This window comes from Salmo salar, chromosome ssa22, assembly GCF_905237065.1.
Source record: "Salmo salar chromosome ssa22, Ssal_v3.1, whole genome shotgun sequence".
Classification (NCBI taxonomy): domain Eukaryota; kingdom Metazoa; phylum Chordata; class Actinopteri; order Salmoniformes; family Salmonidae; genus Salmo; species Salmo salar.
In genome coordinates this window covers 20,238,076-20,526,433 of record NC_059463.1, presented here as the reverse complement: position 1 = coordinate 20,526,433, position 288,358 = coordinate 20,238,076, and the positions used below count along the sequence as shown (strand labels likewise).

The following is a 288,358-nucleotide window of genomic DNA, read 5'->3' as shown; positions in this document are numbered from 1 at the left end:
TTTGGAAGGAAATGGGCGGTTTTGTCCTCAGTGGGATTGATCAGCTATAAGAGGGGTATTTGTGTCAAGCTTGAGTTGTCCATTGGGTTCTGATATAGCCTTGGACACTGGGGCCAGATCCAGTGGTTACACACAGCAGCTCTGACTCAGGCCTGGTTGAATAATCCTTATGGCAGCCAAACTAGGCGACTTACATCAGTACTAGAGGGTTATACCTAAATCCCCATGACCCTGTCTATTCCAATCAAAAATGATATTTTCTCATTCCCAAGCATCGTAGTATAGAGATATACTACATGTTTATAGTGGCTGTATGTGATGTGACTGAATGGTCAATACTGATTCCTTGTGTCACTGTGCTTGTTCTCCCCCAGAGAAAGAAACCTTCCTGGAGCCCTTTGTTCTGAGGGATCTGTTGCCGTCATCGTTGGGGAGTTACTATCGCTACACAGGCTCTCTCACCACCCCACCCTGCAGCAAGGTGGTAGAGTGGATCGTCTTCAATAGACCTGTGTTCCTCTCCTACAAACAGGTGAGTCACTTTATCTCTCTCTCTCTCACTCACTCACTCACTCACTCACTCACTCACTCACTCACTCACTCACTCACTCACTCACTCACTCACTCACTCACTCACTCACTCACTCACTCACACTCACACACACACTCACACTCACACACACACACTGACTTCTTTCCTTTGACTAATGGCCTCCTTCTTCCAGGAGCTGTATTTTCCTCACATACCTAATGTGTGATGTTTGTATCTGGGACTGGGTTGAGACAAACATGGCTAGTAATGTGAGGGTGCAGTTTCTGGCCTCGCTGGGTCCTTCTCTCCTCCCCAACAGTCCAGGGAACATTTGTCAAACTTACATTCTAATGAGGCTAAATGAGTTTACTTAAGAGTGCGGCTGGAAGAAGCCAAATGTGGAACAAGTATTGGCTTTATCTAAGGGGACACAGCAGGAGAGGAAGAGAGAAAGAGAGAGAAATAGAGATTGGGAGAAAGAAGAGAGGAGAGAAAAAGGGCGAGAGATGGAGAGGTAAAGAGAGAAAGAAGGAGAGGAAGAGGAGGAAAAGGACTGTGAGAGAGGGAATGTGTGGGCTGTGGTGTTGAGGGGTGGTCGAGCGTTGCCCCCTGTGAGCGTGCTCGGTGGCAGACCGTGTTTATCTGCCAAAGCTTAGTCAAGGACCAGACAGCTCAAAAGCTGTGGAGGAGAGGCGCTGGCTCTGGGCCCACACAGAGATAGGTCACTCATACATAAAGCTTTATACCACTTGAATACCACTAGCTCACCGCTAGTCAGCTTCATATTCCCCTTACATACTGTCTGGCTAAATCACATTCTGGCTGCTACATAGAGCTTACCCTACTGCTGAATGCAAAATGGCACACTGGTACATAGGTCTATGCACCCTTAATAGCTAGCAGAAAGGTGTGTGGTCACAGCAGCTGCATGCACAGTACGGCTAGCAATAAGACTATCACATACACTTAAAACCTGTATAAAACCAGCATTACATTCACTGTCTGCATACAGCTCGAAAAAACTGTTCTTCACACACACAGCCAGAAGAAGATAGGCATACCTTCGCTATTATAACCTACTGTAAAATGAACAAAGTTTCTAATGGGGTACATTACCATATTCTGTAGTAGGATCATTTAAAGATGTTATTTTACTCTTGAATACAATGATAAATGGCAGACAAGTTTTACAATAGCGTGTTTATGGGAGCTCAAGGTGAATGGTGCTTCTTCACCAGAAGACAGCAGGTGTCTCATAGCAGAGTAGAGGGGATTTGTCTGTTGTCATCCTCTGAATTAGAAGAGAGCAGAGAGGCAGAGTAGAGAAGATGAAAAGCAGCATGGAGGAACTCTGAGCCTGACCTTTCGGATTATTTGATTTTGCCTGAGATCCAGTCAACAATGAATAATGTTCTGGGATATATATGGAATATACAATGGGGGTTTTCACAGCACCTCTACAGAGCTTCCTGGTATAAGAAGTATTTTTGTAGACTCTCCTGAGAGGCGGAGACCTAGCTAGCTACCCTGATCGACACATGAGAGGTGATGGAAAATCAGGGAGATGTTTGAGTCGTGTTGATGAACAGGACAGGGACTTACAGGGGCTCTATCCATCCAGGCAGCATGTCCTTCCTTCCTGTCACTTTGATCCTTTATCATTACCGTTCCTATCCTTTATCCTCCGGATGTTTACCCCTGACCATTAGTCAATCTTTTTTATTTGATTTAACTCGACTTTGAAGTCTATTGTTACCACCTTCCCTGTCCTGAGGTTTGAAGAAAACATCATTGGCCAAGATGAAAGAACATGGAAAGAAGACACAGTGCACTCCCTCTCCCCTGTCTGTCTATGTCTTCATCTCTCTCCCTCCCTCTCTCTCTCACCCTTCCTCTCTCTCTCCCTCCATCTCAGTCTTTTGTTCTTGATCAGTGGTGGAAGTAGGTCATTGGGAGTGACAGATGTAGCTTAAGGGTGGCTTTTAAAGCAGATCGATGCTCAGCTATTCCATAGCGACAGCTCCGCCTAAAATGCTTCCACTTGTAACATCTGGACTGTGTGAGTGTGTGCCACGCCAGGCCACTTAACCCTCTGCTCTCCCCATCACAGATGCCTTCCTCACTAGTCACAGAAGTGTGTGTGTGTTTGCGTGAGTGTGTGCGGCGTCACTCCTGGAAGGATTAGTCTCCAATCGCACTGTGATTTCCACACAAAGACAGAAATCCTCTGGCAGGCCTGGAAGAGATTTCAACCCGAATAAGCTGCTTTTTCAGGAGGGTGTTGCCATATTAGGGATTAGCAGATTCTAGTCTGATTAAGAGATTTGGTGGAGAGCAGCGTATTGCTTCGACACGGCCTGGCTTGAGCCTGTGCTGTCTGTGCCAGGGCTGGAGGCTACTGATGTTTAGCAGATCAGCCATGATGGCCAATGCAGCCTATAGAAGGGCTCAGCCTAAGGGACATCACATGTGGCCTGTTAAAGAATGGAAGATACGTTACTATTCTGCTGGAATACATCTTCCCTACAGTGTCAGATGAGAGAAATCTGTGGTGCACACACACACACACCCACACACACCCTCCACAGCCACTGTAGGGGGTAGTCATTGAGCTGAGTATTCCCCAGGTCTCCAGTCTCAGTCTGCTTAGTAAACACACACAGAGCCGAGCAGACAGGGAAGTGTTCCAACCCTCTCTCTGTAACCATACCGACTGCTTGTTTATCCCACAACCTCACTCCCACTCCCTGACCAAATCACACACTGAGGAAATGAGACCTTCCCTCCCTACATCTCTCTTTCTCTATCCGCTTTTTTTCCGCTCTAAATCGACTGTGTGTTTTTCACATGATCAGTCTCAGCTCATGTTGTTTCTGTAGCCGTTAGCGTGTCATCATGATGTTGACGGACAGACTTTGCGCTCATCATCTTAAGCAGCTCTGAAACCGCTCGGCAGATTATTCAGATTATTTCCTGGGTCCCTGCTCCTGGTCAGATAGTGGTTCTTCTGTGGTGGTGGTGGTTCTTCTCTGGGCTGTGGAGAGGAGAGGAGGGGGACAGCTGTTCATGTTTTTCTGTTTGCTTCATGAACGCTATTCCCCTGATTAGGCTGGGCTAGCTTGGCCCTTCACGCCTCTTAGACTCTCAGCTAGGAACAAGATTACAGCATTACACATGTATGGGCAAAGGAAAATAGGATCTCACTGGGCATTGGCTGCTTGAAAGATGCCATGAACAAAACAAATCAGCTCATGAATCCAATTTTCCACCTCACATGATGTCAGAGGTTTCAATATCCTCAACATGTATTATGGTCATTTCTCTCCTCCTTAATAAGGTGTGTGTTTTTCTGTCTTCATCTCTCTATCTCTATCTCTCTCTTTCTCTACCTCTCTCTTTCTATATCTCTTTTAGCTGGAGGCGTTCTACTCCATCTTCACCACAGAGCAGCAGGACCATGTGAAGTCTGTGGAATACCTGAGGAGCAACTTCCGGCCAATCCAGAGTCTTGACAACCGTGACGTCTTCAAGTCCGCAGTCAGAGATGCCTGGCTACCTGACCTGACGGACAGCCTGGGCAACCCGTACGGAACAGAGGCATCCAAAGGTAAGGCAAGACCACACACATGATTTGATACTGCGCATCCTGGTTACAGTCCAATCCACATGCTTCTTATTCAAAGTAACACCAAGGTGAATAGCATAAAAGTGTTTATTTTTAGACATTTAAGGAGCCTTTTGAGTAAAATTGTATTCAAAGATTGGAGCACATTGTTGCTTTCCAATGAATGCTTGGTCATACCAAAATGTCAATGCCTCAGAATCCCTGAGGTACAATCCAACATATCCTGACTCTGCCATTCTGGAATTTTCTCTGTTGGTTTGGGACAAACGAGGAGTGTTTCTCCCCTACCATACGGTACTGGGAGGCCCACGAGTGGCCAGTCTTTTACTGGCTCATTACTGGTTCCAGTACAACATGTCTCCCTACACAGCACGGAGTGTGGTTACACACTTTCACGTCTCCTGCGACCCTCTCACACAGTCAGCTAGCATCTGTCCGAACTGCATGACCACACCATTCTGGCTGCTTGCCGTCCCCATCGTTTAGTTTTAATGTCAATATAGAAAATGAAGACACACACATACATTCCCCCAACACACACACAAACACTGTACATGCACCTACACACATTACTGTAATGTACACAGGCAATAAGAAGTGTGTCCTTGAAAGCTGCTGTTGTGCACATTTTCTGGGGGCGCATCCGTCAGGCTGAGGGGAGAAATGAACAGAACAGGAGAGGAGAAGAGAGGAGGGGAGCAGAGTGAAGACAGGCAGAATAACGGTGGGCCTGTAGAGGGACCTGCCATATGCCACCTATTCACTCTACTCCTCTGCCCCTGCTGCATTACACACAATGTGTGTGTGTGTGTGTGTGTGTGTGTGTGTGTGTGTGTGTGTGTGTGTGTGTGTGTGTGTGTGTGTGTGTGTGTGTGTGTGTGTGTGTGTGTGTGTGTGTGTGCGTGCATGCGTGTGTGCATGCATGCGTGCGTGCGTGCATATATGCGTGTACTTCAGTGCTTCCAAAACTGTACGACACAAGGAAAGCACAATCACAATGTGCTAGCATCATGTTTCCTCAAGGAGCCCAATAGAAAGGGAACGTTCCAATCCAGCACTCTTCCTCATAGCTCATTGTGTGTCACAACTGACAAATGACACAATTCCATCAAATCAAGACTGCAGACTTTCTCTACCTCCAGCTCAATGTGTTGCCAGACCCGTGTGCCTCTCACCTCTGTGAAAGCGATCAGCCTGAAAATGAATTGTGCTGTATGTTTTTAAGTGCAGTTGTGTGTGTGTGTGTGTGTGTGTGTGTGTGTGTGTGTGTGTGTGTGTGTGTGTGTGTGTGTGTGTGTGTGTGTGTGTGTGTGTGTGTGTGTGTGTGTGTGTGTGTGTGTGTGTGTGTGTGTGTGTGTGTGTGTGTGCGTGTGTGTGTACATGTGTGTGTGTGTGTGCGTCCTTTGCTCCATCCCCTCTGCCCTTGAAGCACAAAGGGGAATGGTATGAAACAGTGCCTTGCAAATCAAATCAAATGTATTTATAAAGCCCTTCTTACATCAGCTGATATCTCAAAGTGCTGTACAGGAACCCAGCCTAAAACCCCAAACAGCAAGCAATGCAGGTGTAGAAGCACGGTGGCTAGGAAAAACTCCCTAGAAAGGCCAGAACCTAGGAAGAAACCTAGAGAGGAACCAGGCTATGAGGGGTGGCCAGTCCTCTTCTGGCTGTGCCGGGTGGAGATTATAACAGAACATGGCCTAGATGTTCAAATGTTCATAGATGACCAGCAGGGTCAAATAATAATAATCACAGTGGTTGTAGAGGGTGCAACAGGTCAGCACCTCAGGAGTAAATGTCAGTTGGCTTTTCAAAACTATTCCTTGCAAAAGTATTCATCCCCCTTGGCGTTTTCGTATTTTGTTGTATTACAACCTGTAATTGAAATTGATTTTTATTTGGATTTTATGTAATGGACATACACCAAATAGTCCAAATTGGTGAAGTGAAATGAAAAAAATTACTTGTTTCAAATAAAAAATTAATTTAAAAAAATGGAAAAGTGGTGAGTGCATATGTATTCACCCTCTTTGCTATGAAGCCCCTAAATAAGATCTGGTGCAACCAATTACCTTCAGAAGTCACATAATTAGTTAAATAAAGTCCACCTGTGTGCAATCTAAGTGTCACATGATCTGTCACATGATCTCATTATATATACACTTGAAGTCGGAAGTTTACATACACCTTAGCCAAATACATTTAAAGTCAGTTTTTTACAATTCCTGACATTTAAGTAAAAATTCCCTGTCTTAGGTCAGTTAGGATCACCACTTTATTTCAAGAATGTGAAATGTCAGAATAATAGTAGAGAGAATGATTTAATTAAGCTTTTATTTCTTTCATCACATTCCCAGTAGGTCAGAAGTTTACATACACTCAATTAGTATTTGGTAGCATTGCTTTCAAATTGTTTTGACTTGGGTCAAACATTTTGGGTAGCCTTCCACAAGCTTCCCACAATAACTTGGGTGAATTTTGGCCCATTCCTCCTGACAGAGCTGGTGTAACTGAATCAGGTTTGTAGGCCTCCTTGCTCGCACACCCCTTTTCAGTTCTGCCCACAAATTTTCTATAGGATTGAGGTCAGGGCTTTGTGATGGCCACTCTAATACCTTGACCTTGTTGTCCTTAAGCCATTTTGCCTCAACTTCGGAAGTATGCTTGAGGTCATTGTCCATTTGGAAGACCCATTTGCGACCAAGCTTTAACTTCCTGACTGATGTCTTGAGATGTTGCTTCAATATACCCACATAATTGTACTTCCTCATCATGCCATCTATTTTGTGAAGTGCACCAGTCCCTCCTGCAGCAAAGCACCCCCACACCATGATGCTGCCACCCCCGTGCTTCACGGTTGGGATGGTGTTCTTCGGCTTGCAAGCCTCCCCCTTTTTCCTCCAAACATAACAATGGTCATTATGGCCAAACAGTTCTATTTTTGTTTCATCAGACCAGAGGACATTTCTCCAAAAAGTACGGTCTTTGTCCCATGTGCAGTTGCAAACCGTAGTCTGGCTTTTTTATGGCAGTTGTGTAGCAGTGGCTTCTTCCTTGCTGAGCGGCCTTTCAGGTTATGTCGATATAGGACTCCTTTTACTGTGGATATAGATACTTTTGTACCTGTTTCCGCCAGCATTTTCACAAGGTCCTTTGCTGTTGTTCTGTGATTGATTTGCACTTTTCAAGCGTCTCCTTCCTGAGCGGTATGACAGCTGCGCGGTCCCATGGTGTTTGTACTTGCGTACTATTGTTTGTACAGATGAACGTGGTACCTTCAGGCATTTGGAAATTGCTCCCAAGGATGAACCAGACTTGTGGAGCTCTACAATTTTTTTTCTTAGGTCTTGGCTGATTTATTTTGATATTCCTATGATGTCGAGCAAAGACGCACTGAGTTTGAAGGTAGGCATTGAAATACATCCACAGGTACACCTCCAATTGACTCAAATGATGTCAATTAGCCTATCAGAAGCTTCTAAAGCCATGACATTTTCTGGAATTTTCCAAGCTGTTTAAAGGCACAGTCAACTTTTTGTATGTAAACTTCTGACCCACAGGAATTGTGTTACAGTGAATTACAAGTGAAATAATCTGTCTGTTAACAATTGTTTGAAAAATTACTTGTGTCATGCACAAAGTAGATGTCCTAACCTGACTTGCCAAAACTATAGTTTGTAAACAAGACATTTGTGGAGTGGTTGAAAAAACAGTTTTAATGACTCCAACCTAAGTGTTTGTAAACTTCAACTTCGACTGTACACCTGTTCTGAAAGGCCCCAGAGTCTGCAACAGAGTCTGCAACCACCAAGCAAGCGGCACCATGAAGAGCAAGGAGCTCTCCAAACAGGTCAGGGACAAAGTTGTGGAAAAGTACAGATCAGGGTTGGATTATAAAAAAATGGCAGAAACTTTGAACATCCAACGGAGCACCATTAAATCCATTATTGAAAAATTGAAAGAATATGGCAGCACAACAAACCTGCCAAGAGAGGGCCACCCACCAAAATTCACGGACCAGGCAATGAGGGCATTAATCAGAGAGGCAACGAAGACACCAAAGATAACCATCAAGGAAATGCAAAGCTTCACAGCGGAGATTGGAGTATCTGTCCATAGGACCACTTTAAGCTGTACATTCCACAGAGCTGGGCTTTATGGAAGAGTGGACAGAAAAAACCCATTGCTTAAAGAAAAAAAAATTGCAAACACATTTGGTGTTTGCCAAAAGTCATGTGGGAGACTCCCCAAACATATGGAAGAAGGTACTCCGGTCAGATGAGACTACAATAAAGCTTTTTGGCCATCCAGGAAAACGCTATGTCTGGCAAAAACCCAACACCTCTCATCACCCCGAGAACAGCATTCCCACAGTGAAGCACGGTGGTGGCAGCATTATGCTGTGGGGATGTCATTCATCTGCAGGGACTGGGAAACTGATCAGAATTGAAGGAATGATGGATGGCGCTAAATACAGGGAAATTCTTGAGGGAAACCGGTTTCAGTCTTCCAGAGATTTGAGACTGGGACGGAGGTTCACCTTCCAGCAGGACAATGACCCTAAGCATATTGCTAAAGTAACACTTGAGTGGTTTAAGGGGAACCATTTAAATATCTTGGAATGGCCTAGTCAAAGCCCAGACCTCAATCCAATTGAGAATCTGTGGTATGACTTAAAGACTGCTGTACACCAGCGGAACCCATCCAACTTGAAGGAGCTGGAGCAGTTTTGCCGTGAAGAATGGGCTAGTTGTGCCAAGCTTATAGAGACACACCCCAAGAGACTTGCAGCTGCAATTGCTCCAAAAGGTGGCTCTATAAAGTATTGACTTTGGGTGGGTGAATAGTTATGCACGCTCAAGTTTTCAGTTTTTTTTGTCTTATTTCTTGTTTGTTTCACAATAAAACATATTTTGCATCTTCAAAGTGGTAGGCATGTTGTGTAAATCAAATGATACAACCCCCCAAAAAAATCAATTTTAATTCCAGGTTGTAAGGCAACAAAATAGGAAAAATGCCAAGGGGTGTGAATACTTTCGCAAGCCTCTGTGTGAACTGCTCCAGTGAAGAACTGAGTGACTACTTAGAAGTCTCTGGTCAAGGAGCTATTCTATTCTCTCACCTGGATCCAGCCTGCTGGCCTGTAGAATGGCTGCTAATGAAAAAGGGAAATCAGGAAACAGTACCAGGTCCTGGAGAGCCCAATATTGCAGTAATTATCACAATTAGAATTCATTTAGAATTAATTGATGTGCTCTTCAATAACTCACTAATCCACAGAAAAAAAGCTTAGAAGATTTTCTTTATCATCCATCAAACAATTATTTTTTCCATTTATGGGCGTGGGAAATTGATTGGCGGCACAGCGAGCTGTGACCCGGAGATTGATGGGATGGAGGGATGGAGGGATGGAGGGGTAGATGATAATTGGGATGGAGAGTGTGTGATGGCTGTCGTTCCTTCCAAGAATAGAGGCATGGAATTGAAGCCTAAGGGGTGAAATGAGCTCCAGTGGCTTTAGCCGGGGTGAATTAACCCAGAACTGATCTGTTCCACAAACATAAGGGTTTGGAGTGGGCTTAGAAGGGGATGGAGGGTCTGGTGTTGGATCTATTCCCAACCCCCCTACAGTAGTTAGGATTTTAAGAGACAACAAGCAAAGGGATGGCAAGCCATGATTTAACGCAGGTCAGCTGACATAACACACTGAGTTAGTTTTTGAACAGCTTCAATGTGCCTTGGCATAGATTCTACAAGTGTCTGGAGGGATGAGACACCATTCTTTCACGAGAAATTCCATCATTTGGTGTTTGTTGATGTTGGTGGAAAACACTGTCTCAGGCGCCGCTCCAGAATCTCCCATAAGTGTTCAATTTTGTTGAGATCTGGTGACTGAGACACACACACACACACACACACACACACACACACACACACACACACACACACACACATTAAAACCCCTATGCTCATTTTAGACCCCTCTTTCAAAGTCACTGAGATCTCTTCTTCTAGCCATGGTAGCTCATATAATGGGCAACTGGGCATTTTTGTACATGATGAGATGTTAATTGCTTAATAAACTCAGGAACCACACCTGTGTGGAAGTGTCTGCTTTCAGTACACTTTGTATCCCTCATTTACTGACGTGTTTCCTTTATTTTTGCAGTTACATGTAGCTATTACACAGTTCTGACCCCTCAGGAATGTTCTAATTATTTAGTTGTGTGATATACATCTTGAAGTAAGCTCTTTGAAGTTCCAGTAAAGTAGCTGGCTCTCTCACTGTCCTCTTACTCCTTCATATTAGCCATTCATCTACCAGCATGGTCAGGTAAACGCAGGGCCACAGATCACCTTCCGCCTTTAAACTGCCTCTCACATCTCTTAAGAGACCTCCTCTCCTCTTTGGTAGCCAGTATGAAAGAATGATGTCCCCTTTGCTATCACTACCTTTCCCCTGTGTGTGTGTGTGTGTGTGTGTGTGTGTGTGTGTGTGTGTGTGTGTGTGTGTGTGTGTGTGTGTGTGTGTGTGTGTGTGTGTGTGTGTGTGTGTGTGTGTGTGTGTGTCGGAAGTCCTTTACTCTTTACTCTGCCCTTGAAACTCAAAGGGGAATGGTATGCTATGAACTGCTCCAGTGAAGAACTGAGTGACTACTTAGAAGTCTCTGGTCAAGGAGCTATTCTATTCTCTCACCTGGATCCAGCCTGCTGGCCTGTAGAATGGCTGCTAATGAAAAAGGGAAATCAGGAAACAGTACCAGGTCCTGGAGAGCCCAATATCTCAGTAATGGTCACAATTAGAATTAATTTAGGTGCTCTGAAATAACTTCATGTGCACTCTGCTGTACTATTGCTGCCATCTCCCATATATCAGCAGCCAGGTCACACCAGACCACAGCATTATTATACGTTTGTCCAGGTCCCCAGGACGTCAAGAGATGCCTTCAATACCATCCACCTAGTAGGCTTGCGGCTTGCTAGGGTGTTGAGGATGGGGATAGAGAAAGTGCTTGAACTGTGAGCTACAGCTCTGAGGATCGCGGGTTCAATCCCAGTGCTAGGTAATCATAAGAAAATATTCAGTACTGTGCAAAAGTTTTAGGCAGGTGTAAAAAAATGCTGTAAAGTAAGAATGCTTTCAAAAATACATGCTAATAGATTATATTTATCAATGTACTAAATGCAAAGTGGGTGAACAGAAGAAAAATCAAATTCAAATCCATATATGGTGTGACCACCCTTTGCCTTCAAAACAGCATCAATTCTTGTAGGTACACTTGCACAAAGTCAGGGATTTTGTAGGCATATAGTCAGGTGTATGATTAAACAATTATACCAGACAGGTGCTAATGATCATCAATTCACTATGTAGGTTGAAACACAATCATTAACTGAAACAGAAACAGCTGTGTAGGAGGAATAAACTGGGTGAGGAACAGCCAAACTCAGCTAACAAGGTGAGGTTGCTGAAGACAGTTTACTATCAAACGTCATACACCATGGCAAGACTGAGCACAGCAACAAGACACAAGGTAGTTATAATGCATCAGCAAGGTCTCTCCCAGGCAGAAATTACAAGGCAGACAGGGGTTTCCAGATGTGCTGTCCAAGCTCTTTTGAAGAAGCACAAAGAAATGGGCAACGTTGAGGACCGTAGACACAGTGGTCGGCCAAGGAAACTTACTGCAGCAGATGAAAGACACATCATGCTTACTTCCCTTCACAATCGGAAGATGTACAGCAGTGCCATCAGCTCAGAACTGTCAGAAAACAGTGGGACCCTGGTACACCCATCTACTGTTTGGAGAAGTCTGGTCAGAAGTGGCCTTCATGGGACCCTGGTACACCCATCTACTGTCTGGAGAAGTCTGGTCAGAAGTGGCCTTCATGGAAGACTTGCGGCCAGAAATCCATACCTCCGACGTGGAAACGAGGCCAAGCGACTCAACTATGCACGAAAACACAGGAACTGGGGTGCAGAAAAATGGCAGCAGGTGCTCTGGACTGATGAGTCAAAAGTTGAAATATTTGGCTGTAGAAGAAGGCAGTTTGTTCTCTGAAGGGCTGGAGAGCGGTACGCAAATTAGGGTCTGCAGGCAACAGTGAAGCATGGTGGAGGTTTCTTGCAAGTTTGGGGCTGCATTTCTGCAAATGGAGTTGGGGATTTGTTCAGAATTAATGGTCTCCTCAATGCTGAGAAGTACAAGTAGAAACTTATCCATCATGCAATACCATCAGGGAGGCCTCTGATTGGCCCAAATTTATTCTGCAGCATGACAACGACCCCAAACATACAGCGAAAGTCATTAAGAACTATCTTCAGCGTAAAGAAGGACAAGGAGTCCTGGAAGTGATGGTATGGCCCCCACAGATCACTGATCTCAACATCATCGAGTCTGTCTGGGATTACATGAAGAGAGAGAAGAAACTGAGGCTGCCTAAATCCACAGAAGAACTGTGGTTAGTTCTCCAAGATGTTTGGGCCAACCTACCTGCCGAGTTCCTTCAAAAACTGTGTGCAAGTGTACCTCGAAGAATTGATGCTGTTTTAAAGGCAAAGGGTGGTCACGACAAATATTGATTTGATGTAGATTTTTCTTCTGTTCCCTCACTTTGCATTTTGTTAATTGATAAATATAATCTATTAAAATGTCTATTTTTGAAAGCATTCTTACTTTACAGCATTTTTTCACACCTGCTTAAAACCTTTGCACAGTACTGTATATATTTTAATCCTATCCAAAACCTTAACCCTTACGTTAACCAGTCGGAATGAATCGCTAAATTTAATCGTCGAGTTTTGACATTTATCCCCCCCTCTGGACAAACGTTGAATACTGAAGTGAGACCGTGAGATCTTGTTGCTATCAGAGTGGAGTCATGAGGGGCTATGGGGCCTGGGAGGGATGAAGGAGAGATCCTCTTATGCCATTCATCACAGCGATGCCCCCTTACCTACTGTCCCATATTCTCCTTTCTCTCTTGTCTTTCTATTTCTCTCTCTCTCTCTCTCTCTCTCTCTCTCTCTCTCTCTCTCACGTGCTGAGTGACAGTGCAGGCTGACCCACCACAGCTGGATGTTATCTAGAGGACACCGTGTGTGTGGAGGTCAAACAGGTTCCATTGGCTCAGCCAGCCAGGCGACAGTACAGGGGGAGAGACTAATCACTTTAATAATGCCAAACCACAGCCGCTATTCATCAGGATATTATTGGATGACCGCATTGCTGCTATTTATGACTAATGAATTTAGTCACACACAACTCATAATAGGCTATTCTTATGAGCCTGCTTTATCATTCCACAATAACAGTGAATGTACTCATACATATCAAGGCTGTTTGTTTAGACAGTGTGTTGAATTCATCCTCGGACTATTATTAATAATAAAGTTGATGATAGAAATGTACGCAGCATTTGGTTCTTTTGTCTAGTCTGTCTGTCTTCAATGGGTGGAATGACGTCTGTTCAGGTCAGGGAGTTCTGGGACAAATAAAGCAGATCTCCGGTAGATTTCCCTGTGAATAAAACAGGGTTTGATTATTGAAGTGATGTTTTCAGCTTTCTGGCATGACCAGTAATGAACCCCTCTGTTGTGGAGACTGCAGAGCCATGGAGCTGCCTTTGACGCGTGCAACACCTTGCAGAGCTGAGGACTCGGCACTCTGTTTACTGATCAAACAGAGACATCTAGTGGCCACATGAGGGAACAACACTGCTTATGAACTATGTGATTTATGGAGGCATACATATATATATAGGGAATAGGGAGATATAAAACCTAGATGGAAGGCCTGGAGGCACGTATATATGAGCCTGTATTGTTTTAGCCCTAAGACGGATGCTGCTGTCTGGTGGAACAGCTCCATAAGTCACAGAGCTACCTCAAACACCCCACTCTCACTCTCCTCAGTATCTCTCTCGCTCTCTGTTCATTGCATCTCTCGCTCTTTCATCGATCTCAAGTGCCTACACGTACTGTATGTGTGTGTGAGGGGCAAATATGCATACATCTGTGTGTCCATGCGTGTGTGGTGGGTTCTCCTGTCCTCCGGCAGTCCTTTGTCTGACATTCCAGATCGTTGTGGGACCACAGTGTAAGAACCTCTTTCTTTTTCCCTTCTCTTTTGTCTCCCACATCCCCCCTACTCCCTCCCTGTACCTGTCTTTCTCCCCTCTCTCTCTCTCAGTGTGCAGCAGTGCTCCCATCAACATGAAGGTGCAGCATCTGAATCGCACGGCCCTGGTGGTGCGATGGACCCGGCCAGAGTTCACCTACCACCCGCCAATCATCTCCTTCCTCATCTCCTACAGCTGGACCAAACACGATGAGTCCTATGAGGAGACACACGTCACCGACAGCCAAAACAAACTGGTCCGTTTTTATCACACTCACGCGCGCACACATGCACACGCACACAAATGTTACTGACCGTTAACACAAACTGGTCAGTTACTCTATAACAGACACACACACTTTCAAGACAGTTAGTGAATGAGTGAGACTACATTAACACAACCCAATTACTCTACCACACACAGTAATGCAGAAACTGGTGAGGTAGACTGAAAAATGATGATAAATTGGCTGCAAGTTAGACTGCGTGTGGAGACCTACTGTAGTGACACTGTTGGTAGCTTGACCTTGGAACTTGCATTATGAAACACCAATGTAAGGATCAGAGCCGTCCCCAGCCATTTAACAGCAGCAGCACTGGCATTTTAAACACCCACAGCAATTTTTTCTATCCTGCCATTGTGTTCCGATTGGGGGCTGGGATTTAATGAGGAGGGATTCCTGCCTGCTGATAGAGGGAGGGAGAACAAGGGACAGTGGAGGAGAGAACAGAGGAGAGACGTGGTGGTTCTTTCATCATTAACAGAATCTAATCTCCCCATGTACCGCAGCCTCTCTTGTCTCAGCCATTCTTCCTCCTCTCGCCACTTCTTCCTGTTCTCTCACTCTTTTTTATTATTTCTCTCAATCTCCATCTATTTCCCTTTTCTCTCTCTCTCTCTTTCGTTCTCTATCTCTCTCCAGCCCTTACCTCCCACTCAATCTCTCTCTCTTTCTCCCTCCATCTCTCCTCCTTTTCTTTTCAGATAGTCATTTCCATTTGTATTCTCTGTCTGTTCCCTGGCCACCACCATTAGGGGGCTCACGGTACAGCCAGGCTTTATGAAACCTGTCGCTAGAATCCATGGAGAAGCCTACTAAACCACTCCAACCCTGCTCCAGCCCCGCCTTCCTGCCTGCTGCCTGCCGTCGGTCTTTACAGCCCTCTCCACTTGTAATAACCGCCTGGGAACAGGGCAGACACATCCTTAACTGAATTAAACTGTGCGGAACATGCATAAATCAGGGAGGAGGTGGTGGTAGTGAGGGGAGAACAAACGCCATTACTTAATGTAAGATTTAGTTGTGCGGCGAGCCCTCCCTGGCGATCGGACACAAGAGAATGTGAGTTATGATAATAGCCATTCCTCATGCATTTAGCGGTGGATTGGACCTCCATCTCCCCGCCATGGGGATAGTTCAGGCGTGTGATTTGGAACGCGTACACCATAAAGAGGAAATAGGAAGGGATACATTACGATTTGACGTGTAATTCAGCCCTGTCTCTACCGCCCATATTCAGCCAGGGTGATTTACATTGTATCCTAATTAGAAATGGTTTCAGTTGTTTTATATATTTTTGCTAGTGTTGCCACAATCTTACCACTCAATACTCTGTGGTAAATCCAGTGTTTGTTGTCTACCGAAAGAAGGAAAGGAGAGAGAGAGAGCGTGAGAGAGAAAGAGAGAGAGAGAGAGAGAGAGAGAGAGTATATATTTTCCCACCACGCTCTAACCTTCATTTTGTGACCTCTGCCTTCTGTGCTGTGTTGGGGTCATGGGGGCAGGCTGTGTTATGTCATCCTTTTAGCCACGACAGAATTCTAGGCTAAGCTGTGTGACCTCTCCAGGAAGGTAGCCAGAACTCATCAAAGTGTGTGTGTGTGTGTGTGTGTGTGTGTGTGTGTGTGTGTATGTGTATGTGTATGTGTGTGTGTGTGTGTGTGTGTGTGTGTGTGTGTGTGTGTGTGTGTGTGTGTGTGTGTGTGTGTGTGTGTGTGTGTGTGTGTGTGTACACAGTTTACTATACTTGTGAGTACCAGAAGTCCACACAAGAATAATAAACCAACTAAAATTCAGAGAAGTGAGGATATTTTGCCAGTCCTCACTTGTAAAAAGGCTATTAGGGTTAGAATTAGGGTTAAGGTTACAGGTTAGTGGTTAGGTTTAGGGTTAGGTTTAGGGTAAGGGTAAGGGAAAATAGGATTTTGAATGAGAATCAATTGTTTGTCCCCAAAAAGTCCTCACAAGTATAGTAAGACATAGCTGTGTGTGTGTGTGTGTGTGTGTGTGTGTGTGTGTGTGTGTGTGTGTGTGTGTGTGTGTGTGTGTGTGTGTGTGTGTGTGTGTGTGTGTGCGCGCGGGTGTGCCTTACTATGTGCTCTTGCCACCCTCCCTAAGTGTAGGAGTCCACACCATAGGAGTGTAGGAGTCCACATCAAATTTCTATGGTTCATACACTCCTCCAGTATAGCAGACAGCCTACTAGCTACATGGGTTTAGGGGAAGTGTTCTGCATATGATTCCACCTCCTGTGTGTGTGAGCACAGATGATTACTATGTGTGTGTGAGCATGGACGCTCGCTGTGTCAACCACATCCTCCTTTTGTTTCGCCCGACAAAAACACAGGGACACAGTTGATCTTTTAATGCGCGTGTGCCAGTGTGCACGTCTAGATGTGTGTGGTGCTCCTGTGTATTGCTGACAGTCCCCTGGTTGTGTGTTACAGGAAGCTGTCATCACTCCGGTGTCTCCTGACGTGCTGTACCTGTTCCGGGTGCAGGCTGTGTGTATGAACGACATGCGCAGTGACTTCAGCCAGAGCATGCTCTTCAGAGGTGATTCTTCCTCATCTTCCTCATTGTCATCATCCTCCTCATCACCCTCTTTCCTTCATTCTTTCTTTTCACTTTTGTAAAAACAATCTGTAAGTATTTCCGTCACATCGCATCGCTCAGTTTCTATTGATCTCACATCTCTTGGTCTCTTGTTTTGTTCCTTTGTTGTCTTGTTTGGTGATCCAGAGTTGTTTCTGCTCTTCCCCCTCCTCATCACACATCTCTTGTCTGTCTAAATGCCTATGTTGATTTGTTGCACAGCTAGAATCAATGCAGTTTTACTCTGTCTATACAGTAGAATATATGTTGTTTTATCATCGGTTAACACGTTTTAATGTTATGGTCTCCTTTCAGCTAACACCACCAGGATATTTGAAGGAACAAGGATAGTGAAAACAGGGATGGTGAGTGTTGAGTGAACACTCTGTAGTACTCCCTCTCTCCAGCAGGGAGCAGCACTGTCTCATTATCAAACCTCTGTGCTGGAGAGCATGCATCCACTGTAACTCAGATACTCATAATTAGCCTACTTTTCAGTCCACAAATGTCAATGAAATCTTAATATTGAGCATAAGATAGCTTATAATGTACTTGGCTTATTTCTCCTTTCAAATTATGAAACAGTTCTACATTTACATGATTACTGATGGATTAATAAGGCATGTAAATATTCTTCCACCATGGTTCCCCTGCCTGCCTGGTGTGTGGGGATGGTGGGGAGAGAGAGAGAGGCTGTGGTAGCAGCTGGCTGTGCTGCAGTGCAGGGGGCTGTTGTCTCTGCTTCCCAGGGCTACCTCATTTGTGCCACTACCACTCCTGCCCGGGCTCCCGCTACAGAGTGAAGCCATGGGGGCTGGGAAGAGTAAATAGGAAGGGATACATTATGATGTGAGGTGTTGTGTAACTCAGCCATGTCTCTCTCTCTTTTCCCTCCTTCTCTTACCCTCTCACCCCTTTTCGCCTATTATTTCTTTCTCAAGCCCACCGTCTCTCCGGCCTCTTCAGCTGACATGGCTCCCATCAGCTCCGGCTCCTCCACCTGGACCTCCTCCGGCCTCCCTTTCTCCTTCGTCTCCATGGCGACGGGCATCGGCCCGTCCTCCAGTGGTAGCCAGGCTACGGTGGCGTCCGTGGTGACCAGTACCCTCCTGGCTGGGCTGGGGTTCAGTGGTGGGGTCATCTCCTCCTTCCCTAGCTCTGTGTGGCCGACCAAAGCCCCCGCCTCCAGACAGAATCCCACCACTGCCCCCCCTCGTCAGCCCACCACCGAACCTGCAGCCGGCCAGAGTGCTGACGCAGCCAAAGACAACGGAGAGGGAGCTGAGGACAGGGACAAAGGTGCAAAAAGTGAGGGAGAGGAGGGAGAGAAGGAAGGAGAGGAGGATAAGGCGGAAGATGAGGAGGAGAAAGAGAAGGAGACGAAAGAGAAGAAAGTGACAGTGGCGGACAAGGTAGAGAAGCAGACGAACCGCACGGTGGTGAAGGAGCCGCCCACGGCCGCCCCAGCCTCGACTGCCAAAGAGAAAGGAAGAGAAGAAGGGGAGACTAACAACAGCAGCACTACGCCCTCTAGTGCTGTGGAGGACCAGTTGGTGACACACACACAGAGCACGGTGGAGGCAGACACAGTGGTGCCCCCTATCATGGAGCCAGGGAATGACCCGGCAGAGTTCCCAGCCCCAGACAGCCCCTCCCCAACCCTCAGACCCAGCACAGGAGGGAACAAGAGCCACTGGCCTTTCTCCATACACACAGGTGAGAACACTCATTGTAGTAGGTACTTTTCAATCAATCTTGAATCTGAGTAAAAGAATGAAAGTGCATCAGGGTTGGATTCTAGACCAAATTGTACTCCCTGTCTCCACTTGGTATTGTTCCTTTCATCATTATGTGATTCTTAATAATATGACTATAAAGGGGAAATTAATATGACAGCCTTGTATTAGACACACCATGCTTCAGTTTGGAGGCTTTTTCATACCCACACATACCCATTTACACCCACATCAACACCTACACACATAGGTTATACTGAATGACATACAGTAGGTGTTGAGTTCAGTAAAGTGACCTATCTGCCCAGGAGAGCTCTCTACGTGCTGAGAGACTGTTGGAGGTACAGTTAAAGCATTTAAACTGCCACTGCAGTTTAAAGATGTGTGTTTGATACATGTTTCTATAGGATAGGACTCTCTCTCCTTCCTTCTTTACCACTCCCTTTAATTCCTCATCTCTCCCACTCCCACTCCCTCTACATCCTCATCTCTCCCACTCCCACTCCCTCTACATCCTCATCTATCCCACTCCCAGCTTTCCCACTCCTCGTCTTTACCACTCCCTCTCTTTCTCTCCTTCCTTGTATTTCCCTCTGTACCTCTGTTTCTCTCTCTTTCGTTGTCTTTCTCACTCTCCCTCTCTCCATCCTTGTTGTTTCCCATTCCTCCTCTCTCTCCTTCCTCTTTTCTCTCCCTCCTCTGTGTTCTCTTTAGGCTGAGTGCTGGCCTACTTTCAGAGCCAGTGACATGAGCTCAGAGCAGAGTCGCAGCTGCAGGGGAAAAAACCCTGTGCTCCATTAACAGCTCCCTGCCAGGCACTAGAGACATGTAGACCATTGGTGTGTGTGTGTGTGCGTGTGTGTGTGTGTGTGTGTGTGTGTGTGTGTGTGTGTGTGTGTGTGTGTGTGTGTGTGTGTGTGTGTGTGTGTGTGTGTGTGTGTGTGTGTGTGTGTGTGTGTGTGTGGCATCACTATGCATGTGTGTGCGTGAGCGTCTGTAGTGTGTGTGAGCGTTGGAGTGTCAGTGTTGTATGTGTGAGTGTGTGGGTAGAGTCACTAGAGTCATGTAGACCATTGGTGTGTGTGCGTGTGTGTATCCTTCAGTGCATGTTTGTGACTGGCTGTGTGCGTCCATGTGCACTTCCGCTGGCGTTGTTTTTTCCGGACGACTCGTGTTAGCGTGAGCGTCAGACAGGAGAGAGCAGAGCAGAGAAGAGCACAGCAGCACACCATGGTTCCCCTGCCTGCCTGGTGTGTGTGGATGGCGGGGAGAGAGAGAGAGGCTGTGGTAGCGGCTGGCTGTGCTGCAGTGCAGGGGGCTGTTGTCTCTGCTTCCCAGGGCTACACCCACTGTGCCACTACCGCTACCGCCCGGGCTCCCGCTGCGGAGTGAAGCCATGGGGGCCGGGAACAGCACCGCAGGAGAACTAGCCCTGGGTAGGTAGGGTAGCAGAGTAGCGGGGAGGGGGGCGTGCTCAGTGGCTTTAGAGCCTCAGGATTGATGGGATATGGTGGAGCATCTGTGTAGTAAGACAGACTGGCTATGTAGCACCAGGCTTGTCTTCATAAAAAGATGGTGTTTTGATTGTTGATGTTCTAAACGTATCCAATATCAATTCATCTTTGTTGTTTTTTGTTGTTGTTAAAAAAAAATATATCCTGTGTGTGCCTATTGGATGTGATCCAGGGTTGTTGCTGTCTGTGTAAAGCTCCAGTCTAGATACAGTAGGTTGAGGGGCTGATGGTGTTGATAGATTTTGTCAGGTAATGTGGCTAACTTTAGAATACCTGTCTTTGAAAGGACAGGAATATATCGTCACTGGTAGCATTTGGTATGAAGAGAGGCTACTGTTTATTTGGTAGGCACGGCTCAAGGTTCACAGCACAAGCTTTTTTGGGTATTATGGAATAGTACCACACCAGTCTACATAGAGAGGCGGTTTCTGGGAAAACGTTCTGTCTGATCATGTTGTCAGCACTTTACCAAGGTAAATCGGCCAGTAACATGAGTCTTTGGTTGATAAGATGGCAAGCTAATTTTAAGACATCAATGTTTGTGGCTTGTTTGTACCTTTGTGAAGCTGAGTTAACTCTGGCTAAATGTGTCTTTGACCTCATGCCTTACCTCTCCACTACTGGATCAGTATTCCCATATTGTCCAGTAAATGTTGCTGTTATTCTGACTGATTGTGTCTCCTCTCCCCCTCCTTCAGAGAGAACAAGCGTATCCAACCTGACCCGGCAGGGTGCCCCCGGGGTAGGCAGGATGGAGTGGATCATCCCCCTGATGGTGGTCTCTGCCCTCACATTCGTCTGCCTCAGCCTGCTGCTGGCCGTGCTCGTCTACTGGAGGTGGGTACCATAACAAACACTGACACATCACACTCACATAGCTGAATAAAACCTGTCAGGAAGAATGTTTCCCCAGATCGTGTTGATATAGTTTGAAGGAGGGTGAAATGCTACAGACAGCGCTGGTCAACAGACATTGTGAGATTTGTACACTCCAGTGCTAATTCAAACAGCCCCCAGAGCATTGTCTATGGTCTCTCTCCATCTATCAGTGTGTGAGCTGGCTATGGTCCCTGCTCTCCCCTGCTCTCCCCAGAAGCACCAGTGCCCTATAGTAGACCCCTGCTGCCCCCTTCATGGGTTAAGGCCCAGGGGTATTACCGGCCATCTGCTCCCCTTCACAGCTCCACTCTGGAGCAGAGCAGCCTCAGCCATGGGGGGGTCAGGGGTGAGAATACACACACCAAGCAGCCACTAGGAGAAACTGACACAGAGATCTCCCGGTGGGTTTTGCATCTGCCATCATAGTGGAGGGCATGTACATTTGAATTTATTTAACAGCAAGCTTGTTTACGTACATACACACTCACCCATCTGCAAATACTGTCACACAAAAAGCATAATCTAGATAGCATTGAGGTTATGAGCACTAGTTTTCAGCCAATATCTCTTACTGTAAGATTGATATGATTCCTATGATGCTGAATAGAGCAATGTCTGTCCTCAGGCCTTTATCATCAAAGCTCATTCATCATAGCACTTGAAATGGGTGTTTAATGCCAGCCTGCCAGCCTGGGTTCAAAGACCCAAAGACCCACGGCCCTCACTCTCCTCTGAGTGAGGGCCGTGACCTTTCTGGTTCTCACCACCCTCAGCTCCATTAAAGGTCCGCAGTCATGGCCAAATGATTAGCCCCTCGTTGAGACCCAGCAGAGCAGGAGGAAGCTGCCCCTAGGCACTGATCTCAGGTCAGTTTTATGCTTCCACCCTAATGGTTAAGGTTGTAGGATTTCAGAAGGGTAAGCTCATCCTTGATCTGTGGCTGGAGGGCAACCTTTACCCGTGGTATTCATAGGGCTCTGGCCTGTAGGGGGCCTCTGAGGAGAACATATGGCAAAGCTCATGGCTGCAGCAGCAAGCTAAGGAAGATGAGGCTGGCTGTTTGGGTTAACCTAGCATTTAGACTCAGCTTAGCCTGCCTTGCCTGGGTGAACTGAGCACAGAGTGGGCGCTGAGCCTACCTTTGTGTGTCCTGCAGATCAGATGTGTGTGTGTGTGTGTGTGTGTGTGTGTGTGTGTGTGTGTGTGTGTGTGTGTGTGTGTGTGTGTGTGTGTGTGTGTGCGTGCGTGCGTGCGTGCGTGCGTGCGTGCGTGTCAGGGATAAAGTGCCTGGTGTTACAGAGATGTCGTCTGGATGGTGACATCCCCCCAGACGCTGGAGGCCCAGGGGATCTGAGACAATAGAATATCGATTCATATACACACACACTCACCCATATACACAGATGAACGGTTGCGGCTTGAGCTCATGGTCTCCTGGGCAGTAGCAGGTGTCTGAGGCGTGAGGTGAGAGGGGAGTGTTGGGCAATTCTAATCCTATTGTGGAGCGGAGCTCATGGCTCAACCCCCATGTTGCCATGTAACCCCTCCCCCACCGGGACCACATTGGCTGCCCGTGGACAGTAAGCCCGCCACTGAGTAATAACCTGGTAATGACTGGTCTGAGATTAGGTCAACCAACCCTGAGCCTGACTATAAACACACAAGAGAATTACTGGGGAAGGATCCAGGAACTCTTACTAGACAGAGAGAAAGAGAGGCTGCTGCTCTTCCGGCTTGTTTGTGGTCCTGTGTGGATCAGTTGGTAGAGCATGGTGCTTGCAACGCCAGGGTTGTGGGTTCCATTCCTACGGGGGACCAGTATGAAAATGTATGCACTTACCTAGTTGCTCTAGATAAGAGCGTCTGCTAAATGACTCAAATATAAATGTTAGAGCAGAGGGGACAGGGAAGCCCTCCCCTTCTCTCCTCCCTTTACTCCTCCTCTCTTCTCCTTCGTCCGCTGGCAAAGGCTGTTCTGTCTCTCCTCTTCTTCACTCTCTAGGATGACCAGTTTCTGCAATCTACTCTGCATAAAATACAGGTAGGAATAGGACCATAGACACACACGGACAGTGACTTTACGCTGTATTTGGTATATAGCCTCTGGTTCAAGCTCAGACCTATGCTCCTCTCTCCTACGAAGATTATTTCTCACCTATATCCTCTTTTTAAGTGGTGAGGTTCTCGCTGTCATTGAGGAAGAAATAAGTAAGCTAGTTTTTCTTTCACTTTGGAGATTTTAAAGAGAGGAACAGTTTATTTTTTTACTGTTTCCATTGTTTCCATATTGTAGCTGTTATCTCTGTTAGAGGAGAGCTCTTTGCTGAAGCGTACAGTGCAATATGTTTATGTACAGTTCACTTCCGTGAAGTCGGTACTTAGTCTAGAGCTAGATGTCTTTCCAGACACACCTCCATAAATCATGTTTCTATGTGTACTTTGCCCTCTTGATCATCGTTTGACGTCAGACATACACTGTACAGTATGCTTAAACTGAAAACAAATGGATTCTCATAGTGTTTTTACGAGTCTTCACTCTGACTGTGTGTGAGGAAAGGGAAAGGGAAAGGGAAAGGGGGATACCTAGTCAGTTGTACAACTGAATGCCTTCAACTGAAATGTGTCTTCCGCATTTAACCCAACCTCTCTGAGAGGTGCGGGAGCTGTGAGAGTGTGTGTGTGACTGTGTGTTTACGCTAATGTTCGCCTGCTCTGCAGGAGTTCAAAGTACACCTTGATCCTGTTCCGCGTTTCCTTCGCCGTCTGTGTTTACTTTGGGGGGATTGTCATTGTTGATACACTATTCACAGGTCTAACGTGTCACTGACGGTGTGCGTTTTTCTCTCTCTTTCTCTCTCTCTCTCAGGAGGTGTTTCCAGACAGCTCATTTCTACGTGGAAGACAGTAGCTCTCCTAGAGTAGTGCCCAATGAGAGCATCCCTGTCATTCCAATCCCAGGTAAGCACCAATCAGAGCATTCCTTTTATCCCCATAGTACTCCAGGAATCATGAATGGATGAATGGAATGCTTACCGGCAACAACATGGCGCCCAGCACTGAAGATGACCAAACTTTTACTTTCTGACTGTGCTCAGTGTAATAGACACTCAGGGTAAAGGGGGAGTAGCCTAGTCCCACATAGTTCTGCTCCTCTCGAGTTTCACTGGAATACTATAGGCACAAATCATGTACAACCTGCACAGACACCACTCACATACAGTAGAGACACCATATGAGACTGCATATGACCCATCTCCTCACATGAGACCACTATTTCAACATCCAGCCACCTCTATGGGCTCTGTTGAAGAGTAAATGAATAGTTCTTATGGTGTTGTTCTTCCAAAGGATCAGTTAGTGATGCATAGTGTGTGATCAGTACTGGACAGACTATTCCCTCATAATGATGTGATGAGTGTGTACAGGTGTTTGTGTGCACTCACTCGTCTTAGCGTTTAAACCGATTGATGAGAGTTCCCTGTCGTCATTGGTTTAGCCCAAATGCACCAAAGGAGGGTGGAAGGGGAGGAGGGTAGAGGAGTGCTGGATCTCTCTCTCTCTCACTCTGTCCAGCCAGTGGATCAAACTTAAGAGGCATGGAGATTGACCCTCATAGACCCCCTCTTCCATATCTAACATCTCCTCTTATATCCAAGATTTTCCCCCAGCGGCCAAATCCATTTGGACTGACTGACTGCCCTTCACAATGGGCGTTGGCACAGAGAGCTGTGTCCAATGTGCCTATTTAAGCCAATGGCAAAGCACTTCCCAGAACATGGACAGGGCAGGCTTATAAAGTAGGCACCAGAAGAGCACTCTCCTCCTCCTTAAAAGGGTCTTAACTTTGAGAACCTACTTCAGTACTCTACATTCTCCCCAGCAGATTGTAACTCCTAAAGAGGTATCAACAGGTATGTGGCTTTATTAGACTGTAAGACAGTGTTTCTAGAATAGCCTAATGTTGATTAGAGGGTTGTTTGTGGGTTGTTTGTATCTTGATCATGGGTTTGGAGGACTGAAATAGGCATACTTTTTCTTTAAATTGATTTGTGCAGAAATGAAGCTAAAGATTACTGGTTAATTCTCTCAGATAAAGCTGTAAATACAGTAGACTGAATCATATTGTGTTTGCCATGACTCAGTGTGTATGGGGCTTCAACAACCCCAGTGGGTCTGCAGAGACCTATGGGAGAACGAGCAGCAGTGAGGGGATGGCCATATATGACCATAATGGTTAACCTGCTTCTCATGGCACTAATTGTCTCAACTGAAACCCCCCACCACCCCCACCACCTCTCTAATCCTCCCTGACATCTCTCTCTCTCTGGGGATTTCAACCTCATGATAAAACGAGTAGCAGAGAAACACACCACATACCTAACTACCAGAGACATACCACACACCACGGTATTTTACTCCATTGTATTTCCAACTATTATTTTTCAAAGCCACCGTTTTTTTAGTCAATTTTGCTTAATACATTGTTTCAGGAAGCTGTTTGACATCTTGAACCTCCTTTTATTTCCATATGTTGTGTCTACTGTAAGGATATGATTAGCGGCATTTGCATACTTAAATATTCCTCTCTGGCGTGTATGTCAATATTAAATGAGCAGGACACAGAGGGGGGTACAGCATGTCCTATGAAGTACCGTTATCATTTAGACTAAGATCTAAAAGTATAGACTGCCATTTCCCTTAAGTTGGCTGTATGAAACATTCGCTCTGTGTGTGTGTGCGCACGTGCCCGCGCATGTGCACGTACTTGTGTTTGTGTGCGTGCGTGTAAGTAAGTGTGTGCGTTCATACAGTAGGTGTGTGTGTGTTCATACACATGTTTGAGTGTGTGATTTCCCATTTGGTGCCTGTGGATGAAACATTCGTTCAGCCCAGCTCGCCGTATGTCTCACTAAACAAGCGTTTAGAGGGGTTCCCACAGGCACAGTTAGGACAGAACATTCACTAAGATGAGCTCCGTCTCCCTGATTACTCTCCACCATCACACTCCCTGGGAAATCTCCCTTTCGCTATTTTTACCCCGTTTTGTGAAGAAGTGGATAAAACAAGGACCAGATTGAGACTGTGAATCATTAATGACTCTGCTTGAGATGAAAGCTGTGAACTTAGTTCACCTATACGAAACATAAGCTGAGGGACATTAATAACCCATTCTTTCATTTGTCTTGGTGAAATATTGGTGAAATATTTAACATAGCATAGTGAATGGAAGAGTAGACGGCGCTGCAATCACTCTCACCTCTCCTTTGTTCGTTTTGATGTAGCTTCCTGCTGCTTTCCTGCATGTGTTGCATCACTCTGTCTTTTAAGTTCTAGATACAGTTGAAGTCGAAGTTGAAGTTGAAGTCCGAAGTTTACACTTATGTTTAAGTTATTAAAACTCGTTTTTCAACCACTCCACAAATTTCTTGTTAACAAACTATAGTTTTGGCACGTCGGTTAGGACATCTACTTTGTGCATGACACAAGTAATTTTTCCAACAATTGTTTACAGACAGATTATTTCATGTATAATTCACTGTATCACAATTCCAGTGGGTCAGAAGTTTACAAACACTAAGCTGACTGTGCCTTTAAACAGCTTGGAAAATTCCAGAAAATGATGTCATGGCTTTAGAAGCTTCTGATAGGCTAATTGACATAATTTGAGTAAATTGGAGGTGTACCTGTGGATGTATTTCAAGGCCTACCTTCAAACTCAGTGCCTCTTTGCTTGACATCATGGAAAATCAAAATAAATCAGCCAAGACCTCAGCAAAAAAAAATTGTAGACCTCCACAAGTCTGGTTCATCCGTCGGAGCAATTTCCAAACACCTGAAGGTACTCAAGTATAAACACCATGGGACCACGCAGCTGCCATACCGCCCAGGAAGGAGACACGTTCTGTCTCCTAGAGATGAACGTACTTTGGTGCGAAAAGTGCAAATCAATCCCAGAAAAACAGCAAAGGACCTTGTGAAAATGCTGGAGGAAACAGGTACAAAAGTATCTATATCCACAGTAAAATGAGTCCTATATCGACATAACTTGAAAGGCCGCTCAGCAAGGAAGAAGCCATTGCGCCAAAACCACCATAAAAAAGCCAGACTACGGTTTGCAACTGCACATGGGGACAAAGATCATACTTTTTGGAGAAATGTCCTCTGGTCTGATGAAACAAAAATAGAACTGTTTGGCCATAATGACCATCGTTATGTTTGGAGGAAAAAGGGGGAGGCTTGCAAACCGAAGAACACCATCCCAACAGTGAAGCATGGGGGTGGCAGCATCATGTTGTGGGGGTGCTTTGCTGCAGGAGGGACTGGTGCACTTCACAAAATAGATGGCATGATGAGAGAGGGAAATTATGTGGATATATTGAAGCAACATCTCAAGACATGAATCAGGAAGTTGAAGCTTGGTTGCAAATGGGTCTTCCAAATAGACAATGACCCCAAGCATACTTCCAAAGTTGTGGCAAAATGGCTTAAGGACAACGAAGTCAAGGTACTGGAGTGGGCATCACAAATCCCTGACCTCAATCCTCTCAAACATTTGTGGGCAGAACTGAAAAAGTGTGAGCAAGCAAGGAGGCCTACAAACCTGACTCAGTTACACCAGCTCTGTCAGGAGGAATGGGCCGAAATTCACCCAACTTATTGTGGGAAGCTTGTGGAAGGCTACCTGAATCGTTTGACCCAAGTTAAATAATTTAAAGGCAATGCTACCAAATACTAATTGAGTGTATGTAAACTTCTGACCCACTGGGAATGTGATGAAAGAAATAAAAGCTGAAATAAATCATTCTCTCTACTATTATTTGGACATTTCACATTCTTCAAATAAAGTGGTGATCCTAACTGACCTATGACAGGGATTTTTTACTAGGATTAAATGTCAGAAATTGTGAAAAACTGAGTTTAAATGTATTTGGCTAAGGTGTATGTAAACTTCTGACTTTAACTGTAGATATTCAATACAGATATTCAACAGGTATTACAGGTAACAGAGATTCTAGAGATAGTGTAGAGAGTTTTGGTATAAACATTGTTGTGTACATTAAACCTGTTGATATCTTGAGGATGTACCGCAGTTCCTCTGCTAAACTTTCCCATGTATTCCCCAGACACAAGTGTGTGCTGAACTCGAACTGTGTGTGTATGACTGTGTGTTTCTGACTAAGTGTCTAATTGTGTCTTATTGTCTCCCTTTCAGATGACATGGAGGCCATCCCTGTCAAGCTGTTCATCAAACATATCTCAGAGCTCTACTCCAACAACCAGCATGGCTTCTCAGAGGACTTTGAGGTAAATAAATGCTCTCTGTTGTTTTATAAGATCTCTTAACCCCACAATAGACTGGCTGGAGTTGGACTAGCATAGCATCTCAGCCAGGTGGGTTAGAGTTAGAGTTATCCAGGTGGGTTAGAGTTATCCAGGTGGGTTAGAGTTAGTTAGCCAGGTGGGTTAGAGTTCGTTAGCCAGGTGGGTTAGAGTTCATTAGCCAGGTGGGTTAGAGTTAGTTAGCCAGGTGGGTTAGAGTTAGTTATCCAGGTGGGTTAGAGTTAGTTATCCAGGTGGGTTATAGTTAGTTATCCAGGTGGGTTATAGTTAGTTATCCAGGTGGGTTAGAGTTAGTTAGCCAGGTGGGTTAGAGTTAGTTAGCCAGGTGGGTTAGAGTTAGTTAGCCAGGTGGGTTAGAGTTAGTTAGCCAGGTGGGTTAGAGTTAGAGTTAGCCAGGTGGGTTAGAGTTAGACAGGTGGGTTAGAGTTAGTTAGCCAGGTGGGTTAGAGGTAGTTAGCCAGGTGGGTTAGAGGTAGTTAGCCAGGTGGGTTAGAGTTAGTTAGCCAGGTGGGTTAGAGTTAGTTAGCCAGCTGGGTTAGAGTTAGTTAGCCAGGTGGGTTAGAGTTAGTTAGCCAGGTGGGTTAGAGTTCGAGTTATCCATGTGGGTTAGAGTTAGTAAGCCAGGTGGGTTAGAGTTAGTTAGCCAGGTGGGTTAGAGTTAGTTTGCCAGGTGGGTTAAAGGTAGTTTGCCAGGTATGTTAGAGGTAGTTAGCCATGTGGGTTAGAGGTAGTTAGCCATGTGGGTTAGAGGTAGTTTGCCAGGTGGGTTAGAGTTAGTTAGCCAGGTGGGTTAGAGGTAGTTAGCCAGGGGGGTTAGAGTTTGAGTTATCCATGTGGGTTAGAGTTAGTAAGCCAGGTGGGTTAGAGTTAGTAAGCCAGGTGGGTTAGAGTTAGTTAGGCAGCTGGGTTAGAGTTAATTAGCCAGGTGGGTTAGAGTTAATTAGCCAGGTGGGTTAGAGTTCGAGTTATCCATGTTGGTTAGAGTTAGTTAGCTAGATGGGTTAGAGTTACTTAGCCAGGTGGGTTAGAGTTATCCATGTGGGTTAGAGTTCGAGTTATCCATGTTGGTTAGAGTTAGTTAGCTAGATGGGTTAGAGTTACTTAGCCAGGTGGGTTAGAGTTAGCCAGGTGGGTTAGAGTTATCCATGTGGGTTAAAGTTAGTTAGCCAGGTGGGTTAGAGTTAGTTAGCCAGGTGGGTTAGAGTTAGTTTGCCAGGTGGGTTAGAGGTAGTTTGCCAGGTATGTTAGAGGTAGTTAGCCAGGTATGTTAGAGGTAGTTAGCCAGCTGGGTTAGAGGTAGTTAGCCATGTGGGTTAGAGTTAGTTAGCCATGTGGGTTAGAGTTAGTTAGCCATGTGGGTTAGAGGTAGTTTGCCAGGTGGGTTAGAGGTAGTTTGCCAGGTGGGTTAGAGGTAGTTAGCCAGGTGGGTTAGAGTTTGAGTTATCCATGTTGGTTAGAGTTAGTTAGCTAGGTGGGTTAGAGCTACTTAGCCAGGTGGGTTAGAGTTAGTTAGCCATGTGGGTTAGAGTTAGTTTGCCAGGTGGGTTAGAGGTAGTTAGCCAGGTGGGTTAGAGGTAGTTAGCCAGGTGGGTTAGAGATTGTTAGCCAGGTGGGTTAGAGATTGTTAGCCAGGTGGGTTAGAGTTAGTTAGCCAGGTGGGTTAGAGTTAGTTAGCCAGGTGGGTTAGAGGTAGTTAGCCAGGTGCGTAAGAGATTGTTAGCCAGGTGGGTTAGAGTTAGCCAGGTGACCTGTGCTCTAGCTCTAACCACTCATTGACTTGCTATGTTAATGTGATGTGTTTGGTTTGCCGTGTGAGTGAAGGCAGAATGTGTGTCCATGTGTTTGTGCGTGCGTGTGGACCGTTTAAGGTTTCCATAGTGCTGCTAATGGTCATGGAGCAGATGATTTGGGAGAGGCCTTTTAGCTCATTTATACTTGTGTCTCCGGCTGAGTGGTGAGTGAGTGAGTGGTGAGTGAGTGAGTGAGTGAGTGAGTGAGTGAGTGAGTGATCAGGCTGGAAACCTCTGTCTGTCACATTACTCACTAAACCAATAATTACCTTGTGTTATGTGTGGATCAGAGTCAGAAAGCTGAATGGAGGATCAATAATGCTCTGTGCCTGGGTTTAGGACAGACACTGCCTTTAGGACAGACAGTCATGTTTCATTCAGAGCACTATAGCCTCCCTCTAAAGTCTGAGTCAATGGTCCTACAACTTGATTATTTTGAGGGAGATTTTGATCACATGCTAGCAGCTATTTGTGCTTTTAATCATCTACCTCTCCTAGTTCTATCACTGTGGTTTTAGAAACCATTTCTGCTGCCCTCTTTCTCCCTTCTTCTCCTTCTTCTTCTCCTTCTTCTTCTTCTCCTTCTTCTTCTCCTTCTTCTTCTTCTCCCACCCTTACTTTCTCAGCCCTTAGCAAACCACTCAGAATTCCTTAGTGGCCCCCTCCCCAGAAGAAGGAGGTGTGTCTGTTCTGCACTACACTGAGTTTTCTCATGGGGCTAGCAAAACCTCCTCCCCCCACTCCCACCACCATCCCCTTGTTGTCCAGGCCAGTGTGATGGACACTTGGAAGTGCTTTAAGGTTTAAGGGGGGCCCCTCTCCTGGGTGAATGGAGTGCTCCGTGCGCTCCACGGCTCTTTATTTGTCCCCAGGAAGGAGGCAGGAGAAAGGGGGAAGGCAGCGGAGCGAAACCCCTTTGGCTGGAGGGTCTTAGGGCCCTGACAAGTGGCTTTGTCCAGCCGGGCCCCAGGGAGACGTGGGTAGGATGAGTAAAGACAGGGGGAGAGACTGGGGAATGGGTTTGGCTGGGCTTGGATAGCTGGGGGGGGTGGGGTGGCTGAAATGCACACTGCATACCGATAGAGGTACAGGGAGAGTATAGTAAAACAAATTCAGAAGACATATCAGCATGTTGGTTACCTGACATGACTTAGGACTTTGGTGAATATAAATGTGTCCATTTGCGCCATGTCTCATAGGACATGAAAATAACTCTTTGTACCCTTATGCCTTTCACATCATATTGACAGACAGGGTTCTTGGGTTATCTATAACCTTCTTGTCATTATAATGTCTACATATGTCCAGTGTGGTTGAATTATCCCTGATGTTGGCTAGAGATCTTCTACTTTGTAGTATCTCATTCTGTAATGCCACCACCCCCATTGGCTTACACACTGTAATTGGACCAGTAGGCAGCTATTTCCGTGTTCCGTGTGTGTACTTGTGTATATGCATGTGCGTGTGTGTGTGTGTGTGTGTGTGTGTGTGTGTGTGTGTGTGTGTGTGTGTGTGTGTGTGTGTGTGTGTGTGTGTGTGTGTGTGTGTGTGTGTGTGTGTGTGTGTGACTGCTTGTGTGCACGCCTGTGTGTAATGTACTGTATGTATACATGTCATCTGGTGGTCACATCAACCAGTGGCTTTCCAATCAGTATGTACCCCGTCTCACAGTCCTCATTATATATATATTTATCTGCCTTTATGAGGGGTCTGAATTCTTCCGCTGTGCCCAGAATAAATGAGTATTCCTCTTTGTACCATGCAGAGAGAGATATCTATAAAGCTAAAACAAGGTTGTTGATCTGTAAATAACTGAGGGGCTAAAGCCAAACTGAGGGCTTTGGTCGACCATAACGTTACCTATTACTGCCAGAAGGCCAGACGACTGTTGTTGGTTTGTCATAAAACATTTCCATGTACTGGTTGCTATGATACTGATGGAGCATAATGCTAATGCATTCTCTGGTTTTCTGATGGGATAGAGACAGATAACATGAGCATCTTTGGCATGTTTTCTGCCGTGAGTTTAAAGGACGGTTGATAAATTTGCTACATGAAGCGTCTCAGTCGGTGGCATGCTTTATGGTTTTACTGGAACTGGGAGCAGCTGAGGTTTGGGAAGATTGCGTGATGGTTAGCTGAGTGTGTGACACCACTAAAGGGCACAGAACATGTCAACTTCTGCTTAAGGGAGAGAGAGAGAGAGAGAGAGAGACATCTGCCCTGTGTCTGTCACTGTGTCGACCACATTCTGACAGCGTAAAATTCTGTAGACGTCCCCAGAAATGCCTGCATAACTCAGCGCCGGCATTTATGTCAAAACCTCTCTTTTCACCACGTTCCAAAATGTCACCCTTGGTGTGTGTCTCTCTTGCTACCACAGGAGGTGCAGCGATGCACGGTGGACATGAAGATCACGTCGGAGCACTCCAACCATCCAGACAACAAGCACAAGAACAGATACATCAACATCGTGGCCTGTGAGTAGTGCACGCCACACACCACAATACAGGACCGTGACAGCCTGTCACACCACTGCACTGATGCTTTATGTCACACAGTTACTGCTTGTCAGAGTACAGCTGTCATCGTCTAGACTACTGGTGTCTTCAGAACTGTCAGAATATGTAGTGCTAGGAATGTGACACACACACACACACACACACACACTTCTAACTGTCCCTGTCTCTCTCCTCCAGACGACCACAGTCGGGTGAAGCTACGGCCTTTAGCTGGGAAGGACTCCAAACACAGCGACTACATCAATGCCAATTATGTTGATGTGAGTGTGTATCTCTTATGGGCCATCTGGTTTGGTCGTGTAAGCGTGTATTTGTGTGAGAGTTAGTTTGTGCACTACGTATTGCATGCATGTGTGTACAGTATGTGTAATCGATTGAAGTTCAAAGCAAGGCAGTATCTTTGAATAGTGTTTGTGTTCTGAATGGCCTCGCACCATGTTTCCCTCTGTATGGTAGGGCTATAACAAGCCCAAGGCCTACATCGCGGCCCAGGGCCCTCTCAAGTCCACCTTCGAGGACTTCTGGAGGATGGTGTGGGAACAGAACACTGGTATCATCGTCATGATCACCAACCTGGTGGAGAAAGGAAGGGTATGTACACTACGATTCAATAGATCTCTTTCCTCTCAGTACTGAAATAGTAATGACTTTTTAGTAACCATGTAATAACATTTTGGTTTCTTTGTGATTCATTGAAATGAGTGGTCCTAACCCTGTGTGTTGTGTCCCTGCAGAGAAAATGTGACCAGTACTGGCCCACAGAGAACAGCGAGGAGTATGGAAACATTGTGGTCACACTAAAGAGCACCAAAGTGCACGCTTGCTACACGCTACGACGCTTCACTGTGCGCAACGCGAAAGTAAAAAAGGTCAGCGACTGTAGTACATTCTGTTCTACTAGTCTCAGTGTTCTTGAAAAGTGACTAACGTGATATCTACTTCTCATCATGTGGAAGATACTAATCAATGTGAATTCTCTCTATTGCCCTCCTCCCTCTTCCTCCCTCCCTCTCGCTCAGGGTCAGAAGGGGAATCCTAAGGGGCGTCAGAGTGAGAGGACAGTGGTTCAGTACCACTACACCCAGTGGCCTGACATGGGTGTCCCTGAGTACACGCTGCCCGTGCTCACGTTTGTCAGGAGGTCCTCTGCCTCCCAAGCCCCAGAGATGGGCCCTATGCTGGTCCACTGCAGGTACTGTGCGGGTCAGGGATTCTTATAGGAAAACATTTTTTAAGGGGGAGAAGACTTAATAAGTGTTAGTGAGCAAAATACAATTTTTTTAAACTGCTGTCTAAAATATTAATCAAGCATAAGAGAGAGAGGAAGAACAAAAAAAGGAAAATAAAGGTTATGAGAAATAATGAGCCCAAAAAACATAAGTGTCAATATAAGACAGCTGAATGATTTACTCGAGTTTAGTTTATTTCTTTTCACCTCTGAAAACATCTGTTGTTGTGCTAAAGCTCGGTACATAAGTGTTTCAGCCAATAAATCAGTATGATTTGGCACGGCTGAGATTAAAAAGCCCTTCGCGTGCAGTTATGTGACGTAGCATAGGGCCATGCTATAATATGTACTGCAGTCTGAAATATACACTATCATTTCCACTTCAGCTCCTCTGCACTTCCTTTGTTACCTGAGAGCCAGGGATCCCATCCGTGGTTATCTAAGTCTGTGTTTAAGGCAGTAATGCGGTGTGCAGGCAGGGAAATGGACTGTAATTGTCCAGTGAAAGTTCCCTCCTCTGTAATGAGAGTAATGGTCTCTAACGTCATACTGTCCTGCGCTGTTAGATAATGGCCCTTCACAGGCAGAGCCCGCTGTGTCTACACACTCAACTATACAGCTCTGCCAGGCACACACACACACACACACACACACACACACACACACACACACACACACACACACACACACACACACACACACACACACACACACACACACACACACACACACACACACACACACACACACACACACACACACACACACACACATAAAGGTCCTCATTACTGTGCCTGTGACCTGGGTGGACCCTGTGTCTCACTGTCAGTGCTGGCGACTGGCTTCTCTCCTGCTGAACATGGACTCTATTTATGATTAAAGCCGTCTGCTTCCTCTCCTCTCATTAACTCACACTATACTGTATGCACAGGACCCTGACATGAGGAAAGGGAAGTCAACCTAGGAGGTAGAGATAGGCCTGTTAGGGGTCAGACTGTTCAGGCCTGTCTTATAGGAGTTTGTACTGTATGACATCTCCAAGAGTTTTTTTTATTTATTAAAAAAATGAAAAAATTATTTAACAAGTCAGTTCTTATTTACAATGATTGCCTACTCCGGCCAAACCTGGACGATGCTGGGCCAATTGTGCGCCGCCTTATGGGACTTCCAATCACGGCCGGATGTGATACAGCCTGAATTTGAACCAGGGACCGTAGTGACGCCTCTTGCACTGAGATGCAGTGCCTTAGACCGCTGCGCCACTCGGGAGCAGCTCTACCCAGCTCCAAACCTTGCTTGTCACTGTGTCTGCTGGTTTATAACCATGAACCTCATTCATCAGCAACTGGTTTAGATCTGGAGAACCAGGTGACTAGACACTGGCCAGCCAATGACATGATGCGATCAATTAAGAACCAGCTAGAAGAGAACATTGCTGTAGTAGACATGGACTGGTATTGAAGACAGCTGAGTTATTAATTGGTCTGCTGCTGTCATTGACATTTTTGTCCATGTTCCTGAAGGGCTTTGTTCCAATGTGTGTGTTCCTGTGTGTGTGCAGTGCGGGTGTGGGCCGGACAGGGACCTACATCGTCATAGACAGCATGCTGCAGCAGATCAAGGACAAAAGCACAGTCAACGTCCTGGGCTTCCTCAAACACATCCGGACCCAGCGCAACTACCTGGTACAAACAGAGGTGGGTGTGGTTGTGTGGTTGTGTGTGCGTGTGTGTGTGTGTGTGTGTGTGTGTGTGTGTGTGTGTGTGTGTGTGTGTGTGTGTGTGTGTGTGTGTGTGTGTGTGTGTGTGTGTGTGTGTGTGTGTGTGTGAACACCCTTCTATACTCACTATGTGACATTCTGTTCACTTGAGCATCTGTGTGAAAGCAAATGATGTCTTTCTTATGTCTTATGCAGCTGTGTTTTAATCTGTCCATATCCCTCTTTGTAATTACAGGACAGGCATGCATCACATAGCCACTGTTGTCCAGGACCAAAGGACCATAGCCATTGTCATCATTTCTTTACAAAGAGCTGTACTGCCACTGTCTGCTTGTCTGACTTGGTGTTGCTTCTCTCTGTCTTGCTTGGCCTATAGGAGCAGTATATCTTCATTCATGATGTGTTGATTGAGGCCATCATGGGGAAGGAGACAGAGGTGTTCTCCAGCCAGCTGCACAGCTATGTCAACAGTATCCTTACACCTGGGGTGGGCGGCAAGACTCGGCTGGAGAAACAGTTTAAGGTCTGAGCAGCTCCTTCTCAGTCTTACTGAACCCTTTCTCGCTTTCTCTATCTGCCTATCATGCTCCTTCTCTCTCAAACAGATTTTCTCTGAATCTATCTTTTTCTGCCTGCATATATCTCTCTCTCTCTGTCTCTCTCTCTCCATACCTCTCTCTCTCTTCGCACTCTCTCTGTACCCCTCTATTCTCTCACTTCCCTCAGCTCTCCATCGTTCCCATGTTTTCCCAGCGCAGGGATCTCAGGGTCATGTCTGTCTCCTTAAAGATGTCTCTCAGCGTCACAAAGTCTTGATTGATCTCTGTCTGGGCCCATTACTGGAGACGTAAATGTAATTAGAATGGAAATACATTTAGAGGAAGAGTACTTCTCTTCCCCGGGTGCCCCCTTTGACTAACGCTACTCACTGCACTTGTTTCCAGGGCAATGTGAACCCTCTTATCACAGTCGGGGGGTCTAGGTTGTCGCCTGGTTTGATGACAGGCTCAGATCGTAATTGGCTTTCCTTATTCTCCTCCATGGTGTGATTTGATTCGGCCCAGGGTCGGGCGAGATTGTTTTGCAAGAGCACGCTCAATGGTAGCCATTGTGATTTCAATGCAATTAGCCTCAAGGCTGGATTTGAAGTTAATCATTTTTTGGAGAAAATATTTATTTGTTTTTTCGATCCCAAAAATGTCCAAAGGCCTATGTTAATTTCTGCTCTCCGAAGAATTAGCAGTGTTGTAATTGTGTCATTTGGCAGGAGTGTTAAGATGAAAACACATTTTTTTCCTTCAGCTGAATTTGATCTGAGTAAGAATTTACTAGAATGTTTAGCATTGAAGAAAATTGGAATTGGAATGTCAGTGTACTTACATTGACTGGAATTGACCCCAACCCTGACTGTATCCTCTCTCTCTTTCTTCCTCCCCCTTTTCATCAATCTCTCTGTCCCTCTTTCTTGCCCTCTCACCTCCTCTCTTGTTTGCAGTTGGTGACTCAGTGTAACGCCAGGTTTGTGGAGTGCTTCAGTGCTCAGAAGGAGTGCAACAAAGAGAAGAACCGCAACTCCTCGGTGGTACCCTGTAAGTCAAATACTCAACTTGTATGACTATATTATCCATGCACCACCTGACGGCCATATTCACCTATTGCACTGGCTCCAGGCTAGACTGCTGCGTTCCAGTGTTCTGTTTCTGATGAACCTAGTCTCTATTCATGGTCAGGAAGTCATTCATCTACAGTAATTAGTCACATAACTGGTTGTGTATGGTCCATGCTCGTACTATAGTTATTTTAAGTGGGTATGCTGTGGCTGCTTTTCATAGAAATCACTCACTCGCTTTGTAAACCAATAAGAACATGTTTGCTGCATAGCTCTATGATCACTGTGCCCTGATTGGTTCTCTCTGTGTCTCTATGGCAGCGGAGCGAGCGAGGGTGGGGTTGGCACCTTTGCCCGGTATGAAAGGCACAGATTACATTAACGCATCTTACATAATGGTAAGTACCACCTCCTGTTCCTCCCCTGTCAATCATTCACTGTCCCTCAGGCACACACTGGCGGGACCAACTGAACAAGAAATGTAAATATTATGATGTAAGATCCATTTGTCTCATAGACATTGATTGCTGTCAACTGAGAGGAATGGACTTGGAGTTGTTGACTTTTGTGAATTCTAAAGGTAGACTACTAGCTGTAAGGTGTTTTAAGCAGTGGTAGGCTGCTGCTGTGGCAGGTTTCGCCTGAGGCACACTGGCTTGTTTTCCTCTTAACCACAACACAACCCTTGCTTGAACCCTTGACCTCTGTTGTGACACCACAGGGCTACTACAGGAGCAATGAGTTCATCATTACCCAGCATCCTCTGCCCCACACCACTAAAGACTTCTGGAGGATGATCTGGGACCACAACGCACAGATCATTGTCATGCTGCCGGACAACCAGGGGCTGGTGGGTCTCACACACACGTACGCACACACACTCACACACACACACAAACACACGCACACAGACTAAAGGTAAAACAGTTCAGATATCAGCCTAATCTTTGGTCTATTAAAAGGCTGCCTTAGCACCCTAAGCATTGTCTTTTCCAGCCTTGGCCCAGTGTTCACACAGGAAGTCACTCATTTTGGGGTGAGAAGCATTGAGATGAGGACTGGAAGTGACAGCAGCTGTATCAGTCGCTCCAGTCAGCCATATGTCTCTCTAACTAACTCTCTGTGATTTCACACACTGATTGGGGGCACCTCTGCACTCACATTCCCGTCCCTTTAACAGTTTGTTTCGTTTTGGACCTACTGCTTTTCTCAGAATAAACTGTCAGTGATTCTACTAAACTGAAATGTCTCACTCAACCCATCCTTGTTTTTCAATTTCTTTCTCACCCCCACTCTCCCTCTCCTCCCTTTTCCATTTCATACTAATCCCCCCTTTTGATTTGGCTGTGGGTCTTTAGGCGGAGGATGAGTTTGTGTACTGGCCGAGTCGAGAGGAGGCCATGAACTGTGAAGCCTTCACTGTCACACTTATCAGCAAAGACAGACTATGCCTTTCAAACGAGGAGCAGATCATCATCCACGACTTCATCCTGGAGGCCACACAGGTACGCTGTGGTGTGTGGGTGCTTATGGACCTACCTCTGTGTGTATGAGTCAGTCCGTGTGTGTGGGTGCTTATGGACCTACCTCTGTGTGTATGAGTCAGTCCGTGTGTGTGGGTGCTTATGGAACTACCTCTGTGTGTGTGAGTCAGTCTGTGTGTGTGGGTGCTTATGAACCTACCTTTGTGTGTATGAGTCAGTCCGTGTGTGTGAGTGGGGGCGTCTTTGTATGTACACCTACATACACTAACATACACTAACCTATCCCTTTCTCTCTTTCTGTTCCTCCCCAGGATGACTATGTGTTGGAGGTGCGTCACTTCCAGTGCCCTAAATGGCCCAACCCTGACGCTCCCATCAGCAGCACCTTTGAGCTCATCAATGTCATCAAGGAGGAGGCTATGACCAGAGACGGACCCACCATAGTACACGACGAGTGAGTGTGTCACGTCCTGTTCCTAATGACAGACTGAATACTGTATACTGTAAACTGTATACTGTTTCAACAGAACATTTTGTTATTCACACACACACCCACCCACATTTTCACATCTACAGCATACCTGTTAAGCATAGCCATTGAATGACTTCTAATGAGTCCCACCCCCAGGTACACTGATACGCCATCCAATTAGAAATAATGAACGACGCTTAATATTGACAGACATGAGCGGCGACGAACAACACTCCCAACGACGAGACATGCAGCTTTAGTCATGTTTATTCATTAGGATAATGAAGATTGCTTGTCTCATCCCAGAGAAAAAAGGGACTAATTGAGCATTTCAGTTCTGTAACGTTACTATGGTATCCCCCCCTAAGAGGTTTTGGATAGACGGCTGTAGTAATTATCTGCATATTCATTAGCTGGTTAGACATGGTTGTTAGGCTGTGTATCTCCAGTGCACTTGACAAAGCTGTTAATAAAAGCAGCAACCTTTTCATTGTGAACGTCCCTCTTTCTCTAAGGGGCTGAACTCCTCTTGCCGTCTCACATGGAATTAATTTGCTGCAGTGTACCTTAAGTCTTCAGTCTGACGTTCAGTTCCTCTCTGGGCTCTATGCTTCTCTGTGAACGTGTGTCTATGTCCTGTTTAAAGGCTTATGAAGTAACCCTGTGTGTTCCTCTCCTGTCCCCCAGGTTCGGGGCAGTGTCAGCGGGCATGCTGTGTGCCCTCACCACCCTGTCCCAGCAGCTGGAGAGTGAGAGTGCCGTGGGCGTCTATCAGGTGGCCAAAATGATCAACCTCATGAGGCCTGGAGTATTCACAGATATAGTAAGTAGACTAGTAGCATGGTAATAAAATGGAAGAGATTAAATGCACTACATGACCAAAAGTATGTGGACACCTGCTCGTCAAACATCGCATTCCAAAATCAATGGCATTAATATGGAGTTGGTCTCCCCCTTTGCTGCTATAACAGCCTCCACTCTTCTGGGAAGGCTTTCCACTAGATGTTGGACAATTGCTTCGGGGACTTGCTTCCATTCAGCCACAAGAGCATTAGTGATGTTGGCCACTGATGTTGGGCTGATTAGGCCTGGCTCACAGTTGGCGTTCCAATTCATCCCAAAGGTATTCGATGGGGTTGAGGTCCTGACAATCTATTTCTGTATGGACCTTGCTTTGTGCACGGGGCATTGTCATGCTGAAACAGGAAAGGGTCTTCCCCAAACTGTTACCACAAAGTTGGAAGCACAGAATTGTCTAGAATGTCATTGTATGCTGTAGCGTTAAAATTTCCCTTCACTGGAACTAAGGGACCTAGCCCGAATCATGAAAAACAGCCCCCCATTATTCCTCCTCCACCAAACCTTTTTATTTAACCAGGCAAGTCAGTTGAGAACAAATTCTTATTTACAGTAACGGCCTACCCCAGCCAAACCCTCCCCTAACCCGGAGGACGCTGGTCCAATTGTGCACTGCCCTATGGGACTCCCGATCATGGCCAGTTGTGATACAGCCCGGGATCGAACCAGGGTCTGTAGTGATGCCTCTAGCACTGAGATGCAGTGCCTTAAACCACTGCGCCACTCAGGAGCCCTACACTATTGGCACTATGCATTCGGGCAGTTAGCATCCGCCAAACCCAGATTCGTCCTTCGCACTGCCAGATGGTAAAGCGTGATTCATCACTCCAGAGAACGTGTTTCCACTGCTCCAGAGTCCAATGGTGGCAAGCTTTACACCACTCCAGCCGACGCTTGGCATTGCGCATGGTGATCTTAGGCTTGTGTGTGGCTGCTCAGCCAAAGAAACCCATTTCATTAAGCTCCTGATGAACAGTTCTTGTGCTGACATCCACATACTTTTGTATATATAGTGTAGATGCAAATTGGCTACATGATTGCATTTTTGGAGTTTGCACCCTTCCTTACAGCATTTCCCTCTCCCTCCACAGGATCAGTACCAGTACCTTTATAAAGCTATGCTCAGTCTGATCAGCACCAAGGAGAATGGCTCTGGCTTATGGTCGCTGGACAGAAACAGTACCATGGCCATGTCGGATGAGTCAGACCAGGCAGAGAGCATGGAGTCCCTCGTCTGAAGGACCCTACCCACCAGGCCTGAGGGTCCCCAGGCCCTCGCAGAGAGAGAGGCACTTACTTTGTAAAACGGACTATAAGACAATACTTTGAGGCCTTTTTTGCCAGACTCTTGGTTAAATGAATAACCTGATTACTTTTTTACACTGATAAAAAGTTTTTGATATTTATTTTTTGCCATTTTACGTCTTAATGTTATCCTACTGAACGTTTGCAGCTGCATTTTTGAGTTCACAACAACGAAACACACTTCTGTCTTTCTTGTTTGCACTATAATGTCAGTGTTACTGCCTATACTAAGCTGATCGACTCTGTTCTACTACACTTAAGCTCTTATTTCAATATCCCATGGCAAAACCCTCATTCAACTTCTTTAGAGAAGTAAGAAAGAAAAGAAAAACATTGCTCCGTTTGCTCCCTACTGGCTCAGAGGAGCGAGAGTGACATAACTTCCTGTTCATATCAATAACCCTTTCAACCTGGTTTCACTACAGTAGACCTCTTCTCCTCTCCCCTCTCCTCTTCTCTCCTCTGCTCACCCATATGGCTCATATATCACTCATTTGCTGCAAGACTCAACAGTCTGGTTTCAATCACACCTACAGCCAATAGGGTCATTGGTTCTGTTTGTTGTTTGTTCTTCTTTTGTTTGTATCACCTTATCTTCATTATGCATCTTATTAGCAATTCAAACCCATATTTGAATATTGAAGGTGGTATTATAACAGCTACTGTGAACTTGTATTGTTTTTTGTATGATTCATATTATGCTTTTGAATATATATATATAGATATATGTACACATATATGAATATCCTTATCATTATAACTTGTGATTTTGTAGATGTCCGATGTCATGACCTGCCTCTGAGTCCCACTTGATCCAACAGTTTACCACTCTTATTCAATGCCAGTGTTGATTTTCTGCAAACTTACACCCCCTTCTGGCTCAGTTGTTTTTTGCTTCATGCTGCTAATAGTCAACGCAGAGTCATAGAAGTTCGTTAAATTAAGAAATGATAATGCCCTTGTGTGAGTGGAAACTTCTTTGAGAAAATGGATACTCGTGATACAGCCAATTGCCATTTTCTGTGTCCTGCCTGTTGAATTGATTATTTGGGTGAAGGTATTTTTATAATCCCCTTGTTCATCCTGAAGCAGGTATGCTCCCACATCACACGGCCTTGTGTACATAGTTTCTAATCCTCACTGTTGCTTGACTCTGCTTGTGTGTGCTATGATTGTATGCTATGACTGTCGTATGGTTTTGCTCCAGATTCAGTCAGGTGGGAACTTAGTGGCCTAAGCAAGGACAGTTTTACTGTAGTTCAAGGACAGTTTTACTGGAGTCCTAGAGTGATTCACATTAACTCATTGACCCTATTTTAGTTGTTGTACTCCCACCACCACCCCTTCATTTCCTGACAGAATCACTTTTAAAAAAAATACCTCCCTTATTTATCTGAAGGAAAGAGAGACCACCTGTGATTTGCATTTGAAAGAAAATGTGAATTAATTCAACAGCACAATGACCATGCTATTAGAATATTTTGTGTTTGATTATCACAACAAAACATAGATGATACCTATGATTTGTAACTTTTACCAAAGACTTATACTAATTTCCGTCAAGAGAAATAATAGAGAGAGAGAGAGCTTATTTCATTTGTGTCTGATGTACTTTCAGTAATGTGTAGGCTGTTGACTGAGTGAGTGATGATGATCCTGTGTACGTTTTCTTCTGCTTCATTTGGCATCTTTTAGTTTACATGCTGGACTTTCTGCATAAACCCGTCATAACTTGTATTTGTTTAGAAATTCCCTTTGCTACAGGAGGAGCTGATTGCAATTTTATTATATCTAATTTCTCACTCAATTATTGGAATAATAATAAAGTAGAGAGATGCATTAATTCCTTCTTTTTTTTACCTGTCATCTTTCATCTCCTTCCAAGGAGGGCTATTGAATTAAGTCATAACTCCAACATTTGGGGTAAACAGCTGACTTTTGTCCCTTTGTCACTGAAGGCATTTTGCATTGTTAAGCACTAGCTTTTTTCATTTTTTCAGTTTCGCTTGTTCCATCACTGAGCTTAGTGTCCACTGTCAGGTGTGTTAATGTGTTGCAAAACACAAACACTAGTGGATCATGAAAACAATGTACATATTTTGTTGCTTCTATAACCAACCATTTTCTGGAAACTTTGTATCTATGGTATATAATCATAGAATTTTATATTTTCATATAAAGCTATTTTTCTTTCTCTCAGTTCAACTCCTTCATTGCATTGCTTTTGTGGTGAAACGTGGAAACCAAGTCTTCGTGCATTGTTAGTGGTCGTCATCACATTCCAATACAATTCCACGCCTCCCATTAACTTTTAAGGCAGTGATTGTGTTATTATTATTGTTATTACTTTGTTTTGTTTTCATGTTCATATTTCTGTTGTCAGAGTGTGCAATAGAATAGATCTAGTAAGTCACTGAATAATTTCCTCCCATTGACCATTTTGAAGGGGGGGGGAGGGGAGGGGGGGGGTTGCTTCCTCTTTTGTAACCTGAAATAAGAAAAAAAAAGAAGGAAAAAAAACGTTTTTGTTGAAAGCTATTACAAAGCATTCTATTATAGTGTTATTTAATATGTACATTGTATTGCTATACTTAAAATAAAATATGGGTTTTGATGTACTTTGTTGAAATCCTTGTGTGGTCCATGTTTGCCTTTGTGTACTGGATTTAGCCATTTGTATCATATTGGGAATCAAGCATTATCATTCCACTATCCTTGTATCACATAATTGGATACAAGGTTTCCATCTAGTGGTAAAGTAGTGAAGACCTTTCCCAGAACAGCCAAGTAGTTTTCGATAGGCCTACACATCCTGATCTCAAGAGCTTACATTCTGTTCACAAGGCCTGGCTAAACAGTGAGAGTATGCGTTAGTACTGTAATTATGAAAGCATAAATTATTGTAAAGCACAGTAATTATGATGATTTTTGATTAGCCTTAAATTACACAATAGAAAGTGTAATGGTCATCAAAGCAATAATTACAGGGGTAGGGAGGTAACTGAAAATTGCATGATTGGATTGCTGTCAGATTTACAAAGCAGACAAACAACACTGTTAAAGATTGTTTGGATTTTGTGGTTCATGCTCCCGCTATGATTATTTTAATGAGGTTATGCCACATTTATTTTAAATGTCATAAACAACTTTTACTAGCTAAATATCCACAACAAAATATAGCTAGCTCTGAATTAGCTCTACGTGAATGACTAGAGAATGTTGCATTTTCACATTGGAAGCATCGCTAGCTAGCTATAACCAAAAGAAGTCATCCATGCCATCTGTGTCAGTCTAGGGAAAAGAGCTGTGCTGCTTCAGCAGATTGAGAGTCGATATGAGCAACAGAAGAGTATGAGGAGGCAGCAGGTGAAGCTGCACATGAGAGAAATGCCCAACCCCTCCAGGTATGGAACAGGTTAATCTACCAGATGCCTCTCAGAAATGTCGCTGGTTGTCTCCACTTGAATACACGCTTTCAGTGCATTAATTTTATTGTGCATGTTGATAACGCTGGTATAGGCTTCTAAGGCTATGTAAAAGGAATTTGTGAAAGGCATACTCCTATCTCCTACGACAGGACTTGCAGAAAATGGAGAATTGTCTCAGAACAAGACAACTCTCATACCAGGACATCCTCACTTTGGAGGTAAGGGATCTCTAATAAATAACAACCAATTAACAATACATTCTCTCTCTGCAGACTCCACTGCCCTCCCTGATTGTCAATGGGAGCCAGTAGTGGTGTGTGGGTAAAATCACTGGGGAAGCCAAGCCAGGATAAAAAGCCATATTGTGATAATTGCTTTGTTTGCTCTATAACCTGTTAGTTCATATGCCTTGCAACCGTGATATATAGGCAGAAGGCCGAGACAGTAAGAAGACACAGCGGCAGAATAAATTCAACCACACCCATGTTTCATCACAAAACCGGAGAGCAACCTCTGTCCGGTGAAGTCCACAAAGCATTTTGCATGTAACAAACAGTTACATGACCTACAGCATGGTCAAGCGCGACGTATGTTTGCTGTTGTTGAACTCTGTCGAACAACGAAACCTGAACTAAAGACCTAATTTTAAAAGCTAACAGTGTTTTTATATACTTTTATTTTTTGTTTTGAATCCTGTGGTTCTGTTGGGCTAAATTGCTGTGAGCGCTGCTATCTGTCCCGGAATCCTGCCAGATTCTGTATAGGGGGAGAGACGCGAAAGCTCAGCTAGCCTAGCTGTCTCGGCGGTCTCAAATGGAGGCCGCTATTGAACGTTTTCAGTGTTGCCAGAGCTGTGTTTACTTTGCTTTGTTCCGGGACAATGTGGACCGTGCTACCCAGGAGCACGAGTACAGGACATAACAAGGCTGCTTCCGACTGTTCTACCACAGATGTCGGGAGCTGACACTGTCGTAGTCCATGTGGGGTCAAACAACATCAGGAGGGCTAGCTCGGAACATTTATAAAATGGATTTTAAAGAGCTGATTTTAGCATTAAAAGACTTCAAAAAACTGCCAATAATTTCAGGTCCAGTACCATCGTTGGGCCGCGAGTGTGAAAGATTCAGCAGACATTACAGATCTGGCTAAAAGACTACTGTAGCTCTGCTGGAGTCACTTTTATTGATAACTTTGACACATTTTGGAAACAGAAGTTGCTCTACAGGAATGACGGTGTCCATCCAAACATCTTGGCTCCTGGACTCTGTCCACACATTTCAAGGCTGCGTTGATTCCTACCATTGTGACAATGAGTCGTCATAATGCTGCATCAAATGTACATTATCCTAGGGGCATTGGCAAACACAATGGAAGTAATTTAATGTATGTACCCCTAATTGCACCGAATACATTTGTTTATCCTATTGCTTTTGTAAGCAGTAATCATGAGCCTATAAACCAGAGTTACACTGTTAGCACTGAGGCGGTGTGCAATAGTAGGAAGGCCACTTTATGCAGCTCACCCTGCACTATCAGCTCCAATGTAAATAACATGAGTAAGTCTACCTCTGATAAGCTTCCCAATAAAGCATTAAAAACAATCAAGCAACTAAGAAAAGTGCTAAAAATAGCCCATATTAACATATGTACCCTAAGAAACAAGGTCCATGAAGTCAATAACTTGCTTGTAACAGATGACATTCATATTCTGGCTATCTCTGAAACTCACTTCGATAATACCTTTGAGGATACAGTGGTAGCAATACATGGTTATAACATCTACCGAAAAGACAGAAATACCAACGGAGGCGGTTTTGTGGTCTATATTCAGAACCACATTCCTGTAAAACTTAGAGATGATCTAATGTTAAGTACTGTTGAAGTAATATGGCTACAGGTTCATCTGTCTCACCTAAAGCCCATTCTTGTGGGAAGCTGCTATAGACCACCAAATGCTAACAGTCAGTATCTGGATAATATGTGTGAAATGCTTGATAATGTATGTGATATCAACAGAGAAGTATATTTTCTGGGTGATTTAAATATTGACTGGTTATCATCAAGCTGCCCACTCAGGAAAAAACTTCAAACTGTAACCAGTGCCTGCAACCTACATCAGGTTGTCAGTCAACCTACCATGGTAGTTACAAACAGCACAGGAATAAAATCATCAACATGTATTGATCTTTACTAATGCTGCACATATTTGCTTTAAAGCAGTATTCAAATCCATAGGATGTAGTGATCACAATATAATAGCCATATCTAGGAAGACCAAAGTTCCAAAGGCTGGGCCTAATGTAGTGTATAAGAGGTCATACAATACGTTTTGTAGTGATTCATATGTTGATGATGTAAAGAATATTTGCTGGTCTGTGGTGTGTAATGAGGAGCAACCAGGCGCTGCACTTGATGCATTTATGAAACTACTTATTCCAGTTATTAATAAGCACGCACCCATTAAGAAAATGACTGTAAAAACTGTTAAATCCCCTTGGATTGATGAGGAATTGAAAAAGTGTATGGTTGAGAGGGATGAGGCAAAAGGTATGGCAATTAAGTCTGGCAGCCCAACTGATTGGCAAATGTACTGCAAATTAAGAAATCATGTGACTAAACTAAATAAAAATAAACTACACTATGAAACAAAGATAAATTATATAAAGAATGATAGTAAAAAGCTTTGGGGCAGCTTAAATGACATTTTTGGGAAAAAAGACAACTCGACTCCTTCATTCATTGAATCAGATGGCTCATTCATCACAAAGCCCACTGATATTGCAAACTACTTTAATGACTTTTTCATTAGCAAGATAAGAAAACTTTGGGATGACATGCCAGCAATAAACGTTGACACTGCACTTCTAAGTATATCGGACCATATTATGAAAGACAACTATTGTACTTTTGAATTCTGTAAAGTCAGTGTGGAAGAGGTGATTTTTTGTTGTTGTCTATCAACAATGACAACTATCTGGATGGAAAATGACTGAGGATAATAGCAGATGATATTGCCACATCTTCAATTTAAGCCTACTAGAGAGCGTGTGCCCTCAGGCCTGGAGGGAAGCTAAAGTCATTCCGCTACCCAAGAATAGTAAAGCCCCCTTAACTTGCTCAAATAGCCGACCAATCAGCCTGTTACCAACCCTTAGTAAACTTCTGGAAAGAAATTGTGTTTGACCAGATACAATGCTATTTCACAGTAAACAAATTGACAGCAGAATTTCAGCATGCTTATAGGGAAGGACACTCAACAAGCACAGCACTTACACAAATGACTGATGATTGGCTGAGAGAAATTGATGATAAAATGATTGTGGGGGTTGTCTCGTTAGACTTCAGTGCAGCTTTTGACATTATCGATCATAGTCTGCTGCTGGAAAAATGTATGTGCTATGGTTTACTGTAACAGAGCCTCTCGATGGAGGGGGGTGTGTGGAATCAGGAGCAGGAGAGCAGAAGGGTTCCAGGAAAATCCACCGTTTATTTTGGCAGATCCGAAAAACACAACGACACATACAGGGGAGAAACCTCAACTCCGTTATGCCACAAGCAAAATGTCCACGGTAAACATGTACCGTACAAACAACAAACAACGCCCGTGGTGCAGGCACACACCCCTTACATGTTGCCTACAGGAAAATTATCCCGCACACAGCCTAACCTGCTGCGGGGAAATATAAACCGAAATCAAAAAAACAAGACACAGGTGTGTAAAACCAGACAGAACTAAATGAAAAGGAAAATGGAATCGGTGGCAGCTAATAGGCCGGCGATGACGACCGCCAAGCACCGCCCGAACAGGGAGAGGAGCCACCTTCGGTGGAAATCGTGACATTTACACCCCCTGCTTTAATATGGATAAAGAGTTACTTGTCTAACAGAACACAGAGGGTGTTCTTTAATGGAAGCCTCTCAAATATAATCCAGTTAGAATTAGGAATTCCCCAAGATAGCTGTTTAGGCCCCTTGCTTTTTTCAATTTTTACTAACGACATGCATTGTATTTGGAACAAAACACTCACTAAACCCTAAACATCAACTAATTATTGTAATAAATAATGTGGAAATTGAGCAAGTTGAGATGACTAAATTGCTTGGAGTAACCCTAGATTGGAAACTGTCATGGTCAAAACATATTGATGCAGTAGTAGCTAAGATGCAGAGAAGTCTGTCTATAATAAATTGATGCTTTGCCTTCATAACAACCCTATCAACAAGGCAGGTCCTACGGCCCTAGTTTTGTCACACCTTGACTATGGTTCAGTCGTGTGGTCAGGTGCCACAAAAAAGGACTTAGGAAAAATTGCAATTGGCTCAGAACAGGGCAGCACAGCTAGCCCTTGGATGTACACAGAGAGCTAATATTAATAATATGCATGTCAATCTCTCCTGGCTGAAAGTGGAGGAGAGATTGACTTCATCACTACTTTTATTTATGAGAGGTATTGACATGTTGAATGCACCGAGCTGTCTGTCTAAACTACTGGCACACAGCTCGGACACCCATGCATACCCCACAAGATATGCCACAAGAGGTCTCTTCACAGTCCACAAATCCAGAACAGACTATGGGAGGCACACAGTACTACATAGAGCCATGACTACATGGCAGTAAAATTAGATTTAAAAAACAGATTAAAAAAACCTTATGGAACAGCGGGGACTGTGAAGCAACACAAACATTGGCACAGACACATGCATAGACACACACACACACACACGATAACATTTGCACTATACATACACATGGATTTAGTACTGTAGATATGTGGTAGTGGTAGAGTAGGGGCCTGAGGGCACAAAGTGTGTTGTGAAATCTGTGAATGTATGTAATGTTTTTAAAATTGTATAAACTGCCTTAATTTTGCTTTGGCAGCAGTTAATGGGGATCCATAATAAATACAAATACAAATGTTTCGGACTACCAAATAGTCACATGAGTTGACGCTGGCGAGGCGAAGCAGGTACGGGGAGTCAAACATTTAATATAGAACGGATATGGAACGAGACAGGAACAGCGTCAGCAAACAAGAAAACAAAGACAAAAAACAATCAATGCAGCAGCGGGGAACAGAGCAAGGTAACTGACAAAATATATAGGGAGGAAATAGACAGATGATGAGTGAGTCCAGGTGAGACCAATATCGCTGACACGCGTGACGAGGGAAGGCAGGTGTGCGTAATGGATGGAAGGAGTGCATGATGCAGGACAGCCCGGGGGGAGAGAAGACATGACACTAAACAACCATTGATTTAGAACCACGGAGAGTTACCGCAAGTCAAACAGAAAACAGGAGCTGCCTCCACTATTCCAGCACCATTTCAACTTCAACATTTCAACATTATCAAAGCACCTATGCTTAGTTAAGTACTATGACAACTAAAAGATACCAAATACAATTTAGTCCAATCAACATCAGCTAAATATGATTTGGCTGTCCATGGTACGGATAGTGTGTGTGTGTGTGTGTGTGTGTGTGTGTGTGTGTGTGTGTGTGTGTGTGTGTGTGTGTGTGTGTGTGTGTGTGTGTGTGTGTGTGTGTGTGTGTGTGTGTGTGTGTGTGTGTGCGAGCGTGTGCATGCAAAAATAAAAAAATAGTTGACTCACCCTACTTGTTGCCGAAACGGTCTATGACTCTATGATACAGTAAACACATTTAGTTTTTGTTGTTCTAGGCTACCTAGCTAAAATGCTTGCCAGCCTAACTTCCTTTTATTGGAAACATTGAGCCAGCTAGTTAACATTAGCCTTCTACATCTAGCTACATATTGAACTTCCATCCTCTCAGGCCAAGGGCACAACGTATTAATTTATGCATGGATCAGAATCGCTGTTATAATCATTGGCCAGTATTGAGAATGAATTAAAACCACAAGTCCAAATCCCTATCTCCACCCATGGCTAACTTAGGAAAGGGTCGATTTTACCTAGCTAGCTAGCCACCAGAGTTCAACAACACAACAAGATGCAACAATTACATTTTTTTCTGTCAACGACGTTATGTTTTTGATGTGAAGTGATTGGTGTGAAACCAAATCCAAACTGGCTTCCCTTGACACTTTCTTTTGGTGCGCAAGGACCATTCACGGTTGAGCTTACTCAGTTTAGTTCAACGCTGATTGGCTATTATTTTATATATTGTTTTATCAAGGGAGGCCAAATGCTTGCTGGCTTCCCTTGCCTTCAATGCTAAGGGCAGAAACAATGTCATACTCTTTGGGACAAGACAGCATCAGATAGATGGGCTACACATACAGAGACAGAGGGGCGCTGTTTCGCTCACTCGGATGCTTTCTCCGGTGCGATTTCTGCCTCTTGCAAATTGAAGGAAAATTATGACTTACATAGAGACGAAAGATACATTATTTTTTATTTTTTTATTGGTACATTTTTTGGTGAAGCCTGGCTTCCTTTGGGATCCATGAGTACGCTCCACTGATGGGAGCTATTTTGAGTTGAGTTGTGTTGCATCCTGACCCTACTGTACCCTGATAATCAAGTACAGTCAGGTGGTCACAGATTGTTGGTGACCCAGGCCGCTGTACTGTTGTCTTGTTCCAGACTCGTTACTAGGCGTCAGTTGATGAGAAGATTCCAGAATGGGTAAAGGCCTACATCCTAGCAGTGACCCTAGCCGAACACCTAAACAACGGAAACAGAAAACCACACCCAGAGACCATTCCTCCACACAAGATAGGGCTCTGCCTACACGTCCTCTACGGAAACATGTCAAATGACCCGAAGTGGATCATGTAGAACATTGCTTTGGCTTTTGTCTTCATCTTATGTGATCAACAAGGAGCAAAGGAGAAACTAAAATAATTTGACAGTGACACTAGATTATAAGGTTATTGTGAGTGCCTGAGGTAAATGTTCTTTCAAAAAAAAACGACATTTGGCCATGTAGTGTCATATGGGATGTTTTCCTATGAGAATAACCGTATTCTTAGCATTGACAGTGTTGAGTAGGCATCATGTTGTTTTCCATATGTTTACACTACGGCAACTTTTTATGCACAGCCATTTTTACGGCTCAGGGTGAAGCTCAGATTTTGGACAACATCCAGGAGTTTTATTCTTTCCTATTACCTCTGTCTACATAATTACTGCTCTATATTGCAATGTTTACAAGTAACGCTCGCACGTTTAGTGTGATGATATTGTATGTAGCACTTTTAATCTCATTTCATCAGTATTTTATCTGAAACAAAGAATGTGGTGTTTTTAATTCATGGCTCATATCTGTCCACTAGGGGGAGGTAGAATCATAGATTTGGATAACAAAGACAAACTCTCCTTCAGTTAACCTCGGGTCATTCATCATCAGTCACAAAATAACTCAAATGTATTTGCATGTATTACCCATGTTATTTTCTAATGTATACAGTAAAGCACAATTAAAAATAAAATGAAAAATGATTTATTATTACAATCAATACTAATATGAATATTATTATTATTTTTGTTACCCCTTTTTTCTCACCAATTTCGTGGTATCCAATTGGTAGTAGTTACAGTCTTGTCTCATCGCTGCAACTCCCGTACAACTCGGGAGAGGCGACGGTCTCGAGCCATGCGTCCTCCGAAACACAACCCAACCAAGCCGCACTGCTTCTTGACACAACGCACATCCAACCCGGAAGCCAGCCGCACCAATGTGTCGGAGGAAACACCGGTCACCTAGCAACCTGGTCAGCGTGCACTGCGCCCGGCCTGCCACAGGAGTCGCTATTGCGCGATGAGACAAGGATATCCCTGCCGGCCAAACCCTCCCGAGCCCGGACGACGCTGGGCCAATTGTGCGTCGCCCCATGAGCCTCCCGGTCGCGGCCGGCTGTGGCAGAGCCTGAGCTCGAACCCAGAATCTCTGGTGGCACAGCTAGCACTGCGATGCAGTGACTAATATGAATATTATGATAAACCCCAAATCATTCATACTTTAATTACTGTTCCCCTTCTTGTTAAAGTTCAAGCAATGTACATATATGTACCCAAAAAACAGTTTTTATTATTCACCTGATTCTTCATCTATGTATGCCATTCACTGCAAAGTAAAAAAAAAAATGTACTAAGAAATCATTATTTCATTTTACTCATTTTAGTTTAGTTTATTAGTCCAGTAAAAATCAGTAGCTGACGCACACCCCAAAATGTTTGTAGAGGTGCTGACTAAGAATCAACTGTACAAAAGCAAAAAAGAAAGTTGCATAATATGCTCCCTGTGATGTAATATGTTTATCCATTAAATTGTTGGGAGCTTATCGAGTTTAGCTTATTAGCTCCTAATCATTATTTTTAGCACTTCATCACACAGTATATGCTGTGTATTAGGGGTTAAATATATTAGCCTGAGCCATTGAGCTAGGTTCTCTGGAATGTCTAAATCATTATATAGTAATTGAAGAGTCCTCTTTACATCTGAGCTACAATGTGATTGTGCCGTCTTTATTACACAAAGCCTCCAGAAGTACGTTCTGTGTCTGCAATAATTGCTTTTTTATTGTCCCTTTATTCAAGGCTAGTCTGAGGTCAGCCAGTTACCATATGTTCATAATACTCCATAGAAATGTATGTAAAATGACCCTTTCATTTCTGCAGAGCCATTAGGCTTGCGTAAACGCTGATGTGTGTGTGTGTGTGTGTGTGGGGGGGGGGTATAGTAGCCCATACTCAGTGTGACAAATGGTCCCATTTTTGGGGTTACAAATTGGTCATAACATGTTTCAGATTTTTTTCTCCCACCAACATAATTGAGGCTTCTGTTGAGATATTTGCAGCTAAGACACGGGCCGAGGTGACAGTGCTAAAGAGCTGCCGTGTGGATAATGAGAAGGTAAAGGGGACATAATGTGAGCTCTGATGAAGGCTGAAGTCTCACGGTTAAACGGGATGCAAAGACGCAGTGAGCCCTTCCACCTGCTTTCTGACTTTCAAAGCAGCACACACCACCCCTATGCCCACCCTCCTCCATCTCCCTCCATTCGGCTTTCTCTCCCTCTTCCCCTTTCTGTGGCAGAGATGGCATCCCTGATCCAGCCTAATTGCGATGATCAAACCTACGCTCCGTTGACACAGAGTGGCGGCTTGACAAACGTAATCATCCGGGTGGCCAGGGTTGGCAGCTGCCCTGCCGCCTCAGCTGGGACCTGCTCCTGCCCCCGAGGTCAGGCAGGCAGCAGTCGCCATGGACGGGGGCTGATGGGGGGGTGGTGGTGGTGATAGTGTTCGTTGGAGGGGTGGGTGTGGGTGAAGGTTTGGGGGGGCAGTGAGAGTGGGGGAGGGGGGAACAGGCAGAGAATTATCTAAAAGTGTTTTGAAGAGCACGATCTGGAGCCCTTCCAATTGACTAGCTTTGCATTATGTATTCTAATGGTTAAGGCCCTGAGGTGGATTAGCTACGGACACCAAAATCCTGTCACGCCCCCGGCTGGGGGACCAAGCCTCTGTTGCCAGGCCCTGCCAACCTCAGTCCTGACAACCCTCCCTGGGTCCCCTGACCCCTATTACCCCACAGACACCTGGGTTAAAGCCAGCCTCTCCTCTCAAGTTCAGCAGCAGGATTAGCAGCTGACAGAGGAGGTGGTGACCCCCTCCATCTCTTAGCATATGCATTTGAAACCGTATGATTACATGATTTGGGGCGTCTATTGAGGGCATGCTGAGAGGCTCCTGAGTAAATTAAAAGCAGAAAAGCACAATAACTGGGTAGCTGTCGACTTCAATTGATTGGATAATGGATAATTGTATGTTGTATTTTATTGAATAATGTGCTGCAAGTATAGTGAGTGCTGCACAAAAAAACAAAGATTTTGGCATCGTTTTGTTTTTCAATTGTTGTTTTTCTATCATTTTAGAACAGTTCATTCTAATGTGATTAATGTGACTATTACACTTAGTTTTTGGGACAGTTTTTGAAAACAACCCAATGTTAAAATGCTGTTTCTTGACATAACAGGGGGCTCCATACTGTACAATGTACTCCAATATTATTCCTTATCACTCCTTTGATCATGTCATGTCAACTCTGGTTAAGTGCATGCCCTGCCAGGCCTGTGCCTACTGTATCGGCTAAGAGAGGCGTTGACTGTGTTGTTCATGTTGTGGTGGATTAAAGACAAGTCTACATGTGGCCCACTAAAAGGAAGTAACACTGGCCTTAAGGGAGCCCCACAGTGTTCAGTATTGACTGGCGAAGCGTAAGTATAGTGTTTCCTCCTAAATGGACCTGAGTTATTTTTTTGTGCCAACATAATCATATACCTCCCTGTACTTCATTGGCTCTCTGTACTCCTTACAAATAAAGCTTTTGACACATACTTTTGCAGTTGTAGAGCACTTAAACACAATTAGCTTTCGTTTACGGGAGCTTGCCTGGAAATGTTTTCCAAGCTTGACGCTATTATTCTGAGACACTCCTGCAGTGTTTTTGTCCTTTTCAAAGTATACTTAATTTAGTAAAATATTGATTGTGCTTCATTTGTTTCCATCTCTTTTTCCACAAGCCTACAGATGTGGTAAGTGAAGTTATAACATATAGTTTTATTTGAGTGTGTACGACTGCAAGGATATGTTTATGTTAGTGTGTGAGAGTGAATTTTGTTGCCATGTTGTTTTTGCCTTTTCAACATTGATACTACAGAGGAAAGAAGGCATTCAATGTAAGTCCTGAACTACAGATTACTGTATATTAGACATAAAGGATTTTTTAAATGTTTTATCACATATGTATTTTTAACGGTTCTACCTATGAAAAAATGTGTGGAAGTCACAAAAGAAAGTTAATTTGTTTATCGGTGTTCAGTCCTTCCATCCTACCAACTGGTGAGAATGCTCATCTTAATGTGACACAACTTGTAGCATCTCATTATAAGGGGCCTTATTTGTGGGAACGGCTGCTGTGCATGGCTCTGGAGAAGTACATCATTAGCACTCGTGGGTAAGCACAGCAGTAGTGGACATTTCCCAGCAAGGCCAACCCAGGTCAAAGAGATTAGCACCGGACATCCCAGAATTAGTGATCCTAACCAACAATGAGAGCTCCTGATTTAATTCCACAAGAATAGAGCTCAGTCTCAGCAGGGTGCGATGGAAAACACTACTCATTTATTATTCATATATTTATGTATTTATAGCAATGTGTTAATATTCAATTGTATGTTTGCCTATTAATTTGGTATTGTTTATCTATTTAAATGTTTTTGACAGTGACCAAAATTAGTATTCACTCATGACTCCTCATGGAAACTAATCTCATTGCTGTCAGTGCATGTCAGAGTGGTGAGAGGCTGAGGCTGGAAATGTGGAGCGGATTGTTTGGGGGTCAGGGTTCTCTCCTTTTCCTCCCAGAGATGGAGGTGAAGGGAGTGGGCAAGGGGAGGGTCCCCTTCAGCTCCTTGGCCCTGGGCTCTGAGGGAGGGCGGGCGGGTGGACTGGTCCTGGGTGGAGGTCACTCTCTGGAGACTGACAGACAGTGATGTGATTCCAGCGGGGCAGAGCCCGCACTTGGCTCCCACAAGCCCAGCACCCACAGACCTTTAAGCTACAAAGCACCTTCTCCTACTCATGCCCTTGATGAGCCAAGATGTATCCAAGGAAGGGGTGTGTGTGTGTGTGTGTGTGTGTGTGTGTGTGTGTGTGTGTGTGTGTGTGTGTGTGTGTGTGTGTGTGTGTGTGTGTGTGTGTGTGTGTGTGTGTGTGTGTGTGTGTGTGTGTGTGTGCGCGCGCGTGTGCGTGTGTGCGTCGTGACCGTATTGATATCACATGATTGTGTAACGTGTATAGAAGGATTTTCATTAGATTTAGTGGGGAAAGTGCATGTTGACTAGTTTTGGTTTAGTTTTAATTAATGTATAACAAGATTGCAGTGTATGCATGTACACTCCAGTTTGCTGGTGTAATAGGCTAGGCTGCTGCACAAAAAATATAATTTTCCTTACAACTTTATTTATTTGTTTTTTACAATAACAATTCCTATAATATTGAATTACTTTCTTGGTGTCATATGTAAGCTTATGTTTCAATCCTATCATTTTCCAGTCGAGTAACGACTGCATATTTTGTGCAGCTAGAACAACATTATTGCTGACTGCCCTTTTGAACATTATTTAGAAGTGTCCAGAACATCATGTAGTTGGCTGGCTGAGTCCATCTTTCCAATACTATTCTCCAGGAATAGATCCAAGGACTTTGTCTGATGCTCATTAACTTCCCCCTTGGCATTTTAGAATGCGTCTTGTAAGCTCTTTGTGACAAGAGCCAATGCTTCTTATAACGAGGGGCGCAACCAGCGCGCACGCTCCTTTAGCAACGAAATAAATTGCTTTCCAAAATGATGGCGAGGGACGGTTTAATTAGAATTTCATTTGGGCTAAATGGGGGAAACTGGTGTAGTTAACATTTGGTGGACTTAATTGGTTCTTTTCTCTCCTCTTAGCCCTTAAAAAACGCTGCAGCTACTTCCGTTAATCTTCAATTTACAATCAATTGAATTGGCCGAACAAAAGTCTGGCTCTTCTTTTCTTCCTATCTCAGGCGAGCCTTTTGTGGCTTGTAAATGCCTCAATTTTGGGTGATCCTGGTCGTGTAGATGTACTCGATTGTTGACAGTTGATTAATGCGCTCTTGTGTCGGTAATCTCTCGTGCTGCGTTACATGTGCACACGGTAATGAGCTCCGTTGTCAATTAACATGTTTCTAGAACCCAAGCTGGTTGCTCAGATGTTTGAGAGGAAAGTGCAGAGAAAAGGACAACCCGGCTGCCTTTAGGTTGTTTACTCTCCAGCACTCTTTTCTCCGGCTTTGGACAAGACCGACACTCTTGCGCATAGCCCTGACGCTTTTCTCGACACAAACATTTCTTTTCAGAAACTCGCCCATGCATATTTTCCCAGCGATAGACTATTCCTAACAAAGATGAATGAATGAAGACTGAAATTCAATGTGGCTGAGTTGTAAAAGTATATATATAAAAAAAATGCCTACAAAACACAAATCACAGATGGTTTTCTCAGTGGCTTGTAAAAACAAGTTTAATTGGCAACACTTGACATACTGGGTTAACTGTTGATTATTCGGCCTGTCAAACTGAACCCAATAAGGTTGTAGGTGTGGAGTGTGTGGACATGTTCCAGAATGTCCGTGGAGGAGGGGGATGACAACTTGATAGCGTTTCCTAATTATTGTTTAATTGGGCATAACTGACCTCGTGATATCCTAGCTGGTACGTTTGTGTTGGAATTTGATTATGAACTTTTTCTGAAAAGGCCAACCACCTATCCGCAACTTATTGACTGTAGTCAAATAAAGTTTATTATTTGAGAGTGCTCTGGAATGTTTGTAGAAAAATGGCCTAGGCATACATACAAATACAAAAAGGAGGGAAAATAACAAAAGTTGTTAGGCCTATACATTTGAGAAAGTTGTTATTCTTTTCATAGCACAATTAAAGCCTTTTAAAAACATTTATGATGCAATATGAAGTGGCTTTCTTGAATTGACATTGAAAACTCCGTAGCCTAACCTGGAATTACCCACAATGTCTGGAAATTACGCAGGCGTGTTCAAATTATGATCAACGCCAACAAATAAGGGTGTGAAATATCAAACAGATATGCCAATCAATCAATTAAATGTATTAATAAAGATATTTTTACATCAGCAGATATCACAACGTGACTATACAGAAACCCAGCCTAAAACCCCAATGAGCAAGCAATGCAGATGTAGAAGCACGGTGGCTAGGGAAATCTCCCTGGAAAGGCAGGAATTTAGGAAGAAACCTATAGAGGAACCAGGCTCCGAGGGGTATCCAATCCTCTTCTGGCTGTGCTAGGTGGAGATTATAAGAGTGAGTACATGACCATTAAGGCCAGACCGTTATTCAAGATTTTCAAACGTTTGTAGATGACTAGCAGGGTCAAATAATAGTAGAGGTGGTTATAGAGGGTGCAACAGGTCAGCACCTCAGGAGTACAATGTCAGTTGGCTTTTCATAGCCGAGCATTCAGAGGTAGAGACAGTAGGAGGGGGGCTCGAAACAGCAGGTCCGGGACAATGTCAGGGTTCCATAGCCGCAGGCAGAACGTATTGAGCATACATATTGAACAAGAATGTGAACCTTTAGGCTATATAAATGTCTTGGTCGATGAGATGTGACAAAACATGTGCATTTGCAGTGCATTTAACTTAAAATATCGGGGTGGCAATATAAAAATAATGGTTTTGGAAAAAACACACTAGTTATTATATTCTGGTCTTTGGAGCAGCTTGCGTGTGAATTACCGGGAACAGAAGGGACCAGAGGTGAACAAGCCATTCAACTGGTAATATTAGCCTTCTAACCGGTCCCTGGGCATGGCGCGTAATTACTAAACGTTCTAATTGGGAGGCCGAGATTTGGGAGCACGCGCCCATCTCTCATCAGAATTTATGTTAGCGCGCAAGGGTAATATTGTTCCAGGAGCCGTGTGCAGAATAAGTAATCCTTTATTAATGTTGGGCAGATGAGGACAGGGGTGGGTGATGTGGCCAAGTGCTTCATTATTCATATTCTGATGAACACGTCTTGCTCCGAAGCCTCCCCTCGAGGGCGTTTAGATGATTAATGTAATTCGCTTTCAAGAGTCCATGTTATATCTAATAATTTGTGCCATTACACGGAAGTCAAGTGTAGCACCACTAGAGTCTTGCCTCTTGTCTGGCAAAAAAAATGTTTGCACTGAACTCATTCAAGTAACAGAATCAATGTATTCTTACCAGTTGGCTAAGACTAGTCTACTTAATGGGGCTAGTTAAACAGTTGCGTGCAAAGCTTTTCTGTGTAGAAAGCAAACATCTGGATATTTGATGAAATGGCCTATATCAGATGTATCACTGTGTTCACAATTTATTGGTTGGCAATGCAGCTTGATATGGAAGACGTCTGAAATGTTGGCCTATTGCAATTTAATAGGAGGCAAGGGTTATCAAATGTCAATACAATTCCGTTATCATATATGTTATAGCCCTTTTCAAATAATTGACTAGCCTAACTCATATATACATTTACAATATTTTTCCGCAAACGTTCTCCAAAACATTTGATTTCGGGATACAATTGTATTTCCTACTAATAAATGGCAACCGTTGAGATGGTTAAACATTCCATGTTACATTTACATTGCAATTTATAAAAATGCGCCCACGGTAAAACACTTTTAAATAATATTTTATTTTCCTTTTATTTACAATTCGATTTTCACACGTTATGCAATGGGGAAATAAAAACGATGTACTCCTGGGTTGAGCAAATAGTCATGATTTCAATCATAAATGTTTAGAACATTAATCCATTCAGGGTCAGATTTACTGCAGTGCAACAGTACAAAATCTACATCCTCATTATCATACTTTTTTAAATCGAATAATAAAAAACCTCAAACACACAATGGTCTTTAATCAGTCTATCAAGTGTCTCAATGTTTTTTATGCTTTATAGTTTTCCGTCTTTTCACAATTTTTGATAAATGAAAACTGGAGAGAGAAAAAATTATAGAAATGTGTACTGGTGCAGTCATAATAAACTGTCAATTTAAGTGTTGAAGGAGACTTTCCAAATCCAATGAAAAACTCAGCTTTCAGGTCCCCTGGAAGAATCGGTCGATGCAGATATAGGCCTACATGAATTATTGTCATGTAACTTCCGTATGTGTTTTTTCAGGTCAAAGTTTCTGCAGAAGCCTTTCCCGCAGGTCCCGCACGTGAAGGGCTTTTTGTCGTTGTGCGTGTGCATGTGGAAGGTTAGGTTGTAGACCTGATGGAAGGCCTTGTTACAGATGGAACACTTGTACTGTTTCTCTCCGCTGTGCGTCAGCTTGTGGTTCTTGTAATTTCCTGAAATTGAAAAATGTAATGACTAAAAATGAACATCGCGAATAAAATGAACAACATAGACGAAAGGGAACACATTGAGTTCCTTTTTTTCTCCTCCAGGTCAATAGTTCATCATTAAGTTATTCTCCACAAAGACGCTCCATTCTACAGCCTTCATTAATCAGCGCTTTGTAAGTCCAAGTCAAGAAGTTGTCAAACTTTGTCAAAATCAAACGCAACAACAACTGAAACCTGTCGGATTATAAACCTGGGAAAGGTCTGTCTCTTGACCCATGGCGAATGTAAGCGCATTGTAGGGAGAGTTAGTTAGTGTAAAGTGACATGTCCTATTTAGATTGATGCTTCAAGATCATCAGAGGGCTGCACTGGGAATCCATTTTTACAAATAGGCTTCTAAATAATAATTGTGTACCTTTGCTGTTACTTTTGGACCTAATCTTATATCATTGGGTTATAACTGCGATATAGAATCACAACCATCATCGCTATTGTCATACAATTACTTACTGTATGCTATTTAATGAATATGTGTCTGGGATATTAATTTCATTCATAATGCAGTCTGAAAATCATATGATCGGGAAAATGTTACTATGGTGTTCTGGTGTTATCTTAATCTCAAAACATAGCCATGTCACCCCCCCCCATTATGCATGTTTGTGTAAATATATGCGTACGAGGACATATGATTTATATTTTGAAAAGGGTTTTAATAGTGAATAATTACCTTTCTGATGAAATCCTTTCCCACAGAATTCGCAGACGAATGGTTTGTACCCGGCATGGATTCGTATGTGAGTGTTCAGCGTCGAACTCCTGTTGAACGCCTTCCCACACTGGCTGCATTTATGAGGCTTTTCCTGGAAAAGAATGAACAGAAATCCTTATTAGGCTACTTTTTGTCAGCAATCATGATGGAGTTTATAATACAGTCATATATAATTAATAGAGTTATAAACGAGTGAAATATGATATGTCTCACCTGCGTGTGGATGATTTTGTGTCTGCACAATGTACTGGCCTGACGGAATCCTTTCCCGCACACTTTACACACGAACGGCCTCGCGCCTGTGTGCACTGGCATGTGTCGTGTCAAATTATAATGAGCATTGAACACCTGCAGAAGAAAATAAACAATCTCGTTTTTACTTTTCTTGCTTTCATTTGTGAGGTGTTTTGATTATGTGAAATGAACAATTCAGCTTCAATTTAATGTCAAAATAAATAGGGAACGTCTATTCTTGCACACATCTAAAATAAGTTAAATAATGAGTAATTGTCTAGGCCTATATGTTTTTGTTTAGAGGAAATGTAAGTGATTTGCAAATCAAATAATAAACAAACTAAACGAAAAATAACAATTGCATCATTATTATTTTTTACCATTCGTTTTACTTAATGAAATAATTTACCTTTCCACACACTTCGCAGGTGAAGTTTTTGGGTTTTCCGTCCATGGAGCTGTTGTTGAGCTTGCTGTGCGCTTTCACTCCATTTTTCTCCGAGCTCTGGTTATGGTTCTCCTTCACTATCTGGTCGAGCTGACCAGGAAGATGCTCCTTGTGTGGGTACTGAGGTGTCGGAAACTTCTCGGCGGAAGCGCTGGCGAGTTTGGCGTTCTCCAGCAATAGCAGTTTCTGGTGCGCACTGCGAGAAGCCTGGGCTTGAGAGTTGGCCAGGGCGGAGGAAAACAAGTGTCCGGTTAGCAGCTCAGACTGGTGATAAGTAGAGTCCAGGTAGTTGAAATAGTAAAAAGAGCCGTTGGTGGGCATCGCCACCGCCTGATGGATGACCTGGGGTTTAATCACCCTGCTCCCCGGTAATATAGACTGCTTCAACCCCGAGTCCGTTTTGCAACACATCCCGCAGTTGGCTTTGCACATCGCCGCAGAAGTGCATAGTGTTCCTCTGAAATTAGCTTTCCAAAATTCGGAGTAGTTCATCAGAGCCTTGGCTTGTAAGTCATAGCTAAAAGGTTGCAGGGGGATCATGCACGGTATAGGTGAGCAGAGCCCGAGCATCTTCCTTCCCCCCGAAGACTCCACTCCTCGCCGCTGATCCAAATTGCCTTTCGGTTCCGAGGTCTTGGACATGATCCGGTCAATCGAGAAGGCCAGCGGCTTTGGGGCGGCAGACGCTCCATTTCTACCGCTGTCGTGTCGTGGGCAAGACATCACCGTTCCAAAGGGGAGAGAACTTGCCATGTTGTGTACCGAACTTGTTGTGAGGAGCAGCCGACCAGCCGCCCTGTCCTCGCCTCTTTAATTCCAGAAAAGACAGGACACACATCAGTTTAATAAGCACCTTGGTATTACAATGTCACTCATTTGCATTTAAATGGCCATCCCTGGAACAATAGCGTCCAGGGGTACCAGATTAATGCTCATTAACTAGTACACACAAAATTAACAGGACATTATAGAGCTCGTTAGGGAAAAGAAAAAGACAAAAAGCAGCGCGTTCATTCCTATTCAGCACCTCTGAGAATCTGATAGTCAATGTTGAAGTTTACCTTTTAGTAAAGCGACAGCAAATGTAGCCTATTCGGAGATAGCAGCGTGACTGCTCTGTCACATTTTGGAAGCGGGCTTCCTCATCAGCGCGAGATCACTGTCTTTTGCATTTAGTTGACGTCACATGAACTAGCTTGTATTAGCGTGACATGGAAACGCCATCACCAGGCCTGTCCCTTCTCCCGCGGCCCACTTATATACTGCCATGGGGTGGTATGCACGACAGTTATTACAGATGATTAATTACGTCTCCATCCTCAAATCCTCCACCTCTTACCACCAGCCATTCTCTAACCGAATAACTATGATGTATTTCTTTCTCGAAAATAAGAAAAAGATGAACTCCATTTGATAATAATAATTTTAGCAATGTGTTTGTTATTATTTGTTGGCTCCATATTATTATTATTATTATTGATGGTATTATTATTATTTGTTTGTAGTTCTTATTGTTGTTGTTATTGCGTAACTACACTCAATTAGGCCTACTGTTTTTAGGATAATAGGCTACTATTCTGATTTGATTCGATTTATTTCAGGCTACCATGTTTTAAATGGGAATATCTGCAACTATTAGGCTACCCAGTGAATTAGACAATGCAACTCATTTCCAGATGTTATGCTTCTGATTATGCTAACATTCACAATTTCAGAGGCCTATTATTCAGACTCAGAGGTTGTTTAACTTGATTAACAATTTGGGTCCTCCGGTTTGACCAGTCTCAATTTTCATTGCGAGTTGCTAATCCTTGGAGATGGAATAGCTTTTTCATGCTGGTTTATAGGCTACTTACTATTTGTATAATTGAGAAGGTCCAATTTTCACCTGTTTAAGGAGCAGATTGCAAGAGCAGAACCTCCCTCCGATCCTATTAAACGTTTTTCCTTCTTCACTTATTCAGAAGAACCAATTTTCCAGAGCGATTCAGAGCTCAGCTCCGAAAAAAAACATCTCTTTCACTTTTAGCTACTAAAGCACTGCGTGGAACCTGGTTTTGTGTTTTCTGAAATAAAGGGAAGGATTAAAGGGGGAAGAAAGGATTTAGCCTGGCCAGAGGTAGACAGAAAAATGAAAAGGGCTCTTTTTAAACCAGCACAAAAAGTTTGCTGGAATCCAGAGTTTTATGTGCTTGCTACAATGACCAGTCACCCCCGAGTCATTGTTCATAAGGACCAGCTTGAATTCATTTGTTTGCAGACGATTTCACCTGAGACTCACAACAAATTATTACAAAAAGAGATTCCAAAAGAACTTTGCAAGTTCACACACACAAGAACGGCGTTTCTTTATTATTGGTTTGTAAACGCTTTATTGATGTTGCTTATTCAACCATTTCGACCATGCCATTCTCAAGTTCTCTCTTACCCTTTGGAATGTAATAATTCGAGTGTGGATAAGTTAATGTGGATGTCCTTGAGATAATAATACTCAAGGAGATGTTAGTCTTTCTTGGGTGAATTAATGGGAAATGTGAACTGAGATCTACTGCTTTTGTGTCGACTTTATTTCACAGTTTAAATTGAGGGACAAAAACGTGTTTAAGTTAGGATACTGACCCGTTAATTTCTCTGCTCTTTTTGTTTGTGATTGTCATAACGCAAATTCACTAGACTAATAAGTGGGCCTGACATTACACATGTACAATATATCGACAAAATATACCATAGGCCTACATTTTCACAACAGTCTGTTTTTACTGAGGGGCAAAAAAGTGTGTAGGCCTGCGTAACCAAGACCTGAATATGTAGCCTAATTCCATTTTAAATTCAGTTACACACCTGCAACTTTAGCGCGGAAAGGTTTAAATGAGTGCAAGTAGGCCTAATTCCACTTATATGTAAATGGTGCAACTCTATTTTCAGTTTATTCAGGCACAATTACCGGCTCGTCCACACAATAAACATTGATCCTATTGCTGTAACCTTGGCCCACTATGTGGGATTAACACGTTCAGCAATTAGCTCAGGCATCGATTTAAAGTCAAATCTTGCCTGTTTTAATTCAATGTATGTAATGTATTTTTTATTCAATAACTGTGACGTTTATGAAGGATATTCTCATATTCAAAGTAGACAGACTATTAGTTCACAATTATAAGCATAATATTGAAAAGATAAGGTAGGCCCAATTATGAATATCTTTCAAACCTATTGGCTTCTTTTATAGTGTCTGCAATTTAAACACACACAGAACCTTACTGACATTCTCTCTTCTTGGTATTAGCTTCAGTGACAGACAGTGGAGGGAAAGAGATGAGAACACCTTGGTTCTGTTGACTCTGCAGGAAGAGAAGTTTCCGTGGTGACCTGTCACTGAGAGTTGGCCCTGATGCCACAAGTGTCCAGAGAGACCATGTCAGCATGGTTCAGTGTTGCCTCACAGAATGTATTATGTATGTTTGTGTGTGTGTGTGTGTGTGCGAGCATGTGTGTGCATGCTCATGTGTATGTTTGTGTGTGTGCATGTGTGTGCATGCGTGTGTGTGTGCAATGTATTACCAATTTAGGGTTAGGGTTGGGGTTGGATTGGTATTCCAATGTCCCTACAGCTGTAGTACTAACCGTATACTTAAAAATAACCCTAGCCATAACCCTAACCTTAACCCTAACCCTAACCCTAACCCTAACCCTAACCCTAACCGTAACCCTAGCCCTAACCCTAACCTTAACCCTAACCCTAACCTTAACCTTAACCCTAACCCTAACCTTAACCTTAACCCTAACCCTAACCCTAACCTTAACCCTAACCCTAATCTTATGGTGGACATCAGACATTATACAGACACCGACACCCACACGCGCCCACCCACCCATGCAGGGACACAATTTATCAAACACACCTTTCCCGAGCATTTACCTAACCCAACCCTAACCTGGACAATCAGATTTAGGAAGGTTTAAGAACTCAGACTGGTTTTAGCCAGCATCCTCGTACCATTAGGCCTATGCTAACCGATTTAGAAAAAAAATCATACAACTATAGGCAGTGTTAATGCAACACCACAACAAGTTGAGTCTGTCATTGGCTCAACGTTTTAAGTCTCCCGGTACCCACCTGCTGACCGGCAGTGGTGACCACACTCTCCATTATTGGTGACACAAAGGATGAAAACTTCCACCATGGTCTTAATGTAAGGAAATGGAACCACAGGGAAGCACCCATGAGCAGAACTTGTCAGTGAGCTCGTGCACCTTGCTTCATTAGGGCTATGTTTGCCGATGTGTTACATCAGAGAATCACATGACCAGCATGTCACCCAACAGCATGTACTGTGGTCACATGTGGTAATGACGTGTTTAATCTCAAAGGACTATTTATATTTTCAGAATGAGATAGGGCCACATCAAAGGGTCATAGACTGTGATGAGCCACACATTCTTTTGAACCACTGTCAAAGCTCATGCAAAGGAAATTGTAATCAGTATACCAGCCATCACTGTCTTGAGATGTCTTAGGTTAAGAAACATAGTTGAGACGTCTACAGACATTTTGAGACACAGAGACTTGTTGAAGACATCTTAAATCATTAGGAGATATGTTTTCCCAGACATGTCTCAAGATGTCTCAAGATATCTTCACAAATATGTGTTAAGAAGTGCCAAACCATGGTGATGGCATGGTTTATATCTGCTTTGTTCTTTTATATAAAATTGCTCAGAGGAAAACCAAGTGTCTTGGGAAAAGTTTGCAGAGGAAATGCCAACGAAGAGGAAAACATTGTCTGTCAAAGCGATGCAGCGTTCCTGTGCTGTGGACTGGCTTTTTTAATGTATTCCTGAGTGAGTCTTTTTGTCAGCCAGTGTTTGTGTCCTGAAGGCCTCCTGAGTTCCTCTAGCCTGTCAGACCTCCTGCCCCTCACCTGCTCCTCAACACGACCACCATGCGGCCTGTCTGTTTGCCTCTCTTCATCTACAGAACACTCCAACACGCACGCGCACGCACACACACATGCACACACATGCTCTATTTGTCACACACATTCAGCGTGCCCTATTCAAAATACGTAAGGCAGCCTTTTAGCCCACATTTCTCTCCACCCACCTTCGTTACTTCTTTTGTCACATTTGTCATTGGTGCCACTTTTACTCAGTGCCTTTTAAAGTCCCCCACCTCCCTCCCCCATCCTTCTATTTTTCTGACCCCTTATCCAAGTGCAGGAGGTTCTCCATACTGTTAGTTCTGAATAGCCCATAGCTTTTCAAAGCACGGGGCAGCCTTGCCTTTGATGCTTAGAGCAGGGGAGTGAATGGCAGAGCAGGACAATGGTGAGGAGGCCTGAGAGAACAGAGCATGTATGGCCACCTGAGAGGCCTTGGTTTGCCCTGCTGGCTGCCGCCCACTCTGCACAGACCCCATGTGTCTGCCAAAATGAAAGTGATCGACAGCAGGTTGAAGGGAGCGTCCCCTCCGGGCCAGCTCTGAGTCTATTAGAGCCATGCAAGGCCCAGGTCTACCCAAGCCTGACTCAGGCCAGCCAACGCCTACCCAGGCCCATCACCAGCACTGAAGAGGACATCAGAGCAGCTTTGCATGAGGGCTTATCTGCATTAGCATGTTTGACTGTAGGCTAGAGGACAGGTGCAATGGAACAGATTTTTTATTTTTTTATTTCAGCTTTATTTAACCAGGTAGGCTAGTTGAGAACAAGTTCTCATTTGCAACTGCGACCTGGCCAAGACAAAGCAAAGCAGTTCGACACATACAACAACACAGAGTTACACATGGAATAAACAAACATACAATCAATAATACAGCAGGAAAATCTATATACAGCATGTGCAAATGAGGTAGGATAAGAGAGGTAAGGCAATAAATAGGCCATGGTGGCAAAGTAATTACAATATAGCAATTTAAACACTGGAATGGTAGGATGTGCAGAGGATGAATGTGCAAGTTGAGATACTGGGGTGAAAAGGAGCAAGATAAATAAATAAATACAGTATGGGGATGAGGTAGATTGGATGGGCTATTTACAGATGAGCTATGTACAGGTGCAGTGATCTGTGAGCTGCTCTGACAGCTAGTGCTTAAAGCTAGTGAGGGAGGTAAGCGTCTCCAGCTTCAGAGATTTTTGCAGTTCGTTCCAGTCATTGGCAGCAGAGAACTGGAAGGAAAGGCGGCCAAAGGAAGAATTGGCTTTGGGGATGATCAGTGAGATATACCTGCTGGAGCACGTGCTACTGGTGGGTGTTGTTATGGTGACAAGTGAGCTGAGATAAGGCGGAGCTTTACCTAGCAAAGATTTATCGATGACCTGGAGCCAGTGGGTCTGGCGACGAATATGTAGCGAGGGCCAGCCGATGAGAGCATACAGGTCGCAGTGGTGGGTGGTATATGGAGCTTTGGTGACAAAATGAATGGCATTGTGATAGACTACATCCAGTTTGTTGAGTAGAGTGTTGGAGGCTATTTTGTAAATGACATCGCTGAAGTTGAGGATCGGTAGGATGGTCAGTTTTACGAGGGTATGTTTGGCAGCATGAGTGAAGGATGCTTTGTTGCGAAATAGGAAGCCGATTCTAGATTTAATTTTGGATTGGAGATGTTTAATGTGAGTCTGCAAGGAGAGTTTACAGTCTAACCAGACACCTAGATATTTGTAGTTGTCCACATATTCTAAGTCAGAACCGTCCAGAGTAGTGATGCTGGACGGGCAGGCAGGTGCAGGCAGCGATCGGTTGAAGAACATGCATTTAGTTTTACTTGCATTTAAGAGCAGTTGGAGGCCACGGAAGGAGAGTTGTATGGCATTTAAGTTTTCATTGTCATCATTAGCTGAGAAAAGACGTTTCGGGACTGGGGAGAAAATACTATAAAATAACACAAAAAAACAGGAAAGATTTTCGGTGCAAAATGTCCAAATTACATGAGTTTGACCGGTTGCAAGGAAAAAGAAAGCTGTGAAAGTGACCCAACATGTTTCTGATGAGATATCTGAAAGAAATGTTAATGCTGCATGAGTTCTTATTTAGGCAATGTGAGTTATAGACCTAGAGTCAGTTTCCAGATTTAAGTTTCTGTTTAACCCATCTAAACTACAGTTCCCTTGACATGCCATCGGCCTATTTGAAGTCCCATCTTGTGACTGTGGAATTTGTATAGCGCCTCACAATCATCACACATAACATAGCCGGCACTGCTCTCATCGTCTTATAGCATATTTTCCAAACATTGCTTTTCTTTCTCCATTCTCTTTATTTTCAACTCTCCTTTCGCAGCTTTTGTCTTACTGAATTGAACTTTGACAATGTCCTTTTTTCCTCTGTGGATTGATGTTAACTTTTTCTGCCCATTCCCAAAAGCATTATTTGACAATTGGCTGTGTAGTCTATTACATCAATACTAAGTTCCATAGGAATGCCCCAGGCCTGTGCTCATGGCTACTGAGGCTCAAACATGACTCAAACCATCACCAGGCCTCACATCTGAGCCACGAGCCAGGCTTAGACAGACACTCATCCCTAGATATACCAGGCGGTGTCAGAGGAAAGCCCTAAACATTTTCAAAGACTCCAGCCACCCAAGTCATAGACTGTTCTCTCTGCCACCGCACGGCAAGCAGTACCAATGCACCAAGTCTGGAAGCAAAAGGAGCCTGACCAGCTTCTACTGTACCCCCAAGCGATAAGACTGCTAAATAAGAAGTCCAGGTAGCTATTTGGTTAACTATTTAACTATACTGAACAAAAATATAAAACGCAACATGCAACAAAGTCAAAGATTTTACTTACTTACTTACTTTACTTTTTAGTGTATAAATAAATATTTGGTTCACTCTCAGGCTACAATGAAACAGCAATTACCACATTATACGTTTTGGCTTATATGCCTTCATCAGTGCTGTATAAATTAATTAGGACACAAGATGTTTTATTGTCACATACACGGGATAGGGGGCGGCATAGAGCAAGGCAGTTAACCCCCAACAACAACTGCTCCCCGGGGGCCGATGACGTCAATTAAGGCAGCCACCCGCACCTCTTGATTCAGAGGGGTTGGGGTAGAAGACACGTTTCGGTTGAACGCATTCAGTTGTGCAACTGACTAGTTATACCCTTTCCCTAGGTGCAGTGAAATGTGTTGTTTTACAGGGTTAGCCATGGTAATACAGTGCCCCTGGAGCAAATTAGGGTTAAGTGCCTTCCACAAGAGTACATCGACACCACTACGCCGCCTGCTAGGCTGCGACACACCTGGGATGTGTTCAGTTCGATTCAACGTTTGCTATGTTGCGTGGCGGTTGTACTGAATGACACGTTTCCCCAAACCGTTCTTGAAAGTTTGCTCCGTTTGGTGGGTGTGGCGAGGTCTGGCATGAAGCAATGAGTGATGTGAGTGACTGAATGCATAGATTCCGCATGTGTTTCTCTGCTTATTAATAAAAATGTGATTTCAGTCTTCATACTTGAATATTCCTTATACCCGTCATGAGGTTGCTACAACCTAGCCTATGAATGAAAGTTTCCAATGTAGATGCACACAGGTCGAGAGAAAGATATGAGGTGACAGACAGTGGCACATGGACAGACAGTGACACATTCAATACCTCCTTGCACAGTCTTGCCTGCATCTAGCTTATCTACGGAGTAATCATTAGTTCAACAGTTGCAAACAAGAGTTTCTATTAGACAAATTCAGGTATTTTTATCCTTGTTTCAGTTTCTTACGTTTAAACGCTTTTCAACAAAATCGGTGGAATGAATACACCCCTGATTACGCGTAAACACGGTTCACTTTCATAGCAACCACGTTGTATTCCTTCTCGCCTCTATGCAGTCTACTCCTCTCACCTTTTCCCTTCATTTGTGGGCTTCAATGCACAAGCTAAACCATGTCATAACCGATACACACAGACTACATCACTGTCCCCATATTAGCTAAAGTAACATCCTAGTCAACATAGCTAATAGAACTCATGCGTTAGTAAACCTGCTAAAATCATGCAGTAAAGTTAGTGTATAGTCAGTAAGCAGTTTAGCCTTGACTTGGATGAGTTCCAGTGTTGTATTGGATAGTCATTGCCAACTAGCTAACATAGCATCCCTCTGTTTGAGCCGGGTGTTTTAGTAGGCTAAACTAGCCAGCTGCATTTGCTAGCTAAGTAAGTGAAACTGAAATTGAAAAAATAAAACTCTGTCTCTTGCTTCTCCTTTATTTTTTAATAAATTAATTTGTTGAAAACTGTTGAACTATTGTCTTTCTCTTTCTTTGAGTCAACTACTCACCACATTGTATGATCAGCAGTGCAAGCTAGCTGTAGCTTATGTGTTCAGTACTAAATTAATTCTCTGATCCTTTGATTGGGTGGACAACATGTCAGTTCATGCTGCAAGAGCTCTGATAGGTTGAGGGTGTCCTCTGGAAGTTGTCATAATTACTGTGTAAGTCTATGGAAGGGGGTGAGAAACATGAGCCTCCTAGGTTTTGTATTGAAGTCAATGTATCAAGAGGAGGACTGAAGCTAGCTGTCCTCTGGCTACCCCATGTTGCTAACCTACAGAGTGCTGTTGAGGCTACTGTAGCTCTTCATTGCAAAACAGTGTATTTTAATTAATTATTTGGTGACGTATATTTTGTATAGTTTTATCTAAAAAGGATCACTTTTTAAAATGTTTTTCACAAATTTTATTTTTATGAAATTCACTGACGAGGATGGTTCTCCCCTTCCGCTTCCGAGGAGCCTCCACTGGTGTGGTTCGATGTGGCAGTTAGATGTTTGTCGCCCATGAGACACTATAGGAACAAAGCCAGTAATCACTTCTTCAAAATAGTCATCGGTTGAAGAGCATGCATTTAGTTTTACTTGCATTTAAGAGCAGTTGGAGGTCACAGAAGGAGAGTTGTATGGCATCGAAGCTCATCTGGAGGTTAGTTAACACAGTGTCCAACAAAGGGCCAGAGGTATACAGAATGGTGTCATCTGCGTAGAGGTGGATCAAAGAATCATCAGCAGCGAGAGCGACACCATTGATGTATACAGAGAAGAGAGTCAGCCTGAGAATTGAACCCTGTGGCACCCCCATAGAGACTGCCAGAGGTCCGGACAACAGGCCCTCCAATTTGACATACTGAACTATATCAGAGAAGTAGTTGGTGAACCAAGCGAGGCAATCATTTGAGAAACCAAGGCTGTCGTGTCTGCCAATAAGAATGTTGTGACTGAAAGTCGAAAGCCTTAGCCAGGTCGATGAATATGGCTGCACAGTAATGTCTCTTATCGATGGCAGTTATGATATCGTTTAGGACCTTGAGCGTGGCTGAGGTACACCCATGACCAGCTCTGAAACCAGATTGCATAGCGGAGAAGGTACGGTGAGATTCGGAATGTTCGGTAATCTGTTTGTTAACTTGGCTTTCAAAGACCTTAGAAAGGCAGGGTAGAATAGATATAGGTCTGTAGCAGTTTGGATCTAGAGTATCTCCCCCTTTGAAGAGGGGGATGACCGCGGCAGCTTTCCAATCTATGGCAATCTCAGACGATACGAAAGAGAGGTTGAACAGGCTAGCAATAGGGGTTGCAACAATTTCGGCAGATCATTTTAGAAAGAGAGGGTCCAGATTGTCTAGCCCGGCTGATTTGTAGGGGTCCAGATTTTGCAGCTCTTTCAGAACATCAGCTATCTGGATTTGGGTGAAGGAGTAGTGGGGGAGGTTTGGGTGAGTTTCTGTGGGGAGCGCAGGGCTGTTGACCGGGGTAGGGGTAGCCAGGTGGAAAGCATGGCCAGCCATAGAAAAATGCTTATTGAAATTCTCAATTATTGTGTATTTATCGGTAGTGATAGTGTTTCCTAGCCTCAGTGCAGTGAGCAGCTGGGAGGAGGTGCTCTTATTCTCCATAGACTTTACAGTGTCCCAGAACATTTTTGAGTTTGTACTACAGGATGAAAATTTCTGTTTGAAAAAGCTAGCCTTAGCTTTCCTAACTGCCTGTGTATATTGGTTCCTAACTTCCCTGAAAAGTTGCATATCACGGGGGCTATTCGATGCTAATGCAGAACGCCACAGGATGTTTTTGTGCTGGTCAAGGGCAGACAGGTCTGGAGTGAACCAAGGGCTATATCTATTCCTGGTTATAAATTTTTTGAATGGAGCATGCTTATTTAAGATGGTGAGGAAGGCACTTTTAAAGAATATCCAGGCATCCTCTACTGACGGGATAAGGTCAATGTCATTCCAGGATACCCCGGCTAGGTCGATTAGAAAGGCCTGTTCGCTGAAGTGTTTTAAGGAGCGTTTGACAGTGATGAGAGGTGGTCGTTTGACTGCAGACCCATTACGGATGCAGGCAATGAGGCAGTGATCGCTGAGATCTTGGTTGAAAACAGCAGAGGTGTATTTGGAGGGCGAGTTAGTTAGGATGATATCTATGAGGGTGCCCGTGTTTACGGATTTGGGGTTGTACCTGGTAGGTTCATTGATCATTTGTGTGAGATTGGGGGCATCAAGCTTAGATTGTAGGATGGCTGGGGTGTTAAGCATGTCCCAGTTTAGGTCACCTAGCAGCAAGAGCTCAGAAGATAGATGGGGGGAAATCAATTCACATATGGTGTCCAGGGCACAGCTGGGGGCAGAGGGTGGTCTATAGCAAGCGGCAACGGTGAGAGACTTGTTTCTGGAAAGGTGAATTTTTAGAACTAGAAGCTCGAATTGTTTTGGTACAGACCTGGATAGTAAGATAGAACTCTGCAGGCTATCTCTGCAGTAGATTGCAACACCGCCCCCTTTGGCAGATCTATCTTGGCGGAAAATTTTATAGTTAGGGATGGAGATTTCAGGGTTTTTGGTGGTTTTCCTAAGCCAGGATTCAGACACAGCTAAGACATCCAGGTTGGCAGAATGTGCTAAAGCAGTGAATAAAGCGAACTTAGGGAGTAGGCTTCTAATATTAACATGCACGAAACCAAGGCTTTTACTGTTACAGAAGTCAACAAATGAGAGCACCTGGGGAGTAGGAGTGGAGCTAGGCACTGCAGGTCCTGGATTAACCTCTACATCACCAGACGAACAGAGGAGAAGTAGGATAAGGGTACGGCTAAAGGCTATAAGAACTGGCCGTCTAGCACGTTCGGAACAGAGAATAAAGGGAGCAGGTTTCTGGGCACGAGAGCATAGATTCAAGGCATAATGTACAGACAAAGGTATGGTAGGAAGAGAGTATATTGGAGGTAAACCTAGGCATTGAGTAATGATGAGAGAGATAGTGTCTCTAGAGACGTTTAAACCAGGTGATGTCATCGCATATGTGTGAGGTGGAACAACATGGTTGGTTAAGGCATATTGAGCAGGGCTAGAGGCTCTACAGTGAAATAAGACAGTAATCACTAACCAGGACAGTAATGGACAAGGCATATCGATATTGGGGAGAGGCATGCATAGCCAAGTGATCGTAAGGGTCCAGTGAGTGGTTGGGCAGGCTGGGGACACGGCGATTCAGACAGTTAGCAGGCCGGGGCTAGCAAGCTAGCAGTTAGCAGGCCGGGGCTAGCAAGCTAGCATAAGGGCCTTAGAGAGACGTCACGATGGGGGAAAGTCTGTTTTTGCCTCGTCGTGCAGTGACGTCGATAGACCAGTCGTGGAAATAGTAGTGTTCCAAGTAACAGAGGGGTCCAAGTCCAATTGGCAAAATTCGTATAGTGGTCCACGAAACTGGCCGATGGATCAGCTAACAGTCCAATATGCTCTAGATAGCTAGCAGGCCACGGTTAGCAGAATGGGCCTTCAGGGGTCGTCGTGCGTGAGGGGCCTGTTGGGATCCTCAGGCAGATTATGTCGGTATTCCAGTCGTGAAGGATTGGCGGGGTTCCGTGCCCCGTACCGGCAGTAGAAGGGTTCCGGATATTGTAGCCGAGGAGTGGGCTTCAGGAGTAGTCCAGGAGCCCTAGCCGGGAGATGGGTCAAGCATGGGCTAGCTCCAGGCTAGTTGGTGCTTGCTCCGGGACGGAAACGTTAGCCAGGAGTAGTCAACTCGGGTTGCGGTTATCTAGGTTGAGGATTTAAATTTGATGCATTTGACTGAAGAGCAAGTAAGGTTGCCATAGATTCAGGGCATCATTGTGTACGTTAGACAGTAGACTATTTATTGTTATGTACTTTGTTTTCTTCAGTTTCTTCATCATCCCAATTCAATAGTTTTTCTAAACCATTTCTGACCATTGTAAGAACTTGTTGAAATACTATGATATGTACAACATATTTGCTAAAATGACCAATGGAGGGCATCCAGAGTGGCGCAGTGGTCTAAGGCACTGCATCGCAGTGCTATACTGTGCCACTAGAGATCCTGGTTTGAGTCCAGGCTCTGTCGGAGCCGGCCGCGACTGGGAGACCCATGGAGCGACGCACAACTGGCCCAGCGTCGTCTGGGTTAGGGGAGGGTTTGGCCGGCAGGGATGTTCTTGTCCACTAGCGACTCCTGTGGTGGGCCGGGCACACTGACACGGTTGCCAGGTGTACGGTTTTTCCTCTGACACATGGGTGCGGCTGGCTTCTGGGTTAAGTGGGCATTGTGTCAAGAAGCAGTGGGTTGTGTTTCGGAGGATGCACGGCTCTCGACCTTCGCCTCTCCCAAGTCCGAACGGGAGTTGCAGCGATGGGACAAGACTGTAACTACTAATTGGATACCACGAAATCGGGGAGAAAAATATATAAAAAATAAAATGAGCTATAAAATAAAAATCTGTCTATCAAGTGATTAAATTTTAATAACAGTGGGATTGGCAGCCCCAGTTCCTCACTGTGATCCTGTTGATCCCCATATGGGCTTACTGTATGATCAGACAGCAAGAACATCTCTCTGTAATACGCTGCGCTGATGTCTTGACTGAACATTGTGTGAGATTGCTTTAAACTGTAAGCTACTCTTTTCATGGAAAAAATATACAAAATTAATCAGTGGGGTTGTTTTTCCCTTCTTAAGGCTCAGATAAGAAGGTTATGGAGAGGTAGTAAAACATGTGGCTTTGCTACAGCCTTTATTAAATGGATATGACATCTACCTGCTCTGTTAAATAACAGGCAATTCCAACACTTCTGACACGCAAATTAACAAAAATACCTCCCCCAAAAAACAGAAGCTGTTCTGAACAAACGTTTGAATGCAGCAGCCCATTTTTTTGTGTGGGTATATATAACAAAATGCTTGCTTAAAATAAAGTGCGAAGATCAATGGATTTGGTAGCCCAATTGTTTATATTAAGGTCGTTAACTTTTTCCTCTTACAATGTTCTTGTTGTTGTTATTATCCTGTGATGTCATGTCTGAGGGAGCCTGCTTTGCCTGATATGGGGGCCTCAACTGTCAGGACACCCCACTGCTTGTGCTCCAACCTGGTCTCAGAGCATTTCATATTATTTTGAACGTAAATCTGAAACACTCCATTTAGTATGATATGTTACACTTCGTATGGTATGTATTAATTTGTCAATGTCCATCATCCATTTCGTATGATATGTTACTAATTGCAATTTGTACAATATGTTACGAATTGCAATTCGTACAATATGTTAAGAATTTGGAAAACATACAATATGTTACAAATTCAAATTTGTTATGGCTCACATTAGCTAGGTGGCTAATGTGAAAATTTAGCTAGCTGGCTAATGTTAGCTAGGCTAGGAGTTAGGGTTAGGGGATAGGGTTAAACTTAAGATTAGGAGTTAAGTTAAAGAGTTAAGGTTAGGGTTAGGGGAAGGTAGTAAGTAGTTGCAAAGTTGTTAATTAGCTCAAATGCTAAAGTTGTTTGTGATGAGATTCATTGTTTGGGCTAGGTCCCTTAGTTCAAGTGAAAGGAAATCTTAACGCTACAGCATACAATGACATTGTTCACAATTCCAACTTTGTGGCAACAGTGCTCTTGTGGCTGAATGGAAGCAAGTCCCCGCAGCAATGTTCCAACATCTAGTGGAAAGCCTTCCCAGAAGAGTGGAGGCTGTTATAGCAGCAAGGGGGAAACCAACTACATATTAATGCCCATGATTTTGAAATGAGATGTTCGATGAGCAGGTGTCCACATACTTTTGGTCATGTATTGTATTTAAACGCCGGCCCTTGTAACCCCTCATCTCCCCCTCCTCCTGTCACAGTGGTGTCCTAAGAAAAGAGTCTGAGATTAGTGTGTTGGATTAAAGCTTTACTCATCTTGAGAGTTTATAATACAGTCCAGAAGGAGATTGGAAGAATGGCCAAAGATGATATACACTTTGGCAGATCTCTTCCATCAGATTAAAAAAAAAGAAAAATCAGGGACAAGATGACAGATATCAGGGGGATTAAATATAATAGTCACGAATTAAAAGAAGACCGCATATTTTTAATTATGTCATAGAAGAAGGGCAAACAACAAATCCTTCTTAGAAGAATTGAGAAAAACAAGATTTATCCCCAGTATTGTGGGAATGGGGTGATCCAAAACAACAACAAAAAACAATCTTGTGTATCATTCGAGAACAAGGCTATGGTTTGGTTGAAGGGTGACAACATAGTTTGTCATTTTGGAGAACTGACAGTAGGAATTCATTGTACTGTACATTCAATATTTACATTATAACAAGTATGTATAGCTGCTATAGGTATCACCTTTTGCTAATCCTTATACTCTAATAGGCATCTGTAAGGTTTCAGTTCAGCCTTCCACATTCTAACATACACATTCTGAGATTCATCCAGAAGTGGATTAGAATTGATAAAGTCCTGGTGAATTAGGAATTTATGAGAAGCAGGGGTGTTTTATGGCATTTTGTATTCTCCTAGTGCAATGATTGTCATCTCTGATTCCTTTTCATATCAAGTGCTAGGGGGAAATTTGAGGAATGAAGAGCCGTGCCATTGAGCAAATGAGACTTCTCATCCCTGCAGACATTGTGGTTAAACTCAAGACACTATTTCACCAGATCATACTTGTGGGGGGGTGCGTAGGCACAGTCAGACAAACGAGAGAGGCTCTACGCGGTAATGTTCTCCCTGGGACTTGATTTCTGACCTAATTGTGGGAGCGTAGGCTACGTTTCTATGGACGCCCATCTCGTCTGTTACCTGATATAGGAATAATCGACAGCAAAGGCCAAAATGCTCTAGCTCAACATCCAATCTAGCATCTAGGGTCCTCCGGATATTATACATTTAATCAGCACATAAACCCAGCCGCGATGCAACAATTTTGTGAGGGAGAGGACAGCGAGATGGATTAATAGGCCTGGAGATTTACGCAGGCACGATCTGTGCTGCTTTGGTTTTTAAGCTTCAATCAGGTTTTAAAATGAGGATGATAATGGTATTCAAATAAAATATTCTCAATTGACCATCACAGCAAGAACTGGCCCAAGTCTCAACACTGGAGCACGCAGCCTGGTCTCATAGACTAAACGTAACATAGTATAGTACATTCGGGACACTCAAATCAGTATTATATTTTACGTTTGGTATGGTTACATAAGACAGAAGGTTATTTAAGGCAAAAACAAAAGTTGGGTGGTTGATGGGGGTGTGCGTATAATCCGAATGTTTAGTTTATTTATTAAATTCACTCCCTGTACTTGCTTCCCGTTTATTAGCGTATACTTTACAACTGCCAATGTTTGTCTATGGAGATTGCATTGCGGTGTGCTCAATTTATACACTTGTCAGCAACGAATGTGGCTGAAATAGACAAATCCACTAATTTGAAGGGGTGTCCACATACCTTTGTATATATAGTGTATGTATTGTGCATTCAGGTTCAATTTGAGTTTGTTTTTCTTAAAAATGTATTACAACATAACACTAACTCCTTACACTAATTTCTATGGGCAGATTACTTCTAGGAAATGAAACTAAAATTAATATGACTTCCAGGGGGGGTATACTACAAAGCAGGATCAAGGAGTTGGCTAACTAACTTTCCTAAATATTCAGAAATATTATTTTTTCTTCCCGAAAGCTTGAAATGGGCATTGTCTAAATGACTCCCCAACCAAAAACACATACTGTATCTATGTTTAGCTTTCTTAATTAAGCAACACATCTATAGTTATTTCTGGTTGTTAATCAGAGTTAGCTGGTTAATTAATTGATCCTACCTTCTAGTATACCCCTCAGGACTGTACAAGACAACAACAATAACAATTAAATGAATAAAAAAGCAGTATGTTTGTACAGATACTTTTATTTTCACTTTGTGGGCCCCAGTTCTATAGGCTCCCATAAGGCAGAAGCAAAATTACTCCACCAGTAACTTTACACTGAGAACAAACACACTTTTGGAGAGAAGAGGATACCTGGGACTTGCAGTAACTGCACACAGGGCAATGTACAGTATGTGTATATACAAAACAACATCAGCGGCAGAGAAAATACTGGCAGACACAATAAAGATATAAAAGTGTGTAAACACATAATCACCTGGAATGGCGGAAGTATAGGGGACACAGAAGAAAGTCTCTTTTCCCTTTGTGATTGAATATTTTTGTGCTAATTGCTATTATAACTAAAATATAACATATTTTTTAAAAAAATTATGTTTTAAAAAACATAAATTGTCAATAAATACATCAACAAGATATAACAATGAAACAATGAAAATATTGCATTTCTAAAACAACTCATCATTTCTAAAACAATGTGGCTAAATGTTTTGCCAGTGAGAGAAAATGTTGTAGTATTGAGTATTGAATTGAGTCAACAAAGTAAATTCGACATTGATGTTAAGAGAGGAGAGAGAATGGATAGCTACTTTTTTATAATGTATACAAACAGGTTGTCTGGCGGTCTGTAGTTTGGTTCCCTTTAGGCAGTAGACATACGCTCTGAGATGAATGAGAACAATAGGTGATCTTACTCTCCTCCTCACAATGATGTGCCATTACTGTTTTCACAGTACGTTAACAAAGCGCCTCAACAGGTTTGCATTCAACAGGTACACACCAAGCATTATCCCTAATCATGGTACTCAACATCGCATACACGGTTCTCCATATTACTTAGGAACATTCAAGAGTGAATGCTAGGCAAACGCTAACTTTTTTTGTAAAACACCTATACTTTTTAGTTCAACACATAAATATATATATTTTATAATTATAATGACTAATATATTATAATTTATGTATTCAGTTACTAATTTGTATTGTTGTTCCTTTGTGGGTATTTTTATCTATCTGATAGAGAGAAATAATAAACCTATACGATTGGTCCAGTGGTTAACAAAGTTGGTACATGCATTGATTCACAGGCTCCATCCGGTGATGTTGATCTAGTCATCATCGTCGTCTTCATCACTGTCCTTCATGGATATGCCCGACATCCCTCCTTCCCTCACCGACGCCGTGGCCTCCTCCAGGGTCAGCCTGTTCCGCACCGTGTCATACATCTTACTGTTCAGTGTGGAGTCCAGGACGCCCTGCAGCCGGAAGTCACGGTACTTTTTCTGGAACAAGAGAGTAGAGAGGGTCAGGGTTGGGACTAGCACACAGACAAAACATTCTCAGTCAGTTGCTAAGGCAAGAGAGGACATGAAGCCAGGAATGCGCTGCAATGTTTGGGTGAATCTCGACTGTTTAGAGTGGCCTCCTCTCCTTGCTTTCCTCTATCTTAATCATTAAAGAATTTAATTAGTGACAACAATTTCCCAGGCATCACAATGCTTTCACCTAGCATGTGTTTTTTAGATGAGGAAAAATGTAGGAGTGGACAAAAGGAGAAGAGGACACTTAATGGTTCACAATATTTGACACATTTAGCAAATTAGCCACGTGTAGCATTTTCCCCAAAGAGACATCCCCACCAACAGGGGTTATCCTAAGGACATTCAGCAACGTTCCCATTAGGTCCCTTAAAGGGGTTTTGGTGAGACGTTATCCACGAGACATTCAATGACGACAAGGAGACATTTCATGATGGCCTAGGGGAAGTCCCATGATGCTCCCAGGGGAACGTTCTCTGGGGGACCTTTGTGTAGTACCAAGTTCCCAGGACTTCACTGAGGACCATATCAGGACCTTTTTAGGCCATTCTCAGGACTTTCATTTGATGTAGATGGTCCAAAGGGAACGTTCTCTGAGGGACCTTTGTGTAGTTCCCTGTAAGTTCCTAGGATGTCACTGAGAACCATGTCACAACATTTTCAGGACAATCTCAGGACTTTAATTTTACTAGTCCTTAAGACGTCGCATGACGGTCCCAAGGAAACGTTCTCTGAGGTACCTTTGTCTAGTTCCCTGGATGTCACTGAGGACCATGTCAGGACCATGTTAGAACCTTTTTAGGACGTTCTTGGGACGTTGTGTTTTTTTGTCACATGATGGTCCCAGGTCTCCGAAACCATTATAAGTAAAGTAATTATGGTATGGGGGTTTTAAGGTAAGTGGTACGCTGTTCAGCTAAAATAGTGTAAAAATCTTTAATTAACAACAATATGATTATATTTGACATGATTACTTAGTCCTGACAAAATCACCCCACCTGGGATTTGAACTCAGAACCTCTGGATTTGGGGTACGCTGATAGTAACGTCAAATGAATATAATTATTAGATGTAACGACTGGGTCAAAACATGAGAAAATAACTAACGACCAGCCGCTTGGGTAGCAACTTCATAATGCAAAAACAAATTTACTTGTTTTTTGATTTTTTACATACCTTTAATTAATTAGGCAAGTCAGTTAAGATCAATTTCTTATTTACAATGGCGGCCTTCCCTGGCCAAACCCTAACCCAGACTTCCAATCACGGCCGGTTGTGATACAGCCTGGAATTGAACCAGGGTCAGTAGTGATGCCTCTAACACTGAGATGCAGTGCCTTAGACTGATGCGCCACTCAGGAGCCGCAGCAGACATGACTCATTAAAATAATATTTGTTATGCAGAAATGTCATTCATATTTTTATAAATATGTTGGAAACTGTTTTATTCACCTTGGGCCTCAGAACAGTCCTTGGAGGGAGATGTCACATGATAATTCCCGGGTTATCAGGCATTATTGCTTAAATAATGCACGCTCTAGAATGCCCTTCAAGCCAATCAGAAACGAGTATTCAACAATGCCATGGTATAATTACCTATAATATACAGTGGCAAGAAAAAGTATGTGAATCCTTTGGAATTACCTGGATTTCTGCATAAATTAGTCAAACAATTTGATCTGAACTTCATCTTAGTCACAACAGTAGACAAACACAGTGTACTTAAACTAATAACACACAAATTATTGTATTTTTCTTGTCTATATTGAATACATCATTTAAACATTCACAGTGTAGGTTGGAAAAAGTATGTGAACCGCTAGGCTAATGACCTCCAAAAGCTAATTGGACTCAGGAGTCAGATAACCTGGAGTCCCAATCAATGAGATGAGATTGGAGATGTTGGTTAAAGCTGCCCTGTCCTATAAAAAACACTCACAAAATGTACGTTTTTTTTTCACAAGAAGTATTGCCTGATGTGAACCATGCCTCGAACAAATGAGATCTCAGAAGACCTAAGATTAAGAATTGTTGACTTGCATAAAGCTGGAAAGGGTTACAAAAGTATATCTAAAAGCCGTGATGTTCATCAGTAAGACAAATTGTCTATAAATGAAGAAAGTTCAGCACTGTTGCTACTCTCCCTAGGAGTGGCCGTCCTGCAAAGATGACTGCAAGAGCACAGCGCAGAATGCTCAATTAGGTTAATTAAGAAGACTCCTAGAGTGTCAGCTAAAGACTTACAGAAATCTCTGGAACATGCTAACATCTCTGTCTATGACACTAAACAAAACAATAACTAAACAATAATGGTGTTCATGGGAGGACACCACAGAAGAAGCTACTGCAGTCCAGACAAAACAGACAAAAAGTAGAATACACAATGACGTTACTCAAATTGACTGGCCATCTCGGCAAAAAACATGATTTGACATTTGTTAGTTTAGATTTGTTTGTTTATTATTGCATATATTTATTTGTAAAAGTAATTAAAACACAACACATTTTATATGATCAGATATTTGTATTTTTAAACACAACACATTGAATTTTTGAACAATTACATATTATTGAACAATTATATTTTATTTATTTTATTTTTTACAAGTAAACCTACACATTATGAACAATTATAGTTTTAAGCAGTGTATTGGTAGTTAACATGCTACCTAACTGATCAACAATTATAGGTAAAAGCTAATAACAAGGTATACATTTGAAGTTGTAAGTTTACACACACTTAGGTTGGGGTCATTAAAACTCGTTTTTCAACCACTCCACAAATGTCTTGTTAACAGACTATAGTTTTAGCAAGTCGGTTAGGACATCTACTTTGTGCATGACACAAGTAATTTTTCCAACAATTGTTTACAGACAGATTATTTCACTTATAACTCACTGTATCACAATTCCAGTGGGTCAGAAGTTTACATACACTAAGTTGACTGTGCCTTTAAACAGCTTGGAAAAGTCCAGAAAATTATGTCATAGCTTTAGAAGCTTCTGAAAGGCTAATTGACATCATTTGAGTCAATTGGAGGTGTACCTGTGGATGTATTTCAAGGCCTACCTTCAAACTAAGTGCCTCTTTGCTTGACATCATGGGAAAATCAAAAGAAATCAGCCAAGACCTCAGAAGAAAATTGTTGACCGCCACAAGTCTGGTTCATCCTTGGGAGCAGTTTCCAAATGCCTGAAGGTACCACATTCATCTGTACAAACAATAGTATGCAAGTATAAACACCATGGGACCATGCAGCCGTCATACCGCTCAGGAAGGAGACGCGTTCTGTCTCCTAGAGATGAACGCACTTTGATGCGAAAAGTGCAAATCAATCCCAGAACAAGAGCAAAGGACCTTGTGAAGATGCTGGAGGAAACAGGTACAAAAGTATCTATATCCACAGTAAAACGAGTCCTATATCGACATAACCTGAAAGGCCGCTCAGCAAGGAAGAAGCCACTGCTCCAAAACCGCCATAAAAAAGCCAGACTACGGTTTGCAACTGCACATGGGGATAAAGATCATACTTTTTGGAGAAATGGCCTCTGGTCTGATGAAACAAAAATAGAACTGTTTGGCCATAATGACCGTCGTTATGTTTGAAGGAAAAAGGGGGACGCTTGCAAGCCGAAGAACACCATCCCAGCCGTGAAGCACGGGGGTGGTAGCATCATGTTGTGGGGGTGCTTTGCTGCAGGAGGGACTGGTGCACTTCACAAAATAGATGGCATCATGAGGAATTGAAAATTAGGTGGATATATTGAAGCAACATCTCAAGACATCAGTCAGGAAGTTAAATCTTGGTCACAAATGGGTCTTGCAAATGGACAATGGCCCCAAGCATACTTCCAAAGTTGTGGCAAAATGGCTTAATCAAAATTCACCCAACTTATTGTGGGAAGCTTGTGAAAGGCTACCCGAAACGTTTGACCCAAGTTAAACAATTTAAAAGCAATACTACCAAATACTAATTGAGTGTATGTAACTACACGGACTCTTCCGGGTCAAATCCATTTGAAGAACTGTGCAAAGATGCACTAGCTGCCCTCTCTTTGCCACACTCAAATACAGAGGTTGCAACAACAAAGTCAAGGTATTGGAGTGGCCATCACAAAGCCCTGACCTCAATCCCATAGAAAATTTGTGGGCAGAACTGAAAAAGTGTGTGCGAGCACAGAGGCATACAAACCTGACTCAGTTACACCAGCTCTGTCAGGAGGAATGGGCCAAAATTCACCCAACTTATTGTGGGAAGCTTGTGAAAGGCTACCCGAAACGTTTGACCCAAGTTAAACAATTTAAAAGCAATACTACCAAATACTAATTGAGTGTATGTAAACTTCTGACCCACTGGGAATGTGATGAAAGAAATAAAAGCTGAAATAAATCATTCTCTCTACTATTATACTGACATTTCACATTCTTCAAATAAAGTGGTGATCCTAACTGACCTAAGACAGGGAATTTGTACTAGGAATTGTGAAAAACTGAGTTTAAATGTATTTGGCTAAGGTGTATGTAAACTTCCGACTTCAACTGTATATGCTATCCTATTGAACAAGCAACTTAACTCAAATAATGATGTGTGCGCTATGCATCCAGCTCTCTCCAGGTTGTTGTGCTGCTTGGCTGGATAGCTGCTTACTGGTTTCCTCCAGATATTGCCACTGTTCTCGCTCACACTGCAGTGCACAATGCCACCATCAGCTGTGGGTCTCTGCCAGTTCCAGAAAGTCCACTCCTTGCATACGTAAAGCTGTATCCTGCTATGGTGCCAAACTGCTGCAGAACTTCACTTGGTAGTTTATGCTGGTAACAGGTATCACCAGCCAGCTTCAGTCTATACCGCACCAGGAGTATGGAGTTGAGAGTGTGCAGTGATATTATATTTTTTCACTTTGACTTGACCACACTCATTTGGCTAAATAGCCCGTTCAACCTCTGTATTTGAGTGTGGCAAAGAGAGGGCAGCTAGTGCATCTTTGCACAGTTCTTCAAATGGATTTGACCCGGAAGAGTCCGTGTAGTTATTCACTTCACTCCAAAATTCAAATGTATTTTCAGTTGAATCCCACCTAAACAGATGGATGTTTCTCCATTGGGAAACAATTTGATCAATTGGTACCCCAGTAGCTCAGCTCCTTTAATAATTTCAGTGGTGCCTTTATTGTGCTTTATCGTTTCCTTAACACTGAACAAGGCCATGTTTCGGACACCTTCTAGGTTGTCTGGGAGCCTTGCTTGCAGCTCCTTGCTTAAAGCAACAATATAGTTGATGCACCGTCTCCGAATTTCCTTTTTGTCCTCTGGCGCAAGACTGAGTTGGTACACCATGCTCTTGAAAAGGTACCCAAGGAATGGTGATGGACTGAGATGTCTATCAATGGCATCCTTCAGGACATACATTTTTGCCATAGGGTTGACTACTCTGCTGCAAATTGATGTTAAGAGGTGTACCAGATTGTCCAAAAGCTTGACAGGATCTATTTGCTCTCCCTCAAATGACTTCACTGCAACTTGTACGTCGGACATGATTAATTACAAGATTGTCAGGTAGACATAGTTGGTCTTGTCCATGTACATGGCGTGGAGGACATCCACCATGTAGCAATGCTCACTGGCCTTGGTCACCTCAAAGTGGAGTTTCAGTTCTTCCCGCTGGCTCAATATACGAGTTACCGCAGGCTCAATCAATAGCCAACGTGTGGCACACACTTTGGTGATCTGCAGGGGTTTCTGGCCACAATTAATGGTGGCATACACTGCTTTGTACGCCTCACACCGTTTTGGGGAAATCGAAAACCAGTTGTAGGTTTCCCTGATTAAGTACTCAACACTCCTAGGGATGGTTTCTTTGGATGCTGCACTGACAGCCAATTGTAAAGAATGGAACACACAGGGGATGAGTACCAAATTGGGCAATGCAGATTCTTCCTTTAAAAACTTGTGCACCCTGTTGTGCACCCCAGTCATCACGGACGCATTATCAGTGCCAATACCCTGAAGATTCTCTTTTTTAAAGTTATACTTCTCAAGAAACTCAACTACCGCCTTTGCTATTGATCTGGCATCGCCCCCCTCCAATTCAACCAGCCCGAGAAATGTGGACACAATGGTTCTTTTTTTAGCACTGAAATACCGAATCACCACACCCAGGTATTTCGAGACACTGACATCAGTGGACTCATCCAAAAGGAGACTGAACTTCTCATACCCCACATCTGATGTTACCCTTTTGAGAAAATAAGGAGCCAGTACTCCCCTAATAATTTCTGTGCACTTGGAAGTTTGTTGCTGCCACAGAATCTGAAAAGGCAGCTTTGCAAGCCATACCTAAATGGTCGCATGCTAGCAGCGAACAATGCACCGCAATGGCCATTGCCATAGTAGCTTCTGCGCTTTTGCAGTTATACACATTCTTAACCAACTGCGGTAATGTAGACTGCGTTGCGGGGTTGTACGGTTTTGATTTATTTATATGCTTTGCTGTAGCACAATGGTTTTTGATGTCATACATTTTTGCAAGCATATCTGATTTGCTGTATGTACTGTATGCCAGACAATCATCCCCAATTACTGGCTTCAGCCACCCTTTAAATTCAGGTACAGACACTCTTTTCTGTACTTCTGGCTGTACAATTTTGATTGAAACATGTTGATTGATGTTGTAAATTCTGTTCAAGATCAAACATTTGTGACCAACTATATTCATTGGGTTTGTCTCGTCGAACGCATACTACTGCTGCTGGAGTCAGCCAACAATGATTTGCAATTTGCTGAAATTGCTGCTGGCCTGCTGCTGCCTGTGCACGGGCTGAGCGCCGGCTGCTGATGTCACTCACAATGCACTTTTGCAGCCAGGCACGTGTGTTGTGACTGTGTGACAGAGAAAATCGTTTTGTGCCAGGGAAAATGCATTTTAGCGTTTGAGTCACTTTTCAAAAGTTGCTAAAAGTTCCAAATACATTTTTTAAAGTAGCTAAATTTGTTGCTAGGTGCTGTTTGAAAAAAAGTTGCCAGGGTCATCTGAAAAGTTTCTAAATCTAGCAACAAAATTGCTAAGTTGGCATCACTGGCCTCAGGGCCTGGACAGCTTGCTATCGTCGACGGAAAAATGTACTCCCAAGTTTATCAAGACATTTTGCAGGAGAATATAAAGCTATCTGTCCGCCAATTGAAGCTCAACACAAGTTGGTAGATGCAACAGGACAACGACCCAAAACACCAGAAGTAAATCAACAATAGAATGGCTTCAACAGAAGAAAATACGCCTTCTGGAGTGGCCCAGTCAGAGTCCTGACCTCAACCCGATTTAATGCTGTGGCATGACCTCAAGAGTGGTTCACACCAGACATTCTAAGAATATTGCTGAACTGAAACAGTTTTGTAAAGACGAACGGTCCAATATTGCTCCTGACCATTGTGCAGATCTGATCCGCAACTACAGAAAACGTTTGGCTGAGTTAATTGCTGCCAAAGGAGGGTCAACCAGTTATTAAATCCAAGGGTTCACATACCTTTCCCACCCACTACTGTGAATGTTTACACGGTGTGTTCAATACAGACATGAAAACGTATAATTGTTTGTGTGTTATTAGCTTAAGCAGACTGTGTTTGTCTATTGTTGTGACTTAGATGAAGATCAGATCAAATTTTATTACCAATTTATTCCGAAGGGTTCACATACTTTTTCTTGCCACTGTATATATATATATATATATATATTTGCCAGGTCGCAATTGTAAATGAGAACTTGTTCTCAACTTGCCAACCTGGTTAAATAAAGGTGAAATAAATAAAAAATAAAAAATAAAAAAAATATATACGGACTTAGAAAATGAGTGCCATCTGCACTGTTATTTTAGTTATCAGTTAATCTGACTATTCTCACATCATTGATTTAATTAACTTATTTTAGCTATTTGAGTTCGTTTTTTTTCCATATTGTTGTTTAATGTTGGTGGAGCATATTTTAATGTTACTCCGGAATCACTATAATAAATATAATAGTTTTTTGTGTGTATTTTTAACAGAGCTGAGATTTACTTTGAAGTGAAAAGTGTAGGAACTCAGTCATTGATATTAACTTGGTGTCGTAGCAGGAAGATCGGAATGCAATGTAATCATGTATGCCGAAGTGTATCCAATATGTACGTTGAAAACACTATGTTAAAAGCACTTTTTGTGTGGGTGCCCCTAACATTGCCAAAAGACAAAGAGCTGTGAATGGATAAGTGATTCACCAATCAGGGCCCTTGATGGGCTTTGCAACAGTAACAAGGAGTGAGGTGTAATGAAACTAGGGTCCGCGTGCCCTGGATAGAGAGTTACATTTTGTGTGGATGGGATGTTTCTTCACGCCCATCATGAACACGCCGTGTACTAGACAAAAACCTCATGGGGACCATTACACAACGTCCTGACGACTTTAGGCTACAATTTCCTGACGTTCCGGGGACATCCTATTGACCCATTTTTGTACTAAATCATCTGGCACTGAAACTATATGTCACATGTGAGGACAGATCCCATGCATATACGGCCCTCATCAGTCACTACTGCATGTATAGGGAGACTCTCTGAGAGAACAGAACTAAATGTGTGACATGACGTTATGCTGGTAAGACTTGTTACTGTTCACACTGCACCAACATCACGCTGAAATATTAACACAGGACAGAGAAACAATGCTTGTCAGTACTAGGCCTCCCATCAAGCCATGAGAAGGTACAGTAGGTCACAACTCATTCAATATGGGTCACAGATTAAGAGAATATAAACATTTTATTTTAAAAATTAAATTATGTAATTCTACACTATTTGATTGTGAACCTTGATATATTACTTTGAATGAATGACCAATTGGTTTGGGAGGCCCTGGAAGAGGCCTATTGGCTGAGCTTGACATACCTTGACTACTCTGATGAGGATCTTGAGTTGGTAGACATGGAGCTGTAGATCCATCCGGTCAGTCAGCCACATACCCAGGAGGTTCATGGTGCTGGTGTACCATTGCTGCAACAGACAAACACAACGGTCTCCAGCAAAACAGACACACAAACAAACACACACGTACACACACACACAGACAACCAGAATACAGAAAACACAGAGCAGAACCAGCATTTCATAGGAATTTACACTCTCACTCTTTATCACTCTCTTTCTCCTATGTCTTCATCCCCCTCTCATTCCATCTCTGTATCTCTCTCCATATCAACAACTCTCAGTCTCTTTCACTCACTCATTACCCTCTGACTAACTGACTCCCTCTTGCTGTCTCTCTCTCTCTCTCTCAGCTGAGGGGAGAGTGAACTGGAAGCACCTCTTCTATAACCGGAGTAGCTAGCTGAGAGACTCCAGATGTTTATCTGTGGGCTGAGTCCTGTTTGAAGTCTAATTGATTGGTAATGATCAGGGCAGGCTGATGCTAATCAGAGTGGACTAGCGCTCAACCGTCAGGCAGAGACAAGACAGGAGGGGAACATATCTGGGATGACTCTTGAGTTTGTGTTTCTGGAACTTTCACACTGTCAATGAGAGGCCTTCTGCTGTGTCCTTTTTTTACACTCATGTGCAAAAAGACTGTCATGAGATATGAGAACAATTTTTCAGGCCACAAGGCACCTTCTCTACCAGGGAGCTAGATAAAAAGTAGCTATCAGTATACAGTACTTCATGTTTCAAGTGAACATACCCCAGTAGTGACAACAGTACATACATCATCAGTTCCTTCTCTAGATGACAGTTTATGGCAGGGATCATCAACTAGATTCAGCTGCGGGTCAATTTATTCTTGAGTGGATGGTCAGGGAGCCGGAACATAATACAAATAGTTTGTAGACTACAAACATTTGACTAAAACATTAACATTTTAAACCTTGCTTACATTTGTATACGATCACATATCTTGCTATTATGTGTGGAAATAATTTGGTACAGATTTCCAAAATGAAAATCACTTGGAGCTGATTTCCTGACTTGGGGGGCCAAATACAATCCCCAGCGGGCCAAAGTTGGCCTGTAGGCCGCCAGGTGGGGAACCCTGGTGTATGGCTTCTCCCTGGAGTTGTGCTGGGGTAAGTAAGGGTACAACGTAAAGGCCTTCTCTGCGGGATGAATCACTGTGGGAACCTGCTGCATGTGTACCACTGTGGCAGCTTCCTCTCTGCTGCTCTGTGCCTGTGAAGGAATCGCCATGGCAGCAGGGCTGTGATCTCGCCCCTAGCACGACCCCACGCCGAGAGGCCAGGCCTGGTGTGACTGCTCTCGCTCTCCACTTTTCACTCTGTCCTCCTTCCATCTCTCCCTGTCAGCCTCTCTTTCTCTCACCTTCATAACCTCTAAATAGGATTATTGTTGATTATTTATTTATTTTACTTTCATTCAAGTAAATGGCAAAAAGCACAGGCATACCCCTTGTTAGTTTAAGATTTTAAAGAAAATAAAGCGGATCCGATCATATAAAGTGATCTATAACAGCACTTTGGTCCGCAATGCTTTATGCTAGAAACAAGCTGTAAAATATCTGGGAAGAAGTGACACTGATGCTTATGAGGATGTCATTGTTTAGTTTCTTTTACATTCAGAGGCTGAGCTACAACCTTCTATAGACAAGGAGACAAAAAATGCACTTTGCTTGGGAAGTAATCTAATTCTGTCACTATCAATTGATTAAACTATTCACTTTCTGTACAATAGAAGATGTTTAAACCCAGGCAGCTTTTAGGGAAACACTTGTTACCTACTCTTGTTAGGTTAAGCCACAGAAGAAGAGTAGTCAGCAGTTAAAGCTTACATGTTTCTGCGTCGGTAAGCCTACTCTGTCTGGGTTGGAAAGGTAGGCCTACTCTGTCTGGGGTGGAAAGGTTGGCCTACTCTGTCTGGGGTGGAAAGGTTGCCTACTCTGTCTGGGGTGGAAAGGTAGGCCTACTCTGTTTGGGGTGGAAAGGTAGGCCTACTCTGTCTGGGGGCAGAAAGGTAGACCTACTCTGTCTGGGGTGGAAAGGTAGACCTACTCTGTCTGGGGTGGAAAGGTAGGCCTACTCTGTCTGGGGTGGAAAGGTAGGTTTACTCTGTTTGGGGTGGAAAGGTAGGTTTACTCTGTCTGGGATGGAAAGGTAGGTTTACTCTGTCTGGGATGGAAAGGTAGGCCTACTCTGTCTGGGGTGGAAAGGTAGGTCTACTCTGTCTGGGGTGGAAAGGTTGGCCTACTCTGTCTGGGGTGGAAAGGTAGGCCTACTCTGTCTGGGGTGGAAAGGTTGGTCTACTCTGTCTGGGGTGGAAAGGTAGACCTACTCTGTCTGGGGTGGAAAGGTAGGTTTACTCTGTCTGGGGTGGAAAGGTAGGTTTACTCTGTCTGGGGTGGAAAGGTAGACCTACTCTGTCTGGGGTGGAAAGGTAGGTTTACTCTGTCTGGGGTGGAAAGGTAGACCTACTCTGTCTGGGGTGGAAAGGTTGGCCTACTCTGTCTGGGGTGGAAAGGTTGGCCTACTCTGTCTGGGGTGGAAAGGTAGGCCTACTCTGTCTGGGGTGGAAAGGTAGGTTTACTCTGTCTGGGGTGGAAAGGTAGACATACTCTGTCTGGGGTGGATAGGTAGGTTTACTCTGTCTGGGGTGGAAAGGTAGGTTTACTCTGTCTGGGGTGGAAAGGTAGGCCTACTCTGTCTGGGGTGGAAAGGTAGGCCTACTCTGTCTGGGGTAGAAAGGTTGGTCTACTCTGTTTGGGGTGGAAAGGTAGGCCTACTCTGTTTGGGGTGGAAAGGTAGACCTACTCTGTCTGGGGTGGAAAGGTAGACCTACTCTGTTTGGGGTGGAAAGGTAGACCTACTCTGTTTGGGGTGGAAAGGTTGGCCTACTCTGTCTGGGGTGGAAAGGTAGGTCTACTCTGTCTGGGGTGGAAAGGTTGGCCTACTCTGTCTGGGGTGGAAAGGTAGGCCTACTCTGTCTGGGGTGGAAAGGTAGGTTTACTCTGTCTGGGGTGGAAAGGTAGACATACTCTGTCTGGGGTGGATAGGTAGGTTTACTCTGTCTGGGGTGGAAAGGTAGGTTTACTCTGTCTGGGGTGGAAAGGTAGGCCTACTCTGTCTGGGGTGGAAAGGTAGGCCTACTCTGTCTGGGGTAGAAAGGTTGGTCTACTCTGTTTGGGGTGGAAAGGTAGGCCTACTCTGTTTGGGGTGGAAAGGTAGACCTACTCTGTCTGGGGTGGAAAGGTAGACCTACTCTGTTTGGGGTGGAAAGGTAGACCTACTCTGTTTGGGGTGGAAAGGTTGGCCTACTCTGTCTGGGGTGGAAAGGTAGGTCTACTCTGTCTGGGGTGGAAAGGTAGACCTACTCTGTCTGGGGTGGAAAGGTAGACCTACTCTGTCTGGGGTGGAAAGGTAGGTTTACTCTGTCTGGGGTGGAAAGGTAGACCTACTCTGTCTGGGGTGGAAAGGTAGACCTACTCTGTCTGGGGTGGAAAGGTTGGCCTACTCTGTCTGGGGTGGAAAGGTAGGCCTACTCTGTCTGGGGTGGAAAGGTAGGTTTACTCTGTCTGGGGTGGAAAGGTAGACATACTCTGTCTGGGGTGGATAGGTAGGTTTACTCTGTCTGGGGTGGAAAGGTAGGTTTACTCTGTCTGGGGTGGAAAGGTAGGCCTACTCTGTCTGGGGTGGAAAGGTAGGCCTACTCTGTCTGGGGTAGAAAGGTTGGTCTACTCTGTTTGGGGTGGAAAGGTAGGCCTACTCTGTTTGGGGTGGAAAGGTAGACCTACTCTGTCTGGGGTGGAAAGGTAGACCTACTCTGTTTGGGGTGGAAAGGTAGACCTACTCTGTTTGGGGTGGAAAGGTTGGCCTACTCTGTCTGGGGTGGAAAGGTAGGTCTACTCTGTCTGGGGTGGAAAGGTAGACCTACTCTGTCTGGGGTGGAAAGGTTGGTCTACTGTGTTTGGGGTGGAAAGGTATGCATAACTTTTGAAAGTAACCTATCATGCTAAGATTCCTAATGACGTCTCAGATTGTATTATTTGCAAACAGGGATAGTTTCGTTGCAAACAATCACTGATTTGGCATTGGAGAAATATGATAAGATGAACACATAGGCCTTTCTCTCAGTCCACTTTTAGCATGTCATTTCAGTAATTTGTGTGGTATTAAAAAAGATTTTGCTAATATGTAAAATAACGTAGAATTGCAAGACATTTTTATTAAATGCAATTTTTTTCTCGGACCTGCAAATATGATGATAGATTCATGCAATGCTTTTACTATGAAGGAGATCTTTCCACCCCTATTCTTGTCCACGGTGGTCTGCGAACCCACAACCTTTTGGCCTGCAGCCCTGTGCGCTATCAAAATTCCTGCGTTGCCATGTAATGCTTACAGGACAATGAACAGTTTCTAAAACTGCATATCTAAGGCTGTGGTCTGTCCAAGAAGTGAGGGTAAATGGTATCATGTTCCCTACTATCACCTTTATATTCTAATTATTATTTTGGGTATACGGGAGGGTCATTTGTTTTTTTTCAAATGTTCAGGGAGGGTTTAGGTAAAATATATTTACCTGAAGGGAGGGCCATCCATTTTTGATTTCAGGTCCAATTTTTCTTTTTTGTGTGTGTGTGTGAGGGGAGGGCGTGGTGCTCAAGGGAAACTCAGAGAGAGACAGACTCTGATGCCAGGCTTGTGAAATGAACAGTGATGGCACTCTTGCTTTGTTCCACTCTGAACAGACTAACAAACCCTAACAAATCTCTCAGAACAGATGAACACACCCAGGCTCTCACTCTTTTTAGGCTCGATTGGGATCAGCAGGAGGCTAGCAATAGCTGACAGCCAAAACACGTGTAATATGGCTCTGAATATATAATGTCATAACCCAACAGGGATCAAATCTGTGACACTGTGACATTCTATCAAGTTCCATCTGATATTAGGGATTGGATAATGAAGGTGGTTTTGGATGGTTGTGTGTCTTTGTGTGTGTGTGTGTGTGTGTGTGTGTGTGTGTGTGTGTGTGTGTGTGTGTGTGTGTGTGTGTGTGTGTGTGTGTGTGTGTGTGTGCGCCTACGGATAGGGGTTCCACTGCCTCATCACACACGTACAAACATCTGCAGGTCCCGAAGAGGGGTGAAGAGCTGGGGGGCAGAGCAACCTCCTGCCCCCTGCAACACCAACCCCCCCCCACGCCCCTCCACCACCACCAAACACCACCACACACAACACCCCGCCTTGAACCTGGTGTTCACACTCATATATGACATGTTACAGGAAGCCATAACGCCTGGCAGGGGGGCAACCAACAGAATTCAGTGCAAATCTGCATACCCCTCCCCTCGTTTCCCAATGCATACACACATAAACACATACACCAGTCCCACTACTCCTTTGCAAGACTAGGACAGAGGACTGGTAAGGGGTCGGCTTAGGCCTTTGTCCTGGATCCCCAAAAAAACACAAAAAGCAGGAATGCTGGAGCAGAGGCGGGGGCCCTTCCATGGGGGGTATAGGGGGATTACAAGCAACCTGTGACTCTGCCTCTTTCCGCCCTTGCTGGTGGTGATGTGTGTGTGTTCCTTTGTGTGCGAAGGTCTGTGTGTGTGCATGTGATTGTGTATGTGTCAGTGCTACAGACCAGATTGGATCTGGCCTGATTGAGCTTGGATCTTGTAGTAGGTGTGGTGTTTGTCTGTGTGTTAGTGCTCCACAGATTGGCCCTGGTTGGTGCAAGGCTGGGGTGTGTAGTAGGTGTCCTGCTGGGACCCAGCTGTGTCTGCAATTAGCGGGAGGCATGGAATGATGATTGTTGCCACGACGATGCTAATGCAAAGTGACAGGCTTACATTTAAAGGAGAGGGGAGGCCGCTGTGTATTACAGAGACATTACGCACCAATACTTTTCCTTTTTAACTCTCTCTCTCTCTCTCTCTCTCTCTCTCTCTCTCTCTCTCTACACACACACACACACACACACACACACACACACACACACACACACACACACACACACACACACACACACACACACACACACACACACACACACACACGCACGCACGCGTGTGCATTCACTCAAGAACACACACAGCCTCTGCTCTCCAAGCTCCTTAAAATAAAAACAAAACAATCCTCAAAAATCCATTAAAGAGTGGTAGGGCCGATCAAAGGCACAACCTTTCTCCAGCACTCCTGGCCAGAGTGTCTACAGGGCTTTGTTAGTGGTTAAAAAGAGCTGTCCACACTGGTCTCCTGGCCCAGAGAGAGCTGGCAGCCAGGGCAGCTAAATTAGGCCCCCCAGCGGGCGGCTGAGGGGAGGACCCGGGGGTTGAGAAGTCTTTAAATCTGACTACAAGACATTATGCACTTACGACAAAGGGGCAGAGTAATCCTACCTGCTTGCTTTTCAACGCTGCTGCTTGCCTGTTATTGTCTGCTTTATAGCTCCTGAGAGGAGGCCCATTGATGACGGAACTCAATTACCATAGTAACTCACACCGGTGACCCCCAGGTCTCCCCCACCCCCCAAAAGAGCTGATCCCATAGGTAGTCAGTCCTTTCACAGGAAGCTGACGGCCCTATACCGTGTCCCTCCACGCTGGCTGAGCACCACTGCTGCTGTGGCCCTCAGATCCTGCCAGCACCCTGCGCTCCGCTCACACCGCTCTCCTTTCTACTTCTCTAAACATAGGGGAGCGCAGCATTCTGAAAGGCAGAATTGAAATAAAGTTTCAGGCTCAGCAAGTTTATGGGCTTCAAACTGTTCTGATTGTGCCGCATCTACAAAGGAGAGGCCGGCCAACGATTCACACGCTTCAGCGCAACCTTAAGTGGAACAAAAATCCTCTGTGTGTGCCCAACCACTACTAAATCGCTAAGATAGTCAGCCTTTCCTTTTAAAGAAATGTGAAATAAGCAAGGCTAACAATAAATGTTCTGTGTATATGTAACACAAGACTGACATAAATGTTTCTATCAAAGGAAAGCAAGCGAGAACATTTTCCGTTGCAGTCCGAGTCTCTTACAAAAACGCCAGTCACATTAGACTAGTTAGTGTCAGTTGAACAGATTACAGTGTCAAAATAAGAGTACTTTACAAAAACATGGTTAAAAAAAGAGAGAAAGAGCATGTTCTGAGGAACTAAACGGTTGGAATTGTGGACTACACCGCGCCATTGAGTAAACACACAATAAAGGACAGAAAAGCTCAGTGAATAAAACCGAGCAAAGGCCTGAGCAAAGTGAGCCATACTCCTTTCAAAACGCTGCTTAGAGGTGGATTGAGGGGCTCAGAATGATGGGTAAAACACTTGTGGACTTCAGACTATAGGGGGAACGAAATGGAATAAGCCAGCAAGCACTTGAGGATCCCGCCGAGCACCTGAATGGGAAGGAGGGACGGGGGGAAGAGAGGGGGTGCAGAAGGTGAATGGCCTGCCTTTTGGGACCAATTTGTTTCTTTTCACCCTTTCCCCCTGCCTCTCCGCTGACAGATGTACAAAGAGGGCCCGCGCTGAGCCTCTCATCCACATGCACCGGCAAGCAGCTGTCACTTTTGTCAGACAAGTTAATCAAACAAATGCCACCATACCTCCCTTTCGATAGAGAGCGAGAGACAGAGGGAAACAGAGAAAGCGAGAGAGGGGAGAGAGAAACAGAGAAAGAGAGAGAGAGGAGAGAGAAACAGAGAAAATGGTGTGTGTATGTGTGATCAACCGATCCTATCACCCCTCTTCCCCCAACAGGGGGACTTGTCCCACTCAACATAAAAGATGGCTCCATTTAACTTCCATTTCCCTCGTCTTATGTTATTCATCCATTCCTTTCCTCATTTGGTGTTGACCACTGACATGGACCTCTGGCACTCTGGGGTGGGTCAGGAGGGATTTATGCAAAGATCACATTGAGGGTAGATGGATGGATGGATGGATGGATGGATGGGGGGAAACAAAATGCTCCCTCAGTAATTATAAAGAGTCTAAGCTGCTTACAGACTTCATTAAAAGGAAGCGAAACCTTTTGATATGTTTTCAACAGTTGCAGTGAGTCTATATACTACCTGTTTGTTATCCTTAGTCTTATTTTATTCTGGCCTTCTATCATCCAGATTCTTCATTATCCATTCCAAAGCCTCTTTTCACCATTGGTTTATATCAACATAAAAGAGATTATTAACTGGCATGAAAAACAAGTATTGCGTTCATAACGAGATGTATCATGGCTTTACATGGGAAAAACGCATCTTACTCTTGCTATTGGATTTACACAAAATATATCTAAGACTGGCATGCATTGTGTTAACACGTCCTCATCCTCCTAAAAACATTTCTTCACCCATATTTGTGACTATGTAGATTTTCCCCGAGTCAATGACGCTTTTGTTTAAATAGTAAACATGTTTGCTTCTCTTTTTGTATATGTAATTTGATATGAAGCTAATCCAATTGATAAAGGACGATCAACAACACAAACCCCCCCTCATGAATATAGTATAGTCTTCAATAGGGCAAATACAGTATTTCATTCTACATGATGTCTTTTTTCACAGTAAAAGTGAAAAACTAAATCCCCAAAATGAAACCCTGACTGGTAAACAACAGAAGCAACAACCCCAGCATGTGTTTTCATTTCACACCCAAGTTTAAATAGAAACACACGCATGTCTGTCCCAAGGAATTATACTATACATTCATTCTATCATAAAAAAAGTTTAACAAACATATAGATTACAAAAACTAAAATAAGACAATGTATAGCTAACGTTGAAAGTATGTATTTGTATTTGCCAAGGCAGCAGCTACTCTTCCTGGGGTCCAGCAAAATTAAGGCAGTTTATACAATTTTAAAAACATTACAATACATTCACAGATTTCACTACACACTGTGTGCCCTCAGGCCCCTACTCCACAACTACAAGATATCTACAGCACTAAATCCATGTGTATCTATAATGCGTTTCTTGTCGTGTGTGTGTGTGTGTGTGTGCCAATGTTTGTGTTGCTTCACAGTCCCCGCTGTTCCATAAGATGTTTTTTTTATTTGTTTTTTTCAATCTAATTTTACTGCTTGCGTCAGTTACTTGATGTGGAATAGAGTTCCATGTAGTCATGGCTCTATGTAGTACTGTGTGCGTCCCATAGTCTGTTCTAGACTTGGGGACTGTGAAGAGACCTCGTGGCATGTCTTGTGGGGTATGCATGGGTGTCCGAGCTGTGTGCCAGTAGTTTAGACAGACAGCTCGGTGCATTCAACATGTCAATACCTCTTATAAATAAAAGTAGTGATGAAGTCAATCTCTCCTCCACTTTCAGCCAGGAGAGATTGACATGCATATTATTAATATTAGCTCTCTGTGTACATCCAAGGGCCAGCCGTGCTGCCCTGTTCTGAACCAATTGCAATTTTCCTAAGTCCTTTTTTTGTGGCACCTGACCACACGACTGAACAGTAGTCAAGGTGCGACAAAACTAGGGCCTGTAGGACCTGCCTTGTTGATCGTGTTGCTAAGAAGGCAGAGCATCGCTTTACTATAGACAGACTTCTCCCCATCTTAGCTACTACTGCATCAATATGTTTTGACCATGACAGTTTACAATCTAGGGCTACTCCAAGCAGTTTAGTCATCTCAACTTGCTCAATTTCCACATGATTTATTACAAGAATTAGTTGAGGTTTTGGGTTTAGTGAGTATTTTGTTCCAAATACAATGCTTTTAGTTTTAGAAATATTTAGGGCTAACTTATTCCTTGCCACCCACTCTGAAACTAACTGCAACTCTTTGTTGAGTGTTGCAGTCATTTCAGTCGCTGTAGTAGCTGACATGTATAGTGTTGAGTCATCCGCATACATAGACACTCTGGCTTTCCTCAAAGTCAGTGGCATGTCGTTAGTAAAAATTGGAAAAAGCAGGGGGCCTAAACAGCTACCCTAGGGAATTCCTGATTCTAACTGGATTATATTTGAGAGGATTCCATTAAAGAACACCCTCTGTGTTCTGTTTGACAAGTAACTCTTCATCCACATTATAGCAGGGGAGTGAAGCCATAACACATCAGTTTTTCCAGCAGCAGACTATGGTCAATAATGTCAAAACCTGCACTGAAGTCTAACAAAACAGCCCCCATAATCATTTTATCACCAATTTCTCTCAGCCAATCATCAGTCATTTGTGTAAGTGCTGTGCTTGTTGAGTGTCCTTCCCTATAAGCATGCTGAAATTCTGCTGTCAATTTGTTTACTGTGAAATAGGCTTGTATCTGGCGAAACACATTTTTTCCCAGAAGTTTACTAAGGGTTGGTAACAGGCTGATTGGTCGGCTATTTGAGCCAGTAAAGGGGGCTCTACTATTCTTGGGTAGCGGAATGACTTTAGCTTCCCTCCAGGCCTGAGGGCACACGCTCTCTAGTAGGCTTAAATTGAAGATGTGGCAATATCGTCTGCTATTATCCTCAGTAATTTTACATCCAGATTGTCAGACCCCGATGGCTTGTCATTGTTGATAGACAACAATAATTGTTTCACCTCTTCCACACTGACTTTACGGAATTCAAAAGTACAATTCTTGTCTTTCATAATTTGGTCCGATATACTTGAATGTGTAGTGTCTGCGTTTGTTGCTGCCATGTCATTCCATAGTTTGCTTATGTTGCCAATGAAAAAGTCATTAAAGTAGTTTGCAATATCAGTGGGCTTTGTGATGAATGAGCCATCTGATTCAATGAATGAAGTAGCCGAGTTGGCTTTTTCGCCCAAAATTTCATTTGAGGTGCCTCAAAGCTTTTTACTTTAATTCTTTATATAATTTATCTTTGTTTCATAGTGTAGTTTAATTTTATTTAGTTTAGTCACATGATTTCTTAATTTGCAGTACATTTGCCAATTAGTTGGGCTGCCAGACTTAATTGCCATACCTTTTGCCTCATTCCTCTCAACCATACACTTTTTCAATTCCTCATCAATCCAAGGGGATTTAACAGTTTTTACAGTCATTTTCTTAATGGGTGCGTGCTTATTAATAACTGGAATAAGTAGTTTCATAAATGCATCAAGTGCAGCGCCTGGTTGCTCCTCATTACACACCACAGACCAGCAAATATTCTTTACATCATCAACATATGAATCACTACAAAACGTATTGTATGTCCTCTTATACACTATATTAGGCCCAGCCTTTGGAACTTTGGCTTTCCTAGATATGGCTATTATATTGTGATCACTACATCCTATGGATTTGGATACTGCTTTAAAGCAAATATCTGTAGCATTAGTAAAGATCAATAAATGTTGATGATTTAATTCCTGTGCTGTTTGTAACTACCCTGGTAGGTTGACTGTAATCTCCTCAACAAAGAAACAAAGCAGGGTCATCACTCTTGGTCTAACTAGAGCCTTCTTTCCTTCATTCTCTCGTTTCTGTCCTTTAGCTTGTTTATCTGGCTCTCCTGTTCGTCTGCCTGACCCACCCTGGCTCTCCTCTCCGTCTGCCTCACCCACCCTGGCTCTCCTCTCCGTCTGCCTCACCCACCCTGGCTCTCCTCTCCGTCTGCCTGACCCACCCTGGCTCTCCTCTCCGTCTGCCTGACCCACCCTGGCTCTCCTCTCCGTCTGCCTGACCCACCCTGGCTCTCCTCTCCGTCTGCCTGACCCACCCTGGCTCTCCTCTCCATCTGCCTGACCCACCCTGGCTCTCCTCTCCATCTGCCTGACCCACCCTGGCACAGTTCATTTTGCGTGCTTCACAAGAAGCTCAAATTGATTAAACTGTTCACTTGGCTCTGTGCTTTTGCGACCGGATCCTGTAAAGTGATAAAGTGTCTGGGACAGTGAAGTGGTATTGCAGCAGGTCTGTCAGTTATCCTCCTCATAATCATCCCCACCACCACCACAAGCACAAGCCAGCAGCAACATCAACAGTAGCAGCAGCAGAGCAATCTCAATCGAACCTAACCCCTCCTGCTCTCCCCTCCATTGCCCTTGCCAGTCGTGAACCGGTTCCCTGCGTGGCGATTAAAGCGTTTTAACGTCGTCATAAAGTGCAATCTTGCAGATCTGATAACTACCAAGGTCAAGGGAAATACTTCAAATCAATCAATGAGCTGGGCCCTAATCCCCAGGAGGCAGATTAAGTCTATAATTGACCCGTGTAATCTGTGTATCTGTGGTTGGCCAGGGAACAACTGGACCCAGTGCCGGCCGGGCACCATGCCTCCCAAAATCTCTGTTCCCTGGCACTGGGGGCTGGAGGCCAACACCAGGCAGCTAGCATATCAGTGCAGAAGCTGGATTTGGCCTTGGCTAAAGAGATGGCTGTTTTAATCAATGATCTCTGGGCCAGCCGCATTAAGTCGATGAGCCCTTACGTTAAGCACAGCTGTTTTAATCCTCTTCTCTTCAGCTGTTCTTTCAAGAACTACCAGAGAGAGGAGGAGGAGGGGATATGGGGGGAAGAAAACAAATGATTTGTTCCTCTCCCCCACACGCTCGCTCACTCCATTCAGCTCCCTCCCTTTCCCTGCCCCTGAACTTAACAAACTTAGCCATCTGACTGCGAGTTTCATCTCTTTAGCACTGTATACAATTTGGTGCCGCTTAGGCAGCTTGGAAAAAGAGAAATTGCTCCTCTGTAAAACCTATAGCACATCACAAAAGCCATCTGTACTTTGGGAACAGTCCTGTAAGATTAATCCTTACTGTTGAATAATACCCGCATCACTCTCCCCAAACAGAAAAACACACACATACAGACATACACACATACATACACAGACGCACAAACACATCCAGCACACCTGTCCGAGCCTCAATTTTCACAAACAAAAATGTATTATTAAAGAGATCATAGAATGATTGGATTCACGGTGAGAATCGTGGCATGTAACAATGGCCTGAATCAAATAGTATTTTTCTTCTCACTGATTGCAATGACAATTCAGAAAAAAAAAATTGTTTTACCCTCTTGACATTGGCACAGAGCTGTAGAGCTGTTGTTACTGAGAGAGAAGAGGTGAAATACTAAAATAATGTTATGGTTTACCAGCCCCCCCCTGCCATCCAATCTGTCACAACATAGGCCTTATTCACTTTCTAATATGTCTCCAATCATAATTCATTTCTTGGGAGTTGTTGTTTTCTTAACATATTAACTTATGCCCATATGGTCAGTCTGATGTCAAACGGCATCCCAGGCTAAAGTCAGTGCTTCTGACATGTATTTAAATGAAGTGAACCATATCCTTATTGTGTCTGATATGACATCTACTGACGTCTTGAAGAAATCCATGTCTCCACCCTAATTAACCCTGAGGGGACATAAGGTATGCCTCCAGATCAACTGGCTCCAAAACACACACATGCACAATTACATTTAAACCCTGACCAAATGTCATCAGGACCCAAGGGATTAGGGTAGGGGAAACAATTGAAAACAGAAATTGTCCCTAGAGGAACGTCTTATGTTGTTACTCCTCAGAGCCATTGCTCAGGTCTAAGGCTGAGGGTGGGCATTATAATGGATTCTTAGGAAGGGCCCTAGCCACACCCATACCACTAAATCTGACCTTAACCTTTATAGGGCTAAGACATTCCCTCCACGTATCTGATTGGTCTTTTGGCTCCTTCTAAATCATCTATTCTAATGGGCACCAATTGTACCAACTCAACGTGGGACGTAAATCATTGCAGGTCAAAGGGAGATCAAAAGACAGAAGAGAGAATTTTGATCTTTGGTTTTTGTCTAGATGTGTAAAATGTACGTGAGGGATATTAATTTATAGAGGCATTGTGTGATTTGAAAAGTAATCCCCTCATGATCAGCAGTACAGAGAATAATAATGTTATTTTCAAGGTCAGCATCTCAATCTCTTAATTTGTTTTATATTATGATGAAATAGAATAGGATTTAAATCTTGTCTTCTGATAATCTATTATGGGATGACATCAAAACACCTGAAATGCAAATCAATTTCATATTATGTTTAAGTGGATATCATGGATGGGTAGGATTTTTGTTTTATTTCTTGAAAAGAAAAATATCCCTGTAAAAAAAGTATTTATCCAAGATAAATATATTTTGATTACACTTAACTATACTACTGGCTGTTCACCTGTTTTTTTTCTTCTTAGAAATAACATGGTTGAAATGGTAATAACTTCATGAAAACCTAATAATTATGTTATAATTTATCCCCCCCAAAAACACATGAAATCTTAAAGGTCCAGTGTAGTCAAAATTCAGTTTTGCATCATATTGTACAGCTGATAAAACTATTTGATTAGTGTTATTTGCTGCTAGTTGCTGGTTGAAAATGCAATCTACACAGGACCTTCTAATCAGCAGGTTTGCATGGGAGGAAGTTTACGCTTTCCATGGTGTAAATTGGTTAATAGACCAATAACAAATATAGTTCCAAACCTCTCTGCCAAAAACAGCTATTTTTCAGTTTTCCCCTCCCAGACAGTCCGAGCAAAAGTCTTGCTTGAGAATTAGTTTTTTTGCAAACATTTTTGGCACATTTTAACATAAATCTATTTGAGTAAACCAAGAAATGATTTTATATTGATATTAAAACGGCTGTATTGGGCCTTTGATGTAAATAGCAGCTGAAGCCAGACTATAACTTCAACCATTACCAATAGTTATGTCTGACAGGATGCACATTTTGTTTACAGACAACAGCACGTGCTACTTTATAATTAGTTATAGAATAAATTATTATCCCTGGAAATAAAAGAACAAAACAAACAATCCCCATCCTTGTTTTTATAGAACAGATGCCCCCTCCCCCTCTCTGTTTAAAAGTGGTATGATCCCCATGTTCTTTGGTCCTTTCTATAAAGTGTTATCGGGGGTGTCGGTGAAGGCAGACATTTATGTCTAAGAAGCAGTAAGGCTGAAGTTATCTGATCCTAGACTAACTCGTTTGGGGGAGCATCAACATTTGGGCACAATTTTGACAGCTTAACAATGTGGAGATGTTGTAAAAACCGACTAATATTCAAAGTATTAAACTATTTTAAGTGGCTGTTTTGGCAACATCCCTGCACTCTTGTGCTGTCAAAATGTGTCAAAATGTGTCCCTGAGTGGCGCAGCGGTAAAAGCACTACATCGCAGTGCTAAGGTGTCCCTACAGACTGTGGTTTGATCCCAGGCTGTGTCATAGCTGGCTGTGACCGGCAGCCCCATATGACGGTGTACAATGGGCCCAGTGCCTTCCAGGATAGGGGAGTGTTTAGCCAGGGGGCTTTCCATGGCTCACCACACTCTAGTGAATCCTTGTGGCAGGGCCGGGTGCATGCAAGCTGACTTGGTCGTCAGTCGAACTGTGTTTCCTCTGACACATTGGTGTGGCTGACTTCCGGGTTAAGTGAGCAGTGTAATAAGAAGTAGCACGGCCAGGCGGGACATGTTTTGGAGGGCGCATGACTCGACCTTTGCCTCTCTCGAGCCCATTTGGGAGTTGCAGTGATGAGCCAAGGTCATAATTCCGGGATAAAATGGGCAAAATAAAATAGGCTTGTGACCAGACCACCCTGGACATGCCTGATCTTGGTAGCTAAACAGGGTCAGGCCTGGTTAGTACTTGGATGGGAGACCGCCTGGGAATACCAGGTGCTGTAAGCTAAAATTGTTTTTTACAAAAATGTGTTCCTCAGTGTTGTACGAATGCCAAGGAGGTTGTTAAGGGAGGGATGCTGAGTGCATGCATGTATGTATGGGGTGAATCTCCAGGGAGATGGGCCTTGCTAGTAGATGTACACAGAAAGATTATTTGACTCTGAATCATGCCACTGGACATAATGTGTTAAAACAATCTGACATGAGAGATAAGTTCCATTTCAAAATATATAGCTAGGTGGGAAAGTGTTTGCAAAGTAAAGCTGAAAGAAATGTTAAAAGGCATTGTGGTTCAAGTGAGAAAAAGAAAGAGATGGAAGGAAAGGGAAAATACACAGAAAACCAAGGGCGTTTTTATGCTTTTGATCCCTGAGCATGAACGCATAGAAACAGCAGCATCACGCCTTGGTCATATTGAGCAGAGCGACAAGAAAAGGACAACATAGAGGAGTCCTACAGCGCAGCAAGACACCTTCTGACGCCACAGTACTGCCAGAGGGAGAACAGATAGAGAGTGACATATATATATAGAGAGAGGCCTCTGCTATAATCAGAGAAGAAATGCTCTTCTGAGAGAAGACGATACAAGCCAAACAGCAGGTCAAAGCAGCAAGAGAAACAAACATGGAGAAGAGACACTTTCACTCAGAGAAGACTGATAAAGATAGAAGGAAGGTCATGCCAGCAGGCCTTAGGGGAAGCCACACACACACACACACACACCCGCATATAACACACACCGACACACACGCACAGGTGCAATCTGAGGTTCTCACCCCAAAAAGAGTAGTGGACAAATTGGTCAACATGCATCAACAAGGATTATTTAGATAACCAGGTTTCAGGCTATTCCTTAAGACAGTGTTCTCTTTTCTCATTTCTCCCCCCACTTTATTCACTCTCAAATACAAACTCATTATATTTCTCTCTTTCCCACTCTTCCGTTATTTCTTTCTTTCTCTCCATCCTTCTTAAGCCCTCATTACAATAAGCCCTGGGTCAGAGGCCCTCCTGTCTGTTTGTCGTTCCTAAGAGGAAGATTTAGTTGGAGGAAGACCTCATTATCAAAATGGGACGGTTCCAAATGTCTTGTATATAGTCCAATGTGGGGAACGGGTCAGCAGTGTGTGGGGAACGGGTCAGCAGTGTGTGGGGAACGGGTCAGCAGTGTGTGGGGAACGGGTCAGCAGTGTGGGGGGACGGGTCAGCAGTGTGGGGGGACGGGTCAGCAGTGTGTGGGGGGACGGGTCAGCAGTGTGTGGGGAACAGGTCAGCAGTGTGTGGGGAACGGGTCAGCAGTGTGGGGGGACGGGTCAGCAGTGTGTGGGGAACGGGTCAGCAGTGTGGGGGGAACGGGTCAGCAGTGTGGGGGGACGGGTCAGCAATGTGGGGGGACGGGTCAGCAGTGTGTGGGGAACGGGTCAGCAGTGTGTGGGGAACGGGTCAGCAGTGTGTGGGGAACGGGTCAGCAGTTTGTGGGGAACGGGTCAGCAGTGTGGGGGGGAACGGGTCAGCAGTGTGTGGGGAACGGGTCAGCAGTGTGGGGGACGGGTCAGCAGAGTGGGGGGAACGGGTCAGCAGTGTGTGGGGAACGGGTCAGCAGTGTGGGGGGAACGGGTCAGCAGTGTGTGGGGAACGGGTCAGCAGTGTGTGGGGGAACGGGTCAGCAGTGTGGGGGGACGGGTTGGCAGTGTGTGGGAAACGGGTAAGCAGTGTGGGGGGAACGGGTCAGCAGTGTGGGGGAACGGGTCAGCAGTGTGGGGGGACGGGTCAGCAGTGTGGGGGGGACGGGTCAGCAGTGTGGGGGGAACGGGTCAGCAGTGTGTGGGGAACGGGTCAGCAGTGTGTGGGGAACGGGTCAGCAGTGTGTGGGGGACGGGTCAGCAGTGTGTGGGGAACGGGTCAGCAGTGTGTGGTGAACGGGTCAATCTTGGAACAGGTCAGCAGTGTGTGGGGAAACTGGTCAGCATCAGCCGACCTACTAACCCTAACCTTTTGATCTGATTATTAATGTTGCTACAGATCAATTAGTGGAAGAACACAATGTATTCTAATGGCTGAAGACAGAATTTAGACTGGGGAATTGTAAAGACGCTATTAAGTAATCTTATAGGAGGGCATTCTATTGTGTGGCTTTTAATTGATGAACCCCTGTTTGCTGACTCGCAGAGAGAGAACACTGCTTAAGATAATCCTCCTCAAGATTTTGCACTTCTCAAACAGAGATAAACAGAAGATGCAGAACACTTCAATAGAGAAGACACAGGCTAGAGCATAGTGTATTCAGTATGGAGGGAATAGTTAGAAGTAAAGCAAGGGGTAGAAAGAGAGAGAGCTACTTGTACAGCTGCGGAAGAAAAGCCAGAGAGCTGTTCAAAATGAGACTTATCCCTCTGAACCGACTGTTTTATCACATCTTGGAGAGCCTCCCCCTGTAAGGGAGGAGATGGCATTGGTTACTTACGGCAAATAACCTTTCTATGTACACCTCCTCATTGACCTTATCCCGCAGCATGTCCTGAGAATGGCGCACAAAGGTCACGTAACCGTCTGCAATGTCCATCCCAGGCTTCTGCAGAACACGAGAGAGAGAGAGAGAGAGAGAGAGAGAGAGAGAGAGAGAGAGAGAGAGAGAGAGAGAGAGAGAGAGAGAGAGAGAGAGAGAGAGAGAGAGAGAGAGAGAGAGAGAGAGAGAGAGAGAGAGTAATTAGCCCCCAAAAAAACAAATTCATTGTCTCACCAAGGCACCGAAACCTGTTTACCTCATAATAAACATGATGGAGACCAGCAAAGTGACATAAGTTATTATCAACTGTTATGTCATGTCAAGCTCTAAGACATGCATATGAAAAACTGACAGGTATTAAAATAAACATTCAACCCAAAGTGTTATCAAATTGTCATTTTCAACTCAGAAAAAAAAGTATTAAAGTGTACAGTTGACATCTCTGGAGAGGTGTTTCATTTGCAGTGCATATAGACCCTGGGCTATGGCTGTCTTTTTCACTGAACTTCCTATTAGAGATCTGTACTTGGCCCAGAATCATCTGTCACAGTCTGGGCATGTGCAAAGTGAACAGAAGAACCAGGAACACGTGATCAGGCTGCTGAACAGACTGTTAGGAGGGCTGCCATTTCTCATGCCATCTCAAATATTCAAACAGGACAATGCGTTTGCAAATAAGACACTCAATTTGTGTGTGTGTGTGTGTGTGTGTGTGTGTGTATTTCCCCCTCGCGCCTCTTCTCCGGTATATGAAACACATCCTTTGTGCCAGAGGACGAGGTCATATGAATTTGTATTACCCGCTGTACACTGAACTTAGTTAACACATCCCTGAGTGGTTCCAAAGGGTGCAAATTAGTATGTTTCTCCAGTGTAATTTTATTTTGTGCATTAAGCAAACAATTACCATGCAGAAACTAGGGCTCTGGCCCTGCGGACATAAGAGGCCCAATCACAGATCCACTGACAAGGCATACATTTAAAAAGTGCCGTGTTGAGCTTTTGTGGGTTTTTGTTACACAACACAACAGAGACACTCACAATGACATGCCTAGCTGGCTGTTTTTGCCCAGATCCATATCAGGGAAGATGGAATGACACACACACAAACACGTACACACGCACACTTGGACTGGGACAAGAAAAACACAAGTACTGATAATAATGCTATTCTCCCACTTACAGGTACATCCACATACTTTGATGCAGCTTTCACCTTGAAATGAGACAGAGAGTTTAGGTGAAAAGGAAAGATTTGAGATTCCAACTGTGCAACTTCCTTTCATTGCAAAAGCTGTATACTGTAAGTGTAGCTTCAGTGTGTGACTGCAATATGCTTAAGTGAGTCATGCCAGGAAATGTAATAACACAGTTCACTCAAAACAAATATAGACTTCTATTACAATGTTCAGGAAACTACTAAAATACATAACCTTTTCATGCATTGGGAGTGTTATCATGAGCAAATTGAGGGAGAGAGCTGTACATACTCTGAACATATGTTTGCTAAAGGTACAATATTTGAACAAGACTAATCCTACCCTATGATGATTAAAATCATTTAAAGATCAGGGTCCAGTTCTGTATGCAGTGTACGATGAGAAAGAGGGGAACGAGAGAAGGAGTGCGTTCTTACTGTGAAAGAGAGGAAGGAGGAGAAGAGTGTGCCCTCGTCGTATCTGGACAGTTTGGCTAGGACACTCTCTAGAATGACCACAAACTGACAGACAGGGAGTTGTGTTACTGGCAATTCCATCACATTAAAAACAACACTCATGTAATATCACTTTCAGATGTGAGTAAGACAGCGACAGCACCTTTGCTACCAGTAAGGTGATCATCTCCTTCACAGTCTCCTCTATGAGAGCGTCGATTTGGGAATGGTACTGTCTCTGTGAGGTAAAGAGACATATTAATCACAACGTCCATATCCAGCGTCCCTCCCTTCCCTTATGTTTGTTGTTACCAGGTCTCACAGTAGGCCAATATGCTAATCTGTAGTATGACAGCATTCTTTTGTCTTCATGTAAGCCATGTTAAAGACTTCAGACTAATTCATTCGGCACTGATAATTGGTGTCTGTCTCTAGATTGTGCAGAGATGAGAACTGTCAAATCTACCCCATGTATATTCAGTACCATCCACACACATGCTAATGAAATCAAAACATTTCAAGTGTTGGAAGACTGGGAAACACTGCATTGATGGCTAATTATACATTTGCGAACTGGGAGTGAGATTTCAATTGAATTGTTAGCCACACTTACCCAATCTCTAACAAACTTTCACAAGATAGAGAAAAGAAATGAAAAAATGATAGTGAAAAAGCAAACGACTACAGCAAAATCACATATTCAAGCAAAAACTAAATCAGGAGACACAGCAATCACAGTAAGTGCCATTGAAACTATTGTCAGTGAAAACCTTGACAGAAATACATATACAGAATGTACTACTATACAACATGTATTGTATAAGCATAGCATTACATAATATGAGCAAATAGAAAGAAATGGAAGCATAGAAATGCTGATTCTAATTGACCTGGAGCTCCTGAATCCATGCAATTTTAAGAGAATACACATCTAACACACAGCTGGTGAGGACAACATGATTTCCCCAAAGTGCATTGGTACTGCTCCAGGGTGGATACTGATCTGTATATCCAGTGCAGCATGCTCAGTGATATATCATATAAATCAGAGTGAAAGAGAAATCACTGAAATCACTATTAGACATCAGTAAAATGATTTACGTTATATTCCATCTAGAATATAATAGGTGGAAACTGTGTTGGTCTGAGGCTGTGCAGATGGATGTGGACTGGTATCTGATGTCTGATATAAGACTGGTATCTGATGTCTGATCTAAGACTGGTATCTGATGTCTGATATAAGACTTGTATCTGATGTCTGATCTAAGACTGGTATCTGATGTCTGATATAAGACTGGTATCTGATGTCTGATCTAAGACTGGTATCTGATGTCTGATATAAGACTTGTATCTGATGTCTGATCTAAGACTGGTATCTGATGTCTGATATAAGACTGGTATCTGATGTCTGATCTAAGACTGGTTAAAGACTATAGGGAGGAAGGAATCCTCTACCTCCTGTCCCAGTTCCATGGCACACAGCTTGGCTGACTGGGCCTTGGCATCCACCATCACGTTGAACATGGTGCAGATGGACTGAGGCACGCGGAGGTCTGTGGTCCGACTGCTCTTCTGGAGCTTGGCCTCAAAGGCCACCCTCGTTCTGGAGACAGGGACAAAGAAAGGAGAGAGGTTGTGGAGCACTATACACGGACCTACAATGTCTGTGTGTGTGGATGTTGGATGTTGCTATTTCTAGGGGGTTTAAGGTTAGAATTAGGGTTAGAATTAGGTTTAGGGTTAGGGTTAGGAGCTAGGGTTAGGTTTAGGGTTAAGATTAGGTTTTTGGGTTAAGGTAAAGGGTTAGGGTTAAGGTTTGGGTAAGGGTTAGGGAAAATAGGATTTTGAATGGGATTGAATTGGGTGTCCCCACAAGGTTAGTTGTACAAGACTGTGTATGTGTGTAATTGTGTGTAAGCAAGTGCAAGGGTTCCATTCAGGAGCGTTCTCTCACCGTTTGACGCAGGACTCAATCATGTCGCTGGACATGAGTTTGAGCCTGCTCTCCAGGTGTTTGCCAAACTCCTCCTCAGGCCAGTGCAGGTCTCTGATGAAGGTCTGTAGAGCATCCAGCTTCCAGAACAGGTCCTCGGATGTCCCCGAGCCATTACTGGGCAGGAAGAACGGGGCACAGGTCAGGGGTCACAGCTAAGGTGTTAAAGGTTAGAGCACTGATACCCAACAGGAGAACACATGGGGGGTAGAGGACTACATCAAGGATCAGAGAGGATGGGCAAATCTAGGTCTCAGGATTCCAATTGTTTGGGTTATTTTTACCATTTACCGATTGGTTATAAACTATTTTGAATGGAAGATACTATATCTTTAATCTATTCCTGGCCAATGAGGTTCTATGAATTGTGTTCATCAAGGTCCCAATCAGTGTATGGTAAAAATAAACAGACATGAGTATGTCTTTGACCAATTAATAACCTCAGAGTTGAGTAGTTAACCAGGGAAAGAGTAGGGGTTCATGCACACTTCAGGTTGGTCAGTTAGTTAGTGCACTCTGGGAAAACACACAAGGAAGGGTGGGGTTGCTTTCTGATCAGGTGGTGGAGACTATATCCCACTCCCATTCCCTGTCCCCTTCCCCCAACCCCTGCAGAAAGAGAGAGCAGATCTCTCCAGCCACACAGGTCTCTCCAGACACACAGGGGCCTCCTCACAACTAGTGCCCACAGGTAAGAGCTCCAACACAGGGTAAACAGGGACTTATCCTCCCTAGCACACTGTGGCAGACTGGAGATCAGATACATGTGTGATGGAAAGACACAAATTCAATACTTTTAAACACTAGCTTGGGTAGGGCCTCATTTAATAATGGTGTGTATTTAGCATTTCCCATTATTGGTGTTTTTCAATCAGCTTAAAAAGTAATTTGTTTCTTTCCACCCTTCAGTTCAAACACATGCAGTAGGAGGAAAATGAAAAGCCATTGATGGTTCTCCATTTTGAAACACTGCCTACTCTAACCCCACACCCCATGCTAGGGCCTTGGCATGAACATGGCTGCAGGTAGAACAATAAGAACACTGGGACAACTTGGATTCTGGAAAAAGAACATCAGATCACAGGCAGTGTTTTACTACATATTTTAGAATAGGCTGAGCCTGTTTTTTCCAAATTATCAACAATGTGTTTGTGCCAAGGCTGTGTTTGAGTTTTCTTTTGTGGGGTGAGATTGACTTAGTCTTTATGGCTTATTTACAAGATACCGAACCTGCTTTTAGTTCAGGCCTATCTTTGACAGAGCAGTGCCTTTACATTTTGGCAGCGAATGTATTCATTTCATCTCTCTCTCTCCTTTCACACATTTTTAGTAGCTGGTGCTGGAGATGTTTCACTTTGGTAATGTGTCAGGTGTACCTCAAGGTGCAGAAGAAGTGCTTTGATCAACATATCTAAACATAGCTTTGCAATTATCTTCACGCTGTGTCTCTCATTGGTCCCCCGGGAGGGCTGCTAAGGACTAACAGGTAGACATGGAGTTTTACAACTGGCAGAATCACTAATGAAATGGGACTTCATTTCATATTCCATCAAATATAAAAGTGGGATCATTATCATGGTGTGAATGAGTGAACATGATCTGTTTTAAAGTAGGCGTATCTGAGAGGCTCATGCCTCAGTAAAGACAAACACCATGAGCCCTAGAGCTGATCAAAGCTCTCCTACTTCTGCACGTTAGGCATGGTTGGTTTTACAAATGCACTACAGGCCCTACTACGGTATGAGTAAAATGTGTCAATGTTTTATTGTAGCCTATTGTTGAGTAGCTGCCATTAGCTAACTAAGTCAAATCAACAAGGCCAAACCTGACCCCATCTAAATTAGGATTGGTGGATATTGCCTGTACATCTCCAGAAATGTAGCCAGTACTTCAGAGGACATGTGACATGTTCATGCCAAAAACACACATGCATTTTTCATGTTTCAGGCTCCAACAGAGACTCAATACACACTCTGAGTCATATGTAGCTGCCATCCAGTTGGGTGTAGAAAAGCTAGGCATTGTTAGTAGGCTAACTGGCGGTAGATTTGGTACTTTGGGCATTTGGAGCTTGACATTTGGTAGATTCAAATCAGGAAGATTACTTGTCAGGCTCCTGTGTAGAGGAAACAGATGTGAAGAACTAGAAAATGTGATGTGCTATAACAGCGGTAATATGGATGTGTTTTCAAAGGGAAAGTGAAGCAATGCCAAGAAAAAGAAAAACAATTGGTGAGGCAGAGCAAATTTACAAGAAAAATAGCAGTTATTAAGTTGAAATAAGTAAGGGTATAGTTGCAGTGAATAGAAGAGACAAATCTAACGTTGAAAAATGATGTGTAAAGAGTGTCTTATCAGCATTGCAGAGAACAATGACTAAATATAGTTAACAACTGATAACTCAACATATGGTGACAGCAAATAGCTTTGACATTAATACCAGGGATACCATATGAACACTAGGGAATACCAAACAGAGTACCAAACATTTTCAGACATATGGTCTTAGCTGCAATAGGGAAAATGTGAATTAAATAGATAGTAAATAATCTTGCTAGTACAAATTAATATATTTGGTAACGATTTACTTTGACTACATGTCCACAACACATTTATTACATATCTTTAAGTATTTCATGAACGCTTTATAACAGGTCTCAACCACATTATTAAAGGTTAATGAAATATATTCATTGCATATCTATAGTGCATTCATGTCATGCTATGCAAGAGCTCATATTTAGGTATCTTAACAGATGCATCATTACAATGACAGCATAGTGTCATCATTATGGCTGTTGTCAAAAGTGTGCTTCTGCCATACCAGTGTTAGTGAATATGCCAAAAGGCCAAACCACATTTTGAAAATTATGCTGATATATAGCCTGTACCAGCCCCATTTCCCCCACCGGCCAGTATAGGCCCATGACTTACCTTCTTCTTCTTCTCACTGAGGTCAATGGTGAAGGAGATCCCCACAGGGTTGCATCCTCTGGGTAAATTTTACAGATCACATTGTGTAGTGGAGGGTCATATCATAACTCTTTCATATCTCATTAGCAACTCTCATTCACATCACAATTAAGTTGATCATACTGGTCTATAATGCACACATGAAAGGTCTATGTGTGTATTCTATGCAGTCACATTAAAGTCAAATCTGTTTTCACATTCATAAAGCATTTATAGCTAAGCACTTCATGGTAATTACCTGTACAGTTTGCCACTGATCTATAACACCAACATTAAAGGTCTATGTATGAATTCTATGCAGTCAGTGTAATATAATTTATATTTTCCCATTCATAACACATTTATAAACGTGCCTCAATTATCAAGAAGAACACAGACACAACACAGAATTTTAAAGGAAATATGAACATTTGTATTTACATTTTCTAGATGTAGCACATAAATCAATTGCTGAAGTATCTTACTATTCACATTTTTCAGTTCAACTTTTCTTTAATAGATTTAACAAAGATTGATATTTATTGTATTCATATTCAATTCCTCATTTCAGACTCATAGCTAGCAATAACTATTTTAGTATGTACAACGTACCCTTATTCACTAATGTAGCTAGCTAGCTAGCTTAGCTCCTGGCAATGTCAACACATTTTCCAACTTTGTCAATAAAAGTTAATCTCATCATAAAACTCATAAGACATTTAGTTCACAGTGATAGGTATCTGTATATTTTAAGACATACATTGTACTTTTGGACATTATGAGGTGAAAAATATATCATCTTTACTCCACACACAGAGAAGCATACAAAGCTTTTCCTCGCCCTCCATTTGGCAAATCTGACCATAAGTCTATCCTCCTAATTCCTGCTTACAAGAAAAAACTTGAACAGGAAGTACCAGTGTCGCACTGAATTTGGAAGTGGTCCAATGAAGTGGATGCGGTTTCGCTAGCACAGACTTGAATATGTTCCTTGATTCATCTGATGGCATTGAAGAGTTTACCACATCAGACAACAGCTTCATTAATAAGTGCATTGACGATGTCATCCCCATAGTGGCCGTACGTACATATCCCAACCAGAAGCCAGGGATTAAAGCCAACATCCACATTGAGCTAAAGGCTAGAGCTGCCACTTTCAATGACTGGGATACTAATCCAGACGCTTATAAGAAATCCCGCTGTGCCCTCTGACGAACCATCAAACAGGCAAAGCGTTCATACAAGACCAAGATCGAATCCTATTACACCAGCTCTGATGCTCGTCAGATGTGGCAGGGCTTGAAAACTATCATGAATTACAAAGGAAAACAGTCATGAGCTGTCCAGTGACGCGAGCCTACAAGACGAGCTAAATTACTTCTATGCTCGCTTCAAGGCTAGCAACACTGAACCATGCATGAGAGCACCAGCTGTGCTGGATGACTGTGTGATCACACTCTCCGTAGCCGGTGTGAGTAAGAACTTTAAACAGGTTAACGTTCACAAGGCCACAGGGCAAGAAGGATTACCAGGACACATACTCAGAACATGCGCTGACCAGCTGGCAACTGTCTTCACTGACATTTTCAACCTCTCCCTGATGCAGTCTGTAATACTTACATGTTTTAAGCAGACCACCATAGTCCCTGTGCCCAAGAACGCCAACGTAACCTGTCTAAGTGACTATCACCCCTTAGCACTCACATATGTAACCATGAAATGCTTTGAAAGGATGGTCATGGCTCACATCAACATCATCATCCCAGACACCCTGGACCCACTCCAATTTGCATACCGCCACAACAGATCCACAGATGACTCGATCTCTATTGCACTCCACTCTGCCCTTTCCCTCATGGACAAAAGGAACACCTTTGTGAGAATGCTGTTCATTGACTACAACTCAGTGTTCAACACCATAGTAACCTCCAAACTCATCACTAAGCTAAGGACCCTGTGTTTAAACACCATCCTCTGTAACTGGATCCTGGATGGCCCCAGGTGATGAGGGTAGGAAACAATGTATCCCCCACGTTGACCCTCAGCACGAGAGCCACTCAGGGGTGTGTGCTTAGTCACCTCCTGTACTCCCTGTTCACCCATGATGGCGTGTACAACATTTAGATGTAACTCTGACATATACATTGTGAAATCTCTTAAAGTTACAATGTTTCTGTTATAACATCTTAAATGATATCTCAAAAAAATAAATTATCTGACATGCTAGTTCTTCAAGTCCCTCCCGACCATTTCCCACATTCTTTGTGTTAGAAATATTGTTTCATTATCCACTTTTGGATGTTGGGAGTTTTGGTGGGAAGAATCTCTTTGTAACAAAAGGGTTCTTTCCCCTCAATACTGCATGGCAAGGGAAAGTTACTGCAAGGTATTTACAACCGTCATAAAACTGGCCAACTCCCTCAGGAAAGTCTTGAAACGTTTGATTAGCCGGCACCTTTGATCTCCATCCAGGAGGGCAAGTCATGGCACTAGTCACTTTATTCCTACCTACAGTATATGTACATACAGTTGAAGTCGTAAGTTTACATACACCTTAGCCAAATACATTTAAACTCAGTTTTTCACAATTCCTGACATTTATAGTAAAAATTCCCTGTCTTAGGTCAGTTAGGATCACCACTTTATTTTAAGAATGTGAAATGTCAGAATAATAGTAGAGAATGATTTATTTCAGCATTTATTTTCTTTCATCACATTCCCAGTGGGTCAGAAGTTTACATACACTCAATTAGTATTTGGTAGCATTGCCTTTAAATTGTTTAACTTGGGTCAAATGTTTCAGGTAGTCTTCCACAAGCTTCCCACAATAAGTTGGGTGAATTTTGGCCCATTCCTCCTGACAGAGCTGGTGTAACTGAGTCAGGTTTGTAGGCCTCCTTGCTTGCACACACATTTTCAGTTCTACCCACAAATATTCTATAAGATTGAGGTCAGGGCTTTGTGATGGCCACTCCAATACCTTGACTTAGTTGTCCTTAACCTGTTGGGGGTAGGGGGCAGTATTGACACGGCCGGATAAAAAACGTACCCGATTTAATCTGGTTACTACTCCTGCCCAGTAACTAGAATATGCATATAATTATTGGCTTTGGATAGAAAACACCCTAAAGTTTCTAAAACTGTTTGAATGGTGTCTGTGAGTATAACAGAACTCATATGGCAGGCAAAAACCTGAGAAGATTCTGAACAGGAAGTGGCCTGTCTGACAAGTTGTTGTTCATCTTGGCTCTTTTTATTGAAGACTGAGGATCTTTGCTGTAACGTGACACTTCCTACGGCTCCCATAGGCTCTCAGAGCCCGGGAAAAAGCTGAATGATATCGAGGCAGCCCCAGGCTGAAACACATTATCGCCTTTGGCAAGTGGCCGATCAGAGGACAATGGACTTAGGCGCGTGCACGAGTCGACCCCGTGCTTCATTTTCTTTCGTCTGTTTACCTAAATGCAGATTCCCGGTCGGAATATTATCGCTTTTTTACGAGAAAAATGGCATAAAAATTGATTTTAAACAGCGGTTGACATGCTTCGAAGTATGGTAATGGAATATTTAGAATTTTTTTGTCACGAAATGCGCCATGCTCGTCACCCTTCTTTACCCTTTCGGATAGTGTCTTGAACGCACGAACAAAACGCCGCTATTTGGATATAACAATGGATTATTTGGGACCAAACCAACATTTGTTATTGAAGTAGAAGTCCTGGGAGTGCATTCTGATGAAGAACACCAAAGTTAATAACATTTTTCTTATAGTAAATCTGACTTTGGTGAGTGCTAAACTTGCTGGGTGTCTAAATAGCTAGCCCTGTGATGCCGGGCTATCTACTTAGAATATTGCAAAATGTGCTTTCACCGAAAAGCTATTTTAAAATCGGACATATCGAGTGCATAGAGGAGTTCTGTAGCTATAATTCTTAAAATAATTGTTATGCTTTTTGTGAACGTTTATCGTGAGTAATTTAGTAAATTTTTTGTAAATTCACCGGAAGTTTGCGGGGGGTATGCTAGTTCTGTAAAAAGCTGTTTTTTGATATAAATATGAACTTGATTGAACAAAACATGCATGTATTGTATAACATAATGTCCTAGGGTTGTCATCTGATGAAGATCATAAAAGGTTAGTGCTGCATTTAGCTGTGGTTTGGGTTTATGTGACATAATATGCTAGCTTGAAAAATGGGTGTCTGATTATTTCTGGCTGGGTACTCTGCTGACATAATCTAATGTTTTGCTTTCGTTGTAAAGCCTTTTTGAAATCGGACAGTGTGGTTAGATTAACGAGAGTCTTGTCTTTAAAATGGTGTAAAATAGTCATATGTTTGAGAAATTGAAGTAATAGCATTTCTAAGGTATTTGAATAACGCGCCACAGGATTCCACTGGCTGTTACGTAGGTGGGACGATTTCGTCCCGCCGGCCCTAGAGAAGTTAAGCCATTTTGCCACAACTTTGGAAGCATGCTTGGGGTCATTGTCCATTTGGAAGACCCATTTGCGACCAAGGTTTACCTTCCTGACTGATGTCTTGAGATGTTGCTTCAATATATCCACCTAATTTTCCTTCGTCATGATGCCATCTATTTTGTGAAGTGCACCAGTCCCTCCTGCAGCAAAGCACCCCCACAACATGATGCTGCCACCCCCATACTTCACGGTTGGGATGGTGTTCTTCGACTTGCAAGCCTCCCCCTTTTTCCTCCAAACATAACGATGGTCATTATGGCCAAACAGTTCTATTTTTGTTTCATCAGACCAGAGGACGTTTCTCCAAAAAGTACGATCTTTGTCGCCATGTGCAGTTGCAAACCGTAGTCTGGCTTTTTTATGGCGGTTTTGGAGCAGTGACTTCTTCCTTACTGAGGGGCCTTTCAGGTTATGTCGATATAGGACTCGTTTTACTGTGGATATAGATACTTTTGTACCTGTTTCCTCCAGCATCTTCACAAGGTCCTTTGCTGTTGTTCTGTGATTGATAGGCACTTTTCACACCAAAGTATGTTCATTTCTATGAGACAGAACGCGTCTCCTTCCTGAGAAATGGCGGCTGCGTGGTCCCATGTTTATACTTGCGTACTATTGTTTGTACAGATGAACGTGGTACCTTCAGGAAATTGCTCCCAAGGATGAACCAGACTTGTGGAGGTCAACAATTTATTTTCTGAGGTCTTGGCTGATATATTTTGATTTTCCAATGATGTCAAGCGAAGAGGAACTGAGTTTGAAGGTAGGCCTTGAAATACATCCACAGGTACACCTCCAATTGACTCAAATGATGTCAATGAGCCTATCAGAAGCTTCTAAAGCCATGACATCATTTTCTGGAATTTTCCAAGCTGTTTAAAGGCACAGTCAACTTAGTGTATATAAACTTCTGACCCACTGGAATTGTGATACAGTGAATTATAAGTGAAATAATCTGTCTGTAAACAATTATTGGAAAAATTACTTGTGTCGTGCACAAAGTAGATGTCCTAACTGACTTGCCAAAACCATAGTTTGTTAACAAGAAATGGAGTGGTTGAACAACGAGTTTTAATGACTCCAACCTAAGTGTATGTAAACTTCGACTTCAACTGTATCTACCTCAAATACCTCTTACCCCTGCACATCGACTCAGTACTGGTACTCTGTGTATATAGCCAAGTTATCGTTACTCATTGTGTATTTATTCCTCGTGTTATTTTTCGACTATTTTTCGTTTTTCTCTTTGCATTGTTGGGAAGGGCTCGTAAGTAAATATTTTACTGTTTGTCTACACCTGTTCTTTACAAAGCATGTGACCTTTTTTTGTTCTTTTATTTGAATTAAGAGACAAACATCATCACATTCTTTCCATTTTGGATGCACTATCACAGGAGAAGCGTGTGAGAGTTGAGTGGTCATTGAAATGACACTTCCTGGTGAACTCTCTCTTCTACAAAAATCATTAAAAAAATGAATTAAATATTTTGTTAACCTTTTTCATGAAAGAAAGTGTACATTTGTACATTTAAAATAACAAAAAAAGCTATTAAAAGCCAGAAGAGTGCTAGGCTGTCACCCGGAAGCGATGCCACCATGACTTACCTCTCATCTGCAGTCAAAACATAGAGAATGATAGAGGCTTCTAGTTGCCAAAAGGCCTTATTAGCGTGGGCAGCGCCATATTAGCATGGGCAGCGCCATTGAGGGCTTCCACCATTTTAATGTAGTCAACTGGGTGGGACTTCCAACTTCGTTGGCTGATCCCTCCTGATGACCTTGTTGGAGTCATGTCCAACCGGATCATCAGGCGGGATCAGCCAATCGTGAAGAAGAACATTGACTACTTCTAAATGGAGATAGCCTCCATGTCGCTGCCAATGCTGTCACAGACGCTAGAATGGCACATATACAAAGATGAGTTCTCTATATATCTCTATGGTCTCTCTTAATTTGTCCTGTTTTAAAAGGTCTGTAATGTGCAGAAGTACAATGTAAACAGTGAAATAGCGAACATTGTTAACAAAATGTTTAATAAGGGGGAAACACTAGCTAGCTTTACCACCTTGTGTTATTACGTTTTACTCACTAAAATAGTTATTTCTAGCTATCGGTCTGAAATGGGGAATTGAATTTGAATGCTTTGAAAATGAATCTTTGTTAAATATATTCAAGACAAAACTAACTGAAAAATGTTAATAGTAGGATTCTTTGGCAATTGTTTTCTGTGCTAGCTAGCTAACGTTACATATGGAAAATTGAAATAAAATACCATTCTGTGTTGTGTTCGTATTCTTTTTGATAAGTGAGGCATGTTTATAAATGCCTTATAAATGCTTTATGAATGAGAAAATTGAAATGACAGTACATTAACTGCATAAAATGCATACATAGACCTTTAATGTTGGTGTTATAGATCAGAGTGGCAAACTGTACAGGTAATTACCATGAAGTGCTTAGCTATAAATGCTTTATGGGAAAATAGATTTGACTTTAATGTGACTGCATATAATTCATACCCTTCATGTGTGCATAATAGACTAGGACTAACTTATTTGTGATGTGGAGAAGGGCTGTTAATGAGTTACGGAAGAGTTATAGTATGACCCTCAACTACACGATGTGATCTGTAAAATTTACCCAGAGGATTCAACCCTGTGGGGATCTCCTTCACCATTGACCTCAGTGAGAAGAAGAAGAAGGTAAGTCATGGGCCTATACTGGCCGGTGGGGGAAATGGGGCTGGTACAGGCTATATATCAGCATAATTTTCTAAACGTGGTTTGGCCTTTTGGCATATTCACTAACACTGGTATGGCAGAAGCACACTTTTGAGAACAGCCATAATGATGACACTAAGCTGTCATTGTAATGATGCATCTATTAAGATACCTAAATATGTGCTCTTGCATAGCATGACATGAATATGCTATAGATATATTTAGTGAACCTTTAATAATGCGGTTGATACCTGTTATAACATGTTCATGAAATGCTTATGAGTAATACATGTGTTATAGATATGTAGTCAACGTAAATAGTTACCATATATTTTTACACAATTGCCCACAAATATATACTGAACAAAAATATTAGTTACAGTTCATATAAGGAAATCAATCAATTGAAATAAATAAATTAGGCCCTGATCTATGGATTTCACATGACTGGACAGCGGCACAACCATGGGTGGGCCTGGGAGGGCATGGTCACATCCACTTGGGAGCCAGGCTCACCCACTGGGGAGCCAGGCCCACCCAATCAGAATAATTTTTTACGTCAAAATAGGGCTTTATTACAGACAGAAACACTCCTCCGTTTCATCAGCTGTCTGGATGGCTGGTCTCAGATGATCCCAAAGGTGAAGAAGCTCGGACGTGGAGGTCCTGGGCTTGCATGGTTACACGTGGTCTGAGGTTGTGAGGCCGGTTGGAAGTACTGCCAAATTCTCTAAAACGACGTTGGAGGTGGCTTATGCTAGAGAAATGGACATTACATTCTCTGGCAACAGCTCTGGTGGACATTCCTGCAGTCAGCATGGCAATTGCACGCTCCCTCAAAACTTGAGACATCGTTGGCATTGTGTGTGTGACAAAACTGCACATTTTAGAGTGGCTTTTTAATGTCCCCAGCACAAAGTACAGCTGTGTAATGACCATGCTGTTTAATCAGCTTCTTGATATGCCATAACTGTCAGGTGGATGGATTATCTTGGCAAAGGAGAAATGCTCAATAACAGGGATGTAAACAAATTTGTGCACAAAATTTGAGCGAAATAAGCTTTTTGTGTGTATGGAACATTTCTGGGATCTTTTATTGTTGCTCATGATACATGGGACCTACACTTTACATGTTGTGTTTATATTTTGTTCAGTATACATCATTTATGTGGATAACAACCTATTTCATGTACAAATACATGGTACAAATGATCACCCCAAAAATATCTGAATACTTATTTTAGCATGAACAAGAAAGCCTAAAATCATTGACAGTAATTCATGTTTGAAAAGATATTAGCATCTACCTATATTGTATTTTGGGTAGTACCCAACATCCTTCATTGATTAATTGGCCTACATGAAGAAAGGTATGCTTAGGTTACTGCAGTATGACTAGTCTGGGTGCCAGTCAGTTTCTGCTATAGCCAACTTGAATGCAGAAACTGTGTGGCACCCAGGATATCCAATCATTACAATAGGGTGTTGATTCTAGATGTTGAGGTGCCCTTACTTGACAGGCTCCCAGGACTCTCTCTCGAAGCCTCTGTGGATGGACTGGGCGATAGATGACTCCATGAGGTCCACATATCGCACCACAAGGGGGGCGTACAGGTCCTGCAGGTGTCTGTGGAACTGCCCGTTGCACAGGTTATCTGAGACAGGAAAGAGCATATATTAAGTCATTCATTAAATTGTAACACCAAAGGAACAATCATCAATATAACAGCCAAGGGAGAATGACTTGTAAATGCTTCTCCTTCCTGTCTTCCTTGAAGTGATCGCTGTCTTGAAAGGACTGGTCTTATGAAAGCTATGCTGTGGAACCCTTGCTTTAAGCTTTTGAGTCCTATCAGAAGGAAGCTAATAGTAGTCTAGCTCCTCGCTATCAGCTACCGTACTAGACAATTCTCTCTGTTGTATATCTGTTGCCTATAGTTTTTTCAGACAAGGCATGACTCCTCTCTATTCAACTGGTAAAAAGGCAACGCTAACACAGACCACGGGAGATAAAATGGAGGCCAGTGTGTGCTAATGTGATGGCTCACGGCTCCACACAATGGGTCTGTATTTTATCCCTTTGAGCGCTCGCTCTCCCTCTCTCTGTGTGTGTGTGTGTTTTTGTGTGTGTAGGCTATATGTGTGTGCTGCGTGTTATAGAAGTCAAGGTCGATGATACACGGTAGGTGCGATGTTTATTTTGTTCCTTGATTGCCGCTCTCCAATTAGCCACTTGAGCGGCTGCTGTACACTTTGATGTACTTGTCCAGAAGTGATGATGCAGGGCTCGCCCCTCTCCCAGCCACTTCTGTTTTAGACCTCATTAACTGCTTCAATGGCGTCTGACTTTTGGCGCCTGTCTGGTGCTAGGGGTATTTCCTGCCATATAAGCTAGCTGCTTTGGGGAGACAAAACAAATGACCTTCTGTGTAAAATGCCCCTGTGATATGGAATGGTAGTTGTGGGGATGTTGCACTGTGTGTGTAGTGTGGATTTTGACATTGTATACTGTGTTAGTGTGCTCCTGTAAACCACTGGAGGACCCTGAGGGAGACGGATAGATGGATGCTATTTTGGTGACCATATCACTCAACACCATGTGAGGTTTGCATGTTGAGTTATGCTGTCAAAGTCATGGGAATTAGAATTACTAGTATTACATGGAATTAGTCCATGTATGCTACATCAATTATACTGTATGTAAAGTGTGCACTATGAAATCCAACATGTGTTGTCATGCAGTGATCACTGGAGCCTTTTGGAATTATAAAAGTAAATTGGGGAAGAATACCATTAAATTTGCCCTTCTGTTTGGCTTGTATACAGATGGTCTAGTAACTATGATCATTGCAATGTGAATAACCAATCGGCTATTTAAAAAAAAAAGCCACTTGTGAATGCGGCCAATTGTGCAGCAGTAGCAAGCGAGCATAACAAGCTGTTCCAGTCTAAGTCCATTAAGCCACTGCAGGTGAACAACAGACTGCATTACATCCTTCCAGACTCCTGGGTGACAAGCTAAAAGGAGACATTCCCCAGGGACAATTAGCCCAGTGTAGGTTCACTTCACAAAGGCAGTGGTAAGTGTTTCTTTTCTGGCTCACGCTTTCAGCACCCTGGACAGTGCTCCTACGGCAACTGCAGTTCATTAGGGAGATGACAGGGCGCACAGCAACCATTTCACTGTTAGTCTCTCAGCTCTTACTGCGAAGCTCCCATAGCGCCCTATTGTCCTCTCAATTACCTTCATCCCTTTCAGTATACTGAAGTCAAATGTAGAAAGCATCATGCTGTGGGAAAGTACCATTAGAGCTCAACTCTAGGTTTTAGTTTCTCCAGTTTGCCAAGACCAACCACAATGAATATTCAATAAAAACCCAGTCCTATGTGACATGAATGCTTCACTCATGTTAAGTGTGTGCTGTATGGTTCTGGAGTGCTAAACGCTGTGCGTGTCTGTTCATAATGTAGCCCTGGTTCAGGGCCTGGTTTGGGGTTGGAGGCACTCACAGTCGGTCCTCAGGAAGTCGTTGAGGAGCTGGAAGAGAGGGAAGCTGTCCCAGCTGTCAGGGGGCTGCACCTCCAGAGCAGCGTCCATGTCCACCGCATACAGAGACAGGAAGGTCTCCGCGTGCTCCACCATCAGGTCAGACCACCACGCAAACGCCTAGAGACAGAGAGAGACAGAGCGAGAGAGAGAGTGTGAGTGATTGAGTGAGTGAGTGAGTGAGAGAGAGAGAGAGAGAGAGAGAGAGAGAGAGAGAGAGAGAGAGAGAGAGAGAGAGAGATAGGAAAGAGAGATAGATTGAGTGAAGAATGAAAGAAAGAGGAATACATAGACAAAGAGAACAGGATAGAATGGGGAATGAACGAAAGAGAGAGAAGAAGAGGAATGGGAAGTTAAAGGAAGTTTGAGAAAAATAAATAGAGGGTGAAAGAGGGGAAAAAGGAGGCAGGTAGAGAAACATACAAAGAGAGAGACAGAAACACAAATTGAGGATAAGATTATGCAAATATAATACAAGCACATCTCTAACTACAAGCCTCACAGCACTGTCATTCTCTAGAGAGGAAAAGGGAGAGAATGTTACTCCACCGATCTATATAAGGGCTCTTTTCTTCTCTCGTTTTCACAATAAGAGTCAAGTTGCCACCTCTAAGGCATCACACAGAGATCTCTGGGGTACACTTCACAGCTTTGAGCACAGTGTTTCAGTTCTGCGCTTGAGCACGGCTAAACGTGTGCTGTTCTGTTGGACCACAGAGAGAGACACAGAGAACTGCGTAGACACGGCTCCTTGACTAAGTCATTCACACAGAGCTGCTCTGAGCCTCCCCATAGGATAGATAGAATCAGTGGAGTGACAGAGTCTGGAACAGGCTGGTCTCATGCAGATTAACACTCAGCTTCCCATGCTCCCCCTATCTCTTCCCATTGGAGGTCTTGGCCATCAGCCATTCACATCGTCACACCTCTGTGATGTGAATGTTCCCATGCACTCTGGCATGGAACGGTTGGCATGACAGCACCAGCAGCAACCAGCAACAGGATCTCTGGGTCAAAATGGTGAGGCTCATAACCATAAATAAAACCTTCATTACAGGCCTCGAGGAGAATTCATCTACTAATGCTCCACATTGGATGCTGAATTGAGTAACAGTTAGGGTCAGTTTAATTTCTATTCAAGTCAATTAATGGTCTTTATTGGACATGGCATACACTACACACAAACACTGTATTAGATTCGCCAATTGAGTTGAATAAAAATGGAATTGACTCAAACTGAATGAATCAGGTGACTGAGGGTCCTGAGTTGGGGAGTGGAAGATGTGCCTATTGCTGCTTCTGCTGGTCTACTGACAGTGTTAGTTTACATTTTGAATGGGGAAATTCACACAACAATGCACTTGAGAAATGCAAGAGGGGATAGAGTGGGTCACGTTGACCCTGACAAATGGCATGCTTTTTCCATTGAGAGTACTCAGGTCTACAATGGAGGAGGATCAGCTTGTTGGGTCAAGGTGACTGGATCACCTCTCTTACCTGTCACACAGCTTTCCTCCTTTCCTCAAACACACAGCACTACAGAGCAGGTCTTTCCCTGACAGGATGGGACCAGAGTTGGCTGTGGCAGTTGGGGTGGACAGAGAAAACTGCACCAGACCAGACGGTGAGGGGGGTGATGTGGTGGTGGGGGCTACTATTTCAGTAGGATGGGTCTAAGTATGAAAGACAGGGACACTGCCACAGTGCTTGTTGGGGTATGCCTTATCACCAAAGGCAACCCTTTGGGTTGCACAAGCACTTGCACAACTCTCTGGGACAGGCTGACAGCAACTATAAGGGAAGAAGTTGGGGTACAAGGCTATTACTAGACAAGGAAGATGGGAACAGTTAAGATCATCCCTGGGTATTGGGCATCTTCAGGACATGCACATAGTATGGGAGGTGGGTGTGGCAGGGGTTAGGGGTCATGGCAGGTGGGGGGTGGCAGGGGTTAGAGGTCATGTTATCAGGATCTATCACATACCTCTTTGCCCTGTTCGGACATTCCCCGCAAACAAAACAAACAATGAGAGAACAGGAAGGGGTTAAGTCAGGTACACTTCTGCAAAGTTGGCGTCCCCGTGTTGACTTTTTACTTCTAATGGTTAGTTGGCAGAAAATATGCGATGATGACAGTGAAAGAAAGAAAGGATCCAAAACAACAGAGACATTTTTTGTTGTTGTTTCAAAACATACTCAAGAGGTCAAGGTCTGTTAAAAAAGATGCCAACATTCTATTTTGTGAATAAACATGATATACGCGAGGAAAACCATGCACTTGGCCTAGCCACATAATCAATAGACACATTTGGTGTTTAAAAATGGGTCACTGAGGTCTGTAAATTCTCTTCACGTTTCTGTAAAGAGTACAAATACAGTCATGTGCCACTAAAAGTATGTGACACAACAACAGGATGATCGAGTCTGTGAATCATCATCACACCCAACCTCCACTACACTACACACTGTACTACACTGCTCGACCAGACCCATGCAACCTCTGTGGGGGACACCCTTGTTCACAGGAAAAGCAACTGTGACATCACAGGGAAAAACTTCCTAGCTAGCGCCTAGGGTAGGATATGAGGTAATAGGGTTAATTAAAGTCCCGCTGGCTTTCACATCCAGGTGGGCATGTACAGCAAACAAAGTAACCCAATCAGATGTCCCCCAGTCAAACTGTGCACTGCTCATCTTTGTCATCCCAAACTAAGCCCGGTGCACATGAAATGATGAAACCTTTTTGACCTTTGAAACCACACCTTGACCTCCTACCGTGCAGGCCAGTGCTCTCTGGCTAGCATGCACCAGTGAGATATGGAGGAAGAAAACAGAGATATGAATACTGTACCGACTGATTTCCAGTACTTGTGACTGTAGCCTGTTAAACACAGAGTCAGACAGAATAAATGCCCCATGGTTCTCTGTAGTTCTTCATTCTCTGCTCTGGTAATAACTGACTTTGGATTTTCCCTGGTCACGTTGCACAGTGTTTGATAGGAATATATTAGACATAATGTGTGTGTGTGTGTGTGTGTGTGTGTGAGAGAGAGCGACAGACAGACAGACAGACAGACAGACAGACAGACAGACAGACAGACAGACAGACAGACAGACAGACAGACAGACAGACAGACAGACAGACAGACAGACAGACAGACAGACAGTGTGTGTAATGTACTCACCTCTGCATGGTGCTCCTCATTCTGTTGGAGGACCTCGATGACCAATTCGGCCAGGCGGATGGTGTCCTCCAGCTTTTTGGCTGGGGTGACTAAGCGCCCTACATTCTCTGAAGCACAAAGGTCACAGGTCAATATGGAGGGAGATACCTGGCTGTAAATCTCCCCACAACGTCTGCTCAACGTTATGGTAACGGTGTGCTATTGTGTAAGCCTCAGAGGGCAACACTGTAATAACCCCATCAAGAACAACGCAGGTATAATGAGACAAATTAAAACAGGGAAAACAACACATGTTCCACAGTTACCATGCAAAATGTGCAGAACGTCGTGCAGCACTCATGTTCTTTTCGTCATGTTTAACATGTGACATGCAAAACTACTCTCACTGTAGTCTGGTACTTTCCCCAGCTGAGTAGGATAGCTGTGACAACCAGGATAAATATAACCACTAAGAAAGTGTAGAGTGCAAGTATTGGCATTATTACAATAATTGTTTTCACATCAAATCCATCTTGAAGAACACATTTCTTTTCACATACTACTACTAATGGATACCAACTCAGTCTACAGCAATCATGTAACAAAACACAACCAGCTCAACTGACCAATGAGGTTGTGATGATACTAAACATAAATGTCAGGCTTTTGAAATAAATAAAAGAATAAGTAATACGGTGAAGAGAAGGTATATGTGTGAGAGAGAGTCAGCAGAGGTAACTGGAGGACTGGGTAGTAGCCTATACAGTACCATACATATTTGGTTCCTCGTTCAGACTTCAGGGCATCTCAGGCAGGGTCAAAGATCTTTCGACATGGCTGACTTACCCATTTCTTAACGAATCAGTCAGACAGACTTCTCAAAACAACACCGACTTACTTGACTTATTTCCCATTTCTCAGTCTGTTTACAGTCCCAGTAAAATGGAGAGATTAATGTGACAATGTGCACTTTTACACTGGCAGAAGTCCTCTCCTCACTGCTTCTAATCTTTGTCCGGCATACACATCTGTCATTGTGCTAGTCAGTATTCTGTAGTAGCAGGGGTTTAATTGGCAGTGTACAGAGGTACAGTTCTGTGACGCACACACACTGGCATAGCACTTTAAGCCCAGTGGTGTCCGTGAACTGAACTGTGGACAGAGGATTGCCTCTTTGACTGAGTTTTGAAATGACGGCCTAGTCACCAGCATGGATTGAGGGATTAAAAGAATGCCCTCAAACAAAAAGGCAACTTCTTCCCTTAGTCAATGAAGGGGCAGGGGGGCTGGAGTGATACAGGTGAGGTGAGACAAGGGCACAAATCTAGATCTTCTATAACAGAAACTCAGTATTGCCACATTCTACAGTATAAGGGATGTCTGCTGTTTTAGACCTAGGAAACCAGGTGTGAGCTCTGTCTATTCAGTGGAATTGAAGCAATGTGTCACCCAGCGTGACACCACACTCTTAGAAAAAAGGGTTCTAAAAGGGTTATTCCGCTGTCTCCATAGGAGAACAGTTTTTGGTTCCAGTTAGAACCCTTTTTGGTTCCAGGTAGAACCCTCTGTGGAAAGGATTTTAAATGGAACCCAAAAAGGTTCTACCAGGAACCAAAAAGGGATCTTCAAAGAGTTCTCCTATAGGGACAGCCGAAGAACTCTTTTAGGTTCTAGATAGCACCTTTTTTTCCTAAGAGTGCAGCAGGATCGCAACCCTGAAACAGTCTGAAGTGACATTAATACTTATGATGACTACAGTATGTGCTATTATCATCTATGATCTCATCTTGGTTCACGTATTTATTTCCGATGTATCAACATTTCCATTGATATAAAAACATGGTCATCTATGGACAATAGCAGTCAGAATATCCAAACCATCTCATCACTTATTGTCAAATTTTGCAACCATCAATACCAAACCATGACAGGTTTGTATTCAAAACGATTGCATTTTAGTACATTGGAGATGTTTATAGTTCATGCGCTTTCTGCAGAGGAAGTAATACTTTAATTGTACAACAGCATACATTCCAAAGCATGTAAAAACTGCATTAACTTACATGTACTTGCAATAAAGCAGTGCTAACTCTGCAGGTTTCAATCACACAAGTGTGATACTCAATGGCAATGGTCTGAATGGTCTTAAAATGGCTCCCTCCATTTTCCCTCTTCCTCCCTTCCTCACTCCCTCACTTCTTTTTCTTCCTGGAAGTAATCTAGTGCAGTAAGGCCCCATTATAGGAAAGAGGAAGTATTTTAAAAGAATTCAGAGGATGTCCATTGGTGGAGCCACCACAGATGAGCGGTCTTAACAGGAGGGTTAGAGAGAGGACTTGACAGTTAAGGTTACCACAATCACCCACTGGGGAGGGCTGCATCTCCATCACTGGAATGCAGTGCAGGTACAGGGGAAACTACAGGGCAGGGGTGTGGAGACATAACGCTGTCACAACGTTCCTGTAACATTCCCAGGCCGTGCCTCAGGAAGGCTGTGAGATGTTATGTTGCTATGGCTCTAGCCGGGTTAGGATCATATATATGATGTCACCTGCATCCTGATCCTGATGATCTTTCTTATCTTTCTGACTTTTCTCCGCTAAGTGAGAGTAGGAGCAGAGAATAAAAGAGAAGGAGAGACAAAGGAAGGTGGGAGGGAGAGAAAGAGAGAGAGAAAGAAGAGAGGATAGTCAGTACTAAAAGCATCAGAGCAGGATAGAGTGGAAGTCTGGAAGACAGGTGGTTGAGCAACATCTTTCACCCTCTGATGTTAACCAGTACTCAGACATAGACACACATAGAGCTTCATACAGTAAAACATATACAGACAGTGGTCCAAACAAAACCCAAACCCCCCAAAAGAAAACACACCCTTCAGGACATACAGTAAAAAGCTGTAATAATAAAGAAAACACACCCTTCAGGACATACAGTAAAAAGCTGTAATAATAAAGAAAATACATGACAATATATAAATGTTTCTATTGGAAAACATGTAGAGATGTGTAGACATACTACATCCTGTCCTCCTTACGTTGCCACTTCCTGTTCCTGTTGTCTTACCCCTCTGGTCCCAAGTGTGAACTGATACAAAGGGAAAGTCATGACAATGTTCTCTATGGTACTGTAGCTGTATGGTGCTCAACAGGACTGAGGGGTTTTCACAGAAGCAAAGTAAAAATGCATTCAAGTCGCAGACAGGCATGGGAACAGAAAGAGGAGCTGCCAGATACAGTAGACACGATATCTCATGGTCTTCACAGACAGATGGAGCCTTGGTCCTGCCCTGCTAGGAACTAACAGACAGATAGGCAGACAGACAGAGACCCTGGGTCTGGATCCCTCACAGGTAGCTTTCACAGACAGAAGCAACAGATCAAAAAGCCAAAGGACTTGAGAGAAGCAAGAGAGAGAGAGAGAGAGAGAGACGTGCAAAATAGGAGATGTTGAAAACTGAAAAACATGGTAGAAAAGAGGGGAGGAGAAGGAAGGGGTGGAGGAGGGTGTGGCAGGATGAGGAAGGTACTCACGAATGGTTAAATCCATCACTTGAGACGCCAAGCAGAAGACAGGATGCTCATACATTTCTCTCTTTTTCCCTACAAGAGAGGATCGGGGCATGCAAAAGGCTGGGGTCAAAGAAGGAGAGGTCAGAGTTCAGAGGGTAGCTGCATGTGGTGGTTAGGGGTTCCCACAGCGTCTTCTGTAGATGTGGTGATGGTGGAGTTTGGTGGTTGAGGAGGCTTGTGATGGGCCCGTGAAGACAGAAAGAGAGGCATCGATTTGACAGAAGTGTCAAATGTGGAGGAGAGTGGGTGTGTGGACAAAAGGAGTGGGGACTGGGGGTCGCCTTTGTACACACTTTTATTTAACCATTCTTCATGCCAAATGGTATTAAGGTGTGAGACTTTTCTATCAAGTTGGAGATCTTCCCAGTCAAGGCAACGAACATGCAAATGTTTATGAGGAGCAGAAATAAGGATTTTTCTGCAGTTTTTCCACTCCAAGATACTGAGGGGCATCTCCTTCAGTATCTTCGTCACCCTCAGCTTTTTTTAATAGTCACTAGGTCTGTTACGGTGACCGTATTACCGCCACAATGGCAGTCAGGAGTCATGACCGCAGTCATTAAGCTTCTCCAAGCTCTGATGCTGCTGATGGTCATTAGTAGCCTACCAAACATGCTAACTGCCTGGTACTCAGCACTCTATTGTCCCTGTAATCACTCTGACATCTGACATTCGATAATCAAATAAAAAACTTAATGAGAGCCCATGAGCTCATGTTGCGCAACATTTTTGATGGCCTCTTAAAAAGAGGAGGATCCCATCAGCTTTCTATAGCCTACTATATTTATTTCACAACTTTTCTAATATTAAGCACATTGCTTCACTTTTCAACAGGAGACTAGCCTACCTGGCTCTCATGAAAATTAACCATAGGAAAAGCGTCCTCCATTCGCTATTTAAGCGCATAGATGACATGTATTTTTTCCCCTGCCCCTGACAATGGTCCATTCTAAACTAAAACTAATTTCACACATATATTATTTAATATTTGTAAAGACAAGATTAAAGACAAGATTAAATAAAAAATAGTCTGATGGGAGACAATATTAGCCTTTCACTTGTGAATTATATATTATCACTTGTGAATGATGTCCCTCGTGTGCAGTAAGGCAAGAAACAGCGCATGCCTTTTATTTTTGACTTTTTCAAATCATAGTCTCACACCTCATGTAGCCTAGCCCATAGGCCTGTATGTTGATGAGGTTTGTATCACAACTAAAGTGGCCAAATAACTTCTTAAAATGAAGCACATTAATCAGCTTTACAGCCGACGTAGAGCCTAACTGGCATAAGCAGCGAGTGAGGATCTAGTTTGGGGAAGATCATTTTCACCATAAAAATACACCTTTATAATAAAGCATTACAAGCATAATTGACTTTGTGGTCACTTTTGATAATGGTATTTTCCCGCTAATTGATAGCATTTTGTAACATTCGCGCATATCGCTTACTGCCGTGTGCACTTTGCTGCGCTTATAATGTGAAGAAATAGCCTAATAGTATATCTACATCTTAAGCTAAATGTTCTGATCTGTTGTATCAGCCTCACTGTGCTTCTCGCACAGAAGGACAAAGTTGACCAATAGAATAGGTCGACTTTTGTACTACGGGGGATTGTAGATTGACATAGGCTAGTGCTTTTGCTGTTCGTTAGGCCTACTCATCTTGTTGGCTGGCGAAAAGTAAATCTAACATCTTCAATGTACACTTTGGAATTCGATAAGAAGGACGCACTCATTTGCGTCCTAGATGTGTCTGTCTTCACTTGTAGCCTACTTCGAAGCTGAGATGCCTGTGAGAAGGACCCGATCACATGACAGGCATTGGCTATTACGAATTTAGATATCTGAGAGAGCCATGTGAGTGAGAGGTGCTTCGGAGCACAGCGATTGGCAGACGGGAAAAGGAAATTCTAATTATTATAGGCATGGATTTTGTGAGGTGGCATTACAGCCATACAAGGGGGATGCCGTCGGGAAATTTGTGGCCTGGTGAGATTATTATCAGGTGCTTGTCAAATTGTGAACCAGAGACTGATGAAGTGAGTGCAGCCTGCTTAAGAAACAAAGCAGAGCGACTTTTCTCAAATCAACATTGGAGTCGCATCATGCAGCCTTAGAATGTTTTAAAAATCAAAACATATAGTCCAACGTTTGTATCACAACTAAAGTTACATAAATAATACTAAATTAGTTATATAGGAGGACCTATTTCTTTATTAACCACTCAACACAGAATAGCTGCATGTGCGCACTACCTCAGAAATCATTTGGATAAAATATCCTTTCTATTTTATTCAGCTATGTTCAACTGTATTCTTCAATATATAAAATAATATCAAATAATGCCACAAAACTCTAAGTAAATCCTGTCTGCTAAATGGACTATGTAGCCCACAGCCATATGGAATAGCCAGATCAGGACGTAACATAAGGACAACTCAGAGTATGACATTTTGTTCTTCTGAAATAGACTACATTTTCTTCATCTCATGTTTCTTTTGAACTGTCTAAAATAAATAATGGATTTATTGTGATGTGTAGGCTATATTAAATAGATGTATTACACTTTTAAAAATGCAGATGTTCCTAAGGTCTGCATCAGTGGCTTGTGGGTGTGGAAGCCAGGAGATGCTAAATGTGTTTATGCTAATTAACGGTCAATTACCATGAGACCGGCAGTTGTTTGCTTGACAATCACCGGCTGGTGAAATGTCATGACCGCCACAGCCCTAATAGTCACTGACTGGAATAGAAAAGAGCTTCATTTGAGAATGGAGGATTCGATTGCTGTAAAAACAGTATAGTTGAGTGTAGTCCAAGCTGCACATACCTATACACAGATTTGTTTTGTAAACGTGTCCGTGGAACATGTTGCCAGTTCTGGATGCCTAGTAAAGAAAACTCGGGACATGCAACCGACAGAAACTGGGTAGCTGCAGAGGGCAATCCCAGCATGCCTTGTGCATTAGCCTTCCTGACTTGTGTTCATACTACAAGGAGCTTAGAGTGAAGCAGCAAAGCCAATAAACAAGGAGGAGGAAAGCAGAGGGGAGGAGGCGGTGAACAGAAGATGAAGATTATTTCAAAACAAAGGAGAGGATAGGAAAGGGGAAGGAGAGAAAACAAGGACAATTGTTGCTTCAGAGCATCACCCCACCTTGAAGCCACAACGGTGTGAGAGAAGCTGAGGCACACAGGAGTCAGAATAAAGATGGCAGATTCACAGGGAGTTGAATGCATTTTTACTTACTGTACACATCTCTAACATGCACATTTATTTAGGGATCTACATCAATATAAAGGACACCTGTAAATGAAAAGAGGGTTTCAACTTTATTAGCACATCTAAAAGTAACAGCAGCCACAGGACTGGAAGCCAAGGTATTTTCACTGCAGCTGGGGACAGAACAGTTATATTAATACCATATGAAGACGAAATCTTTGCTTTGAGTTAACTTATTTCCATTCATTGATTGTATTTGAATGTTTGACTTTGTTTTCTTCTTAAATGCTGCTGTTATCTCCATATCAAATCATTTCTGGGTAACAATTAAGTTCCTTACTGACATAGTTTTCCATTAAAATTGTTAAAAAGAAACACAAATAGCTTTTTCAGCAAAAAAACTATTTCTCAAGGATGAATTTTGCTATCACTGTCTAGGAGTGGTCTGAGTGGGGAGGGGGAAACTGAAAACTAGCTGTTATTGGCAGAGAGGTTTGGAACTCTGTTATTGGTTCAGTATATTAATGAATTTACAGCCTGGCCGAAACTCCACCACGCAAAACCTGCTGATTAGAAGGTCCTGTGGAGATTGTATTTTCAACCAGCAACTATCAGGAAATAACACTGATCACATTTTTGTCACACTTTTACAGTGTTAGTTTCATCAGCTAACCCCACAACTGTAGTTTGTTAGCACCCATTGCCCTGCAGGGGGCAATGTGGTAAAGCACCAGAGGGCATGATGTCTGTAGTATGTATGTCACTGTTTAACAATAACATGTGATAATCCCTGTAGATAACAATACTATTGTGGTAACAATGCTAGAGGGGAGACATAAATGACGACAGAACATTGTACAGTACAGTAAAGTACTGTGTATGAAATAATACTCTAGGGGTATAGCTAGCACACTGTGTGATGCTGCATTGTGTAATTTAACTGTGTGTGTGGTGGTCATCTACCTTCTACTTTGGCGTATTCTGAGAGGCGCTGGTAGTTGATCAAGGCTGCCTGCTCCAGACATTTACGGATGACTGTCTTCACCTCCTCCTGGGGCACAGGAGTCACAATATCCTTCATCAGCACCTGGAACAGAACAGGAGACATTGGAGAAAGAATACTATCCTTTTTGGGGCAGTACCACAAAAAAGAAAAGCATGGGAGTGTGCGTGTTGACCCTTCACTTGTAGAGAACAGGAGACAAACATCTGTTTAACCACACTCAGGTAGCCTATATTATATACAATATATAGAAACCAAATAGACATCTATCCATAAGACCTGGTCAATTAAAATGTGGATGGAACACTTAAAATATTGTGTGTATTCAGTTTAGGAAGGTGTGTGTCCATGGTTAATCGAACATAAGGTAAGGTTAGAAGAGAATGCATAATAACCTACCCTCTCAAGCAGGGACAAAGTGGCTTTCAGGGCCCCCTCCGGTCGACCAAATGGAAAACAGTACCTGTGAAAGTAATCCAGTTTCATTTCTGTAGGGTTTATTATGAAGGTATTCCTTCATCATAAGACCATTCTTTATCCTCAAGGATTTCTGCAATTTATAAATGACTACCCACTGGGCACAGACGTCTATTCAAGGTCTATTCCACGTTGGTTTAACGTAATTTAATAGAAATGACGTGGAAATAACATTGATTCAACCAGTTTGTGCCCAGTGGGCAGCTAGTTCTTGAGATCAGAATGTAAGTACAATTTTGCAGATCACAGTGATTGATACATGATTGACATCTGTCACAGTCTATAATCTGTGGTCTGATAAGTCCCATAGCTGTGTCTGTGCCAGGGTCAGTTATAGATTTAGATATAGTATTACAGTACACACCTGAAGTGTGTGATCTGGTTCTCCAGCAGAACACGCAGCCTCTCTTTGATATCCTCAAAGCGCTCCTTCTCCTCCACAGTGACTGTTCCTATCCCGTCAGGCCTGAGGGATATACAATACCATAGAGTTTATATGGTTGGAGCATGGGGCAGGAAACACCAAGATTGTGGGTTTCATTCCCACATGGTCCACATAAAGTACAATGAATATACAGTATGTGTTAACTGGAATATCCCTTAGGACATATTATATTAGTATCATCGTAATATCCCAATTCAGAGTAGACAGTATGGCCACCACTGACACAGTGATCACAGGGGTCACACAAGGGTCTTCATGGTCACTGGAGTTCTAACTGTGAATTTCAGCTAACATAGTACACGTGTAGTGGCTAGCCATATGTCCACAGCAGAGTCTACAGTACGAAGAGTTTCTGTGGTGTATTCCACAGGTAAGAGCCAGCCATCTGTCTGGAACAGTGGGGCCACTGATATCTGAGGATGGTTACAGACGGGGGGTTATAACTGCCCCCCCCCCAAGCTGTGGCCCCCATCTTGTCTGACAGGAGTATCCCCTCACCCCTCCCCTCCTTTCCCAGTGTCCTTCACTGAGATTACATCCTGGGCCCGGTGACGCGGAGCATGTCACGTCTCCTGCTCCTCAAGCCGCTGTCACTGCGACCAGCGCCTCCTCTGTCACATGCACTCTGCTCAATTTCCCCCATCCTCAGCCACGTCACTAACTATAAGGAGCCAGGCCCCTCAACCACACTCTTTTCTCTCTCTCTCTGTGTGTGTGTGTGTGTGTGTGTGTGTGTGTGTGTGTGTGTGTGTGTGTGTGTGTGTGTGTGTGTGTGTGTGTGTGTGTGTGTGTGTGCGAGTGTGTGTGCGAGTGTGTGTGCGAGTGTGTGTGTGTGTGCGAGTGTGTGTGTGTGAGTGTTTCAGGCTATGATTGTCAGTGTTTGTGTTTTTGTGTTGATCTGAGGCATGTCGATAAAAAGCCCTTAATAAGATGTGGTGTGTGTATAATCTCTGCATCTGACCGTCCGTCAAAAAGAAATCAACTATTTGATCATTTCACACTAATTATGCCTAGCCTCATTTTCTGCTCCTCCACAGCTTTCATAATGTTTTCATAACCTCACGCCCCTGTCCTCTATTATAATGGCTACATGGAAATGAGAAGTCATTTGTAACATAGCGATCTGAGAAACTAATAACAGAACACCGGAAGCACGCCATATCAGAGGTCTGTGCTTCCTCTAGTTCTAGAAGCTACAGTACGTGACTGGAGTTGAATTACAGCCAAATCACAAATTGACTAGTACATCACATTTTAAAAGACAAATACCATATTTAAACTGTATTTAACATTCAAACACCACATTTCCAAATCATTACCTAAACTTACTGGAGGTGGAATGAAATCCACTCCAACCTTTAAACAGACAATTTATTCTCAATTTACTCTCAGGCTACTGTACTCTCTGTAATAATCAGTTCATGCCCTGTGGCCATTAGGCTATTACGTTGTGGGTGGATGAGGGGAGTGAGGGGGTTCTTGGCCAAAGATGGGTTTGTCTCATGAGCTGCGCGGGGCTGTCATGGTCATGGGGACTGGAGGCGGGCTGGCTGTAGCTGTGGCCTGGGCTCGGACAGTGGCAGGAGACACTCGCCCGTCACCCATGACAACCTGTCATCCTGTCATTCCTGACCTCCAGGCACACCGGCCGGCTGGAGAGCTCCCACTACAGTACACTACACCTCCCTCCCTCCCTTTATTTTCTGTCTCCATATTTCTCTCTCTCTCCCTCTATTCCTGACCCTCTCTCTTTACGTCCTCTCCCCCTCTCTCTTTTTCTCCCATTTTCCTTTTTCTCTCTCCACCCCCCACTCCTATCCTCCAGTCTTGGAGCTACTCCCATCTTCCTGTCCAGCCTGATCATAACAGGACTCAAACAGACAGCCAACCTCAGCTTCATCACTGTCTGTCATAGGATGGGGGTAGAGGGAGGGGTGGAAATCAAATCAAGTCAAATCAAGCTTTATTTATACAGCAAATTTCAGACATAGAATGCAAGTGCCTCACAGGAAAAAAACTGAACGACTATAAAGTACCCTAAGGAAAAGCAAAGCTAAAAAGATGCGGAGGGGAGGGGTAGATGGGGTAGGAGGATTGTCAGACTGGGGCAGACTGGCAGACAGCCGCCGTGACCTTTGCCCCTCACACTGTAGTGACACTCGCTTGTTTATATTGACTAGAGATCCAGCCATCATTACGACAGATTCGGTCTCCATACAGAAGTGTGGGCACATGTACACAAACACCCACGAACATAGATACAAACGTACATACGGATGCACGAATAGTACACACAAACACACATTTTATTATACAAAAAAATACATGTAAATACCCAATAAGTATTTCAATATTTCAACTCCAGTATTCACTCTTGTTAAAATCAAAAAGTCAAGTGACTGAGGTCGGGTGGGAGGGAGAGTCACAGTGGATCTACCAGGGAGGAAGCACCACAGACTCTTACCTTCTGGGCCAAGAGACAGCCTGGGACTTGGAGTCCTTTTTTTTCCTAAACTCCTTGATTTTGAGTTCCCTCTTAGAGGGTGTTCGGGGCTCTGGGGTGGGGGGGTAAAGGTAACTCTGAAGCTCTGCCTCGGTTACAGGCCAGTTTAGCAACTCAGACAGTCTCTGACTACAGGTTACATGAGAAAGAGGCAGGGGTGATGTTAAGAGAGCAAGCATCGGGAAAAAAGAAAGAACATTAATAAAGCAAACCAAAATCATAACAGACAATGCAAATCAATGAATTGAGAACAGACAACAAAGAAAGAAGAAAAATAAAAGAATAAACACAAATCCCAACTGAACATGAGAAATATAAAAGCATAAGTGACTGAAACAAGTGATTGGAAAAATAATATTAGAGAAAGCTTTGACTGAGGCAAAAACACAACAAGCACAGTATGAGGTGGCTTGGTGAAGTATACCAGTACAGAAGATTGTATGCAGATCTAGGAGACAGGGTGTAGGGTGGAATATACATTGTGTTACTGTCTTCTCCGAATGAGATTGATTTGATGAAGAGGGTTGGTGGTAGAGTGGGTTCTCTGAGTGGGGAGGATTGGGTTTACTTTCATATGCATAACATTTGTTCCTTTTAAACACACAGAGACAGACAGATACAGAGAGAGTGAGAGAGACAGAGACAGACAGACACAGAGAGAGAGAGAGAGGGGGGGGGTGGCGTAGAAGGGGGGCTGTAAGTCAGTTCTCTGTACCTGTTGCCGTGGACGTGTGAGGCACAGAAGGCAAAGCTGTAGTGCAGCAGGGTGGGGTCAATCATAGCCCCGTTCTCTGCCCTCTCCAGCAGGTCACCCAGGTAACACAGGTGTCTGTGACACCCCCGCACACCATTACGAGCACAGTACTCATCCATGACAAACACCTGGCCTGGACTGAACCAACCCTACAAAATAGACATACGAGGGATGTTAGAATAGATCAACATTGATAGAATGTAGGATCACAATGTAAAAGAATGAGGGAACCACTGGACTGGTAACCCTTTCCTCACCAAACAGGAGTAGGAGTCATTGAGTCTGTGGTCCAGGGTGAGGCGCTGCACCATCTCAAACAGAGAGGAGTGGTCAAAGCTGCAGGGGTTGGCTGAGATGAACTCATCCATGCCATGTTTTTGCGCCCGGTCCGCGTCTATGTCCGTCCACCCCGGAGAGAGAGAGAGAGCCAGCACACATGAAGGGAGAGACAGGATCCACAGCAGTTAGACACAGCAGAGGATGGGAATGGCTGACGGAGTGAGAGGGTAAGAGAGCGTCACTGACACAGTGTGAGGGCCCTATTCTATCAGAACTGCTAAGAAGGTTTACGGGATGAGACACACATATGGTGTACATTTTTCTTGCACTGGAAGATTGTGGGTTGGGGCTCATTTAATGAGTAACCAATGGCGTATGGGTGAAACTATATGGACATCCTCTCACCGGGCAAGAAAAATGTTCAATTTGTTCTGAGCCTGCACACCAGGTTAACGGTTTACATTGAATAGGGCTCTCGTACAGTACGCTCTCGTTCATCTGGGGCTGGGTGGTCTGGTCAATGGAGAGGATCAGTGTGGGGTTCATAGTTAACTAGCAGGTGGAAAGGGCTCTGGGCCAGAGGGAGGGTCAGGAGGATTGGATGTGAGTTGCAGCATAACTAATGCAGAAGGGTCATTCCTGTGGTCATGCATGACTGATTCTGTTCTGTCTGTCTGTCTCATTATGACAATGTTGGTCTAGTTCTCTCTTGATACGTTTCAGCGTTACTTTATGTGGAGTCTTTCTCCCTACACAACAGTGTATGACTGTTGAAATCTCAGGTCCCCCCACATGTGATCCATCGACCTGAGCATATACACCGAGCAAAATATAAACTCAACATGCAGTTGGGCCCATGTTTCATTAGCTGAAATTAAAAGTTCCCTGAAATTTTACATACGCACAAAAAGCTTATTTCTCAAAAATGTTGGGCACAAATTTGTTTACATCCCTGTTAGTGAGCATTTCTACTTTGCCAAGTAATCCATCCGCCTGACAGGTGTGGCATATGAAGAAGCTGATTAAACAGCATAAACATTACACAGGTGCACCTTGTGCTAGGGATGATAAAAGGCCACTCTAAAATGTGCAGTTTTGTCACACAACACAATCCCACAGAGCCACCTCCAACGTCATTTTAGAGAATTTGGGAGTACTTACAACCGGCCTCACAACCGCAGACCACATGTATGGCGTTGTGTGGGCGAGCGGTTTGCTGATAACAACGATGTGAACAGAGTGCCCCATGAAGGCAGTGGGGTTATGGTATGGGCAGGCATAAGCTACGGACAACGAACAAAATTGCATTTTATCAATGGCAATTTTAATGCTCAGTGATACCGTGACGAGATCCTGAGGCCCATTGACGTGCCATTCATCCACCACCATATGTTTCAGCATGATAATGCATGGCCCCATGTCACAGTTCTTCCATGGCCTGCATACTCACCCGACATGTCTCCCATTGAGTATGTTTGGGATGCTCTGGATCGACGTGCACAACAGCATGTTCCAGTTCCCGCCAATATCCAGCAACTTCGGACAGCCATTGAAGAGGCGTGGGACAACATTCCACAGGCCACAATCAACAGCCTGATCAACTCAATGCGAAGGAGATGTGTTGCGCTGCATGAGGCAAATAGTGTTCACACCAGATACTGACTGGTTTTCTGATCCACACCCCCACTTTTTTTAAGGTATCTGTGACCAACAGATGCATTTGTATTCCCAGTCATGTGAAATCCATAGATTAGGGCCTAATGAATTTATTTCAATTGACTGATTTCCTTATATGAACTGTAACTCAGTAAAATCTTTTAAATGTACATTTTTGTTCAGTGTATATATAGTCTAAAGTCTTTGATAGCAGCCTTTCTGATTGCATCCTCACATGATCGAATGCAACCTCTGAGGTGCACTAGCTAGACCCATCCACTTTTCCCTCCCTCCCTTCCCCTTTACTTCCACTCCCTCCCCTCCACTACTCAGCCCGTCAGCACATCCCCCCTAGGGTCTCCCTAATTAAACCCCCCTCCACCCCCTTTGTCCAGAGAGGGGGCTAAATAAATTTGACAACACATTTTCCCTTTCCTTCCCAGTGAGTGGGCTTAAGCATTACTACATCAGGGTCTGTCTGGAAAGGGAAGGCTGACCGTTAATCCATGCGCTGTCCATCTCCCTCTAGTTGTATTCTAATGGACTGCTTCAGCCAGGGCTTAGGGACTGCTCTGGATGCCTCAGATCTGCAGGTCACAGCTATTCTAAGCAGCGGTCTGGATGAATAGCCTATGCAGCTGCCCCTCCCGAGACGAGGCTTTACATGTCAATAAAGAGACACCACTTATGGAGCATTAACAACAGTTGCGATATAGAAACAAATGAGTTTCGCTGCAATGTGGATATACACACACAATGTCATAGTAAAACGTGTCCAGACACACTGATATAAAAAAGTGTCAAATGTTTTGGATGTTTTTCATAAATTCCAAATCACACAAAAGCTGAACGTGACATACAAATATAAAATCATGAACAATAAATTACTTTGACTATAGAATAAAAAATAAAAAAATACCAAAATACCATTCAAAGCTGAGAGAATATAATAATAATAAGAAATCACTTTTATTTTCACCCATTGATCTCGACTTCACTGTTGAGTGAAACCCAATGTGGCGCCAGGCCAGCTGTCAACCACCCAGGGAACAAAGCCTGTGCTGCTATGATGTTTATGATCCCCAACTCCCAAATCCAAAAAGGTGACTATGTGTCCCTCTCCTCTGTGACTGGTGGCCTGTCATGTCTATTTGACATTCCAGCGGTGGAATGGACATGGGGGCTCTGGACAGTAACAGACAATGACACTAGTCACCCCCATCTGTCTAGGCAGGGGAAGGCCTGACATCACAATGATTGATGGATGCTACTCATTTATAGATCCCTACACTGAACATTTGGGCTATTTAGCGCATTTTTATTTTTTTTAAGAATTGACCACCAGCACCACCTCCCTGCTCATTCCCTCTCTCCCCAGAACATCCACAGCCCAGCCCTCTCTGACGGCAGAGTGAGGGGTACATGATGATAGCTGGGTCTGATTTAGGGGTAACGTGGAGCTAAAGACATGAGCTGACAACTGTGGTTCTCACTTTCTCGATCAGTCTCTCCATCCTAAATGTTTGAATTCATTGAACAGCAATTGTGGAAGATCTTATTATGCTCATTTAGATTTTGTATACAGGTTCATGTTTTTAACACATTTGTAAGTTGACAATACTTTATATGCCCATGCACTGTATGATTCATAGAGCACTGAGAGCATACCGATATTAGTATGTTAAAGGAGAGGATAAATGAATTCCTGAGGCAAATCTCTATATACCCAACAATACCAGGATCTGTCTCAGTCTTTCAACAAGAGGGAATAGAAAACAGACTCAGTTTTAAGCAAAAATTGTGAGAATATCACCCTGGTAAATGTTCTTGTCAGGCATCCAAAGAAAGAAAAGGTAAACGGATATGTACATTGTAAAAGTGGTAGAAGTGTTCATTTCAGGTCCGTCTCTAAGGAGTGGAGAAGACTGCAGCAGCATATGGTAAAAGGAATGGCATGACATCATCACTTGCTACATGTTAGCATTCAAAATACTCCAGGTACATATTTGCCAGCTCTCATTTAGCAGCAAGAAGAATAAAGAGGAAAAGGCAGGAATTGAGCAATCTTCTGTAAAATATGGATATTTCACTGGAAATAACAATTGATTAAATATATAATAAATATATACAGTGCCTTCAGAAAGTATTCATACCCCTAAATATGTTTTTGAAATCGCACCAATCCACACACAATACCCTATAATGAAAAAGTGACAACATATTTGTCGAATGTGGGCAATTGTTTCGAAAATGTAATATCTCAGTTGGTAGAGCATGGTGTTTGCAACGCCAGGGTTGTGGGTTCGATTCCCACGGGGGACCAGTACGGGAAAAAAATATATATAAATGTATGAAATGTATGCATTCACTACTGTAAGTCACTCTGGATAAGAGTGTCTGCTAAATGACTAAAATGTAAATGTAATATAAGTATTCACACCCCTGAGTCAATACTTTGTAGAAGCACCTTTGGCAGTGATTACAGCTGTGAGTCTTTCTCGGTAAGTCTCTAAAAGCTTTCCACACCTGGATTGGGCAACATTTGCCCATTATTCTTTACAAAATTCTTCAAGCTCTGACAAATTTGTTGTCGATCATTGCTAGACATTTATTTTCAGGTCTTGCCATATATTTTTAAGTAGTGTTAAGTCAAAACTGTAACTCGGCCACTCAGGAACACTCACTGTCTTCTTAGTAAGCAACTTTCCTTTTGGATTTTGCCTGTGCTTTGCTACATTCCATTAATTTTTTTATCCTGAAAAACTCCCCAGTCCTTAATACCCATAACATGATGCAGCCACCACTATGCTTGAAAATATGGAGAGTGGTACTCAGTAATGTGTTGTATTGGATTTGCCCCAAAATAACACTTTGTATTCAGTACAAAAAGTTTATTGCTTTGACAATTTTTTAAAAGTATTACTTTAGTACCTTGTTGCAAACAATTGACAACAATTTTTTATTTTTACTCTGTCAATTAGGTTAGTATTGTGGAGTAAATACAATGTAGTTAATCCATCCTCAGTTATTTCCTATCACTGCCATTAAACTCTGTAACTGTTTTAAAGTTACCATTGGCCACAAGGTGAAATCTCTGAGCGGTTTCTTTTCTCTCCAGCAACTGAGTTAGGAAGGACACCTGTATCTTTGTAGCGACTGGGTGTATTGATACACCATCCAAAGTGTAATTAATAACAATTGAATGTCTGCTATTTGTTATACCCATCTACCAATAGGTGCCCTTCTTTGTGAGGCATTGGACAACCCCTCTGGTCTTTATTGTTGAATCTGTGTTTCAATTTCACTGCTTAACTGAGGGACCTTACAGATAATTGTATGTGTTGAGTACAGAGGCAATCATAAAAAAAAACATGTTAAAACCCTATTATTGCACACAGAGGGAGTGCATGCACCTTTTTATGTGACTTGTTAAGCACATTTTTTTTTACCCCTGAATTTACTTAGGCTTGCCATAACAATGGGGTTGAACACTTATTGACTAATGGCAATTTCGATTTTCAATTGAATTTATTTGTAAAAAGTTTGAAAAACATAATTTCACTTCAACATTATAGGGCATTGTGTGTAGGTCAGTGAAAAAAAATCTCAATTTAACCAATTTAAAATGTAGGCTAACAGAACAACATTTGGGGTGTGACTACTTTCTGAAGGCACTATATATATATAAATACAATTTAGCAGACATTTAGCAGACTTACATGCATGCATACATTGGATTTGGACTTTTCCACAATTTGGAAGAAGCACATCAAACTATATAATGTGTATGAAGTGTGTAGCCAAATTACATTGGTCTGGAATAAAAAGACAAGATTATTTATCCTACCTATAATATATTTTAATTATCTTATTTTAAACCCCAAAAACATATAGTAAGTGTTTTTTTTACCTTGTTATTCTCCGAAGAGAAGGCATTTGTAGAGTTGCAAGTGTGAACTAGCACGTAGTTATTTAGCAACATTTCACTGATTGCTTCCTGGAATAATTGTGCAGAGACCACACTGTTTAATTCATGTCATGGCACTTTTAAGATGGTAGTAATCACCTGCTGAGAGACAAAGGCCTCCAGTAGTTGTCAAAAACAACCATTTCACTGAATTAACATTCGTCCTCAGTTCTACTGCAATTTATGGAACATGACAATCAACAAATCATTGTAGTTTATGTTGTGGGTTTTAGCACTGTCTCCGCCTTAACCCTTTATTACTATTATGGTAATTAAAACTAACTGTCTCTGCCTTTTTTAAATAAATTATTTTTAAGAGATACCATATTGGTATGTTATAAGTTCTGGTGTTTAGAAATAGGTCTGTTTTGCTAAGAAGGGATTTCATGTTCAATAAAGTTGCTGAGAGCGAGAGAAGGCAAATATGCAGTTTAACCAAAGCAAAGCAAACAAAATCAGAGTGACATGCATCTTAGTCTTGGAAGGATGGAAGTAAGTATTTTAAACCTAAAGAGAATCAAACCAAATCAAAATGAAAGTCTAAAGTGGTCTAAGAAAGAGATAATATAAAGATTTGAATAGAGGGAGAGAATGAACAACAGAAGAGGAAGAGAGGGAGGAGAGCACATTGCTTTGGTCAGATAATCAGTGTGGATTATCTGAGCTGTGCCAGCAACAGGGAAGCACTTACCCTTAAATCCAGCTACGAGATAGATAGCGGGGTAAGAAGGAACAAACCAGAGAGACATAAAGACAGAGAGCAGACACAGAGACCTGACCTACAGCAGCTGGGCTAGACCAGGGACACACACAAAGCATGAGTGTGAGAGTGAGAGTGAGAGAAAGTGGAGAAAATAGCTCACAACACTGTTAAACAACTGGTATAATAGGACACAGAGGAAGAGGAAGGGCTAAACTAAAGAGATGAATATTGACATAAGGTGAAATGAAATTGTGGGCTATACTCGGCCTTGTCTCAGGATGGTAAGTTGGTGGTTGAAGATATCACTCTAGTGGTGTGGGGGCTGTGCTTTGGCAAAGTGGGTGGGGTTATCTCCTGCCTTTTTGGCCCTGTCCGGGGGTATCATCGGATGGGGCCACAGTGTCTCCTGACCCCTCCTGTCTCAGCCTCCAGTATTTATGCTGCAGTAGTTTATGTGTCGGGGGGCTAGGGTCAGTCTGTTATATCTGGAGTATTTCTCCTGTCTTATCCGGTGTCCTGTGTGAATTTAAGTACGCTCTCTCTAATTCTCTCTTTCTCTCTTTCTTTCTCTCTCTCGGAGGATCTGAGCCCTAGGACCATGTCCTTAAGACTACCTGCCATGATGACTCCTTGCTGTCCCCAGTCTACCTGGCCGTGCTGCTGCTCCAGTTTCAACTGTTCTGCCTGCGGCTATGGAACCCTGGCCTGTTCACCGGACGTGCTACCTGTCCCAGACCTGCTGTTTTCAACTCTCTAGAGACAGCAGGAGCGGTAGAGATACTCTCAATGATAGGCTATGAAAAGCCAACTGACATTTACTCTTGAGCTGCTGACTTGTTGCACCCTCGACAACTACTGTGATTATTATTATTTGACCATGCTGGTCATTTATGAACATTTGAACATCTTGGCCATGTTCTGTTATAATCTCCATCCGGCACAGCCAGAAGAGGACTGGCCACCCCTCATAGCCTGGTTCCTCTCTAGGTTTCTTCCTAGGTTTTGGCCTTTCCAGGGAGTTTTTCCTAGCCACCGTGCTTCTACACCTGCATTGCTTGCTGTTTGGGGTTTTAGGCTGGGTTTCTGTACAGCACTTCAGCTGATGTAAGAAGGGCTATATAAATACATTTGATTTGATGAATAGATACAGATAGAGTGAGAGATAGATACAGATAGAGTGAGAGATAATGTGATATGGAATAGGAGAGAGAGACACAGCGTTGATGAAAAAACGACATATTTAGTGACGATAGCAGAGAGATTAATGAAACAGAATGAAAGGAGAGGTGAGGAGAGGCGTTCTTTCTTCTCCAGATGGATGTAGACACTTCGCTGTAGTTGCTTGGGGTTACATAATATACACTGTTACACACACATTCCTATAGAATAAATATATACCATAACAGTGCGTATTGCCCATCTAAAAATACACACTTGTGTGGAGAGAAATAAATACAACAAAAGAGGTTACCTCAAAAAGGAGTCCAATAAAATCTGTATCTTGATAGATATTGAATTTGATTAGACATAACAGCATTGTACATTGGGCGGTCATTTCCTGGGTACTGTAGCTGAAGCAGTGAGAGCTAATCTGAGCGTTGTGGGCCTCGTGGGCACAACATGGGTGGCACTTACAGAACTGGGAGATGGGTGCGTCTAGCTGAGGTGCGGAGCCTGCTCTGTTGTTGAGTTTCTGGACCTGGGTGGGGGGGATGGGCTTGTGGGACTGGCCCGTGGCCCGGTACATAGCCTGGACCCACAGGATGCGGTCCTGCTCGTCATCACTGGCAAAGATCACAGTGTCACCTTCCTTTACTGCGTTGAAGAAGGTCCTCCCACCATCAAGACCTAAGGAATTATTACGGTTAGCAGTGTTTGTGGGGCTAGTGCTACAGGTAGATACCAGCACATATATACAAAAGTATGTGGACACCCTGTAAAATTAGTGGATCCGGCTATTTCAGCCACACCCGTTGCTGACAGGTGTATAGATCGAGCACACAGCCATGCAATCTCCATAGACAAACAATGGCTTTAATGAAGAGCTCAGTGGTGTTCAACGTGGCACCGTCATAGGATGCCACCTTTCCAGCAAGTCAGTTCGTAAGGGTCGGTGTGTGTGTGTGTGTGGTGTATTACTGTACCTGGCTGAAGGTCGTGTGTGTGTGTGACGTGTTAATGTACCTGGCAGAGGTTCGGTGTGTGTGTGTGTGGTGTGTTACTGTACCTGGCAGAAGGTCGGTGTGTGTGTGTGTGGTGTGTTACTGTACCTGGCTGAAGGTCGTGTGTGTGTGTGTGATGTGTTACTGTACCTGGCAGAGGGTCGGTGTGTGTGTGTGTGGTGTGTTACTGTACCTGGCAGAAGGTCGGTGTGTGTGTGTGTGGTGTGTTACTGTACCTGTCTGAAGGTCGTGTGTGTGTGTGTGAGACGTGTTACTGTACCTGGCAGAGGGTCGGTGTGTGTGTGGGTGTGTAGTGTGTTACTGTACCTGGCTGAAGGTCGGTGTTTGTGTGTGGCGTGTTACTGTACCTGGCCGAGGGTCGGTGTGTGTGGTGTATTACTGTACCTTGCCGAGGGTCGGTGTGTGTGGTGTGTTACTGTACCTGGCCGAGGGTCGGTGTGTGTGGTGTATTACTGTACCTGGCTGAGGGTCGGTGTGTGTGGTGTATTACTGTACCTGGCTGAGGGTCGGTGTGCGTGTGTGTGTGTGGTGTGTTACTGTACCTGGCTGAGGGTCGATGTGTGTGTGTGTGGTGTGTTACAGAACCTGGCTGAGGGTGTGTGTGTGTGTGTGTGTGTGTGTGTGTGTGTGTGTGTGTGTGTGTGTGTGTGTGTGTGTGTGTGTGTGTGTGTGTGTGTGTGTGTGGGTGGGTGTGTGGTGTGTTACTGTACCTGGCTGAGGGTCGGTGTGTGTGTCTGGTGTGTTACTGTACCTGGCTGAGGGTCGGTGTGTGTGTGTGTGGTGTGTTACTGTACCTGGCTGAGGGTCGGTGTGTGTGTGTGGTGCGTTACTGTACCTGGCTGAGGGTCGGTGTGTGTGTCTGGTGTGTTACTGTACCTGGCTGAGGGTCGGTGTGTGTGTGTGGTGTGTTATTGTACCTGGCTGAGGGTCGGTGTGTGTGTGTGTGTGGTGCGTTACTGTACCTGGCTGATGGTCGGTGTGTGTGGTGTAATACTGTACCTGGCCGAGGGTCGGTGTGTGTGTGTGTGTGACGTGTTAGTGTACCTGGCTGAGGGTCGGTGTGTGTGTGTGGTGCGTTACTGTACCTGGCTGATGGTCGGTGTGTGTGTGGTGTAATACTGTACCTGGCCGAGGGTCGGTGTGTGTGTGTGACGTGTTACTGTACCTGGCAGAGGGTCGGTGTGTGTGTGTGTGGTGTGTTAGTGTACCTGGCCGAGGGTCGGTGTGTGTGTGTGACGTGTTACTGTACCTGGCTGAGGGTCGGTGTGTGTGTGTGGTGTATTACTGTACCTGGATGAGGGTCGGTGTGTGTGTGGTGTATTACTGTACCTGGCTGAGGGTCAGTGTGTGTGTGTGGTGTATTACTGTACCTGGCTGAGGGTCGGTGTGTGTGTGTGGTGTATTACTGTACCTGGCTGAGGGTCGGTGTGTGTGTGGTGTATTACTGTACCTGGCCGAGGGTCGGTGTGTGTGTGTGACGTGTTACTGTACCTGGCAGAGGGTCGGTGTGTGTGTGTGTGGTGTATTACTGTACCTGGCTGAGGGTCGGTGTGTGTGTGGTGTATTACTGTACCTGGCTGAGGGTCGGTGTGTGTGTGTGGTGTATTACTGTACCTGGATGAGGGTCGGTGTGTGTGTGGTGTATTACTGTACCTGGCTGAGGGTCAGTGTGTGTGTGTGGTGTATTACTGTACCTGGCTGAGGGTCGGTGTGTGTGTGTGGTGTATTACTGTACCTGGCTGAGGGTCGGTGTGTGTGTGGTGTGTTACTGTACCTGGCTGAGGGTCGGTGTGTGTGTGGTGTATTACTGTACCTGGCTGAGGGTCGGTGTAGTCTACAGTGTAGCCGTCCAGTTGGAGCAGCTCCACAGGCTCTGCCTTCTTCTCTCTGTAGCTGCACATGGCAAAGGTGTACTGGCTCACCTGCATCACAGAGGAAGGAACAGAGGGCTACAAATGATTTACTGTACACTTTATCTCATCGTGCTATTCCAGCTGCTATTTACCTGGTATTTCTCAAGGTAACGCATAGTAATACGGGTACTGGGACTTACAGACGAAAATGACATAACATTGGTAAACTGCCTAGTAATTACTATGTAACTACCATTTTAGTATACCAGGTAAATAACAGACTGAAAGAAAGCATTACATCTTATCAGTACCACTGTAACCTTGATCTCAAATATAACGTCATGTTCCCTAACCCAGGCCTTGGACACCTTGTTTGTGATAACCAACCGGGAGAGATGGTCACACAAGGGTTAATGAGCCAATCACCAGGCATAGATGGTGACCAGATGCTGGTCAAGAAAGGTCTGTGTGTGTGTGTGTGTGTGTGTGTGTGTGTGTGTGTGTGTGTGTGTGTGTGTGTGTGTGTGTGTGTGTGTGTGTGTGTGTGTGTGTGTGTGTGTGTCTGTGAATGCAATAGCGAGAGAATGAAAATGACAGCTGTGTTGCCCACTCTTGAACCTCTAGACAGTAATGTGTGTGTGAGTGTGTGTGAGTATACAGGGATAATCACATTATAATTAGATGAATGAAGTGGCCGAACCAGGGGGGAGGGGGGGGGGCTGGTAAAAATAAATTATGTTGATGAGAGAGAGTATGTGTGTGCTTGAGTGTGAGTGTGTATCTATCCAGCACTGATACAGTGATAAGCAGGCTTATTATGCTACTGACAAGGACAGACACACACACACAGAGAGAGAGAGAGAGAGAGAGAGAGAGAGAGAGATATATATAGAGAGAGAGAGAGACAGAGAGAGAGTTGGGAGAGAATCAGAGAGCGAGTGTGGGCAGCCAGGGTGCTGTTGCCGGAGCCGTTGCCAGGGCGGGGTTGTGGCCCTGACTCTGTCACTCAGTGAGAACAGACGAGTGCGGTAGTGACACCCTGTCACAAGAGATAGGAGCCCGACTGCTAGGTGCCAGTCATGCCAAGGCAACCCAAGGATCTCAGCCAATACCACGCTATTGTCACCTCTGCTGCAAGTGGCAGCTCTCACTGGCTGCAGCCTGCCTCTGTGTGACAACAGAGATTCACTGTCAGGGCTCTGATGAGGCCCCGGGTGGAACTTGCTGGGCCGCCGGTGCCACTACCCAGCTCTACGGTGCCCCCTTGCCTTCGGGACGTCCCTGGGGCACATCAGAACTCCCCCTCTTCTTCCCACTCCCTCGCCTGCCTCTCTCTCAACCCACTTCAGCCTCACATCCTTCTGCCTGCTAAAGTTTGGACCTGTCAGGGACAGGCGAGACAAACACACAGACAGAGACAGAGCAGGACTCTATGGGCCTTAAGGCTGGCTGACCTGCTGTCAAACTGATGGTTAAAGGATTCTAAATGACTTTGCTCCCTGATTACCCTACATGCTTTGCTCTTTTAAATAACGTTGTTATTGTTGAGAGCAGTGGTGTAAACTACTTAAGTAAAAATACATTCAAGTACTACTTGAGTAGTCTTTTGGGGTATCTGTCCATTACTTTACTATTTATATTTTTGACAACTTTTACTTTTACTTCAGTACATTCCTAAAGAAAATGATGTACTTTTTACTCCATATATTTTCCCTGACACCCAAAAGTACATTTTGAATGCTTAGCAGGACAGGAATATGGTCTAATTCACACACTTATCAAGATAACATCCCTGGTTGTCCCTACTGCCTCTGATCTGGCAGACTCACTAAACACATGCTTCGTTTGTAAATTGTCTGAGTGTTGGAGCGTGTCCCTGGCTATCCGTAAAAAAACAAAACATGGTTTACTTAATAAGGAATTTGAAATTATTTATACTTTCACTTTTGCTTTTGCTACTTACGTATATTTTAGCAATTACATTTACTTTTGATAATGATGTATATTTATAACCAAATACTTTTAGACTTTTACTCAAGTAGGATTTTACTGGGTGACTTTCACTTTTACTTGATTCATTTTCTATTAAAGTATCTTTGCTTTTACTCAAGTATGACACTTGGGTACTTTTTCCACCACTGGTTGAGTCTATAAATTGGATTGTGTGATGGGGTGGGGTGGGGCTGAGGAACAGGCCAGAGATCAACGTGGTTATTTGCTAGTTTGTCACTGAGGAAACTCTTGAACATCATAGCCCCCCTCCCCAGTTGTCATATGGAAATGCTTAAGACTCCACTCCAAAGCCAGCACATATCAGCAGAGAGAGAGAACAAAGAGGGTGAGTGAACAGAGAAGAAAATAGAAAGGAGTGAGTGAGAGAGAGAAGGGGGAGAGAGAAAGAAGGATAGTGTGGTAGGGTGCAGAGTGTGAGAGTGGCTGCTTCTGGCTGTGTTCGAGGACAGCCTCCAGACTGCTGAATAATTACACTTCACTTTGCATCATAAACATGTGGTTTATGGCTCCAATCTGTTCTGTTGAGCAGTGACCTGTCAGGGCATTCAACTAGCCAGATACCATTACAGGCAGGATGAACTCTATCTGAGCGGGGTGGGGGTAGGAGGGGGCTGGCGAGAGCTTGGTTTGGGGAGCAAGCCGCTTAATTGTGATCCCTCGACTCAATTAAGACAAAACACAGTTTCACAGGTTTAGTTAGAGTGGCATTTTTGCCTCTCGTGATGGGACTCGATTCAGCTGAGGTTGATGCCTTTGATACTGACGCTTTCCACTTTCACTGGGTATGAACGGAGAAAGGGGACTTTATCACACAGGAATGGTGAGAGGGTTACATGGCATGAGCCGTCACGATAGCCATCTCATGGGATGTTCAACCCCTGACTCGTTCTTGTTTTCTCCGGCACACGTAACGTGTTTACAGGGTGTGTAATGACAGCTTTACACTTGTAGAATTCTGTTTATGTGTACCTGACGTGTTGTTGGTGTGTCGCTGCCATGGGTGGTGCCAGCGTCCATCACCTAGCACTGTAAATGATCTACTCACTCCATGTAATTAACAACTCATTAATAATTCAACAGGAAACGAATCTTCTGACACTGAAATAAATACCCCCCAGTGAAAGCAGTGCTATTTATGAGTATCATGGCAAATGTCAGTCAAATTACATTCAGAAAGTGTGTGTGTGTGTGTGTGTGTGTGTGTGTGTGTGTGTGTGTGTGTGTGTGTGTGTGTGTGTGTGTGTGTGTGTGTGTGTGTGTGTGTGCGTGCGTGTGTGCGTGCGTGCGTGCGTGCGTGTGCCACATTCGGCATACAGCGGATGTGAATTTGCGTTTTGTTATTTCAGAGGAGGGTTGAACATCACAGAGTGCTGTTGGTGAATCACATCCACAGTAGTTAACACAGCTAACTCACAACAAACTCAGAAATAAATTCAAACATTTCTATTGAACATATCTCCTCAACCAGCTGAAGTTGCACACTGTTGTCTTTTCATAGGCTATGAATCAATACGTACAGTTTTGTACTACTTCACTGCTGAATTTTGTATTTTCAGGCAACACCAAGAAACAAAGGGGACATACTATATTGATGGTAAAGCGAACTAAACGTATGTGCCCTTCACTTTGAAAATATAATTTTGCCAATTCTGAAGAACAATACATTTGAGTCCATCATAACACCAATAGAGTATTGAATGTCTTGAATACTTACACGCGACTTAACATAAGCAAAACAGAAGAGACAAGAAAAAGTAAAAGATTTACAAATGAAATTATACACAAACATAAAAGCTATCGGTCTCTCTAAGAAACAGACTTGCACATGACACACACACACGCACACGCACACACACACACGCACACACACACACACACACACACACACACACACACACACACACACACACACACACACACACACACACACACACACACACACAGGCTGTATGTACAGCTGGGAGCAAGCGAGACGAGCATTCCGTGGGCTCTTGTAGCTGCGAGTGCTAGGCCAGCCAGCGTACACTCTGGTTTGTCAATCGCCTGTCAACTCCTCGCTCTGAGACATATCCTCCCAAACACAGAGGAGAAAGAGTGCTTCTCCAAATGAGGCCAGACAGAAAATGACTGCTACAGCTACAAAAGCTCCTGACAAGAACTGGCTTAGACCTTCAGCACCCCAGTCAACTAGAGGAAGACATATACCAAAGCTTGACAGATCAAAAACATAACATCTTCCTTATTGGATCAGTGCTGACCATGGTTCTTTAGTGGTCTTCTGTTCTTACCTGCACCAAGACAAAGAATCTCTTCTTCCATCTCTTCCACACATTTTTACCAATAGCCCATAGGTACCTAAGTAAACAAAGCAATGGTTTAGTAACAAGTTGTGTGGACTATGGTGGATGGCCTTTCTACAGAGGCTGCTTTACAATATTAAACCTTGTGTTGCATCATTATTTCATAAAGAGGTGGCATGCTGAAAAAACATATACATTTTTCCTTTTATGTTATAATGAGTAATATATACAACACCTTGCGTGAATGGCAATTGGCGAACAATAGCAGAGAGGCATGTGTTACAGTACAAGGTCTCTGCTGACCTCTTATGGTAAAAAGTTGTTACTGCTACCTTTAACTGTGAAAAGGGTTTAGAGCTAGAACGGCCCATTTTCTGTTTGTGAAAGGTTAAAGTGGGAAATTAACTGTTTTCTGATATTAACTTAATTCAGAGCAGAACATGGTTCGGGGATGGAAGTGACATCCAGAACTCCAGCTCCAGTATGAGCCAGTGGACGTCCCTACATGTGGGTATGATGACCGTACTCTGGTTTGTTGAGTGCTATCATTAGATTTACATTGTAGTCATTTAGCAGACATTCTTATCCAGAGTGACTTACAGTAAGTAGTGAGTGCATACATTTTATTTTTTTTATTTTCTACTTCTATCAGTCTTGAGTTGTGTTGCTGTGTATCTTGTTGTGTTGTGAAGAGATCAGAGCATGAAGAAGAAATGAACATCTGAGGGTGAGGACAACAGCTCTGAGAGCCTCTGTCCGCTCCTCCCCCTGGCCGGGGTAGGGGTACCCTGGCTTGCCTGCCTCTGTATCCCCCTGGTTAGTTTAGGGACTTCTCTCTCTGAATAAACTAGTGCCCAAGGAGCAGCGGGAAAGGGGGCTGAGGCTGGTACAGGCAGAGGCAGGTACAGGAAGCATAAGGAGGAGAGTGAACGAGGGGGACAGGCGGCGCTCCTTAAAGCCCAGACACTGGGCTTCCCCCATAGAGCAGGACACACACACACAGTGGAGGAGACCGGAGGAGGGAAGAAGGAAGAAGTGTGATGTGAATGTTTCCTTATGTCTCTGAGTTGGTGCTGTCACATCACTTACATCAATAGCCATTATTAAAAATGTAAATAAATGTAACTAGGCAAGTAAGTTAAGAACAAATTCTTATTTACAATGACAGCCTACTGGGGAATAGTGGGTTCACTGCCTTGTTCAGGAGCAGAACAACAGATTTTTACCTTGTCAGCTCGGGGATTTGATCCAGCAACCTTTCAGTTACAGGCCCCACACTCTAACCACCAGGCTACCTGTCACCCCACTGGCTTAATCACAATCATTATTTGCTATTTGATCTGGGGTGAGGAGAATATCAATACCCTTTACTTGATATCCATTCATGACAGTCAGAATTCTTACTCTTATTCAATGTGCTCTTTAACATGGTCATGTCTTACATATTAGTGTGAGGCTATGTGCACTTTGTTAATGACTGATCCCAGGCAATGGCACCAACAGAGCGGTGAAATACTGAAGGAGAAGACTTATTTTTGTTCTTTAGCAAACATTATGGAAGCTTGATAAATGCAGTACAACAATATTTGAGAATTTTTTTTAAATGTCAGATGTCACAGTGCCAATTACATAGTAATGTTCAATGTATGTTGAAGATAATAGATTTAATGTTTAAGGTTAAAGATAAAGGTTGCCTGCTTTGGTCACAGTCGATCGGCCGCCTGGAAGTGTGTGTTATGCACTAATGGTCGGCCCACTAGATGGCAGCATATCACTGCAACAGAGAAAGATATGTTTTGATCTAGAGTTTCAGCGCAGCGTAGCTTACCCACAGTGCTTCATGTTTTGTGGCTTGTCCATGCGGATGGCCAGTTTGATCTTCAGGTCACTGTCAGGGCAGCCTTTGGACACGGACATCTTGTGTAGTTCGGACTGTTTGGGACTGTTAGGGGTCGGATGGAGTACCACCTGGAAGCACAAAGACACCTATCTATTATAGTCAAGTCAAACATAAAACACACAGCCATGTAAGGTTGTATCAATGTATATGTATAATGTATGTATTAGATCGTAACAATGTATACTCCCTATTCACATCAATGGCAACCATTTTGAAATCTGAAAAGCAAGTTCGTTGCTAACTGTGCCTAAGTCTGGCTCCAGTTCTGTAGGCCCTTACCCTGCCAAGCTCTTTGTCCTCCAGGGCCAGAACTCCTGTGCTCTCAGTGAACAACTTCACCTTGACAGCAGGCAGGGGGTGTGTGGTGGTGAAGTCCCCCTGGGTCCCCCAGCTGAAACACACAGAAGACCATAGGGTGAGACGGCTTAAAGAGTGACATGAGATTGTTTCACATCAAATGTGATCCATTTCAGGAAACTAGGCGCATGTCGAAGGTCACTAGTTCACAGGAGAGCCGTTTGAACGTAAACTTTTTAAAACATCTAAATGCGTTTTTTGCCATGAAATGTGTTCTCGAACATGTGAACTTTCATGTGCCTTAATAACAAACTTGTATGCCATCTGTAAATACTAATAAAATTGCTAAATTACAAACCTAGTTGGTTTAGCCACAGAAAAAGTGAGCAACCTTCCTCTTAGCCATGATTGGCTGAGATAATGAGTGGGCTGGACATGCCGAAAGATGAGTTTGGATTGGTCTGCCATATAGTACGCTTCTGTCTATTTGAGCTGGTCAGTATGTGTAGGTAATCCTGTCTAACGCGGCTTTAAAAAAATGATGTATTGCGTAGTAAAACTACAAGTGTTGCTCTCCACTTTCTGGAGGACTGAGTTTTTAAATCAGTGGAATTCATGTGTGATAGCTAAGGAGATGGAGAAAACACCTGTCTCTGGATTACATCTTCAAACTAAGGGCAACCATGGCATCCATGACAGGAGAAGCATCCATCCATGATGTATAAGGGTAAGATAGTCTAGCTACAGAAAGTGGTTTCATTTCAAGTTAAAGTGTACTGTTAGCTAGCTAACGTTAGCTGGCTGGTTCACTAGTTAACGTTACGTGTATGATCCTATTATTCTTATCTCAGAGCCATTTGCATTGCTAGTTATAGTCTAATGTTCGCTAGCTAACATTGAACCTGGTTGGTTAGCTACCTGTTGATTCATGCAGGGTTGTAACATCATGAGTTTGGATTATGGTCCATTGTTTAGCTAGCTAGCTAGCGAACATTCAAAGGGCATTTTCTCAAAAATGAGGTAACAAGTTTATCAACTTTCAAAGCAGAATTACTTTCCCATTGTTCCTCAAATGTAGTGTATGATATGGCATTTTGTAGCTCTGTGTCTCTGCTTTTATCCAATGTAAAAAACACTATTTCAAATTTTGCACCATAAGACCAAATCAAGGCGGTCGGTCACAAATATTATTGGTTGCGTACACATATTTTGCATTTGTTATTGTGGGTGTAGCAAAATTCTTATGATGGTGTGTATAGACTAAATATGAATAGAAAAGGTGTACAGCAGTAGTTATAGAGGATGAGCCTTGACTAGAAAGTACATATAAACTGGGTAAAACAGTATGGAAACATTATTAAAGTGACCTGTGTTCAATTACTATCTACAGTACATCTCTAAGGTGCAGGGTCGAGTAAACAGGTGGTAGCCGGCTAGAAACAGTGACTAAAGTTCGGGGCAGGGTACTGGGCGGTGGCCAGCTGTAGGTGACTATTTAACAGTCTGATGGCCTGGAGATAAAAACTGTTTTTCAGTCTCTCGGTCCCAGCTTTGATGCACCTGTACTGGCTCCGCCTTCTAGTGGGGTGAACAGGTCGTGGCTTGGGTGGCGGAGGTCCTTGCTGAACTTCTTGGCCGTCTTGTGACACTGGGTGCAGTAGATATCCTGGAGGGCAGGCAGTATGCCCCCGTTGATGCGTTGGGCTGACTGCATCACCCTCTGGAGATTCCTGTAGTTGCGGATGGTGCAGTTGCTGTACCAGGCGGTGATACAGCCCGTCAGGATGCTCTCAATTGTGCATCTGTAGAAGTTTGTGAGGGTCTTATGTGCACACTGCCCCCAGAATGAGGTGGAAGCTGAGCTGCACTTCCTAACCTCCTGCCAAATGTATGACCATTTAGAGACACATATTTCCCTTAGATTACACAGAACCCAAAATAATTTGAAAACAAATCCAATTTTGATAAACTTCCATATCTATTGGGTGAAATACCACAGTGAGCAATCACAGCAGCAAGGTGTGTGACCTGTTGCTACAAGAAAATGGCAACCAATTAAGAACAAACACCATTGTAAATACAACCTATATTTACATGTATTTATTTTCCCTTTTGTACTTTAACTATTTGCACATCATTACAACACTGTATATATACATAATATTACATTTGTAATGTCTTTATTCTTTTGGAACTTTTGTGAGTGTAATATTGGGGTGTGTGTGTGTGTGTGTGTGTGTGTGCGTGCGCGTGCATGTGCGTGCGTGTGCGTGCGTGTATGACAAACCCAGTGTATTCAGAATACACTCACTCTTTGATGGAGAGATAGCATAGGAGAAACCATGACATCTTGACACCACAACCGCAATTTCATCATTCCAATATCATTCAGCATGCTTTTGGGATGCACCACAACCTACTGTGGACTATCTCTGAGCTGTTAGGTGTTTCCCCTGTGTGTGTCACTTCTCACTGATGTTCTGCATCACATTTCTATGTGGTCTCTTATCTGTGAAAATATTATAAGTTTTGCACTTAAGTATTGTACACTGTTGTGGAATTATTGCAATCAAAAGGAGAGACTTTTACATTTCTTCAAAACAATCAAACTTTATTATTTAATTACTGCAGTAATGGAGCTCGTCAACGAACCCCCCTAGTTGATTCGTTGAGAGCCCAATGACAAAATATACCATGGCCTTTTATAGCAAAGATACACCCCCTTCAGTCTTCATGACAAACAACAGATGTATGGAATGGGTCACAAGGTTAAGATTTGTATGAAAGGTACTTATAATTCACAGCAAACAGTATCTGCTGTAAAAACTGTTCTCATTGTGTAGAGACCAGAGTCTGGTCCCGGAGTCATCTCTCCCTGGTACCTTATAGAACAGAAACATTAACTCATGCTATGGAATGCGGTCTCTAGGTTTATCACCCAAAGACATCGTAAATCATCTGTCAGTGTTAAATCTCCCAGAGGCCCATCCTCAGTAGAACACACACAGATGAGTGTTCTAACAACCCTTATTCTGTTGCATAAAACAACCATTTGTTGCAATTACAGTATTATAACATAATCTTGCAATTTTGCTCTCACAACACACAGCGGCTACCATCCATGAAGCATTTCCCAGATGTGACGGATCCACAGAGTAAGTATTAATTTGTAAGGTTTAACTACTATACAATAATATAAGTATGTAAGTGCTATACTGTATACAGTAAGTGACATTTCTGGCTCACTCAACTGAAGCAGGAGATTGAGGGTGTTTAAGAGGAGGTGCTACTATAGAATGCCGTGAAAACAGTTGATAATAGGACTCAAGTGCATTGTGCCACAGGGTTGTTGTTGGTAGAGAGCATATATGCTAGAGACGTGGAGCACAAAATTGGATCCCATATATATACACTGTATATACTTATATGACCATGGATAGGCAGCCTAAGACTCTGGATGGTTCACAAGCATTTAGAGTTAGTGTCCAGATAATCATAATCCATTCCATTTTACCACACACACACACACACACACACACACACACACACACACACACACACACACACACACACACACACACACACACACACACACACACACACACACACACACACACACACACACACACACACACACCTGTGGTAACAAACTTGACTATGGTTAGAAGATGGCTGTCTCCTGACGGGTTGTTAGAAGGTTAGTTGGGATGTTCTCTGTAGCTCTGACAGCTCCATGCACACACTGTGAAATGCAGCTTATAAAGAATACCAAACCCAGGCCTGCCAGAAACAGCCACAGAGGAGTACACAGACCAAGCCAAATCAGATCCAACTTTCAAGCTCGTCCTATGGGAAGACTCACAATTCTCACTATTCTCTTTGTTAAATTCTAGAAGCATGTGAGCCAGTGGGCAGTGCGACATAAGCATGAAATAGAGAGAGGTCTTGGCTGATTGTGGCCACTCATGAGTTAATATAGCCAGGACTGGCTTCACGTTCAAAATACTAAGCATGTTCACTACAGTTCTCTCTGCCTGCGGTGGGGGAGCACTGATACGGCAGAATGAAGACTAGTCTGTCCATCTCACTCTTTCACCCTCTCCATCGCCCTCTCTCCGCACTTAAACTGTACGTATTTCAATCATTTTGCATGGTATAAAACGACCTGCTCTAAATGAAACACAGTATCCATGACAGACCCCACCAATGCCCTGCAAGCAGCTCCACATATGACCCATTAACAACAACCTATCAGGCTTGAAGTCCAGCATCTGTTGAATTGCTGCTTTCCATCAACATGACCCACATCCCTCCAGCCCAGTAGCCACTGTACTGGAGCCTTGGCAGGGAACACTTTGTGACACAGTGTTACAATGCCTCTGAATCATAAGCCCTGTGAGTCATGTGTAATACATTGGGCTCTGCCACTAGAGTAGTGTGAGGAGTAGTGTGTAAGGGCTCACCAGTTGACTCACCACAGAACGGCCTGTCACACATGCACACGTTCCAAGTCAACAACAACAACTCTGGTGGTATTAGCCTATGTATGAGTCATGGAGAGAAGACTGCAATCTATTTCCCTGGGGTTTTTCCTCTGTTTGTCTTGTCAGAGCAGATTGCACTGGCAGAGTGCCGACTCTGCAATATTGACACCAATTGAGAGGGAAAAGCTAATTTAATATAATGAATTACAGGAGCGTAATATTGCATGGATTTAAACAGAACAAACTGAATATTCTCCAGATGGTTTTAATTGTGTAGTATTTAACAGCATACATTTACATACAATTAAATGTCTGTAAATATGTGTTTTAAGCAAAGTAGGTGTCCAAATCCTGGTAATTCTGTTTTTACATACCACCTGTAGATGGCAGTCTAAGAGCTTGCAGAAATATGTAGGTACTTTCACTCAAACCATGAAAAGGAAAAACCAAGGAAGCCAACATCATTTCATCCATGCTCGAAAGAATAAGAAAAGATGTTAGTGCAAAGTGATAAAAAGTGATTAACAAATGCCTTCATCAGTGCTGTACAAATCCATTAGGAGAAGACACAGCTGTTGTTCGTAGGAGGCGCAACAGGTCAGGTGCAAGCAACTGGTTAAATAGATACCGGCGAATAGGGAAACAAAGGTCTCTTCTCAATGATATCTGTCCATTTTGTACTTCTTCTACATATTTCCTGTATACAGTATTTGCCCCCGGCCCAGTTTTTCAAAAGTTGTCTTATTGGATTTCGGCAATCAGATAGGATTAAATGATAGCACTGGGTTTTTCAAAACTGAAAACAGATTCTGATCCTCCGAATAGGGATAAGGATTTAGTCATCCAATCTGACCTTTAATCAGGATTGTATTGAGCTTGTTCTTGATCACACTGGAACGGTGGATTCAGAGTGGATTTAGAAAGGTGAAATGCATTACAACCATAACACTTCAATGTAACTAAGGTGAGAAAGTAAAAAAAACGTTGTTAGATCTGAAAATCAAAGGTTAAATATGTTAAATTGACTGCAGTAGGTACGTGGTAAGTTGTTATATTGAGAAGTGTCAAACAAATGCATCTACTTAATTCTTGTAACATCTGCTTCCAACTCACACTCTCAAACACGTAGATCCCCTGAACGCAGCTCACTTTCCAGCCCACTTTCCAGCTCACACTCTCAAACACATAGATCCCCTGAACGCAGCTCACTCTCCAGATCCCAATCGCCTGAATTCTGATCACCTGTTCAGTCACCTGTATGTCAATATCACACACTATTTAGTTTAGTTCGTTGCACCCCGTCATTGTGAGGTATTGTTTGTTTTGTGACACACTTCTATTCGGAGCTCTGTTTTTCCTGTAATTTAATCCTCCCGTGTATGATAGTTTTTGCCTGTCTCACTAACGATGCCTTTTGCCTATTCCCTGCCTGTACTTTAGCCTATCGGATTTCCTGTTATCAACCTATTGCCTGATCTCCCGAATGACGTTACTAGCCTTTGGCCCTGCCTGTACTATTGCCTTTTTGGACCCCCTGTGTATGACCTTCTGCCTGCTCCTGGACCCAGCTACCTGCCTCCTCCTGTGGTCCTTTAATAATAAACACCTGCTGTGCCCTGCGCTTGAAACCAGCTCTCTGTCTCCCATCGTGTTCATTACAATTCCAAGTGATATGCAAGCTATATTATTTTTTATCAAGTTACCTTTATTCAAGTAGTTTACTTTATTTCTGTTTGCCAATGAGCATGTAGAAGTAGTACGACAATCTGTCTAGTAGATGGCAAGGTGTAGGCCTGTTCAAAGCAAAAAAATCCAGATTCTGTGATCTTGATATTGTGGTATCTGGATAAGAATGATCCTATCTGATTATTTTCTCAAAAACCATCTCAAAAACAGCCAGATTGATTTGATCCTGATTAGCAACAAAGAGGATTACAGAATCCAAATCATTCTGATCCAGATACAAATGTGAACATTTTGGCTGTCATTTTGGCTAAACAAAATGCTAACATAACTCACCAAGTACAGTAGATGGCAATATAGATACTTATCCAAACCACTGAAAATCTGGATTCTGTGATCTTGATATTGAGGTATCTGGATCAGAATGATCTTATCTGATTATTTTTTGAAAAAACCTCAAAAAACAGCCAGATCAATCTGATCCTGGATAACAAAAATTTTATAATTAGAGAATCATTCTGATCCCCCCCCCCCCCCCCCCCTCAAAAATGTTTAGAAAAACCGGCCCCTGATGATTCCCAATTCGGCAGTAACTAACTAACACGTTCAGTACAAATAAAACAGCGTGTAATGTTCAATTAAATGGAAAGAATGCGGTTTTGAATTACCTTTTCAAAAACTGGGAGGAGTTTAGTTGTGGGTTGAGGAACGCTTCAGCGTAGCCGTTGCCCTTTAAAGCGCAACTGAAGGCAATAGAGTACCACAGTATGAGTCGTAATACCCATAAAACCTAGAGGTCGAACAGAGAAAGGGTTCCAATAATTTTTCCTATAGGTGATTTTAAAAACACTTAATAAGGTATGTGTTTCGTGTAGGCTTACCCTGGCGTAATGTTTGTTAACCATGTAAATCTCTCTGGTTATGCCTGGTTATTCTTCAAAAGTGCTTTCCTCACCATCACCTTAAATAAGCATGCCAATTTAAAAAAAATTGAACCAGAAACAGATAAAACCTTGGTTCACTCCAGACCTGACTGCCCTTGACGAGCACAAAAACATCCTGTGGCGTACTGCATTAGCATCGAATAGCCCCCGCGATATGCAACTTTTCAGGGAAGTTAGGAACCAATATACACAGGCAGTTAGGAAAGCAAAGGCTAGCTTTTTGTATCCTGTAGCACAAACTCCAAAAAGTTCTGGGACACTGTAAAGTCCATGGAGAATAAGAGCACCTCCTCCCAGCTGCCCACTTCACTGAGGCTAGAAAACACTGTCACCACCGATAAATCCACGATAATTGACAATTTCAATAAGCATTTCTTTCTCCTTCACCCAAATCCAGATAGCTGATGTTCTGAAAGAGTGTCAAAATCTGGACCCCTACAAATCAGCTGGGCTAGACAATCTGGACCCTCTATATTCTAAAATTATCAGCCGTAATTCTTGCAACCCCTATCACTAGCCTGTACTCTTTCGTATCGTCTAAGATCCCCAAAGATTGGAAAGCTGCCGCGGTCATCCCCCTCTTCAAAGGGGGAGACACTCTAGACCCAAACTGCTACAGACCTACATCTATCCTACCCTGCCTTTCTAAAGTCTTCAAAAGCCAAGTTAACAAACAGATCACCGGACATTTCGAATCCCACCGTACCTTCTCGGCTATGTAATCTGGTTTCAGAGCTGGTCATGGGTGCACCTCAGCCACGCTCAAGGTCCTAAATGATATCATAACCGCCATCGATAAGAGACAATACTGTGCAGCTGTATTCACCGACCTGGCCAAGGCTTTCGACTCTGTCAATCACCACATTTTTATTGGCAGATTCAACAGCCTTGGTTTCTCAAATGACAGCCTCGCCTGGTTCAACAACTACTTCTCAGACAGAGTTCAGCGTGTCAAATCGGAGGACCTGTTGTCCAAACCTCTGGCAGTCTCTATGGGGGTGCCACAGGGTTAAATTCTCGGGCCGACTCTCTTCTCTGTATATATCAATGATGTTGCTCTTGCTGCTGGTGATTCTCTGATCCACCTCTACGCAGACGACACAATTCTGTATACTTCTGGCACTTCTTTGGACACTGTGTTAACTAACCTCCAGACAAGATTAAATGCCATACAACTCTCCTTCCGTGGCCTCCAACTGCTCTTAAATGCAAGTAAAACTAAATGCATGCTCTTCAACCGATCGCTGCCCGCACCTGCCCGCCCGTCCAGCATCACTACTCTGGACGGTTCTGACTTAGAATATGTGGACAACTATAAATACCTAGGTGTCTGTTTAGACTGTAAACTCTCCTTTCAGACTCACATTAAGCATCTCCAATCCAAAATTAAATCTAGAATCGGCTCCCTATTTCACAACAAAGCATCCTTCACTCATGCTGCCAAACATACCCTCGTAAAACTGACTATCCTACCGATCTTTGACTTCGGCGATGTCAATTACAAAATAGCCTCCAACACTCTACTCAGCAAATTGGATGCAGTCTATCACAGTGCCATCCGTTTTGTCACCAAAGTCCCATACACTACCCACCACTGCGACCTGTATGCTTTCGTTGGCTGGCCCTCGCTTCATATTCGTCGCCAAACCCACTGGTTCCAGGTCATCTATAAGTCTTTGCTAGGTAAAGCCCCGCCTTATCTCAGCTCACTGGTCACCATAGCAGCACCCACCCGTAGCACACGCTCCAGCAGGTTTTTTTCACTGGTCACCCCCAAAGCCAATTCCTCCTTTGGCCGCCTTTCCTTCCAGTTCTCTGCTGCCAATGACTGGAATGAATTGCAAAAATCACTGAAGCCGGACACTCATATCTCCCTCACTAGCTTTAAGCACCAGCTGTCAGAGCAGCTCACAGATCACTGCACCTGTACATAGCCCATCTGTAAATAGCCCATCCAACTACTTCATCCCCATACTGTTATTTATTTATTTTGCTCCTTTGTACCCCAGTATCTCAACTTGCACATTCATCTTCTGCACATCTATCACTTCAGTTTTTAATTGCAATATTGTAATTATTTTGCCACTATGGCCTATTTATTGCCTTACCTCCCTTATCCTACCTCATTTGCACACACTGTATATAGACTTGTTCTATTGTATTATTGACTGTATGTTTGTTTATTCACATGTGTAACTCTGTGTTGTTGTTTGTGTCGCACTGCTTTGCTTTATCTTGGCCAGGTCACAGTCGTAAATGAGAACTTGTTCTCAACTAGCCCTCCTGGTTAACCTCTCTTGGGTAGGGGGCAGTATTTTCACGTCCGGATGAAAAGCATGCCTAAAGTAAACTGCCTGTTACTCAGGCCCAGAAGCTAGGATATGCATATAATTAACTGATATGGCAGGCGAAACCCCGAGGACAAACCATCCCAAACATTTACTGGCTTTGTTCCTATGGTGTCTCATGGGCGACAAACATCTAACTGCCACATCGAACCACACCAGTGGAGGCTCCTCGGAACCGGAAGGGGAGAACCATCCTCCTCAGTGAATTTCATAAAAACAACATTCGTGAAAAACATTTTAAAAAGTGATCCTTTTTAGATAAAACTATACTAAATATATTCACATCACCAAATAACCTCTTGACGGTCGCCTAGGATAGGGGGCGCTACAGCGATTTTTGAAAAAGATTTGTGCCCATTTTAAACGGCCTCGTACTCAAACTCAGAAGCTAGGATATGCATATAATTAATACTTGTGGATAGAAAACACCCTAAAGTTTCTAAAACTGTTTGAATGGTGTCTGTGAGTATAACAGAACTCATATGGCAGTCAAAACCCCGAGACCGATCGTAACAGGATGTGGAATTCTGAATTGCGGACTCAACTTCATCACTTTGCCTATAAATCACACCGTGAGCAATGGTTCATTGAGCACTTCCTATTGCTTCCACTAGATGTCCCCAGTCTTTACAAAGTGGTTTGAGTCTCCTACTGTGAAAACTGACTGAATGAGACGCTGTGGAAAGTGGTCACATGAGGAGTGCCATCACCATTATGACGCCGGCGCCCCTGGCTACCCTCCCCTTTCGAAACGTTTTGAAAGACAATGCAATCGTCCCCCTTGAATCTTATTGGAGCTCTGGTTGAAAAAGGCCCTAAAGATTTATGTTATACAACGTTTGACATGTTTGAACGAACCTAAAAAATTAAAAAAAGCATTTTATTGAAAGAGGAGTCCCGCGGCCGACGGAACTTTTGGTGCAGCCTTCAGAACGCGCTAACAAGAACAAGCTATTGGGACGTAAAGGATTAACTTTTTCGAACGAAAATACATTTGTTGTGGACCTGGGATTCCTGGAAGTGCTTTCTGATGAAGATAATCAAAGGTAAGGGATTATTGACAATAGTATACAAGAGTAGATTTGATATGCGATTGTTCCAAGATGGCGCTGACCTGTAACGGTAGCCTATTTTTCTGAGTATCGCATCCCCTTTTATCGCAAAGTGTGATTACCCAGTAAAGTTATTTTTAAATCTGGCATTGCAGGTGCTTTCAAGAGATGCTAATCTATAAATCTTAGAATGACAATATTACATTTTAAAAATGTTTTTGAATAGTAATTTAGTAAATTGTAGCGCTGTTTCACCGGACGCATTTGAGGGAAAGTAGTTAGTCAACGTTACGCGCCAATGTAAAATGCTGTTTTTATATATAAATATGAACTTTATCGAACAAAAGAATGCATGTATTGTGTAACATAATGTCCTAGGAGTGTCATTTGATGAAGATTGTCAAAGGTTAGTGCTGCATTTAGCTGTTTTTTGGTTATTTGTGATGCATGTGGTTGGTCGGAAAATGGCTACGTGGCTACTTTTACGATATATTCCTCTAACGTAATCTAATGTTTTGCTTTTGCTGTAAAGCCTTTTTGAAATCGGACGACGTGGTTCGATTCAGGAGAGGTGTATCTATAAAACGATATAACATAGTCCTATATTTGAAAAAAAATATTAAAAACATTTGTTATGCTAATGGCGATAGGATTTTTTGCTGGAGCCCGACCAGGGTATAATTCATTAAAACACACTGTTTTGCAATGAAGATCTACAGTAGCCTCAACAGCACTCTGTAGGGTAGCAACATGGGGTAGCCAGAGGACAGCTAGCTTCCGTCCTCCTCTTGATACATTGACTTCAATACAAAACCTAGGAGGCTCATGTTTCTCACCCCCTTCCATAGACTTACACAGTAATTATGACAACTTCCGGAGGATGCCCTCAACCTATCAGAGCTCTTGCAGCATGAACTGACATGTTGTCCACCCAATCAAAGGATCAGAGAATTAATTTAGTACTGAACACATACGCTACAGCTAGCTTGCACTGCTGATCATAAAATGTGGTGAGTAGTTGACTCAAAGAAAGAGAAAGACAATAGTTGAACAGTTTTCAACAAATTAATTTATTCAAAAATAAAGGAGAAGCAAGAGACAGAGTTTTTATTTTTTCAATTTCAGTTTCACTTACTTAGCTAGCAAATGCAGCTGGCTAGTTTAGCCTACTAAAACACCCGGCTCAAACAGAGGGATGCTATGTTAGCTAGTTGGCAATGACTATCCAATACAACACTGGAACTCATCCAAGTCAAGGATTAAACTGCTTACTGACTATACACTAACTTTACTGCATGATTGTAGCAGGTTTACTAACTCATTAGTTCTATTAGCTATGTTGACTAGGACGTTACTTCAGCTAATATGGGGACAATGATGTAGGCTGTGTGTAGTGGTTATGACATGGTTTAGCTTGTGCATTGAAGCCCACAAACGAAGGGAAAAGGAGAGAGGAGGAGACTGCATAGAGGTGAGAAGGAATACAACGTGGTTGCTATGAAAGTGAACCGTGTTTACGCGTAATCAGGGGTGTATTCATTCCACCGATTTTGTTGAAAAGCGTTTAAACGGAAGCAAATGAAACAAGGATAAAAATACCTGAATTTGTCCAATAGAAACTCTCGTTTGCAACTGTTGAACTAATGATTACTCCGTAGATAAGCTAGATGCAGGCAAGACTGTGCAAGGAGGTATTGAATGTGTCACTGTCTGTCCATGTGTCACTGTCCGTCACCTCATATTGTTCTCTCAACCTGTGTGCATCTACATTGTAAACTTTCATTCAAACTCTAGGTTGTAGCAACCTCATGATGGGTATAAGGAAAATTCAAGTATCAAGACTGAAAACAAATTTTTATTTATAAGCAGAGAAACACATGCGGAATCTATGCATTCAGTCACTCACATCACTCATTGCTTCATGCCAGACCCTGCCACACCCACCAAACGGAGCAAACTTTCAAGAACGGTTTGGGGAAACGTGTCATTCCGTACAACCGCCACGCAACATAGCAAACGTTTAATCGAACTGAACACATCCCAGGTGTGTCGCAGCCTAGCAGGCGGCGTAGTGGTGTCGATGTACTCTTGAGCAAGGCACTTAACCCTAATTTGCTCCAGGGGTACTGTATTACCATGGCTAACCCTGTAAAACAACACATTTCACTGCACCTAGGGAAAGGGTATACCTAGTCAGTTGCACAACTGAATGCGTTCAACAGAAACGTGTAATGTGGCAATTGCTGTTTCATTGTAGCCTGAGAGTAGACCAATTATTTATTCATACACTAGATGACTGACGGGGTGCTGTTTTGAAGCCACCGTGCCTCCATCTTGGCACTTCCCCACCATAGTAAAAAAATATTTTGGAAGCTATGGAAATGCATTTATTATTGTGTACATTTGTTTTTGAACGATTATTCTATTACAGACACCTTAAAGGGATACCTCGGGATTTTGGCCATGAGGCCCTTTATCTACTTCCCCAGAGTCAGATGAACTCGTGGATTCCATTTGCATGTCTCTGTGTCCATTATGAAGGAAGTTAGAGGTAGTTTCATGAGCCAATGCTAACTAGCGTTAGCACAATGACTGGAAGTCTATAGTATCTGCTGCTAGCAGATACCATAGATGTCCAGTCATTGCGCTAACTCTAGTTAGCAATTGCCCTAGTGTTAGTTTGGTACCGCTTGCCATGCTTACTTACAAGCCCTTAAACAACAATGCAGTTTCAAGAAGAAAAAAGTGTTAAGAAAGTATTTACTAAAATAAAATAAACTGAAGAAATAAGTAAATAAAAATGTATTAAAAAAATATAGAAAAATAACAAATAATTAAGGAGCAACAATAAAATAACAGTAGCGAGGCTATATACTGTCCTCACATCAACAACAAAAAATACTTAAATACAGGTAATTTTGTCCTTGAAACATTTAATTGAAATACTGTAGAATTCCATTTATTCCTATGGAGTGCCAAAATGGTTGGCTTCAAAGCCTTTCATTGGTCATTACATAGCATCAGCAACACAGGGTTTATATACATCATTGGCACAGACCCTCGCACTTGCTTTCTAGCTTGCATCAATAAAGTCTGGATTACATTCAAAATATCATAAAAGGACATTACATAATGTATGTTGCTTTCAGAAAATGACAGATATAAATTGATGTCAGGATCACAGTATGTATTCCTCATTATAATGTGCCTGAGATGAGCACACTAACAGCAGCGTATGTGACGAGTGAAAAAAGTTAGTGCAAAAAGGATCAATGAAGATACACTGAACAAAAATATCAACACAACATGTAATGAGCTGAAATAAAAGATCCCAGAAATGTCCCATATGTACAAAAATATTATTTCTCTAAAATGTTGTGCACACATTTGTTTACATCCCTGATAGTGAGCAGTTCTCCTTTGCAGAGATAATCCATCCAACTGACAGGTGTGGATGATTAAACATCATGATCATTACACAAGTGCACCTTGTGCTGGGGACAATAACAAATTGTGCAGTTTTGTCACACAACACAATGCCACAGACGTCTCAAGTTTTGAGGGAGCGTGCAGTTGGCATGCTGTCTGCAGGAATGTCCACCAGAGCTGTTGCCAGAGAAATGGATGTTAAGTTCGCTACCATAAGCCACCTCCAACATCATTTTAGAGAATTTGGCAGTACATCCAACCGGCCTAACAACCCCAGACCACGTGTTTGGTGTTTTGTGGGTGAGCAGTTTGCTGATGTCAACATTGTTAACAGAGTGCCCCATGGTGGTGTTGGTGTTACGGTATGGGCAGGCATAAGCTACGGACAACGAACACCATTGCATTTTATCAATGGCAATTTTAATGCACAGAGATACCGTGACAAGATCCTGAGGCCCATTGTCGTGCCATTCATCCACCGCCATCACCTCATGTTTCAGCATGATAATGCACGGCCCCATGTCGCAAGGATCTGTTCACAATTCCTGGAAGCTGAAAATGTCCAAGTTCTTCCATGGCCTGCATACTCACCAGACATGTCACCCATTGAGCATTTTTGGGATGCTCTGGATCGATATGTACGACATCGTGTTCCAGTTCCTGCCAATATTCAGAAAGTTTTCACAGCCATTGAAGAGGAGTGGGACAACATTCCACAGGCCACAATCAACAGCCTGAGCAACTCTATGCGAAGGAGATGTGTCGTGCTGCATGAGGCAAATGGTGGTCACACCAGATACTGACTGGTTTTCTGATCCACGCCCTATCTTTCTTTCAAGGTATCTGTGACCAACAGATGCATATCTGTATTCCCAGGCATGTGAAATCCATAGATTAGGGCCTAATGTATTTATTGCAAATTATTGATTTCCTTATATGAACTGTAACTTAGTAAAATCTTTGACTTTGTTGCATGTTGCGTTTTATATTTTTGTTCAGTATAGTTAAATAGTTAACCAAATAGCTACCTGGACTTCTTATTTAGCAGTCTTATGGCTTGGGGGTACAGTAGAAGCTGTTCAGGGTCCTGTTGCTTCCAGACTTGGTGCATTGGTACTGCTTGCCATGCGGTAGCAGAGAGAACAGTCTATGACTTGGGTGGCTGGAGTCTTTGAAAATGTTTAGGGCTTTCCTCTGACACTGCCTGATATATCTAGGGATGAGTGTATGTCTAAGCCTGGCTCGTGGCTCAGATGTGAGGCCTGGTGATGGTTTGAGTCATGTTTGAGCCTCAGTAGCCATGAGCACAGGCCTGGGGCATTCCTATGGAACTTAGTATTGATGTAAATCTCAGCTCAACCACACGAGCGGAGCAGCACAACATAGTACAGCACAGAGCTGGAGCCACAAACATACACACGTACTAATGATGTGCGGGTTGACTCCTAACCCAAAGATTTTTCTTTCATTATTTTAGGCTATCTGGTATTAGTGCATAAGCCTAAGCTTTGGGGCTTAACTGTACACGCACCAAATAGACTACACAGCCAATTGCCAAATAATGCTTTTGGGAACGGGCAGAAAAAGTTAACATCAATCCACAGAGGAAAAAAGGCCATTGTCAAAGTTCAATTCAGTAAGACTGTCACGTCCTGACCAGTAAAGGGGTTATTTGTTATATTAGTTTGGTCAGGACGTGGCAGGGGGTATTTGTTTAGAGTGTTTCAGGGTTTGTTGGGCTATGTGTTTTGTAGAGGGGTGTTTGTTTAGAGTGTTCCGGGGTTTTGGTTTATGTTCTATGTTCTAGTCTAGTCCCGTGTGGCTCAGTTGGTAGAGCATGGTGTTTGCAACGCCAGGGTTGTGGGTTCAAATCCCACGGGGGACCAGTACGGAGAAAAAAAAGTATTAAATGTATGCATTCACTACTGTAAGTCGCTCTGGATAACAGCATCTGCTAAAATGTAAATGTAAAATGTAGTCTTTCTATGTTTAGTTTATTGATTTGGCCTTCAATTGGAGGCAGCTGTTCCTCGTTGCCTCTGATTGAAGGTCCTATGTATAGGGGTGTTTTGGTAATGTGAATTGTGGGTAGTTATTTCCTGTTTAGTGTATGTAGCACCTGACGGGACTGTTTAGTGTCGTTCGTTCGTTTTTTTATACGTGTTTCTTTTGGTTTTTCCTTCTTTTATAATAAATAAGAAGATGAGTATACATTTTCCCGCTGCACCTTGGTCTACTCCATACGACGGCCGTTACAGAACTACCCACCACAAACGGACCAAGCAGCGGGGTAAGGAGCTGGAGAGGAATTATGTGGACTACAGGGAATTGTGGACATGGGAGGAGATTCTGGACGGGACTGGACCATGGCACCAGGCTGGTGAATACCGTCGCCCACCGGAGGAGATAGAGGCAGCCAAGGCAGAGCGGCGCCGGAATGAGGCGTTATACGCGCCGATTGGGAAGCACGAGAGGCACCCCCAATAATTTTTTGGGAGGGTGCACACGGGTAGTTTGGCTGGGCCAAGGGTGAGCCCTAAGCTAACTCCCTGTGCTTATTATGGGGAGCATATGGAGTGGAGAGCGCCGGAGTATGCGGAAGTGCGCACGATCACGCCCATGCGCACACACAGTCCGGTGCGAGCGATCCCAGCCCCTCGCAAGTGCCGTGCTAGAGTGGGCATCCAGCCTGGAAGGAGGATGCCTGCGCAGCGCATCTGGCCACCGGTGCGCCTCCTAGGACCAGGCTACCCTACGCCTGCTCTACGCACGGCAACCATCAGGCCTCTGCACAGCCCAGTTCGCCCTGTGCCAGCACTCCGCTCGTGCAGGGCTGCTATTACCATCCAGCCAGGACGGGTTGTGCAGGAGGTGCGCTCCAGACCTCCAGTGCTTACCCATGGCCCAGTGTATCCAGTTCCCGCTCCTCGCACTAGCCCTGAGGTGCGTGTCTCCAGTCTGGCGTGTCCAAAGCCAGCCCCATGCACCAGGCCTCCAGTGCGTCAGCCCAGTCCAGCTCGTCCTGCTCCTGCTCCTCGCACTAGCCCTGTGGTGCGTGGCCCTCGTCCAGAGCTTCCGGCAACAGTGCCTCGTCCAGAGCTTCCGGCAACAGTGCCCCATCCAGAGTGTCCGGCGACAGTGCCCCGTCCAGAGTGTCCGACGACAGTGCCCCGTCCAGAGTTTCCGGCGACAGTGCCCCGTAGAGAGACTGCCCACAGTCTGGAGCCGAGAGAGACGGCCCACAGTCAGGAACCGAGAGAGACGGCCCACAGTCAGGAACCAAGAGAGACGGCTCACAGTCAGGAACCGAGAGAGACGGCCCACAGTCCGGAATCGACGCAGCGAGAGTCGCCCTACCGTCCGGAATCGACGCAGCGAGAGTCGCCCTACAGTCCGGAATCGGCGCAGCGAGAGTCGCCCTACAGTCCGGAATAGGCGCAGCGAGAGTCGCCCTACAGTCCCGAATCGACGCAGCGAGAGTCGCTCTACAGTCCGGAATCGACACAGCGAGAGTCGCTCTACAGTCCGGAATCGATGCAGCGAGAGTCGCTCTACAGTCCGGAATCGGCGCAGCCAGAGTTGCCCTTCAGCCCGAGGTCTCCAGCAACGCGCATCAGCCCAGAGACTTCGAGAAGGGTAACAATTAATAAATATTTAGTGGGGGTGGACTGTTTAGTGTCGTTCGTTCGTTTTTTTACACGCGTTTCTTTTGGTTTTTCGTTCTTTTATAATAAATAAGACGATGAGTATACATTTTCCAGCTGCACCTTGGTCTACTCAATACGACGGCCATTACAAAGACAAAAGCTGTGAAAGGAGAGTTGAAAATAAAGAGAAGGGAGAAAGAAAAGCAATGTTTGGAAAATATGCTATAAGAGGATGAGAGCAGTGTTACGTTATGTTATGTTATGTGTGATGATTGTGAGGCGCTATACAAATTCCACAGTCACAAGATGGGACTTCAAATAGGCCGATGGCATGTCAAGGGAACTGTAGTTTAGATGGGTTAAACAGAAACTTAAATCTGGAAACTGACTCTAGGTCTATAACTCACATTGCCTAAATAAGAACTCCTGCAGCATTAACATTTCTTGCGATATCTCATCAGAAACATGTTGGGTCACTTTCACAGCTTTCTTTTTCCTTACAACCGGTCAAACTCATGTAATTTGGACATTTTGCACCAAAAATCTTTCCTGTTTTTTTTTTGTTGCTTCTCCCCAGTCCCGAAATGTCTTTGCTCAGCTAATGGTGACAATGATAACTTTACCAATGCCAACTAGATTGATGCATTCACTCTATCAATCTATTGCAGTATTCTGTCGAGAAAGGGTTTATTTAGTCTTCTAGGGCCGACTCTCTTCTCTGTATATCAATGATGTTGCTCTTGCTGCTGGGGATTCTATGACCTCTACGCAGACGACACAATTCTGTATACTTCTAGCCCTTCTTTGGACACTGTGTTAACAAATCTCCAAACGAGCTTCAATGCCATACAATTCTCCTTCCATGGCCTCCAACTGCTCTTAAACGCTAGTAAAACTAAATGCATGCTCTTCAACTGATTGTTGCCCGCACCCATCCGCCCGACTAGCAACACTACTCTGGACGGTTCTGACTTAGAATATGTGGACAACTACAATACCTAGGTGTCTGGTTAGACTGTAACCTCTCCTTCCAGACTCACATTAAGCATCTCCAATCCAAAATTAAATCTAGAATCGGCTTCCTATTTCGCAACAAAGCATCCTTCACTCATGCTGCCAAACATACCCTCATAAAACTGACCATCCTACCAATCCTCGACTTCGCCGATGTCAATTACAAAATAGCCTCCAACACTCTACTCAGCAAACTGGATGTAGTCTATCACAGTGCTGTTTCGTCACCAAAGCCCTATATACTACCCATCACTGTGACCTGTATGCTCTCATTGGCTGGCCCTCACTACATATTAGTCGCCAAACTCACTGGCTCCAGGTCATCTATAAGTCTTTGCTCGGTAAAGCCCCGCCTTATCTCAGCTCACTGGTCACCATAGCAACACCCACCCGTAGCACGCGCTCCAGCAAGTATATCTCACTGGTCATCCCCAAAGCCAACGCTTCCTTTGGCCGCCTTTCCTTCCAGTTCTCTGCTGCCAATGACTGGAACAAATTGCAAAAATCACTGAAGCTGGAGTCTTATATCTCCCTCTCTAACTTTAAGCATCAGCTGTCAGAGCAGTTTACCGATTACTGTACCTGTACACAGCCAATCTGTAAATAGCACACCCAACTACCTCATCCCCATATTGTTATTTATCCTCTTGCTCTTTTGCACCCCAGTATCTCTACTTGAACATCCTCATCTGCACATCTATCACTCCAGTGTTAATGTTAAATTGTAATTATTTCGCCTCTATGGTCTATTTATTGCCTTACCTCCCTACTCTCCTACATTTACACACACTGTACATTGCTTTTTCTATTGTGTTACTGACTGTACGTTTGTTTGTGTGTAACTCTGTTTTTGTTTTTGTCGCACTGCTTTGCTTTATCTTGGCCAGGTCGCAGTTGAAAATGAGAACTTGTTCTCAACTGGCCTACCTGGTTAAACAAATGTGAAATAAAAAAAATAAAAAAAGAGAAAGAGAAGCTACATGTATCTAATTATCGACAAGTTGACTAACAAATAGCCTACCAAAATGTTGGAAATTATAAGCAGAAACATATCTCAATCAGGCAAAAAAAATCCTGCACCCCTGTCAAAAAGGCATAATGGGACCCATGTCATCCAAAAAGTTGCCTCAAGTTTGCCAAAACGCACCTGGAAGCACCTGTATGATCATCAAGACTCTTGGAAGAATGTTCTATGGACAGATGATTCAAAAGTATAACTTTTTGGATGACATGGGTCCATTATGCCTGCCGAAAACCAAACACTGCATTCCACAGTAAGAACCTCATACCAACGGTCAAGCATGGTGCTGGTAGTGCGGTAGTTTGAGGATGCTTTGCTGCCTCAGGATCTGGACGACTTGCCTTATTAGAAGGAACAATGAATTCTGCTCTATATCAGATAATTCTACAGGAGAATGTCAGGCCATCCGTCTGTGAGCTGGAGCTGAAGCTGAAGCACAGCTGGGTCATGCAGCAAGATAATGATCCAAAACGCACAATCAAGTCTACATGAAAATGGCTAAAAAGCAACAAATCTGAAGTTTTGGAATGGCCTAGTCAAAGTCCAGACATAATCCCAATTGAGTTTTTGCAGGAATTGAAATAAGCAGTTCATGCTTGAAAACCTACAAATGTTGCTTAATTACAGCAGTTCTGCATGGAAGAGTGGGCCAAAATTCCTCCACAGCAATGTGAGAGACTGATCAACAACTACAGAAAGTGTTTGGTTGGAGCCATTGCAGTTAAAGGTGGCACAACCAGTTCATTGCCGATTTCTGAGGGGGCGGCAGGAAGCCTAGTAGTCTAGTGGTTGGGCCAGTAACCGATAGGTTGCTGGATCGAATCCCAGAGCTGACAAGGTAAAAATCTGTTGTTCTGCCCCTGAAGAAGGCAGTTAACCCACTGTTCCCCGGTAGGCCGTCATTGTAAATAAGAATTTGTTCTTAACTGACTTGCCTAGTTAAATGAAGGTTAAATTTAAAAAAAGAACTTATCTTCTGCAACAGGGGTAACTCTGGGTCTTTCTTTCCTGTGTTGGTCCTCATAAGAGCCAATTTCATCATTGCACTTGATGGTTTTTGCGACTGCACTTTAAGAAACTTTCAAAGTTCTAGAAATTGACTGACCTTCATGTCTTAAAATAATGATGGACTGTCATTTCTCTTTGCTGATTTGAGCTGTTGGCTTTTACCAAATAGGAGTATCTTCTGTATAACACCCCAACCTTGTCACAACACAAATGATTGGCTCAAACGCGTCAAGAAGGATAGAAATTCCACAAATTAACTTTTAACAAGGCACACCTGTTAATTGAAATGCATTCCAGGTGACTGCCTCATGAAGCTGGTTGAGAGAATGCCAAGAGTGTGCAAAGCTGTCACCAAGGCAAAGGGTGGCTACTTTGAAGAATCTCAAATATAAAATATATTTTGAGAAATACTTTTTTGGTTACTACATGATTCTATATGTGTTATTTAATAGTTTTGATGTCTTCACTATTATTCTACAATGTAGAACAGTAAAAATAAAGAAAAACCCTTGTGTAGATGTCCAAAATTTCCTTGTTTTTGAAAGAAAAGCACATTTTTGGTCCATTAAAATAACATCAAATTGATGAGAAATACAGTGTAGACATTGTTAATGTTGTAAATGACTATTGTAGCTGGAAAGAGCTGATTTTTTATGGAATATCTACATAGGTGTACAGAGGCCCATTATAAGCAACCATCACTCCTGTGTTCCAATGGCACGTTGTGTTAGCCAGTCCAAGTTTATAATTTTAAAAGGCTAATTGATCATTAGAAAAGCCTTTTGCAATTATTAGCACAGCTGAAAACTGTGAAAACTACAAATTTCACCAGATTGGGTCTGCTGGATTGTTGGGATTCCCCCATGGGTTAGGGTGCTAACTCCCTGATCTGGTAACTCTTCCGAGAGGTCGCCAGTAAAATAAGGGAGTATGAACTAATTTTGAAAATGGTTTCAACAGTAACAGTATGTTGTTATGCTCTTTGACATTTGTCTTAGATATAAAGGTATTGAGAACATTGGAAATGTTTGCTTAGGTTAGTTATTGTTTTAGTTTACAATGGAGCCCCTAGTTCCACTCATCATACCTCTGTTACCTCCTTTGTCCCACCTCCCACACATGCGATGACCTCACCCATTATAACCCCAGGCACCCTCATTTGTTGACTTCTGTGATCGAAAAAGCCTTGGTTTCATGCATGTCAACATCAGAAGCCTCCTCCCTAAGTTCGTTTTACTCACTGCTTTTGCACACTCCGCCAACCCTAATGTCCTTGCCGTGTCCGAATCCTGGCTTAGGAAGGCCACCAAAAATTCTGAGATTTCCATACCCAACTAAAACATTTTTCGTCAAGATAGAACTGCCAAAGGGGGAGGAGTTAGCCTGCAAAGTTCTGTCATACTTTCCAGGTCTATAACCAAGCAGTTCGAACTTCTAATTAAAAAAAATTATTCTCTCCAGAAATAAGTCTCTCACTGTTGCCGCCTGCTATCGACCCCCCTCCGCTCCCAGCTGTGCCCTGGACACCATTTGTGAATTGATCGCCCCCCATCTAGCCTCAGAGTTCGTTCTGTTACAGTGGGGGGAAAAGTATTTCATCCCCTGCTGATTTTGTATGTTTGCCCACCTACAAAGAAATGATCAGTCTATAATTTTAATGGTAGGTTTATTTGAACAGTGAGAGACAGAATAACAACTAAAAAATCCAGAAAAACGCATGTCAAAAATGTTATAAATTGATTTGCATTTTAATGAGGGAAATAAGTATTTGACCCCCTCTCAATCAGAAAGATTTCTGGCTCCCAGGTGTCTTTTATACAGGTAACGAACTGAGATTAGGAGCACACTCTTAAAGGGAGTGCTCCTAACCGCAGCTTGTTACCTGTAAAAAAGAAACCTGTCCACCGAAGCAATCAATCAGATTCAAAACTCTCCACCATGGCCAAGACCAAAGAGCTCTCCAAGGATGTCAGGGACAAGATTGTAGACCTACACAAGACTGGAATGGGCTACAAGACCATCGCCAAGCAGCTTGGTGAGAAGGTGACAACATTTGGTGCAATTATTCGCAAATGGAAGAAACACAAAAGAACTGTCAATATCGCTCGGCCTGGGGCTCCATGCAAGATCTCACCTTGTGGGGTTGCAATGAGCATGAGAACGGTGAGGAATCAGCCCAGAACTACACAGGAGGATCTTGTCAATGATCTCAAGGCAGCTGGGACCATAGTCACCAAGAAAAAAATTGGTAACACACTACGCCGTGAAGGACTGAAATCCTGCAGCGCCCGCAAGGTCCCCCTGCTCAAGAATACATATACATGCCCGTCTGAAGTTTGCCAATGAACATCTGAATGATTCAGAGGACAACTGGTGAATGTGTTGTGGTCAGATGAGACCAAAATGGAGCACTTTGGCATCAACTCATCTCGCCGTGTTTGGAGGAGGAGGAATGCTGCCTATGACCCCAAGAACACCATCTCCACCATCAAACATGGAGGTGGAAACATTATGCTTTGGGGGTGTTTTTCTGCTAAGGGGACAGGACAACTTCACCGCATCAAAGGGACGATGGACGGGGCCATGTACCGTCAAATCCTGGGTGAGAACATCCTTCCTTCAGCCAGGGCATTGAAAATGGGTCGTGGATGGGAATTCCAGCATGACAATGACCCAAAACACACGGCCAAGGCAACAAAGGAGTGGCTCAAGAAGAAGCACATTAAGGTCCTGGAGTGGCCTAGCCAGTCTCCAGACCTTAATCCCAGAGAAAATCTGTGGAGGGAGCTGAAGGTTCGAGTTGCCAAACGTCAGCCTCGAAACCTTAATGACTTGGAGAAGATCTGCAAAAAGGAGTGGGACAAAATCCCTCCTGAGATGTGTGCAAACCTGATGGCCAACTACAAGAAACTGACCTCTGTGTCTGACCTCTGTGATTGCCAACAAGGGTTTTGCCACCAAATACAAAGTCATGTTTTGCAGAGGGGTCAAATACTTATTTCCCTCATTAAAATGCAAATCAATTTCATAATATTTTTGACATGCGTTTTTCTGGATATTTTTGTTGTTATTCTGTCTCTCACTGTTCAAATAAACCTACCATTAAAATTATAGACTGATCATTACTTTGTAAGTGGGCAAACGTACAAAATCAGCAGGGGATGAAATAATTTTTTCCCCCACTGTAGGTGACCTAAACTGGGATATGCTTAACACCCCGGCAGTCCTACAATTTAAGCTAGATGCCCTCAATCTCACACAAATCATCAAGGAACCCACCAGGTACAACCCCAAATCCGTAAACATGGGCACCCTCATAGACGTTATCCTGACCAACTTGCCCTCCAAATACACCTCTGCTGTTTTCAATCAGGATCTCAGCGATCACTGCCTCATTGCCTGTATCCGCTATGGGTCCGCGGTCAAACGACCACCCCTCATCACTGTCAAACACTCCCTAAAACACTTCTGCGAGCAGGCCTTTCTAATCAACCTGGCCCGGGTATCCTGGAAGGATATTGACCTCATCCCGTCAGTCGAGGATGCCTGGTCATTCTTTAAAAGTAATTTCCTCATCCTTCTTAGATAAGCATGCCCCGTTCAAAAAATGCAGAACTAAGAACAGATATAGCCCTTGGTTCACTCCAGGCTTGACTGCCCTTGACCAGCACAAAAACATCCTGTGGCGGACTGCAATAGCATCGAATTGTCCCCGTGATATGCAACTGTTCAGGGAAGTTAGGAACCAATATACGCAGTCAGTCAGGAAAGCAAAGGCTAGCTTTTTCAAGCAGATATTTGCATCCTGTAGCTCTAACTCCAAAAAGTTTTGGGACACTGTAAAGTCCATGGAGAACAAGAGCACCTCCTCCCAGCTGCCCACTGCACTGAGGCTAGGTAACACGGTCACCACCGATAAATCCATGATAATCAAAAATTTCAATAAGCATTTCTCAACGGCTGGCCATGCCTTCCTCCTGGCAACTCCAACCCCGGCCAACAGCTCCGCCCCCCCCGCAGCTACTCGCCCAAGCCTCCCCAGCTTCTCCTTCACCCAAATCCAGATAGCAGATGTTCTGAAAGAGCTGCAAAACCTGGACCCGTACAAATCAGCTGGGTTAGACAATCTGGACCCTCTCTTTCTAAAACTATCCGCTGCCATTGTTGCAACCCCTATTACCAGTCTGTTCAACCTCTCTTTCGTATCGTCCGAGAACCCTAAAGATTGGAAAGCTGCCACGGTCATCCCTCTCTTCAAAGGGGGTGACACCCTAGACCCAAACTGTTACAGACCTATTTCCATCCTGCCCTGCCTATCCTATGTCAGGATATGTTATTGTTAGCCATCAGGGATCCTATGGGAGGGATCCTCTGCTTGGAGAAGAGACACAGTCTGGTACCAGTCACCATGACAGCCGTGAGTTGGGTAGGAGTGAGCACTTTGGGGCAGAGGTCAGGTCAGATGAAGTGAGGAAGAACAGATATCACTAAGGTTCTCTGTCTAGCAACATATGCATTGGCTGTTCAGATGTGTAGGAGGAGACTCAGCATAGGAGAAAGAGTTAATATGTGTGAATATGTCTTGATCGGTTCAGCTGTTAGATCCTTTGGGATGAATAAACTTGGTTTAAGCTTTCATAATGTCTTACTCTGATATTTAGAACCTAACATTCCTATGCAAAGTTCAACAGGAGACTGGCCATCTGTGCATCATGGAAGAGAAGGAATGGATCCCTTTTTTAAATGTACTCATCAGTGTTCCGTTATCCATGGCTGTCTGACCGAGATACTGTATCTAGCACAAATAAACACTACTCTGTTTCAGGAACAATTGAGGTTGAACTAAAGTTTCCACTGATCCACTCACAGATCCCATCAGCCTTCCACTGTGAGGAAGCAGGGCCAAAAATAGCCCCTTCTCTCTCTCCCATTCTCACACACACACGTTTTACTATGCTTGTGGGGACTAAAAATGTATTCCCATTTAAAATCCTAAATCCTTAACCTAGCCCAAACCCCAAACCCTAACCTTTTTTTTGTTTTATTTTTTAATTTTACCCGCAATTTTGATCTTGTTTCATCGCTGCAACTCCCCAACAGGCTTGGGACGCGAAGGTCGAGTCATGCCTCCTCCGAAACATGACCCACCAAACTGCGCTTCTTAACACCCGCCCACTTAACCCAGAAGCCAGCCGCACCAATGTGTCAGAGGAAAAAACATTCAACTGACGACTGAGTTCAGCCTGCAGGAGTCACTAGCGCGTGAAGAGCCAAGTAAAGCCCCCCGGCCAAACCCTCCCCTAACCCAGACGACACCAGTCCAATTGTGCGCCGCCCTGTGGGACTCCCGATCACGGCCAGTTGTGATACAGCACGGGATTGAACCCAGATCTGTAGTGATGCCTGTAGCACTGCGATGCAGTGCCTTAGACCGCTGCACCACTCGGGAGGCCCCAAACCTTAATTCTAACCCTAACCCTAATTGTAACCCTAACCCATTAGCTTGGACACAGTTTGATGTCAATGATAGGCACAGCTGCATCCCTTGCCAAAGTCTAGACAATATCTACTCTCTATCTCTGTGCACTCAGGGCACAGAGACTGATATAACTCTGACAGTAACAGATGACAGACCCACTGCGCCACATATTTCACACTAGGGTGTGTTACAGTAACAGTGTGACCCTAAAACTACAATCAACCAGCAACATCTGTTCACTCAGAACAAGGCCCTTGCCAAGATGAACACTTCTGAATGAGTATTGATGGCTAGGGTACAGGGTTACTGTTACAAACTGTTTTAGCTACTATAGCTCTAGTAGGGGATCTAGGACATACCATCCTGCTGTTCAAATCAGAGGGAGGGGAAGAGAGGAAATAGACTAAAAACAGATAAAGTATGTAGGAAAGATAATGGAGCTAATATATTTCTTAAATAATATAATCTTTGAGATCTAATAATCACCAAAATAAAAGCTAGACAGTCAGGGAGAATATATAATACCAAAAACAATTCATTCATTTTGAGTATTAATTTTATTATGTTTGAGTAAAATAATACAGCATAAGCCATGGCAAAATGTGTAGAATTGCAGGAAATCAGCTTCAAAACAGCAAAAATGTCTCTCAGCTCCATGGAGAAATTTGTACGGCAGAGAGAAGAGGGGAGGAGGAGGAGGAGGGAAGAGTGGTGATGAGCCCTGCATTATATATGAGGAAATAATTCCCTCTACTGACAATGATGAATTCATCATCTATATCAGGAAGAGATATGGATTATGAATTACTTACTCATCTCTGATACATCTGTGAGTATCCTTTATTAAAGCAAAGCAAATGTCTCAACACATCCACACGTCCCACCTCAGTCACCTGCTAGAGAACACAAGCAGTGGCGCAAGGTGCATGTTGGGTAATCAGTACAGCTCAGCGTCTACAACCTTGTTATGTGTGCCCTGATCACACTCGCACAGGCAATATCATTACCACATCATGCTGTGCAGCTACGGCCAGAACATGAGGCCACCCTACAGACCACCTAACAAGGACTCAGGACTTACTGCTCATGTTAACAATCTGTATCGGGTGCTGATAAATCTAAATGCAATTATGTAGTTCCTAACCTGATTAGCTAACATGACTTTGTTTAGATAAAAAACAATTAGAATGCACTGAACTTATTACCCAATTACTAGGTATTTATTCCTAAATAACGCTGTAATGTCATGTATGTGCACAGCATACGTGCATGTGTGTGTGTGTCACACTCACGTTGGTTTGGAGGCCTCGGCCTGGTCAGTCTGGAGCTTATGCCCCCCCTCCACCTCCATGGTGCAGTAGACGATCCGATTGGGCGCCAGCGACTTTAACCCCTGAACCTCCACAATCACCACCTGAGAGAAAAAGAAAAGCCGATCAAACACACACATTATATATATATACTGCTCAAAAAAATAAAGGGAACAAAAAAATAACACATCCTAGATCTGAATGAATGAAATAATCTTATTAAATACTTTTTCTTTACATAGTTGAATGTGCTGACAACAAAATCACACAAAAATAATCAATGGAAATCCAATTTATCAACCCATGGAGGTCTGGATTTGGAGTCACACTCAAAATGAAAGTGGAAAACCACACTGCAGGCTGATCCAACTTTGATGTAATGTCCTTAAAACAAGTCAAAATGAGGCTCAGTAGTGTGTGTGGCCCCCACGTGCCTGTATGACCTCCCTACAACGCCTGTGCATGCTCCTGATGAGGTGGCGGATGGTCTCCTGAGGGATCTCCTCCCAGACCTGGACTAAAGCATCCGCCAACTCCTGGACAGTCTGTGGTGCAACGTGGCGTTGGTGGATGGAGTGAGACATGATGTCCCAGATGTGCTCAATTGGATTCAGGTCTGGGGAACGGGCGGGCCAGTCCATAGCATCAATGCCTTCCTCTTGCAGGAACTGCTGACACACTCCAGCCACATGAGGTCTAGCATTGTCTTGCATTAGGAGGAACCCAGGGCCAACCGCACCAGCATATGGTCTCACAAGGGGTCTGAGGATCTCATCTCGGTACCTAATGGCAGTCAGGCTACCTCTGGCGAGCACATGGAGGGCTGTGCGGCCCCCCAAAGAAATGCCATCCCACACCATGACTGACCCACCTCCAAACCGGTCATGCTGGAGGATGTTGCAGGCAGCAGAACGTTCTCCACGGCGTCTCCAGACTCTGTCACGTCTGTCACATGTGCTCAGTGTGAACCTGCTTTCATCTGTGAAGAGCACAGGGCGCCAGTGGCGAATTTGCCAATCTTGGTGTTCTCTGGCAAATGCCAAACGTCCTGCACGGTGTTGGGCTGTAAGCACAACCCCCACCTGTGGACGTCGGGCCCTCATACCACCCTGAGAAGTGGTCTGTGGTCACCACCTGCAGAACCACTCCTTTATTTGTCTTGCTAATTGCATATAATTTCCACCTGTTGTCTATTCCATTTACACAACAGCATGTGAAATTTATTGTCAATCAGTGTTGCTTCCTAAGTGGATAGTTTGATTTCACAGAAGTGTGATTGACTTGGAGTTACATTGTGTTGTTTAAGTGTTCCCTTTATTTTTTTGAGCAGTGTATATATATATATATATATATATCACTTATTTCCAACACACATCTGCTGCTACAAACTAGTTTCAGACACAAACACAAAATTACATTTAACAGTTAAATACACTGATTATACTATAAAGAAACATCTTCCTTGGTTTTTCACAGACATGGGCCGCCCAGATCAGCTCAGCCTCTCTGATCTACAGCCATGTCTCCTGAGACCAGCAGAATAGGGAGTGTAAAACATTACGACTGCTGCAACAAACATTTCTGAGGTATACGAGAGGGGAGGGACTATGTCCCATAGGACATTAATCATCAGAGCCTACAGTGCCTTCAGAAAGTATTCATACCACTTGACTTACAGTAGTCCACATTTTATTGTTTTACAACCTGAATTCAAAATGGATTAAATGTATAATTTCTCACCCATCTACACACAATACCCTATAATGACTAAGTGCTTGTGCTTAGCTCTATTAAGTTTCTTTTTATCCTCAAAAACTCCCTAGTCCTTGCTGATGACAAGCATACCCAAAACATGATGCAGCCAGCACCATCCTTGAAAATATGAAGAGTGGTACTCAGTGATGAGTTGTGTTCAATTTGCCTCAAACATAACTTTGTATTCAGGACAAAGTTAATTTCTTTGCCACATTCTTTGCAGTTTTACTTTAGTGCTTTTATTGCAAACAGGATGCATGTTTAGGAATATTTATGTTCTGTACAGGCTTCCTTCATTTCATGCTGTCATTTAGATTAGTATGGTACAGTAACTGCAGTACAATGTTGATCCATCCTCAGTTTTCTCCTGTCACAGCCATTAAACTCTGTAACTGTTTCAAAGTCACCATTGTCCTCATGGTGAAATCCCTGAGCAGTTTCCATCCTCTCCGGCAACTGAGTTAGGAAGGACACCTGTATCTTTGTAGTGACTGGGTGTATTGATACACCACCCAAAGTGTAATTAATAACTTCACCATGACCAAAGGAAAATTCAATGTCTGTCCACATTTTGTTTACTCATTTACCAATAGGTGCCCTTCTTTGCGAGGCATTGGAAAACCTGCCTGGTCTTTGTGGTCTGTGAATCTGAGTTTGAAATTCACTGCTCGATTGAGGGACCTTACAGGTATTTATGTGTGTGGGGTACAGAGATGAGGACATTCAAAAATCTTGTGATTCAAAAATGATGTGATGTGTTAAACACAATTTTACTCCTGAACTTATTTATGCTTGACATAACAAACGGGTTGAATATTTATTGACTCAAGACATTTCTGTGTCTCAGGCAGGCTGTGTGAGCTGCAGTGTTAACCAACCATACCTCCAGAGTGAAGGAGAGCACCACATCAGACTTGGACAGCGTGTTCTCGTCCTCCTGGCCCATGTCTATGATGGAGCTGTTGTGCCCTCGTTTGAGCTTCTGCAGTTTGAACTCTCCTCCCTTGGACACGGGCATGCTCTCCAGGTTAGCCATCAGCAGGTTCACTGAGGATCTAAGCTCCTCTATGAACATGGCCTCCATCTCTTTGGACACAAACTTGGGAAACTTGCCACCCTGTTAGACAGACGCACGCAAGCATACACACAGGGACGTACACACGCAGGAACACGATCACACACACGTCCATAGTGAAGTCTACAACCATAAAGTGTACAGTTTTTTTAAAAGAGGATGATTATTCATGCGTACTCCTGCCCTGAGTCTACCTCTGCTTTTACATTATTGAGGCTGTTTTGCTCATGTGAGGGCCTACGGTTCAGAACACACACATACTGTAGTACCTCTACTACTTAGTGTATAGGCCTTAGGCCTACTGCCTTCTACAGTATCTGTTACAGCTCTGGTGAGGTGATTTAAGAGGGGTGGGTTGGTGTCTAATTCTCTACTTTACTTTCAGGTAGTGGTGTCTTACCCTGGCGATCTGATCAGCCATCTGCAGTCGTCCATCCAGTTCTCTCCTGATCTGTGCAGCCTGCTCGTCTGGGTTATCAAGCTGGAAACAAACACAATGAGAGAAGATTTCATCATGACATAAGCCTGACATACAGTGTTTACTGTCGCCTTAGAGGGGACCAAAGCCTGACATATAGCCTTTAAAATCCCCTTAGAGGTGACATAGGCTTTAAACACAACCTCCATTACTAGCCTTAGTGATGCCCATGACCATAGACTAATGGTGATGACATAGTATTACCTTTAGTTCTTACAGTATATTATAATCATCATCCTTGGGAATGATTTTCAAAAGGAACATTGTCTGTAGTAATGTATGAATGTATCAACATGCAACGAGCTGGAATCAATATAATTTCCATTTGAATTCCATCACTTCCCCTCCGTTGGGAAAGATTGGATATTCAACCCCTGTCCAATGATTGTGTTCCTATGTTAAAGGGGGAATCAGCAGTTGAAACAATAAAGCGTACTCCACTGTTCCGGTAAAAAGCTGAGGAATGGGGCTGGAGAAATACTTTCAAGTTCAAAAACAGAGCTATGGATGCAAGGACTGACCATCCATGCTATCAAAATGATAGTTTAACATTTTTTGAAGCAATATCGTGTTTGTTTAGTCCCGTGTGGCTCAGTTGGTAGAGCATGTTGCTTCTAACGCCAAGGTTATGGGGAACCAGTATGAAAATGTATGCCCTCATGACTAAGTCACTCGTCTGCTAAATGACTCAAATGTAATGTCAAATGTTTACATTTACTTTGTTTACAAACATTGGAGTAAAACAAGTTTATATTTTGGGTTCTGATGGGGTATGACAGTTGACCTAAGCTCATGATGCATTTCTAAGTTATCTTCTTCAAGAAACAATGGTTACATATCATTAATATAGTCCAAAAATGGATGTAGCAACTGCAGATTGCCCCTTTAAGGATGCTTGTTTACAGCTCTGGTTCAGTTCTATGAATTTGTTCATTTACTATACAAAATATTAGGAACAACTGCTCTTTCCATGACAGACTAACCAGGTGAATCCAGGTAAAATGGGCAAGACAAAACATTTAAGTGCCTTTGAACGGGCTATGGTAGTAGGTGCCAGGCAACGCTGCTGGGTTTTTCCACACTCAACCATTTCCCGTGTGTATCAACAATGGTCCACCACCCAAAGGACATCCAGCCAATGTGACACAACTGTGGGAAGCACTGGAGTCAAAATGAGACAGCATCCCTGTGGAACGCTTCAACACCTTGTACAGTCCATGCCTCGACGAACTGAGGCTGTTCGGAGGGCAAAAAGGGGTGAAACAGTATTAGGAAGGTGTTCCTAATGTTTTGTACATTCAGTGTACATCTGAGTAGATGTCATCAGATGTATGTGTGCAGTATAGACTCTTTCCCCAGATTGAAGAGCAGAGGTGTGTCTGAGCTGGTGAGAAAGGGATAGTCATTGGTGGTCAGGGAGCCTGCAGTATAATAGCTGACAAACACATCTGTCACAGCCACTCCTTCAGCGCCTGGAGGAGCAAATTACTGCAGAGATGGTTTCTAGCATTGTGTGTACTGGCAGGACCACAAATACTGAGGTACATGTAAGAGATAGACGCTCTGTACATTATCTTGGAAATAATGGAGGACATGTCATAACAGTCACGTCAAACAGTGCAGCCAGAATAACAGTAAAGTAGCTGCATTTGTTTAAGCTGCCTGCTAGTGACATTTATCTGGATACATCCACAAGGAGCTGATGATGCGTGATTTCATTTGGCATAAAAAAAGTTGCTGTCTCGTTAAGACACTGTTCATTACCGTAGAGGTTGCATTGTATATCATACACTAGGCTAGGAGCTAGCTAAATAGTTTGTTGCTAGCAAATCTGTCAATATGACAACTGAGGTCAACAATACCAGTTGCTGAAAACAGCTGGTCAAATGAGAAACATGTGGGAGGATGACAGCATAGCACCATTTGCGTCATGACTTCAACGTTGACAGACCGGAGACATGAATTCTCATTACTCACCACATTCCCACTCTAGAATGCGCTTCTAGCCAATCTGAAACCAGTATGGAACAATGTCGTGGTATAAGACATATACCACAACACATACGTGTTCAAGACCACATGTGCATCACCACACACACAGATATGCAACAAGATCCCTATAGTGTATGCTAATATAATCCCCCAGTCTGTTCAGAGGCATTGTTGGGGCTCTTCAAGTGGGATGGGCAGAACACACACACACACAGAGGAACACAATGTACAGTACTAGTAACAGTGTGTGTGTGTTGGCCAGAAAGCCATCTGCACAGGAGCAGGACTGGAGTGTCTCCCTTACTGTCTCCAGCTGGTGTCTACAGAACTGTCCTACACACCAACAATTTCTTCTACACTCCCTGTAGATAATACACGCACAAACACACACTCCAACGAACGAGCACACACAGAATTGCAGAAAGCTCATTTCAACACCCAAAAGACCAGACACACCCGAATTCCCAGGGCTGGCATTCCCCTCTGGCAGAGAGTTGTATGCCCTGTGCCAAGCAGGTGCCCTCTCCACTAGAGTATCTCTGCCCACGCTACATACGCCCTCTCCACCCTCTGACAGGGCACTGTGGCATTCTTCACAGCAACACTCAGAGAGGGATGAGAAACAAGGGAGAGGGTGGCTGAGAAGAAGACTACAGAGTTGTCATAACACACACACACACATACTCAGACAGAGATACTTTTCTGCATTACACCAGAACAGTAATGAGAAAGAGATATCCCTGTCAGAATAGAATCAGATCTGATGTAAGCAACCATAATAAGATTAATTAAATCTGCTTAATCTCCACTGGCCAAAAACTGTGCGCCTGATTGCCACACCATATGTACTGTATCTGATAGTGTTTATCAGTGTGTGTTTGAGAGTATTGTGTTAGTATGATTGTGTCTGGAATAAATGCATGCTCTCCCATGCCCATCCGTCTCAACACAGTCTCCCTGTCTAGAATACAACTCTTCAACATGACTTCTCCTTATCCCCTCCCTCTGTAGCCTCCAGGAAGACTGGGAACCCAGCTTAGTTTAATGATACAGATGTCAGGATGAAGATTAGGAGATTTGCCACCATGCATTGTGTGTGTGTTTGTGTGTGTGTGTAGGGGGGGTGTATTGGTGAATCAAAAGGCGATGTCTCTCTCCATTCTCCCTCTCTTAATTTCTGTTTTTCATTCTCTGAATTATAGCACAAAATGTCCCTGTTCTCTCCAAAAGACTACCTATATATTTCTCTCTCTGTGTCTTCTACCTTCCCTCTCCCTGTCTCTGTGTTATCCTCTCAGCCCTCTCTTGCCATTGACGGACCAAGGCGCAGCGTGTGTTGAGTTCCACATATTTTAATAAAGTGAAACTTCTAAACAAACCAATAAACAAAACGTGACATCCGTGGTGCTACATGCACATACACAAAACAATATCCCACAAAGCAGGTGGGAACAGGGAACCCTTAAGTGTGATCCACAATTAGAGAGAACGAACATCAGCTGCCTCTAATTGGGAACCATACTAAGAGCACCAACATAGAAATAAAAAGACTAGAACACCCCCTAGTCACGCCCTGACCTACAACACCATAGAGAACCAAGGGCTCTCCATGGTCAGGGCGTGACAACTGCTGCATTAACAAGTTGCTGAACACCCACCCCTGCTGCTACCACCAACTCAAATCAAAGTTTATATGTCACGTGCGCCGAATACAACAGGTGTAGACCTTACAGTGAAATGCTTATTTACAGAATTTTAATTAAAAAAAATAGCTATTAGGTGAACAATAGATACATAAATAAATAAAAACAACAGTAAAAAGACAGTGAAAAATAACAGTAGCGAGTCTATATACAGGCACCGGTTAGTTGGGCTAATTGAGGTAGTATGAACATGTAGAATTGGTTAAAGTGACTATGCATATATGATAAACAGAGAGTAGCAGTAGCGTAAAAGAGGGGTAGGGAACAACGCAAATAGTCCGGGTAGCCATTTGATTACTTGTTCAGGAGTCTTATGGCTTGGGGGTAAAACTGTTGAGAAGCCTTTTGGTCCTAAACTTGGTGCTCCGGTACCGCTTGCCATGCGGTAGGAGAGAGAACATTCTATGACTGGGGTGTGTGGGGTCTTTGACAATTTTTAGGGCCTTCCTCTGACGAGGTCCTGGATGGCAGGCAGCTTAGCCCCAGTGATGTGCTGGGCCGTACGCACTACCCTCTGTAGTGCCTTGCGGTCGGAGGCAGAGCAGTTGCCGTACCAGGCAGTGATGCAACCAGTAAGGATGCTCTCAATGTTGCAGCTGTAGAACCTTTTGAGGATCTGAGGACCATGCCAAATCTTTTTAGTTTCCTGATTGGGGAATAGGCTTTGTCGTGCCCTCTTCACAACTGTCTTGGTGTGTTTGGACCATTCTAGTTTGTTGGTGATGTGGACATGAACAAACTTGAAGCTCTCAACCTGCTCCACTACAGCCCCATCAATGAGAATGGGGGCGTGCTCGGTCCTCCTATTCCTGTAGTCCACAATCATCTCCTTTGTCTTGACTTTGTGAGGGATAGGTTGTTATACTGGCACCACCCGGCCAGATCTCTGACCTCCTCCTGTCGTTGATCAGGCCTACCACAAGCTTACATTCCTGTAGTGTTTGAGACAGAACACACACACACGGCTTGGCTTTGGCAGCCGACAGACACAGTCAAGTATGTATGGGATGTGTGTGGGGTCAAAATGGGGCCAATGATGTCCTCTTCCTCTTTACATTACAGGATGAGATTGCAAAGTAATTAATCCAATCGCATCGCTAAAGTCTCAATCCCGGCCAGCGATCAAAGCCCTACCTAAAACGGTTTCAGCCAATGATGCAAAGAGAAGACTCTACTTAGAAGTTCCTTCTACCTCAAACTTAAGTGTCCCCTACAGAGGGGCAAGACGAGTCATCACTTTTGACACACTGCCTAACAGTATATTGTGTTCCATGCCTGCTTAATTTAGTAGATCCCACTGGGTTAGGCACTGATGATCCCCGCCTGTGTGCGCCTGCCAGTCAGTCAGTCAGTGGCCGTGTCTGAATACCCATACTTGCGTCCTAAATAGTAGGCCATTTGAGTATGTGAAAATCGAGTCTACTTTAAATGCCCAGATGTCATACTATTTTGGGCTTTAACAAGAGCTGATCAATTAGATATGGGGACGCGCTGTCACGGGATACTAGGAGTGGTGGAAGGAGTCAGGCGCAGAGAGCAGAGGTACAGTATAACGTCCTTTATTCTATCCGGCACAAAACGGTCAACGCCAAAACAAATGACCAACCCAGAAACAACAGGCAAACAGTCCGGAGAGAGAATACAATGCGTAAGCCAGCACATCCAAAAATAACACAACAGCAAAAGTAATCCCGCACAAACCTGGGCGGGCTAAGCAGGCTTAAATAAACACAAATCAATAAACACAATAGGGAACAGGTGCAACCAATAAGAATAAACAAACAGAAAAGGAAAAAGGGATCAGCGGTGGCTAGTAGGCCGGCGACGACGACCGCTGAGTGCCGCTCGAGCAGGCAGGGGAGCCACCTTTGGTGGGATTCGTGACAGTACCCCCCCTGACGCGCTGCTGCCACCGGCCTCGAGGGCGACCCGGAGGACGAGGCGCATGGCAATCCCTATGAAGGCGGTGGAAGTCCCTCAGAAGTGAGGGGTCCAAAATGTCCTTCACCGGTACCCAGCACCTCTCCTCCGGGCCGTACCCCTCCCAGTCTACGAGGTACTGTAGGCCCCCCACCCAACGTCTGGAGTCCAGAATGGCGCATATAGTATACACCGGGGACCCCCCAATGTCCAGAGGGGGTGGAGGGACCTCCGGCACCTCACCTTCCTGCAGGGGACCAGCCACCACAGGCCTGAGGAGAGACACATGAAACGAGGGGTTAATACGGTAGTAAGATGGAAGTTGTAACCGGTAACACACCTCGTTTATCCTCCTCAGGACTTTAAACGGTCCTGCACACTGCGGCACCAGCTTCCGGCAGGGCAGGCGGAGGGGCAGGTTTCGGGCCGAGAGCCAGACCCGATCCCCTGGTGCAAACACAGGGGTCTCACTGCGGTGCTGGTCAGCGCTCTTCCTTTGCCGTCCACTCACCTTTGTTAATGCATCCTGGACGGCTCTCCAAGTGTCCTTCGAGCGCTGTACCCACTCCTCCACCGCAGGAGCCTCGGTCTGGCTCTGGTGCCATGGAGCCAGGACCGGCTGGTAGCCCAACACGCACTGGAACGGTGACATGTTAGTCAATGAGTGACGGAGGGAGTTTTGGGCTACCTCTGCCCATGGGACGTACCTCGCCCATTCCCTGGGCCGGTCCCAACAATTCGTTCGTAGAAACCTACCCACCTCTTGGTTCACTCTCTCCACCTGCCCATTACTCTCGGGGTGGAAACCCGAGGTCAGGCTGACCGAGACCCCAAACCGTTCCATGAACGCCCTCCAAACTCTGGACGTGAACTGGGGACCCCGATCAGAAACGATGTCCTCGGGCACCCCATAGTGCCGGAAGACATGGGTAAACAGGGCCTCCGCAGTCTGCAGAGCCGTAGGGAAACCGGGCAATGGGATGAGATGGCAGGACTTCGAGAACCGATCCACAATGACCAGGATTGTGGTGTTCCCCTGAGATGTGGGAAGGTCGGTGAGAAAGTCCACAGACAAATGCAATCACGGCCGCTGTGGAACGGGGAGGGGCTGTAATTTCCCTCTAGGCAGGTGTCGAGGAGCCTTGCTCTGAGCGCACACCGAGCAGGAGGAGACATAAAACCTCACGTCCTTAGCCAATGTGGGCCACCAGTACTTTCCCCTAAGACTCCGCACTGTCCTCTCGATCCCAGGGTGACCCGAAGAGGGGAGATTATGGGCCCATCGAATCAATCGATCACGGACACCAAGCGGCACATACTGAGCACCTGCTGGACACTGAGATGGTGCAGGTTCCAACCGTAACGCCCGCTCGATCTCCGCGTCCACCTCCCATACCACCGGTGCTACCAAGCATGACGCAGGGAGGATGGGAGTTGGATCAATGGCCCTCTCCTCGGTGTCATATAGGCGGGACAGCGCGTCGGCCTTCGTGTTTAAAGAGCCTGGCCGATAGGAGATTGTGAAACTAAATCGGGTAAAGAACATGGCCCACCTGGCCTGACGCGGATTCAGTCTCCTAGCTGCCCGGATGTACTCGAGATTACGGTGGTCAGTCCAGATGAGGAAAGGGTGCTTAGCCCCCTCAAGCCAGTGTCTCCACACTTTCAGAGCTTTGACTACAGCTAACAACTCCCGGTCCCCCACGTCATAGTTCTGCTCCACCGGACCGAGCTTCCTTGAAAAGAAAGCGCAAGGGCAAAGTTTTGGTGGCGTGCCCGAGCGCTGTGATAGCACGGCCCCCACCCCAGTCTCGGATGCGTCCACCTCCAATATGAATGCCAAAGAGGGGTCCGGATGAGCCAGCACGGGAGCGTCAGTAAACAGCTCCTTCAGACGACAAGCTCTGTTTGCCTCTGCTGACCAACGCAAGCGCACCGGGCCCCCCTTCAGCAGTGAGGTAATGGGAGCAGCCACCTTACCAAAGCCCCGGCTAAACCTCCGGTAGTAATTGGCAAACCCTAAGAACCGCTGCACCTCCTTTACCGTGGTCGGAGTCGGCCAATTACGCACGGCCTTAATGCTGTCACACTCCATCACCACCCCCGAGGTGGAAATGCGATACCCCAGGAAGGAAACGGCTCGTTTGGATAAACACACATTTCTCAGCCTTAACGTACAGGTCATGCTCCAGCAGTCGCCCAAGCACCTTGCGCACCAGGGAGACATGCGCGGCACGTGTGGCGGAATAGATCAGGATGTCATCAATATACACCACCACACCCTGCCCGTGCAGGTCCCTGAGAATCTCGTCGACAAAGGATTGAAAAACGGCTGGAGCATTCTTTAACCCATACGGCATGACGAGGTACTCATAGTGGCCCGATGTGGTACTAAACACGGTTTTCCACTCGTCTCCTCCCCGAATACGCACCAGATTGTACGTGCTCCTGAGGTCCAGTGTCGTGAAAAAACACGCTCCGTGAAATGATTCCACCGCCGTAGCGATGAGAGGTAGCGGGTAACTAAACCCCACTGTGATGGAATTTAGACCTCGATAATCAATGCACGGACGCAGACCTCCCTCCTTTTTCTTCACGAAAAAGAAACTCGAGGAGACGGGTGACATGGAGGGCCGAATGTACCCCTGTCTCAGAGATTCCGTGACATATATCTCCATAGCCAGCATTTCCTCTTGTGACAATGGGTACACGTGACTCCTGGGAAGTGTAGCGTTACCTGGAGGTTTATCGCGCAGTCCCCTCGTCGATGAGGTGGTAATCGGGTCGCCCTCTTCTTACAGAAGGCGATAGCCAAATCGGCATATTCAGAGGGAATGTGCACAGTGGAAACCTGGTCTGGACTCTCCACCATCGTCGCACAGATGGAAACTCCCTTACACCTGCCTGAACACTCCTCTGACCACCCTCTGAGAGCCCCCCGTCTCCATTAAATATCAGGATTGTGATTGGCCAGCCAGGGAATCCCCAGCACCACCGGAAACGCAGGTGAATCAATGAGGAAGAGACTAATCCATTCCCCATGATCCCCCTGCGTTACCATGTCCAGTGGAACCGTGGCCTCCCTGACCCTAATGGTTGGCTACCTAAGGAGTGCACAGGGAAAGGTTGGTCCAACGACGCCAGGGGAATCCCTAGCCTTAATGCGAGCCCATGATCCATAACGTTTCCAGCTGCGCCTGAATCGACTAGCACCTTATGCTGAAAAGAGGGAGAAAACTCAGGAAAAGTTATAAGCACAAACATATGGCCAACAGGGAGCTCTGGGTGAGGCAGGTGCTTACTCACCTGGGGTGAACGAGGAGTGCTCTGCCTGCCATCTCGATTCCCAGAGGAGCTCCTCCAGCACCGGTCGGCAGTGTGTCCTCTCCGACCACACCGGGTACAGGAGGAGCCTCCTCCTCCGGTCCCCCTCGATGCGGCCCCCCCTAGCTCCATGGGGATGGGAGCTGGAGGGTCTGGAGGTGGAACCAACAGGGCCCGTTCTGGACGCCCACGGGCAGCCAGCAGGTTGTCGAGACGAATGGACATGTCAATGAGTTCGTCTAGGGAGAGGGTAGTGTCCCGACAGGCTAGCTCCCAGCGGACGTCCTCCCGGAGGCTACAACGATGGTGGTCCATCAGGGCCCTGTCGTTCCACCCCGCCCTAGCAGCCATGGACCGTAACTCCAGAGCAAAGTCCTGTGCGCTCCTCATCTCCTGCCGCAGGTGGAACAGCCATTCACCCGCCGCCCGGCCTTCTGGTGGGTGGTCAAACACGGCCCGGAAACGGCAGGTGAACTCGGGGTAGTGATCCCTCACCGAGTCTGGGCCATACCACACTGCGTTGGCCCACTCCAGGACACGACCCATTAAGCAGGAGACGAGGACGCTCACGCTCTCCTCTCCGAGGGAGCTGGACAAACGGTAGCCAGGTACAACTCCAGCTGTAGCAGGAACCCCTGGCACCCAGCCGCCGCTCCATTGTACTCCCTGGGGAGAGCCAGGCGTAGGGCCCCGGATCCGGACGCCGGAGGAGGGGTAGTAGGTGGAGGGGGAAGAGGAGCTGGGGATGAGGTAGGGAGGCCACTCCCATCGGTCCATCCTCTCCATCATTTGATCCATGGCTGAACCGATCCGGTGGAGAATGCTGGTATGATGGAGGACCCGGCTGCTCCTGCTGACTCCATAATGGGGTGCGGGATTCTGTCACGGGATACTAGGAGTGGTGGAAGGAGTCAGGCGCAGAGAGCAGAGGTACAGTATAACGTCCTTTATTCTATCCTGCACAAAACGGTCAACGCAAAAACAAACGGGCGCATAAAACAAATGACCAACCCAGAAACAACGGGCAAACAGTCCGGAGAGAGAATACAAGGCGTAAGCCAGCACATCCAAAAATAACACAACAGCAAAAGTAATCCCGCACAAACCTGGGCGGGCTAAGCAGGCTTAAATAAACACAAATCAATAAACACAATAGGGAACAGGTGCAACCAATAAGACTAAACAAACAGAAAAGGAAAAAGGGATCAGCGGTGGCTAGTAGGCCGGCGACGACGACCGCCGAGCGCCGCTCGAGCAGGCAGGGGATCCACCTTCGGTGGGATTCGTGACACGCGCTACAGAAATCAACGAATAAGGGGAAACAACGCAATCTTGCATGATGCATTCTCAGTATGCGAAAATCGAGTATGGTTTAAATGCCAGAAAGTTATACTCATTTCGGCTTTCCATCTAGTAGAATTGGATGCACACTTTTCCACAATGCATTGGAAAAGGTGGGTTGCAAGTGATCGACCCTTGTTCTCTTCACGTAGCCTAACAACAAAACTAGGCTACTTAATTGGGAAGATGCCGAATAGCGAAGCTTCTGAGGTGGTGTTCAAATGTAGGCTAAGTCATTTTTGCTCTTATAAAAATGAGCACATCTTTGAAAACAGAAGTCTTTTTTTTGTTACAGCACTTTGGTTTCACTAATAAATATGTTGAAACTGAACCAAACCTGTTTCTGTCTTCAGTCCTTTTTAAATAGGATAAAGGGGCTGTATGGGTTTCTGTAACGACGACGCTGGGAGACGGGAAGCAAGTGCAGGTAGTGAGTATAATAATAAACGTAACAGAAAACAACGCAAGACACAAGTGTAGCGTATGGACATGGAACAACATTAATACTACCAGGGGAATAGACCTAAGGGAGTGGTAGATATAGGGGAGGTAATGAAAGAGGAAATGGAGTGCAGGTGAGCTTAATCATGAGTAGACCGCGTAATAATTGATACCAGATGCGCGTAATGATGGTTGCCAGGACCGGTGGTTAGTAAACCGGCGACGTCGAACACCGGAGAGGAGAAGCGGGAGTAGACTTAACAGCTACGATATAGGTCCAATGTGATAGTCTGCCTATAATCATTCCTATTCTATTCAAAGTTTAGAGTAATTAATCAAATTGGAACTGAGCTATTATCAGGTTGGTTAATGCGAAGCATTTCTGTTTAATTTGGAAAAATCCACCCGCACTCGGCTTCGCCTCTCTTACTCAGCCAGTCAGGGGCCGTGGCATACTGCATACTTTTTACTAATCAGTACATTCTAAATAGTATGCGACGATGAGTACATAGTATGCAGTACGTAGTATGTAGTACGCTAGTATGGATATTCAGACCCAGCCAGCCAGTCAGTCTGTGTCTGTGATCTGTAGTATCAGTCTTCATCATGTTGTTGTAACTGTAGTAGCCGTGCTGTTGTTGTGCTGAGTGGCAATCGATCGTGTATTCTGTCCACTGAGTAGCATGATGAACTATCTATCTTTTTCAATCACTCACTAGAGCGTGGAGCCCCCGAGTCTGAGGCACCGGTCACTCCATCATTAAGCACTCCAGGCGGCAGATAACTCATCCTTAAAACATTCATGGGGGTGAACAGCTATAGCGTAACCACAGGCAGAGTGAGGCAGAGCTGGGAGGGTTGAGAATAAGGGTCAGGGAGACGTTCCCTCTGAAACTCACTTGTCCACCACCACGCTCCATAAAATGAATATTTTGGCCACATATCAGGATCGTAGGGTTGATTGAGTTTAGATCCCAGTTCAGGACCACTGGCTTGATTGAGTTTAGGGTCAAGTATGGTACTGTCTGATACCATTGTCAAGGCTACAGTCCTCCTAATCTGCTTGTTCCCTTCTGTTTTCCACTTTTTAAAGAAAAACCCAAGCACACACACACACACACACACACACACACACACACACACACACACACACACACACACACACACACACACACACACACACTTGTTTTACTATCATTGTGGGGACCAAACAATTGATTCCCATTCAAAATCCTATTTTCCCTAACCTAACCCTAACCTCAACCCTAACCCCAAACCCTAAACCTTATTGTAATGCTAACCCCTAAGCCTAAAATAGCATTTTTCCTTGTGAGGACCGATGAATGTCCCCACACCTACTTATCCAAATTCTCCTTGTTTTACTATCCTTGTGAGGAATTCTGGTCCCCACAAGGATAGTAAAACCAAACACACAAAAACACACACACACACAGCTCTGCCAATGTACATGTTTCAGAGTGCATAAGTGTCTGATCAATGTTTAATCCTATGTACAGAGAACTCCGGGCACACTTCCACTGTGATACTACAGTGCTTTCCTGTGTAAAGAGATACAATACATGAGGCTTCAGGCTCTTTTGTAGATCAACTCTCTACAGAGGAGATTAAATGTCATAACACACAGGTGTTCAGCTACTGGGGGTTTTGGCCAGAAGTAACGGACTAAAGGATGGGTTTGCAGGATTTTGTGATTCACTAAATACTATCTCCTCTACCTATTCCAAACAGGCTCCTCTCGTCTCCTCTCCTTTGCTCTCCTCTCCTCAGTCTTTTAATTGTTTAAATAAATTGCAGTCCCCTCCGATTGATAGATTGAAAGTCAAACTCTGATATGTGATTAGGGGAAAACCTTTCCGGTCTGTCTGGTTTAATATATACAGGATGACAGCAGCTGACAGGGGAGGATTGGGAGAGGGGAAAGAAAGGTAGCCATGTTTACTGTCACCATGGTAGCACAAATGAGCAGACAAAGGGCATGGTGTGTGTGTGTGTGACTGACGGCAGAAAGGTTCCACAAACAAATAAACACACGCACACACACACACACACACACACACACACACACACACACACACACACACACACACACACACACACACACACACACACACACACACACACACACACACACACACACACACACACACACACACAGTGAGCATAGCAACACACCATACAGACTACACCAAAACAAAAGTCCAGCATTGAGATCTACTTCAAAGCTTTCAGACAGACATCTGTTTGCAGTACAATAGCAGCAAGGTCTTTGATGAAAATTGAGGATATATTACTTCCCCATTCTGTAATAGCAGCAAATGTATGCATAGAACAGAGGGCTTTCAAATCGTTGTGTTGATGGCCTTGTTTATGATCCAAAAATATAGGAGTCTTTTCTTTGGGCTTGATCTCTCTCATCCATATTCAATGAGGTGTACAGTAAGTGACTTGACAGAGTAAAAGGTTTTATACATCTAACACAGAGAACAAAAGACTCATTGATGACGGCTGTTGTTTTTATGTTCCACCTGAACTGGAAAATAACTGATAAAAGGGACTTCTGACAGACTTCTAAAACATTCTGTGTGCTCAAGTAAGCAATTTCTTGTGAAAAAATACAACTGTTTGCATTGATGCTTTTATGTTGTTTAATACTTAAAGACAATACTTTTAAACCTCCCGCTTCAGGCGGGATGTGTCAATCTGTTTAATACTTAAAGACAATACTTTTAAACCACCCGCTTCGGGCTGGATGTGTCAATCTGTAGTTCATACATGCATAATCTATGATCAGAATTACAGCCTTATCTTAATTAGCCACGAAATCCCTAGTTTGAAAGTGACTGTTTACAGCAAGCTGTGCAGCGCCATTTTCCCTACATTTTCCCCCCACGTGGGTCAGCCCCCTAGCAATTCGAGTTTCAGCCAATGAGCGTTAGCCCCTCGCCATTTGAGTGACAGCTAGCAAGATGCCCACACAGCAGAGCGAGAGAAAGAACCACTTTTGGCTTGTGAGCTCTACTTTCAGAACTTCTAATAATAAAGAACACAAAAGTACCGGAGAATCTCTTTAACTGATTCTACAGGCTTAACGGAGAGTGTTTATATAGGGCATATGTATCCTTGAAGTTAGAGAGGTAGACCAATGGCCAGAACGTTAACAGACAATGGTAAGAGGGAGATGAACTGGCAACCAGAAGGTGTGTGTTTGTGTTGTGGGAGTGTGTTCTGGGAGCAGAAATGAAGGCAAATTATCCGCCTCACTAGAGCTGGATTCTCCAGAGCTTTTGTATTGATAGATTATAAATTACTGTTTTATATTCTTACTGTTTTATATCATTATATCCTCTTAGTATGAATAGATTGTTTTATATAGCCTTAGAAATCAAAATTAGTGTAAGGTTCAAGCTCTTTGTATGAGAAGTGTAATTATTTAGTGGACTGCAGTGGACTGTGAGAATGAGTACTCCCAATAACTCAAGACCTCTCCTGACTGATAAGATGTCCTGTGATATGCACGGAGGAGCATGGAGAAACCTTTTTCCAACTGTGTGATAGAAAAGTACTGAAGTACATCTTTGTGGAAGGGAGGGGGTGAGAGCTGGTGCCGACAGAGATGGTATCAAGATGGCGCCGACACAGATGGTCACCTCGATTCGCATTCTTATTTCTTACATTGTTACCCCAGGAAATCTTAAGTCTTATTACATACAGCCGGGAAGAACTATTGGATATAAGTGCAACGTCAACTTACCAACATTACAACCAGGAATACGACTTCCCCGAAGCGGATCATCTGTTCGGACCACCACCCAGGACAATGGATTTGATCCCAGTAGGTGACCCAAAACAACGGCGCCGCAGAAGCGGTCTTCTGGTCAGGCTCCGTGGACGGGCACATCGATCACCGCTCCCGAGTATACTACTCACCAATGTCCAGTATCTTGACAACAAGGTAGACGAAATTCGAGCAAGGGTTGCCTACCAGAGATACATCAGAGATTGTAACATTCTCTGTTTCATGGAAACATGGCTCACTCGGAATATGTTATCAGAGTCGGTACAGCCACCCGGTTTCTTCATGCATCGCGCTGACCGAAACAAACATCTCTCTGGTAAGAAGAAGGACAGGGTGTATGCCTTATGATTAACAAGTCGTGGTGTAATCATAACAACATACAGGAACTCAAGTCCTTTTGTTCATCTGACCTAGAAACCCTTACAATCAAATGCCGACTGCATTATGTACCAAGAGAATTCACTTCGATTATAATCACAGTCGTGTATATCCCCCCCCCCCCCCAAGCAGACACCTCGACTGCCCTGAAAGAACTTCACTGGACTCTATGTAAACTGGAAACCATATATCCTGAGGCTGCATTTATTGTAGCTGGGGATTTTAACAAAGCCAATCTGAAAACAAGGCTCCCTAAATTTTATCAGCATATCGAACACGCGTCTCGGGCTCGCAGAATTCTGGATCATTGCTACTCTAACTTCCGCAATGCATGCAAATCCCTCCCCCGTCCTCCTTTTGACAAATCTGACCACGACTCCATTTAGTTGCTCCCAGCCTATAGACAGAAACTAAAATAGGAAACGCCCGTGCTCAGGTCTGTTCAACGCTGGTCCGACAAATCAGATTCCATGTGTCATGACGTTGGCCTGTGGGTAAGGTTTATGACCCCCCCATAAATACCTTTCTCCCTTCCCCTCTCTTTCTGACCCTACTGAAGGACTTTTGAATAGCCTTTGTTAAATATAGAGAGTCTGGGAACATCAAACAAATGGGGAAAAGGAACCATATTTTGGTAATAAAACCAGTTGGAAATATGCTTTGAAACTTAATGAGTATGGATGTCAGTTCGGTTGTCATCTGAGACATTATGACTGATGACAGGACGACATAAACTGTACCTGGGAAAGTATACACCCGCTAGTTATCAGAATCACATGGAATTGTTATGCAATTGAAATGTTTGATATTGAAATTGTTTGTTAGGAGATTAAATGTAATTTTAGCTTCCAATTGAGAGAATTGGGTTTTCATAAGGAAAGTGCCCTGCTTGATCAGTGGCCCGCCCCTGTGAAGAGACAGGGGTCATAAACAATGAAACACATCCTCCTCCCCTCGCCACTATATAAGACAATGACACAATGTAACCGGGTTCCACTACGTGAGGTCTGCAGCCTCTATGTTATAAGGACACATGTCAAGTACAGAACTAAGCCAACCTCGGCATGAGCTTTGGTTGTGAATGGTATGAACTTTGAACTTATTCACTACAGAAGTGATACTTCCTAGCCGTTGAGTTAGCAGCGGCCGCTGTAGACGTGGGCTAGGGAAGGATGGACGACGGATCCAGTCTACCACAGACGAAGATACCACCACGTATCCAATTTACCACCAGAGACATTCTCCCGAGGACCGGAAGATCTGTTGGCCAACCCAGCCAGCATCTACGACCAATCTACCGAAGCGCAGCTCAGAGTAAATATTTATTGCATTTTCCTTTTCCAAATGGGCGGTAAATTTAGAATGCATAAGATTCTGTATTTACGATAGCATAGCTGCTGTTTCTTTGTTTCTAAGTCTTCCCGCTCTTTCATTCAAGCCCAACCCCCTTTCGTTGTGTAACAAGCCGCCATGTCGGCTCCGTCCACCAGGGTGGTTTTCTGTATGACATCATTTGTATTCTGTGTATATGTAATTCTGTGTGATTAGTTAGGTATTTAGTAAATAAATAATTAAACCCAATTTTGTATTGCTGATTCAACTTGTTCGCCAGGGTTCGTGAAGATAACCAAGAATTTACCACTTTCATTATGAGACTGAAAATAAGGTGACGATTAAGATGACGGCTATCGATGTAAAATATTACTAAGTCTTTTAAGAGTTTATTCGGAAGATAACGGCTCTATAAACACTCTTCCGTGGTGTCCCGACTTTCTAGTTAATTACATTTACATGATTAGCTAATCAGGTGATATTAATTACAGAGAAAGGATTTTATAGAATAGCATGTCATATCACTTAATCCGGCATAGCCAAAGACACGACACATGCTTCAAGATTGCTTCGAACACGTGCCTGGGATATGTTCCGGATAGCCTCAGACAACAACATTGATGTATACGCTGACTCAGTGAGCAAGATTATTAGCAAGTGCATCGGTGATGTTGTACCCACGGCGACTATTAAAACCTTCCCCAACCAGAAACCGTGGATTGATGGCAGCATTCGCGCAAAACCACTGCTTTTAATCATGGCAATGGCGACCGGAAACATGACCGAATACAAACAGTGTAGCTATTCAACGGCTCAGACACAAGAGGTATGTGGCAGGGTCTACAGTCAATCACGGATTACAAAAAGAAAACCAGCCCTGTCGCGGACACGGGGAAACTTCTTTGCTCGATTTGAGGACAGTACAGTGCCACTGACATGGCCCGCTAACAAAACCTGTGGGCTCTCCTTCACCGTGGCCAATGTGAGTAAAACATTTAAACGTGTTAACCCTCGCCCAGACGGCATCCCTAGCCATGTCCTCAGAGCATGCGCAGACCAGCTGGCTGATGTGTTTACAGACATATTCAATCAATCCCTATCCCAGTCTGCTGTGCCTACATGCTTCAACATGGCCACCATTGTTCCTGTTACCAAGAAAGCTAAGGTATCTGAGCTAAATGACTATCGCCCCATAGCACTCACTTCGGTCATCATGAAGTGCTTTGAGAGACTAGTCAAGGATCATATAACCTCCACCCTACCTGATACCCTAGACCCACTCCAATTTGCTTACCGCCCCAATAGGTCCACAGACGACGCAATCGCAATCACACTGCAAACTGCCCTAACCCATCTGGAAAAGAGGAATACCTATGTAAGAATGCTGTTCATCGACTACAGCTCAGTATTTAACACCATAGTACCCTCCAAACTCGTCATTAAGCTCGAGACCTTGGATCTCGACCCCGCCCTGTACAACTGGGTGCTGGACTTTGACGGGACGCCCCCAGGTGGTGAGGGTAGGAAACAACAACTCCACCCCGCTGATCCTCAACACTGGGGCCCCACAAGGGTGCGTTCTCAGCCCTCTCCTGTACTCCCTGTTCACCCATGACTGCGTAGCCATGGACACGTCCAACTCAATCATCAATTTTACAGACAACACTATAGTGGTAGGCTTGATTACCAACAACAACGAGATGGCCTACAGAGAGGAAGGAGGTGAGGGCCCTCGGAGTGTGGTGTCAGGAAAATAACCTCACACTTAACGTCAACAAAACAAAGGAGATGATCGTGGACTTCAGGAAACAGCAGAGGGAGCAGGTGGAATGTTTTAAGTTCCTCGGCGTACACATCACGGACAAACTGAAATGATCCACCCACACAGACAATGTGGTGAAGAGTGCCTCTTCAACCTCAGGAGGCTGAAGAAATTTGGCTTGTCACCGAAAACCCTCACAAACTTTTAGATGCACAATCGAGAGCATCTTGTCGGGCTGTATCACTGCCTGGTACGGCAACTGCTCCGCCCATAACCGCAAGGCTCTCAAGAGGGTAGTGAGGTCTGCACAACGCATCACCGGGGACAAACTACCTGCCCTCCAGGACACCTACATCACCCGATGTCTAAGGAAGGCCAAAAAGATCATCAAGGACAACAACCACCTGAGCCAATGCCAGTTCACTCCACTATCATCCAGAAGGCGAGGTCAGTATAGGTGCATTAAAGCTGGGACCGAGAGACTGAAAAACAGCGTCTATCTCAAGGCCATCAGACTGTTAAACAACAATCACTAACATTGAGTAGCTGCTGCCAACATACTGACTCAAATCTCTAGCTACTTTAATAATACAAAAATTGATGTAATAAATGTATCACTAGTGACTTTAAACAATGCCAATTTATATAATGTTTACATACCGAACATTACTCATCTCATATTTATATACTGTACTCTAAACTATCTACTGCATCTTGCCTATGCCGCACGGCCATCGCTCATCCATATATTTATATGAACAGTTGAAGTCGAAAGTTTACATACCATTACACAAATTTCTTGTTAACAAACTATAGTTTTGGCAATCGCCCCCTAGCAGGCCATCTACTTTGTGCATGACACAAGTAATTTTTCCAAAAATTGTTCACAGATAGATTATTTCACTTATAATTCACTGTATCACAATTCCAGTGGGTCAGATGTTTACATACACTAAGTTGACTGTGCCTTTAAACAGCTTGGAAAAATCCAGAAAATGACAACATGGCTTTAGAAGCTTCTGATAGGCTAATTGACATCATTTTAGTCAATTGGAGGTGTACCTGTGGATGTATTTCAAGGCCTACCTTCAAACTCAGTGTCTCTTTGCTTGACATCATGGGAAAATCAAAAGAAATCAGCCAAGACTTCAGAAAAAAGAATTTGTAGACCCCAACAATTTCCAAGTGCCTGAAGGTACCATCTCCATCTGTACAAACAGTAGTACGCAAGTATAAACACCATGGAACCACGCAGCCGTCATACCGCTCAGGAAGAAGAGGCGTTCTGTCTCCTAGAGATGAACGTACTTTGGTGCTATAAGTGCAAATCAATCCCAGAACAACAGCAAAGAACCTTGTGAAGATGCTGGAGGAAACAGGTACAAAAGTATCTATATCCACAGTAAAACTAGCCTTACATCGACATAACCTGAAAAGCCGCTCAGCAAGAAAGAAGCCACTGTTCCAAAACCGCCATAAAACATCCAGACTACGGTTTGCAACTGCACATGGGGACAAAGATCGTACTTTTTTGAGAAATGTCCTCTGGTCTGATGAAACAAAAATAGAACTGTTTGGCCATCGTTATGTTTGGAGGAAAAAGGGTTAGGCTTGCATGGCGAAGAACACCATCCCAACCTTGAAGCACGGGGGTGGCAGCATCATGTTGTGGGGGTGCTTTGCTGCAGGAGGGACTGGGGCACTTCACAAAATAGATGGCTTCATGAGGAATTGAAAATTATGTGGATATATTGAAGCAACATCTCAAGACATCAGTCAGGAAGTTAAAGCTTGGTCGCAAATGGGTCTTCCAAATGGACAATGACAACAAGCATACTTCCAAAGTTGTGGCAAAATGGCTTAAGGACAACTAAGTCAAGGTATTGGAGTGGCCATCACAAAGCCCTGACCTCAATCCTATAGAAAATTTGTGGGCAGAACTGAAAAAGCGTGTGCGAGCAAGGAGGCCTACAAACCTGACTCAGTTACACCAGCTCCGTCAGGAGGAATGGGCCAAAATTCACCCAAGTTATTGTGGAAGGCTACCCGAAACGTTTGACCCAAGTTAAACAATTTAAAGGCAATGCTACCAAATACTAATTGAGTGTATGTAAACTTCTGACCCACTGGGAATGTGATGAAAGATATAAAAGCTGAAATGAATCATTCTCTCTACTATTATTCTGACATTTCACATTCTTAAAATAAAGTGGTGATCCTAACTAACCTAAGACAGGGAATTTTTACTAGGTATATGTAAGGTTTATGTAACCTTCCGACTTCAACTGTACATATTCATATTCATCCCTTTAAACTTGTGTGTACAAGGTAGTTGTTGTGAAATTGTTAGATTACTTGTTAGATATTACTGCACGGTCAGAACTAGAAGCACAAGCATTTTGCTACACTCACATTAACATCTGCTAACCATGTGTATGTGACCAATAAAACTTGATTTGATTTGAGCTAAGAGTATAAGTGTACACTGCACTGTATTGAATGTTTTTATTTTTTATTTGATTTCTTTTTATTTAATCTTTATTTAACCAGGTAGGCTTGTTGAGAAAGAGTTCTCATTTGCAACTGCGACCTGGCCAAGATAAAGCATAGCAATTCGACACATACAACAACACAGATTTACACATGGAATAAACAAAACATACAGTCAATAATACAGTAGAAAAAAAAGGAAAAAAAAAGTCTATATACAGTGAGTGCAAATGAGGTAAGATAAGGGAGATAAGGCAATAAATAGGCCATGGTTTGGAAGTAATTACAATATAGCAATTAAACACTGGAATGGTAGATGTGCAGAAGATGAATGTGCATGTAGAGATACTGAGGTGCAAAGGAGCAAGACAAATAAAATAAATACAGTAAGTGGCTGAGGTAGGTAGATGGGCTGTTTACAGATGAGCTAGGTACAGGTGCAGTGATCTGTGAGCTGCTCTGACAGCTGGTGCTTAAAGCTAGTGAGGGAGATATGAGTCTCCAGCCTCAGTGATTTTTGCAGTTCGTTCCAGTCATTGGCAGCAGAGAACTGGTGGGAAAGGCGACCAAAGGAGGAATTGGCTTTGGGGGTGACCAGAGCGATATACCTGCTGGAGCGCGTGCTACGAGTGGGTGCTGCTATGGTGACCAGTGAGCTGAGATAAGGCAGGGCTTTACCTAGCAGAGACTTGTAGATAACCTGTAGCCAGTGGGTTTGGCAACGAGTATGAAGCGAGGGCCAACCAACGAGAGTGTACAGGTCGCAGTGGTGGGTAGTGTATGGGGCTTTGGTGACAAAACGGATGGCACTGTGATAGAACTCAACAAACTGGATGCAGTCTATCTATTTTATAGATGACATCGCCGAAGTCGAGGATCGGTAGGATGGTCAGTTTTACGAGGGTATGTTTGGCAGCATAAGTGAAGGATGCTTTGTTGGGATATAGGAAGCCGATTCTGCATTTCATTTTGGATTGGAGATGCTTAATGCGAGTCTGGAAGGAGAGTTTACAGTCTAACCAGACACCTAGATATTTGTAGTTGTCCACGTATTCTAAGTCAGAGCCGTCCAGAGTAGTGATGCTGACGGGCAGGCAGGTGCGGGCAGTGATCGATTGAATAGCATGCATTTAGTTTTACTTGCGTTTAAGAGCAGTTGGAGGCCACAGAAGGAGAGTTGTATGGCATTGAAGCTCGTCTGGAGGTTTGTTGACACAGTGTCCAAAGAGGGGCCAGAAGTATACAGAATGGTGTCGTCTGCGTCGAAGTGGATCAGAGAATCACCAGCAGCAAGAGCAACATCATTGATGTATAAGAGAAGAGAGTCGGTCCGAGAATTGAACCCTGTGGCACCCCCATAGAGACTGCCAGAGGTCCGGACAACAGGCCCTCCGATTTGACACACTGAACTCTATCAGAGAAGTAGTTGGTAAACCAGGCGAGGCAATCATTTGTCTGTCGAGTCTGCCAATAAGAATGTGGTGATTGACAGAGTCGAAAGCCTTGGCCAGGTCGATGAATACGGCTGCACAGTAATGTCTCTTATTGATGACGGTTATGATGTCGTTTAGGACCTTGTGCGTGGCTGAGGTGCACCCATGACCAGCTCTGAAACCAGATTGCATAGCGGAGAAGGTACGGTGGGATTCGAAATGGTCGGTAATCTGTTTGTTAACTTAGGCTGTCGAAGACTTTAGAATCTATGGGAATCTCAGACGATACGAAAGAGAGGTTGAACAGGCTAGTAATAGGGGTTGCAACAATTTCGGCAGATAGTTTTATAAAGAGAGGGTCCAGATTGTCTAGCCCGGCTGATTTGTAGGGGTCCAGATTTTGCAGCTCTTTCAGAACATCAGCTATCTGCATTATGGGTGAAGGAGAAATGGTGGGGGCATTGGCGTGTTGCTGTGGAGGGTATCGGGCAGTTGACTGGGGTAGGGATAGCCAGGTGGAAAGCATGGCCAGCCGTTGAGAAATGGTTGTTGAAATTCTCAATTATAGTGGATTTATCGGTTGTAACAGTGTTTCCTAGCCTCAGAGCAGTGGGCAGCTGGGAGGAGGTTCTAAGTCAGAGCCGTCCAGAGTAGTGATGCTGACGGGCAGGCAGGTGCGGGCAGTGATCGATTGAATAGCATGCATTTAGTTTTACTTGCGTTTAAGAGCAGTTGGAGGCCACAGAAGGAGAGTTGTATGGCATTGAAGCTCGTCTGGAGGTTTGTTGACACAGTGTCCAAAGAGGGGCCAGAAGTATACAGAATGGTGTCGTCTGCGTCGAAGTGGATCAGAGAATCACAGTGTCACAGAACTTTTTTGAGTTTGTACTACAGGATGCAAATTTCTGTTTGAAAGAGCTAGCCTTAGCTTTCCTAACTGCCTGTGTATATTTGTTCCTAACTTCCCTGAATAGTTGCATATCACGGGGGCTATTCGATGCTAATGCAGAACGCCACAAGCTGTTTTTGTGCTGGTCAAGGGCAAACAGGTCTGGAGTGAACCAAGGACTATATCTATTCCAATTTTTTTTTTAATTGCGCGGGGCATGCTTATTTAAGATGGTGAGGAAGGCATTTTTAAAGAATAACCAGGCATCCTCTACTGACGGGATAAGGTCAATGTCATTCCAGGATACCCCGGCCAGGTCGATTAGAAAGGCCTGCTCGCAGAAGTGTTTTAGGGAGCGTTTGGCAGCGATGAGGGGTGGTCGTTTGGTCACAGACCCATTACGGATGCAGCCAATGAGGCAGTGATCATTGAGATCTTGATTGAAAACAGCAGAGGTGTGTTTGGAGGGCGAGTTAGTTAGGATGATATCTATGAGGGTGCCCGTGTTTACGGATTTGAGGTTGTACCTGGTAGGTTCATTGATAATTTGTGTGAGATTGAGGGCATCAAGCTTAGATTGTAGGATGGGCGGGGTTTTAAGCATGTCCCAGTTTAGGTCACCTAGTAGCACGAGCTCAGAAGATAGATGGGGGGAAATCAATTCAAATATGGTGTCGAGGGCACAGCTGGGGACAGAGGGTGGTCTATAGCAAGTGGCAACAGTGTGAGACTTGTTTCTGGAAAGGTGCATTTTTAGAAGTAGAAGGTCGAATTGTTTGGGTACAGACTTGGATAGTAATACAGAACTCTGCAGGCTATCTTTGCAGTAGATTGCAACACCGCCCCCTTTGGCAGATCTATCTTGGCGGAAAATTTTATAGTTAGGGATGGAGATTTCAGGGTTTTTGGTGGTTTTCCTAAGCCAGGATTCAGACACGGCTAAGACATCCGGGTTGGCAGAGTAAATCAAACTTAGGGAGTAGGCTTCAAATGTTAACATGCATGAAACCAAGGCTTTTACGGTTATAGAAGTCAACAAATGAGAGCACCTGGGGAGTGGGAGTGGAGCTAGGCACTGCAGGACTTGGATTAACCTCTACATCACCAGAGGAACAGAGGAGAAGTAGGATTAAGGGTACGGCTAAATGCTATACGAACTGGCCGTCTAGCTCGTTCGGAACAGAGAGTAAAAGGAGCAGGTTTCTGGGCACGATAGCATAGATTCAAGTCATAGTGTCCAAAGGTAAGGTAGGAAGTGAGTACATTGGAGGTAAACCTACGCATTGAGTAATGATGAGAGAGATATAGTCTCTAGAGACGTTTAAACCAGGTGATGTCATCGCATATGTAGCAGGTGGAACAACATGGTTTGTTAAGGCATATTGAGCAGGGCTAGAGGCTCTACAGTGAAATAAGACAGTAATCACTAACCAGGACAGTAATGGACGAGGCATATTGATATTAGAGAGAGGCATGCGTAGCCAAGTGAACATATGGGTCCAGTGAGTGGTTGGGCTGGCTGGGGACACGGCGATTCAGACAGTTAGCAGGCCGATGCTAACAAGCTAGCAGATAGTGGGCCGGGGCCAACAAGCTAGCAGTTAGCAGACCGGGTTAGCAAGCAAGCAGTTAGCAAACCGGGGCAAGCAAGCTAGCAGTTAGCAGACCGGGGCAAGCAAGCTAGCAGTTAGCAGACCGGGGCTAGCAAGCTAACAGAAGGGCCTTTGGGGGATGTCGCGATGGAGGTAAGTTTGTTTTTTCCTCTTCGTGCGGTGACGTCGATAGACCAGTCGTGGATTAGTAGGGTTCCAAGTTGCTCTAGGTAACTAGCAGGCCGCGGTTAGCAGAATGGGCCTTCAGCGGATGTCACGCCTGAGGGGCCTGTTGGAATCCTCTGGCAGATTATGTCGGTATTCCAGTTGTAGAGGATTGGCGGTGTTCCGTGCCCCATACCAGCAGTAGAAGGGGTCCGGATATTGTAGCCCAGGAGTGGGCTTCGGTGGTAGCCCAGGAGCCCTAGCCAGGCTAGCTTCAGGCTAATTAGTGCTTGCTCCGGGATGGAAACGCTAGCCAGGAGTAGTCACCCGGGATTGCAGTTAGCTAGTTGCGAAGATCCAGATGAAAATGTTCAGAGTTTGCGGTAGGAATCCGGGGATATGGAGAGAAAAAAAAATAGGTCCGTTATGCTCTGGTTTGAGTCACGTTGTACGGACTGGCGAGAGCTTTCCGAGCGGGAGGTTAGCTGATTACTGGTATCAGTGGTTTGCTGACTGATAGCTGGTAGGTAGTTAGCTGTCTAGCTTCAGTTGAGGGATTCCAGATCCGAAGTAAATAGAAATACTTTAGAAAAAAAACAGATCCACGCCACATTGGGTGAGGCCGGTTGCAGGAGAGTATTTAGAAGTTGAAGTTTAGGAAAATATTTTTAAAAGATATGCGAAGAAAAAGATATATACACAGGACACGACAGGACAGGGACAAAGACGTCTGACTGCTACGCCATCTTGGATAAGCGTAATGTATATATTAAGCTGTTACATCTTCCCTTAGTAAACATTTGAAACATCACTCGGAATTTGGTCTCTTTTGTATGATAAATATCTTCATTGTATATTGAGATATTGGTCTTCATATCAATATAATTTCAGACAGTAGTTTTGAAAGTAGTGCTCACAAGCCAAAACGGGTTCCAAAAAATGGTGCGCAATTAGTATGTCATCCATTTCGTATGATATGTTACATCCTGCAAATTCTTTGCAATTCGTATGACATGTTACAAATTCCAATTCGTACATTATGTTATGAATTTGTAAGTGCTTAAGATCCCGGACTGCATCTTTAATAAAGATACCATTTATTTTTCATGATGATCTAATTTTGTGTTTCACTGCTGGGAAGCCAGCAGTGTAGTCACCTCAGCCATGTTGTGCTGTTGCTTGTCCATTCTGGCCAATTGTAGGCTGATTGTGCTTTCATTAAAACAGCGGCAGGCGGTCTGCACGACCACATCCATAACGCCAAACCGCATCTGGTGAAAAGGAAGAAGACCCACGCTGTCCACCCACACCTAGGTCAAGTCACGCATCTGCCAAACAGGGCTGAAATTCAATTTATTCCTTAACTCAAATCATCATTACAGGCTAAAACATATTCATCAGAAGACAATATGCTCTCATTTTAATTTAGTCAGTCACTGAGGTTGTTTCTTCACAGAAATGTTTACATAGTCATGATTTAGTATTCAGTTTGCAGAGGGAGAGGTCCACACACACACACACACACACACACACAAACGTAAAACAACATAAAATGCACCCTTTTACCCACGTGATCAACTGTAAATCCATCAGCCCTCTTTGCACCATTCTTACACTGCAATCCCCAGAATACAACCACTCATCTAATTAGTGTAACAACAGCTTGCTACAAAATGTGATAGGAGGGAACCATCTGTATCTCAATCTCCTTCAAAAGCATCCATCTCACAACCCTAAGGTACATGATGACAGGTACCTGAGTAGGGACACAGATTACAGCTGTTCTGTCCTTCAAACACTCAATCTGACACTCAAATCAAATAACATCTTATTTGTCACTTGCTTCGAAAACAACAGGTGTAGACTAACAGCGAAATGCTTACTTAAGGGTCCTTCCCAACAATGCAGAGAGAAAAAGGAAAAGTAATTGAAAAATAGATCAATTATAAATACGCAATGAGTAATGATAACTTGGCTATATACACAGGGTATCAGAACCGAGTCGATGTGCAGGGCTATGAGGTAATTGAGGTAGATATGTACAGTGCCCTCCACTAATATTGGCATCCTTGGTAAACATGAGCAAAACGGTCTGTAAAAAAAAATATATATATTTGCTGTTTATCCTCTTGGTGTTTCATTCAAAGTAAAATTAAGTAAAAAAATAAATGTGAAGTAAATTAAATAAATATTTTTCTTCAAAACACCCCTAGAAATTATTGTGAGTAAAATCTAACAGAAGTATATTCCCATGCATATTTTATGTTTTAAGTTCACCTGAGTGATTAGGAATACTTAAGTGTTAAACCATGACTTCCTGTTTCACTGGGGTAAAAATATGAGGTGACATAGTCAACCATCACTATGGGAAAGACCCGAGAATACAGTAATGATATGCGACAAAAGGTTGTTGAGCTGCACAAATCAGGAAATGGCAATGAGAAAATAGCTCAACGGTTGGAAATGCCCATTTCCACTATCAGGGCAATAATTAAGAAGTTTAAAGCAACTGGAGATGTCCTCTTCCAGGCCGATTGTTAATGTGTGTCTATATTGACCCCACGCACAGTGAGGAGGATGGTAACAGTGGCTAAAAAAATTCCAAGGATCACAGCTGGAGAATTGCAGATGTTAGTTAGGTCTTGGGATCAGAAAGTCTCCAGAACTACGATCAGACACCACCTACGTAACCACAAGTTGTTTGGGAGGGTTGCCATAAAAACGCCTTTGCTGTCATCAAACAACAAACATAAGCGCCTACAGTTTGCCAAACATTACTGGAACTTTCAATGGGACCGGGTTCTATGGTCAGATGAGACCAAAATAGAGCTTTTTGGAAACAAACACCAGAGGTGGGTTTGGTGTAGACAGAAAGATAGCCATGCAGAAAAGCACCTCATCCCACTGTGAAGTATGGTGGTGGATCTTTGATGTTGTGGGGCTGTTTTTCTTCCAAAGGCACAGGACAACTTGTTAGGATACATTGTATCATGGAATCCATCAAGTACCAGCAGATATTAAATCAAAACCTGACTGCCTCTTCTAGGAAGCTTAAACTGGGCCTTGGTTGGATCTTCCAGCAGGACAATGAACCAAAGCACACCTCAAAATCAACACAAAAACGGTTCTCTGACCACAGAATCAAGGTTTTGCCATGGCCGTCCCAGACCCCTGGCCTAAACCACATAGAAAATCTGTGGGATGAGCTGAAGAGGACAGTCCACAAGCATAGAGAGAATCTGTATTGAGGAATGGTCTCAGATCCCTTGCCATGTGTTCTCCAACCTCGTTACGCATTATAGGAGAAGACTCAGAGCTGTTATCTTGGCAAAGGGAGGTTGCACACAGTATTGAATGAAGGGGTGACAATAATAAACACATACTTTAGAAAAATATTTATTTTATGTTAAGAGTTTATTTTTTCTTTCAATTATTTTACTTTTAATTAAAGTTAGATTTTTGTGAATATTTTCAATGAAAGACCAATAGGATAAACAATAAAGATTTTTTTTTACATTCTGTTTTGCTCATACAGCTGAAGTCGGAAGTTTATATACACCTTAGCCAAATACATTTAAACTCAGTGTTTCACAATTCATTGTCCATTTGGAAGACCCATTTGCGACCAAGCTTTAACTTCTTGACTGATGTCTTGAGATGTTGCTTCAATATATCCACATAATTTTCAATTCCTCATGATGCCATCTATTTTGTGAAGTGCACCAGTCCCTCCTGTAGCAAAGCACCCCCACAACATGATTCTGCCACCCCCGTGCTTCACGGTTGGGATGGTGTCTTCGGCTTGCAAGCATAACCCTTTTTCCTCTCCTTCCTGAGCAGTATGACGGCTGTGTGGTCCCATGGTGTTAATACTTGCGTATTACTGTTTGTACAGATGAAGGTGGTACCTTCAGGCATTTGGAAATTGCTCCCAAGGATGAACCAGACTTATGGAGGTCTACCATTTTTTCTGATGTCTTAGCTGATTTGTTTTGATTTTCCCATGATGCCAAGCAAAGAGGCACTGAGTTTGAAGGTAGGCCTTGAAATACATCCACAGGTTCACACCTCCAATTGACTCAAATTATGTCAATTAGTCTATCAGAAGCTTCTAAAGCCATGACATCGTTTTCTGGAATTTTCCAAGCTGTTTAAAGGCAGTCAACTTAGTGTATGTAAACTTCTGACCAACTGGAATTGTGATACAGTGAATTATAAGTGAAAGAATCTGTCTGTAAACAATTGTTGGAACATTTACTTGTGTCATGCATGAAGTAGATGTCCTAACTGACTTGCCAAAACTATAGTTTGTTTACAAGAAATTTGGGGAGTGGTTGGAAAACGAGTTTTAATGACTCCAACCTAAGTGTATGTAAACTTCCGACTTCAACTGTATTTACCAAGGGTGCCAATATTAGTGAAGGGCACTGTACATATAGGTAAGGATAAAGTAACTAGGAAACAGGATAGATAATAAACAGTAGCAGCAGCACATGTGATGAGTCAAAAGACTGGCTTGGGGGTAGAAGCTGTTCAGGGTCCTGTTGGTTCCAGACTTGGTGCATCGGTATTGCTTGCCATCTGGTAGCAGAGAGAACAGTCTATGACTTGGGTGTCTGGAGTCTTTGACAATTTTTAGGGCCTTCCTCTGACACTGCCTGGCATACAGGTCCTGGATGGCAGGGAGCTCGGCCCCAGTGATTTGCTGGGCCGTACGCACTACCCTCTGTAGCACCTTGCGATGATGCAGCCAGTCAAGATGCTCTCAATGGTGCAGCTGTATAACTTTTTGAGGATCTGAGGGCCCATGCTGAATCTTTTCAGCCTCCTGAGAGGGAAGAGGTGTTTGTCGCGATTGTCTTGGTGTATGTGGACCATGATTGGGGTGTGTAGACCATTCCTTAATGATGTGGACCCCGAGGAACTTGAAGCTCTCGACCTGCTCCACTACAGCTCCGTCGATGTGGACGTGCTCGACCCTTCATTTCCTGTAGTCCACAAACAGCTCCTTTGTCTTGCTAACATTGAGGGAGAGGTTGTTGTCCTGGCACCACATTGCCAGGTCTCTGACCTCCTCCCTGTAGGCTGTCTCATCGTCGTCGGTGATCAGGCGTACCACCATCGAGTAATCTGCAAACGTAATGATGGTAATGGAGTCATGCGTGGCCACACAGTCATGGGTGAACAGGGAGTAAAGGAGTGGACTAATCACACACCGCTGAGGGGCACCTGTGTTGAGTCAGCGCGGCAGATGTGGTGTTGCCTACCCTCACCATCTGGGTGTGGCCCGTCAGGAAGTCCAGGATCCAGTTGCAGAGGGAGGTGGTTAGTCCCGGGGTCCTTAGCTTAGTGATGAGCTAGGAGGGCACTATGGTGTTAAATGCTGAGCAATAGCCAATGAACAGCATTATCACGTAGGTGTTCCTTTTGTCCAGGTGGTAAAGGGCAGTGTGGAGTGCAATAGGGATTGCATCATCTGTGGATCTGTTGGGGCGGTATGCAAATTGAAGCGGGTCCAGGGTGTCTGGGATGCAGTGGCAGTCGGTGCAATTTAAGATAAGGGAGGATTAACATGGCCTTATTTCTATTGCAGCATATTGGATGACTGTCATTTATACTCCTTTCACCCAGTTCAATGTAACAACGATAGGCTTAGGTTACTACATGATACTCAAATTTTCCCTGTACCCATCATGAGGTTGCTACAACCTAGCCTAAGAATGAAAGTTTACAAAGTAGGTTGACAGATCGAGATAATTTTGAGTAATCAAGGTGACAGTGACACATTCAATACCGTCTTGCACACTCTTGCCTGCATCTAGCTGATCTAGGGTGTAATCATCAGTCCAACAAGAGTTTCTATCGGACAAATTCTGGTATATTTATCCCCACTTCCGTTTTGAGAAACGTTTTTCAACAGAATCAGTGCAATGAATACACCCCTGATCACAGTTCACTTTCATAACAGCCACATACAAACAGTTTGTTATATATATAATTCCTTCTCACATCTATCTACGCGCTCTCCTCCTCTCACCTTTTCCCTTCGCTTGTGGACTTGTGCACAACATATCATCTGTCTGTGACCAGGTGAAAAAACCTTTCCAAGCCAAACCTTCATATCATGACCACAAACCACTACAACACAGCCTACATTGTTGTCACATCGTAGTCAACATAGCTACTAGAACTAACACGTTAGTAAACCCGCTACAATCATGTAGTACAGTGTACAGTCAGCAGCAAGCAGATTAGCTGTTACACCGGCGGGACGGGGTGAAAATACATTTATAAAACCAAAAGCTTACCTTGACTTGGAAGAGTTCTAGGGTTGGATAGCCATAGCCAGCTAGCTAACATAGCATCCCTTTCTGTTTGAGCCGGGTGTTTGAGTAGGCTAAAATAGCTAGCTGCCTAGCTAAGTAAGTGAAAGTGAAAAAATATATACTATGAAATATAGCGCTCTTGCTATATCTTGCTTCTTAATTTTGGAAGAAATGAATTTGTTGCCTTTCTCTCTCTTTGAGTCAACTACTCACTACATTTTATTCACTGCAGTGCTAGCTAGCTGTAGCTTATGCTTCCAGTACTAGTGTCATTCTCTGCTCCTTTAATTGGGATGACAACATGTCAGTTCATGCTACAAGAGCTATGATAGGTTGTAGGATATCCTCGGGAAGTTGTCACAATTACTGTATAAGTCTATAGAAAAGGGTGAGAACCATGAGCCTCCTAGGTTTTGTATTGAAGTCAATGTACCCAGAGCTAACTTTCCTCCGGCTACACCATGTTGCTACCCTAAAGAGTGCTGCAGAGGCTACTGTAGAACTTCATTGCAAAACAGTGTGCTTTTAATACATTTTTGGTGACGTGAATATATTAGTATAGTTTTATCTAAAAAGGATAACTTTTAATGTTTCACAATTTTATTTTTATAAAATTCACTGAGGAGGATGGCCCTCCCCTTCCTCCTATGAGGAGCCTCCACTGTGGGATGATGGTGTTGTTGTGAGCCATGACCAGCCTTTCAAAGCATTTTATGGCCACAGATGTGAGTGCTACAGGGCGGTAGTCATTTAGGCAGGTTACCTTGGAGTTCTTGGTGGTCTGCTTGAAACATGTAGGTATTACAGACAGTCAGTCAGGGAGGTTGAAAATGTCAGTGAAGACACTTGCCAGCTGGTCAGTGCATGCTCTGGCGTGGCCTGGCCTCTTTTAATGTGTCATAACAGTGTGTGTGTGTGTGTGTGTGTGTGTGTGTGTGTGTGTGTGTGTGTGTGTGTGTGTGTGTGTGTGTGTGTGTGTGTGTGTGTGTGTGTGTGTGTGTGTGTGATATTGACAGTAATTTTGTCATCAAACCACAGCAGAGGCTAATTCTATGTAACACACAGCAAGTCTGTGCAGATATTTGTTCGCACATCCAACAGCTCATTCATTTTCACTCTTTCCGTTGAGATGGAAAATGTACATGAAAAGAAACATCATGTCAACTGAAGCCACAGCAATAGGTTTGACGAGCCTCATTCTGTGGTAGAGGCAGATACAGATAGAGATGACAGGACTCCTTCCTGTGTCCCTGCCAGAAGATGAGTCACTAGCAGTATTAATGTTCAGGGGTGGCCCTGCCTTTTAACTGGAACCAGGAGAGTGGACGGGACACATTATTGAATTAAGAAACGGCAGAAAAGTCTTTTCAATCTTGGCCTGGACTACAATGATACCTAGGTCTTAAATAGAGAATAGAATGGCTAGGCCTACAGACTAAATGTTTTACTTTTACATTTTAAACATTTAGCAGACGCTCTTATCCAGAGTGATTAAGATTGAATCCTACTACACCGGCTATGGCGCTCGTCGGATGTGGCAGGTCCAAACAGGCCCCCATTAACATCGACGGGGCTGAAGTGGAGCAGGTCGAGAGTTTTAAGTTCCTTGGTGTCCACATCACCAACAAACTATCATGGTCCAAACACACCAAGACAGTCATGAAGAGGGCACGACAACAACTTTTCCCCCTCAGGAGACTGAAAGGATTTGGCATGGGTCCCCAGATCCTCAATTTTCTTACAGCTGCACCATCGAGAGCATCCTGACTGGTTTCATCACTAGCTGGTATAGAAACTGCTCAGCATTTGACTGTAAGGCGCTACAGAGGGTAGTGCGTATGGCCCAGTACATCAATGGGGCCAAGCTCCTGCCATCCATGACCTATATACTATGCGGTGACAGAAAAAGGCACAGTCACCCAAGTCATAGACTGTTCTCTCTGCTATTGCACGGCAAGCGGTACCGTAGCACCAGGTCTAGGTCCAAAAGGCCCCAAGCCATAAGACAGCTGAACAATTAATCAAATGGCCACCCGGACTATTTACATTATCTATGCATAGTCACTTTACCCCTACCTACATGTACAAATTACCTCGACAAACCTGTACCCCCGCACATTGACTCCGTACCTGTACCCCCTGTATAGCCTCGTTATCGTTATTTTATCGTGTTACTTTTGATTAAATTTTTTACTTTAGTTTATTTAGTAAATATTTCCTTAATATTTCTTGAACTCCATTGTTGGCTTGTAAGTAAACATTTCACGGTAAGGTCTACACCTGTTTTATTCGGCGCATAGTGACAAATACAAATTGATTTGATTTGGTTAACAGGAGCAATTAGGGTTCTACAGATTTGTCACCTAGTAGGCTTGGGGATTCAAACCAGCAACCTTTTGGTTAATGGCCCAACGCTCTTAACTGCAAGGCTACCTGCCGCCCTTGGCCAGCGTCCTGTGTGTGTGGCAACTGAATGGTTAATCCTGGACAGACAAAAGCCTGGATGATGACTTAAGACATCCTGAAGGGCTCACTACACCTTCTTCCATTGAACCCAGTATGACTGACATGTGGACCCCCTCTTTAAAGGCCACCATCATCCTATTATTCTGGCTGCCTACTTCTCAGCCCACCCTCTCCATTCAACAATGATCAATAGCTATCCATTCCATTCTCTATGATACAATATGATTGCCGTTAGCACAGTACCTTGGTAGTCACACTCATCTATTGTTCTGCCTCCATAGTGCCCTTCACACCACCCACACTCTCTCTCCATCTCACAATGGTCATATTCTTTTTGCAGTATTCATTCCAGTCCTCTTTCCTGCTTGGATTAAAGAGTATTCAATCCCACACTAAACACTGTGCTTTTCTGTGAAAGGTGCCTATTCATCTAATAACCCTGGAAGGTGGATGGATTTTCCAGGGGTTTAAAGTAAGGCTGATTTCACAGCACACTTTTACCATTTCAACCCATTGGAATTTAATGAGAAGCAAGCCTCAAATCACAGCATCAAAAGGGTGTTAAAAGTTGACGCTGCACCTCAAGTCACCTCTCAGACCTAGAGAAAGGAGTGAAACTGAGAAATCTCCATCAGTGAAAGTGTTAGTGTTAAGACAAATGCCTGGTAAAGGACATGAGGTGAAGCTCTTATCTCACCTGGCAGGCGTTGTAGAGGAGCTGGTGCTCAAACTTCTTGATGCCCAGGATGGACTGGAACATCTCGTAGAGCTGGTCCTTACTGAGGATGAGCTCTGAGGCTGCGCTGGCAGTCATCCGCAGCTGGTGCTTCCTGGGGTCATCCTCTCCGCGGTAGATGGTGTCAAACTTGGCCATCCAGGAGCTGAGCACCGTCTCCTTACTTAGGCCGTCGATCTCCGGCAGGCTACGGACACGCTTCTCAATGTGCTTCTTGAAAACCTCCCGCGAGTCACTGGCCGAGCAGCCTCCGCTCTGGACCATCCGGGACACACGGTCACTCTTCAGGAATATCTGTGGTCATGGTTAAGAGCAGAGATGGGGGATTAGGCATGTGGTTTAAGTATTAAAAAGGCACAAGGAACATACAGGAAGAACATACAGTTTGGTTGTGAGGTTGGGATTAATTTTATTTTAACTCAATTTCTGAATTGGAAATTGCCCATTATTTTCTGTGAGACGTTCTCCCCTGCATCTGTGTAAAGAAGCCCTGGTGGCAGCCTGACTCATCTTTGCTTCTCGAGGGAAGTGAAATGTCTAAAGTACTGCTTCTCTCTTTGAGGATTTGCTGCAGCTTGGTCTTTCTGTCTTCATGATGAAGGTGCAGAGGAAAATAAATGATTGTAGTTTCAATTAAATCTGGCATTGTTGTGCTTATCTGTTCAATCCCAAACTGCACATTTATTTTCCCACAATTCTCACAAAGCAATTTTCCATGCGAAGGGGTGTGGGTTAGGGAAAGAGAAAGACAGAGAGAGGGATCCATATGTGTGGCTGACTCAGATGTTGGCCCTCTCTCTACCATGCAGGCTCCTTATGGTTCACGGTGACAGGCTCCCTGTTCCCAATCAGTGCCTAACGCAGGGTGAAGACTGAGGGCCATCGCCTCTGAGCCAGATACAGATACACAGACATTCATCATCCTCTGTCTGGTGTCAGCTTTGGGCACTTGCAACTTTTTCTGAAACAGCAGCAGTGCTCTCAGAGGTCCAAAAAGAAGGGTACATTGCATGGGAGTGTTGAAGATAGTACTCCTGATATAGACAATAAAATTTAAATGTTAGCTAGAATTTTGTTTTCTTCATGTAGCTTAATCCTAAATTCTGCCAAGGAAGAGCACCCCAGGTCTCCTCCAGGCTCTAGGGCAGGTGGGGATGTGGGGAGTGTGTAAGCATCCAGAACACAGTCAGTAAGAGCATTGGGCTTTAATTGAATTGGAAAACCAGCTTTAGCTGGGTGTTGAGTAATGAAGCATTTCAATTCACTAATTTAGGCTTATTGAAGTGTTGTATCAATTAATTCTGCAGGCAGAGCAAATCGCATTCACTTTTGTCTCATTTTCTGTAACTTTTTGGGAGCTTTGAGATAGTGTTTCGAACATCGTTCTTCTATGATTTCAGAGTTGCCAAGGCAGACATATTGAAAGGGATGGATAGTCATACTTTCTTGTATTTATTTTTTTGGTACTTTTCACCCCTTTTCCATGTTATCCAATTGGTAGTTACAGTTATGGCCCATTGCTGCAACTCCTGTATGGACTCGGGAGAGGCGAAGGTCGAGAGCCATGCGACCTCCGAAACACGACCCTGCCAAGCCGCACTGCTTCTTGACACACTGCTCGCTTAACCTGGAAGCCAGCCACACCAATGTGTCGGAGGAAACACTGTACAACTGGCGACCGAAGTCAGAGTGAATGCGCCCGGCCCAAAACAAGGAGTCGCTAGAGTGCAATGGGACAAGGACATCCCGGCCGGCCAAACCCTCTACCTAACCCGGATGACGCTGGGCCAATTGTGTGCCACCTCATGGGTTTCCCCGTCGCAGCCAGCTGCAAAACAGCCTGGGATCTAACCCAGGTCTGTAGTGACGCCTCTAGCACTGCGATGCGATGACTTCGACCGCTGCGCCACTCGGGAGGCCCTGGATAGGCATACTCAAATCTACTTTTTTGGAGCACAATATGTCCATGGATTCAGCTTAGCACCTCACATAGCCTCTGTCTGGACTATTAATATTTTAGAGGCCTATTTTGGGAAGTCCAATTCATTTGAATCTGTCAGATGCAGGAGGAAAATATCCAGACGATTTGGTTCGTCCGCAGAAGACTATTTAAAACTGCAGAATAATCATTGGTGAATACAAATAAACAGATAACACAATCCAAACACTTAAACAAACTGTATTCCTGTACAGACCCTCCCACACACGCACACGCACACGCACATGCACACACACACACAGAGTAGGGCCTTACATCATAGTAGCTCTGGACTGCATTGATGAAGGCCTCGTCTGCCACTATCTGGGTGTCACCACTGAGGAAAGCCTGGAAACGCTCCTTCACTGTCTGTAGCTGCTGCTTACTGATCTGAGAGAGGAGACAGACAGACAGACAGACAGACAGACAGACAGACAGACAGACAGACAGACAGACAGACAGACAGACAGACAGACAGACAGACAGACAGACAGACAGACAGACAGACAGACAGACAGACAGACAGACAGACAGACAGACAGACAGACAGAGTCAATATAGAGGGAAACAACAGAGTAATAGGAATCATGGTAACATTAAGTTAGCTCATATTACTTCACTTTAAACATTTGTCACAGTCCCCTTATAAAATGAATAAGTTTATATCAATGTTGAATATACAGTAAAACATTTTTTTTTAAATGTGTCTTTCTTCACTTAACACAACTCCTCTTTTTGGATCCTCTTTGCATGCATAGATCTTTCTTTTTCAGTGCTAAATTGAAACATGTCCTCCCGTTTAAACCGTGTTTTCACACAAATAATTTAACTGCCCTGCGCAGCCCCGGTCCCAGCACTCATCTCAGTCCTCCTGTTACCAATTACACATTTCCTGGTTCTATCTCATGCCGTTTGTAACATCCGGGTCGTTCCACCAATTTGGTGCCTTTTAAGATGTGTAACTTTGTAAGAAAAGAAACTTCAGATTTTACCAAATGGTTACATTCTGTCATAAAGGGCACATGGGCAACTTAATAAAAACACACATTTTCCATCACAAGAAGTTAAATAAATAAAAAACATACAAAAGTAAATGCCTATTAAGTGCCAAATAAAGTAGCAGGGTTGACGATTGCATCTTAAATCAAACAAAAATCCCCTTGTGACAGTGGAAAAGGAAGCACATTTCTAGTCTATCTAGCTGTAGGTAACAGGGTTCACGTGTTATGCTCAACCCGCTTAGGTTTTACCACAAAACACCAGAATATTGCCAAAAAGAGTAGAACCAGCTCACCTGCTTTAACACTATGATTTGACTATTAGATGTTTCTTTCCAAAAATATTTTTAAAGGAATAGTTTCACCACCTTAAAACGAGATTTCAGTTCACTTAACATTGTTGACCTTAAAATATGGGACAGGTTTTTTTTTTTTACTTTAAAAGGAATCACCAATAACATAAGTGGTGGAAAAAGTACCCAATTGTCATACTTGGGTCAAAGTAAAGATACACTAATAGAAAATGACTCAAGTAAAAGTGAAAGTCACCCCGTAAAATACTACTTGAGTAAGAGTCTAAAATTATTTTGTTTTCAATATACTTATGTATCGAAAGTAAATGTAATTGCTAAAATATACTTAAGTATCAAAAGTAAAAGTATAAATAATATCAAATTCCTTATATTAAGCAAACAAGATGTGGCCATTTTATTTTTATTTACGGATAGCCAGGGGGACACTCAGACATCATTTACAAAATGAAGCATGTGTCTTTAGTGAGTCTGCCAGATCAGAGGCAGTAGGGAAGACCAGGGGTGTTGAATTAGACCATTTTCCTGTCCTGCTAAGCTTTCAAAATGTAAATAGTACTTTTGGGTATCAGGGAAAATGTATGGCGTAAAAACTACATTATTTTCTTTAAGAATGTAGTGAAGTAAAAGTTGTCAAAATATAAACAGTCAAGTAAAGATACCCCAAAAAAATACTTAAGTAGTACTTTAAGTATTTTTTGATAAATACTTTACACCACTGCATTAAATAAATAATAATCTTCAGAAATGTCTTTGTCAAAGCAACAAAATAACTAGGGCTTTACAATCATTTACAATCATCGAGAAATTTTGGGGTTAAAATCATCCTGTGTCATAGGATTTCAAATGCAGAATTTTGCCACTTTAGCAAGTGTTTATTCATATAAAAAAATAGGATTTATTGAATTCTCCATGTGGTCTATATTGAAGGGCACTTAACTGAACAGGCTTTTAAAATGCAATATTGATGCACAATTTCCACTTGAAATATCAAAGGGATGCAAAGGTTACTCATTTCATGGAACGACCCATCCACATCTTTATTTGTAAACTTCACAGTGCTTTTAAGACTAAAAAAAATGCCACCTTAATTCTGGATTACAGCCCTCGCCAACATTTTAAAAACTGGGGTCTCTCAACTGACAGTAACAATGAGGAGGTTTTTTGCATAAAAATGCATTAGTGGTGCAATCGCTGTATGGCAAAAACCTATTATCCCACGGCAACAGGACTGATATATAGGCTATAAATAAATGATTGGGTATTAAAGATGTTCAAATATAGATAGGAAATGAGTTTGGACTGATGTTGCCACAGTAATAGTGCACACGTCACTTGTGCAAATGTACACTCAGACAGTTTATTAGTTATACCACCACGTTCATGAAAATGGTTCATTCCTACAGACAGACAGTGAGTCATGTGAACGTGGCTTGCTATATAAAGTAGGCAAACAGGCATAGAGGCATACAGTTACTGTTAGATTGAACATTAGAATAGGCAAAACGAGTGACCTAAGCGACTATGAGCGTGGTATGATCGTTGGTGCCAGTTCCAGTATCTCAGAAACGGCAAGCCTCCTGAGATTATCACGCACGACAGTGTCTAGGGTTCACCGAGAAGGGTGCGACAAACAAAACACATCCAGTCAGCAGCAGTCCTTTGAGCAAAAACAGCTCATTGATGAGAGGTCCAAGGACCGTTCATGGCAAGAATCTTGCAAGCTAGCAGACAGGCCACAAACAAGCAAATAACAGTGCAGTACAACACGGAGTGCATAACGGCATTGAGGAACGCACAACTCGTCGGGCGGTGTCACGGATGGGCTACTGAAGACGACCACACCGGGTTCCACTCCTATCATCTAAAAACAAGAAGTGGCTCCAGTGGGCATGCGATCACCAACACTGGACAAATGAGGACTGGAAAAACATCACCTGGTCCGATGAATCCTGGTTCCTGTTGCGTCATGCTAATGGTAGTCAGGATTTGGCGCAAGCAGCATGAGTCCATGGCCCCATCCTGCCTGGTGTCAACGGTACAGGCCGGTGGCGGTGGTGAAATGGTGTGGGGAGCATTTTCCTGGCACACGTTAGGTCCTTTGATACCAATTGAGCAACGTTTCCATACCCAAAATAATTCAGGCTGTTCTGGAGTCAAATGGGGGTCCGACCCGGTATTAGATGGGTGTACCTAATAAACTGGCCAGGTAAACACACAGGCTGGTAGGAGCAGAGATAGACAAGAGAGCAGGTCTAACTGGGAGGATAGAGAAAGTGATGCAGTATAGACGAGGTGACACGAGGCAGTACAGCCATAATGAAACTTTTAGGTCCTATCTAGGAATGTGATGTTGACTGATGATAATCACCCAAACGACGTCCATCATTTATCAAAGTCTTTACCACACACTCGCAACATGTTTAGAGGAAGAGAGGGGAGGGAAGCCAACTGTTCTGTCATCATTTTGGCAAGGAACAAGATACTGTAATTCATTAAAATGTATTATCAATGCGCCCTTCATGTGGTCTCTCTCCTTTGTCCTCTACACAAGACAAACAAGCAGGCAATAAGTAGAACAGATTGGCCCCGCCCCGATCAGAACAAATGAGGGAGCAGTGTGTCTCGGTTTCTCTTCTGTCTCTGACACTAATGTCTAAATCCACACCCACCAACTCACCCCTGGACATCTGTCCCCTCTCACCGCTGTCCCAAGTGACTTTTACCGTGGTCACCATGTCACAGGCAACTCCAGGAAGCCATGTAGTGATTACCCTTAATGGGGTCAAGGTTCAGAGTTCAACATGACCTTTCCACTACTAGCCTCTCTGCCGAGGGCTATACTAAAACCCTGAAATGAGGTCAATGGTTATAGCACAGATTATAGTTATGGAAGTGACAAACATTCAATTGAATCTGTACAATAGCCATCCTCATTTATCCACCATCTAACATGTAGAGAATCTCAACAGTTTTCTGAGATCTAGTGAGCTCTACTCACACACTCCAAATAAAACCTATTATCAATATGAGTTCCGTTTTTGATAAGCTACCAAAGAAAGGGTTAAAGTTAGCTCAAATAAATATATGTAGCCTCAGAAACAAAGTGAATGAGATTAGTAATTTGCTAATCTTAGATAATATTAATATATTAGCAATTTCTGAGACTTACTTAGACAGCACCTTTGAGACAGGAATGTCTAGAGGGGAGGTGTTACTGTATATATTCAGAGGCATATTCCTGTAAAGGTCAGAGAGGATCTCATGACAAATGAAGTGGATGTCGTCTACCATAGCGCCCTTCACTTTATCACAGGTGACAGTTTTAATACTCACCACTGTATCCTCTATTAACAGGTTGGCTGGTACTCAATAAAGTCCTGTAGATCCCTTCATTACCCCTTTATGTTTACAAAGCTCTACTACACAAGCTACCAACTTACATAACTTTTTTGCTGAAGTATAAAAGAATGAGCTACGAAACCCGCTCGCATGGTTGGTTAACTCTTGAGGTCCCTCTGGTCTTGACCAATTTAGGTAAATCCTCCTTTTGTCACACCCTGATCTGTTTCAGCTGTCTTTGTGCTTGTCTTCACCCCCTCCAGATGTCACCCATCTTCCTAATTTTCCCCAGTGTATTTATACCCGTGTTCTCTGTTTGTCTGTTGCCAGTTTGTTTTGTTTCGTCAAGCCTACCAGTGTTTTTCTCCGCGCTCCTTTCTGTCTCTAGTTTCTGATTTCCAGCTTTTCCGGTTTTTGACCATTCTGCCTGCCCTGACGCTGAGCCTGGCTGTCGTTCTGTACCTTGTCACATCACCCTGGATTTCTGACCTATGCCTGCCCTGACCCTGAGCCTGCCTGCCGTTCTGCACTTTTCAGACTCTGCTCTGGACTACTGACCTCTGCATGCCCTTGACCTGTCGTTTGATTGCCCCCCTGTTTTTGTAATAAACTTTTGTTACTTCGAAACTGTCTGGGTCTTCTCCTGAGCCTTGACACCTTTAGTTTTATTGCCCCCCATTGCTGGATTAACCTGCAAAATTCCTTGCGTCTTGATTCTCTGGTGCCACTAGGGCCATTCAGGACTCTGGTGTTAAATTAATTAATTGAGGATTGTAGTTATTTTGATTCATTTTAATTGGTTTAATTGTTGAAATTGTAATATTGTAAACCTAGTAGTTTATTTGTATCTTTATTCTTCTTAATTTATTTGGAATGTTAACTTTCTTTGATTGTGATAATGTGTGCACTCAGGGCACCATTGCAAATGAGATCCTGGTCTCAATTGGGCTTCCCTGAATAAATAACTGAATAAGTGCTGTGGTTGCAGGTTCACCTGCCTCATCTGAAGCCTCTTCTTTTAGGGTGCTGCTACAGGCCACCAAGTGCAAACTGTCAGTATCTGGAGTATATGTGTCTGATGTTAGATACTGATAGAGAAAGTAATTTTCTTGGTGACCTGAACATTGACTGATTGCCTGTTCTTAGTAAACTGATGGAGCCAATTGTGTTTGAACCAATACAAATCAAATCAAACTTTGTCACATGCGCCGAATACAATGCTATTTTTCAAAGAACAAGTTAACTACGAACTTTCAGCATGCATATAGGAAAGGCCACTAAATTTGTACTGCACTGACTCATGACTGATGATTGACTAAAATAAATGGATAATAAGATGAGTTAGAGCTGTATTTTTAGATTTCAGTGTAGCCTTTGATGTTACTGATCATAATTTGTATGGCTTTATATCACTTGCCATCACATGGTTGGAGACTTACTTATCCAATAGAACCCAGAGAGTGTTCTTCAATGGAAGCTTCTCTAACATCAGATATGTACAGTGTTGTATCCCTCAGGGCAGTTGCCTTGGGCTGTTACTCTTCTCTATATCTACAAATTATTTGTCACTTGTCATAAAATAAGCTAATATGAATATGTACGCTGATGATTTCACACTCTACACATCAGCACCTACAACCAGTGAGCTCACTGAAACTCTTAGCAAGGAGTTACAGTCAGTGTCAGAAGGGCTAATTAACAATAAACTGGTCTTAAATACATATTAAAACAAAAGTACTGTAATTGGTTCAAAGCATTCTCTTAGGCCTAAACCTCAACTGGAGTTGTACTTTGTCATGTATTTGTACATTTATGTGGACCCCAGGAAGAGTAGCTGCTGCATGTGCAGTAGCTATTGGGGATCCTAATAAACTAAACGAAACACCTATCATCAGCTGTGGATCCTCACCCTGCCCAACCCCATTCACCTCTCTGTCAAGTACTGATAAATAGCCCATATTTGGGTGAGAAAGATGCCTCAGCAGACCAGCTGGGCCACAGGGTTTAATGAAGACTGAACGCCAGCCAACCTCTCACCTCCAGATGCCTGTCGCAATCAGAACCGTATAGTTAATCAGACAGTGGAGCAGACACGGAGTAGACAGCATGTCTGGGGTGAACTACAGTATCACATACTCTCCTAGCACAATACACAGTCACAGAAGGTGTGACCTAAGCAGCACAACAGTCTCTCTTCCTCTCACACCTGTAACCTGTCCCCATCCCTCTACTCTCTCCTCCATTTACACTCTGGTTTGAGTGAATGGAGGATGATCAGTAGCCATTAGTTTTATAGACCCAGTATGAGGCCCCAGTAAAGACCAGATATTGGTAGTACTGCCTCAGTTGATCCTGTTAGGCAGCTGTATCCTGTCCTTTCGCCTCATTCTCTCTCTACCTATATGCACCTGACTGTGGGTTAAATTATCTGTAGCACCAGTAATCCCTAAAAAATGTTTCATCCACTCTAGCTCTGCTCTGCTCTCAACACACCAAGGAGAGCTGGAGGCTAAGCTGTATACCAGAAAATAGCAACACTTAAACACTGGCAATAAAATAAGCACATTCCACATCTATACCCTGATAAAACACAGCCCCGCAAGCCGATGCGTGAAACATGGTGAGAGGCAGTAAACAATATGCCCACCATATTATTACTTCCATATTACACTGGTTTAAGAAAAAGGCAGACACACATACAATTGTAACACGACTGCTGCTACGCAAAGAATCTGTAGTCCAGCTGCTAAATTCTAGCAATCATCCACTCCATTAAGAGGAATCAGGAGAAATATGTACTGCCAGGGCTGGGGATTGGGGTAGTTGTCAGGGGAGGGGCAGATGTGCATTCGGGTTTCGGAGTTGATGTGAAATAGTTGCTGCAGTATGTCCAAACACACTTTAATAAATTCTTGACTCCTGACTCCAAACCCCACAGATATTAGAGGACTGAATTTGGCAGAATCTGAGGGCAAGTCTTTTTCTCCATATCACCTTCAAATATGTAGCGCTTTCAGATCCGGGTTTACTATGGTAATTGTGGGTGTATTTGGAACATAGGTAATTGTGACCCTCCTGGTTCATGTGTGCACTACAAAGATAACATGTCATTGTTTCCTCTTAGAGAAATCTCACTCACAACAAGGGTGGTGAGAATAGGCGCTATAATGGTCTGTGTGTGTACAGTTTCCATACTGTACGGTCCGTCTCAAGAGTGAATTCCCGCAGGAATCGCATGTGCTTAATGAAGCATTGAATTGTATTGGTTTACATTAGAATCCATCATACATGGGCCTAGATTTACTAAACGCTTGCACCCGTGCAATGTTCACTACTCCCATTTTCAGAGTGGAGTAAAAGACAAAACGAAGCTAAAGACATTGAAACAGTCTTTATTTCTTTATTTAAGTCAGTGTCCTCTAATTGAATTAACTGCGAAGTCAGTACAAGAAACCAGGCACATGCCTGTGTGTAAATATTTGTAATATTTTTTAAGATTGGCACTTTGTATAATCTTAGGATTGATTGGCTTGTACATCCTGGATGCGAAAGAAAAGATACTCATAGAGATATTGTGCATACATAAATAGATGAGTGTGTCTGTGTGATATTCTCTTCCTCCTAAGACAGTGAGGAAAAACCCTTAGGGTTCTCTATAGATGCCTGTCAGACTGAGAGGCCGTCCAGCCATGGCAGCAGTCCAGAAACTACACACACCAACACACTAATCCCAGGGAATTACTAAGGAAAAGGTCAGTGTTCTGACTGGAGTTTGGCACACTGTGTCAGATTTTACATATGCCTCTTCTGCCAGCCTTTTATTGATGAACAGACACAGAGCAAACAGGCACACTCCAAACATTAGATGACCAGGAAGAGAACACTCCATATTCCAAACCCTTGGGTACAGCATATACAGTATATATGTGCATGAGATCATGTTGCTATTTGACATTTGACGCTGTGTTCTCCCATTAGATTAATAGCAAAGTCATAATTCCCAAAATCTTTTACATAATACGATAAAGAAATGTAGTCATCTCCCTTCCTACAGTGTATAAGCAACTCAGAGAGTTTAGACTGTGTTCCACTTACAAATAAACAGTAGTTGTTCAACAAGGTAACTTAGTCTCTTCTCATTAACTAAAGTCCTCTCCCATGTTTCACCGTCCACTACAATCCATTCATGAAGCAGCACCATTGGCCCTAAGCCCCCAAGCCAGCTAACATGAGGCTGAGGGTTTATGTAATGCGCCATGTTAATGGCATGAATCTAATCATCTCTGGCACAGGATGGAATATTCCCTTGAATGATTGTTTTACTGAGCCAGCTGGCCACAACCAGCACTGACTCCGAAAAAGGCATGCTCTTCACAGGTTCACGGAGCAAATATGACATTATGTCTGTGTATAGTACAACTCTCATCATTGTAATGTAGGATGTATTATGAATGTGTTGTACAAACATGAACTGTATATTGTGCATACTTAAATACGGATTAAGTCATGTTTTGTCAGCACGTGTGTGTGTGTGTGTGTGTGTGTTCATAAGAGTCTAAGCATGGTCTGTATGTCTGTGCCTGGCACGTGCCTTTTATCGCTTAAGTGAGCATGTCCTGTGTATGCATTATTGTTCCTCTAACGTTACAGTACATTTCCTCCCGTCATTAGCACCCCGAGCGTGGCCAGAAGACAATGCTCACAGACCCAGAAGCCCACTGGGCCTGCATGTGCGTGGGTTGTGACTGACGGAGGCCCACTGAAACAGGGTCCCCATTAGTCTTGTGTTCGTATGTGTGCATATGTGTGTGTGTATGTATGTGTGTGTGAATGCATACGAGCATATTGTGTGTGTGTGTGTGTGTGTGTGTGTGTGTGTGTGTGTGTGTGTGTGTGTGTCTGAGGTACAATCCTCTTTTCATGTCTCCGGGAGCCGGGCTGTGTTTACTCCCACACAGAGGGCTCTGCATGGGGGTGGACACATGACAAAGAGTCCGGGTCCTCTAGGAAACTGGACCAATGCTGATAATTCCCTAGGCTGTCATTTAAGAAGTTAGTCTCTATTTCTCTCCCTATCACAGCTTTTCAGAGCTCTATTACCCTGGGCCCGGTTTCCCAAAAGTATCTTAAGGTTAAGTTCATCGTTAGAATAAGATCCTATGGTTCTAAGATTCATTTAGCCTTAAGATGCCTTTTGGGAAACAGAGCCCTGGTCTCTCTGATGATCATTGCCACATCTTAATGTCTCTGTTGCCTACAGAACTACATTTGGTACCCAAACAGGCTCCAGCTTACAATATTTTAGATCTATGCATTTTCACATTATCTCACAAACAAAAACATACACTACAGGTTGTAATTCCTTATAATACAGCTGAAGTCGGAAGTTTACATACACTTAGGTTAGAGTCATTAAAACTTGTTTTTCAACCACTCCACAAATGTTTTGTAAACAAACTATGGTTTTGGCAAGTCGGTTAGAACATATACTTTGTGCAAGACAAGTAATTTTTCCAACAATTGTTTACAGACAGATATTTCACTTATAATTCACGGTATCACAATTCCAGTGGGTCAGAAGTTTACATACACTAAGTTGACTGTGCCTTTAAACAGCTTGGAAAAGTCCAGAAAATTATGTCATAGCTTTAGAAGCTTCTGAAAGGCTAATTGACATCATTTGAGTCAATTGGAGGTGTACCTGTGGATGTATTTCAAGGCCTACCTTCAAACTCAGTGCCTCTTTGCTTGACATCATGGGAAAATCAAAAGAAATCAGCCAAGACCTCAGAAAAAAAATCTGGCTCATCCTTGGGAGCAATTTCCAAATGCCTGAAGGTACCATGTTCATCTGTACAAACAATAGTACGCAAGTATAAACACTATGGGACCACGCAGCCATCATACCGCTCAGGAAGGAGACACGTTCTGTCTCTTAGAGATGGACGTAAAAGTGCAAATCAATCCCAGAACAACAGCAAAGGACCCTGTGAAGATGCTGGAGGAAACAGGTACAAAAGTATCTATATCCACAGTAAAACGAATCCTATATCAACATAACCAGAAAGGCCACTCAGCAAGGAAGAAGCCACTGCTCCAAAACCGCCATAAAAAAGCCAGACTACAGTTTACAACTGCACATGGGGACAAAGATCATACTTTTTGGAGAAATGTCCTCTGGTCTGATGAAACAAAAATAGAACTGTTTGGCCATAATGACCATCGTTGTGTTTGGAGGAAAAAGGGGGACGCTTGCAAGCCGAAGGACACCATTGCAACCGTGAAGCCCGGTTGTGGGGGTTCTTTGCTGCAGGAGGGACTGGTGCACTTCACAAAATAGATGGCTTCATGAGGAATTGAAAATTATGTGGATATATTGAAGCAACATCTCAAGACATCAGTCAGGAAGTTAAAGCTTGGTCGCAAATGGGTCTTCCAAATGGGCAATGACCCCAAGCATACTTCCAAACTTGTGGCAAAATGGCTTAAGGACAACAAAGTCAAGGTATTGGAGTGGCCATCACAAAGCCCTGACCTCAATCTTATAGAAAATTTGTAGGCAGAACTGAAAAGGCGAGGAGGCCTACAAACCTGACTCGGTTACATCAGCTCTGTCAGGAGGAATGGGCCAAAATTCACCCTACTTATTGTGGGAAGCTTGTGGATGTCACGGTTGTTGTCGGTGAAGGAGGACCAATACGCAGCAGGTACGTGTATGCTCATCTTGAGAATTTATTAACTTCAAAAAATGAACGTACAAAATCACAAAACAAAAAAAGAACGAACGAACGAACAACTACAAACAGTCTGGCTAGCATAGGCTCAACACAGAACAATCACCCACAAATCACAAACACAAACACACCCTAATATATGGGACTCTCAATCAAAGGCAGATAGACAACACCTGCCTTCAACTGAGAGTCCCAACCCCAATTAACCAAACATAGACATACACTCACTAGACTCCACATAGAACTACCTAGACATAAACCAAAACCCGGAAATACTAAACCAAACACCCTTTTAACAAACACACCACCCCGAACCACATAAAACAAATACCCTCTGCCACGCCCTGACCAAACTACAAAACAATTAACTTTATATACTGGCCAGGACGTGACAGTACCCCCCCCCTTAAAGGTGCTACCCCGGAAGCACCTTAAAAAAAAAAATAACCCCAAACAATACCCAAAAGAAAAATTCCCCCTTACTAAAGGGAGGGAAGGGAGGGTGGCTGCCGTCAACGACGGCACTGTGCTACACCCCCCCTCCCCAACCCACCTATTTTTTGGAGGTGGCTCCGGCTCAGGCTGTTCCAGGCTGTCTGGGCAGTCTGGCAGCTCGGGACAGTCTGGGCAGTCTGGCAACTCGGGACAGTCTGGGCAGTCTGGCAACTCGGGGCAGTTCAGGGCAGTCTGGCCACTCGGGGCAGTTCAGGGCAGTCTGGCCACTCGGGGCAGTTCAGGGCAGTCTGGCCACTCGGGGCAGTTCAGGGCAGTCTGGCCACTCGGGGCAGTTCAGGGCAGTCTGGCCACTCGGGGCAGTTCAGGGCAGTCTGGCCACTCGGGGCAGTTCAGGGCAGTCTGGCCACTCGGGGCAGTTCAGGGCAGTCTGGCCACTCGGGGCAGTTCAGGGCAGTCTGGCCGCTCCGGCAGTTCAGGGCAGTCTGGCCGCTCCGGCAGTTCAGGGCAGTCTGGCCGCTCCGGCAGTTCAGGGCAGTCTGGCCGCTCCGGCAGTTCAGGGCAGTCTGGCCGCTCCGGCAGTTCAGGGCAGTCTGGCCGCTCCGGCAGTTCAGGGCAGTCTGGCCGCTCCGGCAGTTCAGCGCAGTCTGGCCGCTCCGACAGTTCAGCGCAGTCTGGCCGCTCCGGCAGTTCAGCGCAGTCTGGCCGCTCCGGCAGTTCAGCGCAGTCTGACCGCTCCGGCGACTGTTGACTGACGGGCAGCTCCGACGACTGTTGACTGACGGGCAGCTCCGACGACTGTTGACTGACGGGCAGCTCCGACGACTGTTGACTGACGGGCAGCTCCGACGACTGTTGACTGACGGGCAGCTCCGACGACTGTTGACTGACGGGCAGCTCCGACGACTGTTGACTGGCGGGCAGCTCCGACGACTGTTGACTGGCGGGCAGCTCCGACGACTGTTGACTGGCGGGCAGCTCCGACGACTGTTGACTGGCGGGCAGCTCCGACGACTGTTGACTGGCGGGCAGCTCCGACGACTGTTGACTGGCGGGCAGCTCTGACGATGACTGTTGACTGGCGGGCAGCTCTGATGATGACTGTTGACTGGCGAGGCTGGGTTTACGCACTTGCAGTTTAGTGCGGGGAGCGGGAACAGGGCAAATCGGACTGGGTGGACGCACTTCCGGGTCCGCACGAGAGACAGGAGCTGGAAACCCAGGGCTATGGAGGCGCACAGCCGGTCTAGATCTTACCTCCTGCACAACCCGCCTTGGCTGGATGGAACTAGTAGCCCTGTACGAGCGGGGTGCTCGTACAGGGCAGACTGGGCTGTGCAGGGGCCTGATGGTAGCCGTGCGTAGAGCGGGAGTTGGGTAGCCTGGTCCTCAGAGGCGTACCGGCGACCAGATGCGCTGCGCAGGCATCCTCCTACCAGGCTGGATGCCCGCTCTAGCACGGCACCTGCAAGGGGCTGGAATAACGCGCACCGGACTGTGCGTGCGTATGGGTGAGATAGTGCGCTCCTCAGCGAAACATAGCGCTCTCCACCCCATACGCTCCTCCATATAACCATGGGTAGCTGGCTTCCGGCTCTTCTTACGCCTAGCCAAACTACCCGTGTGCCCCCCCCCGAAATGTTCTTGGGGGTGCCTCTCGTGCTTCTCCTTCAGCGCGTACTTGGCCTCGTACCACCGCCTCTCTGCCTTGGCTGCCTCAATTTCCCACTGCGGGCGTCAATAATCCCCAGCCTGGTGCCAAGGTCCGGCCCCGTCCAGAACTTCTTCCCAGGTCCATTTCTCCCGCCAGTCCAACTCGAATTCCCTCTGCTCCTTCTTCTGCTGCTTGGTCCTTGAGTGGTGGGTGATTCTGTCACGGTTGTTGTCGGTGAAGGAGGACCAATACGCAGCAGGTACGTGTATGCTCATCTTGAGAATTTATTAACTTCAAAAAATGAACGTACAAAATCACAAAACAAAACAAAGAACGAACGAACAACTACAAACAGTCTGGCTAGCATAGGCTCAACACAGAACAATCACCCACAAATCACAAACACACCCTAATATATGGGACTCTCAATCAAAGGCAGATAGACAACACCTGCCTTCAACTGAGAGTCCCAACCCCAATTAACCAAACATAGACATACACTCACTAGACTCCACATAGAACTACCTAGACATAAACCAAAACCCGGAAATACTAAACCAAACACCCTTTTAACAAACACACCACCCCGAACCACATAAAACAAATACCCTCTGCCACGCCCTGACCAAACTACAAAACAATTAACTTTATATACTGGCCAGGACGTGACAGTGGAAGGCTTCCCAAAACGTTTGACCCAAGTTAAACAATTTAAAGGCAACGCTACCAAATACTAATTGAGTGTATGTAAACTTCTGACCCACTGGGAATGTGATGAAAGAAATAAAAGCTGAAATAAATCGTTCTCTCTACTATTATTCTGACATTTCACATTTTTTAAATAAAGTGGTGATTCTAACTGACCTAACACGGGGAATTTTTACTAGGATTAAATGTCAGGAATTGTGAAAAAGTGAGTTTAAATGTACTTGGCTAAGGTGTATGTAAACTTCCGACTTCAAATGTACCAAGTAATGTAGCAACCTCTTTAAGAAATCCTCCTCTCTCTTACTGATAGTCAATGTATTACAGTTAGTGTTAACAGTGGTGCCAGGCGGTCGATTAAGGCAGCCCCCCGCACCTCTCCGATTCAGAGGGGTTGGGTTAAATGCGGAAGACACATTTCAGTTGAAGGCATTCAGTTGTACAACTGACTAGGTATCCCCCCCTTCTGTATGGAATGGCATCTGTCGTAATGAAACCTGGTTTGGCGCTGACACCCTGAGTTAACTAGATGTGTGAGCTGACCAAGAAAAGAAATACAAAAAATCTATTAAATTATTTATCTTTCGTCTCTCAACAAAAATTACAAGCGTGTACTGTATGAAAGAGACAAAAGACTATTTTGTCAAAATGAAAGAGAGGAGGATGGCATTGGCGTAGGTGATTTGATGATGTTGAAATGGTGCTGGAATAGTGGAGGCAGCTCCTGTTTACTTTGTGACTTGCGGTAACTCTCTGTGGTTACAAATAAATAGTTGTTTAGTGGTCCGAAATGTCGGAAACATTTCCATGCTCCATGCTGGAGGTTATGTTACATGCAATATGCTTTGTGGAGTTCACCGGACAGAGGTTGCTCTATGTTTTTTTGATGAAACAAGGGTGTGGTTGAATTTATTCTGCTACTGTGTCTTCTTATTGTCTCTGCCTTTAGGCCTATATATCACTGTGTCAAGGCATATGAACTAACAGGTTATAGAGCAAACAAAGCACTTATCACAAAACATAGGTTGTAATATGGATTTTTTTTATGGCTTGGCTTCACCAGTGATTTTACCCATACACCACTACTGGAGAGAGGAGAAAGCAGTGGACATGGCAACTTAGGGTCTGGTGTTAGTGGAGGCCATCTCTATGCCTGCCATCTGTGAGCTACAAACACATAACTCGGTCACGAGTGTTCACGCTGCAACATAATTCACCTATCATATATGACACTGTTTCTGCAGCCCCTATGGCTACCCACTGGGAGAACTGGGACATGGAAAGGAGGGAGATGATGGATGATGTAGCCCAGGTCTTCCCAACCCTCTTCCTGGAGGTCTACTGTCCTGTAGGTTTTCAGTCCAACCCTAATTTAGCGTATCTGATTCAGCTAGTTAAGGAATTGTTGAGCAGCTAATTAGTAGAATCAGGTGTGTTAAATTAGGGTTGGACTGAAAACCCACAGGACGGGAGATCTCCAGGAAGAGGGTTGGGCAGCTCTGATGTAGCCACTGTGTTTCTGTGTTCTGCTCTTCTGTCATACAGCAGACACCAAACCTGTTGATTAATGTTCTCTCTCTCTCTCTCTCTCTCTCTCTCTCTCTCTCTCTCTCTCTCTCTCTCTCCCTCTCTCCCTCTCTCCCTCTCTCTCTGGGCAATGTTAATTAGTGTTTTTCGGCAGTTGGTGAGTCTGAAATAGCTCTGAATCATTCGAAGGGGGTCGGCCATTGCAAATCAAGGAACATATCTCCCTAATCACCATCAGGGGAAAAGCCATCACCATTCAGCTTCCAATGGAGTGTCTATAATGTGTGACTACTAAGCATATTGGTCAGGAAAACAGTCTCAGAGAAGAGAGAGGGCACCAGGAGGGCAACCATATCTCTCTCTCTCTCTTTCGTCGTCCACACATCACTCTCTCTCCTCTCCTCTTATATAGAGGGCAGGGCACAAAGACAGGCTCTCCCCGGCAGTTACATAATGTCCGTAAAACATCAAATGGATGTGTAATCCCAGATTACTGACAGCCAACAAAGGAGAGCAAGTGCTCATCCGTGCACGTGCACACCCACCCACACACACACAGGCCTGCACATAAAAACAGAGGTACGTGAATGCTCAGCAGCAACATCATGTTGCTTTATTAAGGGACATGCACTTACACATGCACAAAAGAAGAAACAAACATACTTGTCTTTCTGAAAGGAAGCTGCCATTTTAAAATGAATATTTGCCACAAAGAAAGTAAATAATAAATAAAAAGAGTTTTCTATTGTAGAGGTTATGGGTTTGGAGCTTCCAGTCACATACCAGTTATGGGTCCAAACCCATAACCTCTACAATAGAAAACTCTTTTTATTTATTATTTACTTTCTTTGTGGCAAATATTCATTTTAAAATGGCAGCTTCCTCTAGGGTAATCCCACTGGATACACCACATAATATCAACCGGGATAATTGGGTAATATTTGGTTGAGACGTTGATCAATGATCACCAACTCAAAAATACCGCCAAAAGTTATTTGAATTTCCAATGTGCTATCACTATGCTTTCAACCATTTAAAACCACAGCAAAGTTCAAATGGGAATACAATGTCAGATATATTTTATTTATACAACCGTTTAATGTGTTATCACTGTGATTCATCTAATAGCAGAAGCACATTTATTTTATTATTATATTTTTTTTTTCAGTCCAAATGACCTGGATTGCAGTTGAGATAATATTTAAAGTACATGGTGCAAGCAGGGTTTGGTTATAACCCTGGATGGGAGACTAAAGGGTAGATGTAGATAGATAAATTCTCCAGTAGGAGGTGCTGCCCAGCCTATAGTTTTTTTTCTGATAGTGGACATAATGTTGAAGGTCTGACGTTGTTTTAAAGATACAAATTCAACATATTTTATACAATGTTTGTCTATGTTGAAATTTGGTTAACATGGTGACATAGTGCTGAGGTTGAAGTTCGTGCCCAGTGGGATGGTTCCACCCAAAAAAATCTATCAGAGCAGACTTGGTTGCGGCGAGGACCATTAGATTGGTTTATTGTAGCTTAGCCCTCTAGAGGGGGCACTTGTAAAAAACATTATTGCGCTTCCCTTTTTTTTTAAATAAATATATTTTTTACCCCTTTTTTGTGTTATCCAATTGGTAGTTACAGTCTTGTCTCATCACTGCAAGTCCCGTACGGACTCGGGAGAGGCAAAGGTCGAGAGCCGTGCATCCCTCGAAACACATCCCAAACAAGCAGCACTGCTTCTTGACACAATGCCCACTTAACCAGGAAGCCAGCCGCACCAATGTGTCAGAGGAAACACTGTGCACCTGACAACCGTGTCAGCGTGCACTGCGCCCGGCCAGTCACAGGAGTCACTAGTGTGCGATGGGACAAGGACATCCCTGCCGGCCAAACCCTCCCCTAACCCAGACGACGCTGGGCCAATTGTGCGCCACCCCATGGGTCTCTCGGTCGTGGCCAGCTGTGACAGAGCCTGGACTCGAATCCCAGAATCTCTAGTGGCACAGCTAGCACTGCGATGCAGTATCTTAGACCCCTGCACCACTCAGGAGGCTGCTCTTCCCTTTCTTGAAGTGATCACTGATCTAATGAGATAAGAAAATCAAGGATTCCACATCTTAGTTTTAGCCAATCCAGTCTGATTAATGATTACTTTGAGGTCGGGACTGGGAGGCAGGAAGGATAAATCATAAAAGTAGTATTGGAACGGTGCTCCAGCGCCCACAGTGGCACTCTGATCACAGCTCTCTCCCTCCAAAGTGCATTGGGCTAGTGGGGAATCCATCTATGGTCCATTATCAGTGTGCCACTGCCTCACTCCCAGGTCCAACCGAGCTCTCCCTTGGCCATTTGTAACTACTATCCACAGGTTCTGTGAATGGAGGCTTTTACCTCTCAGCTAAAATTAGGATAATGTCCCAAAAATGGGATTGCCCACATAAAACAGCTCTGGCCACTTCCACAATTGTAATCCACTTATAAAGCGAGACATTGAAGTGTGGAAACATAAGAAACTCCTTCACAGATAGATTAAGCATCACCTACAGAAAACACACTCTTTTAAAATGGTATTCAAGAATACCAACAAAATAGAGAATGGAATAGCATGGCACATACATTAATAGTAGTTCAATAGTGTTTAAGAATACTAAAACACAGCTTGATGTCTGGTACCGCTGAGCTCGTGGCGGGTCTTTGTACTAATTGACATGCTCATTCTGTGGGTGTCTCAGGCAGCACACCATTACAGCTGTAATTGATCAGGCTTTGTGGTTGTGTTCACAGTGACTCAATGCACTGATTAGTCTTATTAATATATGTTTGTGTACAGTACCAGTCAAAGGTTTGGACAAACCTCCAGGTGACCACCTCGTGAAGCTAGTTGAGAGAATGCCAAAAGTGTGCAAAGCTGTCATCAAGGCAAAGGGTGGTTACCTTGAAGAATCTCAAACATAAAATATATTTTGATTTGTTGAACACTTTTTTGGTTACTACATGATTCCATATGTGTTATTTCATAGTTTTGATGTTTTCACTATTATTCTACAATTTAGAAAATAGTAAAAATACAGAAAAAACATTGAAGGAATGGTACTGTACGTGTACAGTATGTGTCAGAGACAGGATGTGTGAGCATGTGTAGTATGTGTGGGTGTACTGCACATGTGTGTTGTGTTCCTGTGTGTTTGTTCCTCTGTGTGTGTGTGTGTGTGTGTGTGTGTGTGTGTGTGTGTGTGTGTGTGTGTGTGTGTGTGTGTGTGTGTGTGTGTGTGTGTGTGTGTGTGTGTGTGTGTGTGCATGTATGTATGTGTGTCCATGTGTTAAGTGTGTGTCCAGACCCTGGCGAGGATACAGTACTGACTGGCTGCACAGTAGAAAACTTGACATGGCAACATTAGGTGCATACACCTTGTCCTCATGAATAGGGAACTATTGAACCAGTTTCACAACGAAAAGCTTTACGAGAGCAAGGAGAGCATGAGCAAGCTGACACTACCATCACACACAAAACCTTACGCTGGATTTCCATATCACACAATCGCTCTATTCACAAACAAATAGTAAACTGTGTGTTTACTCACTAAAACATGCAAGATCTGCCTTTGATTACATAATTTACAAAGTTTTCTGTTCCATTATTGGTTGTTGCATTGTTAAACGCATTGTGCATAAAAAAAGTTATTCTCATATTCTCAGGCTGTAGTTGTTTACCAAGAAGACAGTGGCCGAATGAAACCTGACTTAAATCTGCTTGAGACAAATACCGCTGAGCAGAGAAGCAGACTTTCTCTCCACCAAGGCAGTATCCCACGGTAATTAACGCGAGAGGAGGGGAGGTCGTAACTCTGTCCCGTTACCTGTCTCATACGTCCCAGAGTAGGCTGAGCGGAGACTAAGCAAGGCTGGACCAAAACTCTCAGACGCCTTCCATCCTTTCCTCCCCTTCATCCGTTGCTTTATATCCTTTCCTTACGTTTACCTCTGATATGCTGAAATTACTGTACTGGTTAAACTCCTAAGAGTAAGGCCCTAAACATGTTGCTTGTTAAAGCAGGGAGGGTAAGTAACCATGGACAAAGGTGTTGGCTGAACAAAGAGATGAAAATATCAAAAGGGAGCCCTTGTTGGCTGGAGCCCTGTGTATCTGTTGATCTGACAGCTTTGTACTCAAAGCCCTGCCACTGGAGGCTCCTGAAGCGAGATGGGGAAAAGGATTTGGAAAAAGGAGCAACAGAGAGATGGAAGAGGAAAGTGGATGAGAGAAACAGGGGAGAGGAGCAGGGAAGATAAGCAGAGGAGCGGGTGGGGGAGATATGCAGAAGACAAGGAGCAGGGTAGAGGAGGGCAGAGACAAGCAGAGGAGAAAATCAAGGATAAAAGTAGGGGGATGGTAGAGGAAAGGCAGAGAGGAGTGGAGAAGAACAGGAAAAGGAGCAAGGGAATGGTCAATGAGAGGAGGAGAGGTGCAGAGGAGAGGAGAGGAGGAGAGAAAAGCGGGGGTGAGGTGCGACGGTGTTGGACTGGTTTCATCCAGGCCTATTGTGGTGAAAAAGAGGACAGATGGCCTGATTGTGCTACTGTACCGCATCAGCCTCACCTGTGTGTACTAATCCCCCAGGCCTGATTAGAAGGCTTGGGAAAGAATGGGGAATAAATAAAAGACAAAAGGGAGCGGGAGGTTGTTACCATACTGCAGTGCCTTCTGCATTTAACTATCGCTCCACGTTTTCAGTAATTGGTATGGCATGAAATATTTTTGAGAAGTGGTTAAAACAACAGAGCTAGTTAGCATATCTCATTTTAGATCAAGGGCCTTGCAGGGTTTATGCCTAATTAGAAAACATGTTTTCAAATAATCTATCACAGCAAAAATTCGCTTTAGCTTGATGCCTAAAAAGACATATTGCCCAAGCAATATGGCCCTATTAACACAACAGATACTAATTTTCTATTTTTAATAAGTACACATTTTCACTGTGGTATTTGAGGGATAGCGAGCAAGTGAGAAAGCATCCAGCCGAAACATTGAGTAAATGACTTGATGACTATAACAATCCCTTTCATATAGAGGCCTTCAAGGTATATCGACTGCTGGGAGCAAATGAGCTCCAATTCCAGGCTTAAAGCTGAAAGACAGAGCGAGAGAGTGATCTTGAGTGAGAGAAAGCGATAGAAAGAGACAGAGGCAGTGAGAGACGGAAGAAGACGGGGGAAGGAGGGAGGGGGGGCTGAGAAAGCGACTGTGAACAAGAGGGAGGAAGACACAGTCAGAGAGAAAGAAGGGAAGATAATATGAAAGGGGAGAATGAGACCTACATCAATGTGAGATTTTGTAGACATTGTAATGATAAAGATCCACTTTTCTCAGTCAGCTATCCACTGGGGTTCAAGTGAGAGTAAAGGCTCAGTCCGAACAGGGAGGGATTCGACTCTACAGGTGCAATACCATCCACTTATCATCCTGCTAGTGAGTGTGTGTGACCTTAACAGAGGGACAAATCGAACTCACACATAGAACACAAGATAGGATATTTTGAGATTGATGTTAAGAGATCAGATCAGAGTGAGTTCATTGAGTCGGGTCGTTACTGTGACTTCATTGGGTTGGGTCAGGTCAGACCAGGGTCACACCCGTTACTGTGACTTCATTGGGTCGGGTCAGGTCAGACCAGGGTCACACCCCAGTTACTGTGACTTCATTGGGTCAGGTCAGGTCAGACCAGTGTTACACCCCAGTTACTGTGACTTCATTGGGTCGGGTCAGGTCAGACCAGGGTCACACCCCAGTTACTGTGACTTCATTGGGTCGGGTCAGGTCAGACCAGGGTCACACCCCAGTTACTGTGACTTCATTGGGTCAGGTCAGGTCAGACCAGGGTCACACCCCAGTTACTGTGACTTCATTGGGTCAGGTCAGGTCAGACCAGGGTCACACCCCAGTTACTGTACAGTCGCCAGCTCATTCAAGGATCAACAGCAGTAATTAACTGCCCTTTATCTTAGGGTGGACCATTGTTTGACATGGACCACCATGTGTCCATATACTCATTACAGTAATGTGGTGAAGATACTATAAGTGTCCAAATAGACTAATAAGTATGACAACTTATTCCAGGAGAGCTATCCCTCACCACTCATCTCCAGAAAATGTCTGCAAAGAGGTTATAAAAATAAATAAATAGAGTCACAGTAATTTATTGGGTAAAGCTCCCAGTAATTTATTGGGTAAACCACCGGCGCTTCGGCATCACTTTGCCTTCTTCAGGGTAACGTAATGAACGTTTGAACCAGAACCACCCATCAGACTGCAGGGTGTACTTTATGAGAGTCACTAGTCTAGAGAATGCCAAATTGTCTGGTGTATTTCATCATACAAGAAAAGGATCATAACATGTTATCACCAGGAGAAATCAGCACCTGCAATGCCTTGCTTTGGGAATTCCCATTGGAGGTTCTCTTTCAAATACTAGTTTCAATGTATCAAATATGGGGATTCACTGGAGGCGGATCACTATGACGATCCAATCACACAACGTCTGTCGGAGACAGACAGGTCAAGTGGCGAATGTGGTGAGCCTTCCCTCTTTATACAGTAAGAGCGCCACTCACCCATCCTCTGGTAAATCTCACCTTTCTTCCTTGTGGAAGAATCGCTATGGCTCCTGAAGCTCTCCTGAGCATGACTAGAATCATGTCTTCCTACTTAACTGTTCTCATGTGAACTGCGAGGTTAACGCTGCCGAACAAAGGACCTTACCCCCTGTCTATACTGTTGAGTACTGCCTGAAAGGAAAGTTTTTGCTTTAAGTAGAATTTGTTTTCTACTTCTCAGTCTTCGGTGCTAGCTAGCATTACACGGCTCGCTATCGAGACTTGATTAGCCCACGCTGCAAGGCTTAAGCTAACTTGGCTAGCTCGCTGGAAAGCAAGCAAACCACATTCCTACTTGCACATATGTTAGTATTAGCTCCCTTTTCTCGTCTAGTCTAATCTATGTTAATTTGCTTGTGTTAACTTGACCGACCGACTTAGCCTCACGGCTCCACGGTCGTGGGAGAACACCTACTTGAAGCAGAACTCTGCCACCACGCGGTTCCTTTCAGCTAGCGCTGTGCTGGCTACAGCACACCTTAGCCACAAGGTAGCTGCTAGCTAGCCAACCCACACATGCATCCCTACCTGCACACATGGTAGCATTGCTAGCTCTCTTTTCTCGTCTAGTTAACCTACGTTCACTCGTTGGGTTAGCTAGATCGACTGGTTTAGCCTCACGGCTTCTCCTTTGAGGTACTTTACCAACCCGAAGTCGAACCTTGCCCCACGCAGTCCCCTTCGGGTAGCACTGTGCTAGCTACAGCACACCTTAGCCACAAAGTAGCTGCTAGCTAGTTAATGCCTTACAAGCCTCGTGGCTATAGCGTTCACTTTGTGCTCACCCTAGCTAGTTAGCCTTGTGGCTTTTTTCCAAACTAGCTTACGCCTATTCAGAGCCTTCCGCGTAATACATTGTTTTTTACAACATGCGTCTCTATATTAGCAAGCCTTGTTCCATATAATGGCCACTGCTACCCCATCCAAGGGTGAGCCATGCCCAGCACCTGAACCCCCGGCTTGCGGCTCCAAGATTGCGAGTAAGGATTTTCACCTACATCAACTACTTAGGAAGGGAGCATGCTCAGGCAGCACTCGACAACCCTGAGTCCTACAAGCACTGCAAAATGCTGACTAGGGCTGTTTTTTTGGCTCAAAGAAAGGGAAGGCTTTCTCCTCTGTTAAAAAAATCATTGGGATCCCCAGAGTCCCTTCTACACACCCAGTGTATGGTAACGGGTGGTGCGTTTTTGAGAAGTGGTGTTACCAAGTACAGATCATTCCTTACCTATGTATCGAAGGTTTTATGCTTTCTGCAGGTCCTTTTTGAACAAGGGGAAGGTTTAGCCTCTATCTCGGCCTGCTATAGGCTTCGACAATAACACAGCAGGAACTTCCTCTGTTATGTCGTTTCATGAAGGGAGCATGTTGTTTCCGCTCAGTATCCAAGCCCTTAGCCCCATCTTCGGACCGGCCAATTGTGCTTAAGGCTATTTCACTGCAGCCTTTTTTGATATGAAAAGCGTGGAGATAATATATTTCCCGAGTGGCGCAGCGGTCTAAGGCACTGCATCCCAGTGCTAGATGTGTCACTACAGACCCTGGTTTGATCCTGGGCTATACCACAACCGGCTGTGATCGGGCAGCGCACAATTGGCCCAGTGTTGTCTGGGTTTGGCTGGGGTAGGCTGTGATTGTAAATAAGAATTTGTTCTTAACTGATTTGCCTAGTTAAATAAAGGAAAGAAAATCTCTCTTTCTTACTGTCTTACTAATGGCCCTTACATCTGCAATGAGCTGCACGTAGTGTTCACCATTCATGCCTACAACAGCCCCAGGGTTATCCAAGGTGACATTGTTACATAACACTGCCTTCATGCCTGAGGTCAATAAATATGTAATGTCTCACCTTAGAGATCTAGAGATCTAATGCGTCGCTACTTAAATGCATCGCCTTCTCCAATATTCTTTGGCAAAAACTCTGGTGGACATTCCTGCAGTCAGCATGCCAATTGCACTCTCCCTGTGGCATTGTGTTGTGTAACAAAACACTTACATTTTCAAGGGGGCTTTTATTGCCCCCAGCACAGGGTGCACAAGTGTAATGATCAGGCTGTTTAATCAGCTTCTTGATATGCCACACGTGTCAGGTGGACGGATTATCTTGGCAAATGAGAATAGGGTTATAAACAAAATTCTGCACAAAATTTGAGAGAAATAAGCTTTTTGTGCGTATGGTAAATTTCAGGGATTTTTAAATCAGCTAATGGAACCAAACTTTACATGTTGCATTTATACTTTTATTCCGTATATATATATTACTGTTTTCTACATTGTAAAATAATAGTGAAGACATCAAAACTATGAAATAACACGTATGGAGTCACGTAGTAACCAAAAAGTGTTAAACAGATCAAAATATATTTTATATTTTAAATTCTTCAAACTAGCCACCCTTTGCCTTGATGACAGCTTTGCACACTCTTGGCATTCTCTCAACCAGCTTCCCATGGAATGCTTTTCCAACAGTCTTGAAGGAGTTCCTACATATGCTGAGCACTTGTAGGCTGCTTTTCCTTCACTCTGCAGTCCAATTCATCCCAAACCATCTCAATTGGGTTGAGGTTGGGTGATTGTGGAGGCCAGGTCATCTGATGCAGCACTCCATCCCTCTCCTTCTTGGTCAAATAGGCCTTCCACAGCCTGGAGGTGTGTTGGGTCATTGTCCTGTTGAAAAACAAATTATAGTCCCACTAAGCGCAAACCAGATGTCGCCATCACATCTGGTTTGCGCCAATAAAAAGAAAAGATTAAGATGGGCAAAAGAACACAGACACTGGACAGAGGAACGCTGCCTAGAAGGCCAGCATCCCAGAGTCGCCTCTTCACTGTTGACATTGAGACTGGTGTTTTGCGGGTACTATTTAATGAAGCTGCCAGTTGAGGACTTGTGAGGCGTCTGTTTCTCAAACTAGACACTCTAATGTACTTGCCCTCTTGCTCAGTTGTGCACTGGGGCCTCCCACTCCTTTTTCTATTCTGGTTAGAGCCAGTTTGCACTGTTCTGTGAAGGGAGTAGTACACAGCGTTGCACGAGATCTTCAGTTTCTTGGCAATTTCTCGCATGGAACAGCCTTCATTTCTCTGAACAAGAATAGACTGACAAGTTTTAGAAGAAAGTCCTTTGTTTCTGGCCATTTTGAGCCTGTAATCGAACCCACAAATTCTGATGCTCCAGATACTCAACTAATCTAAAGAAGGCCAGTTTTATTGCTTCTTTAATCAAAACAACAGTTTTCAGCTATGCTAACTTAATTGCAAAAGGGTTTTCTAATGATCAATTAGCCTTTTAAAATTATAAACTTGGATTAGCTAACACAACGTGCCATTGGAACACAGGAGTGTGTTCGAGTGCCGCTTTCTGCGCATATAAAGTGAGGTCCAACCTACCATTTGGTACAAGGTGCAATGGTGGGTGAGTGACTTGGCATTTGCAATAAAGCACAAGGATGCATGATAAACAGAGTCCAGTCTCTGTAAGATGGAGGAGGCTGCATGCATATACAACAAGTCACCATAATCAATTACAGAGGGAAAAGTAGCATGAACAAGCTTCTTTCTAGCCATAGTTGGGAAGCAAGCCTTATTACAAAAATAAAAACCCAATTTCCATTTAAGCTTCCTCACAAGATTTTCCATACGAACTTTAAAGGACAACTTGTCATACAACCATATACCTAGGTATTTGTAGGATGACACTTTTTCAATGGATAAGCCACCAGATGTGACAATGCTAACCTTCTCTGGCTGAGTGCAAGCTCTGGTAAAGGTCATGAATTTCATTTTTTGTACATACAAGACTAGTTTGAGACCATAAAGGGAGCCCTGCAGTGACTGAAAAGCAGTCTGGAGCTCTTCAACAGCCTGAACCAGTGAAGGAGCACATGAATATATGACTGTATCATCTGCATATAGATGCAACTTTGCTGGTTGCATCCCATTTCCCGAATCCTTAATAAAAATTGAGAACAACACAGGAGCTAAAACGGAACACTGGGGCCCACCTCTATTAATCTCAAGAAAGCTAGACTTGTGATTGTCAGTATATACACATTGTGTTCTGTCAGAAAGATCGTTCCTAAACCAATTTACTGCCCCTTCACTGAGACCAATGTTACTGAGTCTAGCTAGCAACAACTCATGGTCAACTGAATCAAAAGCCTTTGATAAATCAACAAACAGAGCAGCACAATGTTGCTTTTATTAAGTGTATTTATGATGTCATTTGCCACTGCCATAGCTGCAGTTGTGGTGCTGTGCCCCGACCTAAAGCCAGACTGAACCCCGCTCAGTATGTTCTTTTAAATAAAGACGTTTTTTAACTGTGAGTTCACTAGGGATTCATAGACTTTGGCCAGGATAGGGAGTTTGGAGATAGGACGATAGTTATTAGTATCTGAGGGATCTCCACCCTTTAGCAGTGGGAGGACAAAAGCTGATTTCCAAATGCTGGGTATGGAATTGTTCAACAGACTTAAGTTGAAAGTGTGATCCACAGGTTCAGTAATAATAGCAGCTTCTACCTTTAAGAGGTAGGGATCCAGGTTATCTGGACCTGCAGACTTTTTAATGTCTATTGCCTTTAGTGCTTTAAAGACCTCAGCATAAGAAACAGGCTCAAAGGTAAAATGGTTCACGAGGGCCTATTTCATAAACTCAGCAAAAAAAGAACCGTCCCTTTTTCAGGACCCTGTCTTTCAAAGATAATTCGTAAAAATCCAAATAACTTCACAGATCTTCATTGTAAAGGGTTTAAACACTGTTTCCCAAGCGTGTTCAATGAACCATAAACAATTAATGCACCTGCACCTGTGGAACGGTCATTAAGACACTAACAGCTTACAGACGGTAAGCAATTAAGGTTACAGTTATGAAAACTTAGGACACTAAAGAGGCCTTTGTACTGACTCTGAAAAACACCAAAAGAAAGATGCCCAGGGTCCCTGCTCATCTGCGTAAACGTGCCTTAGGCATGCTGCAAGGAAGCATGAGGACTGCAGATGTGGCCAAGGCAATAAATTGCGATGTCAATACTGTGAGACGCCTAAGACAGAGCTACAAGAAGACAGGACGGACAGCTGATCGTCCTTGCAGTGGCAGACCACGTGTAACAACACCTGCACAGGATCGGTACATCCGAACATCACACCTGCGGGACAGGTACAGGATGGCAACAACTGCCTGAGTTACATCAGGAACACACAAACCCTCCATCAGTGCTCAGACTGTCCGCATTAGGATGAGAGAGGCTGGACTGAGGGCTTGTAGGCCTGTTGTAAGGCAGGTCCTCACCAGACATCACCGGCAACAACGTCGCCGATGGGCACAAACCCACCGTCGCTGGACCAGACAGGACTGACAAAAAGTGCTCTTCACTGACGAGTCGCGGTTTTGTCTCACCAGGGGTGATGGTCGGATTCACGTTTATCGTCGAAGGAATGAGTGTTACACCGAGGCCTGTACTCTGGAGCGGGATCAATTTGGATGTGGAGGGTCCGTCATGGTCTGGGGCGGTGTGTCACAGCATCATCGGACTGAGCTTGTTGTCATTGCAATCAATCTCAACGATGTGCGTTACAGGGAAAACATCCTCCTCCCTCATGTGGTACCCTTCCTGCAGGCTCATCCTGACATGACCCTCCAGCATGACAATGCCACCAGCCATACTGCTCGTTCTGTGCGTGATTTCCTGCAAGACAGGAATATCAGTGTTCTGCCATGGCCAGCGAAGAGCCCGGATCTCAATCCCATTGAGCACGTCTGGGACCTGTTGGATTGGAGGGTGAGGGCTAGGGCCATTCCCCCCAGAAATGTCCGGGAACTTGCAGGTGCCTTGGTGGAAGAGTGGGGTAACATCTCACAGCAAGAACTGGCAAATCTGGTGGAGTTCATGAGGAGGAGATGCACTGCAGTACTTAATGCAGTTGGTGGCCAAACCAGATACTGACTGTTATTTTTGATTTCGACCCCCCCTTTGTTCAGGGACACATTATTCAATTTCTGTTAGTCACATGACTGTGGAAGTTGTTCAGTTTATGTCTCAGTTGTTGAATTTGTTATGTTCATTCAAATATTTACACATGTTAAGTTTGCTGGAAATAAATGTAGTTGACAGTGAGAGGATGTTTATTTTTTTGCTGAGTTTAGTTTACTGTAACAGAGCTTACATTAGAGGGCTGGGCACCACCATTATCAAACACTGAACCAGCAGATATGAAGTGCTTGTTAAAAACCGCTACAATATCGGCTACATCCTTTACATTTAAGAGGTTTTATAAACATTCCTAGGAGGACTCACAGCTGTAATCGATGCCAAAGGTGTTTCTAACATGTATTGACTCAGAGAGATGAGTACTTATGCAACGACTATATTTTAGTTATTACATTTTGATAAATATTTTTATTTTAAATTGAATTTTTCTTCCACATTGGCATTACAGAGTATTTTGTGTAGACTTGACAAACAATGACAATTAAATCAATTTTAAAACCTCTTAAATGTAAAGTCCCCATATTTGGGGACCCTATTAGATTTTTTTATTCAATTCAGTCTTGTATGAGAATGGTAGTCCCTATCTGCAAAAGCAGTGTGTCTGTGGAAAGCTGAGTATCTTGGCTATTGATTGGTGCCTTCAAATCTTTTGTATGACTTACTACCATATATGGGCATACGAATATATCAGGGCAGGCCGATAACCTCATTTCAAGATGGCTGCTACCAACATTCCTTAGCGTTGTGAAGCATAAACAAAATAAACACGGAATACGTTGATACACACTGAAAGCCAGGACTCCACAGATCATGAGGATATATTATTTGTCTGCCTGTGACCTACCATTATTGATCACCAGCCCAAAATGTTTATTTTACACAACATTTTCATCAAACAGCAAACATCTTACAAGGTAAGCTTCGATTTGGTCTGTGTTTGAGCTATAGGTATCAAATGAATCCTTAGGTTGTTAGGAACAAATCTAGCCTATTGCCAATGTTATCTGATGATGTATGACTTAATGGTAACATTGAATGTCCACCGAGTGACTAAAATATGTTGCCTGCTTACGCGCTGTAGGCATCCATATCCCCTGTATGTCACCCGACACCACCACAATGTTTGAGAGAAGTTGGTGATGTAGAAATGTTGTTTTTATAGTGAACAATAACTACTTTTAGGCACATCCAGTGTGCAAAAACAATGCAATTACCACATTTGGAAACTTTGGAGAGGTTGAAAGTACACTTGAATGTACTCTGGATACCCCATAACACCACCACAATGTTTGAGTGAGGTTGATATGGTAGAAATGTTGTTTTTATACTGAACAAATAGCATTTAGGAATTGCAAATATGTAATAGCACTGGAATGATCTAATTTACAGACATATGTAACTTTGGAGAGGTATAGGGACACTTGGAAACGTCCCGTGACCACACCTGACACCACTTACTAAAACATCTGCCCATTTCCAGTTGTTAGGTCTATCAGGCCCATTTTTCTCTGATATTGTTCACATGTTGTGGAATCCATCTGATGTGTTTCCAGCTCTAGTCATCAATAATTCACTTATTGCTTGTCAATGAAAGATGACTTTCAAAATAAAAAATAACAAAAAAAACTGTTATTTTGTGTGTGCTTGATCTTGTGTATTCTGAACTATGTAACTCTGAACTTCTGATCATTTCCTCATAATCTTCCAGGTGTCTTCTTTCCAAATATACCAAGCATTTGCATGACAGAATCATGTAATTACACATGAATAGCAGTTACTTTTGGTAATGTCTATTTAAGCAGAAATCTACATTTTGCCATTACATTTATTAATCCCACTTTTTAACCCAATAAAATGTGAAGAAATCCAAGGGGTCAGAATACTTTTTCAAGGCAATGTATATCCAAAACCTATGGTAACATGGCATGACAACTATCATACATTAGGAGTTAGCAAGACAGCTTAAACAAATCTAGGACCAGGCTAGAGCATTTCTACAACCTGCACCTGCTACCTCCACCAGCATCAACCTAGGAGTATTAGGGAAGAACCAGTTCAGCTGCTTCTCTGCCAGTTGATATTCACCTGCCTGTCCGTGTGTGTGTGTGTGTGTGTGTGTGTGTGTGTGTGTGTGTGTGTGTGTGTGTGTGTGTGTGTGTCTCATACTCTTCATCCTCAAATTCAAGTAGCTCCTCATCAAAAGCATCTTCCTCCAAGAAGTCCATGACCTTATGGTCCTCCTCATCATGTTGCAGGCCTTCCTCAGCGATGATAGTCTTGTAAACCCAACCTTAGGCAAAAGCAGTGACTAGGGTCTAGTTTCAATAATGGACTATTTCGGCATAGATAAACTACATCACTGCCAGTGGAGGCTCCTCGGAGGAGGCAGGGTAAGACCATCTTCCTCAGTGAATTTCATAAAAATACAAAAACATGAAAAAAGTTATCCTTTTTAGCTAAAACTATTGTAAATATATTCACGTCACCAAATAATTGATTAAAACACACTATATTGCAATAAAGGTCTACAATAGCCTCAACAGCATTCTGTAGAGTAGCACCATGGTGTAGCCAGAGGACAGCTAGTTTCCATCCTTCATTGGGTAGATTGACTTCAATACAAAACCTAAGAGGCTTATGGTTCTCACCCCCTCCATAGACTTACACAGTAATTATGACAACTTCTGGAGGACGTCCTCCAACCTATCAGAGCTCTACCAGCATGAACTGACATGTTGTTCAGACAATCAAAGGATCAGAGAATCAATTTAGTACTGAAAGCATAAGCTACAGCTAGCTAGCACTGTAGTGCACAAAATGTGATGCGTAGTTGACTCAAAGAGAGAGAAAGACAATAGTTGAACAGTTTTGAACAAATGTATTTATTTAAAAATGAAGGAGAAGCAAGTGAGAGAGAGAGCTATATTTAGTTGTATTTTTTCACTTTCACTTAGCTAGAAAATGCAGCTAGCTAGTTTAGCCTAATCAAACACCCGGCTCAAACAGAGAGGGATGCTATGTTAGCTAGCTGCCTATGACTATCCAACACTGGAACTTTTCCGAGTCAAGGTAAGCTTTTGGTTTTATTAATGTATTTCTACTGGGGCCCATTGGTGTAGGTGCTAAACTGCTTTCTGCCTGCTGTACACTGTACTGCATGATTGTAGCAGCTTTACTAACACATTAGTTCTAGTAGCTATGACGTTAATATGCTGACAACGATGTAGGCTGTGTGTAGTGGTTAGCGGTTATGATATGAAGGTTTGGGTTGGAAAGTTTTTTTTGTCTGGTCACAGACAGCTGAAGTCAGACAGAAGTCCACAAGCAAAGGGAAAAAGTGAGAGAAGGAGAGTGCGTAGATGCGAAAAGTAATTACATTGATCAAAGGGATCATGCTGTTTGTATGTGGCTGCTATGAAAGTGAACTGTGTTTGCGTTTGATCAGAGGTGTATTCATTCCGCCGATTCTGTTGAGAAACATTTTGCAAACGGAACGAAACGGAGAAAAACATACAGTACCTGAATTTGTCCAATAGAAACTCTCGTTTGCAACTGTTGAACTAATGATTACACCCGAGATCAGCTAGATGCAGGCAAGAGTGTACAAGGTAGTATTACATTTGTCAATGTCTGTCATCTTGATTACTCAAATTTCTCTCGACCTGTGCGCCTATGTTGTGAACTTTGATTTATAGGCTAGGTTGTAGCAACCTCATGGTGGGTATAAGAAAAAGAAATTGTATCATGTAGTAAACTAAACCTATCAATGTTACATTGAGCTGGGTGAATGGAATATGAATGACAGTCATCCATTATGCTGCAATAGAAATAAGGCCATGCTCATCTAAAACGTCACCAACCGCCACTGTTCACTGCCTACATAAAAAAATATATATATATTTTTCAATACATCTGGGGACTCCCAATAAATCACGATGCAGACATGCCAGAACGTTGCGATTCAAAACCACAGTTTGCAGGCAAAACCTTTGCAGTGGTTTTAGTTAAGCTAGGTGATGCAAACAAGCACTTGCGAAAAGATAAACTCTGTGATCTCCATCTTGCTAGCTACTATTTTGTATTTTATTCAAGCGGTTAAAGTAGTAACGTAGGCAGTGACGTAGTTCCTCTATGCCAAAAGAGTCCATCATTGAAACCACACCCTAGTCACTGATTTTGCAAAGTGTCGGATTTACGAGACTACAGCGACTACCTTTTAAGAAAGGAGTTAATGGAAGGGAATTGTATCTACAAGTTACAGTATCAACCTGTTTCCAAGGTGACAAAGTTACTTTTTACAAAGTACACTTTTTTTATGCTGAGCAACAAATTCTAGAAAAATTGCCTGTTGATTGCTACAACTGTACTAAAATTCACCAGCTAAAAAACTGTCACAAAGGTTGCCTGCCCTGTACTCAACCTGCTTCCAGCCAAACCAAGCACGGGCAATGCAGACACAAGATACAGTGGCTTACGAAAGTATTACACCCCTTGGCATTTTTCCTATTTTGTTGCCTTACAACCTGGAATTAAAATGTATTTTTTTTTTTTTTTGGGGGGGGGTGTATCATTTGATTTACACAACATGCCTACCACTTTGAGGATGCAAAATATTTTTTATTGTGAAACAAATAAGAAATAAGACCAAAAAAAAACAGAAAACTTGATCGTGCATAACTATTCACCCACCCAAAGTCAGTAGAGCCACCTTTTGCAGCAATTACAGCTGCAAGTCTTGGGGTATGTCTCTATAAGCTTGGCACATCTAGCCACTGGGATTTTTGTCCATTCTTCAAGGCAAAACTGCTCCAGCTCCTTCAAGTTGGATGGGTTCCGCTGGTGTACAGCAATCTTTAAGTCATACCACAGATTCTCAATTGTATTGAGGTCTGGGCTTTGACTAGGCCATTCCAAGACATTTCAATGATTCCCCTTAAACCACTCGAGTGTAGCTTTAGCAGTATGCTTAGGGCCATTGTGCTGCTTGAAGGTGGACAAATCCTCAAATCTCTGGAAGACTGAAACAGGTTTCCCTCAAGAAAGCGGCATCCAACATTCCTTCAATTCTGACCAGTTTCCCAGTCTCTGCAGATGAAAGACATCCCCACAGCATGACGCTGCCACCACCATGCTTCATTGTGGGGATGCTTTTCTCAGGGTGATGAGAGGTGTTGGGTTTGCGCCAGACATAGCACTTTCCTTGATGGCCAAAAAGCTCAATTGTAGTCTCATCTGACCAGAGTACCTTCTTCCATATGTTTGGGGAGTCTCCCACATGCCTTTTGGCGAATACCAAACGTGTTTGCAAATTTTTTTCTTTAAGCAATGCCTTTAATCTGGCCACTCTTCCATAAAGTCCAGCTCTGTGGAGTGTACAGCTTAAAGTGGTCCTATGGACAGATACTCCAATCTCCGCTGTGGAACTTTGCAGTTCCTTCAGGGCTATCTTTGGTCTCTTCGTTGCCTCTCTGATTAATGCCCTCATTGCCTGGTCCGTGAGTTTTGGTGGGCGGCCCTCTCTTGGCAGGTTTGTTGTGGTGCCATATTCTTTCAATGTTTTAATCATGGATTTAATGGTGCTCTGTGGGATGTTCAAAGTTTCTGATATTTTTTTAGAATCCAACCCTGATCTGTACTTCTCCACAACTTTGTCCCTGACCTGTTTGGAAAGCTCCTTGGTCTTCATGGTGCCGCTTGCTTGGTGGTGCCCCTTGCTTAGTGGTGTTGCAGACTCTGGGGCCTTTCAGAACAGGTGTATATATAATGAGATCATGTGACAGATCATGTGACACTTAGTTAAATAAAGTCCACCTGTGTGCAATCTAATTATGTGACTTCTGAAGGTAATTGGTTGCACCAGATCTTATTTAGTGGCTTCATAGCAAAGGGGGTGAATACATATGCGCACACCACTTTTCAGTTTTTTATTTCTTTTTCTTTTTTGAAACAAGTTATTTTTTTCATTTCACTTCACCAATTTGGACTATTTTGTGTACGTCCATTACATGAAATCCAAATAAAAATCAATTTAAATTACAGGTTGTAATGCAACAAAATAGGAAAAACGCCAAGGGGGATGAATACTTTTGCAAGGCACTGTAACTAGCTAGATTTGACAAACATTTAACGCCATAATAACCAGCTAGCTGGATGTGAATGGTATTCATCTAGCTAGCCACCTAGTTGAATATGCAAACAACGTCCTTAACTAATTGTGTAACGTTAATCAAAACTAGCTAGCTAGCCAATTTAGCTAATAAAATCCAGTTTGTACCACTGACTCATGTGATTTGATTAGCATTAGAACCACAGTGAATATTTTTGGCAGGGAACATAAAAAAGGTACAATAATGACCATGATGAGTGTTACGTACACCTCTAGAGAAGAAAGTAAATGTCAAAGCTCCCTCTCCTAACTTACCTGCCTACCCACTACTTACCTAACTTAGCACCACCTGGTGCGCTAACCAAAATACAGGGGGTGGTCCGCCCAGGTCTTACCTAGTGTGCATAGACAGTGAATACTACGGTTATGTATGCCCACGGGCCTCTTGCCTAAGCACTCCCTAGGTGCTTCCCCCTGGGAACAAATGAATAATACAAACAATGTCAATAATCCAAAAAAACTGTGTCCTATTGACAAACACAGGACATACTAATAAGCTCTCTCTCAGCAACAACCCACATAGGATCATACCAATCAGCTCTCTCAGCAACAACTACAGAACATAGCCATCATCTCTCGCTCAGCAACAACCAACACAGGACACACTAATCATCCTCAGCTCTTTCTAAGAAACAACCAACATAGGCTATCACCCTCAGCTCTCTCCTAACAAAGGAACACTGGCTTTTCTAGCTTCTGAAGGAGTCTGTAATTACAGACAGCTGTATCCTTTGACGAGAGGGCGGGGTCAGCTCCAATTAGCAATGGGGCCGACCAATCAGCTGCTTGGGGGAATTTCAGGAATCCATCCTGAAACACACACATAACAAAACCACAACACAGAAACTGGGGAACGTAACAATGATTATCTAAGCTTATATAACGCATGTGCAATCAACGTTAACCTACAGCTGCCGGTCAGCTAGCTAGCTAGCTAACCAATATGCTGCTGACTATCTAGCTAACAATATAGCTAGCAAAGCAAATGACTTCATACAGGTGAACATAAAATGTATGCACATGTAGCTAGCCACTGTACCATAACGTTAGTCTCTTACCTGTGTATGGATGAATGATTCATGGCAGAAGTCTGAAAGTGAAACATTCTCACTCAGCATTAACTTTTTTCAGACTTTCGTGATTGAGCACTGTGTCGTCGATGGACCAGGTGAATTCAGGGCAACACATTATTGAAATACGTTGTTTCATTTTGCATGTTGTCCATGATGAAAATATGAGTAATCCAAAGATCTGTCATTATTCAAATACCCACACTATAACGTGTAGCTAGCTAGCTATTAGCCTAGGGCAGGACATGTTTTTTTTTACAGAAGAAGCCACTCTCTCGTTCTAGCGTAGGAGGGTACGTATGCAAATACAATATGAATATTCAAATACAACATTAATGATCATTTGTCCATTAAAATCAGATCGCCGTGTGACATGCAGCGGCCAAAAACTCCATCCCACCCAAACAGACAAAAATTCCAGGCGATTTTTTTCACGTAAATCTCGTTTTTGACTGCACTGGGCCTTTAATTAAGGAAAACAATGTTGGAAATAAACATCATTATGTTGCTGTCCAGAGTCACATTTATTTATTTTCCAAGCTATAGACATCGTTACAGTTGTTGGTTAGCTCGCTAGCAGATTTGAGCCATAGACGTGACATCAGTCAAAACAAGACATGGTATCAAGAACAAGATAAAACTAGCTGAAACGAGTCACCTACCATTCCCCACATGGCAGCTTCTTGTCATTGTTGATTGCTATCTGGCCATCCAGAATCACAACACACGGACTGATGCCCCATTGAATCGCGCGCATCGTTTTCGTGATGTTGTCAGCTAACCAGTCTATAGCACACAATATTTTACATACAGCAGGTTTTTAAAGGACCAAAGAGTTTGGTCTGCTTTGTGTTTTCATTTTTGCCATGGAAATTCGAGTATCACAATATTCCGAGACTGGCATTGTCACAAACCTGTCCAGTACACTGTTAACGGAAAACTGTAAATTATATGGTTTTTTATATGTTTTTTTTTTTTGTATTATAATCAGTACAAAACTTTTTACTGCAGCATACTGTAAAGGATGGGGCATTGTGAGAAAAGGTTGTAGGCGGGGAAATAATTGTTGTATTTTGAATGATACTGTAATTCCATCCCACAGAATATTTTTATTTTACCAGGCAAGTCAGTTAAGAACAAATTCTTATTTTCAATGACAGCGGGTTAACTGCCTTGTTCAGGGGCAGAATGACTGATTTTTACCTTGTCAGCTCAGGGATTTGATCTTGCAACCCTTTCAGTTACTAGTCCAATTCTCTAACCATTAGGCTACCTGCAGGCCCAGAATACAGTACTGTACTGTATTTTTGGAGCAAAAAAAATATTTTGACTACTAGTGAGGGCATGGTATTGTTGTTTCTGTCTCATTAACATACATATTAACATAGGAGTGCCTTGTAAGAAGCTATATTTGTTGCACCCGTGAGTGAGAATGCTGTACCAATTTAACTACTATGTGGTTATAATGCCCCACCAATTAAACATGTTTAGGGGAAAGATTGGAGTAGCAGCAAGTCCTGACCCTTAAATGGTTGAGCATTTTTCTATATCCTTTTGGTCTGTTTTGCTGTGTAGTCGCTGCCAGTTTGGAAGCCTTTAAGGCCTTTAGCAGTGCAAGTGATATAAAACACAAAATATTCATTAATATGCTCTAATGTTTCTAAACACTTTACTTACCAGCCAACCTGCTTGCACCAATCCCTTGTAGTTACAGTAAAATACTGTGAAATACAAACCCCTCCCCTCAACGATTTTAATTAATTAATTCATCCATTCATTCATTCAATAATTAATTCATTCCGATTATGGTGGCATTTACTTTTTTTACAGTATAATACAGTACGTTTTATGGCTTTGTACTGTGTCATTACACAGTACTTACTTTAATACGGTATTTATATTAGGCTCCTGAGTGGGCTCCCGAGTGGTGCAGCAGTCTAAGGCACTGCATCTCAGTGTAAGAGGTATCACTACAGTGCCTGGTTCGAATCCAGGCGATATCACATCTGGCCGTGATTGGGAGTCCCATAGGGCGGTGCACAATTGGCCCAGCGTCGTCTGGGTTTGGCTGGGGTAGGCTGTCATTGTAAATAAAAATGTGTTCTTAACTGACTTGCCTAGTTAAATAAAAGTTAAAAAATGATATTGAAGTTGGTGTGCTGTAATATGAAATACAGAATCTTACTTGCCACCGAGCTGCCTGTAAGCTACTGTCAAAGTCACGATAACCGCTTTACAGTGTATGTAAATGAGTCTTGTTAATGGTGTGACTGTAATGTCTCTTGGAGCTGGGCACAGAAACAACAACAAAGCAGGCACCCCGCCTCTCATTTCGTAAACAGCTAAGGGATGGGGCTGGAAAAATGTAACCACTCTCAAATTCAAAAACACAACTATGGATGAAAGGACTGACCAACCATTAGATCAAATGTATAGTTTTAACCATGTTTTGAGGATATACAGTGTTTGTTTACATTTACAGTGTTTACAAAGATAGGAGTAAAACAAGCTTATATTTTGGATTCTGATGGGGTTAGACAGCTAAAGAAATGTATAAGTGATATTCTTCAAGAATCAATGGGTATGCCTATATATCATTAATTTAAAAGGATGGAGCAATCACAGATTTTCCCTTTGAGGAACCTATGTGACAGTGCAACTGGTCACTGACTAGTTTTGTTGTAATTGAAATATGCCTTTCCTGGATCTACTGTCTTTCCAACCCCAGATGAGTGTTTGAATTGTGCATGTGTGGTTGGCTCTGTTCTAATAATGACTTATGTACCATTCCAAACCCAGAGGGCAGACAACTAGTTTCACGAGATACTATATATATATATATATATATATATATATAGGAAGCTTTTTAAAAAGTAATTCAAATTAATTTGTCACTGTTGTGAGTGTATTATTTACAGTGGTCTTACCTTCTGTTGTCGTCTGGCCATGTCAGTGGGTTGCTTGGCATTAAAAGGGTAGGCAATGCAGCGCATCACAAAGACATAGAGCTGGAGCCTCTTCTTTCGCTCTTCCTCCTCCCTCTGCATCTTTTCCAGATCATCTTTTTCCTTCTCGCTTGCCGCCGAGGGGCTGGGGCTGGACGGACAAGCGCTGCTTCCCCGGCTCGAGGGCTGGAGCCCACCAGAACTCTCGGTGGTCCGGCTGGGTGACACCCGTGCTCCCCCGGTCTTTGGTGCCATCACCTCTTTGCCTTCTTCTTCCACTATCTCATCCGCTTCCTCCTCACTGGAAGATGGGTCCAACATGTTGTTGGTCTTGGGTGGAGACTATCTAGACAGGGGAGGAAGCGTAGACCGATGTGTCTCAGTGCCACGGGAGGTTTTTATCGAAGAACGACTGCGTTCAGAGACAGGCTATCTGTGTTGCGTTGGCAACGCCAGTGGGGTAAAAAGTAGAAAAAATCCAGATAAACTATATTTAAAACAGGAAATTTCAGTTGAGGAGAGGAATTACGAAAGCGCGTTGATGTTGAACGAGAGTAGCTAGTCAAACTGTTCGCACAAAAAGCTATTGAAAAATTGTAGTTGCTTAGGTTACCCGTTTTCAGCGTTTTAACTCTCCAGTCGCCGTCGGGGATTTGCCAGGATGCTATCTATGAGAACGGGAAGGAGTCGGATGAAAGATAGAAAGAACGAACAACCATCGACTTTCACTTATTTTCCTGATGCGATTTGTCAATAGAAAACTATCGATGGCCGCTTCCTGCTAAGCAACGCGCAGATTGGGGAGATGCCACTGGAAGATACCGGGAATTGACCGTCGTTCTGAATCAGAAAGCAAATTATAGCGGGGGGTGGAGGTGCAGTTGACGCTGTTGCTGCGACAACCGATTCACTCCATCCACCTGATGATCTGAGACTCGGATGTGCATCTCCAACGGAGATTTCACCAAATAACCCTATTTCAACATCATTATTTCTTTATTCATCCTATTCCGATTTAAATCCGACAATATCATTGATCCACGTTATCCATTTATCCCTAACACGTGCAATAGTCAGGCTAGAAGTGCATGATTTCATTGACTATTAATTAAATGTTTTTGTTTATGATGGTGCCAATGTTGTATGGTAGCCTAGGCCTTATATAGCCTTGACTTGTCCCTTCTTATTAATAATTAATTATGTAGCCTAGGTAATAGGTTATGCATCAGAATTATTATTATTAATGTTTTTTTTATGCATCAGAATTAATGTATAATTCATCAATACTGACAGCATAATATCAGTCCTGGAGCCTCTTTCCATGACTGGTCCTGGGATAATTCCAATCCAACACAGGATAGCTATAATTTCTGTTTAGAGAGGGTGTGGGCCTATATAGCCTACTTAATAAAAAAAACAATAAAGTGTAGCCTTATGGCCACGTCCCATCCTTCCAAAGACAGTGCCAACAATTTACCCTTATGGCCAAGGCTTCTGTGGCTTTTTACTGTAAATCACAGACAGTGTCACCAGCAAAGCACCCCCACACCATCACACCTCCTCCTCTATGCTTCACGGTGGGAACCACACATGCGGAGATCATCTGTTCACCTACTAGGCGTCTCATCAAAGACATGGTGTTTGGAACCAAAAATCGCAAATTTGGACTCATCAGACCTAAGGACAGATTTCCACAGGTCTAATGTCCATTGCTTGTGTTTCTTGGCCCAAGAAAGTCTCTTCTTCTCATTTGTGTCCTTTAGTAGTGGTTTCTTTGCAGCAATTCGACCATGAAGGCCTGATTCACATAGTCTCCTCTGAAAAGTTGATGTTGAGATGTGTCTGTTACTTGAACTCTGTGAAGCATTTATTTGGGCTGCAATTTCTGAGGCTGGTAACTCTAACACGGAACCCAAACCGGCTGCGAGCGTGCGGCATCGTGCATACATTTATTTTGTCCCCCCACAACAAACGCGATCACGACACGCAGGTTAAAATATCAAAACAAACTCTGAACCAATTACATTAATTTGGGGACAGGTCGAAAAGCATTAAACATGTATGGCAATTTAGCTAGCTTGCTTGCACATGCTAGCTAATTTGTCCTATTTAGCTAGCTTGCACATGCTAGCTAATTTTTCCTGGGATATAAACATTGAGTTGTTAAGGTCCTCTACTCCAACAATTAATCCACACATAAAACGGTCAACCGAATCGTTTCTAGTCATCTCTCCTCCTTCCAGGTTTTTACATCTTTGAACTTATATGGTGATTGGCATCTAAACTTTCATAGTATTACCACGACGACCGGCAAAACAGTTCGTCTTTCAATCACCCACATGGGTATAACCAATGAGGAGATGGCACGTGGGTGCCTGCTTCTATAAACCAATGAGGAGATGGGAGAGGCAGGACTTGCAGCGTGATCTGCGTCAGAAATAGGAATGACTTCTATTTTAGCCCTTGGCAACGCAGACGCTCGTTGGCGCTCGTGAGCAGTGTGGGTGCAATAATTGAATAACATGGATTTCTACATTTATTTTGCAATACTTGCGCACGCGACGTGTCCGTTCTGGTCAGCATGTTATGAACGTATCCTCTGTGGTGGTCCTCATGAGAGCAAGTTTCATCATAGCGCTTGATGGTTTTCGTGACTGCACTTGAAGAAACTTTCAACGTTCTTGAAATGTTCCGGTTTTGACTGACCTTCATGTCTAAAAGTAAAGATGGACTGTCGTTTCCCTTTGCTTATTTGAGCTGTTCTTGCCATAATATGGACTTGGTCTTTTACCAAATAGGGCTATCTTCTGTATACCACCCTTACCTTGTCACAACACAACTGATTGGCTCAAATGCATGAAGATGGAAATAAATTCCACAAATTATCTTTTAACAAGGTTCACCTGTTAATTTAAATGTATTCTAGGTGTCTACCCCATGAAGCTGGTTAAGAGAATGCCAAGATTGTGCAAAGCTGTATTCAAGGCAAATGGTGGCTACTTTGAAGAATCTCAAAGATATAATATTTTACATTATTCTGCAATTTTTTGGTTACTACATGATTCCATGTGTTATTTCATAGTTTCGATGTCTTCACTATTATTCTACAATGTAGAAAATAGTAAAAATATAAGAAAAACCTTAACTTATTACTGGTACTGTATATAAAAACAATACATAAATCTCACATGTAGGGATGAATTAATTTCTAATTGCATTTAGTGTTAGGCAACCTTATGACTACTTTGTCATATCTTTGTATCTACTGTAGATGTTGCCATCTCATTTTGAGATTAGATTGAGATGGCATAGACCATTGTAGGTTTATAATTTGTGATGTACAAGTTTTGAAAACGCACAGAAATGTATCCAAGTATGAAGGTTTATTTTCGTACACTATAGTTCTGGCTGCCCATAAAGGTTATAGAATCATATTGTATTTATAAAACGTGGTTTATATATTGCTGTAATCAATGACTGTATTTGGTTGTAATCCACTATTATTTTCATTATTTTAATTACTATTATTTGTATTTGGTTGTAAACCACCTGCATTGCTTGCTGTTTGGGGTTTTAGGCTGGGTTTCTGTACAGCACTTTGAGATATCAGCTGATGTAAGAAGGGCTTTATAAATACATTTGATTTGATTTGATATTTTGGGCTGAGTCCTCCTCGCCCCTCAATAACACTTGAAGAAGACTCCTGTGACCAATGTTGGCTCTAATTTTGTGGCACTGACATGTCTAGTGCAAACTTGAACGTTCTGAAAATTCTGTTCAACTTCCAGCGTGCGTTTACTGTGAACACTGAGGCTGTAAACACTTTAAGTTACAGTTTTAACAGTGGCCATGTAGGCTACTGTGGCTAATTGATCATAATGTAGCCCTACCAGAGTGGCCTACCATCAAAAGCAATGGAGAAAATGCATCCCATAACATTGTAACATGGAAATAGCTGTTCTATCATTCAGCCTACAGTAGCAGCCAGTGTGTGGTGTTCAATGTAGGCCAACACTCCATGAGACTTTAGGGGGAAAAAACATGCAGGGCTTGATATCAACCTGTTTATCCACTTGTTCTTCAGACAAGGAGGTGACTGAAAATGTTGTTGTGTTGTTTGATGCAAGAAACCATTTTACAAAATAAAATGATTTATTATGCCCATAACATTATTACAGAGAATCAGACAACTTATGCTACCCTCTGCCTATTGGCTACTTAGCTTATTCAAGCCTGTCTCGAAATACAACACTGCCCCTTTAAGACAAAAAAAGCTCTTTACCTGACTGGGTTTTCAAAGATGTCTAGAAATGTATATGTTTTGTGCTCTTGTAGGAAGCAATCACTGCTTCCTACAAGTGGCTACGTGCAGCTTTCGTTTTGATCTCAAACAAGCGCATCTACTCACAACCTCTCATGCTGTAAACACAGTCCGGTTCGGAGTAAATGGCACAGATTCATATATGGCAATGGTCTATTTGCATATAGGCCTACTGCAACTCTGATTGTTTATGCCACACCGGTCTATGTAAAGTCTATGCAAGCCGAGATCTACCGCTCAGATTTATTTTTAACATGACTTATAAAACGTAAGCTTATGCAACATTAACCAATTAAAAACAGTACTGTAGCAATGAGGTTTGTGCAGTAAACTATAGGCCCAATACATTATCACAGGATATTGGCTTTGCTTGAATTGCCCTGCCAATAAATGCATTGTTGTTTGGTTTGAGGTACACTAAGCTATATGATCACACCGGTAAAGATCTGTTATTGTATTACTTGTGACACACAACTGAGTGAGCATGCATTTTAATCATTTTCTTGCCTGATAGTGCCTGCATCTGATGGTCAGTCTCAGAGGAGACTGACCATCAGATGCAGGCACAATCAAGTGCATTACCACCACAACCTGGACTTGAGTGTGGACCTCGGATTATCGTTCAATCACCCACGTGGGTGTATGCTCCTAAAAACCAATGAGGAGATGGGAGGGGTGGAACTTGAAGTGCGTTAAGCGTCACAAATAGAACCAAGTTCTATTTTAGCGCCTGGCTACGTAGAAGCGCACGAGCAGTTTGGATGCAATGACTGAATAACATGTACAGTTGAAGTGGGAAATTTACATACACCTAAGCCAAATACATTTAAACTCAGTTTTTCACAATTCCTTACATTTAATCCTAGTTAAAATTCCCTGTCTTAGGTCAGTTAGGATCACCACTTTATTTTAAGAATGTGAAATGTCAGAATAACAGTGGAGAGAATGATTTATTTCAGCTTTTATTTATTTCATCACATTCCCAGTGGGTCAGAAGTTTACATACACTCAATTAGTATTTGGTAGCATTGCCTTTAAATTGTTTAACTTGGGTCAAACGTGTCGGGTAGCCTTCCACAAGCTTCCCACAATAAGTTGGGTGAATTTTGGCCCATTCCTCCTGACAGAGCTGGTGTAACTGAGTCAGGTTTGTACAGTAGGCATCCGTGCTCGCACACGCTTTTTCAGTTCTGCCCATACATTTTCGTGAGGACTGAGGTCAGGGGTTTGTGATGGCCACTCCAATACCTTGACTTTGTTGTCCTCAAGCCATTTTGCCAGAACTTTGGAAGTATACTTGGGGTCATTGTCCATTTGGAAGACCTATTTGCGACCAAGCTTTAACTTCCTGACTGATGTCTTGAGATGTTGCTTCAATATATCCACATAATTTTCAATTCCTCATGATGCCATCTATTTTGTGAAGTGCCCCAGTCCCTCCTGCAGCAAAGCACTCCCACAACATGATGCTGCCACCCCCATGCTTCACGGTTGGGATGGTGTTCTTCGGCTTGCAAGCATACCCCTTTTTTCTCCAAACATAACGATGGTCATTATGGCCAAACAGTTCTATTTCTGTTTCATCCGACCAGAGGACATTTCTCAAACAAGTACGATCTTTGTCCCCATGTGCAGTTGCAAACCATAGTCTGGCTTTTTTATGGTGGTTTTGGAGCAGTGGCTTCTTCCTTGCTGAGTGGCCTTTCAGGTCGATATAGGACTCGTTTTACTGTGGATATTGATACTTTTGTACCTGTTTCCTCCAGCATCTTCACAAGGTCCTTTGCTGTTGTTCTGGGATTGATTTGCACTTTTTGCACCAAAGTACGTTCATCTCTAGCAGACAGAACGTATCTCCTTCCTGAGCGGTATGACGGCTGCGTGGTCCCATGGTATTTATACTTGCGTACTATTGTTTGTACAGATGAACGTGGTACCTTAAGGCGTTTGGAAATTGCTCCCAAGGATGAACCAGACTTGTCGAGGTCTACCATTTTTTTTCTGAGGTCTTGGCTGATTTCTTTTGATTTCCCCATGATGTCAAGCAAAGAGGCACTGAGTTTGAAGGTAGGCCTTGAAATACATCCACAGGTACATCTCCAATTGACTCAAATGATGTCAATTAGCCTATCAGAAGCTTCTAAAGCCGTGACATCGTTTTCTGGAATTTTCCAAACTGTTTAAAGGCACAGTCAACTTAGTGTACTGTCGTGGCCAAAAGTTTTGAGAATGACACAAAAATTAATTTTCACAAAGTTTGCTGCTTCAGTGTCTTTAGATATTTTTGTCAGATGTTACTATGGAATACTGAAGTATAATTACAAGCATTTCATAAGTGTCAAAGGCTTTTATTGACAATTACATGAAGTTGATGCAAAGAGTCAATATTTGCAGTGTTGACCCTTCTTTTTCAAGACCTCTGCAATCCGCCTGGCATGCTGTCAATTAACTTCTGAGCCACATCCTGACTGATGGCAGCCTATTCTTGCATAATCAATGCTTGGAGTTTGTCAGAATTTGTGGGTTTTTGTTTGTCCACCTGAGGATTGACCACAAGTTCTCAATGGGATTAAGGTCTGGGGAATTTCCTGGTCATGGACCCAAAATATCGATGTTTTGTTCCCCGGGCCACTTAGTTATCACTTTTGCCTTATGGCAAGGTGCTCCATCATACTGGAAAAGGCATTGTTCATCACCAAAAATGTCCTGGATGGTTGGGAGAAGTTGCTCTCGGAGGATGTGTTGGTACCATTCTTTATTCATAACTGTATTCTTAGTCAAAATTGTGAGTGAGCCCACTCCCTTGGCTGAGATGCAACCCCACACATGAATGGTCTCAGGATGCTTTACTGTTGGCATGACACAGGACTGATGGTAGCGCTCACCTTGTCTTCTCCGGACAAGCTTTTTTCCGGATCCCCCAAACAATCGGAAAGGGGATTCATCAGAGAAAATGACTTTACCCCAGTCCTCAGCAGTCCAATCCCTGTACCTTTTGCAGAATATCAGCCTGTCCCTGATGTTTTTCCTAGAGAGAAGTGGCTTCTTTGCTGCCCTTCTTGACACCAGGCAATCCTCCAAAAGTCTTCACCTCACTGTGCGTGCAGATGCACTCACACCTGCCTGCTGCCATTCCTGAGCAAGCTCTGTACTGGTGGTGCCCCGATTCCGCAGCTGAATCAACTTTAGGAGACGGTCCTGGTGCTTGCTGGACTTTCTTGGGCGCCCTGAAGCCTTCTTCACAATAATTGAACCGCTCTCCTTTTGAACGGCCATCCAACTTGGAAATCCAAGTCAGAAACTCTTTAACTTCCTAAAGCTCTGACTTTCCAAGCTGAAGATCACTGTTGTCATGATTTGACCTTGTTTTCTTCCGAGTTCCCAGTGGTCTTGAAAGCACCATATGTCATCTTCATGAACTTCACAAAAATCATGTGATCAAAAGTCATGCAGTTTTTGATGAAGTCGCCTTCAAGTTGCTGCAGTTGCTTCACACCAACTGCACCTTGCAGCCATTGAGTACATTGTGGGAGGCACTATTTACCAACCAATCATTAGGGTGTTTTTGTTTGACCCACGTGAACGTGGTCAAAGACTTGATTGAAACAGGAGCTAACTTGATTCTATGATTCTTAAGCTACAGGGGATATAAATTAAAGTGATTTGAGACCTCTCTCTACCAATTAATTGTACACACTGTTATTTTTTCAGTTTATGACTGTGAAGTGGGGGTATAGAAAGTTTGTTTAGAGATTTATACAGAATAACGTTTATAAACAATAGCAGCTATGACACATTGCCATGCTGATCTGAGCCTTGCTGTTGGAAAACCACTACAGTGTCTGACTTTCGGCTATAGCAGATGCACCTCCCCCGACTTTGGTTGCGTAACCCCTCGAACACATCCATTCACTACATGCTTTCTGACATGCATGTTTTCAAACTTGCCCTCTTTGAACACCTCTGAAACCTCTGAAACAAAGATGATGGGTAAATGAAGATAGTTTACTCAGGCCGTTTACCATTGAAAAGAAATGTGTCAGTTCCAGTCTACTTAAAGGGTGGTTTTCCCATAGACACCAATGCAATAGCAGCTGGCTCTGGTCCACAAAGTTCAAATCATGTATATTAACTCTGGATTGCTGATGCTATGTATTGGCCATTGAGAGGCTTTGAATCCACCGGTCGGCCATATAGTTGCAATCCCCAGTAAGGAGCAGAATGAATGGAATTCTACAGTATTTCAATTAAATGTTTCTAGGACAAAATTACATGTATTTATGTATTTTTTCAAGTAGTAGGGACAGTATTGTTAGTAATCTCTAAAATGTATACTTTAAGGAAAATTATTTGATATATTTTAAAATGTTTAATCATAATGTTTATCTCACATAATATAATTAAGTATGCATAAATTCATCAAAAACTAATGTCGACATCTAAAATATATTTTTTACACCGGTGGGGGAGTGCCAAGATGGAAGCACGGTGGCTTCAACACATCACCCCCAATAAGTAATCTAGTGTTTATATAGATCATTGCTTTGTTCATTGACTTTCATTGAACCAGAAACAAAAAAAAACAGGGAGTGGCCAGAAGAAGAAAAACAGGGAGTGGGTTGTCTCGCTTCCTCTTCCATCTCTGCTCTGAAATCTCCATCTCTGTGTGGTCACATTCTGTGGCAGTGTAAAGCTGCATTCATAAACAAGTGGGAAGCTGGTATTTATCACATATGACTGGAAAAAAATCCACTTGAATGCCCCTCCAACTGGTAATTACTAGTGTCTATCATTTTAAAATGTTTCATTTTTAATTTTAGTAATTTAGCAGACGGTCTTATCTAGAGCGACTTACAATTAGTGCATTCATCTTAAGATAGCTGGGTGAGACAACCACATACAGTATCATCCTTGCCTAATGAATCAGACTTTTCTACAAATGCTTGACATAGTTTGAAACTTACTGTATATCTTTAAAATTGTAAAAGTTTTCCTTACAAGCCTGAATGTTTAATACAATTACATTTGAACTTACTCTACTGGTTGTCTGTGCAGTTGACCCTTCAGCTGCTTGAAGTTTTGTACAAAATATCCACAGGAAAGTATTGTTTACCCTCCCTTTTAGAGGACCAGTGAGTATATGATTCTCTCAGCTTGTATGTTCAATCTCTTGCATTCGCACGTGATGCACACTACCTAAACAATACCCGAATGTTACCATGAAAATACACCCTGGAAATACAAACCTACAGATCATTATATTGACCAGCGTTCTGGAAGTTGGTTTAATCACAATTTCCTGTGGATATTTTGTCTCATATTTCAACAAAATCAGCAGACAGCAGATAGAGTAAGTTCAAATTAAATGTATTCAACATTCTATTAATAATTTTTTGAACACTATAAATTGTTTACAAGCATGATAGCTGCACTTTTAGTTTGTGGTTGACACATCTTGTTGGCCTTTAGCCAATCAGCATTCTCAACGAGTTCAAAGCACGAGAATGCGTCCAACTGTTATGTACGACTTCAACTGGTAATTACCACCATCCCACTTGATTATGAACACAGCATTGCACTACTAGAAATACGGTGTAGCTGCTATCTCCGCCCTAGGTGTCGCAAGGCACTACAGAGGCCAGGTCGTCCTGATGCATGGTCCCAGGGCTCAGGTCCTCCGGGAGGGAGAGAGTGTACTTATGAGCCCAGATATTCCTATATTCAATCCTGTGTGAAAAGAGTTTTGATGGTTGCCACTAAAAAGAGGAGGATCTATTTGCTATTCGGGTGAATACGGATGCCGTGTCTTTTTTCCCCTGCCCTTGTTCCTGCCGATTTGATGATGGGCCATTCTAAATCGAAACTAACTGTACATATTAGTAAAGACAAGATTCATTTGAGAATAGTCGGATGGGTGAAAATATGATCACTTGATGAGAGAACAGTGTGTGTGCAGCCTGAAACAAGGAACAGAGTGCAAGCTTTTTTTGTGACTTTTTCAAATCATCAATGGCCTATAGTTGCATCATACTGCCCATATGTTTTGATTTCTAAGACATTTTCAGGTTTTGTATCAGCACAACTAAAGTTGCCAAATAAATCTAAATCTAGAATATAGGACCTGTTTCAAATGATCACTTTTACACTCAACATAGCCACTTCATAGGCGCACTCGCTCCAGAATCAAGTCTTTGTCAATCAAATGTTTTCATGCACATTTTTTCATTGCGAAATACTGCACCAAACATCTTAGTTAGATGTAAAATTGCGTGACTAAGATCTCGGCAAAAACGTTAAAATTATTGGCAGATTTATATTAATTTGGACTATTTTAAGTAAGTGTATACTGGCTACGGCGTCTCAAAATAGACCCAGTAAGGGAGAGCGAGGTATGTTATCACACTTTTCATGCTATCAAACATTTACTGTGCACAAAACATCACAATGGTATAAATGTCACACCAAATGAAAGAAGGAAGTCTTGGGCACATATTTTGTATTCATTACATCTTCATATCTTATTTCAGTACGGAATTGTAGACTGTTAAATAGAGAGTGTGCACTTGTGACAATTTGCCCCATCAGCAGGTAAATTTACATTTACATTACATTTAAGTCATTTAGCAGACGCTCTTATCCAGAGCGACTTACAAATTGGTGCATTCACCTTATGATATCCAGTGGAACAACCACTTTACAATAGTGCATCTAAATCTTTTAAGGGGGGGGTTAGAAGGATTACTTTATCCTATCCTAGGTATTCCTTAAAGAGGTGGGGTTTCAGGTGTCTCCGGAAGGTGGTGATTGACTCCGCTGTCCTGGTGTCGTGAGGGAGCTTGTTCCACCATTGGGGTGCCAGAGCAGTGAACAGTTTTGACTGGGCTGAGCGGGAACTGTGCTTCCTCAGAGGTAGGGAGGCGAGCAGGCCAGAGGTGGATGAACGCAGTGCCCTTGTTTGGGTGTAGGGCCTGATCAGAGCCTGAAGGTACGGAGGTGCCGTTCCCCTCACAGCTCCGTAGGCAAGCACCATGGTCTTGTAGCGGATGCGAGCTTCAACTGGAAACCAGTGGAGAGAGCGGAGGAGCGGGGTGACGTGAGAGAACTTGGGAAGGTTGAACACCAGACGGGCTGCGGCGTTCTGGATGAGTTGTAGGGGTTTAATGGCACAGGCAGGGAGCCCAGCCAACAGCGAGTTGCAGTAATCCAGACGGGAGATGACAAGTGCCTGGATTAGGACCTGCGCCGCTTCCTGTGTGAGGCAGGGTTGTACTCTGCGAATGTTGTAGAGCATGAACCTACAGGATCGGGTCACCGCCTTGATGTTAGTGGAGAACGACAGGGTGTTGTCCAGGGTCACGCCAAGGTTCTTAGCACTCTGGGAGGAGGACACAAGGGAGTTGTCAACCGTGATGGTGAGATCATGGAACGGGCAGTCCTTCCCCGGGAGGAAGAGCAGCTCCGTCTTGCCGAGGTTCAGCTTGAGGTGGTAATCCGTCTTCCACACTGATATGTCTGCCAGACATGCAGAGAGGCGATTCGCCACCTGGTTATCAGAAGGGGGAAAGGAGAAGATTAATTGTGTGTTGTCTGCATAGCAATGATAGGAGAGACCATGTGAGGATATGACAGAGCCAAGTGACTTGGTGTATTGCGAGAATAGGAGAGGGCCTAGAACAGAGCCCTGGGGGACACCAGTGGTGAGAGCACGTGGTGCGGAGACAGATTCTCGCCACGCCACCTGGTAGGAGCGACCTGTCAGGTAGGACGCAATCCAAGCGTGGGCCGCGCCGGAGATGCCCAACTCGGAGAGGGTGGAGAGGAGGATCTGATGGTTCACAGTATCAAAGGCAGCAGATAAGTCTAGAAGGATGAGAGCAGAGGAGAGAGAGTTAGCTTTAGCAGTGCGGAGAGCCTCCGTGACACAGAGAAGAGCAGTCTCAGTTGAATGACCAGTCTTGAAACCTGACTGATTTGGATCAAGAAGGTCATTCTGAGAGAGATAGCAGGAGAGCTGGCCAAGGACGGCACGTTCAAGAGTTTTGGAGAGAAAAGAAAGAAGGGATACTGGTCTGTAGTTGTTGACATCGGAGGGATTGAGTGTAGGTTTTTTCAGAAGGGGTGCAACTCTCGCTCTCTTGAAGACGGAAGGGACATAGCCAGCGGTCAAGGATGAGTTGATGAGCGAGGTGAGGTAGGGGAGAAGGTCTCCGGAAATGGTCTGGAGAAGAGAGGAGGGGATAGGGTCAAGCGGGCAGGTTGTTGGGCGGCCGGCCGTCACAAGACGCGAGATTTCATCTGGAGAGAGAGGGGAGAAAGAGGTCAAAGCACAGGGTAGGGCAGTGTGAGCAGGACCAGCGGTGTCGTTTGACTTAGCAAACGAGGATCGGATGTCGTCGACCTTCTTTTCAAAATGGTTGACGAAGTCATCCGCAGAGAGGGAGGAGGGGGGAGGGGGAGGAGGATTCAGGAGGGAGGAGAAGGTGGCAAAGAGCTTCCTAGGCTTATAGGCAGGTGCTTGGAATTTAGAGTGGTAGAAAGTGGCTTTAGCAGCAGAGACAGAAGAGGAAAATGTAGAGGGGAGGGAGTGAAAGGATGCCAGGTCCGCAGGGAGGCGAGTTTTCCTCCATTTCTGCTCGGCTGCCCGGAGCCCTGTTCTGTGAGCTCGCAATGAGTCGTCGAGCCACGGAGCAGGAGGGGAGGACCGAGCCGGCCTGGAGGATAGGGGACATAGAGAATCAAAGGATGCAGAAAGGGAGGAGAGGAGGGTTGAGGAGGCAGAATCAGGAGATAGGTTGGAGAAGGTTTGAGCAGAAGAGATGATAGGATGGAAGAGGAGAGAGTAGCGGGAGAGAGAGAGCGAAGGTTGGGACGGCGCAATACCATCCGAGTAGGGGCAGAGTGAGAAGTGTTGGATGAGAGCGAGAGGGAAAAGGATACAAGGTAGTGGTCAGAGACTTGGAGGGGAATTGCAATGAGATTAGTGGAAGAACAGCATCTAGTAAAGATGAGGTCAAGCGTATTGCCTGCCTTGTGAGTAGGGGGGGAAGGTGAGAGGGTGAGGTCAAAAGAGGAGAGAAGTGGAAAGAAGGAGGCAGAGAGGAATGAGTCAAAGGTAGACGTGGGGAGGTTGAAGTCACCCAGAACTGTGAGAGGTGAGCCATCCTCAGGAAAGGAACTTATCAAGGCGTCAAGCTCATTGATGAACTCTCCAAGGGAACCTGGAGGGCGATAAATGATAAGGATGTTAAGCTTGAAAGGGCTGGTAACTGTGACAGCATGGAATTCAAATGAGGAGATAGACAGATGGGTCAAGGGAGAAAGAGAGAATGTCCACTTGGGAGAGATGAGGATTCCAGTGCCACCACCCCGCTGGCCAGATGCTCTCGGGGTATGCGAGAACACGTGGGCAGACGAGGAGAGAGCAGTAGGAGTAGCAGTGTTATCTGTAGTAATCCATGTTTCCGTCAGCGCCAAGAAGTCGAGGGACTGGAGGGTAGCATAGGCTGAGATGAACTCTGCCTTGTTGGCTGCAGACCGGCAGTTCCAGAGGCTGCCGGAGACCTGGAACTCCACGTGCGTCGTGCACGCTGGGACCACCAGGTTAGAGTGGCAGCGGCCACGCGGTGTGAAGCGTTTGTATGGCCTGTGCAGAGGGGAGAGAACAGGGATAGACAGACACATAGTTGACAGGCTACAGAAGAGGCTACGCTAATGCAAAGGAGATTGGAATGACAAGTGGACTACACGTCTCGAATGTTCAGAAAGTTAAGCTTATGTTGCGAAAATCTTATTGACTAAAATGACGAAAATGATACAGTACTGCTGGCTGGTGAAGTAGGCTAGCTAGCAGTGGCTGCGTTGTTGACTTTGTTTGAACGTGTAGCTGGCTAGGTAACCTTGATAGTTTCAGTACTACACCTTATCATGATACAAAAGCAACTATGTAGCTAGCTAACATAGCACTAATCAAGACGTTCCTTTGTAATGTATTTAGTTTCTACAATGCTGCTCGTCGGTAATAGTTGGCTAGGTTTGGAAAAATGGCGTCGCGGGGGACGAAAATAGCTGGCTAGCTAACCTTGATAATTACTCTAAACTACGCAATTATCAAACTATGACAAAGACAACTATGTAGCTAGCTAACACTGCACTAGTCAAATCGTTCCGTTGTAATGTATTAGTTTCTACAGTGCTGCTAGTCGGTAAAGGTTGGCTAGCTAGCAGTGGGTTTGATGATGACTAGGTGTGTTGACTAAGTCTGGAGTCTGGACAACGTCGTCGCGTCGTGGCTGGCTAGCTAACCTCGATAATTACTCTAAACTACACAATTATCTTAGATACAAAGACAGCAAAGACAACTATGTAGCTAGCTAACACTACACTAATCAAGTTGTTCCGTTGTAATGTAATAGTTTCTACAGAGCTGCTAGTCGGTAGAAGTTGGCTAGTTGGCTAGCAAGCAGTGTTGACTAAGTTAGGAGGACGAAAGTAGCTGGCTAGCTAACCTCGATAATTACTCTAATTACTCTAAACTACACAATTATCTTTGATACAAAGACGGCTATGTAGCTATCTAAAAAAAATGCTCAGATCAAACAGTTGTAATGTAATGAAATGTAATATTACCTGCGGAGCGAAGCAAAGTGCGACTACTCGCTCCAAACCCGGAAGCTTGTCACAGTACGTCGGGTAAGTTGTCACATTGGATTATCAACAAATAAGAACACAACTAATTCATTGTGAATATTGATTTTAATTTCAAATTCATATCCAAATTCAACTTCATTAAAGAACTCAAAATAAAAACAATCATGCCTAGAGAATCTAGCAAATCATGCCTTTCAATCAAAACAATAATTCTGGCAGAGCACACATTAATTAAGTGGCACGACCACTTTACTTTGAACTGAAAATCAAACATTCTCTGGCGTGTACATAGATCCACGGTAATTGTTGGAATCGGAATGGAATGTAATGCTGCAGATAACTTGCTTATATGTTTAAAGTCTTAACAAAACAGACGTGGTGTTTAAACACGCTAATGCACTAATGGACAGTTTTGTAACAGCCTATACGACGAACATCCATATCTGACTAATCAGACTCATCTTCAGAGTCACAGTTCTGACACACATACATTTCCTGGCCTGAGGTACAAGCATCATGGGCCCATTTGTTGCATCTCTCACACTACACCCAAGTCTCCTTTGGAAGGCAGTTTGAAAATGGCTTCACACAGACGAGGCAGAAGCACTCCTCTTCATCTGTTGATGAGTCTTCAATGATTTTTCTTTTTTTAGCTGCCGACTTGTTCTTTGCAGATCCAGATTTTGACTCCCCCCTTGCTTCAATTTCTTCGGAACCAGCCTCTTGCTAGATTGTGCCTTATTCTTTTCCATTTCTAGTGCCTGCTTCTCTGGTGTGTCAGTTAGAATTGCTCTCTTGCACACCTCTTGGGTGGCGCAGTGGTCTAAGGCACTGCATTGCAGTGCTAGCTGCGCCACCAGAGATTCTGGGTTCGAGCCCAGCCGGGTGCGACTGGGAGGCCCATGGGGTGGTGCACAATTGGCCCAGCGTCGTCCGGGTTGCACTAGCGACTCCTGTGTTGGGCCGGGCGCAGTGTTCGGTGTTTTCTCTGACACATTGGTGCGGCTGGCTTCCGGGTTGGATGTGCATTGTGTCAAGAAGCAGTGCGGCTTGGTTGGGTTGTGTTTCGGAGGACGCATGGCTCTCGACCTTCGCCTCTCCCGAGTCCGTATGTGAGTTGCAGCGATGAGACAAGACTGTAACTATTGGATACAATGAAATTGGGGAGAAAAAAGGGGTAAAATAATTGAATAACAAAATTGCTGTCTTGTGCTGTTTTCTTCTTTTACAAGCTGGTTTTTGGGGGCCAGCTTATGGATATGGCCAGATGTCCTCTGGAGTTGGTAGTCCGCTGTCAGCAATGGCATTGCTGGGCAAGGGTGAGCTGGTGCTAGCATAATAACTGGGCAGGTCTGTGTCAGCTCGTGCTAGGCAGGGCTGGAATGTTGCTGGGGCCTTGCAGGGCAAGGTTGGTGCTGGGGCCTGGTAGGGTTGGATTCTGAATGGGGTGATCTGTAACTTAGGATGGCGTAAACTCGGTTTCCAGAAATACATCGCTGTTGTAAGGTTGTACCCCAGCCACCCTAAAGCCAGCCTGAATGTTCAAGGGGGTTGCAGCCAAAGAATAGGCGATTGCCACAATCCCAGGAATGTCATAAATTGACATTGTCTTCCCGGGATTGTTCCTCATCCAGGCATCACACGCAGTGTTGATGTGCCTCTTTACTAGCCTGTAGATAGACCTGTCTAAGGGTTGAAGCCGATGAGAGCAAAGGGGTGGAAATGACAGCATAAGTATGCCATTATCTTTGGCATAATTGAGTCCATCAATTGACAGATGAGACTCGTGGTTTTGTCCAAAAGGAGTAAACGGGGCTTCTCCTTTGAGCACTTTGTTTGCTCGACAAAATGTTTCAGGAAGTCAACAAAGTGCACATCTTTCATCCACCCAGAGGGATTTGCCCCTCCTTTGCTGCCAGGTGGCTCGTTGATCAGGAAATGACCGCAGAAGTTGACATGGGGGAATATAAAATATGGAGGTATACTATTCCCTGTGGCTGAGACAGCACAGGCCTGTGTGATGAGGGTTCCCCTTTCAGTGGAGGTCAGTGATCCTACTTGTTTGAATCCACGTCTGCCCACCACTTTGTCAGGTGGTCACCCTAGTTTTACAGTGGTCACCCTAGTTTCATCAACATTCCATATGTCTCCTGGTCCAAATTGATATCTCTGTAGCACTTCTGCTACATTGTTGAAGAAAGCATTCACATTTTCTCTGTTGAAGCTACTTGCCCTGGCAAGGCTAGTTGCCTCTGGCTTTCTCAGTGACTGTGTTGGGTGCCTCTTTAAGAAGCCTGTATTACACTCCGAGCTGCCCTTTTCTTTTTCTGCCCACATTGGCGCGAACTTCAGCTGGTGTGCCATAGCAAACAGGTAGACAAGTCTTCTGACCTCACTTAGAGACAGACCAAATAAATGTCAGCTGACCTAGTAATATACTGAACAAGCTGCATCTCCAAATCAGGTGAAAAAACCTGCCGTGGCTTTGTATAGACAACCACTGTTGTTGGCATGGCTGTCTGACTTCTTCTCTGGTAACCTTTTGACAATACCGAGTCAGAGTACGGTAATTTGTAAAAATCCTTTGCTGTACTCCTGATTGATTTGTTCTGCAACTTCACCTGCCTCACCACCAGGTGGTGTGCTGCCATTCTGTCTTTCTTTTATCATTTCTAATCATCTTTATTTCCTTCCCCTCTTTCTTTCTTTCCATCCTTCCTTTCTTCTTTCCTTCAAAAACACATTTCCTCCTTGCAATTACATATTCATTACAGGCTTATTACGCCCACCTCCCTGTCTACTATCCTTGCTGCCACAATGCAATTCATAACACCACACTAAATTCATGACACTGTATGAAGTAGTGTGTCTGTGTGGAGATGCTGTCTCATACAGTAGGCATGTAGTGTGTTAGTAGACACACACACACACACACACACACACACACACACACACACACACACACACACACACACACACACACACACACACACACACACACACACACACACACACACACACAGAGCCTGTCTTGTGTAGTCCAGGGATACGTCTGGTGCTCCAAACTATACGTATATATAATAATCCATTTACAGTAACAGTTAATACTATTATCAGAGCTGATTACACAATATCACAATGTTTTTTGAGCATGTTCTATGTGTCTATGTATAGTGGGCCAAGTTGACAATAGAACATGTAGTCACACAAAGTAGCTTGTGATTTTTGATGTTTGAGATAGCGCCTCTAGTGTTGGAGGTACGAACAGTTTGACAACTTACCCATGTGACAACTTACCTCGCTCTCCCCTACTATTGCCGCTTTTTGTTTTTCAAGCTAAGGTCTTTTATTAAGGGAGTATGCGAGCACACTCGTTTGGTTTGCCTAGCCGACTTCGGCTAACCGCCAGCCGAACTGAAGCATGCTGACACACACACTGAGGTTGATAGGAGATTTTGATACTGTTCAATCAGAAGTATGATGGCCATCTCCCAATCCGGATCAAAGCGGTTCGTGAGGGGAAGATCGTTCCCATAGGGAACTTCCCTACTTCCCTGCCAGCAGGGAAGTAGGGAAGGTTTTAGGTTTTAGAAGTCGTCTCTGTAAAGGTTTTAGAAGTCGTCTCTGAACAAAATCAACTTCTCCAATCAAGTTGTGTTTTGAAAATCTGTCTGTTTCTCCCTCACAGACCATGCTGGTCCAGATGTGGTATCCCATCACTGTGGCAACCATCTCTCGGGAGTTTAAGAAGATCCTGGTCAGGCACCTTCCTAGGTTCCTGCATTCTTGGGAGTTTTTTCTAGCAACTGTGCCTCTGCTTAGCTTGTTTTAGGCTGGGAATCTGTAAAGCAATTTGACAACTGCTGTTGTAAAAATGGCTTTATCAAATAAATTGTATTTCATTGATTGATAGAGGGCTACAGAAAGTCAAGTATAAGATATATATATGTTAATGTACTGTAATGTTTGCATTAAGATTATTTGTCAGTAATCCACTAGACTAGTGCTCTTATCTATGAAAGATGCTCTATTGCCTTGAAACATAGTTTTGAGGACATGGTTTGTCTAGGTTATAGTTTTCAGAATCAAACACTTTATTTTATGTTTCGTCAAGGGATTTAAGGACCTTTCTAGAAATTTAAACAGAATATGTTGTGCAATCACGACACTCCTTTTCATAGTTTTCCTAGTTGGGTAGTTGTATGCATTGAATAACTTTCTGTTTCATTTCTGTCTCTTTCATTTGTCTAGTAACCATCTCATAGTTTTCTTGAGTGTTATGTTACAAATTACCTCGACTAACCTGTACCCCCGCACATTGACTTGGTACCGGTACCCCTGTATATAGCCTTATTATTGTTTTTTTGTTTTTTACCTTAGCTTATTTAGTAAATATTTTCTTAACTGCATTGTTGGTTAAGGGCTTGTAAGTAAGAATTTCACGGTAAGGTCTAAACCTGTTGTACTCCGCACATGTGACAAATAAAATGTGATTTTATTACTTTAGCACAGGGTAGCTAAGTAGATGATTAATTACAGTGCAAGTCATAGGTCAAAAATAGTAGCGTTCATTGCTTGCCAACCTTGTATTGTTTACTGTTTCAAGTTTTATTAGTCGTATATACAGGATACACATGGTATGCACTGTCCAACAAAATGTTTACTTGCAGATTCCTTCTCGACATTGCAACAACAAAAAGAAAATAATACAATTTAAGAATACGAACATAAATCAAGAATACTGCAAGGAAGACAGAAGCAGCTTTGACATCCTATGGGAACAGTAAAATCAGAAAGCCATTATTTGGTGAAAGGCAGCCTTAATAGAAAATCCATTTAATCAAAGAAATCCATTTAATCAAAAAGAGATCAGCCATGACCTTCTGCTATGCAAGGTATTGAGCAACGTCCATCTATGCGATGGTTTTGAAATATCTTGATGAAGGGGAAGCATCACTTCTCCCTGTTATGCTAGCTGCAAAATCATTCCCATTTACTGGGCCATTGGTTCTTATTCCTTCCGCTGCCTCCACCTAGCCTCACTTCCATTACATTACATTAGGTTATATTGCTTTACTGTAGCTTACATTTGAGTCATTTAGCAAACGCTGTCTTGTCCAGAGCGACTTACATTAAGTGCATTCCAATAAAGTGTCGCTAAACCTGCCACAGTAATGATCAATAATAATCACATTGGGGGAATAATACTAAGCACTAGCCTAGAATCACAGTGGTAGAAGGATCCATGCCGGTTTTGGGTATTTTGGTTGGGCTGTGCAAAGGTTGAGACTGCAACCTCTGATCAGTGTCATGCTAGGGAGGGTTCGGGTGTGGAGCCTCTTGTCTATCTCCCTCCTTTAGCCTAGAGTCCCTGACCAGGTTATGACAAAGGTTATGACGTGTTGTATTCACGTGCGCAATATTTTGAAAATGGACGGATTCATGGAACCAGCGCTGTTGCTAACTAGAAAAGCTTTGTTTTGAATTCTTCATCAAGAATCCTCTTGTCCTAACCTAGGTGTCTATAACCTAGACCAGGAAGTGCTCTGTCCCTGAACCACTACCTGTTACTGAGGCAACCACAAGGCCTTGACTAGGTGCCACAGTCTCACTGATATGACCTTCATAGGGGCACACTGGGATCTAGAAGTGTGTGTGTGTGTGTTATTGCTTTACATGACAAGATTATATTATTTGATTGCTTAGTAGGCATAGCCCTGACACAGCCTAATAAAATATGCCTTTGTGCCCATTGGTAACCGCTCAATAAAGTGTATTTGATTGAAATTTAGATTGCATCTTCTTTGCTGGAGCCATTTATGTTTGTGTGTGAGGGTGACCACACTCCTGGACTAAAAGCAAGTTGTGTGTGTGCATGTGCACTTTAGTTTCCTATGCACAGATGGGATGTTTAAGTTATAGCTTTTCTGGGGCATGGATTAATGACCCTTTTGGTAGGCATATATATATATATATATATATATATATATAGAGAGAGAGAGAGAGAGAGAGAGAGAGAGAGAGAGAGAGAGAGAGAGAGAGAGAGAGAGAGAGAGAGAGAGAGAGAGAGAGAGAGAGAGAGATGAGAGCTTACCTGTTAGTGTCTGTACTGCAGAAATTCACCAGGTGGGCCACCCCACCTAACGCCGCAGACTGAAAGGGAGAAAGACGGAGGGAGATAATCATCAGTTTAAATAGACACCCAGAAATAAATCAAATTTGAAACAAAAAGTCCCCTCCAAACCCCCAACCCCTTTTCAGTTACCTACGCATCATCCCTTAGAACTGCTTGTTGACCAGCAGGGTTGGGTATGTAACTTTCTAAATGTAATCTGTTAGTTACTAGTCACCTGTCCAAAATTCTATTCAGTAAACACATTTTTGGATTAACCCAAACTCAGTAACGTAATAAGATTACTTTAATTGGAAAGGAAGAACCAGAGTTACCTAAGCTGCAGAGGATAAATACATTAGAGTTAACTGCACCTCAGACTGCAGCCCAGATAAATGCTTCACAGAGTTCAAGTAACAGACACATCTCAACATCAACAGTTCAGAGGAGACTGCGTGAATCAGGCCTTCGTGGTCGAATTGCTGCAAAGAAACCACTGCTAAAGGACACCGATGAGAAGAAGAGACTTACTTGGGCCAAGAAACACAAGCAATGGACATTAGACCTGTGGAAATCTGTCCTTTGGTCTGATGAGTCCTAAATTGAGATTTTTGGTTCCAACCGCCGTGTTTTTGTGAGACGCAGAGTAGGTGAACGGATGATCTCCGGGAGTGTGGTTCCCACCGTGACGCATGGAGAAGGAGGTGTGATGGTGTAGGGGTGCTTTGCTGGTGACACTGTCTGTGATTTATTCAGAATTTCCATTCACACTTAACTAGCACGGCTACCACAGCATTCTGCAGCGATACGCCATCCCATGTGGTTTGCGCTTAGTCCCACTATCACTTGTTTTTCAACAGGACAGGGACCCAAAACACACCTCCAGGCTGTGTAAGGACTAATAACCAAGGAGAGTGATGGAGTGCTGCATCAAATGACCTGGCCTCCACAATCACCCGACCTCAACCCAATTGAGATGGTTTGGGATGAGTTGGACCGCAGAGTGAAGGTAAAGCAACCAACAAGTGCTCAGCATATGTAGGAACTCCTTCAAGACTGTTGGAAAAGCATGAAGTCTCATGAAGCTGGTTGAGAGAATGCCAAGAGTGTGCAAAGCTGTCATCAAGGCAAAGGATGACTACTTTGAAGAATCTGAAATATAAAATATTGTACAAATTAATACCATAAACCCTGAATTATTACATGTACTGTCTTGATTGTATCTTGGCCTGTTTCTGTTTTTGAAAAACTTTTAGGTTATTTGCTAATTTCATGAGATTAATCAATATATCCTACCAAATATTCTGTAGTTATTTTGTAGTAATTGCACCAATTTAAAGTATGTCCTCACTTCCATTTAGCCATCTCAATAATGTCCCAATGCATCATAGTACCAGGCCTTCCAGTCTAGACTGGTGATTGAGTCTAGGATGGTTACTGGTACTTAAGATAATGACGAGGAAGATAACTGACCATTTTTGGCATTTCTTTTGCAGAAGTATTTTCCCCAGGAGCTTTTTGCAATGTCCTAAAGCCATCTTGGTGAGACTAATTTCTAAGTGTTAGTTGAAGTTCAGTAGCTCCAACACTCAGAAGTTAGCGTCTAGCTGTTTCTTAGGGCTAGGCCCTTTTTTAAAATCAATTTCGGCCTGACAGATGTGCCCAAAGTAAACTGCCTGTTGCTCAGGCCCTGAAGCCAGGATATGCTTATCATTGGTACCATTGGAAAGAAAACACTTTGAAGTGTGTAGAAATGTAAAAATAATGTAGGAAACTATAACACAATCGATATCGTAGGAGAAAATCCAAAGAAAAACCAACCAGATTTTTTTTTCTTTTGAGAGCTCTTACATTGGAAAGTATAGGGGCATACTGAATTCTAGCTCCCAGGATGCAATTTCTATGGCTTCCATGGTGTGTCAGCAGTCTATGTTCAAGGTGTCAGGCTTGTAACTTCCAAAACGAATAAGAAATATGAGTTTTAGTACAGGGACACAGTCTTGGAAATTCATGTTTGGGTGCACGATGAAGACAAGACGCACCTGCTAAAATCGGTTTCCTATTGAACATACTTCTTTCCGTAAGAAATATTATAGTTTGATTACATTTTAGGATATCTGAGGAGTAAATAGAAATGTATTTTGACTTGTTGAAACAAAGTTTAGTGGTAGGTTTTTGGATTCATTTCTCTGCATGTTGAACGAGTGGATTACTCAAATCGATGGCGCCAACTAAACAGACTTTTTGGGATATAAAGAAGGATGTTATCTAATGAAACGACACTACATGTTATAGCTGGGACCCCTTGGATAACAAATCAGAGGAAGATTTTCAAAAAGTAAGTGAATATTTAATCACTATTTGTGAATTTATGAATCCTGTCCTGGTGGGAAAATATTTTGATGTGGGGCGCCGTCCTCAAACAATCGCATGGCATGCTTTTGCTGTAATGGCTACTGTAAATCGGACAGTGCAGTTAGATTAACAAGAATTGAAGCTTTCAACCGAGGGAGAACATAAGCATGCAGATGCAATAAGTGAAAACACATTATCTAACTGGGGATAGCTAACATAATGTCACAAAGCATAATGCGCTAGCCCGTTACATTTCATTCTGAAATAACTTCATATTTCCGAGTTAGTCAGATATTAGTTTAGAAAGAAATTGACATGGGCTAACTAACTAGCTAGCAAGCTACCAGCTAGCTATAGCTGGCTAGCTGCTTATTAAAGGTAGATAAATTGTTAATTTTACAACAACAAAAATGTATTACTGAAGCTGGCTAAATAATTTTATCATTTTAGTCCACAAAACATGTCAGACTGTAACCTACAGTAGAACCTGATGAGTACTGTGGGGGAAAACAAAAAATTGGCCAGCCATCGTCATGCTTTTTTGTCCTACCAGATCCTCGATGAGAAGGTTCTAGCTAGTGTATCCCTCTGTCCTTCGAATCTTGTTAGATTTATATGTCCGGTTCATCAGGTCCCAGGCTCCCATGACTGTTATGATTATTTATTTACAAGTTAATTACAATTTGCTTTTTGATTTAGCTCCGTCTATACCTGATAGAGCAGATCTAGTCTCACATGCGAAAGTAAGCCGTCTGGCATGAGAGACTCATTGGGTTGGAGATTAGAGTAGACCCAGAAGTTCTGACTGTGTGTAGATTGATGAGGGGAAAAAAATATTTAATCAATTTTAGAAGAAGGCTACCTGCCCCAATGCAGGTAGCCAACTGTAAAGTTTGGTGGAAGAGGAATAATGGTCTGGGGCTGTTTTGCATGGTTTTGCTAGGCCCCTTATTTACAGTGAAGGGAAATCTTAACGCTCTAGAATAGAATGACTTCCTATACTATTCTGTTTCTGTTTCCAACTTTGTGGCAACAGTTTGGGAAGTCCATTTCCTGATTCAGCATGACAATGCCCTCGTGCACAAAGCAAGGTCCATACAGAAATTATTTCTTGAGATTGGTGAGGAAGAACTTGACTGGCCTACACAGAGCCATGATGTCAAACCCATCAAACACCTTTGGGATGAATTGGAACTCCAACTGCGACCCAGGCCTAATCTCTAAAAATCAGTGCCCGACCACACTAATGCTCTTGTGGCTGAATGGAAGTTCCCGCAGCGATGTTCCAACATCTAGTGGAAAGTCTTTTTAATTTTGTATTTATTTATTTAACCTTTATTTAACTAGGCAAGTCAGTTAAGAATAAATTCTTATTTACAATTACGGCCTACCCCGGCCAAACCCTAACAACGCTGGACCAATTGTGCACCACCCTATGGGACTCCCAATCACGCGCATCCCTATGGGTCTCCCAATCACGGCCGGTTGTGATACAGCCTGAAATCGAACCAGGGTCTGTAGTGACACATCTAGCACTGAGATAAAGTGCCTTAGACTGCTGTGAAAATCGGGAGCCAGAAGAGCAGAGGCTGTAATAGCAGCAAAGGGGGTACCAACTCAATATTAATGTCCATGATTTTGGAATGGCAGGTGTCCACATAGTTTTGGTCAGGTAGTGTACATATGTATATATTGAACAAAAATATATTGAACAAAAATATAAACGCAACATTCAACAATTTCAAAGATTTGACCATTACAGTTCATATAAGGAAATCAGTCAATTGAAATAAATTCATTAGGCCATAATCTAAGGATTTCAAATGACTTGGAATACAGATATGCATCTGTTGGTCACAGATACCTTGAAAAATAAGATAGGGGTGTGGATCAGAAAACCAGTCAATATATGTTGTGACCACCATTTGCCTCATGCAGCCCGACACATCTCCCTCGCATAGAGTTGATCA

The 288,358-nt window shown here is 43.6% G+C and overlaps 3 protein-coding genes and 1 pseudogene across 27 annotated transcripts in view; 2 read left to right on the top strand and 2 right to left on the bottom strand.

The window, feature by feature from the left end:
• The window catches only part of LOC106583020 (receptor-type tyrosine-protein phosphatase gamma), a 286,004-nt gene extending 241,774 nt beyond the window's left edge, over window positions 1-44,230 (top strand). Inside the window, exons 7-29 of the mRNA XM_014166758.2 lie at window positions 375-532; window positions 3,947-4,139; window positions 14,351-14,535; window positions 17,007-17,115; window positions 17,470-17,519; window positions 18,096-18,870; window positions 21,103-21,241; window positions 24,150-24,241; window positions 28,497-28,588; window positions 32,798-32,894; window positions 33,114-33,196; window positions 33,393-33,527; window positions 33,671-33,805; window positions 33,956-34,128; window positions 35,726-35,861; window positions 36,261-36,407; window positions 37,380-37,473; window positions 37,815-37,891; window positions 38,215-38,343; window positions 38,852-38,998; window positions 39,289-39,431; window positions 40,137-40,272; window positions 41,399-44,230. Of these exons, the coding sequence (XP_014022233.1) occupies window positions 375-532; window positions 3,947-4,139; window positions 14,351-14,535; window positions 17,007-17,115; window positions 17,470-17,519; window positions 18,096-18,870; window positions 21,103-21,241; window positions 24,150-24,241; window positions 28,497-28,588; window positions 32,798-32,894; window positions 33,114-33,196; window positions 33,393-33,527; window positions 33,671-33,805; window positions 33,956-34,128; window positions 35,726-35,861; window positions 36,261-36,407; window positions 37,380-37,473; window positions 37,815-37,891; window positions 38,215-38,343; window positions 38,852-38,998; window positions 39,289-39,431; window positions 40,137-40,272; window positions 41,399-41,545 (3,572 nt within the window). The 3' untranslated portion in view covers window positions 41,546-44,230. The remainder of the gene's footprint in view (window positions 1-374; window positions 533-3,946; window positions 4,140-14,350; window positions 14,536-17,006; window positions 17,116-17,469; window positions 17,520-18,095; window positions 18,871-21,102; window positions 21,242-24,149; window positions 24,242-28,496; window positions 28,589-32,797; window positions 32,895-33,113; window positions 33,197-33,392; window positions 33,528-33,670; window positions 33,806-33,955; window positions 34,129-35,725; window positions 35,862-36,260; window positions 36,408-37,379; window positions 37,474-37,814; window positions 37,892-38,214; window positions 38,344-38,851; window positions 38,999-39,288; window positions 39,432-40,136; window positions 40,273-41,398) is intronic.
• A 16,006-nt stretch (window positions 44,231-60,236) lies between these two features.
• Window positions 60,237-63,608, bottom strand: LOC106583021 (fez family zinc finger protein 2). Of its 2 annotated transcripts, XM_014166760.1 has the most exons (5): window positions 63,430-63,608; window positions 62,330-63,176; window positions 61,900-62,034; window positions 61,645-61,777; window positions 60,237-60,917 (listed from the first exon to the last, which is right to left on the bottom strand). In XM_014166760.1, the coding sequence occupies exons 2-5, from the start codon at window positions 63,119-63,121 to the stop codon at window positions 60,655-60,657; spliced, it is 1,323 nt and encodes a 440-aa protein (XP_014022235.1). In that variant the 5' UTR covers window positions 63,122-63,176; window positions 63,430-63,608; the 3' UTR covers window positions 60,237-60,654. The 2 variants fall into 2 exon arrangements, with proteins under 2 accessions (XP_014022235.1, XP_014022236.1); XM_014166761.2 differs by lacking the exon at window positions 63,430-63,608 and having other exon boundaries at window positions 62,330-63,418.
• A 15,943-nt stretch (window positions 63,609-79,551) lies between these two features.
• On the bottom strand, window positions 79,552-263,954 carry LOC106582941 (calcium-dependent secretion activator 1). Of its 24 annotated transcripts, none has more exons than XM_045705159.1 (32): window positions 262,936-263,953; window positions 224,688-224,801; window positions 222,395-222,727; window positions 188,249-188,329; window positions 187,657-187,890; window positions 185,001-185,122; window positions 157,582-157,693; window positions 157,231-157,370; window positions 155,391-155,457; window positions 151,050-151,158; window positions 148,689-148,901; window positions 140,706-140,842; window positions 140,410-140,597; window positions 137,111-137,212; window positions 136,669-136,732; window positions 136,230-136,353; window positions 132,003-132,071; window positions 128,494-128,600; window positions 128,160-128,189; window positions 127,293-127,301; window positions 125,272-125,428; window positions 123,275-123,416; window positions 113,585-113,728; window positions 111,574-111,729; window positions 111,075-111,222; window positions 110,233-110,247; window positions 109,783-109,857; window positions 109,602-109,685; window positions 109,149-109,181; window positions 107,924-108,031; window positions 89,780-89,884; window positions 79,552-80,829 (listed from the first exon to the last, which is right to left on the bottom strand). In XM_045705159.1, the coding sequence occupies exons 1-32, from the start codon at window positions 263,272-263,274 to the stop codon at window positions 80,656-80,658; spliced, it is 4,035 nt and encodes a 1,344-aa protein (XP_045561115.1). In that variant the 5' UTR covers window positions 263,275-263,953; the 3' UTR covers window positions 79,552-80,655. The 24 variants fall into 24 exon arrangements, with proteins under 24 accessions (XP_045561115.1, XP_045561117.1, XP_045561119.1 ...); XM_045705161.1 differs by lacking the exon at window positions 132,003-132,071 and adding an exon at window positions 131,024-131,071; XM_045705163.1 differs by lacking the exon at window positions 109,149-109,181 and having other exon boundaries at window positions 262,936-263,954.
• Window positions 105,357-105,465, top strand: LOC123729727 (uncharacterized; annotated as a pseudogene).
• Window positions 263,955-288,358: the final 24,404 nt, after the last annotated feature.

Coding starts and splice junctions, on each gene's coding strand:
- LOC106583021 (XM_014166760.1), bottom strand. CDS start 63,121: ATGGCAAGTTCTCTCCCCTTTGGAACGGTGATGTCTTGCCCACGACAC. Junction 62,035..62,329: donor CCTGCGAAGTGTGTGGAAAG/GTAAATTATTTC, acceptor TTTCTTCTGCAG/GTGTTCAATGCTCATTATAA. Junction 61,778..61,899: donor ACAAAATCATCCACACGCAG/GTGAGACATATC, acceptor ATTCTTTTCCAG/GAAAAGCCTCATAAATGCAG.
- LOC106582941 (XM_045705159.1), bottom strand. CDS start 263,274: ATGTTGGACCCATCTTCCAGTGAGGAGGAAGCGGATGAGATAGTGGAA. Junction 123,417..125,271: donor CGACTTCCTGAGGACCGACT/GTGAGTGCCTCC, acceptor TTCCTGTCTCAG/ATAACCTGTGCAACGGGCAG. Junction 89,885..107,923: donor ACATAGAAAGGTTATTTGCC/GTAAGTAACCAA, acceptor TGTCTGTTGCAG/CAATGGTACACCAGCACCAT.